General features: G+C 40.4%; 1 protein-coding gene across 2 annotated transcripts; it reads right to left on the bottom strand.

Moving 5' to 3' along the window:
* Positions 1-89785: 89785 nt before the first annotated feature.
* Positions 89786-283486, bottom strand: AUH (AU RNA binding methylglutaconyl-CoA hydratase). Of its 2 annotated transcripts, none has more exons than XM_052644957.1 (10): positions 283225-283486; positions 262959-263026; positions 262762-262849; positions 222995-223081; positions 194538-194630; positions 192457-192513; positions 102366-102553; positions 97121-97171; positions 95886-95933; positions 89786-89859 (listed from the first exon to the last, which is right to left on the bottom strand). In XM_052644957.1, exons 1-10 carry the CDS (start codon positions 283484-283486, stop codon positions 89830-89832), a joined length of 972 nt encoding a protein of 323 aa, XP_052500917.1. In that variant the 3' UTR covers positions 89786-89829. The 2 variants fall into 2 exon arrangements, with proteins under 2 accessions (XP_052500917.1, XP_052500916.1); XM_052644956.1 differs by lacking the exon at positions 89786-89859 and adding an exon at positions 91507-92078.
* Positions 283487-288358: the final 4872 nt, after the last annotated feature.

The raw sequence follows: 288358 nt of genomic DNA, 5'->3' as shown, positions 1-288358 counted from the left end.
TTTGAAGTGAGGGGTAATAATATGCCCAGAATAGGAGATGAGTCAAGATTAAGTCTAAGTTAGAATTTCTCAACAGAAGCTTTGTTGACATCTTTGTTCTTGCTTTGGATGCTAGTGTAAGAACATAAGATCTAGAGCAATGGCCATCGTTTTGTGCATTTTGTGACCATTAAGCTTTTTTACTCAATAAACAAATCCCTTTTCTCACTACTCCTTGTATTCTTCATGTTTCTCCTGTGTTTATTTTTATTTGTGCTGGTATGAGGAACAAGAGATTAAACTGCCAACTTCATGGATCATAGAGAAAGCAAGGAAAAAAATTTTTTTTTATGTATTTCTGCTTCATTGACTACAAAAGCCTTTAACTGTGTGGATCACAACAAACTATGGAAAATTCTTAAGGAGATAGAAATATCAGATCACCTTACCTGTCTCCTGAGAAACCTGTATGTGGGTCAAGAAGCAATAGTTAAAACAGACATGGAACATCTGACTGGTTCAAAACTGGGAAGGGAGTGCTATAAAGCTGTATATTGTCACCCTGCTTATTTAACTTATACACAGAGTACATCATGAGAAATAAGCAGCTGGATGAAGCACAAGCTGGAATCAAGATTGCCAGGAGAAATATCAACAACTTCAGAATACACAGATGATAGCATTCTAACGACAGAAAGTGAAGAGGAACTACTAAGCAACTTGATAAGGGTCAAAGACAAGAGTGAAAAAGCTGGCTTAAAACTCAACATTCAAAAAATGAAGATCATGGTATCTGATCCCTTCTCTTCATGGCAAACAGAAAAAGTGGAAACAGTGACAGATATTATTTTACTGGGCTCCAGAATCACTGCAGATGGTGACTGCAGCCATGAAATTAAAAGACGTTTTCTCCTTGGAGGGAAAACTATGACAAACCTGCTGCTGCTGTTAAGTCACTTCAGTTGTGTCCGACTCTGTGCGACCCCAAAGATGGCAGCCCACCAGGCTCCCCCGTCCCTGGGATTCTCCAGGTAAGAACAGTGGAGTGGGTCGCCATTTCCTTCTCCAACGCATGAAAGTGAAAATGAAGTCATGCAGTAGTGTCTGACCCTCAGAGACTGCAGGGACTGTAGCCTACCAGGCTCCTCCATCCATGGGATTTTCCAGGCAAGAGTACTGGAGTAGGTTGCCACTTCCTTCTCCGTGGCAAACCTAGACAGTGCATTAGAAAGCAAAGACATCACTTCACCAACAAAGACCATATAGTCAAAGCTATAGTTCTTCCAGTAGTCATTTATGGATGTGAAAGTTAGACCATAAAGAAGGCTGAGCACCAAAGAATTGATGCTTTCAAATTGTGGTTCTGGAAAAGACTTTTGAGAGTCCTTTGGACTGCAAAGAGATCAAACCAGTCAATCTTAAAGGAAATCAGTCCTGAATATTCATTGGAAGGACTGATGCTGAAGTTGAACCTCCAATACTTTGGCCACCTGATGCGAAGAGCTAGTTCATTGGAAAAGACCCTGATTCTGGGAAAGATTGAAGGCAAAAGGAGAAGAGGGCAATAGAGGACGAGATAATTAGATAGAGCTACCAACTCAGTGGACACTAATCTGAACAAACTCTGGAAGATAATGAAGGACAGGGAAGCCTGGTGTGCTGCAGTCCATGGGGTCACAAAGAGTCAGACACAAGACTGAACAACAAGAATGTTCCTTTTTCAAAGAATCCCTCATATATTGTTTATGGGTGTTTATTTCCTGAGTCCTTGGTGCCTAATGGTGTCTATTGTTTGCCTTCTGTTTCACATTATGTTGACTTTGGGCATGAGCTGCCTAAACCCTCCTGCCCTCATAGTATCTTATGTATTTGTTTTGCTTCAATTTTGTTTTTTCCCTAGGATCTGATACCATCTGCCGATATCCGTCTTTCAGAATTATTCCAAAACTCTCTTACATGCATGGCGTTCTTTTGTTTCCCTGCATTATTAAGGATCTGATTTGGGGCGGGGGGGGGGGGGGGGGGGGGGGGGAGTTGGTCATTTTGTGGAAATTGAAGCTGAAATGAGGGTAGATGTGTGAGCTCAGTCAGTCATATTTCAGTATCAAAATTTTGTTACAGAAAAATCAATAATTCAGTCTTTAGAAATGTATATGGAGATCAGTTCAGTTCAATTCAGTTCAGTCACTCAGTCGTGTCCGACTCTTTGCAACCCCATGAATCGCAGCACACCAGGCCTCCCTATCCATCACCAACTCCTGGAGTTCACTCAGACTCACGTCCATCAAGTCAGTGATGCCATCCAGCCATCTCATCCTCTGTCGTCCCCTTTTCCTCCTGCCCCCAATCCCTCCCATCATCAAAGTCTTTTCCAATGAGTCAACTCTTCGCATGAGGTGGCCAAAATACTGGAGTTTCAGCTTTAGCATCATTCCTTCCAAAGAAATCCCAGGGTTGATCTCCTTCAGAATGGACTGGTTGGAGATAATGGTCTCCAAATGATACCATCTGGGCTCAGGGTATTGATGGCAGTTCTGAATTTTTTTTTTTCCTCCCTTTCAGCTATGCTTTACATTCCTTGCTCTGTGGGCTCTCTTTTGGTACCACTGAAAGTATATGCTTTCTTCTAAGCAGATTCTCAGCCTAAACAAAGGATTAAAACACAAATACATATCCCACCTGAGAATGGGCCAGGTGTGGTGCCCAGAAACACAGCAATACAGATTTGCACAGCTGTTCACTGGACAACTTGTCCCAATTCCCAAGCAATATTTTCTTCAAGGAAAAATTTGATCTCAGTTACATTCTAAGCAGCTCTTTTTCAGAGAGCAGGATATTTTGAAAGTAAATTATAAAGTCACTGTGTAGCTCATGGGACACAGACCTGTTTCCAGCTCTAAGCAGAAAGCCCCAGACTCTAAGGTTAGGGTTTGGAAGCAGCTGAACTAAGCAGGTTAGGGGCTCAGAGCCCACATCCCTGCTCCCTGTGTGACTCAGCATACACTGTGGAGCCTCACTGGACCTCATGGCCATAACAGTGAGATGATGATGTAGTAGTCTACTTCATGGAGCCACTGTGATCACTAAATTGCACACACAGCACTCAGAGCTGTGACTGCAATCACAGCCTCTCCTGTGACCAGCCTCAAATTCCAAGCTAAAGCCTAGAAGCTTCCTCCTTCAGTATGTGCCAGGATCAACATAGTCCTTAGGTAAATTTAAATCTTAAATGCAGCTGTCTATAGGTACACAAAACAAACACACACACTCCTCAGACTACACAATGGTGTGTGTGTATTTGTGTCTTACATGTGTGTATGCTTATATACGTGCATTTGTGGCTATATGCGTGCATGCTCATGTAATATGTGTATATGTGCTTATGTAAGTGCATTTGTGTGGATTAATGTGTAATGTGCATATATGTTTGTATCTCACTTGTATATGTGTTTATGTATGGGTACTTGTGTGTGCCCATAGATGTGTGTATACATGCATATGTAAGTAGGTAAATGTGTATATGGACATGTATGTCTGTCCACATGATCATGTGTGTGTTTATATATGTCTGGAGGGATAGGCCATGACATAGAGTATCTCTTTCCTACAGCCCAACCTGTGTCTCATGAATTTTTATGCTTTACAAGCATCACCAAAACTTTTTGTCAAGTTCAACTATGCTGATGCTCACTCTCAGTGTCCAAAGTGATGTCCCTGCTATCATTACAGGGTTTGCATTAGAATAAATATTACATTAGTGGGACTGTTTAGACTGTGCTTATGTCTCAAGAGACTCCTCAGCACGATCTTGAGACACTTAAGTCTGACATATGTGTTTCCCTTTTAAACAAAATACCAAGATAACTCCATTATGTGATTGACAGCAAGGAAATAAGAAGCACAAATTACCATTTCACCTAAAAGAAAAAATTTATTCCTAAAATATGTATGGATCAGTTTCCTAAATTGCTTTATAATTTATAGAAAAAAAAAATGTCCTTTAAGCATCTTCCATAATATTAATGTCCTTCTAAATCCATAATCAAATTTCTTTCCAAATTTCTTTCATCAATTTTCCAAGTTGGCATGAGTTAGACTCTCTCTGAAGCCCATAGAAAGTCAGACAGAAGTTTGAGTATTAGGTTTATCATCTATTTAGTGACACAAGCTTTCCTCAGCAAAACAGGGGTATTTTAATAGCAAGTGCAACCCAGATCACCATACAAAGCAGGCAAGTGTATGTGAAATACCACAATCTTCTCAGTATTTTGATGAAGCTGTCCACCTCCTGTGCAGATATGTAACGTAAAGCCTGGAGAAAGTACTGGGTTAGTTTGTTCGGGCTGCTATAACAAATCCTCACAGACTGGGTGCTCATCAACAGCAGAAATTCACTTGTCACAGTTCTGGAGGCTGGAAGTCTGCGATCAGGCAGAGAGGAGAAGCACACTCTCTTGTGACTCTTATAAAGGCAGTAATCCCACAGGGGTGCGGGTGGAGGTCCACCCTTGTGATCTCAGCTAACCCAAATTACCTCCCAATATCATTACACTGTGGAGAAGGAAATGGAAACCCACTCTAGTATTCTTGCCTGGAGAATTCCATGGACAGAGGAACCTGGTGGGCCACAACCCATGGGGTCACAAAGAGTTGGACATGACTGAGAAACTAATACGCACATACACATCATTACACCAGGGGAGAGGGTTTCAATATGTGAATTTGGGTGACAAACATTCAGCCTGTAACAGGTGTCTCTCTGCATTGCAAAGTTGTCTCAAACTACCTGAGGTTGACATGGATGTATGACAGAGTTGGTGGGATGGCGTCCAGAAGCATGCTGCCTAACCTAGCCTGGCAAGGGAGCTGACAGCCCCTCAACAGTAAGAGGCAGAGCACACTGCCTCACCTGGAAGCCTCAACAAAGGCTGCCAGGGCCCAGACATACTGCACGTACCATTGTCTGCACTCGCAAGATGGGCAGCATCCTGCCTGTGACCCCAGGGAGTCAGTGCCAGACAAGGTGACCTTCACCAAGGTTGCCACAGAAAACTAACTCCTTCCCTGCTGGCCAGCAAAAATGACAGCCCACTTCATTTCTGCCTCTAATGCTGCAAGAGCACCTCTGGAACCCCAGGTGCATGAGAACTAAGTAATGTAGGTGTTAACCTCTGAGCTCCTGCCTTCTGGGGAGGAGAGTGGAGGCTGATGTGGATCCATTCTATTCACCTTTGCTGAATTCTAAAAGCCATGCAGAGGTGCTGCCCAACTGGAGACTGCACCCTCCTATGTGGATCCCAGTGTAATTTCCAAGAGGGAGTGCTCAGTCGAGAGGATCTAGAACCAGAGTGCCTGTGCAGTAGTCACTGGCCACATGTGACTATGTGTACCTGAATGAGGATGTGCTCCAGATGTACATGTCAGAACCCAAGGACTTTTGTATAAAACAAACAATGTGAAAAATCTCATCAATAACATTTACATTGATTATGTGCACGATTTTGTTGCTGTTGTTCAGTCACCGAGTCATGTCTGATTCTTTGCGATCCCATGGATTGCCCCACACAGCCTGGTAGGCTGCAGTCCATGGGGTCTTTGAGGGTCAGACATGACTGAGCAACTTCACTTTCACTTCTTTTCCCTTTCCTTCATTGGAGAAGGAAATGGCAACCCACTCCAGTGTTCTTACCTGAAGAATCCCAAGGACGGGGGAGCCTGGTGGGCTGCCGTCTATGGGGTCACACAGAGTCGGACACTACTGAGGCGACTTAGCAGCAGCAGCAGCAGCAGCAGCAGCAGCAGCAGGCTTCCCTGTCCTTCACAATCTCCCAGAGTTTGCTCAAACTCATGTCCCTTGAGTCGGTGATGCCATCCAACCATCTCATGATCTGTCATCCCCGTCTCTTCCTGCCTTCAATCTTTCCCAGCATCAGGGTCTTCTCCAATGAGTCAGCTCTTCACATCAGGTGGCCAAAGTATTGGAGCTTCAGCTTCAGTATTAGTCCTTCCAATGAATATTCAGGGTTGACTTCCTTTAAGGTTGGCTGATTTGATCTCTTTGCTGTCCAAAGGACTCTCAGGAGTCTTCTCCAGCACCACAGTTTGAAAGCATGAATTCTTTGGTGCTCCAGCCTTCTTAATGGTCCAGCTCTCACATCTATACAAGACTACTGGAAAAAGCATAACTTTAACTATACAGACCTTTGTTGGCAGAGCGATGTCTCTGCTTTTTAATATGTTGTCTAGATTGTCATAGCTTTTCTTCCAAAGAGCAAGGAACTTTTAATTTCATGGCTGCAGTCACCATCCACAGTGATTTTGGAGCCCAAGAAAATAATATCTGTTACTGTTTCTATTTTTCTCCACCTATTTGCTGTGAAGTGATGGGACCAGATGCCATGATCTTTGTTTAATGAATGTAGAGTTTTAAGCCAGGTTTTTCACTCTCCTTTTTCACCTTCATCAAGAAACTCTTTAGTTCCTCTTCACTTTCTGCCATTAGGGTGGTGTCATTTGCATATCTGAGGTTATTGGTATTTCTCCTGGCAATCTTGATCTGACTTGTGATTCATCTAGCCTGGCATTTCACATGATGTACTCTGTATATAAGTTAGATAAGCAGGGTGACAACACACAACCTTGACATATTTCTTTCTCAATTTTGAACCAGTCAGTTGTTCCATGTCTGGTTCTGTTTCTCCTTGATCTGCATTCAGGTTTCTCAGGATACATGGGGTTTAATAAAATGTATTATTAAAATCAATTTCACATCAAGGGATGAATGGATGAAGAAAATATAGAATATCCAGACAATGGAATATTAATCCATCTTTAAAAAGATGGACATTCTGGCACGTGTTCCCCACTTGGATGTACCTTGAGGACAATATGTTAGTGAAAGAAGTCAGAAGCAGAAGGATAAATACTATATTATTCTGCTTAGATGAAGCAACTAAAGTAGTCAAATTCATAGAGACAGAAGGTAGAATAGAGGTTACTAGTTAAAGAGGAGATGAGTGAGGTACAGAGTTTCAGCTGGGGACGATGAAAGAAGTTCTACAAAAGGATGGTGTTGTTGGTTGCAACAGTATGAATGTATTTAATGCCACAGAGCTATACACTTTAAAAAAAGACTTAAATGGCACATTTTATGTTATGCTTATTTTATTGCAACAAAAGAATCAATTTCACTGGCTTCTTTTTTACTTGTATATTTTTCTATTAAAATATTTACATATTTAAATTGAATTTTAGATATTATTTACATATATATGAACATTTTAATAAATTTTCTAGTAGAACATTTAAAATTACCTAGGTAGTTAGTTTACTTCTTTCCATTGGACAGCCTAGGCCATCCAGGCTGAGACACTTCCTTAACCAAATGACCAAGGTTAACACCACCAATAATAACACATAGCAACATTATGTACCCCTGACATGCTGCCCAGACAAAGACAAGATATCATCTTTCTATCAAATCATAGGAAATGACCAACAAATCCAAACTGAGGGACATCTTACAAAATAACTGGTTGGCACTCTTCAAAAATGTCAGGAAGTGAAAGACAAGGAAACACTGAGGAACTGTCACAGATTGGAGGGAATGAAGGAGAAAGAACTAAGCACAATATGGGTAAATGGGGAGGGCTGAATAAAGTCTATGGTTTAGTTCAAAGTGTCATGCCCATTGACCTTAGGAGAAACTGGGTAAAGAATATACAGTCACTCTGATCTATTTTTGCTACATTTCTATAAGTCTAAAATCATATCAGATTTTAAAAGTTAATACAAATGAAGTCAATTGTGTCATACAGTGGTAATGTAATGTATGTATAATATATATTATAATATATTATCTACAATATCTGTCTGTCTTTCTCACATGTGTTTGTATCCATTCATTCACTGATGGGCACTTAAATTGTTTTCACAACTTGGCTGTTTTAATTGCCACAGTGAATATGGGTGCATATATCTTTTCAGATTAGCGTTTTCATACTTTTTGGAAAAACACTCAGAAAAGAGACAGAATCATAGGTAGTTTTATTCTTAATTTTTTGAGGAAACTTCATACTTTTCCACAGTCGTTACACCAATTTATATTCCCACCAACAGTATCCGAGGGGACCCTTCTCTTCCACATCCTCATCAGAACTTGGTATTTCTTGGCTTTTTGATAATAGCCATTCTAACAGGTTTGAGGTGATATCTCAGGCAAGTTTTCATTTTTCTAACAATTAGTGTTGCTGGACATCTTTCTCATGGGCTTGTTTATCTGTACATCTTCTTTGGAAAAATGTCTATTCATCTATTCTGCCCATTTTTTAATCAAGTTGTTTATTTGTTGTTGAGTTGTACAAGTTTTTATATATTTTAGCTACTAACCCCTTATTGGATATATCATTTGCAAATATGCTCTTCCATTTGATAGGTTGACTTTTCATTCTGTTTATGGTTTCCTTTGCTGTGCAGAAGCTTTTTAGTTTGATATAGTCCCATTTGTTTGTTTTTGCTTTTGTTTCCCTTGCCGGAGGACACATATCCTGAAAAATATTGTTGAGATAAAAGTCAAAGAATGTACTGCTTATGCTTTCTTCCAAAAGTTTTACAGTTTCAAGTCTTACTTTCAAGCTTTTAATGTAAATTTTTAGTTGATTTTTGTGTATGGTGTGAGTTAGCAGTCTGTTTTGATTTTTTTAAACATGGCTGTCTAGTTTTCCCAACATTTATTGAGACTATCTTTTCACAGTTTTATATTGTTCAGTCCTTTTTCCATGTATGCATGGTTTATTTCTAGGTTCATAGTCTGTTCCATAGATTTATGAATCTGTATTTCTGCCAATCCCATGCTGTTTTGATTACTAGAGCTTTGTAATATAGTTTGAAATCAGAGAGTGTGATACCTTCAGGTTTGTTACTTTTTCTCAGAACTGATTTCACTCACTATTATGGGCCTTTTGTGGGTCTGTTAACTTTCAGAATTTTTTGTTCTATTTTTCTGAAAAATGATCTTGATGTTTTCATGGGTATTGTATCTTGTCTTTATCTGGTTTCCCTCACTGCCTTGTTCATAGTATGGCCAAGAGGGTCTGGAGCTACAAGTGGTGCTTTTGCTGCAGTTTTCCCTTCTAACTATAGGATTCTTACAGAAACCTTGTTAAAAAACATGCAGAAAATTAGCTAAAACAAACTCTGGAAATGAAGATCAGAAGGGCATCTCCTCCAATTGAAAAACAAAACACACAATGAATAGATAAAAAAGATGTTGTGTCTGTACACACACACACACACACACACACACATGTACACAATGGACTATTACTCAGCCATAAAAAAGAACAAAAGATGTCATTTGCCAGAACATGGATAGACCTAGAGATTATCATACTATGTGAAGTCAGACACAGAAAGACAAATATCATATGATATCACTTATAAGTGGAATCTAAAAAAAGATCCAAATGAATATTCATAAAACAGAAATAGACTCACAGACATAGAAAAAAACTTATGGTTTCCAAAGTGGATGGGGGGAAGAGGCATAAATTAGGAATTTGGGATTAACATATACACATTACTATAAATAAGATAGGTAAAGAAGGAGGAGCTGTAGCACAGTGAACTATACTCAATATCATATAATAACCTATAAGGGAAAATAATTTGAAAAGAATATACACCACACACATATATGAATTACTTTGCTATACACTTGAAAGTAACACAACATATAAATTAACTGTATTTCAATTTTAAAATATTGATATATATGTGTTAGTATACTGTGTTGGTGTTTTTCTTTCTGGCTTACTTCACTCTGTATAATCGGCTCCAGTTTCATCCATCTCATCAGAACTGAATCAAATGAATTCTTTTTGACGGCTGAGTAATACTCCATTGTGTATATGTACCACAGCTTTCTTATCCATTCATCTGCTGATGGACATCTAGGTTGTTTCCATGTCCTGGCTATTATAAACAGTGCTGCGATGAACATTGGGGTACATGTGTCTCTTTCAATTCTGGTTTCCTCGGTGTGTATGCCCAGCAGTGGGATTGCTGGGTCATAAGGGAGTTCTATTTGCAATTTTTTAAGGAATCTCCACACTGTTCTCCATAGTGGCTGTACTAGTTTGCATTCCCACCAACAGTGTAGGAGGGTTCCCTTTTCTCCACACCCTCTCCAGCATTTATTGCTTGCAGATTTTTGGATCGCAGCCGTTCTGACTGGCGTGAAATGGTACCTCACTGTGGTTTTGATTTGCATTTCTCTGATAATGAGTGATGTTGAGCATCTTCTCATGTGTTTGTTAGCCATCCGTATGTCTTCTTTGGAGAAATGTCTATTTAGTTCTTTGGCCCGTTTTTTGATTGGGTCGTTTATTTTTCTGGAATTGAGCTGCATAAGTTGCTTGTATATTTTTGAGATTAGTTGTTTGTCAGTTGCTTCATTTGCTATTATTTTCTCCCATTCAGAAGGCTGTCTTTTCACCTTGCTGATATTTTCCTTTGTTGTGCAGAAGCTTTTAATTTTAATTAGATCCCATTTGTTTATTTTTGCTTTTATTTCCAGAATTCTGGGAGGTGGATCATAGAGGATCCTGCTGTGATTTATGTCTGAGAGTGTTTTGCCTATGTTCTCCTCTAGGAGTTTTATAGTTTCTGGTCTTACATTTAGATCTTTAATCCATTTTGAGTTTATTTTTGTGTGCGGTGTTAGAAAGTGATCTAGTTTCATTCTTTTACAAGTGGTTGACCAGTTTTCCCAGCACCACTTGTTAAAGAGATTGTCTTTACTCCATTGTATATTCTTGCCTCCTTTGTCAAAGATAAGGTGTCCATAGGTGTGTGGATTTATCTCTGGGCTTTCTATTTTGTTCCATTGATCTATCTTTCTGTCTTTGTGCCAGTACCATACTGTTTTGATGACTGTGGCTTTGTAGTAGAGCCTGAAGTCAGGCAAGTTGATTCCTCCAGTTCCATTCTTCTTTCTCAAGATTGCTTTGGCAATTCGAGGTTTTTTGTATTTCCATACAAATCTTGAAATTATTTGTTCTAGTTCTGTGAAAAATATGGCTGGTAGCTTGATAGGGATTGCATTGAATTTGTAAATTGCTTTGGGTAGTATACTCATTTTCACTATATTGATTCTTCCAATCCATGAACATGGTATATTTCTCCATCTATTAGTGTCCTCTTTGATTTCTTTCACCAGTGTTTTATAGTTTTCTATATATAGGTCTTTAGTTTCTTTGGGTAGATATATTCCTAAGTATTTTATTCTTTTCGTTGCAATGGTGAATGGAATTGTTTCCTTAATATCTTTTTCTACTTTCTCATTATTAGTGTATAGGAATGCAAGGGATTTCTGTGTGTTGATTTTATATCCTGCAACTTTACTATATTCATTGATGAGCTCTAGTAATTTTCTGGTGGAGTCTTTAGGGTTTTCCATATAGAGGATCATGTCATCTGCAAACAGTGAGAGTTTTACTTCTTCTTTTCCAATTTGGATTCCTTTTATTTCTTTTTCTGCTCTGATTGCTGTGGCCAAAACTTCCAGAACTATGTTGAATAGTAGCGGTGAAAGTGGACACCCTTGTCTTGTTCCTGACTTTAGGGGAAATGCTTTCAATGACGACCCTGTATGCAAGACAGGAAAAAAGACACAGCTGTGTATAACGGACTTTGGGACTCAGAGGGAGAGGGAGAGGGTGGGATGATTTGGGAGAATGGCATTCTATCATGTATACTATCATGTAAGAATTGAATCGCCAGTCTATGTCTGATGCAGGATACAGCATGCTTGGGGCTGGTGCATGGGGATGACCCACAGAGATGTTATGGGGAGGGAGGTGGGAGGGGGGTTCACGTTTGGGAACACATGTAAGAATTAAAGATTTTAAAATTTAAAAAAAAGAGAGAGAAAAAAAAAGAAAATTTCCAATTTAACCTTTCAAAATTAAAATTTTATGAACTTGTAAAATAAAATAAAATAAAATAAAATATTGATATAAAAATAAAAAATAAATGAAAAAGAAAGCAAAACAAAATGCACAGACTTCAGAATATGAAGTGACACTAATTTGGTGGCTCAGAAATTCTTTTTGAATTCCAATTTCCTTTTAGATAATTAATTTTATTCCTAAGTGAATCTGGATGGGTATATCATTTACTATTTTCTTAAGAGTCTTAGTTCATCGCCATATCTTTGAAGTTCTAAAATTACTCATAAAATTTATATTATTTTTTCCAGAGACCATTTCTGGGCCCCTCTAACACTTTTCCAGTCGGATCTCTTTGTTGCTTTCCATTAACTGTCAGCAGATCCCAGCTATTTTCCCCAAGGGGCAGTTTTGTTTCTATATGTTTGCTTATTTTTTTTATTTTAAAATTACCATGTGCTGAAAAATCACCTCAGGATAGGAGGGAAGCATCATTATATTAAGCATGGTTTTAATTTTCATTTCTGAGCTTTTATATATTTTAGTTTTTTAAATGAGTATTGATTATTTACATGACAGAAAAGTAATAGATACAATGCTGTAGTCATGGCTCTGGGGGTCAGCTTTCATTTTGATTCCTGTACAGTGTGAGCATGCAGTGTTTGCTCTTGCATCACTCCGCTACAACTTTCACATCTTCATGTATTCCAGACACTAGGGAGCTTGAAGAAGTGAAGCAAGGCTCATGTGACAATAGGACAAGTTGCTCAGCAGAGTCGTTTCTCAGATAGATCAGGAAGCTAGCAAGCACTGAATTGAGGCCCTGCTCTGCATGTGTCCACAGAGCCACAGACAGAACTGTGGACCAATGGTCTTGAGAAGATATATACATGCTGACATGCGTGAAGGGCAGAGGAGAGGATACATGCCAAGTGCTTATGAAAAAATTCAGTGCTCTTGTTCAGGTAACACACTGAGCCTCTTATCAGGGACACCTGGAAGTTGTCTTGCTGAAAAAATGCTCTCATGCTGGAAATGGGCTTTCTTCTGATACCTTAGGCATGGAGCTAAGCTAAAGATCATGGTCTCTGTTCCTGGCATCACACAGGCCAAGAACTTACCTGTTGACTTTAAGTCCCTTCCATCCTCCTGTTCTCCTGTCTGTAGCTAATTGGAGTAAGTCTGCAGATGACCTGTTCTGACACCATGCCAGCTGGCTTCCTGATGAACCATTTGCGGGAGATCACAAGAAAAGGGGAAGCAAAAGGCCCTTTTGTTCTGCTCCTGAAAAAAACCTTTATTTGGGTTGAAGAGTGTCCCCTTCAAAATTAATGTCCAGCCAGAACCTCTGTATATGCCCTTACTTGGCAATAGGGTCTTTAGATATATTCAAGTTAAGACAAGGTCATGCTCAACTAGGGTTGGCCCTAAACCCACTAGGATCAGTGTCCTTATGTGAAGAGGCAAATTTGGGCCCAGAACTACAAGGAGACACCATGTGACTGTGACGACAGGGATTAGAGTGATGCCAAGGAACACCAAGGATTGCCAGCAGCAATCACAAACTGGAAGAAGCAAGGAAGGACCTTTATCTTCCCTGAGCCTTCAGAGAGTGCATGGCCCTGCTGACACCTTGATTTCTGACTTCTGGTCTCCAAAACTGCAGGAGAAGAAATGTCTATGGTTTTAACTTGCCCCATTTACAGTACTTTGTTCTGGCCACCTTGGAAAACTAACACAGCATCTCACGGCAGCATTTGCAGAAGCACAACTCCAACCGTAACTACAGGCGGCTGCAGTCCACAGCACTGGGGAGCTTTTGATGGCAGTTGCTGGAGCGTGGATCCCTGAGCTCCTGAGCAGTAATAGTGGCTTCAAGACAGCCTCCAGCCCATCAGTGACCAGCACAGAAGTGTCATGTTGGGAACACCCTTCCTTATGGTTGATGACTGAAGTTCAAGCAGCTAAGCAGTGAGCAACAGCCCCCAGGTAGACAGAGTAGAAGTGTGATGCAAAGCTCCAACTCTTTCCACTTCACCATGCTCTGAAAACACCGATGCAAATTAGGCTCGCTCACAGTATAGACCCTCAACATTTACATCTCAGAAACCCATGGTATAGCCAAGAGTTTCGTAAGTCCTTTTTATCATTTAGTTAATTAACAATTGATGGAGTATTTATGAAGTGACATTTTGCTAGATATTCTGGGCCATACAGATGAGTCATTTCAGTTTCTGCTTTTGAGATGCTCATGGATGAGTTTAGTTAGGAATTGCAGGTACTACACTAGTCCCTAGAATCAAACCAAGTAGGAAGGGATGAAAGCCGGTCATCAAGTATCCTCATCTCTCACCCTGAGCACATGCTAGGATGGCACTTCCTGATCCTTCCTGACCTCTCCCTGGTGATAGCATCATTGAAGCAGCAGCTGTCCCATCAGCCTAAGTGATGAGTGACTATCGCAATGAACAAAGGCTCCTGTTAACCCATGGTGGATATGCGGCATGCGCCATCTGAAGCGGCTAAGAACCTTGGGGCTACTTGTCACTGTAGCATAAAAAGTATATTTGACTGCAACAAGTGAGATCAATTTCTACTTTTTAAATGTTTATAGTCTGTGAAGGAAAATGTACTCCTTTATGCAAAGGGAGTCAGTAGATGTTGCAGTCACTGGCATAGAAGTGTGCTAGAGAGAATGGGAAGGCCTTATGGAATCAGTCAGGAAATTTCTAGAGGAAGTTCTTAACTTCTAAACTCAGTGGAACTGAGGATGAGGGAGACACATGAACCACCAACTGTAATACATGGTAATGGGTGCCAGAACAGGACAGGCAGGGGGCTGGGCTGCCACAGATGGAGCGTGGCAGTCGAGGGATGAGGAAAACTCTCCTGGGGACCAGCACTGGAGCTGGGTCTCAATAAGCAAGCTAAGAGGTCGGGGCAAGGGGGAAAGGACACTACACTTGCCTTTTAACTGAAATCTCTCCACTCTGGAGCATGGCACTGTACTGTAGAAAGAGCTCACTGGCTGATCACAGGGTGAAGTGTAGGCAAATTGCAAAGAGAAGACATGTGTGAAGGGTTGGGGCCAAGAAAGGGTATGTCTGTTCAGGGAAAGGGACTGTTTTCTCTGCAGACCTCTCAAATTCAGACCATTGTTTAGTGTGTTCCGGGTACCACTTCCTCTTTGATCCTCACTCTCTCTCCAATCAGTGTGGGTGCTTCACAGAAACAAAGTAAATAGGGGATCTACATATGCATTTACATCTGGATCTATTTCTGTATCATTTATATCTATCTACAGATATATATGGGGCTTTCCAGGTGGCGCTAGTGGTAAAGAATCCATCTGCCACCCCAGACTTGAGACACAGGTAAAATTCCAGGTCAGGAAAATCCCCTGGAGAAGGAAATGGCAACCCACTCCAGTATTCTTGCCTGGGAAATCCCATGAACAGAAGAGTCTGGTGGGCCATAGTCCATGGAATCACAAGAGAAGTCAGATACAACTTGGCAACTAAACCACCACCACCACCATAGATATATAGAGCCAAACACACACACACACACACACACGCACACACAGATATATATATATATATATATATATATATATAGAGAGAGAGAGAGAGAGAGAGAGAGAGAGAGAGAGATATTTATATATATATATGAGCATGTGAAGAGATTTATTTCAAGGAATTAGTTCACAGGCTTGTGGGGGCTAGTAAGTCTTCAATCTGTAAGGCAGGTGAGAGGCTGGAAACTCAATCAGGAGATGAGACTGCAATCATGAAACAGAATTTCTTATTCTTTGGGAAATCTCAATTTTTAAGGCCCATTTCAGTGGACTGGATGAGGCCCATCCACACTATCAAGGACAATCTTCTTAAAGTCGACTGACAGTTGACATTAATTACATCTACCCAATACCTCCACAGCAGCACCTAGGTTAATTGAGTAGCTGGTACTTTAGACAACTGACATATAAAACTAACTACACACCCTCCAGACCATTTCTCCTGCCTCCTGCCTAAAACCCTGACTCCTTGGACGTCCACATTATCCTTTCCTTCTGAACCATCCTCTTCTCCTCTTCCAGTCCACGGCCTCCTGTTTCCAGGTTCCATCCCACACCACGAAGGAGACCACGGAATCAGACTCACTTCTTTATACCTGGGCATATAGCTGGATATTTCCCATTGGTTGTTCATCGGTGTACTTGTATAAGCCACAGGCGGTGAGCTAAGATATCCTAGGACCCCTAACTTTCAGCCCCACAAACCTAACCACTCACATTTCAGAAACCAAGCCAACAGTAGACACAGTCTCAATACAATGACTACATCCTTGACCTGCCTTAACACCAAAAGGGGAACTCATGCAATATGCTTGCACTTATTCCATCATGAAATGGAATCGTAGCAAAATAATTACCTTTGGAAAACTAAGCCTGGGCACTTGCCTCCAGAGTGAGACTCGGCAGGCTGAACCCTGAATCTGCTGCAGGGTGAATATTTCTGGCAAAAAATTTAGAGTTGATTTTCAGGCCCTTGGACATTCGAAGGGCTGGGACACAAGTCAGTATGTAAGATATCCTCTCTCATTTTATAGGAACCAAAATATCTAGATACAGCTGCTGCTGCTACTGCTGCTAAGTCGCTTCAGTCGTGTCCGACTCTGTGCGACCCCATAGACGGCAGCCCACCAGGCTCCCCCGTCTCTGGGATTCTCCAGGCCAGAACACTGGAGTGGGTTGCCATTTCCTTCTCCAATGCATGAAAGTGAAAAGTGAAAGTGAAATCGCTCAGTCGTGCCTGACTCTTAGCAACCCCATGGACTGCAGCCTCCGAGGCTCCTCCGCCCAAGGGATTTTCCAGGCAAGAGTACTGGAGTGGGTTGTCATTGCCTTCTCCGATAGATCTACGTATATCCACTCATCCATCCATCCATATTCCATCTATCCATCTGTGTACAAACATGTCCTTCAGCTCCAGTGCAGTCCTACTTACTTGCCAATAAAAACAAAGTCTTCAAGTTTTCCCTTGTTGACACACCACATAAAAATTGTCTTTTACTCAGCAATACAAATAAAGCCCCATAGTCATATCAAGCCTTAAGGCAGTCCCCACCCCTCAAACTCAGAATGGTGAGAGGTATCTGAAAGCTTTTCTGTTACTCTTCCCAGTCCAGACTTGTTTTACCCAACTCAGGGGAAGACTGGGGCCCTAAATCACTTCTAGAAGATTCTGGCTGCTTATCGCTCCCAGCTCCAGAGGCCTTGGCAGCACCTCACTGCTATCCCAGAGCCAGCCTGGCTTTTCAGAATACCCAGGAAAGCAGATTCTTGAGTCTAGTCATGTATTTCCCCAGACCACAGCCAAGTGTAAAGTAGTGTTTCACTCCTGCTGCAAGCACGTTGAGCACCTGCTCTAGACCACACATGTGCTGGGCACTGGGGACATCATACAGGCCTCCAAAAGTTTCCAGTCTATGGAACCGAATGTCTAACCTTTTCTGAGAAGCAAACCCTTTGGGGGTCAATGTGAGGGCACCTCACCCAGTTGGAAATGTGATTGAAGATGGGCACTCGAGGCAGAGAAAATGGTGCAGACAAAGGCCTGGCAGAAATAGCAGCCATGTGATTTCAGGCCCAAGGGAGGGGCAGAGCACAGCAGACCCGAGGGGCAGAAAGGTGAGGCTGTCGGCAGGGCCAGCCAGGCCAGCCCAGGCTAAGGAGTTAGAACCTCAAGGTCTCTCTCTGGAGGTCTTCAGTTCTAGGAGCAGCAGGTTTAGTTTGCATTTTATTTTTCCTTCAATATTGTATTATTTTACAATTTCAGAGAGAAAAGTAGAAAAATCATACCCAAAGACTATGTAAGCCTAGATTCAACAACAGCTTGCATTTGCCTGTATCTATTTTATGGGCATGATATGAGGGGTGTGTTTGTTTACCAAGTCATTTGCAAGTAAGCAACAGATATCATAACCATTTACTTCTGTTTTTTTAACTCTTTTCTTGAAATATAGTTGCCTTGAGACATTCTGCAGTGCTGCTGGGGGATGAAACTGGAGGAAAGGAGGCCAGTGTGGCAGCCCACATCCTGAATCAGAGAAGTGATCTTGGTCTAAGCCAAGGCCGGGCTGGAGCAGAGTGATGAGGATGTACTCCGTGAGGGACTCGAAGAAGGGAAAGAATATTTGGTGAGGATTCAGTGGAGATGGAGAAGTCTAGGTTTAGGTGCGGGCAACTTGATGGATATTGTAGACCACTCACCAAGCAAGAGAAGGCAAGGTGGGGAAGCAGGATGACCAAAAAGAAGTGATGCTCAGGGGCAGACCCCTGTGGGGCATCCAAGGGGCAGGCGTGAGGAGGATGGACACACGGGCTGGCCTCCCAATAAGGGTGGAACTGGGGGATCTGCAGGTAAAGAGCAGAAGTAGAATGGGGAAGACAGCACTGGAAGGAGCCCTGAGCACAGCATGGAAGGAGAGACTCAGAGGTCCAAGTTTGCCCATTCTAGGAACTAGAGGGGAGGGAACCCGAGAGAGAAGAGATATCAGAGAAAGTATGAGAAGCAAGTCTAAGACTACCTCCTTTCCAGACAGATATTTTGATATCATACCACAGGGATAATGATGGAGAAAGTAGAAAATGTTAAGACAAAAAGCTTACAATTAGGCAGTCTATTTTTTGAATTTGCTTCATTTGTCCCCCGTTTCATTGAGATATAATTGACATACATCACTTTAGAAGTTTAAGAGATACAATGGAATGTTTTGACTTGCATATGTTGTGAAATGGTTACTATAATAAATTTATCTAGCCTCCTTCACCTCATAAAGATACAAGAAAAAGGAAAAAAAAAGTTTTGCCCTTGTGATGAGAACTCTCAGGACCAACTCCTTAACTTCCCTGTATATCATACAGCAGCGTTAGCTATATCCACTATGTTGTACATTACATCCCTAACACTTACTTATCTTATAACTAGAAACCTCTACCTTCTACCACCTTGCTTCAATTCCCCCTTCCCCAACTACCTACCTCTGGAAACCACAAATCTGATCTCTTTTCCTGAGTTTGGTTTTTTGGCGTTTTTTTACTTTTAGATTCCATGTATAAGTGAGATCATACAATATCTGTCTTTCTCTGTCTGACTTATTTCACTTAGCATAATGCCACCAAGGTCTATCCATGTTGTAGCATAGGGCAGGACTTCCTTTTTTATGACTAATACTCCACTGTGTGTTTTATGTACATATATATACCATAATGTCTTATCCACTCATCCACCAGTGGATATTTAGGATGTTTCAATGTCTTGGCTTTTGTACACAATGATCCTATGAACATAAGAGTACAGATATCTGAAGTTAGTGTTTTTGTTTCCTTTGGATATATTCTCAGAAGTGCAACTGCTGGATCATGTAGTACTTCTATTTTTAATTTTTCAATGACTCTCTGTTTTCCACAGTGGCTGCACCAATTTACAAACCCACCAACAATGCACAAGGGTTTCCTTTTCCCCACGTCCTTACCAATATTTGTTCTCGCTTGTCTTGCTAATGATGGTTGTTCTAATAAGCATGAGGTGTTATCTCATTGTGGTTTTGATTTGCATTTCCCTAATGAATTCTGATGTTGCATATTTTACATGTACTTGTTGGCCATTTGTATATATTCTTTGGGAAAAATATCTATTTGTTTCACTTGCCCAATTTTAAAAAATCAATCACAGTCCACAAATCAATTTCATGGCCCATTCACGGATTCCAATCCACATTTTGAAAAAAACCACTGTGATAAGTCCTCAGAGCATCAATAAAGTTTGTCCCCAACCTGAAACTCTCCTGTGAACACCGTCCTTCCACTGGGGTAAATTTGAAGAAGCATGCAAGTCCTCTGGCTGAGTCAGGTGGGCACAGGGAGGGGAGATGCAGAGAATGCAGGGCATGCCAGTGGGGTGGGATGATGATCTGAGGAAGGATGTGGGTCCAGGCTGATCCCTAGGTCTCAGGACCCCTTTGTGCTGTTGTTTTACCTGAGATCACCAGGCCATCGTATATCATGTTCACCAGTGTCCCACGAGTGTGGGAAGTCCCTTCCCCCATCACCCTGAGAGCTTGTCCTCACTCCAAACGCTAGGCAGCAGGGACTCTCCCTTCCACTAGAGCCTGACTCCCATCTCTGCCTCCACCTGACTCACAGCAGGAGGGGCAGCCATCTACCCAAACCTCTGTATACAAAAAGCAAAAACAGGAGCTTATGTACTCCCTAACCCCAGGCCAAGAGGCCTTCTTAACCTTGTTTTATAGCTACAAGGAGAGCAAAGTGGCTCCTTTGCCAGACAAAAGAGATCCATCTGCCTTTCTGGTTTGTTTGTTTGTTTTAAAAAAGCTTAATGTTGATCTATAAGACAGTTTGGGGAAGTTAAAGAGCAGCATCGAATTTAGATGCTTGATCGTCAGTGACAATCAGCAACTTGGGAACCCACTTCAGAAACTCTTCTGCTAGGCACAAAATTGCTCACCAGGCAAGAGATGAATCATTAAGCTTCAGAAATTATTATTTTAGGATTTTGGGGTATGCTTTCTTGCACTCCGTGAAGGTAAATGGGTTCAAATAAGTTTTTTGTGAACGTACTCATGGAGCGTCCAGGATATGATTCAGTAAAATATCGGGGATCTGCTTTTCCTCTTTTTCTTTCTTCTTTGTGCTAGGGTTCTTTCAGGAAGGAGCATTTGATCCAACTAGGGAGGACTTCCTGGAAGAAGGGGCATTTAGGTTGGGATTTGGAGAATCATCTTCAAATGGATGAAGTGACTCAGACTTGAAGTAAATGTGGAAAGGCAGGTGGGTCCAGGGCTTCTTGGGAAATGCTGAAGAGTCCAGGGCAGCGACAATGTGCACTGGGAGGATGGCAATGTGGGTGAAGTAGGGACGCGGAGGGCCTGGACCACCAGCCTTAGACAGAGGCTCTGTTCAGGGAGTGAGGAGCAGTTAGACATTTATGCTGCTATATGATCCATATGTTATAAAACCAAGTGTATTGACAGCTCTGCAGTGGAGGGACAGCTGGAAGCACACTAGGTGACACTCCAACGACTGGCATACCCCATGAGCCTAGAGACCCTCAGCACTCTAAGAGCTACACTGAGACACCCTGTAATCCATATGCTAGCTCGTGGCACCTGAGTAACAGAGGAAAAACAGGAGGAGGCAGAACAAAGGTGAGGTCCATCTGGACCCCAGCAAAATGAGATTGTCAGGGTGGCCTGGATGGCTGCAACCTCTGAACATAACTGTCACCTAGTGTTTCTATTTCCTGTATCCAAGTACAAAAGTAACCAGCTAGAGGAAGGGGCAGAGATGACAGCATCTCACCACAAAACCAGGTGGCCTAAGGTTCTTTCCTTTATCTTGGTGGTGTAGCGCTTACCAGAGAATCATCAGCCCTAGAGTTTTCATTCTAGTAGCTCACAGTAAGCAACACACACCACAGGCCTAGGAAATGTTCATTCAAAAGGTGAATTCTGTTCCTTGGTTTAAATAGGAGGACTGCACATATCACTGTTTCTTTATACTCAGTCACCAAAGTGGACCCTTGTATCTCCCTGCCCCTGTGAGAGTATGCCTCCTAGTGATGCCTGGGAAGCCTACCCCCCTCATGTCTGCAGTACCCCCACATCTAGGCAAGCTGTTCCAGAGCTGGGCCCAAGCCTAATCAGACCCATTGGCATCTTGTTTTGTGTTCTCAGGAGTCCCGGGTGACCATGTAAGAAAGCAGGCCGCGAAGTATGGCCCCCACTAAACCCGCACTCCCCATCTGTTTTTGTAAATGAAGTTTTATTGTAACAAACCAAGCCTATGCATGTATGCACTGTCTGTAGCTGCTTCTGCTACTGAGTACTGGTGACAGAAGCTGTATGGCCACAAGGCCTAAAATATTTACTGCCTGACCTTCAACAGAAAATTTGCCAAAGCTTGATTTAAGAAATCCACCTACCTACTGGAGAGACCCCAAAGAGGGGCCCTGAAGCCACAAGGAGAAAGAGAGGACTATATGTCCCGGTCTTGTGATTGGCCGAGCGATTTGACCATGAACTTCTAGCATGGGGGTCCCAAGGGAAGCAGCAGGAAGACCCTGCTCTCCACTCCTCCCCCGGCTGGCCCTGGGCAACTCTCAGAATTGGTTTAAAATGATGGTGGTTTTAAGTCACCAAGTTGGAAGCAGGGGCATTGTTACACAGCAATGGATAACTGGGATCTGCTCCCCTCATCCCTCCAGAAATTGTTGGACTGTGACCTCGTGAGGATGGAACAGAAAAACAGGGCACCACCAAAATCAGACATGAAACCACGGCTGAATTAGTTCCTGAAGCTGCCCAATAGCAAACTGTACCTGATCGCACAGCTTTTCTGGAGAAATACATAACTCATCATGAAACCAACTACCAAACCACAGACTTCTGTTTCCTTCACCTTGGACGTCACCTCTACTTTCGGCAACAGTTTGACCGCATTTGAGTTTGTGGGTTTCTGCCTCTTAAATGAATTTTATCATTACGAAATCGACGCAAACCAGAATGGTCCCCTAGGACTGGAAATCTTTATCCCTCTAATGCACACTGTCCATGTGTGTTTTCTTTTAGATGCAGAGCTGCCTTGCACTGAACTTCAGTCTCTTTTTAAAGAAGCAAGCCTGACGTTTCAAAATAGCTCAGGCTCTAAAGAGATGAGACATGCTATGAACCCAGCCATGGTTTTCATAATTTGCTCATGAAAAATTCATCCATTATATTTGTATTTTAGGGCAAGTGAAAATCAAAACACATTTTGCTTGTTACATTCCCTCATCTGTATCTTGAGAGACAGCTCAGAGCCCTTCCTCCTTCTAACAGAAGCTGCAATTTACAAGACTAATGACAGGGTCCTGATGGGTGGTGCAGGAAATTCCCTTGCAGAGGCCATAGCCTGTGGGGCTGCCTCCCAGACCAGCAGATGGAGGAGGGGGATGGGGCGCAGAAGGTTCCCATAGATGTCTGGGAATATGTTGCCCTGCATGGTGAAAGGGACCCTGTAGACGTGACTATGGTTATAGATTTTAAAAGAGATCAGGTCAGAGAAGAAATTGTCCTGGGTTATCCAGGCAGGCTCAATCTAATCACATGTGCCCTGAAAAGCAGAGAGCTCTCCATCTGGAGGCAAGAAGAGATGTGGCTGAAGATGGCTTCAGAGAGATGGGAAGCGTGGAAGGACTTGGTTTGAAGATGCAGGAGCAACATGAAGAAGCAGGCGACAAGCCTTCAGGCACCAAGATAGGCTCCAGCCAGCAGTGGACAAGGAAGAACTGGACTGGGCTGGGCTGGGGGCTCCCAGAAGCAGTGTGCCCCAAGCAAGTTTCGATTAGCTCTGCTTCAGGGAAGTGATGTCTCACCACCCTTTCGTTAGGCTGGAACCAAAGCTTCAGCATTTGGAACATTCTCCTTTCCTTCCAAGGAAATACAACCTATCCCCGTGACTGCAATCACTACTGCTTCCAGTTCTCAAGAACCTGTCTTGAAGGAATGAGTTAGTTCTTCTAAGGGAAAAAAAGAATGCCAACCCTCTCTCTTGCTGCTGCACACCCACCCACTGAAGCTTCTGCTACTCACATTCATGTGCTGTCCAAGGTGTTTCCTCTTCTAGAAGTTTCCATCTTACATTGAATATAAAAGTCTCTGCTTTCACTCAGCAGGTGGTTCCCGAACCATAGCTTGAGGGAATCAGTCCTTTTCCAGGGCCCAGGAGTGCTATTGCCATGGCAACCAAGAGGGACTCAAGAATGACTCAGGTCCTACCTGTGCTTCTCCAACCACACAGAGGGCATCCAGCTCTCTTTACTCTTCTCAACCTGTTGTCTTTGTCTTCTTCCACTCCCGTCTGCCCCACACACCCAGCTGCCCCCTCCCTGTCATTCCAACCCTTTGCTGGGGCCTCTGTCCTCATGATTCCTCTTCCTCCCTCCCTCCTCCCCACTGTAACCCCAAGAACCAGGCAGAGCAGACAGGAGTTGGAGTGAAAGCAGCAAAGGTCCCAGGGAGGCAGCCTGGATGAGGCTGCCCTAACAGCTGTTCCCCAGTCTTATGTCTGCAAACATTTACCCAGGCTTTCCCCAGGTCTGCATTAAGCTCCAAGTTGTAGGTACATTGTCTAATCCTTACAGCAGCCCAGCAAGAGGTTCCTGAGTCCCCTAGGAGGAAACTGAGGCAACAGGGGGTGATGAGAGAGATGGAAGGGACTGCATAAGCTATTTTTTGGAGCTGCACAGCTGATGGATCCAGTTACCTGGGTTTTACTGTTGTAAAAAATGCTATTATTTTTCTTAAAAGTATGTGCTTATGTTTTTTAAAAAATCAATTCATGCAGTAAAGTACTGATGAGAAAGAACAATTAACTACCTAAAACTGTAGTATCTCAAAATGCATCCAATCAAAGAAAGTCTGGTAGACACCCTGCAAAGCTACATACTAGCCAGAGAACCTTGGCTCTGCACCACCCACAGCATCAGGGCACCTAGAAAACCTGGCTCTGATTCTCTGGGCTACCCTGTTCTTGCCACTGTGGGAGGAGCCAGGCAAGAACCACCTGATGCTGTAGCACCCCAAGGGCTTGGCAGGGAGCGGCAGCCAGTAGGAACCAGCTGAGGCTATAAGCCTGGGCACCTGAAGGGTCTCCACCTCCCTGAATGACACAGGATTGTCTGCAGGAGAGCTAGGAGAGGACAGAGCCTGGGATCTGCCCAGACCTGACGGCCTCAGCCAGACAGGTTTGAAGGATGCCAGTCATGTGGGGGCACCCATGCCCAGCTGTACCATCACTTACACACCCAGCAAGGCCAGTCTTCGGGCTGGAGTCATCAGGTCTGCAAAAGTACAAGTGTCTCCAGCCCCAGGGGCTGGCCCACCACAGTCTTCCCACAAACACAAGGGGACAGGAGGCTCCTCTGGCATGAGCCCCCACCATCTGCAGCAGAGAGAAGAGAGACAGGGGTATCACAACTGGCCCAGACAGCTGGAGCCAGAGACGTCCCTTCCCCACATTGGGTGGGTCAGTCACATTCCACATCACACCTTTCAGAAGCTTCACCAGAGGTGCAGAGAACCCAGAGAGCGCGGGTCTCCCACACTTGGTGGGAGGGGAACCTTGCTGGTTGGGCAAGGAAACCAACAGTGGGCTCCAAGCCATGTGAATCAAGCGCAAATTCCTTGATGACTCCAGCCAGGCTGTATAGTGCACAAGTTTTGGGTAGTGAAATTCAGGGAGAAAAGGACCAATGTAGACTGTTGTCCTCACCCTCCACTGCACACTCACCCCACATAGGGACCCTAAAAGTCTCCATGCCCAGCCCTGGCCCCAGACCATGACATCAGAAGCTCTATAGCAAGGACCTGGCTTCAGAATTTTAACACCTCCCCTGGTGATTTCAAGATGTCCCAAAGTTGAAGAACAACCAAAGAGTGATAAGTTTCAAATGCTCTGTGCCTATCCCTCCCTTGAGATCTTGTTAAATGTAGTTTTTTAACTGGGGGGTCTAGGGACCATTAAGTTTCTGCATTTCTTTCCAGCCCTCAGCCTGCTGCTGGTCTGTGGACCACACTGTAAGTAGCAGGAAAATAGAACCATAATTCTCAGTCTTATCTTTTCCTTTTTGTCTAACTCCACGCCTTCCACTTATTAACATAAAAATCTCATATCTTCCTTTAATATGATTTAAAACTGGCACAGGAAATCAGTGCTAAACCCAAACCAATTCTCAGTACTTGAGGATAAAGCTCTGCTATGTCTTCACATCACACCTCTGTGGCCCGCCTGGGGTGGAGCCCCCACACCCAGGATCTGGGGAAACAGCCTGGTGCAAAAACAACACAGAGGTCCCAGCAGCTGGGCGGCCCAGCTCACGCCCCCTCGTGAGGCCTTGTTCCCCCATCACCAAATGAGAGAGTGGGCAGGTGACCTTGAAGGGCCTTTCCAATATGACTGGAAATTTTCATTTTAAATCATCTTTTTAATCTTTTCCATTACATCGCCAAAGGATCTTTAGCTTGCTCTATGACTTCCAGGAAAGAGGCAGGCTTCCAGGGGTACTTTGCACCAGGGACACCCCTGCCAGGGGACTTTTCTGACAAGAGCGGGAACAGGCACACCGGGTTGGAAACCATGCCACAGATACTGGAAGGATTAAAGGCCCAGACCAGGGGTCAGAAACTCTATTGTTTGCTTCCCTGATGGCTCAGAGGGTATAGTGTCTGCCTGCAATGCGGGAGACTGGAGTTCAATCCCTGGGTTGGGAAGATCCCTGGAGAAGGAAATGGCAACCCACTTCAGTACTCTTGCCTGGAAAATTCCATGGACAGAGGAGCCTGGTAGGCTACAGCCCATGGGGTCGCAAAGAGTCAGACACAACTGAGCGACTTCACTTTTAAGCCTTAAGTTCTTCATGAAAGAACCATGGGCAGAGCCATAGATAATATGTAACAAATGGGTCTGGTCGTGCTTCAATAAAACTTTATTCAAAAACCCAGCAGTAGGCAGGATTTGGCTCACAAGCTGTAGTTTGCTGACCCCTTGCCTAGAGCAGTGTTCCTCAAACTTTCATGGCTGAAGATCACCTGGGGAGCTTGCTAAAATTAAGATTCTAAGTCAGCAGGAGTGCACACTGTGTTGTCCAGTAGAAGTACCATGGGAGTCACATGTGTAATTTAAAATTTCCTGGTGACAACATATTTTTAAGTTAAAAGAAGCAGGTGAAATTCATCTTAACAGGATATTTTATTTAACCTAGAATGTTTCAAATATTATTTTTCCCTTCTGTGGCATGAGCCACATTTCAAGTGCCCATTAGCCAAGTGTGACTGGTGACTGGGTTCATAGATGGCAGTTCAGCTCAAGGCCTAAAAATCTACATTTATGACAAGCTCCCAGGAAATGTTGACATTGGTGCCTAAGAGCACTATCCTCTACCTGGGCAGCTTTGCCACAATTTTCTGCAGAAGATTTGACAAATTTTGTACCTATTCTGGGGGCTTCCCAGGTGGCTCAGTGGTAAAGAATCTGCCTGCCAAGCAGGAGACACAAGTTCAATCCCTGGGTTGGGAAGATCCCATGGAGGCGGAAATATTTATATTAATAGGAACCCATTCCAGTATTCTTGTCAGGTGAATCCCTGAGGGATTCACAGTCTATAGGCAGTCTATAGGAAGGTTGCAGTCTATAGGAAGGTTGCAGTCTATAGGGTCACCAACGGTGGGACATGACTGAGCCTCTGAGCATGTACCTATTCTAAATGCTTGAAGTCATATCTTAAGGAATATCCAGCTCCAAGTTTATTGATACTATCACTGTGTGTTATTCCAAGCAGCGTTCTCAAATGCTGTCCTCTGTTGGTTTTATGCAAAGGCCAATTAAACAGAGACCCGGACTCCTCCACATCCTACAGAGGGGAAGATGTGTTGATAGAGACTGCAGAACCCAGATTATGGTCATCCATGTGGAAAGCCCTATATCAGGCCCTTTGCATCATATATTTGTCAGGATTCTGTAGAGAAACAGAACCCACAAGAGAAAGATGGTAGGTAGATAGATAGATAGATAGATAGATAGATAGATAGATAGATAGATAGAGATAGACAGACATATGATTTATTATGAGGAATTGGCCCATATGATTATAGAGGCTCAGAAGTCCCCAGTTCTGCTGTCTGCATGCTGGAGACCCAGGAAAGCTGGTGGTGTGCTTCTAAAAATGGAAGGGCTGAAGGTTCAGGTTCCAGTGTGAAGGCAGGAGACCGATGTCAAAGCTCAAGCAGCCAGGCAGAGAAATGGGCACATTCTCCCTTCCTCCACATTTTGTTCTATTCAAGCCTTCAACTGATTAGATGAGGCCCACCACACTGAGGGGGCTTCCCCAGTAGCTCAAATGATAAAGAATCCACCTGCAATGCAGGAGACCTGGGTTCGATCCCTGGGTCAGGAAGATCCCCTAGAGAAGGGCATGGCAACTCACTCTAATATTCTTGCCTGGAGAATTCCATTGACAGAGGAGCCTGGCACTCTCTAGTCCATGGGGGTTGCAGAGTCAGACACGACTGAGTGACTACCACACTGGGGATGAAAATCTGCTTTACTCCATCCACCAATTCAAATGCTAATCTCATCTGAAATCACCCCATAGACACGCCCAGAATCATGTTTACCAAGTATCTGGACACTTGGCAACCCAGGGAAGCTGACAAAATTAGCCATCACTCATGGTTATCCCTATGAAGTTCACAGCTCTGTGAATAACGTTCAAGATTAAGAAGCTGCAGCTGACAACAGGCAAAGCTGTGCCTGGGATCCATTTCCCTTTTGAGGTCATACTCAAAGGGTGGGGTTCAAAACAACTTTTAGGTATCAACACACAGAGGTTGATATTTCAATAATTTTAACAATATAGCTCCAGCTTGGGTATCTGCATCATTTCAGACTTGAGATATTTCACAGATAGCATGCATAGGAAAAGCTGAGGTTTATTTCAAGGGTTTTTTTAAAGTTATTTTTCAAGAAAACAAACTGTGATGTAATCCTGTGGCAAAATGTGTAAAAATGATACTCAGAAGAAAGAAAGATCCAGGAAACAGCCAGTGAATGTTCCTTGGTCATTTCAGCCTTTTGGAGCCTTGCTTTAAAGATCATAGTACCCCCAGAGTCACATTCACATGCCACTGTCCACCGAGAGTCCTTCCTGATTTTCACTCAGGCATTTCCAATTTTCCTATCCCAAAGTAAACTCTAGGAGCCTCTTCTGGTCTCAACAATCCACCTACATCCTAGCCTTAACCCAGTTTCTCAAACCAAAAGCGGTGGCCTTCCCAGCCTTCACCTCCTTCCTTGCACCCTCACGTCCAAGTCTGTTCTTGCTGCCTCGGACAGGAAGCCCCCTTTGCCTATGCTTCTCACCCCAGACACCCCGCCGCTCCTGTCCCCATCCAGGTTCTCAGAGACTCCCTTATAGACAGACAGGACCTACGTTATATACTACCTGCCCCTCGCATACCTCCCCTGTAGCTCAAATGGTAAAGAATCTGCCTGCCATGCAGGAGACCAGGGTTCGAACCTTGGCTCGGGAAGTTCTTCTGGAGAAGGGAATGGCAACCCACTCCAGTATTCTTGCCTGGAGAATTCCGTGGACAGGGAAGTCTGGCAGGTTACAGTCCGTGGGGTCGCAAAGAGTCGGACAGGACTGAGCGACTAACACACAGTCCTCACATCCAAAATAAGGGCTTGTCCTGTGTCCTGCTTCCGTCTCTGACATCATCTAGCCTCACCCCCACCAGGGTCACCTTATTTCCAGCTGGCTCCCTGGCATTGTCTTTGCACATCTGTCATCTGTCCATCAGGGAACCCCTACTTGGTTTGCTGTCCTCTTTCCCTTCTTTGGGGAGGAGCCCAAGGGGACCCCACTGAGCTCTGCACCACGCCTCCCCCATCACTGCTTTGGTTCTGCCCTCTAACCCATCTTGCAGTCCATAATCACCTACTTACTAATGCATGTCCTCCCTATGACTTCTCCCACCAGAGGGGATGTGGACCACGCTGTGGTCTCAGTGTTCACCCAGCCCAGCCTGGAGAGGGCTGAGTGCTCAGCGAACATTTGGAGACAAATCCAGGTATCAGGATAGGAGTAAACAAACAAAGATCCAAAGCCTGGAAGCAACAGTGAAGGGCGGATCCATCCCATCCCAACCAACTCATAAAGGCCATTATCCTGCCTTGAGAAGCTAGCAATCCATTTGGCAAGGTTTTATTCATAGGGATTCTGACACAAAGGAAAATACCTGAGAGTCTCTTTTTCCTGCCAGAGTTCTGCTCCAAGCAAGAGGCCTGAGAAATGATCCATGTCTCTATCCTGCCCACCTAGTAAATAACCCGTGAATCCCAGGTTCCCTGAGCCTCAGACCTAGAGCACCCCTCACCACAGCACACACCTTCCTGAGGAAGGCCCGTCCCCCAGGGCCTGGTCAGGCTTGGCCCATTCTCCTCCCACTAAATTCCTCTCACACTCAGCCCAGGCCCCACTCTGTGTCTACAGGACCACAGTGTTCATTCTCACACTTGAGCCTTTTGCATCCTGCCTTCCATGGACATGCTCGCTCAAAGCTCACTGTTCAAGGCTCTGCTTGGTTTCCCTAAAGGCGAGGAGCAGGGTGGCCTGAGGTTCCCTAGAGGCAGGTCCTGAGATGAGGGTTCATTTAAGAGAGTGATGAGGCAGGACTCCCAAGAGAGACTGGGATGGGAGGGCAGAGTAGGGCATAGACAGAGAAGAACCAAGCCAGGGGAAATCTGGGCCAGTCCCCAGGGAGTGGAGAAGCTTTCATCCTGACCTTTGGGAGATCCACAGCAGAAGTGGCACCCCACAAGCTTCACTGGTCGAGGCCATGGGTCGGGGCAGGGAGGAGGGGCATGTAGGGGCATGTAGGGGCGCTTCCAACAAAACAGCTGGGCCCTTCCAACAAAACAGCTCCAGCAGCTCAAGGGCAATTCAAGAACAGCTCAAGGGCAATTCCCTACAGTAAGTGCTGGCCAGGAATACCAAAGCACACAGAAGCCCAAAGCAAGGTGTAGAAGCAGTAACCCAGCCAAAGGGGCCCTGGCTAGAGCCCCCACAGTCAAGAACCTCCCAGGACCCAGCTGATGGGGGAACCAGAAGAAGCTCTCCTGTGATTTATTTTGCCCTTGGTCCCTGCACTTTGCCACCACACCTCCTCTGACCCACACTCAGATCCTAGGAGCTGGCAGCTCATCCACCTCTGAATATCTCTCTGTGAGGCCCAACATCCAAGCCTGCACCATGTTCCCCAGTCCTTCACCCCTCTGATGTCGATGTCACAATCCAGAGAACTTGGCTTCTTGTCATTAAACATCTTTATCTCAGCAGAGGGATCAAAACATTTCCTCCTGGCAAAATGATTCATTGAAAATATCAGAGTCTTGTGACATCACCTTGGGGGATGACCACCTGAGATGCAATCAGCGCTCATGGCTGGGCTGCCCTTGCCTGGCTGTCCTCCCAGACAGGGGCAGAGCAGAAAGCCACCCTGTTCCAAGGTTCAGGGTCCCAAGTGTCCCCCAAGCTGCTGGGTGCTGTACTGCGTTGAACCTCCAGGCACGCTCTGCTCTGCTAGGCAGCCTCTCTGTCCCTCCCATTATTGTTGAAGTTTGTTCATTTCTTTTTCTGCACTTTGGGTCTCTTCCTTCTCTATCTGCAGCCAGACTATGGCCCTCAGGTTACCAGTGGGAACCCAGGGCAGGATGACAGTAGGAGTAGCTGGCAAGGGGGACAGGCATGGGCCTCTCACTCACCTCCCAACATCAGCATGCCAGTGACTCTGCAGCCTGTGAGCCCCAGTGCTTCAGGCCCAGGCATCTGGTGGCTTTGAGGCACTCCAAGACGGAGGTGGATGTCACACTATGGTTTCAGGGGAAGAGGCAATGTTGGGCACATGCACCAGTTCCCACCCAGAGGAGGTGCCCAGTGGGCAAGCTGCAGCCTAGGGAGCCTCACGAGGGCTGCGTGCTGCAGGCGCTGCAACACCTGAGGGCTGACTGAGGGAATGAACTCAGTGTCTCTGAGAAATGTGGAGGAAAGGTGACAAATGAGTGGCTCCCTCTGACTGTAACTCAGTGATCTAGAAACTTTTACCCGTCCCCCACTGACCTAGAAAAAGCAGAGATATCATTTTGCTGACAAAAGTCCAGCTAGTCAAGACTATGTTCTTTCCAATAGTCATGCATAGATGTGAGAGTTGTACCATAAAGAAAGCTGAACACAGAAAAACTGATGCTTCTGAATTGTGGTGGTAGGGAAGACGCTTGAGAGTCCCTTGGACAGCAAGGAGATCAAATCAGTCAATCTTAAAGGAAATCAACCCTGAATATTCATTGGAGGTACTGATGGTAAAGCTGAAGCTGAAGCTCCAATACTTTGGCCACCTGATGCAAAGGGCCAACTCTTTAGAAAAGACGCTGATGCTGGGAAAGATTGAGAGCAGGAGAAGGGGACAACAGAGGATGAGATGGTTGGATGGTATCATCTACTCAACGGACATGAGTTTGAGCAAAGACCAGGAGATAATGAAGGACAGGGAAGCCTAGTGTGCTGCAGTCCATGACTCTTTGCAGTCCAAAGAGTCAGACATGACAGCGACAGAAAAACAACAACAAGGAGAATGTCACCAGGCACTGGGCTGGTCATCGGGGGCTGCAGGGTCCAGCTTGGACAGACTCCTTAAGCTCAGGCGGCTGCTTGAGAACAAGACCTGCCCTACATACCTGCCCCCTCAGCAAGAACTGGGAAGACACACCCATACCTAAAACCCTTGTTGAAAAATTGCGTTTCTTGCCATCCCTAACTGTGCCGGTAAACAGCTCTCTGAGAAAGGAAGAGGGTGGGGAACAATTTGATTCCTGGTGTTGGCTGATTTGCTTGGGGTAAATTTTGGCACCTTGGCCGATCTCAAGCTTCCCCCTCAGAAAACTTCGAATATTCCTTCAGCTCCTGGCTCTCCTGAGCCTGAGGACCATGGCTCTGTGGTTTAGGGAAGATATGCATCGTAGGTGTTACTGACTCATCTGCACCTCTTCTTAGGACAACCTGTGTTTCACAGACATTTACTGGATGTTAAAGAATTTTTTGTGGTCGATTTCCTCAAATACAGGAAGCTGACTTTTCTCAGCAGTGAACTTCACTTATCAACCTACCAGAGAAAATCATCTTGGCAAATGAGACGTTAACATTACCCATCACCCTGCACAGCCAGGGACTCATTCTCTACTCTTAGGCAAAGAGAAGGTTCCTTTACTCTCTTTCCCAGTTACTAATTCTCAGTAAACAGTCGTTTGGCCTCCTAATAATAAAGGATACAGATCCAAGATCACCCCATGTCTTATAGAAACATGCGTCTGGAAAGGACACTGGCATCGTGCTCACTGACTCCCAGCTGACAGCAGAAGTGGCCCTGGGTCTCTCTGTCCCCTCTGAAGGAGAGCACCCCCTCCTCTTGCCAGAGTCCCCGTGAGACTTACACTAACCTGAGAGAAAGCTAACGTGTTAGCCACAAGGCTCTACACCACATACGATTGATTTTCTATCCTCAGGTAGAAATAGAGAGAAGTTCAGAACTATTTGCTGATGCTGTTAGTTGCAAAAATCAAAGAGTAAAAAATACCAACTGCTATTGATCAAGCAGTTACTCTATGCTGGCACCATGCCACAGGCTTTATATATAACGTTACACATTTAACCCTCATAAAACCCCTGCAAGAGAGGTGTTAGAAGTCCATTTACAGATACGACCACAGAGGCTGTGGGGGTGACATATCTGAGCTGAGGTGGCTCAGACCAGAGCAGCCTGCAGCCCTCAACGTGGTTCTTACCTGTAAGGTGCCCACGCTCCTCTCTGACAGGAGAGAGGAACCAAGATAATGTTCTTCTCATTTCTGTCCAATATTTCATCTGCCCTAGTGTCCATCCCTGGCTTCCCTGGTAGCTCAGACAGTAAAGAAAATGCCTGCAATGCAAGAGACCTGGGTTCAATTCCTGGGTTGGGAAGATCCTCTGGAGAAGGGAATGACAGGAGAAGTGTTCTTGCCTGGAGAACTCCATGGACAGAGGAGCCTGGTGGGCCACAGTCCATGGAGTTGCAAAGATTCGAACCCAACTGAGCGGCTAACACAAACATGCATACTGTGTTTATCCCACCATCTTCCCTCCCTGCCCCCAAATCCGCTACCTTCAGGATTCTCAGGTTAGCCTGGGTTGCCCAAGCTGACCCAGATCCTGGAGCTGACTCTTGCTTATTCAGTCCTTCCTCCCTTGCTGTCTTCCTACTGCTTCAGAAGAAATAAATGTATGATGTGAGCATCTCTCTTCTCACTTGCCCATCTTACTCTTCTGCCTAGCCCTGTGTCTTTCTCTATAAGGGTGATGACAGAGGCTTCACTGGCCACCTTCTGGAGTTCAGGCTTGCTGTCCAGAGCAGCCTGTGGCCTTCTGTCTCTGCTTCTGGAAGCTGTGGTCTTGCCAGGGTGGGATTTTCCCTTCTGATTAAATCACCTCCGAGTCCTTCCTTCCGTCACAGAGACCTGGCAGTGCAAATATATCTTGGGCGACCCCATAAACCCTCTCAGCCCATAAAAAGGGGAAGGGACTCAGTCAATGGGCTGTGGCTGGCGGTGGGCACAGACTTCCTGCAAGTCCTCCCCACAGCCAGGTGCCCCTGGAGAGATCCGTCAGACAGAGGCCTGTCTCTGGCAGCCCTCACATTGTGAGAGGCCTGAGCTGGAGGACAGTCCAGGCTGAATTCCCACTTGCCTCCCATCGTGTGCAGGGACCAGCAAAGAGAGAATAAGACACAGCGTGCCAGCATTCAGAAGGAAGGGCACAACCTAGACTCTGAAACCACAGCCCTGTTCTAGGAGCAGGGTAGTATATTTAGCAAAGCAGGATGTTTGTGGGTAAATCAACACTTTGCTGTAAATAAAATTCTGCAAACTATGGAGTTTAAGCTGAGGATGGCAGAAACTTATTTTACCACATTTTCCTAAAACAAGCTCAGTGAGACCCTTGTTTCAAAGACACCCTTCACACCGAGGGCTTGGGTGACTTAGGGATACTGTCAGGAGCTTGAACCAGAGCATGAAGAGCTGGGAGAAGCTTCTCCCTGGGTAGGCCAGCCAAGCTGACCCTATTCATCTTCAAGGTCTTATGGCGTGTCCCCACTGACCCACCTGGACCCCAGCAACCTGGATGAAATCTTTTTCTGCCAGGCTGTCACTCCAAACAGTTCCATTAAATGGGGCTCACAAGTTCTTGAAATCAAGAGCTCCCACAGATGGTTGACCTCACACTTTAAGGGCTGGCCACTGAATGGTTTATTTCAAACCTTGTTACATACACAATAAATACACATCACATGTAAGGTGCCTCTGTGTGTCTCCCAATCTGTCTTTCCCCTGCTTTTGCTGAACTGTATTGACTCATCCCTTCAGTCAACGAACATGTGTGAGCAGGTGCCGGGCACTGAGCTTGGAGGTAGCCCTGCGGAAGATGGCGCACCAGCCAGAGCGGATCCTTGGTGGAAAGACGGCTATGCTGTGGTCACGTGTGTGAGAAGAAATGTGGCCACACGTTCTCTGCTGCTCCCAGCACTGAGAGGTGGAGTCCAAGTCCCTTCCCCTTGGATCTGGACTCCAAGATCTTATTCCTCTGGTTCAAGCCCTCGTCTCTTTGAGTAACAGGGGTAAGGGTAGGTTTAGGGTTAGGGCTAATAGAAATGAGATATACGCGATGTGTGGAAGTTCTAGACTGGGTAAGAAAAAGATCTGAGGCTTCTGTGTATGTCTCTCTGAACACTTGTTCTCAGACACCCTTCCTAGAATCCAGGTTCCACGTGGGAGGAAGCCCCAACCATGAGCAAGGCCAGCTGTGGGTTCTCCAATCAAAGCCTGGCCTGAGCTTCTAGACTCCAGTCAGCAATGTGAGGGCACCCTTATGGACAGACCCCAGATGAATGCACCCAGCCCAGCCCTTCCCAAAGTCCTGACCTGAGGAATTGGAAGCAAAATAAAATGGTTGTTTTAAGACACCCAATTACAAAACCAGTCTGAATGATATTCTGAATATCATTCAGACTGGTTTTGTGCTGCAATAAATGACCAAAGTACTATAAAGCAAATATCAGGGACATCTCACTGGGAGGCTAAAAGGGGAAATTCCAGGAAGGCTTCCCGGAAGAAGCAGTATCTCAGGTGGTGAGATGGAAGTGTCCTCTTGGGAAGACATAACAGTGCCAGTGAACTGTCAGTAGGGATGTGCAGTCTATGGAAGGAGAGAGGAAAGACCGTGAAGATTTAGCAGAGATGAGCTTATACCAGAGATACTGAGTCCCAGCCTATGGGTTCAAGTTCCAATCTAATGTACGTGGTTTCAAAAGGTCTGTTATTCAAGAATCCAAGAATTCAGACCCTGTGACTGGAGAAGCACCACTATGGGTGGAGGGCACAGGGAAGTCTAGTTCCAAGACTTGGCCAACAAAGGTGCTAATTTGGGGTTTAGAATCTGTAAGAGCCACACTGTGCAACTTCAGGACAGCTGTTTCTCAAACTTTAATAAGTGCCAACTCACCCAGGGATCAAACTGAAGTGTAGATTCTGCAGTCGGAGGCCTGAGATGCAGCCTGAGATTCTGAGTTCCTAACAAGTTCCTAGGTGATGTCCACCCTGCTGCTGGTTTTTAGGAGCCACGCTTTGAGCAGCAAGAATTTAGAGGCATTCTCCCAAAAAGATGGGTTCCCTGGTAGTTCAGATGGTAAAGAATCTGCCTGCAATGCAGGAGACAAGTTTCAGTCCCTGTGTTTGGAAGATCCCCTGGAGAAGGGAATGGCCCCCCACTACAGTATTCTTGCCTGAAGAATTCTATGGATAGAGGAGCCTGGCAGATTATAGTCCACGCAGTTGCAAAGAGTCGGACACGAGACAGGACTGAGCGACTAACACTTTCTCTCAAGAAGATAAGCCATAATTTACTTGCATGCTACCAACAGCTCAGAAAATGTAGACCTTATCCACAACCAAAAAAAAAAAAAAAGGAATCGCATTCATTATTCCATAAAATAGTAATAAAACTGGGAACATGCTTATCAAATGGTTTATTACTATGATTGGGTTATCATTAGTGTGTATTTGGGTTCTATTATTACACAACAACTAACCATGAGCTTAGCAACTTCAGAATACACCCATTTATGACATCTCAGCTCTGTGGGTCAGAAGTCCAGGAAGCATCTCAGCTTAGCATCTCTCAAGGGCAAGGGCATGGTCAAGGATCTTGTCTGGAGGCTCTGAGAGGAATCACTGCCAGGCTTGTCCATTCCTTACAGCTGCCGGAGAGAACATCCTGCTTTCTCTAGAAACCAAGCACAGGTTCTTGTCCCCTGCTGTGCCATCTCAAAGCCCTCAACAGGGAACCTCCTTCCTGTCAAATTCTTTAACTCACCTTCTTCTACCACATACCCTCGCTCCCACTTTCGGGTGACCAGCCAAAGAACATTTTCTGCTCTTCCAGGCTCTCGGATTAGTTGAGTCCCACCTTGATCGTCTATTTTCAGGCCAATTGATGAGCACCCTTTACTATATCTGCTAGTTCCCTTTTGCTATGTAAAGAAACACAACCCCAGTAATGCCACCAGGGGGCTCAGGTCCTGGGACCATCCTAGAATTCTGTAGCACAAACAGGAAATAGTGTCTCCAGCAAAAACTGTCCAACAGCAACGCAAAAGCAAAGGAAAGTGGGCAATCTTTCATCACATGATCAGAAAAGACCCAGAGACCAATTTTCCACTCAACAAAAAGGAGCCAACTAAAGGTAGGATCTCATACTTCAGCAAAGCAAACTAAAAAGTCCAAGGTCAATTTGCAGGAACCCTAGAATATACTTACTTCCCTGGTGGCTCAGATGGTAAAGAATATGCCTGCAATGCAGGAGACCTGGGTTTGATCCCTGGATCAGGAAAATCCTCTGGAGAAGGAAATGGCAACCTGAGTCAGTATTCTTGCCTGGGAAATCCCATGGACAAAGGAGCCTGGCAGACTACAGTCCATGGGATTGCAAAGAGTTGGACACAACTGAGTGACCAACATTTCATCTTAGAATATATTAGCAACTATCCTGAGATACCAATTGAACCCTAAAGAGATGCAGGTTTCATTGCTGTTGTTATTCATTGCTCAATTGTGTCTCACTCTTTGTGACCCCATAGACTGCAGCACCCCAGGCTTGCCTGTCCTTCACTATCTCCTGGAGTTTGCTCAAACTCATGTCCATTGTATTGGTGATGCCATCCAACTATCTCATCCTCTGTCATCCCCTTCGCCTCATTCCTTCAATCTTTCCCAGCATCAGGGTATTTTCCAATGAGTCTCGACTCTTTCACATCAGGTGGCCAAAATATTGGAGCTTCAGCTTCAGCATCAGTCCTTCCAGATTTCATACCCTTTTATTGGGTCATGCCATTATGAGCAAATCCAATGGATGAAAACTAATTCAAAAGAATAGTTTTCTTTACAGGAAAAAACAAAAAAAACCTCTGTTGAAAACTTGTAGGAATTAACCTTGGCCTAAACAGTGTTCTTGCCTGGAGAATCCCAGGGATGGTGGAGCCTGGTGGGCTGCCTTCTATGGGGTCGCACAGAGTCGGACACGACTGAAGCGACTTAGCAGCAGCAGCAGCAGCAAAACACTACTTAGTGTAGTTCATTTCTGATGGTTAACTAAGACTTTTCCTTTTTTTAATTGAGGTATGAAATTTACATATTACAGTGAGTGAAATGCACTGATCTCAGGTTACACTCCAATGAATCCATGTGTACATGGGTACATTTGTGTATGTAACCATGCTGCCACCACCCAGCTTTTCCAGGGTTCTTGTTCTCCATTCAAGTCCTTGGTCATCCCCCACCTGAGGTGGAGTACCTTTTTCAAAACTTGATTGAGGGTATGATTTATATCCAATAAACTGCACCCTTTTAAAGTTTATAGTCTAAGGACTTTTGAGATGTACCCTCTCAGAATCAAGGCCACAGTCAGGAGATAGGACATTCTCAGCATCTCCAGGAGAGTCCTAGAGCTTCTCTGAAGCCCCTCTGTTCACCCTTGGCTTCAGGCCACCACTGATCTGAGTTTTGTCCCTGTAGATTAGTTTGCATTTTAAAATTTGTATGTCAAAGGATTCATAAAGTATATACAATCTGGCTTTGCTCACTCTGCATAATGAGTTTGAGATTCATTCATGTTGTGTCAAGAGTTCATTACATTCTATTGCTAAATGGTTTCCCACTAAATGCATGAACTTTATTTGTTTTACTATTTTTCAATTCATGGCACCTCTCAAGATATTGTACTTCTTACAAATTGAAGGTTTGTGGCAACCCTGCATCCAGCAAGTCGATTGACAGCATTTTTTCAATAGCTTTTGCTCTCTTCATGTGTCTCTATGTTGGGGCTTCCCAGGTGGTTCAGTGCTAAAGATCCGCCCACCAACGCAGGAGACACAATTGACACAAGTTCAGTAACTGGGTCGGGAAGATCCCCTGAGTGGAAACCCACTCCAGTATTCTTGCCTGGAAAATTCCATGGACAGAGGATCTTGGAGGGCTATAGGCCATGGGGTCCCAGAGAGTTGGACACAACTGATCAAAACTGCTGGTAATTCCTGTAATATTTTAAATTTTTTCATTATTACTCTATTTGTTATGGTGACTGTGATCTGTCACCTTTGATGTTACTATTATAGATGTTTTGTTTTGTATTTGTAAATTCAGGTATGCATATTGTGTTCTTCCCTGGTGGCTTGGATGGTAAAGCATCTGCCTATAATGCGGGAGACCTAGGTTCAATCCCTGGGTTGGGAAGATCTCCTAGAGGAGGAAATGGCAACCCATTCCAGTATTCTTCCTTGGAAAATCCCTTGGATGGAAGAACCTGGTAGGTTACAGTCCATGGGGTTGCAAAGAGTCGGACACAACTGAGCGACTTCACCTTCACTTTCACAGGCATATTGTGCTTTGTAGCAATGACACTACTGTATGCTTAATAGACTTCAGCATAGTACAAACACAAATATTATAGCAATACATGAACCATGAACTTCCAGATGTTCAAGCTGGTTTTAGAAAAGGCAGAGGAACCAAAGATCAAATTCCCAACATCTGCTGGATCATCAAAAAAGCAAGAGAGTTCCAGAAAAACATCTATTTCTGCTTTATTGACTTGCCAAAGCCTTTGACTGTGTGGATCACAATAAACTGTGGAAAATTCTGAAGGAGATGGGAATACCAGAGCACTTGACCTGCCTCTTGAGAAACCTGTATGCAGATCAGGAAGCAATAGTTAAAACTGGACATGGAACAACAGACTGGTTCCAAATAGGAAAAGGAGTACGTCAAGGCTGTATATTGTCACTCTGCTTATTTAACTTATATGCAGAGTACATCATGAGAAACGCTGGACTGGAAGAAGCACAAGCTGGAATCAAGATTGCTGGGAAAAATATCAGTAACCTCAGATATGCAGATGACACCACCCTTATGGCAGAAAGTGAAGAAGAACTGAAGAGCCTCTTGATGAAAGTGAAAGTGGAGAGTGAAAAAGTTGGCTTAAAGCTCAACATTCAGAGACCTAAGATCATGGCATCCAGTCCCATCACTTCATGGCAAATAGATGGGGAAACACTGGCTGACTTTATTGTTTGGGGCTCCAAAATCACTGCAGATCGTGATTGCAGCCATGAAATTAAAATACGTTTACTCCTTGGAAGGAAAGTTGTGACCAACCTAGACAGCATATTGAAAAGCAGAGACATTACTTTGTCAACAAATGTCTGTCTAGTGAAGGCTATGGTTTTTCCAGTAGTCATGTATGGATGTGAGAGTTGGACTATAAAAAAAGCTGAGCACTGAAGAACTGATGCTTTTGAACTGTGGTGTTGGAGAAGACTTTTGAGAGTCCCTTGGACTGCAAAGAGATCCAACCAGTCCATCCTAAAGGAGATCAGTCCTGGGTGTTCTTTGGAAGGTCTGATGTTGAAGCTGAAACTCCAATACTTCGGCCACCCGATGTGAAGAGATGATTCATTTGAAAAGATCTTGATGCTAGGAAAGATTGAGGGCAGGAGGAGAAGGGGACAACAGAGGATGAGATGGTTGGATGGCATCACTGCCTCAATGGACATGGGTTTGGGTAGACTCCGGGAGTTGGTGATGGACAGGGAGGCCTGGCATGCTGCAGTTCATGGGTTCGCAAAGAGTCGGACACGACTGAGTGACTGAACTGAACTGAACTTTTATATGCACTAGGAAACTAAAAAATTCATATGACTTTCTTTATAATTATAATTGCTTTATCAATCTGGAACCAAGCCTGCAGTATCTCCAAGGGGCCCTGTACTGCAAAGTGGTGATTCAAGCTGCTATGGACAAGCTATTGTGAATGAAGCTACTAGGAACATTCACATACAGTTCTTTGTGTGGACATTCATCTTCATTTATGTTGGATAAATATCTAGAAGTGGAAAAATTGGGCCATATGACAGATATATTAAGAAACTGTCAGCAATGTTGGCACCATTTTGCATTCCTACCAAGACTGGCTTAATTTTAGCCGTCCTAGTGGGTGTTTAGTGGTATCACCTTGTAGTTTTGTTTGCATTTCCCAGACTCAATGTTGAGCATCTTTCTGTGTGTTTATCAGTCATTTATATGTCATTTTTGAAAAAGTGTTCAAATCATTTTCCCATTTATAATTGTAATGTTTGCTCTTTTACTAATGAAATTTATATTCTGTTTGCAAAATATGTTTCCAAGTCATGTATTAGATATAGGCCTTGCTAATATTTTCTCCTTTTCTGAACTGGTATCTATCTGTATTTTCTTAATGATATATTTCAAAGAACAAAAGTTTAAATTTTGACAAACCTGGCATATCATTTTTAATTGTATTTTTTGTGTGTGTTCTATGAAAAATATTTGCTTTTATTGAATTGAGTGGGCATCATTGTTAAAAATTAACTGACCATCTTTGCTTGGGTCTCTGTTACATCCGATTGGTGAGTATGTTTGTTCTGGCTTTAATGCCATACTACTTGCTTACTGCAGCTTTGTAGGAATTCATAACTCAAATACTGCCTTTCTTCCAACTTTGAAAAAAATTGCTTTGACCATTCTAGGGCCTCTGTATTTTCAAGAAAATTTTAGAATTAGCTCTGCTATATCTACACAAAACCCTGCAGCAATTTTGACTGGAGTCATATTGAAGTTGTAGATCAACTTGAGAAGAACTGATGTCTCAGCATTACTGAGGATTCCAATCCATGAACATGGTACATCTCTCCATGAATTCAGATCATTTTAAATGTTCCTCTCAGCAATGTTCTGTTGATTTCTATGAACAGGATCTGTATGTCTTTTGTTAAATGCATTTTAAGTATTCTATTTGATATTACAAATGAAATTTCTAAATAAACATCATTTCTAGTTCCTTGCTGTTAATATATACATAGGCAGTTAATTTTTTACATTAACATGTATCCTGCAACTAATACAAGTGGTTTTGTAGATTTATTGATATCTCTACATAAACAATCATGCCACATTCAAATACAGTTTTATTTCTTCCCCACCAGTTTATGCCTTTTACATCTTCTTGTTCTACTGCCATAGCTAGATTCTCAGTGCAATGTTGACCACAAATGATGAGAGAAAACATACTTCCTTATCTTGCTCCTGATCTTAGAGAGAAAGTATTCAGTATTTCAACAGTATAGACAGTATTGTGTTAACCCTAGGTTTCTCACAGATGCCCTGTATCAGATGAAAAGTCCCTTTCTCTGCTTAGTTTTCTGAAGAAAGAAGCAATCATAGTAAGAGATTTACCATTCATTTCTCAGCAATTTATTTTACTTATTTATTTATTTATGGCTGTGCTGGGTCTTCATTGCTTTGCATGGACTTCCTCTGGCTGCGGTGAGTGGGGGTTATCCTCCTTGGCGTGTGCAGGCTTCTCGCTGTGATGGCTTCTCTTATGGAGCACAGGCTCTGAGTGCACAGGCTTCAGCAGCTGCCGCACATGGACTCAGTAGTTGCAGTGTATGGGCTTACTTGCTCCACGGCGTGTGTGATCGTCTCAGATCAGGGATTGAACTCGTGTCTCCTGCATTGGCAGGCAGATCCTTACCCACTGCACCACCAGGGAAGTCCTCTTGGCAATTTATTGATCAATTAGAAAAACAATCAGTAGATACAGAGAGGAGCTGAACATCATTATTTATTTTAACCTAATTTCTATTTATACATCATTAGATAGTCTTTTCAAATACACATAGAAAATTACACATAATGATAATGTAAAATTTCAAAAAAATTAAAAGATCTGAAAATATACGAAGTAAATTCTCTTACTACAAAGTAATTAAATTAGAAATCAAAAACAATAAGATAAATAAGGAAACCTCTAATATTTAGAAATTAAACTACCCACTTCTAAATCATTCATGTTTCAAAACAAGAAATCAGAACTAATTCAGAAAATATTCCAAACTGAATGATAGTGAAAAAACAGCATATTAAAAATGTACACTATACAGCTCAAGCAGTGGCTAAAGGGAAGTTTCAGCTTTAAATACATATGTTAGGAAACAAGAAATGTCCACCCCAAGAAACTAAAAAAAAAAAAAAAAGAAGAAGAGCAAAGTAAACCCAAAGTAAGTGGAAGGAAAGAAGTAATAAAGAGCAGAAATCAACAAAATAGAAAATAAACAATGCCAAGAAATTGCAAAGCTAAATCCTAGTCTTTTAAAAACAACAAAATAGACAAACTCAATTAAAAATTCATAACAGGACATCTCATCAATATCAAGAATGAAAGATTGGTAATCATTTTAGATATTCTAGATATTAGAAGGATAAGAAGCCAATTTTTTTAAAGCTCCAATTTTCTTTAACATTTATTTATTTGGCTGCATCGGGCCTTAGTTGCAGTACACGGGATCTTTCATTACAGCGTGTGGCCTTCTCTAGTGGCATGCAGGATCTAGTTTCTCTGCGGCATGCGGGATCTTTGTTTCCTGACCAGGGAAACAATCCACATCCCTTGTATTGGAAGACAGATTCTTAACCACTGACTATCAAGATGTCTCTAAGCCAATTTTGTAAACAACTGTTTGCTAAGCACATTGGCAACTGAATAAAATGGACAAACTCCTTGAAAACTACAGCTTACCAAAATTTACACAAGATGAAGGAGAAAATGGGAATAGCCCTATATTTACAAAAAGAGTTGAGTTTGTCATCACAAACCTCCCCACCAAGGAAACTCCAGACCCAGACTCCAAACAAAACCCACCAGGTATCATGAGAGAAACCTGTCAAATATGCAAAGTATCAACATCAATAGTGCACAAACTCTTTCAGGAAATAGGAGGCGGAGGGAACACTTCCCGACATGCCTTCTGAGTAAAGCATGATATCAGCACTATAACGTAACAAAAAATGACCTCTAAAAAAGGACCTTTTTTAAAGCATCAAGTTAACAAACTAACACTTTCATGAGAATTTCAAAATCGAAGTCAGCTCCACTGTAACAGAAATGACTAATTCAAGCCACTAAGAACCAACTTCAACTCCCATTGTAATATTAAACTTCATTTCATGATGTCTTTTAAGATCTTGCAGTGTTTGGTAATAAATGATTGCTTCAAAAGAAAAAAAATAAAATGAACTTTGGGCAAAGAAATCCAGAAAACCAAATTACTGGTTTAGCAGAAACCCAAATATAGTACTAGAACCCTGGAAAAACTATACGTGTTTTGAAGGGAACGTTATAGAAAAATCCAGGAAGCAAATGGGCCTATGCTCCTAGTAACTGGCATGTTCAGCAGAACTTATAAACCTGTAAATGTGAATTCTTTGAAGAAAGCATTGCAGTTTCTATTTTGACAGATGTTCTTGTGGTTTTTCACTGTGTAGCTAAAGTGACCTTCCTGCTCAGAAGATCTGTGATAATGAGAAGTGAGAACTTCTTTAGCTAGTTATTAAGAACCAGCATGCTACCTAGAGGATAAAACTGAGTTCAAACAGTGACTCTGACCAAGTGCACATGCCCAGGGGTCATTCAACATGGCCAAGCATCCCTCCAAAGAATAATTTTATTAGGATTTCCCGGAGAGAGAAATACACACAGCTATAGAAAACCAACAGTGACTACATTTCCCAATTGAAAATTTGGGGTCTACATTCTGACAAAAGACTTTGTGGCTGGCAGCCTGACAGTACTGGTGGTTTATAAGAACAATATAAAGCTTGTTCATGATTGAAATAGGAACACAGAGAATCTGGGGCGTTGGGCTGCCAGCATGATTCCAGTGTGGTCTGCAGCCTTGGCCCATTTGCAAGCTGCTCATCTTGCTCCATGTCAGGGACATTGAAAGCAAAGACTGAGTGTTTAGAACTTTTATAGCAATCTGAACTCTGACCACATCCAATGTGTGCCCATTTTTCACTATTTCATGCTTATTGCTTCTTAGAAAAATGCTAGTCCAAAAGAGATTGAGAACAACTAAAATGATGCAGTCCTTCACCAAAGATTGTGTGTGATGCACTGTCCTAGAAGAGTCTCTAGGAAGTGTGATTTTACAGCTGTCAGTTCTGGCGGGAATTGCAATGAATTAGCTACTGATAAGTGGCTTCCACAGCAGCGCATTGGTAAAGAATCCACCTGCCAATGTAGAGGACGCAAGAGACGCTGGTTCAATCCCTGGGTCAAGAAGATCTCCTGGAGAAGGAAATGCCAACCCACTCCAGTATTCTTGCCTGGGAAATCCCACTTCAGAGGAGCCACGGTCCATGGGGTTGCAAAGAGGTGGACATGATTGAGCACAAGCATTAGCTACTGATGAGAGTAGTTCTGATGACACTCAGGGTGTCAAACTTCCCAGCTGATGTTTAAAATAGACATGAATGAGGAATTCCCTGGCAATCCAGTGGTTAGACTCCCTTACATTCACTGCCAAAGACTCAGGTTCAATCCCTGGTCAGGAAACTAAGATCCCGCAATCTGTGCTGCACAGCCTAAATAAATAAATGAATGGATAAGTAAATAGACATGAATGAATGCAAGATCATCTCTGCTGATCTAGTCACATCTTCCACCTTCCCTTGTGCTTCTGGAGAGAAAAGCGGGGATGGTGTCTCGGTCTTTGTGCCTAGAAATGCCAGGTCTGAGACGTGCCTGGCAGCCTGATCTGCATGTGAGATCATTCCTGGAGTGGTGACAAAGTGGGAGAAGGATTCTGGCCCCAGACAAGGAGCAGGAACTTTCCCGCAACTCCCGGGCTGAGAAATTTCTTGCTTCAGAGCAGAAGCCCCGCCCCATAACCACTCCTGAGTGTTTGCAGGGCAGACAGCAGTGTCCTCAGCTGGACGCTGACAGCACAGAGGCTTGGGTCGCCTCACATCTTCCAAGAGTGCTGGAAGCTCCTCCGTTTTTCTGAGTCAGCCCCAAGCTTCACCTCAGTGTGGTTACTTCCAGATGCAAACTGGAAATGATGTGGCCCTTTCTTGTTCTGCAGCCTCCACAGTGAATGTGTGTCCCGTGTCCTGGGATCCCATCATCACTGGTGATCCCTTTATTTTCTTTTCTTTTAAAAAATTGTATTGGAGTATAACTGCTTTACAATGTTGTTATAGTTTCTACTGCACAACAAAGTGAACCAGCTGTATGCATACATACATCCCCTCCCTCTTGAGCCTCCCTCCCCCCCTCCATCCCACCCCTCTAGGTCATCAAAGAACGCTGAGCTGAGCTTCCTGCGCTGTACAGCAGCTTTCAACTAGCTATTCATTTTACGTATGGTGGTGTATATACGTCAATGCTACCATCCCGGTTCGTCCAACCCTCCTCCGTCTCCCACTGTGTCCACATGTCCATTCTTTGTCTCCAGCTCCATTCCTGTCTTGCAAATAGGTTCATCTGCATCATTTTTCTAGATTCCATTCTATGAGTGCATGCTCAGTCATGTCTGATTCTGCGCAACCTCATGGACTGTAGCTTGCCAGGCTCTTCTATCCATGGAATTTTCGAAGCAAGAATACTGAAGTGGATTGCTATTTCCTACTCCAGGGGATCTTCCCGACCCAGAGGTCGAACTCCTGCATCTCCTGCAGTGGTGGGTGGATTCTTTACCACTGTGCCACCTGGGAAGCCCTAGATTCTGAATATATGCATTAATATTCAACATCTGTTTTTCACTTTCTCACTTCACTCTGTATGACAGATTCCTTTAATTTTCCATGTAACAGAGGTTTTATTTTACAGAGTTAACAGTCTGCAACCTGCTTACACTGCTCTGAAGGAGGCTGACCCCATTTACCCTCACATTTTAAGGACAATCAAAAAATTCCAGTGTGATATTTGATTTCATGATAAACCCATCTTGTGGCTCATCAAGTTTGCCTGCAGAAGGTGTGTTTGCCAGGGAACAAGCCGAGTATTTTTTCTGTGGTTTGGCAGGGAAAATTTCTGAGGTGGATAAATTTGGGGACACGGGGAACAGAACTCAGGCCATGAGAGGGTCCAGCTGAATACGAAGGGGCACTGGGGAGGGGTCTGGGGCTCAGAGAGGCAAAGCAGAAGCCAGCAGAATGTGGACAGCAGCTGGAGCCTGGCTGGAGACTCTGAACATTACACACATGCTTCTCAGCAAGGCCCTGGCTACATGGCTCTGCTCCGCATTCCCATCAGCCTTGGGCTAAACATCCCGCAGAAGGGAGAGCTGAGCTATTCAGGGTGTGAAGTGGGTAGAGGAATGGAGGCAGCCACCAAACATTGGCCTGTGTCCCTGGGGGCCCACACCTGCTACGTGCCCCACCTGACACTTGGGATTGACTTGTTACTGCTTCTTCACCTGGATGGGCCTCTCGGACCTGCCAGCATTTTTAGGGTGATCCATGGCCACACCGCAGGCCCGTTTCAGGAGATGAAGGCAAGTTCTTGCCACTCTCCTTGGCAGAGGGCCAGACGTCAGGTCAGCCAATAGGGGACCTTGTTTATGACAACCAGTGAGGTACTGGGCAGCAGCCCAAGCCTCACAGTTACCTAGGAGCAGTCAGGGATCTCATGAGAGTTGCTTGAAATCAACATTATTTGTGTAATGTTATGCAGATAAAGCGGGCTTTGCAGGTGGCGCTAGTGGTAAAGAACCCACTTGCCACTGCAGGGAATACAAGAGATGTGAGTTTGATCCCTGGGTCAGGAAGATCCCCTGGAGGAGGCCATGGCAATCCACTCCAGTATTCTTGCCTGGAGAATCCCATGGACAGAGGAGCCCAGCAGGCTACAGTCCAGGAGGGTGTGGAGAGTCAGACATGATTAAGCACGCCTGCACACATGCACATAAAGTGAGCCCCCAACTGGAGGACAAGGGTCGCTGGAAGTCTCCAGGGGGTCTCAGACCCTTCCCCGCCAATAATGCCATCTGAGGACAACTGTGAATTCTCCCACACAGGGGCAACTCTGTCCCTCACCCTGACCCCTAGGTGGCCGCTGGCCCATTTGTCACACAGGTGGAGCAAGCTTTCAGCAGTGGGTGTGCAGGCCTGGGTGGGAACTTTGAAGGTGACAGAGACATGGATTTGTTTAGATGTGGCCCTCAAGGAGCTTAGGGAAATCAATCACTACAGGTGGTCACAAAACAAGGGGAGAGTAAGGTCCAAACTAGCAGGCGGGCAGCCCAGGCTGGGCCTCCACAGCTTGTGAAGATCCACATGGGCAGTTTTCTATGGGTCCAGGGTCGGGTTGGTGAGGTTTATCCTCCCAGCATCTGTCCACTTAGCCCCTCTTTCCAATCATCCCAGCACCCCCAAGTTCACTGTCCCCCATTAGGCATTTCTCCTCCAATCTCTCTGGCCCTGGACTCCTCACAGCATCCACCTAATCTCCCCAACTCTGCATGATTTGGGGGAAAGGTCGAGGTAGACATGGCCCACCGCTCTGCACTGTTGTGGGCCCTGCATCCCTCACTCCAGCCTCCCTGGCTGGTATATAGTTCCCCATAAGGACCCACACACTCTTCAGGGTGGTTGACACTGTAAGACTAACCAGTGCAGATCTGGCCTGGTCAGCAGTGGCTCTGCTTAACTCACTCCTTGACTCACAGGAATGGGCCATGGTGATATGCACTGCCCTCTTTGTCTGGACGCCCCCTCCTACCACCCTTGCCCAGAGAATCAGTACATGTCCATCCAAGGGGTTCTTTCCTGTGGTCAGCTGAACAAGCCCCCAGAACCATCCACTCCTAATCCTGGAACCTGTGAAGTTCACCTCATATGACAAAAGGGACTTTGCTGGTGTGATTAAGGATTTTGGGGTGGGCCCAATATAATCACATAGTTCCTTACCCAGGGGGAGACAGACAGCAGAAAGGAAGAGGATGTGATAGTGGCAGAAAAGCCTGGAAATATGCATCCTGAAGATGGAGGAAGGAGCCAAGAGCCAAGGAACACATGTGGCTTCTAGAAGCTCAACCAACCAACGAAATGCATTCTTCCCCAGACACCACGGCTTCACCCTGGTGAAACTCTTCTGGCCTCTAGAAGAGAAAAGGGATAGAACTGTGCTGTTTTAAGCCATACATTGGTGACAATTACTTACAGCAGCCCAGGAAACTAACACACTGCCCAATCACTACCTTGGAAGGCCTTCCAGCACAAGCACCGCGAGAGAAGGGTGGGGCCTCCCACAACCCCCATGTCAGTGGCCCCACAGCTCCCCGAAGGCCACAGTGACCACCGCAGTGCTGGGCTTTGCAGACATCTGTGAATTGTTCCCTGAGGATGTGGGGAATTGAACCCCAGCCACATGGTTCAGCAACAATGCCATCTATAAGCATGGCCCCACACGTGACTGACTGGCTGGCCTGGTGACAACTACCACCTGCTTGGTCAGAGATAAGGACTGGCTGAGGAAAAGCCCCTGAAGTTCTTCTGGGGTATTTCAACTTGGAGCTGAGGGTGCAGGGCCAGCCTTCACTGACTAGTGTGAGAGGCAGGCCAGAGAGCCAGGTGCAGGCTCAAGGCTGGTCCCTGTAGGCCTCTGGGCAACCCTGACTCCTGGCTTGCCCTTGCCAGACCCAGTGAGTCCAGAGATGCTGGCTGTGTGTGTACATATTCAAAGCAGTGTGAGTCTGATTAGCCATACTTCCTACTTGGAGCGTCCCTCGGAGAAAGGCAGGAAGAGTGGGCCAGCACCCAGGGGCTGGGCTTCATTCTCTCACCTGTATAGAAAAGAGCTCCAGTGCCTCGGACATGTCATCGGCCCATCATGCCTTGTAGCCTCCAGGGCATCAGGAGGGAAGGACCATCTGTCTTCTTGCATATATGTTCTCCATGACAGCCTGGGGGTGGGGGTGGGGGCCATGAAGCAAGTTGGGAACCCCAACCCAAGACTCCACCCAGAGCAGCCACCTCCTGTCTTGGGGCCCACATCTCAGTTCCCACTTTATCTGGGATAGATCATAAATTCCACACAACAGGCTCTTAAAAAAATTTGTTTACTGATGTAACCTAAATACCTAAAAACATTATGATACACACACACAGATAGGGACTTAGTGATCACTTTTTGGAGGAATGACAGCTCATGATAGATTTGGTTTGTAAGGATGAGCACTTCAAAAATATTACAATTGGAAACAATGTCAAGGTTCCAAATTTAGAACTCTTCTTTACCTAAATGTGCTAATTTGGCAAATTACAGGCTTGAGTAAATTGTGGATTGTCATGTCCGTACATGGGTTTTTGTTGTTGCCGTTTGTAAAAAAAAAAGGATCAGCTATAAAACAGTGAAGGCCAAACAATATATTGACACTGTTCAGAACGGTATTTGCACGTTGCACGAGACAAATGAGAGGCCATCACACAAATAATGACTACAGAAATGCAAATTAAAATAAGGACAGCATTTCTCAATGATTGGGTTGGCAGAGCCCAGGGGTCTGTCCACTCCCATGATGAAGTGGAGAGAGAGGCCTCCACCATCAGGGGGAATGGAAACCGGCACAAATCTTGGTGAGTAATTAAAATTGTGTATCCCCAACCCAGGCCAAGCCTTGCATGTGTGACAGAGAAACCTCAGAACAACCACATGCCCACCAGGAGAGGAGCGGCAGCCCTGGAGGAAGGCAGACCTCCTGGGAAAAAATTCGTGATTATTGTGAGGTGAAAATAAGAGCAAACTGCAACCCCACATGCAGAGTGTGATGCTATCGCTTGTGGGAAAAAGTGTGTGTGTGTCCACAAGTTTGTGTGTGTGTCTGTGCATGTGTGTGAGTGTTCATATGCCTGTAGTTGTGCATATGTGTTTGTCACATGTGTGTGCATGTGTCTACTTTTTTAAGCATAAGGTGCAGTCAGGAATAATGGTGATCATCATAGTTAATTGATTTTCACCCTGTGCCAGGTGCTGTTCTAAGCGCTTCACACATATTCATGCATTGAATTCTCCTAACAATCCTACAAGGGGGTTACAATTGTTACCTCTGCTTTACAGGCTAGGAAACTGAGGTAGGGAATAGCCACATGACCTCCCTAAGGTCCCATGACCTCGTAGGCAGCAAATCTGAACCCAAGTGGCCCGGTTCCAAAACCCAGACCAGAATCACTTTGTTCTGCTGCAAGCCCAAAATATGAAAGGCAGGGCAGGTTATTGAACATTTTAAGGACTATAGATGTTTTTCAGTTTCCTATTGTACTTTTTTTTTTTTTAATTTTAAAATCTTTAATTCTTACATGTGTTCCCAAACATGAACCCCCCTCCCAAAAGAGTGACACCTTTTCCCTCACAGTAGAAGAGTGCCGTGAGATTCCTCCTCCTCCTCCTCCTCCTCCTCCTCCTCCTCCTCCTCCTCCTCCTGAGATGATGTAAGTGTGCTTGATGGAGAAACATGCCTAATATCATGCAGTTATGCAATCAGGTGTACATTTCACATGAATTACAGCGCACCTGGAGACACTGATGAAATCCTGGATGCCTAGAGCTGTCAAATGCGGTTTTTCAAAAAAAAGGAATACACCAGCCCACACCCTGACTTCACAACCTATAATTAATTAGGGAAAGAAAGAGAGATCTGTCTGGTTTTGTGACTTCAACTTTCCACCTGAAATACAAAGTTCTAAGAATATCATTTGGCTCTGCTCACTGCTGCCTTTGCTTCTTGCTCTAACTTCCAGACTTTTTTATTTCTATTTTCAGTGCTGCTACCAAAATGAGAATGCAAATATATTCTGCATAATTCATAAGCTATACTATGAATGTTCAAGTGCTACTACTTGTGTCACAGCCACAAACGTAAGCACAAGTACGTCCAGACAGCTGCTCTGTCTCTCACTCTCGAGCCAGCCAATAGAGCCTGGAGTTAAACCCAAGACTTGTCCGCAATTCCGGTCTCAAATTCTATGTTTACTTAATTAACTAGAAAAGGCTAAGCTGTTCATCTCACATGCTAAATAAGTGTGAACAACTTTGCTGGTGGAAAGCACAGCAATGTTTGTGCCAGGCTGGTACGCCATACACTGTACCCTTTCCCATCTCTGGTACCAAGTATCTTTCTTGTCCGCAGTTAGGTTTAAAACAAAAGTACACATTGATTGAAATTCTAGGCACATGTCCATTCATGAAATCAATGACTGCTATTTGTGGGTTGACCAGGACAATAACTTGTATCCCACCTCCAGAGATCCTGATCTAGTAGCCTAGGTGGGCTCAGGCATGTGGAGTTTAAAAACTTCCCAGGAGATCACAGTAGGGAGTCAAGTTTTGAGCTTCCACACAAAAGAGCTCCTTGAATAAATCCCATCCCCAGAAAGAGAAGCACCAAGGATGTGTGGTTGTGTCCATCAAGCACATGCTGCATACACCCCACATGCAAGCTCCCTAGGACAGAATGGACACAAGGGAACTACCATGGACACCAGCTGAGGACCAAAGCGGGTCACAGAAATGAAAACACCGCTGTGTGGGGAATACTGATCAATATTGGCACATGCTGCTCTTTGTCCAAATATAATCTCATTGAATTCCTGCTCTGGCTCACAGGCTTAGAGTCACTTCTTCTTCCCTTGAAACTGGACTGGCCAGTCTATTGCTCTGACCACAGACTGCGGCAGAAATGACCTTCTGAGATTTTTGCATCCAGTCCTTAAGAAGGTTTGTACTACTTTCTCCCAAGTAATGTCAGCTCACTGTGCTGCCAGGAGGTCCAGGCTGGACAAATGAGTGAACAAAGGTCCCCAGGAGAGGCCCTGGAGATGGGACACCATTTGGGAGATTCCAGCTGGTAGAGCTCTCAGTTGAACACAGCTGCAGGAGAACACAGATCCCAGCTGATGTCAAGTGGAGAAGAGCTGGCCCTGCAGAGCCCTGTCCGAACACTGATCCACAGAATTCTGAGCAATAAAATATAGTGTGGTGCTGAGCACCAAATATGGAGAAGGTTTGTTACTTGGCAATAACTAAACCACACTAAATCTCCTCTGTATTACTGAGGCTCTGCTAACCTATAGTGCCCAGGGCACAGACACACATGTCCCTTGAGGAGGCTTGCAAGGTGGAGGTGCTTGGTCGAGCCAGATGCTGGGAATATATTCACTGAGTGATCTTTTTATGAAATGTCTCCAGTGGTCTGAGGTGACCTGTCCTTACCCAGCCAAGGTGAGGGGCCCGTAGGGACCTGGGGGAAGAAGCTGACACTCCACACTGGATGTGCAGCTCTTTACTGATTACCTGGATCCCAGACTCATTTTCTCTCCTGCTTTGTGTCCTCAGAGGTTGCCCCTTGGAACTCTCATGCCTTGTGAGAGTCAGGTGTAGGTCAGTAAGTGCAGGAGACTGGAGGGCACATCCTCAGGGCATGCAGGGCTTTCTCTGGTGCCACAGTCGGGAGAGGCTAGGGCATCTGAGATGCAGTGATGCAGCTTCCTGCTTCTTTTCCAAGCTGTGGTGTACCACCCAGATCCCCTTCAAGACAGCAAGGTCTATTCCCCTGTGTAGGGAGGTTTGCACAATTTCACTCACCTCACATGCTAGCAAAGTAATGTTCAAAATTCTCCAAGTGAGTCTTTAATAGTACGTGAACCAAGAACTTCCAGATCTTCAAGCTGGGCTTAGAAAAGGCAGAGGAACCAGAGATCAAATTGCCAACATCCGTTGGATCGTAGAAAGAGCAAGAGAATCCCAGAAAAATATCTACTTCTGCTTCATTGACTGCACTAAAACCTTTGACTGTGTGGATGACAACAAAATGTGTAAAATTCTTAAAGAGATGGGAATACCAGACCACGTTACCTGCCTCCTGAGAAACCTGTATGCAGGTCAAAAATCAATAGTTAGAACCAAACATGGAACAATGGACTGGTTAAAAATTGGGAAAGGAGTACATTAAGGCTGTATATTGTCACCATGCTTATTTAGCTTCTATGAAGAGTACATTATGTGAAATGTGGGCTGGTTGAATCACAAGCTGGAATCAAGATTGCCAGGAGCAATATCAATAACCTCAGATATGCAGATGACACCAGCCTAATGGCAGAGAGTGAAGAGAAACTGAAGAGCCTCTTTATGAAGGTGAAAGAGGAGAGTTTACAAGCTGGCTTTAAAACTCAGCATTCAGAAAATGAAGATCATGGCATCTGGTCCCATCACTTCATGGCAAATAGATGGGGAAACAATGGAAACAGTGACAGACTTTATTTTCTTGGGCTCCAAAATCACTGCAGATGGTAACTGTAGCCATTAAGTTAATAGTTGCTTCTTGGAAGAAAAGCTATGACCAAACATAGACAGCTTATTAAAAAGCAGAGACATTATTTTGCCAACAAAGGTCCATATAGTCAAAGTTATGGTTTTTCCAATAGTCATAGATGGATGTGAGAGTTGAACCATAAAGAAGGCTGAGTGACAAAGAATTGATGCTTTTCAACTACAGTGTTGGAGAAGAATCTTGAGAGTCCCTTGGTCTGCAAGGAGGTCAAACCAGTCAATCCTAAAGGAAATCAGTTCTGAATATTCATTGGCAGGACTGATGCTGAGGCTAAAGTTCCAAAATTTTGGCCACCTAATGCAAAAAACTGACTCACTGGAAAAAAATCCTGATGCTGGGAAATATTGAAGGCAGGAAGAGTAGGGCCCAACAGAGGATGAGATGGTTGGATGGCATCACCTACTCAATGGACATGAGTTTGAGCAAGCTCCAGGAGATGGTGAAGGACAGGGAAGCCTGGCATGCTGCAGTCCATGAGGTCACAAATAGTCAGAGAAGACTGAGTGACTGAACAACAGGGAGGTCCCTGTCCCAAAACCACATCCCTCCAGGCAGCTGACATCCAATGACTGGTCAGCACAGAGTGGAAAGCCTTGAGCCTCTGCCCAAAGTCAGGGATGCTTTGAAGGACACTCCAGCTGGGGGTCAGCTGAGGTCACTGTTGACATTAGCTCTGTTCAGGCCTCCCTCTGTCCCACACTGCTCCCTTCCACCAGCCGTCCCCTCCAAGCCCCCTAATTCAGCTCTCCCCTCAACTCCTCCCTCCAGGCCCATCCCCTCCCTCCCTCACCACCTCTGTTCCTCTCTCAGGTGCAGATCTCCTGGATCCATCTGGGTGGCAGCCAGCTCCTGTACATTACAGTGTGTTGTCCCTGCAGTCTGAGGTCATGTTATTATTACCCCCTTTTCACAAGGAGAGAAAGAAGGAAGGAAGGGGTAGAGGAGGAAGGAAAAAGAAAAGGAACTGGAGAATCAGAGAGACATGAAACAGACCAAGCCATCCACTGGTAGATGAGGCAGGTTTAACTTCCATCCATCTGGTTCCAAAATCCATGTGACTGTTAGGAGAAGCACGCTGATTGAAACCACCCACCCTGGCCAGGCACCATAGTAACCATTTGCATGAGTTGTTTTATGACAGGAGATCCTGATAAGGAATACAGAACTAATAAGCCACCACCAACCGGAAGAGTTCAGGAAAGGTCTAAAGGAGACACCGCGTGTCCGTTCACTTCCCGGAATCCCTCTTGCTAGCATCCATCTTGGCTGAGCGATGCGTGTGCCACCAGGAAAGACTCTGAATTAGAATGATTGGCCAAAGACCACCCAGAAACTAATCCCATCATCATAAAACCCAAGACTGTGAGCCATGCGGCAGAGCAGTTCTCCTGGGTTCGCTTACCCTACTGCTCTCCACCCGGGTGCCCTTTCCCAATAAAATCTCTTGCTTTGTCAGCACATGTGTCTCCTTGGACAATTCATTTCTGAGTGTTAAACAAGAGCCCAGTTTTGGGCCCTGGAATGGGTCCCCCTTCCTACAACATGACCAAGGTATTTATTTGATTGTAAAGAGAGCGGCCCTTCTTAGCCTGTCAACTGAGGAACAGAGTTCTAACTCTCTGAGGTGAATTTCATTTCTAAAAGTAGAGGAATAAGAAAATAATTTTTAAGTTTTCCTTTTAATGTGTGAGAAATATGCCTTCTCTCACATGAGTGGAGGAAGCTGTAGGAACCAAGTGAACAGAGGCCCACCATGATGATGGAGTTATTGGGAAATGCAGAAAGAGAGAAATGAAACCTTGGGGACAAGCTTGTCACCCTACTCCTGATGTCACCTCCACAAAGGCTTCTCTTGGATCAAAACTCTCCTCTGCCCCCGAACGATGGATCAGCTCTCTTCCAAAGTAGAAAGATGTATGCTGACAAAACCTTCTTCCCCTGAACCTCACACAGTCAATTTCCACAGAAGAGCAACAGCAGAAAATAAAATACCACCTACACTCAAAGTAAGAAAGGGGAAACCACACATTAACTTAGAGATAGCCAGTCAGGGCATCTGGGCACAGTGCCCAGCTCTGACTCCTTTGCTTGTACACACAACACACATACACACCCAATGCATACAACACATGCCCAACACAAAACAGAAACAACACATAAAACATATACAACAGACAATATACACAACCCATACAGCACACAACACACATACACCCCATCACACATACATAACACAACACATACACCCCACTGTACACAATACACACAACACATACAACATACACACAACACACATAACCCACAAAACAGAGAAACACACCACACAAAGCATATACAACAGACAACACAACACAAAATATACACAACACACACAAAATAACAGAGAACACACACAATACACATACACACACTTTTGAGCAATCCAGTGGGAAGAAGCAAAGTAGATATGCCCTGACCACCAGAAACAAGGAGATCCCAGGTGGAGTGATGGAGCCTCTCAAGGGGCCAACTCAGCGGCCAGGTTTACCCCCTGGGGTCCCTTTGGTGGGAGGGATGCTGGCAGGTGGAGGTCAGCCACTTAGGGACTTTTCCAAGAAGAAGATGAAGCAAGGGAAACACAACCAGAGCCCTGGATGGCCCAGGAGCTAATTCAAGTCAAACACCACATTCTAAGGGTCCCTTTGACCGTGGAAGAGTCACAGCTGTGTTAAACCTTCAGGGTCCTCTGCCCTTTCCTCCTCAGGCTGTAAAGGGAGTGAGAGTACTGGGTGCAGCCCAGAAACCCACTGGGGACCAGCAAGCTCTCAAGAGGGAAGGCTTAGTCTCTCCCTAAAATGGTGCATTTCTTTTTTTAAAATTTTTGTCCATGCTCTGCAGTATGTGGGATCTTAGTTCTCTGACTAGTGATCGAACCCATTCTCCCTGCTTAGGCAGCTCAGAGTCTTAATCACTAGACCACCACAGAAATCCCCAGTGCACACTTTGGAGTTTTTAACTCAGCTCAGATTTGAATGGGTGAAGACAGAGGAGGTCCCAACAACAGACTGTTTGTGTTTTCTAGTGCAACATTGAGGGGCTTATGATGACATCTACCGAACATTAGTCAGGGGGGATCTTAATAGCAGCATTTACTGCCACCAGCAAAAGGAAGTCTCCTGGAGAATACAAGAGGGAAATTGGTGAGCCCAGGGCTTCCCCAGTGGCCCAATGGTAAAGAATCTGCAAGCAATGCAGGAGCTGCAGGAGCTGCGTGTTCAGTTCTTTGGTCTGGAAGATCCCCTGGAGGAAGGTATGGCAAGTTCAGTTCAGTTCAGTTCAGTCACTCAGTTGGGTCCGACTCTTGGTGACCCCATGGACTGCAGCACACCAGGTTTCCCTGTCCATCACCAACTCCCGAAGCTTCCTCAAGCTCATGTCCATTGAGTCGGAGACGCCACACAACCATCTCATTTTCTGTCATCCCTTTCTCCTCCCACCTTCAATCTTTCCCAGCATCAGGGTCTTTGCCAGTGAGTCAGTTCTTCACATCAGGTGGCCAAAGTATTGGAGTTTCAGCTTCAGCATCAGTCCTTCCAATGAGTATTCAGGACTAATTTCGTTTAGAATTGACTGGTGGATCTCCTTGCAGTCCAAGGGACTCTCAAGAGTCTTCTCCAACACCACAGTTCAAAAACATCAATTCTTCAGTGCTCAGCTTTCTTTATAGTCCAACTCTCATATCCATACATGATTACTGGAAAAGCCATTGCTTTGACTAGATGGACGTTTGTTGGCAAAGTAATGTCTCTGCTTTTTAATAAGCTGTCTAGGTTTGTCATAGCTTTTCTTCCAAGGAGCAAACATCTTTTCATTTCATGGCTACAGTCAACATTTGCAGTGATTTTGGAGCCCCAAACAATAAAGTCTGTCACTGTTTCCATTGTTTCCCCATCTATTTGCCATGAAGTGATGGGATCAGATGTCATTATCTTAGTTTTCTGAATGTTGAGTTTTAAGCCAATTTTTTCACTTTTCTCTTTCACTTTCATCAAGAGGCTCTGTAGTTCTTCTTCACTTTCTGCCATAAGAGTGGTGTCATCTGCATATCTGAGGTTATTGATATTTCTCCCGGTAATCTTGATACCACCTTGTGCTTCATCCAGCCCAGCATTTCGCATGAGGTACTCTGTATATAAATTAAATAAGCAGGGTGACAATATACAGCCTTGATGTATGCCTTTCCAGATTTGGAACCAGTCTGTTGTTCCATGTCCAGTTCTAACTGTTTCCTCTCAACCTGCATACAGATTTCTCAGGAGGCAGGCAAGGTGATCTGGTATTCCTATCTCTTTCAGAATTTTCCACAGTTTGTTTTGATCCACATAGTCAAAGGCTTTGGCATAGTCAATAAAGCAGGAGTAGATGTTTTTCTGGAGCTCTCTTGATTTTTCTATGATCCAACAGTGTTAGCAATTTGACCTCTAGTTCCTCTACCTTTTCTAAATCCAGCTTGAACATCTGGAAGTTCGTGGTTCACATACTGTTGACGCCTGACTTTGAGAATTTTGAACATTACTTTCCTAGCCTGTGAGATGAGTACAAGTGTACAGTATTTTGAGCATTCTTTGGCAATGCCTTTCTTTAGGATTGGAATGAAAACTGACCTTTTCTAGTCCTGTGGCCACTGCTGAGTTTTCCAAATTTGCTGACATATTGAGTGCAGCATTCACAGAATCATCTTTTATGATTTGAAATAGCTCAACTGGAATTCCATCACCTCCACTAGCTTTGTTCATAGTGATGCTTCCTAAGGCCTGTCTGACTTCACATTCCAAGATGTCTGGCTCTAGATGAGTGATCACACTATTGTGATTATCTGGGTCATGAAGATCTTTTTTGTGTAATTCTTGTGTATTCTTATCACCTCTTCTAAATATCTTCTTCTTCTCTTAGGTCCATACTGTTTCTGTCCTTTATTGTGCCCATCTTTGCATGAAATATTCCCTTGGTATCTCTAATTTTCTTGAAGAGGTCTCTAGTCTTTCCCATTCTATTGCCTTCCTCTATTTTTTTGCACTGATCACTGAGGGAGCCTTTCTTACCTGGGCATGGCAACCCACTCCAGTATTCTTGCCTGGAGAATCCCATGGACAGAGGATCCAGCCCATGGGGTCGCAAAGAGTAGGAAACAAGTGGAGTGACTTTTCACAGCACAGCATTGTGTTGTGATGAGCAGAATACTGTCCCCCTCAAAGATGTCTGTGTCCTAAGCTCTGGAACCTATAAATACATTAGGCTACATGACAAAGGAGGATTAGGATAGCAGGTGAAATGAAGGAAATTAAAATGAAGGATGCTAAGTAACTGACCTTAAAATAGGGAGATTTTCCTGGACAGCTGAGTGCATCCAACATGGTCTCAGGTCCCAGCTGTGGGTGAGGACACGAGAGACCAGAGGTGTGGGAAAAGAACTTGATCTGCTGTTGCTACTCTGAAGGAGTGAGGACATGATCCCAGAGATGCAGATGACCACCAGCAGCTGGAAAGGCTCCCTGCAGCCTCCAGACAGAATTGCCACACTAACTCCTTGCTCTGAGCCCCAGGAGACCCATGTCAACCATCTGAACTACTGAAGTGTGAGATAACAGATGTATGTTGTCTGAAGTCACCAGGTTCGTGATGATTTGTTACAGCCACAGTAGGAAACTAATGTGTGTGTGTTAGTTGCTCAGGTGTGTCCGACTCTTGGCAATCCCATGGACTGTAATCTGCCAGGCTCCCCTGTCTATGGAATTCTCCAGGCAATAATACTGGAGTAGGTTTCCATTCTCTTCTCCAGGGGATCTTCCCGACCCAGGGATCGAACCTGGGTGTCGAGCATTACAGGCAAATTCTTTACCATCTGAGCCACCAGGGAAGCCCTAGAAAACTAATACAATTGCAGAAAAATTAGGAAAGGTATTATATTGCATGAAAATTGAACCATATTACGTGGACTGAATTGTAACCTTTTTTTTTTCATGTAACAGCACACAGAAAATGTTCTTCTTTGACAATCATATACACACTTCTACAACACAGTCTCAGTACATGGAGTACATGTGCTAGAATGTGTTTTTTCCACCCCTATTGTTACAGTTGTTTGTTTCAGAGGTTAACAGTCTGTGTGCACATCCTTGATTAGTATCTCAGGACAAATCCCTAGAACTTCAACTACTTTGACAAAGAATGAGAACTTTCTTTTTAAATGTGTGGCTTTGGATTTCCAACATCATTGCTATGACACACCACCCCTCCTTTGGCCCCAGACCTTGCTGATACAGGGCACTGACCGTATATCTTCTTGATCGTTTCTTCTGAGAGGTACTCCCTCCACCTCCTTTCTTTACCGCCAGACACTTTCTCTTTGGGATCACATCGCCAGAGGCTGTGACTGGGTGAGCTGGAGCCATGGCTTTCTGGACTACAGGTAGCAGCCCAAGGGTAGGACAGATGTTCTTCCAAGGTTTAAAGACCATTAAGTTTCATTGATCTGCTCCACTTAATTTTTGAAGTACTTTGTCCTTTCTATTCCTCTTAAAGCTTTGTTTTACTTTTTTTTATAAAATTTAAATTTATTTATTTTAATTTGAGGCTAATTACTTTACAATATTGTATTGGTTTTGCCATACATCAACATGAATCTGCCACAAGTGTACACATGTTCCCAATCCTGAATCCCCCTCCCACCTCCCTCCCCATACCATCCCTCTGGGTCATCCCAGTGCACCAGCCCCAAGCATTCTGTATCCTGCATCGAACCTGGACTGGCGATTCATTTCACATATGATATTATACATGTTTCAATGCCATTCTCCCAAATCATCCCACCCTTGCCCTCTCCCACAGAGTCCAAAAGACTGTTCTATACATCTGTGTCTCTTTTGCTGTCTCGCATATGGGGTTATCATTACCATCTTTCTAAATTCCATATATATGCATTAGTATACTGTATTGGTATTTTTCTTTCTGGCTTACTTCACTCTGTATAATAGGCTCAAGTTTCATCCACCTCATTAGAACTGATTCAAATGTATTCTTTTTAATGGCTGAGTAATACTCCATTGTGTATATGTACCACAGCTTTCTTATCCATTCATCTGCTGATGGACATCTAGGTTGCTTCCATGTCCTGGCTATTATAAACAGTGCTGCAATGAACACTGGGGTACTCGTGTCTCTTTCAGTTCTGGTTTCCTCAGTGTGTATGCCCAGCAGTGGGATTGCTGGGTCATAAGGCAGTCCTATTTCCAGTTTTTTAAGGAATCTCCACATTGTTTCCATAGTGGCTGTGCTAGTTTTCATTCCCACCAACAGTGTAAGAGGGTTCCCTTTTCTCCACACCCTTTCCAGCATTGATTGCTTGTAGACTTTTGGATTGCAGCCATTCTGACTGGCGTGAAATGGTACCTCACTGTGGTTTTGATTTGCATTTCTCTGATAATGAGTGATGTTGAGCATCTTTACATGTGTTTGTTAGCCATCTGTATGTCTTCTTTGGAGAAATGTCTGTTTAGTTCTTTGGCCCATTTTTTGATTGGGTCATTTATTTTTCTGGAATTGAGCTGCAGGAGTTGCTTGTATATTTTTGAGATTAGTTGTTTGTCAGTTGCTTCATTTGCTATTATTTTCTCCCATTCTGAAGGCTGTCTTTTCACCTTGCTTATAGTTTCTTCTGTTGTACAGAAGCTTTTAACTTTAATTAAGTCCCATTTGTTTATTTTTGCTTTTATTTCCAGTATTCTGGGAGGTGGGTCATAGAGGATCCTGCTGTGATTTATGTCAGAGAGTGTTTTGCCTGTGTTCTCCTCTAAAAGTAAACTCAAAATGGATTAAAGGTCTTGCGTTTAGACCTTTAATCCATTTTGAGTTTACTTTTGTGTATGGTGTTAGAAAGTGTTCTAGTTTCATTCTTTTACAAGTGGTTGACCAGCTTTCCCAGCACCACTTGTTAAAGAGATTGTCTTTTCTCCATTGTACATTCTTTCCTCCTTTGTCAAAGATAAGGTGTCCATAGGTGTGTGGATTTATCTCTGGGCTTTCTATTTTGTTCCATTGATCTATATTTCTGTCTTTGTGCCAGTACCATACTGTCTTGATGACTGTGGCTTTGTAGTAGAGCCTGAAGTCAGGCTGGTTGATTCCTCCAGTTCCATTCTTCTTTCTCAAGATTGTTTTCATTATTCGAGGTTTTTTGTATTTCCATACAAATTGTGAAATTATTTGTTCTAGCTCTGTGAAAAATACCATTGGTAACTTGATAGGGATTGCATTGAATCTATAGATTGCTTTGGGTAGTATACTCATTTTCACTATATTGATTCTTTCGATCCATGAACATAGTATATTTCTCCATCTATTAGTGTCCTCTTTGATTTCTTTCACCAGTGTTTTATAGTTTTATATATATAGGTCTTTAGTTTCTTTAGATAGATACATTCCTAAGTATTTTATTATTTTCATTGCAGTGGTGAATGGGATTGTTTCCTTAATTTCTCTTTCTATTTTCTCATTATTAGTGTATAGGAATGCAAGGGTTTTCTGTGTGTTGATTTTATATCCTGCAACTTTACTATATTCATTGATGAGCTCTAGTAATTTTCTGGTGGAGTCCTTAGGGTTTTCTATGTAGAGGATCATGTCATCTGCAAACAGTGAGTTTTACTTCTTCTTTTCCAATTTGGATTCCTTTTATTTCTTTTTCTGCTCTGATTGCTGTGGCCAAAACTTCCAAAACTATGTTGAATAGTAGTGGTGAAAGTGGGCACCCTTGTCTTGTTCCTGACTTTAGGGGAAATGCTTTCAATTTTTCACCACTGAAGATAATGTTTGCTGTGGGTTTGTCATATATAGTTTTTATTATGTTGAGGTATGTTCCTTCTATTCCTGCTTTCTGGAGAGTTTTTATCATAAATGGATGTTGAATTTTGTCAAAGGCTTTCTCTGCATCTATTGAGATAATCATATGGCTTTTATTTTTCAATTTGTTACTGTGGTGTATTGCATTGATTGATTTGCGGATATTGAAGAATCCTTGCATCCCTGGGTAAAGCCCACTTGGTCATGGTGTATGATCTTTTTAATGTGTTGTTGGATTCTGATTGCTAGAATTTTGTTAAGGATTTTTGCATCTATGTTCATCAGTGATATTGGCCTGTAGTTTTCTTTTTTTGTGGCATCTTTGTCAGGTTTTGGTATTAGGGTGATGGTGGCCTCATAGAATGAGTTTGGAAGTTTACCTTCCTCTGTAATTTTCTGGAAGAGTTTGAGTAGGATAGGTGTTAGTTCTTCTCTAAATTTTTGGTAGAATTCAGCTGTGAAGCCATCTGGACCTGGGCTTTTGTTTGCTGGAAGATTTCTGATTACAGTTTCAATTTCCGTGCTTGTGATGGGTCTGTTAAGATTTTCTATTTCTTCCTGGTTCAGTTTTGGAAAGTTGTACTTTTCCAAGAATTTGTTCATTTCTTCCACGTTGTCCATTTTATTGGCATACAATTGCTGATAGTAGTCTCTAATGATCCTTTGTATTCCTGTGTTGTCTGTTGTGATCTCTCCATTTTCATTTCTAATTTGATTGATTTTATTTTTATCCCTTTGTTTCTTGATGAGTCTGGCTAATGGTTTGTCAATTTTATTTATCCTTTCAGAAAACCAGCTTTTGGCTTTGTTGATTTTTGCTATGGTCTCTTTGTTTCTTTTGCATTTATTTCTGCCCTAATTTTAAAGATTTCTTTCCTTCTACTAACCCTGGGGTTCTTCATTTCTTCCTTTTATAGTTCTTTAGGTGTAGAGTTAGGTTATTTATTTGACTTTATTCTTGTTTCTTTAAGTATGCCTGTATTGCTATGAACTTTCCCCTTAGCACTGCTTTTACAGTGTCCCACAGGTTTGGGGTTGTTGTGTTTTCATTGTCATTCATTTCTATGCATATTTTGATTTCATTTTTGATTTCTTCTTTGATTTCTTGGTTATTCAGAAGTGTGTTGTTCAGCCTCCATATGTTGGGATTTATAATAGTTTTTCTCCTGTAATTGAGATCTAATCTTACTGCATTGTGGTCAGAAAAGATGCTTGGAATGATTTCAATTTTTTTGAATTTACCAAGGCTAGATTTATGGTCCAGGATGTTATCTATCCTGGAGAAGGTTCCATGTGCACTTGAGAAAAAGGTGAAATTCATTGTTTTGGGGTGAAATGTCCTATAGATATCAATTAAGTTTAACTGGTCTATTGTATCACTTAAAGTTTGTGTTTCTTTGTTAATTTTCTGTTTAGTTGATCTATCCATAGGTGTGAGTGGGGTATTAAAGACTCCCACTATTATTGTGTTATTGTTAATTTCCCCTTCATACTTGTTAGCATTTGTCTTACATATTGTGGTGCTCCTATGTTGGGTGCATATATATTTATAATTGTTATATCTTCTTCTTGGATTGATCCTTTGATCATTATGTAGTGGCCTTCTTTGTCTCATTTCACAGCCTTTGTTTTAAAGTCTATTTTATCTGATATGAGTATTGCTACTCCTGCTTTCTTTTGGTCTCCATTTGCATGGAATATCTTTTTCAAGCCCTTCACTTTCAGTCTGTATGTGTCCCTTTTTTTGAGGTGGGTCTCTTGTAGACAACATATATAAGGGTCTTGTTTTTGTATCTATTCAGCCAGTCTTTGTCTTTTGGTTGGGGCATTCAACCCATTTATGTTTAAGGTAATTATTGATAAGTGTGATCCCGTTGCCATTTACTTTATTGTTTTGGGTTTGAGTTTATACACCCCTTTTGTGTTTCCTGTCTAGAGAATATCCTTTAGCATTTGTTGGAGAGCTGGTTTGGTGGTGCTGAATTCGCTCAGCTTTTGCTTGTCTGTAAAGCTTTTTATTTCTCCTTCATATTTGAATGAGATCCTTGCTGGGTACAGTAATCTGGGCTGTAGGTTATTTTCTTTCATCACTTTAAGTATGTCCTGCCATTCCCTCCTGGCCTGAAGACTTTCTATTGAAAGATCAGCTGTTATCCTTATGGGAATCCCCTTGTGTGTTATTTGTTGTTTTTCCCTTGATGCTTTTAATATTTGTTCTTTGTGTTTGATCTTTGTTAATTTGATTAATATGTGTCTTGGGGTGTTTCACCTTGGGTTTATCCTGTTAGGGACTCTCTGGGTTTCTTGGACTTGGGTGATTATTTCCTTCCCCATTTTAGGAAGGTTTTCAACTATTATTGCCTCAAGTATTTTTTCATGGTCTTTCTTTTTGTCTTTTTCTTCTGGGACTCAGGTCAGTTCAGTTCAGTCACTCAGTTGTGTCCGACTCTTTGCAACCCCATGAATTGCAGCACGCCAGGCCTCCCTGTCCATCACCAACTCCTGGAGTTCACTCAGACTCACGTCCATCAATCAGTGATGCCATCCAGCCATCTCATCCTCTGTCGTCCCCTTCTCCTCCTGCCCCCAATCTTTCCCAGCATCAGAGTCTTTTCCAATGAGTCAACCCTTCACATGAGGTGGCCAAAGTACTGGAGTTTCAGCTTCAGCATCATTTCCTCCAAAGAAATCCCAGGGCTGATCTCCTTCAGCATGGACTGGTTGGATCTCCTTGCAGTCCAAGGGACTCCTATGATTCAAATGTTGGAGCGTTTAACATTGTCCTGGAGGTCTCTGAGATTGTCCTCACTTCTTTTAATTCCTTTTTCTTTTTTACTCTTTGATTCATTTATTTCTACCATTCTATCTTCTACTTCACTAACCCTATCTTCTACCTCCATTATTCTACTATTTGTTGCCTCCAGAGTGTGTTTGATCTCATCTATTGCATTACTCTGCAAAGGCTTGCAGAGCGCTGCCAAGAGGAGCTACTCCATGTCCGAGGTCAAGGGCAGAAGCCGGGAGGACCCCATGCCCAAGGGGCGGCAGCCGAGAGGAGCTACCCCACATCCGAGGTCAGGGGCAGTGGCTGGGAGGAGCGACCCCATGTCCAAGGAGTGGTGGCTGCGAGGGCACAGGAGGGCCTAGAGGAGCTATTCCATGTTCAAGGTCGGGAGGGGTGGCGTTGAGGAGATACCCCTCATCCAAGGTAAGGAGCAATGGCTGCACTTTGCTGGAGTAGCCATGAAGAGATACCCCATGCCCAAGGTAAGAGAAACCCAAGTAAGATGGTAGGTGTTGCAAGAGGGCATCAGAGGGCAGACACACTGAAACCATAATCACAGAAAACTAGTCAATCTAATCACACTAGGACCACAGCCTTGTCTTAACTCAGTGAAACCAAGCCATGCTCTGTGGGGCCACCCAAGACGGGCAGACATGGTGGAGAGGTCTGATACAATGTGGTCCACTGGAGAAGGGAATGGCAAACCACTTCAGTATTCTTGCCTTGAGAACCCCATGAACCGTATGAAAAGGCAAAATGATAGGATACTGAAAGAGGAACTCCCCAGGTCAGTAGGAGCCCAATATGCTACTGGAGATCAGTGGAGAAATAACTCCAGAAAGAATGAAGGGATGGAGCCAAAGCAAAAACAATACCCAGTTGTGGGTGTGAATGGTGATAGAAGCAAGGTCTGATGCTGTAAAGAGCAATATTGCATAGGAACCTGGAATGTCAGGTCCATGAACCAAGGCAAATTGGAAGTGGTCAAACAAGAGATGGCAAGGGTGAACGTCGACATTCTAGGAATCAGCGAACTAAAATGGACTAGAATGGGTGAATTTAACTCAGATGACCATTATATCTATTACTGCGGGCAGGAATCCCTTAGAAGAACTGGAGTAGCCATCATGGTCAACAGAAGAGTCTGAAATGCAGAACTTGGATGCAATCTCAAAAACGACAGAATGATCTCTGTTCGTTTCCAAGGCAAACCATTCACAGTAATCCAAGTCTATGCCCCAGCCAGTAACACTGAAGAAGCTGAACTTGAATGGTTCTATGAAGACCTACAAGACCTTTTAGAACTAACACCCAAAAAAGATGTCCTTTTCATTATAGGGGACTGGAAAACAAAAGTAGGAAGTCAAGAAACACCTGGAGTAACAGGCAAATTTGGCCTTGGAATGTGGAATGAAGCAGGGCAAAGACTAATAGAGTTTTGCTAAGAAAATGCACTGGTCATAGCAAACACCCTCTTCCAACAACACAAGAGAAGACTCTACACATGGACATCACCAGATGGTCAACACCGAAATCAGACTGATTATATTCTTTGCAGCCAAAGATGGAGAAGCTCTATACAGTCAACAACAAGAAGACCAGGAGCTGACTGTGATTCAGATCATGAACTCCTTATTGCCAAATTCAGACTCAAATTGAAGAAAACAGGGAAAACCACTAGACCATTCAGGTATGACCTAAATCAAATCCCTTATGATTATACAGTGGAAGTGAGAAATAGATTTAGGGGACTAGATCTGATAGATAGAGTGCTTGATGAACTATGGAGGGAGGTTCGTGACATTGTACCGGAGACAGGGATCAAGACCATCCCCATGGAAAAGAAATGCAAAAAAGCAAAATGTCTGTCTGAGGAGGCCTTACAAATAGCTATGAAAATAAGAGAAGCGAAAAGCAAAGGAGAAAAGGAAAGATATAAGCATCTGAATGCAGAGTTCCAAAGAACAGCAAGAAGAGATAAGAAAACCTTCCTCAGTGATCAATGTAAAGAAATAAAGGAAAACAACAGAATGGGAAAGACTAGAGATCTCTTCAAGAAAATTAGAGATACCAAGGGAACATTTCATGCAAAGATGGGCTCAATAAAGGACAGAAATAGTATAGACCTAACAGAAGCAGAAGATGTTAAGAAGAGGTGGCAAGAATACACAAAAGAACTGTGCAAAAAAGATCTTCATGACCCAGATAATCACCATGGGGTGATCACTCACCTAGAGCCAGTCATCCTGGAATGTGAGGTCAAGTGGGCCTTAGAAAGCATCACTATGAACAAAGCTAGTGGAGGTGATGGAATTCCAGTTGAGCTATTTCAAATCCTGAAAGATGACGCTGTGAAAGTGCTGCACTCAATATGCCAGCAAATTTGGAAAACTCAGCAGTGGCCACAGGACTGGAAAAGGTCAGTTTTCATTCCAATCCCAAAGAAAGGCAATGCCAAAGAATGCTCAAACTACCACACAATTGCGGAACCAGAGATCAAATTGCCAATATCTGCTGGATCATGGAAAAAGCAGGAGAGTTCCAGAAGAAACATCTATTTCTGCTTTATTGACTATGCCAAAGCCTTTGACTGTGCGGATCATAATAAACTGTGGAAAATTCTGAAAGAGATGGGAAAACCAGAGCACCTGACCTGCCTCTTGAGAAATCTGTATGCAGGTCAGGAAGCAATAGTTAGAATTGGACATGGAACAACAGACTGGTTCCAAATAGGAAAAGGAGTACGTCAAGGCTGTATATTGTCACCCTGCTTATTTCACTTATATGCAGAGTACATCATGAGAAACGCTGGGCTGGAAGAAGCACAAGCTGGAATCAAGACTGCTGGGAGAAATATCAATAACCTCAGATATACAGATGACACCACCCTTATGGCAGAAAGTGAAGAGGAACTAAAAAGCCTCTCTATGAAAGTGCAAGTGGAGAGTGAAAAAGTTGGCTTAAAGCTCAACATTCAGAAAATTCAGATCATGGCATCATCTTCGTCCCATCACTTCATGGGAAATAGATGGGGAAAGAGTGGAAACAGTGTCAGACTTTATTTTTTGGGCTCCAAAATCACTGCAGATGGTGACTGCAGCCATGAAATTAAAAGACGCTTACTCCTTGGAAGGAAAGTTATGACCAACCTTGACAGCATATTAAAAAACAGAAACATTACTTTGCCAACAAAGGTCCATCTAGTCAAGGTTATGGTTTTTCCAGTGGTCATGTATGGATGTGAGACTTGGACTGTGAAGAAGGCTGAGTGCTGAAGAATTGATGCTTTTGAACTTTGGTGTTGGAGAAGACTCTTGGGAGTCCTTTGGACTGCAAGGAGATCCAATCAGTCCATTCTAAAGGAGATCAGCCCTGGGATTTCTTTGGAAGGAATGATGCTAAAGCTGAAACTCCAGTACTTTGGCCACCTCATGCGAAGAGTTGACTCATTGGAAAAGACTCTGATGCTGGGAGGGAGTGGAGGCAGGAGGAGAAGGGGACGACAGAGGATGAGATGGATGGATGGTATCAGTGACTTGATGGCCATGAGTCTGAGTGAACTCTGGGAGTTGGTGATGGACAGGGAGGCCTGGCGTGCTGCAATTCATGGGGTTGCAAAGAGTCAGACATGACTGAGCCACTCAACTGAACTGATTGCATTTTTCATTATATATTGACTCTTTTTTATTTCTTCTATGTGCTTGTTAAACCTTTCTTGCATCTTCTCAATCCTTGTGTCCAGGCTACTTATCTGTGAGTCCATTTTGATTTCAAGATTTTGGAACATTTTCACTATCATTATTCAGAATTCTTTATCAGGTAGGTTCCCTATCTCTTCCTATTTTGTTTGGTTTGGTGGGCATTTATCCTGTTCCTTTACCTGCTGGGTATTCCTCTGTCTCTTCATCTTGTTTGTATTGCTGAGTTTGGGGTGGCCTTTCTGTATTCTGGCAGTTTGTGGAGTTCTCTTTATTGTGGAGTTTCCTCACTGTGGGTGGGGTTGTACGGGTGGGGTTGTACAGGTGGCTTGCCAAGGATTCTTGGTTAGAGAAGCTTGTGTCGGTGTTCTGGTGGTTGGAGCTGGATTTCTTCTCTCTGGAGTGCAAGGAAGTGTCCAATAATGAGTTTGAGATGTCAATGGTTTTGGAGTAACTTTGGGCAGCCTATATAGTGAAGCTCAGGGCTGTGTTCCTTTATTGCTGGAGAATTTGCATGGTGTCTTGCTCTGGAACTTGTTGGCCCTTGGATGGTGCTTGGTTTCAGTGTAGGTATGGAGGCGTTTGATGAGCTCCTGTCAATTAATGTTTTCTGGAGTCAGGATTTCTCTGGTGTTCAAAGGATTTGGACTTAAGCCTCCTACTTCTGGTTTTCAGCCTTATTTTTACAGTAGTCTCAAGACTTCTCCTTCTATACAGCACCGTTGATAAAATGTCTAGGTTAAAGATGAAAAGTTTCTCCACAGTGAGGGACACCCAGAGAGGTTCACAGAGTTACATGGAGAAGAGAAGAGGGAGGAGGGAGTTAGAGGTGACCCGAATGAGTGGAGGTGGAATCAAAAGAGGAGAGAGCAAGCTAGCCAGTAATCACTTCCTTATGTGCACTCCACATTCTGGACCGCTCAGAGATGTTCAAGGACTTATACAGAGAAGAGAAGAGGGAGGGAGACAGAGGTGGCCAGGAAGATAAAAGGGGGGAATGAAAAGGAGGGAGACAGATCCAGCCAGTAATCAGTTCCCTAAGTGTTTTCCACTGTCTGGAACACACAGAGATTCACAGAGTTGGGTAGAGAAGAGAATGGGGAGGGATGAGACAGAGGCGACCTGGTGGTGAAAAAGGAGTCCAAAGGGGGAGAGAGCAGTCAAGCCAGTAATCTCGCTCCCAAGTAAAAATGGGTACTGAAGATTGGGTTCTTAAAGGTACAAAATTGATAACAAATACCAAAAAGTAAAGATTAAAAATCTAGAGCAGACGTTGGATTTTCAAAAATACAATATTAAAGAAAAGAAGAAGAAGAAAAAAACAAAGTCACAAAAATTATTAAAAATATATATATATGAAGTTTGCTTTAAAAACTAGGGTCTTTTTTTGGAAAGTAATAGGTTATAAAAATGAAAATTAAAGGAGTAATAGAGGACTTAAAATTTTTTTTAAGTTAAAAAAAGAAAAAAAAAAGAATGATTGTAAAGATAGTAAAAATATATCTAGGACTTTCTCTGGTGGTGTTGTGGGCAGTGTGGGGTCAGTTCATTTTTGGATAGTTCCTTGGTCCTGCTTATATTTCTCAAGATCTATAGGCCCCTTCCTATGTAGTTGGTACTAACTACAGGGTTTTAATCTATTGCACCTGTCACTTCCAAGGCGGTTCCCTCTGTTTTAGCTTCTTCTGTGTGCTGGTCTCTTCAGGGTCTGATTTCCGCCCTGACACAAGGGGGGCGGTGGTGGATACTTTTTAAAGGCTCACTTGTTCAGTCGTGCTGTGGGGAGGGAGCAATGCTGCAAACAAATAACACTGGCGTGTGCGTACAGTGTCTCAGCCACACTGGGCCTGCCCCCACTCACGGTGCATGTGCCCTCCCTGCCCACACAGCTCAGGGTCTAGGTTGCTCCACTGGGAACCGTCCAAGGCCAGCCCTGGGCTGCATGCACCTCCCAGGTCTAAGCTGCTCAGGTTCAGGAACTTGGGTAGTCCTCAGAGGCACAGACTCCATTGGGCCTGCGTTTTGTGCCCTTCCCAGGTCTGAGCAGCTCAGGTGATGAGGTGTTTGGAAAGCGTGGTCGCTGTGACTTATCACCTGCCCCGTCCCTGCCACTCGGTTTTCTGGGTGTACAACCGGCTCACTTTCTCAGGCGGATGTTGACTGTCCAGAACCCCAGAAAGTCTTAGTTAGCAAAGAAGCCTGCTTGCAGTTTGGTAGATAATGTCTCTCTGGGGCTGCGATTGCCCCCTTCTGGATCTGGCTGCCTGTCACTGCAGGGGGATGGTCTGCAGCCAGCTAGTTCTGTTCAGTCCTTTGTTCTGTGCATTAGAGCTCTTTGCATGGTAGCTTTCCCACAGTCTGGTCTGTTAGCCCAAGTCAGTTCACTCTGATTGCCCTCAGGGCATTCAGGCCTGGTCCTTACTCTAAGCAATGCAGCCTGTGCCTCCCTGCCCAGCCCCCACTTGCTAATGGCAGGTGCAGGTGTCTGCACTGCTGCTCTGCTGGGGGAGTTACAGTTGGGCTCGTAATCTGTGGGTTTTAATTATTTATTTATTTTTCCTCCCTGTTATGTTGCCCTCTGTGCTTCCAAAGATCGCCACAGACTCGGCAGTGAGAGTTTTCCTGGTGTTTGGAAACTTCTCTCAAGACTCCCTTCCCAGGACGGAGCTCAGTCCCTACCTCTTTTGTCTCTCTCTCTCTCTCTCTTTTTTTTTTGTCTTTTATATTTTTTCCAACCTCCTTTCAAAGACAATGGGCTGCTTTTCTGGGTGCCTGATGTCCTCTGCCAGCATTCAGAAGTTGTTTTGTGGAATTTACTCAGCGTTTAAATGTTCTTTTGATGAATTTGTGGGGGAGAAAACGGTCTCCCCATCCTATTCCTCTGCCATCTTAGGACCGCACCAAAAACTTTTTCTTTCAAGAAAATTTGGGACCTAGACTAGTCACTGGAAACCTTTCAAATTACTTTGAAATAGTCAAAATCTTTTGATTCTTCCATGTGCTTTTAGCCGGAAGAAAGGCTGTTAAGAATTGTCATACAGTGTCCAAAACACACATATATTCACCATGGTCTTTCTTAGTGTCACTCACTAGAAGCCAGGCGTGCACAGAGCACCCTTTAGTGTCCATAGAAACCTGGAGCCTCTGGTTGGCAAATGGACTGATGCTCCCTTCGAAAAAGTCTGTGCATAGAGGGGAGGTGTGCGGGCTTCCATCCCAGCTCAGCCTGGGGAAATGGCTAGTGGTGAGTCTAGCTGCTCCAATTCAGCACACACAGGCTAAATTAACTCATGGCTAATGAGACCATTCCATCAAAACAGTTCATCAAACAGAAACTGGATGGGAAGATTCCCAGAGTCTTCAACACTGTCCAAGACTGACCATCACCTGAGCCCTCTCGGATGGCCTGAAGGAGCCAGCCTGGAGGTTCTTAGAGCCCAGCAGCCCTCTGGCACTCGCCCAGCCCAGCCTCTCTCTCTCCACCCCTTTCACCACCAAGCATCTCCCTAGTCTAACTTTTTCTCCTCTGATATCCCATCTTCTCCATCCCAGGAAAAATTGCTCATCATCTCAGCAGTGTAGGTGTGTGTTTGTGGTTTGTGTGGGAGAGGGGAAGGTGTGGATTGTGTGCCCACATGACCATGGTGAAGGCTCAGCAGGGGTGTGCAGTCCCAAGAGCCTGCACTTGCTTGGGCCTAGACTGAGTGTGGGTATCAGCAGCACAATTCTCCACAAGTAGAAGTGCCATTTCCAGCTTCATTTTAATTCTCAAATTCAAGCCAGTCTCTTCCAGGATGAACAAGGACTCCACCTACCCTTGACTTCTCTAGGTTTTACACACCCTGTTTAGTATGGGGGGAACCTCATTTCACAGACAATAATACTGTACCAAACCCCCACAAGTCTGGCGCACATTGCCCACCAGGCAAGATAGCACCAGGTACTTTGTGAAGAAGGTGAGTGCTTGGCCATCTCAAAGCCCAGTGCTGGGGCCATCACTACCCAAGTCACGACAGGCATCAGACCACCACCCTGGACCTCACGGCTACCCCATCTCCAAGCCAAGTGTCTTCACTGCACCAAGGGGGCAACTGCTCCCAGCATCAGGCTTCATGGGATCTGGCTGACCTTGAGATACTGCAATCAGTCTCTCCAGAGGCACAGAGCTGGTCCCATCCTCAGGCCCCGTTTTCCAGATGGGCAACCTGTCTCCAGCTTCAAGTGGGGAGGAGGACTCATCAGCTTGAGACTCTCTAGAACAACAGATGGTAATTTGTTGACACTGAGAGATTTAAGGGGACTCAATTGCAGTCCTACTGAAAAAGCTTTCTCTAAAATAAGAAAGCACACAGATTCCTCAACGCACAGAAATTGCTGACAGCTTTGTTTTCAACCCAGAAGGAGTAAAAAGAAGCTGACAACTTATTTTTGCAGGTTAGGCTCATTCAAGTCTATTTTTAGATATTTTTCCTAAGTAAGTGCACCAGAATAGCATTCAGTTTGAAAAATCACCATCTGTTCCTGAGCAGTAAGCCCTGTCTGGAGGGTTCTGGGGTAGGCATGCCCGGCTGATCAGAGCCGGTGTCCCTGCAGACTAGAACAAAGGGTATTTTGTGTCCCCAGAGTAGTGCGGAGAGAATGCCCCGCAAGAGTCACTGCCATTGTAAATGTCCATCAAACAACCCCTAATCTATCTTATTTATAAATTGAGCACCACAAAAAATGCCCTCGCCTTTTAAAAATAAGTTCAAATATTCCCTTGTATTTAAATAGATTTCTTATAAAAAGATCATTCAACCTTATCTTGGTTGTTAAGATAAAAATTAACCTACAGAAAAAGCCAACGCAGGATACTATAAAAGGCCCCTTCCCCGCCTAGATTTCCGGCTTACGAGAGCCGCTCCCTCCCACCCTAGCCAAGTTCTTTCCCAAAGCCCCACTCAGGAGTGAGTCACGCTTTTCTATGAAAACGCAGTTGGTGCATGAAATAACATCACGACAGTGGGAATCTGACATATGAGTAACAGGCTCTGAGCACCTCCTGGAACTAGCGTCGGCATGTGGCACCCGGGGAGGGCCAGGGTGACGGCGGGTGGTCCCTAGGCCCACAGGCCTGACCGGGTCAGCTGGGCTCTGGCTATTTTTAGCCTCCAGTGGACTTAGTTCCCGCCACCCTTTGGAATAGCCTAGCTCTAAATGTCATTTTTCTCCTATAAGCCAGAAAAAGCCTGCAAGGAAGGCTGCAGATTTAGTTGGTCAGTACAAGCGTGGAAGGTCTGACAACCAAGATGAGAAGCCCAGCCCAGCGAGCACAGGGAAGGGCGGGTTCAGGGACTCCATGGCCACCACATAGTGCCTGTTACTGTTTCTCAGCACAGGGTGGGTGGGTGTGTGTGCGTCTCTTTGCATAGAGACCCCCAAGACCCCAAGATCCGCTCATTATTTTTGGCCTCTCTGAACATTTTTCCAAAATAATTATCAGAAGGAACTCCTGCTTGCTCACATACACTCCTTTTCTCTCTGTCTCTCTCTCTCTCCTCCTCCTCCTCTCTCTTTCCCCTCTCTATATATACACACAGAGTCCTTCTTGGGGAAGTCACTACTAAAAAATCCTATGTGCAGTAGTTATGACATAGGATTTTGTAACTCGCAGTGAAGTTCAACGGAAACTCAAGCACAACAAGCCACCTCTTATCTGAGCCTTGTTCCAGGAAGCAGCTCTGTTCTTGTTACCACCCTCTCCAGAGCCATCAGCACGTAGGCAGCATCGGACAGCCCAGAACTGCTTCCTGCACCTTTGCACCAGCTCTGGGATGACTCCAGAGTCAATGTTTACCCACCCTCGTGGCTTTCAATGAAGCCAGAGTGTGGGAAGTCACGGGGACAGGGACTTCTCCCAAGCTTGATGGTGGGCAAATGTGACCCCTTAGCAATGAAGCTAAAACAACAGGCTCCCCTGCTGAAGTGGGAAAAAAGGGCCATCAGGGTGGACTATAGCCTGAATTTCACACAGCTCAAGTCCCATCTCCATTAAAACACTTGCCTGCCACCGCTGTCCCTCAAAGCCAAGTGCACAAGGGTATTGTACAGTCTGCTCTTTGAAGAGTAGGGGCTTTGGAGAAGAGTGTATAGGCAGAGGGGTGATGGCTGGATTCCTGCTTCACCGTCTTTTCCCCTTTCTCATTTTTCTCATAAGCACATGTGGCTGCCCTGTAGGCTAACTAATCTTGTATCCTTTCTAAGTGTCTCATCAAACATGCAGGCATTGTGTAGGATGTTCAGGCAAAAGAAAACCAAGCATTCTCTTCTTTAGAAGTTTTATTTAGGGAACAGGACATGCTATTTACTTATTTATCTCTCTTTCTTTTTCTCTCTCTTTTTTAAAGTATAGTTGATTTAGAGCTTCCCTGGTGGCTCCATGGTAAAAAACCCGCCTGCCAATGCAGGAGACATATGAGATGCAGGTTCAGTCCCTGGATCAGGAAGATCCCCTGGAGAAGGAAATGGCAACGCACTCCAGTATTCTTGCCTGAGAAATCCCATGGACAGATAAGCCTGGAGGGCTATGGTCCACGGAGCCGCAAAGAGTTGGACACAATTTAGTGACTGAGCATACATAGTTGATTTACAACGTTGTTAGCTTCAGATGTAAAGTGATTCAGCTATATACATATTTCTATTCTTTTTCAAATTCTTTTCCCTTATAGGTTATTACAAAACATTGAGTACAGTTCCCAGTGCTACACAGAATATATAGTAGTGTGCATTTGTTAGGATATGTTATTTAGAAAAAGCCCACAGGTGTTGCCTAGTCATCTTGCAGCAGGAAACTGCAGAATTGCTCCAGATGCAATAAAAAAACAGGGCACCTGTGTTTCTGAGTGTGGACATCATTATGTTTTGAGGGGCCCTATCTGAAAGTAACTGGACATTTATCAATCTCTCTTAGACAATGAATAAAATGACAAGTAACAAACATGGATTGAGTGATGACTTAATATAAACCAACTTAAGATGAACCAGTACTTTATTAAACACAGCAGCTCTTACAACACTGGGGAAGCATGTGCGTACCTGTGCCAAGCTTGCTTACCCCGTTAGCGGCAACGTGGATTTGTAGACCGTTACAATAACCAAGTGGTTTCCTGAGTGTTCAACCATAGTGCAAGTGCAGAGGTGAACAAGAAAATGCGTTAACTGGAGATATAGGCACATGGGCCTGCCCAATGATACTCCACATGTATATCTGCTGTCATTAAAACCAAGTGTCGTGGGGGTCTCCTGCATTGTATCCCCACCTCCAAGAATAGAGTCCTAATGAAGGCTGTCGATTACAGCACCTCGCCCTTGTCCCAGTTCTTCCCAAAATATAGAGGTAAGATCACTCTCCACTTTGGCTGAAAGACTAGGAAGACATGACCTGGGGACCACTAGGGGCACATCCACTTCTGTGCGTAGGGGAGAGGGAGAGACGAGAAAAGATGGAGACCACAAGTCTAGTTGTCCCAGAAGCTGGCTGGTCAGAGAATTCTTTCCCTGCCTAATTTAGTTCAAGTTAGGTTTGTGTTTCTTGCCACCAAAAGAATTCCTTCATGGGCCTTGGTGACTTATCCTGACCATGCCCCCTCCATCACTTGACCCCTTTCCCTGACAGTGGATTGTGTATCTTACCTACCTGGCTAATTTAGGTCCTCACTGATAGGGCCACACACTGGAGCACACTAGTAACCCCGTCACCCTCTCCCAAGCCCTCAATATGCTATTGGTCTAAAGCAAATGCCTTTAAGCTGAGGTCTAAAGAGAGCAGAATTCCCCAAGCATAAGGCTTAGGAGGCAAAGCCCACAGATTCCACCCAATCCAGGTCCCAGACCACTCATTTAACTAGAATCACTTCATTGGTTATTAGATAATGGACTGCCTCCCCTATATTAAATTTATGAAAAGTCAAATACAGTTTTTAGGGGTCTATTACCCAGCTCATGAAAACCTCCAGAACCGTCTAACAACACTCACAAAAGTCAATCAATGAGGGATAAAAACCCCCATGAAGAGCTTCTCTCCAATCATCCTTCGGGGGAAAGCATATCAGCAAGAACCTGGTGAGGAGATTACTAAGGGGCTTAATCTACTGTCAGGGAATGGGGTCAAAAATGGACTTCTGAGACCTACTGGCCCTGTCATGCACCTCCCCCCGATATGGATTTTGTGGGGACAGAAAGCTCAGTGTGCTTTGTCCCCATTTATAACTGAGTTCCCTTCCTCGCTGCATACAGCGTGCTAAGGTGACTAACTAGCATGGAGGCCACAGGCTACCTGGGTCTGAGGATGTGACCTAGAGGTATGGGGTTAGAGCTGGGGACAGTTGCTGGCAGGACCTGAGGTGGCTCTTAGCAAACACCTGGGTTTGTGGACATGCTTTAACATAAGTTGTAGACACAAAAAGAGAAAATGCCTTTAGGGCAAGTTGTGGATGGACAAGGAGGAAATGCTTTAAGGTGATTTGGGGGCATCATGGGGAATGGATGACCAATTGAGTCAAGGTTGGCCCTCAGGGGCTGCTGTGATTTTTCTGGCCAGAATAGCAGCCCTCCCTTCAGTTGGAGAGGCCTCCATCCCCCACTTGGGCCTTCCCTGGAGGCTCAGGCAGGAAAGAATCTGCCTGCAGTGCAAGAGATCCAGGTTTGATCCCTGGGTTAGGAAGATCCTCTGGAGAAGGAAATGGCAACCCACTCCAGTATTCTCGCCTGGAGAATTCCATGGACAGAGGAGCCTGGCGGGCTATAGCCGATGGGGTCACAAAGAATTGGACGTGGTTGAGCGACTTAACACTTTCACTTTCTTTCACATCCCCCACTTATAATGTCCACTGCTGTGGCCACAAAGGGGACATGTGATCTACAAGGCCCACCAGAGGCCACTCCTGGGAGATTCTGAGTTAGACCTGAATGAAGAGAGTCCCCCTTCTTCCCTAGTGGTCAGGCAGGCAGCGTGGAGCTGAGACCAGCCAGAGGATGAAGCCATATGCCAGAGGACACATGACAAGAAGTGAAGAGTGTCCCTGAAGCCCTGAGACCCTGGTTCCCCTGTTCTGTCCAAGTTCCATGCTGAGAATCATGTAACTCCTTTGTGCCTAAGCCACTGTAGTTGATTTCCTGACATTCATATCAAAGAGTCCTTATCCCCAAGCATGTCACACTGTACTCAATGAAGATTTAAAAATCTTTAACAAGATGCAAAATTTTAATTTACTATTTAATCGTGTGAACTCAATAACAAGCATCATATTAACTTATCTGTCATGTTGGGGGATATGAAAGGCATAGCTTTGTGGCCCCAAAATGTTGAATAATAGCAACTGTATATTCACACTACTATATATAAAATGATAAACAGAACCTACTGCATAGCACAGAGAATGGTGCTCAATACTCCGTCCTCTGTAATAACCTAAATGGGAAAAGAACTTGAGAAATAATAAATACAAAAATATGTGTTACTGAATCACTTTGCTGTACACCTGAAACTAACACATTGTTAATCAACTATAATATAAAAAATAAAGAAAAAAATAACTGTATATTCAGTATTGAGCTCGTAAGATGGAGCATTGCAAAATAGATCTGATGTTTTTCATAGCAAATTAGAATACAAAAGGCAAAATTAAAACAAAATAGAAGAGTGTTCATGCATGAACCAAGCTCATGAAACCCCCTTCTCTGGACAAAATTCCCAAATAGGTTTCTCTGTTTCACTCAGTAGCTTTAAAGCAGTTGTTAATCACAGACCCATTAAGAAGCCAAAACACATTCGGTTACTTCTGAAGCACGTGATTTTGGAACTCTGTTTGAATCTTCCATAGTGGTGTGATGAGAGTTATGTCACAAAGTTAATCATTCCCAGTATGCTTGTATTCAGGGTAATGAAAAACTTGTGCAAGCAGCCATGAATCAGTGAGCGGCACATTGCATAATGGGTTTTGAAGCACGTGTCGGGGATCCAAGCCCACGTCTGCACAATGCAGGCCAGTTCGTGCCTCCTATTGACCTTTCCTGAAGCAGAACTGGAACCATGTGATGCATCCTTCCTGCCAACAGTCACTTATTGCCAATAATTAAGTTGGATGATATGGTGAAACAGACATTTTGGTTCCTTTGGAGTTCTGAAAAGAAGACTCTTTGAAGTCCCTGGTTTCTGGCACAGAGCTGTGGCTGGCTGGGATGCGTTACACTTGGTCATTACAAAAACTATCCATTAAAATGAAAATCAAATATTTTGCTCAAATAGTTCCTGGCATTTGTGTTGGAAACAATAGACATAGCCCCACTGTAAGATTATTTTATACATAAGAAAAGTAAAAGCTCAAAGATGCTAGGGGCCAAATCATACGTGTAATACATCAAATCTCAATCCATCATGTTTGATGTTCTTGAGCAATACTGTTAGCGAGAAACTATTACTTAATCTTGCCAGTATTATCCAAAGAGAACACTTGCGAAATAGGACAAACATGCTGTAATTACTACATGAATAAAGAGTCTGTGTAACATAAACTGTTTCTGTAACATCAACACAGACTCTAGTGTAGCACACCAGTAATTAGCCATGTTACAATGGCCAATATGTTTGACGAGCTGTGAGAATTAACAGTGCCAGTAGAGGTGTAAGGACTCTGAAAAACTACCTGTTGTTTTCAACGACACTGTAACTAAAAAATTCTAACTTAACCCAGGGACAATTATACATTCTAGGTACCAACTGGAACATAGCTGGTTTCCCAGCAGATATTAGAAATAATCAAATCAGTGTTATTTTCATTATACTTTTTCTTGTAGGAAAATAACTCTTGGATTCTGTCATTAACAAACTCTTACTGTATTTGAAATCTTGCCCAAGATCTAACAAGTTCAAATTAAGACACTGCTTTGTCATTATAGTCTTCATGTTCAACAATGGAACATGAATTTAACCACATAGAAGAAAAGTTTATATTTCTCCAAAAACATAAAACACTTATAAATGCTAGAATTGCAATAATTAACTCTTGACTTTTATTATTTGAACTCTGCATTTATGGATTGACTTGCTTTAATCTTCAGCTATCAGTTTAGCCACTGATGGATGAATGAATACAAATTCTCAGCAGACCAAGCCAACTCATGATAAGGAGGGGGCAGCCTCAGCTGGAGCAGAAAATATCTGTTTCCTGAGTCCATCTTCAGAGCATACAATTAAAAGACAACACAGCAATAAACCCTATCCTTTACTGACTGCAAATAAACTTTACATTTTGGCTGCAAATATTTGGGGCTGAAATAATAACAACAGTAAATACTATATTGGTGATAATTATTAATATATTATTAATATTGATAGTTAATGATTAATATATTATTTTTATTCAACAAACATCAGTTTATTCAATAGACATAAATTCTGATGTACCAGAGGTCAGACAGCTACTCTGAATACCTTATTTATCAATAATATCGCTTGATACACACAGTTGCAGTAGAATCAGCTGGATGAGTGACATCAGTGGGAATGGTACAATGAGAATCTCCAAAAATCTCCTCCTCTATGGAAGCAATAATTGTTAAAATTAAAGTTTACAGAACTTTGGAATTCAACCAAAGGCTTGCAACAATCCAAAGAACATTTAATCATGAAAGATGACTGAATCTCAATGAGAACATTAAGCTCTGTGACTTTTTAAAGATTTATTTATTTATTTTTGGCTGTGGTGGGTCTTCACTGATGCACACAGGCTTTCTCTAGTTGTGGTGACTGTCGTATATAGAGCCTCCTTTCTAAATCCCTTGTATATCTTGAAAGCCAACAACCTCAAAATCAGCACAGCCGTGGCCTGACTACCACGTCTATAGCCTTCCCACAGCCCTCCTCCTAGAAATTTGTATTATCTGACCCGTCTGGCAGCTCCTTGGAAAATCAATTAGTGGGAAAACCCCACTCATATCAAAAGGCTTGCTTTTATCTGACCTGACTCAGAGCTCCCTCACTGTGAACAGATTTTTTAGCAGAGTACTTGTGGAAAACAACCAGTGACAACTGTTTAGCATCCAAATAGTCTGAGGCAGTGATTACAGTTGACACAAACAAGAAACTGACCAAAACACTGAAAATGAGAAAAGGGTGAATGAGATGTCCACAAGGGGCAATGTAAAGCTCTGACATATTCCTAGTAATGTAGAATGCAATGGGCACATGCAGGACTGTATACACAATCGGGAATGACTTGAGGAGGCCCTCTTACCTCTGGTTGACCTTGAGGCTCTGCACAAATAGGAAGTGAAGACTAAACCAAAGTTGCCAATTGCCTGAACAAGCATTCATGACATGCACCAACATGCTAGTATTGTTGCCTGGGAAATCCCTGGACAGAGGAGCCTGGTGGGGTACAGTCCATGGGGTCACAAAAGAGTCTTAGCAACTAAGAGACTTAGCAACTAAACAAGAAGAGGATAATTCAAATCCATGCAAAAAATTAGGTGTACTGATAAAACAAATTGTTATACACATATTGAAAACAGTAGAAATTATTTTTCAGTTTGTAACTTTATCCTTCCCACTGGAATTCAGACAACTGCATAAGTTAATCTCTATAAAGCTATTCTTACAGATTTATAATGCATAAAGATTTAATTTATATGGTGATAGTGGTACAGAGGAAGAGAAGGGTACAAAGCTACATTAGAGCAGATGTTTTATGTACTATTGGAATTAAGTTGGTATTAATCCAAGATAGATTTGTAAGTTGAGGTTGTAATTTCCCAAAAAACTATTATGAATTAAAATGGTACACTAGTAATTATCTGTTGAACACAAAGAAAGCAGTAATTCAATAAGAGAGGAACAAAAAGATGTGACATGTAGTAAACAAATAGCAAAATGGCAGATCATCACCTTATCAATAATTACATTAATTGTAAATGGTTAAACACTCCTTCAAAAGGAAGAAGGAGCAGAATGAATTAAAATAACCTAATCCAACTTTGCGCTGTCTACATGAGACAGGCTTTAGATTCAAAGACATAAGTAGGTTGAAAGCAAAAGGACTGGAAAACTATACCATGTAAATTAGATAAAACAAACTTTAAGATAAAAACTCTGGGAGATAGTGAAGGACAGGGAAGCCTCGCATGCTGTGTCCATGGGGTTGCAGAGAGTTGGACATGACTGAGTGACTGAACAAAAATAAAAACAGTTGGTATAGATAAAATAAAGGATAATACTTCATAATAATAAAATTGTTAATCCACCAAGAAGACATAATAATTAAAATATATATGCATAACAGCAAAGTTGAAAATTAATGAAGAAAAAATGACAGAACTGAAGGGAGAAATACACAATTCAACAATAATAATTGCAGACATCAATTCCTCCCTTTCTATAATGGACAGACCAACTAGACAGATGATCAAGTAGGAAATAAAAGGACAAAGCAAGACTATAAGCTAATGAGATTTAATAAAACACTTCATCCACTAACGGCAGAATACACATTCTTCTCATATACACGTGAAATCTTTTCCAGGATAGATTATGCTGCTGCTAAGTCACTTCATTCGTGTCCGACTCTGTGCGACCCCAAGGATAGCAGTTCAGGATAGATTATATGTTAGGCCATAAAACAAGTCTTATTAAAATGCCAAGAACTGAAGTTATACAATGATGTGACTGAAGTGGGTTCACCCAACAATATGAAATTAAATTCAAAATCAGTACTGTAAGGAATCTGGGATATTCACAAGGCTGTTAAAATTTAGGAACACAATCCTAAAAACCCCAAAGGGTCAAAAGACAAATAACACAAGGCAAATTATAAAATACATTGAGATGAATGAAAACAAAATTGCATGTCAGTGTCCCAATACCGTCTTCAGATTCAGTAATTCACTAGAAGGAGTCACAGGATTCAGCAAATATTAACAGCTATGGCATGCTACATAATTAAAAGGATATCAAGCAAAAGCAGCAAATGAAACAAGGCAGGGGCAAAGATCACGGAAGACGGTCACATGCTTCTGAGGGTGTTCTCCAAGTGGAGTCACACAGGATAAGTTTAACTCCTCTAGTAATAAATTATAACAATATGTGAAGTGTGTCCAAATTAGAGACTCAGAGACCAGGGTTTTTGCTGGGGAGTAATCATGCAGGCATACCCCAACTGGCAAATATCCAACTTCTGTAATCAAAAAAGGAAATCAGGTGTTTAGCATAAACCATATTGTTTGTACAAACAGTTTAGATATAACTTATCAGTTCTGCAAATGGTGGGAATTGTCCATCATCTAAGCTCCCAACTGCAGACCAAGGATCAACCTTGAATCAGTACTTCCCAAGGATAGCAGTTCAGACCTGTTATACTAACTTTTCCACAAACCTATCAAAATTTATGGGATATAACCAAAGCATTCTTAGAGATACTTGCATAGTTGTAAATGCCTAAGTTAAGATCTCAAATCAAATAACCTAACATTCTATCATAAGGAATTAGAAAAATATGAGCAAACTAGACCCAAGCCAAGTAGAAGAAAGGCTATAATAAATATTAGGGTCAAAATAAATGAAATAGAGAACAAGAAAACAATGAAGAAAAATCAACAAAATAAAAATTTGCCTCTTTAAAAAGCAACAAAACTGACAAACCCAGACTGACATAAAAAAAAAAGAGAAGACTAAGTATTAAAATCAGTAATGAAAAAGGGTAATGTAAAGGAATACTATAAACAACTGTGTGTGAACAAATTAGATAACCTAAGTGAAACAGAAAAAATCCAAAAAAGACACAAACTATTGAAATGACAACATATTTCCCAACAAATACTTGTACACACGTGCTCACAGCAGCATTATTTATAACAACCAAAAAGTGGAAACGACTATAAAAAAATCATCAGCTGATGAATGGGTAAACAAAATGTGGTATATACATACAGTAGAATATTTGCAGTCATAAAAATAAGTTAAGTATTGATACATGTTACACCATGAATACGTCTTGAAAACATTATGTTGAGTGGAAAAAAATCAGACATAAAAGACTATATATTGTATAATTCTATTTATATGAAGTATTTAAAGTAGGCAAATCCAGAGACAGAAAGTAGATTAGTGATTACTAGGGGCTGGGGGGAGGGGCAATCAGGACTGACTGATAATGGGTACAGGGCTTCTTTTCAGGGTGATGAAAATATCTAGAATTAGACAGTGGTCATTGTTGTACAACTGTGAACATACTAAAATCGCAGACTTGTACACTTGAATGGGTGACCTTTATGGTATGTGAATTACAGTCCAAAGGAAAGTTTACCAAGGTGGCTTTTATCTCAATATCAATTTTAGGGCTCCAAACACAGAATCAACTCAGAAGTTATGGAGTAGAGTCCCAAAAACACACCTTGGTGATGCCTTTTTCAGGTTCCAGCAGCTTTGGAAATCCTTGTCCTCAGGTTGAATGAATAGACAAGATGAAGTCTTTTTTTTCCCTCATAGATGTGGCCTCCATTCTGAATCTGCTGAAGACCTCAGCCAGGTAGGCCTGGTCCAGGCCAGGACTTGGCTGGCTCCTTTCCCTGGTCCCTCTAACTACAATACTCCTCATATTCACTTTCCAAGACAAGCTTATGCCTGGGGGAACTTAAAAATGCCAGGTCTGTCTAGTTTTTCAGGAAATTTGACATATATTTTCAGATCTACGCAAGCGAACATTTTTTAATACCCATAGTAAATGAGAGATCACACACTCCTGAACTCAGGAGTACCAGTGTCATGGATGGGCTGGGAAACACACCCTGTTAGTCTTTTTAGAAGAGTGGTTGGACAATAACAAGCCACATACACATTCCCACAAAGACCATAGCAAAAACAGTACCTTTCATATTAGATGAACACCAACACCTTTCTTTGTGTCCTGTAAGCATCTGAGTCACTGATAGGTAATATGCATAATGTGCATAATTATACCAATCAAACCATTCCAATAATTACATTTCTTTCCCCCAAGTCAGATGTGGGATGCCATTTCCTGTCTTTTATAGCACAAAACACATTTCTTGTATTTTTAAAATGCTCAAAATAAGGCCACTCATGAGCAAGTTCTAGGCTTCATAAAAAGTTTGTTTCAGAACAGTGTTAATAGGCAACTCAAAAGAAATGTTACTCAATGTAGGAGAGGCGGTGAGGAGTTTGAACTTTTCTCAGTTGCCAAACTGCTCTTCACTTTCTGTAAACTGCACAAAGGATTCATTCAGAAAGGTTTAGAGGCTGAAAGTGAAAGTGACTCAGACTACTTTCAAAAAGGTCAAGAAGTGCATTTGCCCATCCCAGTGCCTCTGAAACCTTGGCCTGTGAACAGCACAACTAAAAGAACACAGTTCTTTCGTGAGCTGTCGCTTGATGCCATGGTGATTTTCACTGCTTCTCTTAGAATTCAGGCCCTGCTCTGTGAAATGGGTTCATAAGAGACTGCGTTTGCAGAACATTTGACAATCAGTCTTTGAAAAGGTGTTAGGACTGAATCTCGGCAGTGAGATGTGGGGAGTAGACAGGCAGCTAACTCACCATGCTCCCACGGTTCAGTGGCCATAGGGAGCAGATCTCCTAGAGTCTCCTCCGGGACAGGGAGCCCACCAGGCAGCCACGTGAAAGCCAACAGGGCGATGAGAAAATGGACAATCCCCTCTCCCCGGCCCTCGAAACTGGTACTATAAGCATGGCATTCAGGCCTGAGGATGAAAGCGAAACTGGTAGGGGGCTCAGTCGTGACTGACATTTTGCGACCCTGCAGACTGTAGCCCGCCAGGCTCCTCTGTCCATGGAATTCTTGAGGCAAGAGTACTGAAATGGGTAGCCATTCTCTTTTCCAGGGGATCTTCCCAACCCAGGGATCGAACCTGGGTCTCCTGCATTGCAGGCAGATTCTTTACTGTCTGAGCCCCCAGAGAAGCCTAAGGATACTTTTTCTCAAAATATTAAAAGAACTACTGCTTAATTATGGATTATCCCAAGGGCCAAAGTAGTTACTAAATACAGACCCACTTAGGTCACTGCTCTCGGTGCTTCTTTATGACCCAACTCGCTAGTGAGCTGTTCTTGCAGCCGCGTACTTCCCATCTCTTCACCCTGTGTTGGGGTTGAAGGGGAGCCATTGGATGACTTCCGGGACAGAGCTGAGTTGGAGCAACTGTCCTCTGCCCCAACCCCTTGCCCACTTTCTTCTTCAACCTCAGTGGCAGGGAGATGCTTCCAGGCCTGGGAGTATGGAAGCAGCTTCCCCTATTGATCATAGCCTCATCTCTGTGTGTGGATAAACATAGAACAGAGCAGAAGAGGAGTGTTGGGGGTGGGGACCTGTGTGGCTTCCTCTGGCCCTGGCAGCCTCGAAGGTTCCAGTTTCACACTGTAGTTAAACAAAAACAGTCACCAGATTTCCCCAACCTCGTTTCCTCGGTGAACATCCGGGTTCCTGAACATGACCCTGAACTGGGCGGTGGTTGTGAAATGCGCCTACCTGTTCCAACAGGTCTCTTTTGAAACATGAAAAAAATCAAACATCACCACCGCTTCTGTAGAAGATGACCTTACTGATTCCACAGCCCTTTTGCAGGGACACATCCGATCTGTCTTTGCAGGGATCACAAACAACTACTGGATTCCTTTATAGGTGAAGAAACAGGCTCAGAGGGAGAAGATGCTTTTACCAAAGGGCCTCATCACTGGTTTCAGAAGAGGTGAAACTTGGGTGAAGAACACCTGTGAGATGTGGGGAGTAGACAGGCAGCCAACCCATCATGTGCTTTCCAAAAAAGCACAAAGTGAGTCTACAAGCACCTGAAACTGTGACATTGAGAAGTGAATACAAGACTCGGGGTGGCCCTGACTAGTGTACAATAAGAGCAAGAGGCTCATCATTCTTCCCCAGAAGCAGCATGGCGTGCTCTTGACCCACACGCGCTTCTTTCTGATGTGTATTCTTACCAAACACGAGTCCTCGACTCACTGTACACAGCTGCCAAGACTGGCTCCATATCCTCTAGGTGTCATGATGAGCATCGGGGGCTCTGAATTCAGAATGCCCGCCACAGACATAGCTCTGGCTTCAGTTTCTTAAACGATAAAATGACAAACCCATTTCCTAAGATTTTTAAATACTGGATGTGACCAGGTAGCCAAAGGGCTTAGTTTAGAGACACTGAGCAGGCATCGCTTTAACCATCACAGTCTGCTCCTGTCTTCTGATCCCTCAATACGCACACTTAGTGTCTCGCCAAGTCACGAGAAAACTAGAACCACTTTGGGCAAAGGTTGACACACATCTATTGGTAGTCTTTGGTTGTGCTGTTCAGCTGTTTTCAGGCTTAAAAGTAATGACAAGTAAACAGTCTCAGGTTCAGTCCCGGACTCCACCACCCGTCATTAAACTGTGTTCGTTTCCTGCTCTGGATCCCAGGAATAACCAGCACCTCTCCTTCCCTGGACGCTATGAAGAGTAAACAACTGCAAATGGACACACCTGGAGGTATTTAGGGCTTCGTAAGTTGTAGTCATGATCATCGTAACAATACCCAGCTCTCTCTTGTCTCTTGCACATTAATATCCTCAATGATATTGTCGAACTGTTCCCTTGAATCCAAACATGTAATACTGTGTTTTCTATGCTTCAAAATGGGATTGACACCCTGGTGGCCATGAGCTCACTTTGCTGGTCCCAGGGAAAGGTCACCTCACTGTAGAAGGGCCATGTTCCTACTTTGAAGCTGGTGCTGCATGGATGAGTGTCAAAGGCTGGCCCTGACCACTTGGGATGTGTGTGTCTTCGAGGGTCCTTGGGGCCTTTTACTCTCTCCATCGGGTAACCAGCTCCCTCATATTACCCTGGGGTTTGGTTTGAAAAACAAACACTGTGAACCAAACTGTTTGATGATTAGGAGCCAGCCCTCTGAGGGGTAGCTGAGTTTCGGGGTGTTCCCATCTGAAACAGTGAGTCTTCAGGGCTTGAGATCCACTAATATTTTAAGCAGTTTTTCATCCTCCTACCTGCCAAAATATCCCCAACCACATCTCACAATCTGTAGCCTGTTTCATCAACACAGAAGAATGGCTCTTCATTTTATAAAAATATTATCAAGGAACTTTGAAATGCTGTTATTTTTTCTTTTGTGATGCATGTACATGTCTTGTTTAAATATGAGAAAATTTCTATTGTCTTCTGATAAAATCCAATAAATGTCGATATACACATTAGTTAATATTTAACTAGGTGAGTAGACAATAACAGAAGGATTAAACATTTAAAATGTTTGCCTGTCAGGATTTTTGGACCCCAAATCAAAACAAATGTAGGGCCTCCCTTAACTAGAAGATGGAGTGGAGATCAAGTGAGGAAATGGGCCAGCGGGTAGCCAGCTATGAGTCCATTCGAAAAACAAGCATTTTCTGTAATTACACTATCCACAAAATGACACCCAATTACTCTAGTCCGTATCCAGAGCGCTATTCTATGTACTGTCAGAAAAAGTCTGTATGACAAGCCAATTTTTTTGACAGCAGAAGGGGAAAAAAAAGCACAGGAAAGCCAGGTGTTTTTTATTGAAAACAACACAAACTTGAAATGACCGTTTAAATCACTGAAAACGAATCACAGGAAATCCGAGTCTTCTCTAAGCTATGATTATAAGTCCTTTCTTGACTCAGAACCTCTGTAACTTGGATACCTCTTTTCCTTCCAGATAAGTTATAAATTAACCGGCACTACGTTACCTCAAGGCTAGTAGGTCTCCTGCTCTGAGATAACACAAAATGTTTTTGCCCTGAATTGTAAAAGTGCCTGGTTAATCACCCTCCCTGTCTCAGCCGCCTTTAACTTCATCTGAATGTATGGCTACATTCACTGCATTTCCGGCTTACTGCGTCAACTTGACGTGGTTTCAGTTTAAGGACTTGAAAACACTCTAAGTTCTGGAGGAAAACAAAACAAGTTGGGGCTCACCTGTGAGAGCAGGTGCTCCCTCTGGAAAAAGCAGCTCTCCTACCTCCCCCGACCACCAGCCATTGGACCTCAACCTGGATGAAGTGTTAGGACCACTTCCCAGCAAGACTGCTCTGCTAAAAGGAAAAACAAGAGAAATGCAAACATCTATAGACAGCTGAGCAGACACGTGGAAGTTACTACAGGAGGATGTCTTTGCTTTCAGATCTACTCCAGTGACTTAATCAGAACTTGTTAAATGGTGTTCAATCAGAAGCAGACTACAAATCCAAGGCAGGAGAGACAAGTCACTCAGCACACTCAATTTTCCCCATGAACCTAATTATTTCCTATTCAGAAAGGAAGTGACCTTTGAATATGTCATGGACAGAGAAAAATGGTCCTGAAATGTTTAGTTCAGTTGCTCAGTCATGTCTGACTCTTTGCGACCCCATGGACTGCAGCACACCAGGCCTCCCTGTCCAACACCAACTCCCAGAGTTTACTCAAACTCACGACCATTGAGTCCGTAATGCCTTTAGAGGACCAGCACTTTATTTGCAAGTTATCCTGAGGAAATGAAGTAGGTACAACTTTGTCAGCAAAGTGTACACACCAGCAGATACAATCACCAAAGCCGAACATGAATTTTAATAAGCTCCTTTCATACAGTGCTGGTCAGCTGAGCCAACGTCACAGTCTGCATAGCGTCAGTGGCAAAGGTGACAGGGCACGGGGCTGCCCATAGCACAAGGGTGTGAGCTGTAAGCAGGCCTGCCTCTTGGCAGGCTGTCCGTCAGCCGAGGGTAAATTCATGCTTCTCTCTCTCAGGGATTTTAGAATCGAGACTGAGAATTCAATTTCTCAAATTAAAAACTAAGTTTTGATGATTTCAAAAATTCCAAGTCTATGCTTTCCAAGAACAAAGAAGCTGTGGTGAGTGTGGAAATGCATGAAACAGGCATTCACCCACTTGCTGAACTTGACTTCACTACGACGAAGCACAGCTGCAGTGTTTGGGGACAGTGCGGCACCCCAGAGCTGGCAAATAACAGGAGTGGGTGGGTCCCAGAAAAGGGAGGCTTTGCTGGTGCTGCTGGACTCAGCCCTGGATACAGCCCCAGAAAGCAGTGAGGTTTGATAAAATGAATACAAAATAAAGGTAGCTCAGATTCATTCAGGGAGCGTACTGTTCGTCTCCCTTTTGCTGAATTACATAGCTAATTCCCACATATTTCCTATCTGCCCCCCAGGCAAGGCCATATAAACTCACATGACCCCAGAGCCCCTCCATCTCTAGGTGCTTACCTGGACAGGGTTAGAAAGGTATGATGGTTGTTAGGTGGGGGAGAAAGGGTTGCCGTGTTCACCTTCTTTCCTTACTGAAATCAGGTACAAATAGCTAGGGAGAGGAAGCGAAGAGCAAACTCTGCTTCACCCTTAATCCATGACCAAGGCACTTCAATGGGCCAACCCTGGTACACCATTTTACTTCTGGGTTAGGCCAGGGAGCCAGGCCACTGGCTAGGAGGGCTTTGAGGCTGTTCCAGGCCTCCAGTTGGCTGCACGAGGCCCTTGGCCCCAATCTCTGACTGGATTAATTCTCCACCATCCACACTGTATTCTCAGACTGACTACATAAAGAGGTCACCTGATAGAATCAGCAATAGACAGGTGGATTCTTCTAAAATCAAACATGCAATGACTTATTCAATACAAAAAGAATGGGGTAAGAGAAAAATTTCCAAGTTTTCTTTTCACTAATTTTATTCATGTTTGGTAATTTTCACTCAGAATCCTATCAACTCCTTTTTCAGTATGATGTAAGTCTGTAGGTGCATGTATATACAATCCCTTAGAAACTTTATTTGGTATAACTTCACATTTTTGGTGTATAGAAATAAAATTTATTTTCATACTATAGCACAGGAGACATACAATCAATATTTTTTCCTAGAGTGTATAATATATAAATTATTCACATAAAAAAATTAAGAACAGAAAGCCTCATATGCAGGAGGTATTTAAAAACGTATACCTAATTTTGAATTGGTGTTTTTGACAGTACACACAACTAGCTTACAAATCTGAATGAGTATGATGATACATATTTGAACAAAGTACGCAGATGGGCCCACTCCAGATACTTAATTCAGTACAGATAACTCGTTCTTCACTTTGGTCACTGCAACTCCAGGTGCTGAGGCATATGTGGATCTGAAAGGTACTTCCAGGAGTATTATTTATTACATTGGCATTTTAAAGATTTCTGTTCCTTCTATTCTCCTTTATAGCGAGGGGTCCTTTTTTCTTTAAAAGCAAGAAGACCTTCAAGTCTGTCTTTTGTTGGAATAGTCTAAGAGAAGCAAAACAGTATGTTATCTGTGCCCAAAATGAAAAACAACTATAAAAGTTTAATGAGCTTTATCTAAGGAAACTAATTAGAAGATGATCTAAAATGGTGAAATCATCTGAACAGTTTAAATTACATGAACAAATTTATCATTCTAATTCCAATATGCTTTTTTCTTCCATTTTATTGAATATACTTCAATACAATTAAGAGTTTATTTTTTAGACAATTTTAGGTCTACTAAAAACCTAAGCAGAAAGTTCAGAGTCCCATATACTCCCCTCAAGCCCCTCACTGTTTCCCCTATTATTAACATCCTTTATTAATGTGGTATATTTGTTATGACTAATGAGCCTATACTGACACAGTATTATTAACCAGTCCATAGTAACATTAGGGATATTCTATGCGTTTTGACAAACACATAATGTCATGTATCCACCATTAATTACAGCATCACAGAAAACAAGTTCACTGGCTACACATCCCTAATGCTTTTACCTAGTCATCCCTGACCACCCTCCCCACCACCCCATGTCTTTTCCAGAATGTCACATAGCTGGGAGTCATTTAGTATGTACTTTTAAGATTCAAATTCATTATTTAGCAATATGTATTTAAGGTTCCTTCTTGTCTTTTCCTGGCAGAGTAGCTCATTTCCTTTCACTGCTGAGTAATAAACACCCCACTGAATGGATATATTAATATCACAGCTTTTATTCATTCACCTACAGAAGGTCATCTTGGTTGTTTCCAAGTTTTACAAAATTTAGGAATAGCAGCTTTATAAAGCTGCTATAATAAACACCACTGTGTAGCTTTTGTGTGGACATGGGTTTTCAACTCATTTGGGTAGATGCAAACTTGCATGATCACTTTAGGTCATGTGGTAAAATTATGTAAGAAATGGCTAAACTGTGAAATCCTGTTTTTATGTGCATTTCTTAATGTCATATGATGTGGACCATATTTACTTATGCTTATCTGCCTTCTGTATACCTACTTTGGTGAGGTATCTCTTCAGACCTTATATCTTCTTTTTAATGAGTTATTTTCTTACTGTTTCTTACTATAAAAGCTATTTGAGTTTTAAAAGTTCTTTTTGTATCTTGGATATAAGTCCTTTATCAGATATGTTTTGCAAATATATTTTTCCCAGTCTATGCCTTATCTTTCCATTCTCTTCACAGTGTCTTTTGCAGAGTAGTAAGTTAATTTTAATAAACATAATTTCTTTTTCTTTCATGAATTACACTTTTGGCGTTATATATAAAGAGCCAGTGCCAAACTTGAGGTCACCTAGAACTTCTACTTTGCTAACTTCAAGAAGTTTTACAGATTTTCATTTTACATTTAAAAGTAAGTCTATAGGTCATTTTCAGTTTTTATAAAAGGTATAAGGTTAATTTTATTTTTTTTTTGTAGTTGAATGTCCACATGCTTTTAGTACTACTGATTTTCAAGACTACTTTTCTTCATTGAATTGCCTTTGCTCTTTTGTCAAAGATAAGCTGACTATATTTGTATGAATCTATTTCTGAGTTCCCTATTCTGTTCCATCAGGCTATCTGTCTTTATTTTTGCCAGAGCCACACTTTCTTGATTACTGCAGCTTTACTGTGAGTCTTAAAAGATGAGCAGTGTCATTCCTCCAACCTTGTTCCTTACTAGTGTGGTGGCTCATCTATGTCTTTGGACTTTACATAGAAACTTTAGAACTGTTTTGCCAGTATTAAGAAAATAGCTTTCTGGTATTTTTATTGGGATTGCACTACACGTATGATCAAACTGGGAAGAAGTGATATCTTAAAATATTGAGTCTTGCTATCCTTGAATATGAGCTATCTATTTATTTAAATAGTGATTTCTTTCACCAGAGTTGCTTCTTTAGCTTGGATTGTATTGATTTCTGAGTGCTGAACCAGCCTTGCATATCTGGGGGAAAAATATTACTTGGTTGTAGCATATAATTCCTTTTATAGATTGCTGAACTTAGTTTGCTATTATTTTGTTGAGGATTTCTATATCTATATTCATGAGAGATAGTGGTTTACAGTTTTCCTTTCTTGTAATATCTTTAGTTTTGTTATGAGGGTAATACTGTCCTTGGGCTTCCCAGATGGCACCGATGGTAAAGAACCCGCCTGCCAATGCAGGAGATGTAACAGATGAAGGTTTGATCCCTGGGCTCAGAAGATCCCCTGGAGGAGAGCAAGACAACACACTCCAGTATCCTTGCATGAAGAATCCCATGGACAGAGGAGCCTGGCAGGCTGCGGTCCACAGGGTTGCAAAGAGTCGGACACGACCTAAGTGCCAGCACGCACACATGCATTGTCCTAATGGAATAAGTTAGGAAATACTCCCTCTGCTTCTATTTTCTGGAAAGACTGTAGATAACTGGTATCATTTCTTCATTAAATGTTTGGTAGAATTCACAAGTGAAAACTATCTGGGCTTGGTGCTATTTCAGACGCTTATTAATTATTGATTTAATCTGTTTAAAAAACACAGGACTATTCAGATTATCTGTTTTTCCTTGCATGAATTTTGGTATATTTTATCTTTCAAGGAATTGGTCTGTTTCATCTAGGTTATCAGACTCGTGGCCGCACATAGTTCACAGTATTCTTTTATCCTTTCAGTGTCGATAGGATCGGGAATAATAACCTTTCTTGCATTTCTGATAAACTGATTTCAGAACTTTCTTTTCTAATATACACATTTAATGCTATAAATTTCTCTCTAAACATTATTTTTTATGTATTCCCACAAATTTTGATAAGCTATATTTTCATTTTGATTTAGCTCAAAATATATCTTAATTCCTCTTGAAACTTTCTCTTTGACACACGTCATTTAGAAGCTCACTGTTCAATCTTATTAAAAAGAGTAAATCTCACTATTAATAGGTAAGGTTCCATCTATCTTTCTTTTACTGAGTTTTAGTTTAATTCCCCTGTGGTCTGACAGACTACTTTGTATGATTCCTGTTCCTTTACATTTGATAAGGTGTGGCCAAATATGTTTTTAAAATTTTTCTTCAGACTCTGAGGTTGTCCACTTGTAAGAGGTTTGTAATTTAGTTCATTCATGGCATGTGTTCATCAATGACGGGTGGCAATTTATATACACAGACCACAGTTAACACTGTAGCTCTTGCTTCTAATTCATGATTCTGCCATGCTTAAACGGAAGCTGACAGTTTCTGATTCTCAGAAAACCCAGAACAAAACTCTTATGCCACTTTACATGCCCTAAAACAAAATGTTATCTTTCATTTAAAAAAAGGTCAGAAGAAAGGAAGGGAGGAAGGAAGATTTGTTCCTCTACAAAATGCCCTATTAATTTGTATATAAAAAAGAAAACTGTATGTAATTATTAGTGAACAAAATTTCAGTGGGTAGGAGAAAAGGTTCAGAACATCAGGAAAAGTCAGTGAGTCTCAAACTCTGATATTCCCTAGAGGCACATGGTCACAGCTGCCTTCCTCCCATCTCTCTGCTCTGGAATGAGGGTTCAAACCACACCCAGAAAACACAACATGAGCCAGAGACACACCTACAGAACAAATGCTACTAACAATTATTCCAAAGGTTTTCTAAAGTATGTAGACAGGAGTCATCATTAAGTGAAACAGAATCAGTCACAAGAGCTGGTGATAATTAAAGAAAAGAAACAAACAATTTCAACCCATTTGTATGATTTTGTAATAAGCATGAGTCGAATCTGCTCATGATATATAATTTAGCTGACTTATACAGAAGGTAAGGGGTATCTGCACTGAATTATAGAGATTTTATCACATACCTGAGCATAACATGCTTCTTCTATGGCTAATCCTGTTACTAAATCAACCTGATAATAAAAATATAACTCATTTTAGCAAGAATTACTTTTTTAAAATATGGTATATCAAAATAAATTCAAATTTAACAACTTTATTCCAAAAGAACAGAATTCTTTGATGTAATACAGCAAATCAGAAGTATGACCAGCATAAGAAACTTAGTTTGCCTGGGTTCAAATTCTGACTCTACTATATGCGAGCTGTGTAACCTTGCTTACAGAGGTTACTTAAGCTCTTTTGCCTCAGAGAGGTGCATCTGAACCAGTAGCTAATTATAGTAGCTACCAAATGGGGTTATTGGAAGATTAAATGACTTAATCTAGGTGAAGTCTTTACAAAGTACATAAGATATATCTATATATTGCCTGGCAGCTCAGATAGCAAAGAATTTGCTTGCAATGAAAGAGACCCAGGTTTAATCCCTGGGTCAGAAATACCTCCTGGAGAAGGAAAGAATTTTTAAAACCCAATCAAATGCCTTTAAAAATTTTTTAAATGTATTTACTGCTAAAAAATTAAACCCTGTTTTACTGCTATGAAGCCCAGGAAAATATAGCACTTCTGGGGCTGTAAGGAAGAAGTATCTTTTTTAAAATTCCTATAATTTATCCAAATACAACTACTATAATGCAAAGCCCAAAGTAAATGGGTGCCTGCATGGATCCCTTGGCCTGCTTCTCTCTCCCCTGTTCTAAGGCCTCCACTCCTTTGGACTATATCTCCAGAGTAACCCCAGGGCTCCCTACAGGGTTTACAAAGGGAAACCCTATGTAAGAAGGAAGCACATGGAGAAGTTAAAGATGGTCTCCATGCTTAGTAGGAGCTTTGGAACAGGAAGCTCTCCTTAGAACATTTTTTTTTTTTTGGTAGTATGATAATGGTGCTGAGAATACACAGAATACTCTTTTGTTTTGGTTTTCTATGAACTACTAGCCAATAAGTCTATTAACTCAATGGCAAAAATAATAAGCATGTCTTATGCTGCAGGGCACAAGTGAAATTACTGAATTCTGTGATTATGATACTGAATCAACTACAGCTATAAGCAGAATGAAATCACTGATGTAGCTAAAAAACATCTCGATAGCTTTCAGTAATCACAGCAGTAAAGTAAATATTTTAGAATATGAAAAAATGATGGTTCATTTAAGTTAATCTCCACTACCTATTCCAACAAAAAGCTTAGGACACTTACCTCCATTCCTTGATTAATTGCTAATTTTGCCACTCTCATTGCAACAGGTCCCTAAAATTCAAACAAAACATATTTTCAGTATTATTTATGCAAATCATGTTGTACATCTCAGTCAAATTCAGAAATTCCCTTTGCTGGATCCATAGTATAGAAGCAACAATGGCTGTAAGACAACTGACGGAAAATTCATTTTAGGAGATTTCCAAGGCCTTTGGGCTTCCCTGATGGGGAATCACCTGCGATGTAGGAGATGCAGGCTTAATCACTGGGCTGGGAAGATCTTCCACAGGAAGAACACCAACCTACCCCAGTATTCTTGCCTGAAAATTCCCATGGCTACAGCCCAAACGGTCACAAAGAGTCGGACACAACTGAGTGACTAAGCACGCAAGCAAGGCTTTTAATTAGTAATAAATCATAATTGTAACAAACTACTGCACCACCATACGATGCAGAGCCCACAGCATGCTAGAGCACAGCACAGCACACTAGATATTTGGAGGTCAGCAGGTGGCATGTGTCCAGCAGAGGGCTTTCCATTGTTCAGCAAATCTTCCTACAAGTTAAGTAGGAAAAAGAAAAGGAGGTAAGAGTGTTTGGTACAATTCACATATCCATCAGTGGTTTGACAGAAGGTTGTGCTGTATATTGTCACCCTGCTTATTTAACTTATATGCAGAGTACATCATGTGAAATGCCAGGCTGGATGAAGCACAAACTGGAATCAAGATTGCCGGAAGAAATATCAACAACTTCTGATATGCAGATGACATCACCCTTATGGCAGAAAGTGAAGAGAAACTAAAGAGCCTCTTGATGAAAGTGAAAGAGTGAAAGTTTAATCTGGTTTAAAACTCAACATTCAGAAAACTAAGATCATGGCATCTGATCCCATCACTTCATGACAAATAGATGGGGAAACAATGGAAACAGCGACAGACTTTATTTTCTTAGGCTCCAAAATCACAGCAGATGGTGACTGTAGCCATGAAATTAAAAGACACTTGCTCCTTGGAAGAAAACCTACGACCAAACTAGACAGCGTATTGAAAAGCAGAGACATTACTTTGCCAACAAAGATCCGTCTAGTCAAAGCTATGGTTTTTCCAGTGGTCATGTATGGATGTGAGAGTTGGACTACAAAGAAAGCTGAGCACAGAAGAATTGATGCTTTTGAAATGGTGTTTGAGAAGACTCTTGAGAGTCCTCTGGACTGCAACGAGATCAAACCAGTCAACCCTAAAGGAAATCAGTCCTGAATATTCATCGGAAGGACTGATGCTGAAGCTGAAGCTCCAATACTTTGGTCACCTGATACAAAGAACTGACTCACTGGAAAAGACCCAGGTGCTGGGAAAGACTGAAGTCAGGAGGAGAAGGGGACGACAGAGGATGAGATGGTTGGATGGCATCACTGACTTGATGGACATGAGTCTGAGTCAGCTCCAGGAGTTGGTGATGGACAGGGAAGCCTGGCATGCTGCAGTCCATGGGGTTACAACAAGTCGGACATGACTAGAGATTGAGGCTGACGGTCTTGATTAACATGGGAATGCAGATATCATCTGTTTTAGGTAGTGGATCTGTATCGTTCTTCCCTGGGCATCAGTAATTAATCACAATGATGATGTACTAGTAAAGACATGTCCTCCAGGCGGTACTCCCACATTACACAAAAGCCTCAAGTCCAAATGAGTCCTTCAAGATGTGTGAGGGTCACAACTGAGAGTCCTCTGTGAGAAGGTTTTGTCTTAGAAAACCACAGTCCTCCAGATGGAATTTATTCGATCACATTTTAAATTCCTGAAAATTGTTATGAGTGATGAATTAGAATTCAATGGTATAGTTTAAAGCACCTTTCGAACGAATTAAAATGCAAGAGGCTCTAAATAAGAGGCACAACAAAGGACTCCAATAAGTGCATAAACGCATGGTAAATGCATGATGGCATGAAAAATGCCTTTTTCTTTTTTTTTTTTTTGGCTATCAGTTTTAACCTACCTAAATTCTCTTCCTAAATCATATGCTGAAAAATTTTAAGACACTGCAATTTTCTGAGACGTACGCAAGTATCTTAGATAGAATTCTTTCAAATGTAATTTGTATGTGCTAGTTTTCTTTTTAAGATCAACAATTCATGAAAAAACAAAATAAAACAAAACAAACAGAGTACTTTTCTCAATGAGAATTTTATCCTTTCACTTTTATCACCAGCTGACCCAGACAAATGCTGGCCAGACTTCCACATGCACACAAGTCCCCAGGTCCCTTGTTAAAACGGTGATACTGATTCAGGGGTCGGGGATGGGCCGTGCTCCCAGGGGATGCCTGGACTGCTAGTACACAAGACCACACTTTGGGCAGTAAGGTTTAGGAAACCGGAGAAATAGGAAAATGAAAACACTATTAGATATGACACTTATTCAATTAGCTTCTCTTTTAAAATATGAAACCAGTGTCTCTGCTATATATACAAACCATTTTCCCCCTCAGATAGAAAAACAGAAGTAGATACACACAAATACAGAAATCATGCAAATATCCTAATTGTTTAGAAGTTTCCTAATTACTTAGAGACTAATCATTTAGTAACAAGATCTTTAAAAATAAAGATTATTCCACCTCAAATTCTGTTTTGTAACGTGCATATAGTTTCACAGTTACACATTTTCCAAAGTCATCTGACATCTCCCTTCAGCTGGGGGAAAACTAATGTTAGCAATTAATGTTCTCAGAGGGGTGTCCTTCAGATAAAAGGGACGATGAGGACAGCCTGGTTTACCACATGGCAGGGTGCAGCCAGATGTCAGTTTGGAGGTGGGGAGGAGGAGGCTCTAGGGTGGGGTGAGCTGCGGGCACTGAGAGAGACAGAAAGAGAAAGAGAGAGCGCACATGTGCGCGAGCGAGATAGCATATGAGAGCGCCAGTTCTCAGGAGTGAGATAAAGAATGGAACCACAGAGGCACCAAGGGGCTAAAGAGCCACCCGCCACCCTGGCGGAGATCTGTAACAGGGAGCTGAACACTCACATCCAAGGACCATGGGAGGCTGTGAATCTCAGAACTGGAATTACGCCCAAACCTTCCTTAAAAACACTGCTTTATTTCAACTGAGACGTGCACTGGTCTTCAAGTTTTAAGCTAGAGGAAGTTGCTAAATCTGTATGGAGTTAAACTATCACTTCTCCTGATATGTGTACACCTCTAATCTCTCTTTAGCTAGATGTTTCCTTAACATTTTGAAGAAACATTAATACTAAAGTTACAGTGAGAGCTTTTCTTAAAGTAGTGAAAGTCTTGTATTAGCTATCGATTCAGAGTATAATGCTCTGCGATACCTCATACAGGGAATGAACATATATAAGGGCCCCACCCTGAAAGAGTTTACTTAATTGAGAAGGACTGAAATACCACCAACACTAGGCAGTGTGGCTTTAGAAACCAACTCAATTGAGAGGCCTCATCTGACAGCTTGCAGGGGACAGGTGTGCCACAGCAGACCTGGGCTCTGTCTCACAACAAAGAACTCCAAGGATGCCTCCTGAAACTGGATACAGAACCCCGAACAAATGTGAAGGGTGCATGCATTTTTCTAGAGAATGATGAGAGTTCCCAAAAGAACTCATGGCCTCAAAAGAGGTTACAAATACTGTTTGCGTTAGAGAGGAAGTGATTTTGACTCCAGAAATGGTTCAGTTCAGTTCAGTTCAGTCGCTCAGTCGTGTCTGAATCTCTGCGACCCCATGAATCGCAGCACGCCAGGCCTCCTTGTCCATCACCAACTCCCAGAGTTCACTCAAACTCATGTACATCGAGTCGGTGATGCCATCCAGCCATCTCATCCTGTCGTCCCCTTCTCCTCCTGCCCCCAATCCCTCCCAGCATCAGAGTCTTATCCAATGAGTCAACTCTTCGCAGGAGGTGGCCAAAGTACTGGAGTTTCAGCTTTAGCATCATTCCTTCCAAAGAACACCCAGAGCTGATCTCCTTCAGAATGGACTGATTGGATCTCCTTGCAGTCCAAGGGACTCTCAAGAGTCTTCTCCAACACCACAGTTCAAAAGCATCAATTTTTCGGCGCTCAGCCTTCTTCACAGTCCAACTCTCACATCCATACATGACTATTGGAAAAAACACAGCCTTGACTAGACGGACCTTTGTTGGCAAAGTAATGTCTCTGCTTGGTTTCTGCTGCTGCTACTGCTGAGTCGCTTCAGTCGTGTCCGACTCTGTGCGACCCCATAGATGGCAGCCCACCAGGCTCCCTCGTCCCTGGGATTCTCCAGGCCAAGAACACCGGGTGGGGTTGCCATTTCCTTCTCCAATGCATGAAAGTGAAAAGTGAAAGTGAAGTCGCTCAGCCATGTCTCACTCCTAACGACCCCATGGACTGAAGCCTACCAGGCTCCTCCATCCATGTGATTTTCCAGGCAGGAGTACTGGAGTGGGGTGCCATTGCCTTCTCCTCTGCTTGGTTAGGGGACAATAAAAGTTTTACAATCCATTGGGAATAAAGACAAATCACTAATTGTTTACTTAGCAAAAATCCTTTAATCTATGATTTCCAAACAAAGGACTATTTGAAAAATACTTCTGAAAGAGTGAGAGAACCAAGAGACCCTTGAAACAGGTCCCTTGACGCTCTGTTTATTATTAATACTACTGCTCACGAGGATTAAGATCTGTGAGTAAACGTGCAGTGATTCCCAGATTTGAAGTGTACTTCTGAAGAAGTGGATTGTGCACAAAGGAGTTAAAACAAGGCCTCCATCACCATGAAAACAAACACAGTAAGATAAACAAACTGGTGCTATTTAAGCAGGTTATCTCAAGTTAAGTGATCTCAATGAAAGCTCGCTTGACATAATGGACTGTGGGCTCCTTATTTATTTGTGTTTCAGTTTGGGGACAATCCAGCGTGAAAGCCCATGTGTACAGTTCAGGTCAGGAGGACTAGCTGGCAAACAACTTAAGTTGCTGGGAATCTCTGTTGCATGTGATAAACACGCATGTAATATATTATCAATGTACAGCTACAGTAAGGGCCTTAAATTACCTTCAAATCTTAACTCTGAAGGCTCTTAATATTAATCCAGTATACGATTTCTAGTTTTACAGCTACCTGTACACTTCTGTACTTGGAAAGCAAGCAAAGGACATTATAGGTAGGTAAGACGATCACTGGTTTTGTCAATTTGTTGTAAGGTTATAACAAAGAGCAAAAAAAAAGAAACGTAGTTAAATACCTGAGGTAAAAACTCTCTTGCTAGGTCCAAGGCTTTTCTGTAGGCGGCGTCCCCCTCCTGGTTCTGTTCTAGAACATGGCTGATCAAGCCCACTGACTTGGCTTCTTGGCCATCAAGCACACGCGCAGAGAAGATGAGCTCTTTCGCCAGGGACATCCCAATGGCACGCGGCAGTCGCTGCGTTCCCCCTACAGCGTGGATGAGACAGAAAACGCGTGCAATGACTTGACACCCTTTCGTTTTAACATCTCAAGTTTTCATTTCTTCTACTGTAAAAACAAACCAGGGCCAGAAGTTTGTATGTTAAAATTAAGTAACTGGAAAACGAGTTCAAAATTTAATCTCATTTCTTCATTACTTTGTAAAATTATTAAAACTTAAAATCACTTAAGAATCTTGTATCACTATTAAGTGATTCTGACACTGTCCATCACTGGCAACATAGTTGGCATGTTCCTGAATCCAATCCATAATCATTACTATGTCAGGAACCAAAAGATGCACAGTAGTGGAGGGGGCTGGGGGCAGCCTCCTTTCCCTTAGCTCATTCACTAAGAGGAATGACAGGTCCACCAAGCTTGGCATTTCTCCTTCAGTTTAGATAAAACATCAAATTCTGAGAAATTCAACTCGTGTACTTTTAAAGACTTATTTACGGTAAATGAAATGTAAACTAATTTTAATTTAATGAAAATAAAAACAGATAATTGCTCATGAAAACAGGCTTTGTCCCACAGTTTTATTTTTTTAAGGCAAGTGCTAATCATCCTCTGTTGCAGTGTTCTATTAGATCCATGCTCATTCCAGTATCTTTAAGTGAGGAGACTGCGATTTCATTAAATAGAAAGCTAAACACAAGCAGGTCATATTCTTATTGGTAGCTTTAATTTCTACCAACAGGAAGATGAAAATAGCTGCAAATTTTAAATCATATCCCTAAGTCTTATCCTCGAAGTGGCAGCTGGGCTGACCGGGAGGCGGAGGAAAGGCTGACTGTGAAGGTTCCAGGGAGAAAAAGAAAACTGTTGGTCACACATCTGAGCGAGCTCACTGTGTGTCTCTTTGCCCATGAAGTTTATTCTGCATTAGTTGCCAACATTTACAAACTGAGTGGGTGATTTCATATAAAAATTAGTTTTAACCTGGAAGTTAACTGCAGCTGCACCTTTTAGATACAATGCACTCAAGCTGCCACAGCCTCCACCACTTCCTACGACTCCAATACGTACACTGAGAGGTTTTGATTTTCTTTAAGCGATTTTAAAAGGAAGGTAAAATCATTTCTTATCCACATCTCAATCAAAAGTTGGGGGGGGGGGGATGAGAGGCAAGTTTCAAGAAAACATATAATCCCTTCAATAATTAAGTATATTCCTATGTGTTTAGCAAACAAAGCGCTCTGGTATTGGAAGCTTATGATGCTATTATTAAACAACTATGTTGAGAACCATGACCATGTTTTGAAAATATAGGTGATTTATTAAAAAAAGAAATAAAAACAAAGCTCAAAAGGACTGACATTTTCTGTAGGGATTGTTTTTGAACATAAATGAGTTTAGGCTTCCCGGGTGGCTTAAGTTGGTAAAGAATCTGCCTGCAATGCAGGAGACCTGGGTTTGATCACGGGCTGGGAAGATCCCTTGAAAGACGGCACAGCAACCCACTCCAGTATTCTTTCCTGGAGAATCCCCATGGACAGAGAAGCCTGGCGGGCTAAAATCTATGGGGTTGCAGAGTCGGACATGACTGAGCGACTAAGTACAGCATAGCACAGAGTACTGCTTCTATAAACTGCAGCTACTTATTGCTTACACTCCCCAAGCAGCTAGAGATGGTAAGTTTAAAGGTATTTTATGCGACATGGCAAAAAATGTGTGTGAAAAATGAAGCACTGACAAATTTAAATCCAACTGTAAACAATCATGTTGCTCAGTGTAGGTCTGAGAACTTACTGCATAAACTTCATGGAAAAAGACAAGTTGTTTATGGTATTTCTAATGGCAGCTGATCAGAACAGAGAGATGCAAGTAATACAACCCAGATAGTTATATTTACTCATGGAACTGAGGAGGATTTTCAAGAGACTTAAGAACGTACAGCTATAGTATTCATAATAAGCACAACATTAGAGAATGACTCTTTGTTGTGTTCTATGAAAAGTTTAACATGTGTTCTATGAAAAGTTTAACAAAATTAACATGTTACCCTCAATGGTCATTGTTAGCGTTCACTTCTTATTCAATGGAAACTCAGTATTTTGCAAGTCCAAAAAGCTTAAGCACATTCATCACATTATTTTGTAACAATTTAACAAAGGTACAGCATAAAACTAACCTCATGAAACAGCTGAATGGCACAGAACTCTAAACTCTCAACTTTGCTAGATGAAATTTTTGCAGACTTAATTGTCTGCTGGAGGAAATGATGTGAGGCTGAGACACCTGGTACTGAAGAGACCTTTCTGTCTGCCGAAAACAGCGCATCATAGGAGCTGAGGAAAAATCATCAACTTGGCTCATCAACAACTAACACTGCATCCAAGACTTGGCTTTTTGGTTTACATCACAAGATATCTACGTTAGGAACCTCATGTAAGTGCAGTCATACAGTATTTGTCCTTTTGTGGCTGGCTTATTTCACTTAGCAAAATGTCTTCAAGGTTCATTGATACTGTAGCATGTGTTAGAATTTCATTCCTTTACAATGCTGAATATGTTTTGTTTATTCATTCTGCTGAACATGTTTTGTTTATTTTCCATTAGTTGAGGAACATATGGCTTGCTTCCACCTTTTGGCTATTAGAAATAATATTGGTATGAATATGTGTGTACAAACATCTCTTCAAGACCCTGCTTTCAATTTGTTTGAGTAGACGTCCACAAGCGGAACTGCTGGAAAATACAGTAAGTCTGTGTTTAATTTTTGATGAACAGCCATACTTTTTCAAAACAACTTCACCATTTTCTATTCCCACCAACCTGGCAAAAGTGTTCCAATTTCTCCACATTTCTTACCAACACTTTGTTATTTTGCTTTTTGATGGCAGTCTTCTTAATGGGTATAAACTGATATCTCATTGGGCTTTTGATTTGCATTTTCCTAACAACTAGTAACTTGAGCATCTTTGTAAGTGCTTATTGACCATTTGTATATCTTCTTGGAGAAAAGTCTATTTAGGTCCTTTGCCCATTTTTAACTGGGTTGTTCTGTCATTGTTGAGTTCAAAGAGTCCTTTATAAAGTCTGGATATTAATCCCTTATCAGACACATGATTTGCAAATATTTTCTCCCAATTCATTGGTTGCTTTTTCACTGCTGATAGCATCCTTTGAGGCAGGCAAAATTTTTAATTTTGTGGAAATTCAATTTATTTTTTTCTTTTGTTGTCTTTGCTTCTGATGTCATGGCCAAGAAGTAATTGCCAAATCCAACGTCAAAAGTTTTTCCACTGTTTTCTTCTAAGAGTGCTGTGCTTTCACTACTTACATTAAGGTATCTGATTCATTTTGAGGTAATTATTGTATATAGTATAAATGTCCAACTCCATTCTTTTGCAGGTAGGAATCCAGTTTCCCTAACACTAAGTGTCAAAACGGATATGCTTAAATAGTTACACAAAATATGTGATTTGACTTCCTCATGCTTACCAAAACTTAATCTTCAGGAAACCTATTTGGTAAGAAATCATCTGGTCCACTCTCATATGCTGCAATCCAGTTGGCAGAAATCAAAGACTGATAGTTTGAACCATATTTTTATTTTATGGAATTAAAGGTAACTGACCCTTTACTACCCTCAAGTATATAAAATTTGTGATTTCAACCTTTATAAAGATGATATGACCTGTTTGTTTGTCTCTGTCAACTAATACTGATAGCGTGAGCAAAGAGCTGTACAAATAGAAGTGACTGAACTGCAGCCCAATACTACACAGAAAACTAAACATGATTGATGTGGAATTTCAGATTTCTACAAATATCTCAGGAATAGTTACTCCAAACAGAAAATCTTTGATGCCAACATTCTAGTCCAATTTGGAAGTACTTCTGTTTAGGCTATTTTCTATTATGAAATAAAGCAATTAACTCATTGGAAAAGCAAGGCTCAGTGCATCACTGCATCCTGCAACCTGAGAGAGAGAATGTGCCACTGATATGCAGTGTGGAAGAAAAGGCACCAGAGTTAAGTTCCAAATACAGAATGGAGTACCAGAGAGAATTATTTCAACTCACCTTTCATTAATTCTGAATATTAAACTCCAATATTAGCTCAGAGGTAAAGCGAAGATAAGTGTGTTATATTTTTCTGACAGTTGATTTTCTTATATTGGGCTTACTTCAGCAGATCACACAACCTGCTGAGTTCCAATAGGGATTTGAGTTCAAGATGACAAAGTGCCATCTCTAGATAGTCTTAATGACTGGTGAAATTAATCAGAACTAAAAATAGGGTCATCCCCAGTGGAATTAAAATAGTTCCATTCTGACTGCTGCCCTAACATTTTCAAAATCAAACAGGTCTGAGACTGATTCAGACTTACACTACTGTCCATCCCAAGAGCTTCCAGCATTGACCCCTGACTCCTTTGGGCCCTGCTCTGAGACTCACAAGAGTTTTGGTAACTTGCCCAGAGTCACAGAGCTAGGTTGTAGAAACAGAATCCAAACCTACCTCTGCCTGATTCTTATCTACTATGTGGTAAAAAAGTAAAAAGCAACTTATGAAATGAATTCATGGCTTGCTTTATTTTATAAAATAAAAGGTATGCATGGGGTATATATAAGTAGCTGCATAATATTAAGTAGGCACATACATATTTAAAATGTATCCAGAAAGCTGTCTCTGTGGGACCAGCTCATAGATAATGATCATTTTTTTATTCATTCTGCTTGTCTGTATTTCAAAAATGTTCTGCAACATATAGGTAACAGGAATAAAAGTGCTACATCATTTTTCAAGAGCACAGTACAGGAAGACAAAAGAGCTGGCCACTAGGTAAAAGCCTCTCAAGCCACTTTCTGCCTGTGTTCCCGGGAAGCTCTCCAGGCAGTGGGAAGCCTCAGGTCTCCTGGGTTACAATGTTAATACTATGAAATCATGGTAAGAGGTTGGCCATTCATGTGACATTCTTGCAAGTATCCCACAGAACTACCAAATAGGAAGAGATATAGGAACATGAGCTTCTGAGAACCCATGCAACAGCTCACAAGAATCCTGCTAAAATACAAGTAATTTAACCCTTCCCAAGGGTAGTAAATTTAGAGCATGTTTTACTTCCACAAAAAACAACTATTCTTAAGTCACTTCATCACCAACCAGAAAAAGCGCTTTGTTGTGTTCCACGAATCTGCATGAAGGGCCATCAGAGTAATAAGCAGAAATAGCATACCAAAGCCACACTGCTATGTCATGAAGAAGAGGGAGCATTGTGGACAGTGACCCTCCCCTTTCTATTGTAGGCATGCTCAGAAAATGCCAGTTGTTTTCTAAGGCTTTTTTGTTTTGTCTCTGTCAACAAGGAGACTTTGATTCAGTGGGATCTGTTGATCCAGTGCTGTAAAACAAGAGGCAGGAGATGATTCATTTTTAATAGGCAACATAATTTACATAACCAAATGAGTACGTGCCACTTTACAACAGGCACCTCAAATGCTGTATACTTGTTACTTGGGACCATTTTGGAATTTCTCTTCTGGAACTCATTTCCAAAATTACACATTTGTTCACTCATTGAAGTACTTACTCCAGCTTCCTAGTCTAGGCAGGGAGCTACAGCTGTAAACTGAACAAATCCCTGGGGGGCACAGTTTAGATAGAATGGCCAAGGAGGTGACACTAGGGCAAAAACAGAAGGAATCAAGGGCATCAAGGGGTGCAGAGCACACAGATCCTGTAGGGACTGCATCTGACTCTCAGAGCAGCACAGGAAGACCAGAATGGCGGGAGCACAGTGCGAGGGGAGCAGGCCCAGGGTCCCTTGGACCTGCTTACTGTGTGGGTGACAGAAAGCCAAAGAGCATCTGAGAGCATCTTCTGAAAATAGTGGTGTAGGAACATTAATCACTAGTGAAGATTTGGGTCTGAGGACAAGCTATGGTCATTATGAGTCAAGAAGATGGAGGAAGTAGGTAAATGTTCATATGACTTGTGGCATGGCTCCAACAGGCTCAGAGAGAAATTTCAGAACAAATTCCCAAATGCTTTCAACGTCTGTCACGTTTTGGCTGCCCAACATCCACTGTTCCCATTAAAACCCTGATCTTGCTGTTGGAGAATACCCCCCAGTCTCCGCCCCCCGCCCCCAGCCCCTGCCCCAGTTGTATACAGGCTGGGACAGTAGAGAATTCCTCCAATGGAGGCCAAGAAAACCAGACCCTTCTTCTCTCTGCCCTGGCATAGCAAAGCAGGCATCCAAGACAGGTCTCACTGGATGTTACTTCTCAGGACTAGGAGTCCTGAATGGATGATAAATAAAAATAAATTTTCCTTTTCATATACGGCAGCCAAAGTCAATTTCTATTATGTGCTTTCCAACATCACGAATGATACAATGACACAGTAGGACTTTTGTTTTTCTCTCTCCTTCAAAAATGGTTAGATGGAGCTAAATGGGGGTTTATTTGTTCTACTTTTCCCAAATAAAATCCATTTGTTTAATCTCTTAATTTATTGGTCAAGTGATCAAATATGTGCTAGATGCTGTCCCAGGTGCTGAACAAATGGCAGTGAATAAGACAAACCATCCCAGATGTTACAAAGCTTACATCTTAGAGAACAAAAGGAAAGAAAAGGGCAATTAAACAAGGACAAGAGAGAACTGAGGTTGTGATGAGTGTTACAAAGAGAATTTAAGGCGGGAAAAAACTGAGATAAACATTCAGTTCAATTCAGTCACTCAGTCGTGTCCGACTCTTTGCAACCCCACAGACTGCAGCACGCCAGGATTCCCTGTCCATCACCAACTCCCGGAGCTTGCTCAAACTCATGTCCATCGAGTCACTGATGCCATCTAACCATCTCATCCTCTATTGTCCACTTTTCCTCCTGCCTTCAATCCAAAAAACTGACGAAGAACTGATGCAATCAAGTGGCCAAAGTCATTAGATGACTAACTTAGTTTGGGTGGTTGGGAAGGACCTGTTTGATAAAGATGAGGCCCATGTCTGAATGCTAACAGGGAAGCTACATGAAGATCAGACAGAACACCAGTGATGAGATCAGCCATGTAAAGACTCTATGGGGAAGCCAAGCTTAGCATGTTTGAGGAAGAGAAGGAGGCCACTGTAGCTACGGTGAGGGAAGTGGCAGAAGTGAATTTAGACAGGCAAGGTTCACATTATATAGATATAGTAGAGGTTTACATCTTATTCTATGTGTGATATAAGACACTGGAGGGTTCTGAGTGGAAGTGACGTAATTCGATTTGCATTTTAAAAGCTCCTTTGCAAGCTTGGTAGAGAACAGATTATAGGGGTAAGATCAAAGTGGGGTGTCCAGGTGGAGACCACTGCTGTCCTCCAAGTGAGACACAATGGCAGCTTGGACTGATACAGGGCAGCATAGGAAGGGATGGGGGAGGGATTTGGGGTGAGTGTCCAAACTTGCTAGTAAAATGGTGTAGGGGAAAGGGAAATCAATCTAATGCTTAGATATCTGGCTAGAGTGCAATTAGAATGAAACGTGTTTACTGACACTGGGAAAAAGGGGGTGCACTCTGGCCATGTTATGGAGCAGTCAAGCATGTGATTAGATATACAGTCAAATGTTTATTTAATAATCACTATCATACAGATGGCATTCAAGGTCAGGGGCCTGGATATAATCACTTAGGGAGACTGTTTTTGTTTTTTTTTTTTTTACTTCTTTATTTTTTATTTTTAATTTTTTTAGTTTTTTATTTTATTAATTTTAAAATCTTTAATTCTTACATGTGTTCCCAAACATGAACCCCCCTCCCACCTCCCTCGGGAGACTGTTTAGCTAGAAAGGAGCTGAGGAGGAGTGAGCAAAACCCTGAGAAGTGCCCACTGAAATGAGTGAATAGCAGAAATGCAGGAGGAAGGTGATGCTCAGCTGGACACCCACCCCCACCACTGCCCTAGCCTTCTTCCATGGGAGTCAAGTTTGCAGGGGTCTTCTAGGAAAGTCTTCCCTCACTGAAATAAAGACACCCAGGAATAAACAGGCTTTCTCCGAGGATGCTTCCATGTCGACATGTGACACCTGGAGCAGTGACAGCCACCTTGCAACCGTGATGGAAGCCAGCAAGGGCCGAATCTTCAAACTAAAGACTGCACAGCCGAGAGAGGTCACTAAGCTGCTGAACTAGCAATCCTGAGACTTCCCTATTGTGACTTCTTATGATTTTACCTGGTATTTTCTTATTGTTTAAGCTTCCTGACGTGTAGGTTCTTGTTATTTGTACCAAAACTGTCTGTAACTGTAGATGAATTAAGGAAAGAAACCTGAAAATACATTTTAGACAGCAGAAAGCAAACACAATAGGAAAGTAATGGCACGACTTCTCGGCAAAATTAACTACATATTTGAGATTTGTGGTTGTGAGATGGTTAGCATGGTTTCTTCTAATAACCCCTAGCCATTTGGGGGCAAAAATGGAGCAGGTAGATAAGCTAGAACTTCACTAGACAAATGTTAAGAAGAGACGAGGTGCTAGGCAATAGCAATGGTTGACATGTATTGAGCAGACTCTGCAATAATACCATGTCAACTATCCTAAGCACTTCACACATAATTAATTAGCTCATTTAATTCTTACATAAGGTTCCTCTATGAGGTTGGTGCAAAGGCGGTTAAGGTCATTTGTAAGTTGTCATATCAGAAAGGACCATGAAACCTAAGTTGGGTAAAGAGAGGAAGGACTTGGCTGACACTGAAATTGCCCATAGACTTGATGATTCAATAAGGTCCCTATCTGAAAGGTTAGGATGTCGCAGAGTGAGATGCAGGAAGTCTAGATTCAGAATGGAGTGATTACTGATGATGCGGGCCCATCGTTTATCACTGCACCACCTGGGAAGCCCTTGGATCACAATAAACTGTGGAAAATTCTGAAAGAGATGGGAATACCAGACCACCTGACCTGCCTCTTGAGAAACCTATATGCAGGTCAGGAAGCAATAGTTAGAACTGGACATGGAACATCAGACTGGTTCCAAATAGGAAAAGAAGTACGTCAAGGCTGTATATCGTCACCCTGCTTATTTAATTTATATGCAGAGTACATCATGAGAAACGCTGGACTGGAAGAAACACAAGCTGGAATCAAGATTGCCGGGAGAAATATCAATAACCTCAGCTATGCAGATGACACCACCCTTAGGGCAGAAAGTGAAGAGGAGCTAAAAAGCCTCTTGATGAAAGTGAAAGAGAGCGAAAAAGTTGGCTTAAAGCTCAACATTCAGAAAATGAAGATCATGGCCTCCAGTCCCATCACTTCATGGGAAGTAGATGGGGAAACAGAGGAAACAGTGTCAGACTTTATTTTCTGGGACTCCAAAATCACTGCAGATGGTAACTGCAGCCATGAAATTAAAAGACGCTTACTCCTTGGAAGAAAAGTTATGACCAACCTAGATAGTATATTCAAAAGCAGAGACATTACTTTGCCGACTAAGGTCTGTCTAGTCAAGGCTATGGTTTTTCCAGTGGTCATGTATGGATGTGAGAGAGAGACTGTGAAGAAGGCTGAGCGCCGAAGAATTGATGCTTTTAAACTGTGGTGTTGGAGAAGACTCTTGAGAGTCCCTTGGACTGCAAGGAGATCCAACCAGTCCATTCTGAAGGAGATCAGCCCTGGGATTTCCTTGGAAGGACTGATGCTAAAGCTGAAACTCCAGTACTTTGGCCACCTCATGCAAAGAGTTGACTCATTGGAAAAGACTCTGATCCTGGGAGGGACTGGGGGCAGGAGGAGAAGGGGACGACCCAGGATGAGATGGCTGGATGGCATCACGGACTCGATGGACGTGAGTCTGAGTGAACTCCGGGAGATGGTGATGAACAGGGAGGCCTGGAGTGCTGCGATTCAAGGGGTCGTAAAGAGTTGGGACACGACTTAGCAACTGAACTGAACTGAACACATATTTAAATAATTTAAAGCGAGCTTTTTATTTGATATTTCATAATTAATTATAATGTAATATGTAGCCAGAAGTTGGTGATGGACAGGGAAGTCTGGCGTGTTGCAGTCCATGGGGTTGCAAAGAGTCAGACACGACAGAGCAACTGCACTGAACTGAACTGATGTAAATAACTGAACATAATTTATGGTTTTGTATTATAAATTATGTCTTAGCAATATGTATAAGGTAGAAAATTTCAAGTTTTTGTTTTTGTTTCACTAAAATATAAACCTGTTAGTGTTTATATTTCCCTGTCTTACGATTTCATGAAGAAAGAAGTCATGCTAACAAAGGGCATTGTTGAGATACGTTAAGTTAAAAGTTATCTAGATGCTGCGTTAAGGGCATTTTGTTGATATAATTAGAAGTGACTGCTGACTATTAAGAAGTAAGTGTCACCTTTTGATTATTTCTAAATCCCCTCTCATAAACAGAAAGCTCCACTTAAGGTTGTATTTTCCTTGAATTGTAAAGGAAACACTGCAATAAAATGTTAACATTGGGGGTTCCCTGGTGGCTCAGTGGTAAAGAATACACCCGCCAATATGCAGAAGACACAGATTTGATCCTTGATCCAGGAGGATCTCACATCCTGTGGAGCAACTTAGCCTATGTGCCACAACTACTGAGCTTGTGCTCTAGAACTGGGGAGCTGCAATTACTGAGCCCACGTGCTGGAACTATAGAAGCCCACACATCCTAGAGCCTGTGCTTTGCAACAAGAGAAGCCACAGCAATGGGAAGCCCATGCACTGAAACTAGAGAGCAGCCTCCACTTGCCACAACTGGAGAAGTCTACACAGAAACGAAGATCCAGCACAGCAAAAAAAATAAGCAAAATTATTATTATTTTTTAATGTTAACTTTGGATTAAAATGTCTGTTGCAACTGATTACTGTGAAACTCTGTCAGAGGGCTTTAGGCAAGAGTTTTCTTGACAAATCTTGGCTAAATGTTTACAAAACAGACTTCCTCTCACTTCTACAATGGAAGAGAAGTGTTTTATGTGAACTAACATGACATGTTTACTGGTCTCATAATAGATCATGTCACAATCATACAAAAAGCATAAAAACAACTATTTTTCAATTTGTGACCAATGTTTAGAGTGTTGTAATACTTCATATTTCCTGGGATTTTTTACTTTTTTTTAGCATGTTTTAAAACAATGAGAAAACATAAGACAAACCAACAGACAGACACACACACACACACTTACATATAGGAACAAATAAGACAGGAATACATGTGAAGGAAAACCTGACAGTCTGGCTAAATCCCAGCAGAAACTATCTAAAATATATCCGTTTGAGCTCTGCTTGGCTTGCACTAAAGGAGTACTTAGGACAAACTTTAAAACTTTCTGAGACCTGGGGCACAGAAAGAAAAACTGGACATCAAACATTTTTCTTCAAGAGCAAATTAAGCTTCCTGGCAACAAATTAAAACCTTTGTGATAAGGCCTTCATTAATATTATAGAAAGTTTTCTTGACTAATATCCAATTTTCTGTTAGACAGGTTAAGAACAAAACTATACTTTTAAGTGTTTGCAAACACTTTTCCCAACAAATATCTAAAGCATAACTGTATCTTTTTTTTAACTTCTGAAGAATATAATTGCTATATATTGCATGAAACAAAGCTGGTGTTCAGTGGCTCAGTTGGGTCTGACTCTTTGCGACGCCATGGACTGCAGCATGTCAGGTTCCCCTGTCCTTTACCATTTCCCAGAGCTTAACTCAAACTCATGTCCGTTGAGTCGGTGATGCCGTCCAACCATCTCATCCTCTGTCGTCCCTTTCTTCTCCTGCTGCTGCTACTGCTAAGTTGCTTCAGTCGTGTCCGACTCTGTGCGACCCCATAGACCACAGACAGCAGCCCACCAGGCTCCGTCATCCCTGGGATTCTCCAGGCAAGAACAGGGGAGTGGGTTGCCATTTCCTTCTCCAAGGCATGAAAGTAAAAGTGAAGTCGCTCAGTCATGTCCGACTCTTAGCGACCCCATGGACTGCAGCCTACCAGGCTCCTCCGTCCATGGGATTTTCTAGGCAAGAGTACTGGAGTGGGGTGCCACTGCCTTCTCCTGCCTTCCATGAAACAAAGTGTCTTACTTTTTAAAATGATTTGTCCATTTTGAGCCACCCCATGTCCACCACCAGCACAACATGCTCCTCTACCACTCTTTGTAGCTGTGCGGGCTCTGAACTTAGGTTCCCTGGCAGCACTAAGTGGTTACTGGAGTCTTCCTTTGTGGATACCTCTCTCCCACCCTAGCACAGCTAACGGGTAGGGAAATGACTTAAATCAGACCAATCAAACTATCTCTTGCAATCTCATACATGGGGTCACAAAGTGTTGGACACAACTTCGCAACTGAACAACAACATATGCATATATGTATACATGACAGCCTTAGAGAAAATTATTGATTAGTTTTCTTTAATACAGTGATATTTACTAAAAATACAATGTTTCACGTCTACCTCACTGGGTAAATCATGTAATACGAAAAAAATAAAATTTAGCAGCTTGATGTTTTTTAAAACACTGAAAACAAACCAATTGTGCAGTTAACATTCCCTAACCCAAATGGGTGGTGAATACAGTAAAGCATGAATCAGGTAGTCCGCATTTAAGAAAAAACAAGTTTCACCAATTCTAATGATTAAATAAGGACTGTATCGGTTATTTCTTGTGCACTGCAAATCATCTCAAAACTCAGTGGCTTGAAATAACAGATATATATTCTATGGGCCAGGACTGGCTCTGGGTACCTCTGAGGCCACAGTCCTCTGCTTCCAGGCTCACTCACATAGTTGTTGGGAGATTCCCTTGGTCCCCTCTACATGAGTCACTCCACAGGGCTGTTTCTTCACAAGGCAGGTGACTCTTGAGTACTTCAAGAGAGAGAATGCACAAGATGAAATCCACAGATGTCTAATAACCTATCCAAGAGGTGATTTCCCATCTCTTCTGCCATATTCTATTAGACAGAACAGAGTTTATAGCCCCAGGCTTCACGAACAGAGAAACTGCACACAGCATGAACATTTAGAGGCTGCTTTTTACCACAAGGTCTAAGACTGATTAAGCAACACAAGCTGTAAAGGTCATCTTTTCTTCTCCCCATCTTTCCTTTAACTAAAAACAAGTTTTACCAGAGCACATTCTGACTGTTTCCCAAAACTTTAAAACCACCTTTCATTTATTTCAAAATTAAGGAGGACATGAACAGAACATGTTAACCATTATCTTGAAAAAAGTAATAGAGGGGGGAAAAGTAGGGAAAGTACAAAATGAAAGATGTTCCTTTGGAAAGCTCATCCCATTACAAATACAGTCTTTGCCAACTACAAGCAGCAGAGAAAATGACACCCACATATCTAGCCTTTCTATAGAATGCACTGATTTAACTGATCAGCAAAAAGCTTGGACACTCTGATTGTATATCATAAAAACTGGACCCTAATATTTTCATTAAATGGGAGAGGGGATCTAAGAAATGGTTTAAGATTCTCAATGTCCAAATGATTTCTCTCTGGATTATACAAAACTTCCAAACAAGTACAATTGATTAAAGAAATAATATGTATAAATATTTGACGAAATGACTAAACAATGGAGTGAATATGAATATCTGAATATTTTTAATTTTTCTTATCAAAAGCAGGTCACATGATAAATATTTGAAAATTCTGGCAAAGCTGCATCATTATTAATAATTTACTACATATTATGCAACTTAACAAATTACTTTTTATGTTTTTTGCAAGAATCCTGAGGCCACTACTATTACTATCCTTATTTGGCAAATGAGGAAATCAGAGGCTCAGAGAAGTAAAGTGACCAGCTCATGCCCACTAGGTACACCAGTGGCTGTGAGTGAATTAGGTATGTCTGGTTCTGCAGCCCACTTGATTTCCTAATGGCAAGCTACATCCCCCTAGAAAAGACCAGATGCACAGCTCCTCAAATAGTTATTTTTCATTAGGGCAAGGCCCTGGTAGGAGTTATTATGGTGAGGCAAACATAATCGCAGTTTCAGACCATGAATTTTAAATCATGATAAAGTGAAGTCGCTCAGTTGTGTCCAACTCTTTGCGACCCCATGGACTGTAGCCTACCAGGGTCCTCTGTCCATGGAATTTCCCAGGCATTTCCAGGAATTTGCCATTTCCTTTTCCAGATAAATCATGATAACTAGGCTCAAATATATCCTTATTAATCAAAATAGGAACCATTACAATCAACACATTTTATTCCCATAGCAAAAAATTCATGCTTCAGGATTTGACGAACTCTTGGAAAGCATTTTCTGCCTCTTGCTGGTTGCAGGAGCAGATTGCCTGCAAAAAGTTATTGAGATGCTTGAAGAAGTGGTAGTCTAGTCAAGTTGGCAAGAAGTCAAGTGAATGTGGCAGATGAATAAGATTTCCCAAACTTCAAAACTTCGTAGCCCAATTTGTTCAACTTTTGAAGCATTGGTTGTGCGACATATGGTTGGACTCTGTCATGGAGAAGAATTGAGCCCTTTCTGTTGACCAATGCTGGTTGCAGGAGTTGCAGTTTTCGGTGCATTTCATCGATTTGCTGAGTATAATTCTCATATGTAATGATTTCACCAGGAGTCAGAAAGCTGTAGAGAAGCAGATGGACAGCAGACCACCAAACTGTGACCTTGACCTTTATTTGGTACAAGTTAGGCTTTGGAGAGTGTTTTGGAGCTTCTTCTTGGTCCAACCACTGAGCTGGTCTTCACTGGTTGTTGTAAAAAATTCACTTTTCATAGCATGTCACAATCCGATCGAGAAATGGTTCGTTGCTATTGTACAGAATAAGGGATGATGACACTTCAGAATGACAGCTTTTTTAAAATTTGCGGTCAGTTCACAAGGCATCCACCTATCGAGGTTTCTTATGTTTCCAATTTGATTCAAACGTAGAATGACCGACGTTGAGCTCTTAGTTAACTTCTTAAGTAGTTATAAGAGGATCAGCTTCAATGGTGGTCTCAGTTGGTTGTTGTCAACTTTTGACGGCTGGCAACTATGCTCCTCATCTTCAAGGGTCTTGCTTTCTCTGCAAAACTTCTTGACCTAACACTGCACTGTATGTTCATTAGCAGTTCCTGGGCCAAATGTGTTGTTGATGTAATGAGCTGTCTCTGCTACTTTACAGCTGATTTTGAACTCAAATAAGAAAACTGCTTGAATTTGCTTTTTGTTTAATATCATTTTCTTATATGTGTGTGTTTACACGCACAAATGCACACTAAATCACTTCAGTCGTGTCCGACTCTTCGCAACGCTATTGACTGTAGTCTGCCAGGTTCCTTTGTCCATGGGATTCTCCAGGCAGGAATACTGGAGTGGGCTTCCATGTCCTCCTCTAGGGGATCTTCCTGACCCAGGGATCGAAACCACATCTCTTATGTCTCCTGCATAGGCGGGTTCTTTACCACTGGCGCCAGGTGGCTAGGGGCATAACATCACTTCCACAGTCTAAAAGAACTATAAAATACACAGCAAGTAATGTCATTCGCAAAAAAAAAATAAAGTGAGAAATGTGCATTAAAATGATGTATAACATAACCACATTTAAGAATATATCCCAATATTAAATAGCAAAAATCAACAATGAAAAACCACAATTACTTTTGCACCAACCTACTAGTTAGCATAACAATATAACTGGATATCTGGAACAGAAGGAAAAATTAACCCACTGGGTCTGGTATCAAAGGCAGTGAACAACGGCAGAAAGTTTCAAATCGAAAGCACCACAAAGTGGTAAGTTCCCACTGGGAAATGGTGCTGGAGAGAATGAATTACAATGCAAGGCCCACAAAACGGAAGGCACGCCGACACTACTGCCATCCTTCCATGCTGGTGGCAGCTCTTACTCCTCACTCTCTGCTCAAGATCTTGACACTGGCTTGCCTCGACTTTACCCTGTGTTTTTTTTTGGGGGGGGGGGGGGTTGGGGGGGGTGGGGTGGGTGGTTAATGTTAAAGGAAAAGATCAGAAGCATAAAAGATGTGGAACTGACCGCAAGGCACAAACCCTGAGATGAAGGTGCCTGGGCCAGTGGGGCCATGCCTCCTCACCCAGACCTCTTGTGTCGAATAGCCCACTTTAAAAAATTTTTTAACTGTGAACAGAAAAACACCATAATAAGTAAAATAAATTTTAAAAAATGATATTTCAAGTAGGCAAAACTATAAAGATGAGCTAATTAGTATTAATTCTCACAGGGAGAACCACAAAACATTTCGTGTAATGAGTAGAAGATTTTATTATTTCTTTTTTCTTTTTTTTCCATTTTATTTATTTTTTACTTTACAATACTGTATTGGTTTTGCCATACACTGACATGAATCTGCCACAGGTGTACATGAGTTCCCAATCCTGAACCCCCCTCTCACCTCCCTCCCCATATCATCTCTCTGGGTCATCCCAGTGCACCAGCTCCAAGCATCCTGTATCGAACCTAGACTGGCAATTCGTTTCTTATATGATACTATACATGTTTCAATGCCATTCTCCCAAATCATCCCACCTCTCTCACAGAGTCCAAAAGTCCATTCTAGACATCTGTGTCTCTTTTGCTGTCTCGCATAAAGACATCTTTCTAAAGATCATTACCATCTTTCTAAATTCCATATATATGTGTTAGTATACTGTATTGGTGTTTTTCTTTCTGGCTTACTTCACTCTGTATAATCAGCTCCAGTTTCATCCACCTCATTAGAACTGATTCAAATGCATTCTTTTTAATGGCTGAGTAATACTCCATTGTGTATATGTACCACAGCTTTCTTATCCATTCGTCTGCTGATGGACATCTAGGTTGCTTCCATGTCCTGGCTATTATAAACAGTGCTGCGATGAACATTGGGGTACACATGTCTCTTTTGATTCTGGTTTCCTCGGTGTGTATGCCCAGCAGTGGGATTGCTGGGTCATAAGGCAGTTCTATTTGTAGTTTTTTAAGGAATCTCCACATTGTTCTCCATAGTGGCTGTACTAGTTTGCATTCCCACCAACAGTGTAAGAGGGTTCCCTTTTCTCCACACCCTCCCCAGCATTTACTGCTTGTAGACTTTTGGATTGCAGCCATTCTGACTGGTGTGAAATGGTACCTCATTGTGGTTTTGATTTGCATTCTCTGATAATGAGTGATGCTGAGCATCTTTTCATGTGTTTATTAGCCATCCGTATGTCTTCTTTGGAGAAATGTCGATTTAGTTCTTTGGCCCATTTTTTGATTGGGTCATTTGTTTTTCTGGAATTGAGCTGCATAAGTTGCTTGTATATTTTTGAGATTAGTTGTTTGTCAGTTGCTTCATTTGCTATTATTTTCTCCTATTCCGGAGGCTGTCTTTTCACCTTGCTTATAGTTTCCTTTGTTGTGCAGAAGCTTTTAATTTTAATTAGATCCCATTTGTTTATTTTTGCTTTTATTTCCAGTATTCTGGGAGGTGGATCATAGAGGATCCTGCTGTGATTTATGTCGGAGAGTGTTTTGCGATTTTATTATTTAGAGAACTAGGCAGCAACTGTTTCATATTAAGAAAGCAGGATAAACCATTCATTATTCAGAGCATATCCAAGCAAGATGAAGCAACTCTAACTTACTGGAAACAAATTATTTTTATAAAATACATCCAACATCTAGTCAGTTTTTCATAACTCTGAAGTCATGTCATAAGGAAAACAGAAAGCCTGTACAAAAGTAATCTTCTGCCTATACCCTAAACAAAATAAAACAATCATATGCTGTAAAGCAACTAAAATCTCTCTCTGAAATGGGGAGATAAACTACCCCCAACATACAATGGCCACCTGTAGACTTCTTGGTTACTCATTCTGCTCGTACTCAGCGTTTTCATAAATGAACAGAAACCTCAGCTGCAGTTTTAATAAACATGTTTTTTATATATTGTTTCATATTTTAAACTACATTAAGTCATTACTGGATGTAAAATATATATGAATTTTACTTTTCTAAAGTCTGACTCTCCTTCCCTCTTACCCACATTTTACAACCAACATGCATGCTTGAGTATATGAGCAAATGACCAGGATGAGACAGGCTGGTCACTGCCCTTTACTCCTTCTGCCACCTCCTGATTACACACCCACACATGGGAGGTTCCAGAGGCAACCCCTGCCCTCTCCCTGTTCCAGGAGAACATTTGAAGGAACTTTCACACAAAATAGGGATTAAGTGCTGCCTTCTCAGCAAGAACAATGAAAGTTCTGTCACAACCACCTGAAAATATGTCTTATTCAACAATGGACTGACGATGGCGATCCTGTGAAAAACTAAGTTTGAGATACAAATGTTAAAATTAAGCCATACTGTCACTATTTTAAATGAAAAACCTCTATACACACTGGAAACATAATAGGCACTGAGGACAAATTAATGTACACTGCAGATTTTCCTAGGGAAGGTATTTGGCTAGTGTAGAGCTAATTCCTCTACTCTCTTTAAAAAGCAATAAAAATTAGTTGAAAACTCAATGAGGGAGGGAATGAGAAGAGGGGAAGGAAAGAGCAACGAGAGAGAAGTGGCACAGTCGTGGAAAAGCAGAGGCCAGGTCATGCACACAACGGATTTCAAGTATGGCCACAGCACAGTGGGACTTTGAACAAATAACACAGAAGCCATGTAGAGTAAAGATGGTAAATGGACAAAACTTTGTGTCAATACTACACAAACCCTTTCCTGTTTGGAAAAAAAAGTGCTGTGAAGGCACCCCCAAGAAAAAAATTTAAAACCCTTAGGGACAGGGCCCCTTTTTTCATTAGGTTGTCCTACAAAATGGAGAGGTTGCCATTCTGGTTTTTATCTGATAAGAAAACTGGAGAAAGAAGGCAGAAATTATCATGCTCATCTCACCACTAATTACCTTCAACAATAAGGATTTAATAAAAAGAAAGGCAAAAGTAAAAATAAAGAAAAGAAGATCACAGAGATCAGGATAACCGAGCAGGGAAAAGCACACCAGTGAGCCAACCATGAGCTATCGAGTGCAGCTTTACCAACTCTCTGGAAGTAGGGTGTTCCTTCGAGACCTTCTGCAGCCAAAATGGCTTCATAAAGCAAAGAAGCGGTTACCTTCGGACACATCTTGCTAACAGACACATAAAATCAATCGAGCTCAAGCACAGACAGATACTCACAGACACAGTTCAAAGCTCTAGCAGCTTGATGCGGGGGTGCTGAGGGTGACTGCTGGGGAAGGAGCTTGGTGGTGCCACTGCTGCCCCACAGGGAGGCACTGCCTCTGTAATGGCTACTGCAAAGCAAACCCTCAACACTGGTCCTAGTTTTTGTCTCTTTTTCATAAAAGTGTAAACTCTCTTCAGATTCCTTTTGGTTAGTAAAAACAGGTACTAATGTAGGTCTTTCCTAAAAAAGTGACATAAATGGAACTTTCCAAAAGAGGGATATGCCTGTACTTGTATACCAATGCAGGAGGTTTAAGATATGGGTTCGATCCCTGATTGGGAAGATATCTCCCAAAGTAGGAAATGACAACCCGCTCCAGTATTCTTGCCTGGAAAATTCCATGAACAGAGGAGCCTGGCGGGCGACAGTCCATGGGTCAGAAAGAGTCAGACACGACTGGACAACTGAGCACATACCTGTATCTGCTGAGAGTAGCAAATGCTGGTGTTAGGGACTTACAAGTATCACCTCATTCAAACCTTCCAGCCTCCTTATGAAGTAGGACTATCATTATCCTCTACTAGAAAGGACACCAGAGGCCCCACGTCAGGGCTGGTAAGGCAGGAGTCAGCATGCAAACCTGGAAGTTGCTCCACCTACAACGCTCTCACTCCATGCCATCTCAGGAGTCACCCTGGGCCCCAGCCACGCTCCCCAATCATACCCATGTGCCCATGTGTGGTCTCCCCTCTATCTCAACCTGGAAACAGAATACACACAGGGTCTGGTGGGAGGGGATGGGGACAAGACCAGAGCCCACGCACACCAGGGACCTGCTGTCCTAATATTCCAAGGCCCCAACCCTAGGGAACAGAGGGTGTGTCTCACGGGACATGGCCCTGGTAGAGAGAGCCTGGGAAAGGACTCTTATAACGCTGCATTAATAGACTGCCTCCAGCCCTGGTGGGTGACGCCTGTCTCCCCTCATCCTCTCCTCTCATTCTCTGAGAAGACAGGAAAAACAAGCCACACTTAGCCCTGAACCTGCAGTTCACTCACTGTGTAACAGAACAACAATCCTGATAGAGACGATCAAAAAAAAAAAAAAGTGATAAAGAAAAGGTATGTGGATGTATTCATAATTGTATTTTTATCTGTATATTTTTGGGTCAATTCAAAATTCTTTTTAAATAACCAAAAAAGAAAACACGTGGTGATGAGAAAGACATGGCATTCTAACAACAGAAAAATACACCAGCATCCTCACTGCTCAAAGCAGAGCAAACAAGGCACCTGCAGAAGACAGCAAAAGCACACAACAGGCTAACGACACAGTCTTTAAGGAAGCTCAGCGCAAGGACTGAGGGCAAGTTTAGATAATTTAGAGGAGACATGAAATCAATGCATAAGACAAAACAGTGATGATAAATTAAGAGACTGGCAAGTGAGGTTGCAGAGTTTAGAAAAATACTGGGGAACAAAATTAACATTAATACAGAACTAACAAATGAATTGGAAATACCACCATAAAAGAAGACAAGAAGCTAAAGGCAAAATACTTGCAAAAAAAGGTAGTATATGCACAAGAAGTTAGAAGCTAAGTAAATAAACATAGGACCCTATTTAACACAGAAAAACACTGTTCCTAACAGAATACAAGACAACAAGGCTATGGATCAAAAGCCAGGTGATCAGAATGTCAAAACAGAAAGCTCGAAAAAGTGTGGGAACCTTAAAGTCGTCCATAAGTAGCTGAACCATGCAGCCAACCGCCTTCCGCAGACTTTTTACATAAAGACACTCAGTCCTCACTTAAACCAGGATCTCAGTCTCCTAAATCCTCCTCTGCCCTCCCCAATTCTCCAGCCTCCTCACACTGCTCTTCCGTTCTCTGCAGCCTACCTACCCTTCCCACTGCCAGAACCCTTCAGACACATTCTTGTCAGGATCCTTAATCTTACGTCTTCTCCTTAATCTTGCCATTCCCTTAATCTTTCATTGCACCAAACTGGCAACTCGCAACCATGGGCTAAGCCACCCTTTTACCTTCTTGGGATTCTGCTGCTTGACAGTACAATACTCTGCAAGAAGTCATGAGGATCTATGGAGTGGTACCTGGAGTTCAGCCCCAGTGCCAGGGAACAACCCTGGTCAAGAGAAGCCCTGGCAGGCAGCCAAAGCTCTTGTTCCCATACAGATGGGCCCACAAACTAGCACTCCCTTACCCCACCTCAGCACAGGAAAGGTCTCTCATCTTCTCTCTGGTCACACGCACGCTCCGAAGGATCTCCTCTCCCTCTTGGTCACACACACACACACACACACACACACATGCAATACCTCACCCCCTAACTTCTCCATTTCCTGCCCCTTTCTTCACCCACTGACTTCACTGGTCTTAGAAGGAAGAAGTATTCCTTCTCCAGTCTAAAAGAATCCCTCTATTTCCTTCAGATCAGAGACTGGGGGTCACTATACCATTATCATTCTCTCTGTATTACTGACCCCCTCCTGCCTACCGTGTCTTCTTCCTCTGACCGTAAGCATACTCCCTGTGTTTCCACAGATAAACATTCACTAAAACACAGTCTTTCAGTTACAAGAAACCTGACAAACACTTAAAACAATGGCACAAACCATTATTTCAAGGATGATTCTTGCTGGTAATGATTTTCTTCAAGAATGATTATGATAGTAATCATAGATTTTCCTTTAAGTAGCCTAACTTACTAAAAACTAAATTCATGTGTTTTATTTTTTGATCCTTAATAACTATTGTCATGATAGGAGAAAGCAATGGCACCCCACTCCAGTACTCTTGCCTGGCAAATCCCATGGGTGGAGGAGCCTGGTAGGCTGCAGTCCATGGGGTCGCTAGGAGTCGGACACAACTGAGCGACTTCACTTTCACTTTTCACTTTCATGCACTGGAGAGGGAAATGGCAACCCACTCCAGTGTTCTTGCCTGGAGAATCCCAGGGACAGAGGAGCCTGGTGGGCTGCTGTCTCTGGGGTCGCACAGAGTCAGACACGACTGAAGCGACTTAGCAGCAGCAGCAGCAGTAGCAGCAGCACTGTCATGATAACTAGACACAAGAGGTACCTCAGGTTTAAAAAAAGCACCTGCTTCAGCCAAAGCAAAAGGCTGGCTTAAAAAAAGCTGGTTTTTTAAAAAATTAAGTTCTTCTGAAAGGTTCTCCTTCAAAACAAAGAAGTACACAATTAATTTTGGATTAAAACCAAGAATGGTAAAACAAACAAACAAAAAACAAAGAATGATGTAAAAGAAATGTTTGATAAGGGGTGTCCAAGAAAAAGAAGTAAAGTAAAAGAACTTTGGCTGCTGTCTTGAGGTTCTGAATTCAAATGCCACACCTTCCCCACCTACCCCGTTGGCCACGCACCCCAGCCAGGGGCAGTCCCATGACCTACAATTGGCCAGTGCTGCAGAAAGCAGGGGCTTCATTCACCAGCACCTGCAGGTCTCCACCTACACTCACAACATGCTGGAACCAGTCAGCCTGTGGAGGACAGAAGATGAAGGATGGAGGGGAAAGACTTAGTCACCCTAGTTAACCCAGGGGGTCTCTCCTGGACCAAATAAGTGGGCCAGCTACCAGGCCTGTGGGAGGCCCCTGCAGGAGCAGACCTGCCCAAGGCACCTAGCCTAAATCACTCACACATGGGCACAGGACCTAAATAAATGGTTATTGTTTCGAGCCACTTACTTTCCGATTGTTACACAGCATCATTGTGGCAAAGACAGCTGGCACACAGACAAAATCTCTTGGGGGAAAAATCACTAAACATAAAGAGAGGCACAACTGTATTTAATTTCTCTGAAACATGGACTGAGAATAGAGTGAATCCACAGTTAAGCAAGGGAAGTTTTGATTCATCCTATCAGAACACAATAGATGAAGAAGACAAAACACTGGTTAGACACAGACAGAGGCCAGATCTGTACCGCTGTCTGCTCTGAACACTAAGTCTTACTGGGACACAGCCACCATGAGCAGCCAGGACAGAAACCATAAAGCCTGCAAGGCCTGATGACTTTACCATCTGGTTCTTTATAGAAAAAGTCTCCCCACCTCCCCAATATACATGATTGGATAAAATACAAATAACAAGTTTCACCTAAAGAACTCTGTACCCTATTTGTTACTTTCCAACATATAAGCAACATGTATGAAAACAAGCTATATGCTAGGTCACAGAGTAAATCTTAACACATGCAAAGTAATTCACACTAGATAGTCTGTGTTTTTTGCATACAAAGTAACAAAGATCAGATATCAAACAAAAATAATCTCCAAACTATCTACATTTCAACATTAAAAACATAAAGATATACATACTAAATGACAGGTAAGCATAATAAACAAGATAGTTACAAAAACCATATAAAACTTCTGAACAACTGACTTATGCATAAGAAAGTATGGTAACATGCTTCTAAAATTTATAAGTTTAATTAAAAAATTTAAAAAATATGTAACAAGTTGACTACAGCTCTAAGAACTAGGCTATTTGGATCAGACAATTGTTCCCTCTGTAAACAAACATGCAGAAAGTTGGGTTTCAAGTTAGAAAAAAAAAAAAAGATAGATAGCACTAGACATCCCAAAGAACAGCAATGACCTTCCAGGCCATTTTAGGGATGAAAATGGGAATCAAAATCACAGAAGTGAGTAGAACACAGGCACCCCTACAGTTCAGGTTCTTGTTTCAAGGCTCTAGGGCCACAGGGATACAGAAGGGAAGTCAGGGCTCAGAGCATGAACAAAGAGGCGACCCACCCAATGTGCAGGTAGGACTTCAGAGGGGGCTCTTAAGGGGAAGGTAAACCAGATCTCCATCCTCATAAGCATAAAAGGCTGCTTTGGTGCTGAACAGAGCAAGAGAGGGAGGGGGAAAAGAGAGAAACTCCCTGCCACCGTGGAGTTCCCTATCACAGAACCTGGCTACTTGTGGACCCTGAATGTGATCTAAGGGATCCAACTGTCACTGCTCTGGGACAAATGGCAGAACAGATGCAAATCTCTGGGGTGGGGGGAGGGGGTGAGAGACACACAGTCAACCCCCACTAGAGGCCCTATGAGTAATTTTTCATGGGGAATGGCCAGCAAGCAGCCAAAAATATTCAGACACACACACACAAAGATAAGAAGAACCTACAGAGACAAGGGAGTGAAAAGACCCACGCACACTTCAGAAACTGAATGACCAGATACATATTTTAGAGCAACTACATTTACCATATGCAAACAAATGACAAACTTGAATATATTCTCAGGGAACAGAAAACTAGAGAAAGTGACATAGCAGATTTAAAAGTGAACCAAACAGAATTTCTAGAGAGGGAAAACTTAGTAACCAAAATGGAAAACTTGACATATATTTGGCAGCAGACTGACTGAACATAGCAAAAACAAAGTATAAACAAACTGGAAAATGGATCTGAAGAATTATCCAAAATACAACACACAGAGAAGGAAAAAACAGTGATTAGGTCTAACATAAATCTGATCAGAGTATAAGAAGAAAGGAAAGAAGGAAGAGGCAGAGACAATATTTCAAGAGATACGGCTGGGTACTTCCAAAACACTGAGGATATGAATTCCTATATTAAGAGTGCCAGTGAATTAGGAACAAGACAAATAAAAGAAAAATTTACCTTAATGAATAAAATGGAGTTCCAGGAAGCCAGACAAGGAAAAAAAAAAAAAATTGTTAAAACAACCAGGCCAAAAAAAAAAAAAAAAGACAGATTATCTTCAAAGGAACAAAAGCTAGACTAGAGCCAAGTTCTTTGGTACGACAAAAGCCAGGAGAGTGGGATATCTTCACAGGGCTGAAGGAAAACAAATGCCAACCTAGAAAGCTACATCCCACGAACCTACTCTTCAAAAATGAAGGCAGAAACATGAGAAAAAAGAGAAAGTTGTATTCATTTCTCTCAATATGTGTCAGGTTAAATTCCAAACAGATTGAGATCTAAAAGTAAAAAATGAAGCCATCTAAGGGCTTAAAAAAAAAAAAACAAAACACTAGAGTGAATTATTAATAATTTGGGGACTATATCTTAAAATCTATAGGTAATTAAAAAAAACCATTAAGGCATTAAAAAAAGAACTGCATAAAAAAAGAAAAATTCCAAGGAAAATTAAAAGATATATAAAATAGGAAAAAAATTTGCAATTGGAAAAATATCACAGCTAAATAATTAATTCTTAATATGTAACAATACTAAAAATTGAGACTGATAATTTAATAGGAGAAAAAGGCAAGAGTTAGACAATTAAAAATTCAATTGGCCTGAAGGAGGCCAGAATATGCTACAATAAAATATCTCTTTAAAATAAGGATTACTTTGAGCTGAAGGTTAACCGAGGAACAGCAGACATAAGAAAAGACCTAAAAGTAAAGTTTTTCTTTTACAAAGGAAACGTATATTTATAAAGGAAATTTCCATTTGTAAAGATGTCTCCCACTCCAGTACCAGGAAAAGGAAGACAACTTTTAACAACTCTTATAGGTGGCAACCCACTCCAGTACTCTTGCCTGGAAAATTCCATGGACAGAGGAGACTAGTAGGCTACAGTACATGGGGTCGCAAAGAGTCGGACACGGCTGAGCGACTTCACTTTCTTTATTTTCTTTTCTATAGGTGAAGAATGCACAGACTTCTCTGCATTATGGGACTTCCTTGCGGTCTAGTGGTTAAGAATCCACCTGCCAGTGCAGGGGACGTGGGTTTCACCTCTGGTCGGCAGATGCCAGGGGGGCAACTAAGCCCATGCACCATAACTACTGAGTGTGTGCTCTGTAGCCCATGCGAAACCACCACTAAAGCCCAGGAGCTCTAGAGCCTGTGCTCTGCAACAAGAGAAGCCACTGCAATGAGAAGCTTGCATACCGCAACTACAGAGCAGCCCCCATCACCGCTACAGAGAAAGTCCATGTGCATCAATGAAAACCCAGTACAGCCCAAAAGTAATTACTTACAAAAAAAAAATCTGTGTGCTAAATCTTACTAAACAACCTCTGTTTACCGTGTATTTCCTAGTCCTATTCCATAACCCACCCTACTCCCCACCAGAACCCCAAACCCCTTTTCCTTTTTTTAGCCTAAGACAGTACACATGTTTTCAAATTCTAACTGCGTCCCTGAGCTACTCATAACTGAGTCTCTCCACATGTATGTGTGCTGCACATGCTAATAAACTGTTCCTCTCTGACTCATCTGTCTTTTGTTAATTCCTAGCACCCCCACCAGAGAACCTAGAGGGCAGAAGAAAAGTGTTTTTCCTCCTCACAGGCCCTTAAAACATGTGAAAACTACCAACTCTGCTTATAAAGAGAAATGCAAGTTGTATAGCTTCAAAATACCCTTCCTCATCTGCTTGCTTGGCAAATATCCCAAACATCAACAATTCTGTTAGGGAGGCTGCTGGCCTGCACACTGTTACACCCCCGTCACAGGAAAGTTTGCCACCTATGAGTAGCTACCCCTAGCCCCAGCCACTACCTCATTTCCAGGATTTTACTCAAAGACAGTCTAGTAAAAACGTGAAATGGCATGCATGACAGACACATGCGGTTTTTCACTGTGACATATAGGTACTTACAAAAGAGCAAAAACAAGCCAAATGTTTATCATAAGACAGTCTGAGTGGATTACAGAAGCACACAATGGTGAAGGGGGGGAGGGGGGGTGGCAGGAAGACATCTGTTTTTAATAATAACTGCTTTATACAGCATGTGTATGTGTGTGTAAACTTAGTTTGTTAAGAAAATGCCCCTGTTTTCTAAATCTGTTGTACCACTTTACATTCCTGTGTGTGGTGTATCAAAGTTCCAGATACTCTACATCCTTGTCAACACTTGGTATAGTCAGATTTTTTTAATTTTTAGCTATTCTACTAGGCATTAATGGTGTTGTGGGTTTAATCTGCACTTTCCTTATGACTTTGAACACCCCTTTATGTATTTATTTGTCATACACACATCTTTGGTGAAGAGCTTTCTCAAATAACTTGACTATGATTTAATTAGAGTGTTTCGTTTTCTCATTCTTGAGTTTTCAGAGTTCTTTACATATTTTAGATACAGGTCCTTTATGAGACATTAAGATTTACATGTATTTTCTCCCAGTTCGAGACTTAAACCATCTATTCTATCAACAGTGTCTTCTGACAAGTGACACTCTTCATTTTGATCAAGTCTAGTATTTCCTTTTTTTTCTCCTGTGGATTATGCTTTTCGTATCTTACTTAAGAAATCATAATTTCTAGCCTAAGAGCATAAGGCTTGTTTTCCTAAGTTTGCTCCTTAAGTTTTATAATTTCAGTTTTCATATTTTGGCCTATGATACATTTTGAGTTCATTTTTATATATGCCAAGAAGTATGGATTGATGCTCATTGTTTGCATGAAAGTGAAAGTCGCTCAGTCGTGTCCGACTCTTTGCGACCCCTTGGACTCTATATGGTCCATGGAATTCGCCAGGCCAGAATACTGGAGTGGGTAGCCTTTCCCTTCTCCAGGGGATCTTCCCAAGCCAGGGACTGAACCCAGGTCTCCAAAATTGCAGCTGAGCCACAAGGGAAGCCCAAGAACACTGGAGTGGGTTCAGTTCAGTTCAGTTCAGTTCAGTTCAGTTGCTCAGTCGTGTCTGACTCTTTGTGACCCCAATGAATTGCAGCACGCCAGGCCTCCCTGTCCATCACCAACTCCCGGAGTTTACCCAGACTCATGTCCATCGAGTCAGTGATGCCATCCAGCCATCTCATCCGCTGTCATCCCCTTATCCTCCTGCCCCCAGTCCCTCCCAGTATCAGAGTCTTTTCCAATGAGTCAACTCTTTGCATGAGGTGGCCAAAGGATTGGAGTTTCAGCTTTAGCATCAGTCCTTCCAAAGAACACCCAGGACTGATCTCCTTTAGAATGGACTGGTTGGATCTCCTTGTAGTCCAAGGGACTCTCAAGAGTCTTCTCCAACACCACAGTTCAAAAGCATCAATTCTTTGGCGCTCAGCTTTCTTTACAGTCCAACTCTCACATCCATAACTATACCAAAGTCTTTGACTGTGTGGATCACAATAAACCGTGGAAAATTCTGAAAGAGATGGGAATACCAGACCACCTGATCTGCCTCTTGAGAAATATGTATGCAGGTCAGGAAGCAACAGTTAGAACTGGACATGGAACATCAGACTCGTTCCAAATAGGAAAAGGAGTACGTCAAGGCTGTATATTGTCACCCTGCTTATTTAACTTATATGCAGAGTACATCATGAGAAACGCTGGGCTGGAAGAAGCACAAGCTGGAATCAAGAGAGCCGGGAGAAATATCAATAACCTCAGATATGCAGATGACACCACCCTTATGGCAGAAAGTGAAGAGGAGCTAAAGAGCCTCTTGATGAAAGTAAAAGAGGAGAGTGAAAAAGTTGGCTTAAAGCTCAACATTCAGAAAACGAAGATCATGGCATCCGGTCCCATCACTTCATGGGAAATAGATGGGGAAACACTGGAAACAGTGGCTGACTTTATTTTTCTGGGCTCCAAAATCACTGCAGATGGTGACTGCAGCCATGAAATTAAAAGACGCTTACTCGTTGGAAGGAAAGTTATGACCAACCTAGACAGCATATTAAAAAGCAGAGACTGGAGTGGGTGCCCAACCCAGGAATCTAATCGGGGTCTCTTGCATTGCAGACAGATTCTTTACCAACTGAGCTATCAGGGAAGCCCCAATATGAACAACCAATAGTTGAAAAACCATTATTTCCCCCATGAACTACTGTTATGCCAAGCTTTATTTTTAAAGGTTTAAGTTTATATTGTTTATTATTTTTGTCTCTAAAGGATCTACTGAGAATGCCTCAAAATAAAATATATACCTCTTCTCTAAAAATGTGGAGTGTAGTGATATACTTCTATAGTAATAGAAGAAAGAAAAACCAGAAGCATAAATTCTTAACAATGTTGGGCTTTTGACAAAGGACACCCTAGTGAAAAGCTGTAATACAAAGGATACCTGTGGGACCTGGGAATGGCTCCAGAGGTAGTGGACACATAGCCCAACACACTGTCATGACTATGGGTTAAGACACAGGAGTTTTAAGAGCTGCCTGGTAAGCCTTACATTCTTACCACTTCACACTTCCACAACACTAGCTATTGTCTTCACTGCTTCACATTAAGTGTATATCACATTAGCTACACACTTGTACTCACATGTCATATCAGTAGGCCAGCATGGCAGGTATTTTTGCTCGTGGTCAATAATGTAACAAAGCTCTCTGTCTGTAATGGAGAGCTCCATGTAAATGACGCAAGAAAGAAACACAGAAATAAGGAAAGAATGCAATACTTCTGAACACAGTCCTAGAGTTCTGCAAGAGCTCTACTGGCTCTGCGAAAACTAAAGCCACAGTGGCTCTGTGACACAACTAAGGAAACAATATCTCACAAACCATCATGTCAATCCCCCTTTTCCTGTTACCTCACCCCTGCGGCTGTTCTTTTAGCTGATTACACAAAAGTTGTTTGTTCAGTAGATTTTTTTTTTCCCCCATAGCAGTAACATAAAATCAGCAATGTAATATATACTTAATGCTCAAATATCATATATCTTTGCTCATGATTATGAATGTGACCTATAAAATATACTTAATGACCATGTTTAAAATACGCTTATCAACCACTGCTTTTCTTCATTTTAAGTAAGAAAGTTATTTAAGTTTAAGAAATTCCTGGGTTCCTTGGAAGCTGTAGTCTCCACTAACATCTTCTTTTAAAAAATGAGGGAATAAAACTACTGTCTCCCTGAGAAGGTTGGCAGTACATGGCCACCCCACCACGTAGTGATACAGGGTAGCCTTCAAAAGTCAGCCTCCTCATTGTGCCCTCACCGTCCTCAGGACTGGTCTACCCCAGCCTGTCTTGGTGTGCAGCTTTTCTCACGCCTCTGTAAAACTGTTTCAATATCACAATCATATTAACCCATTCCACAAAGAGACATAAAGACTACTGTATCCTTAGCAAACATAAGTTTTAAAGTTTATCTTCTGCCAGGTCTGCTGTAAGGATCAAAAACAACAGGAGAACTTTCTCCTCCCTGTTTCCACACACAGATGGCAGTTGTGTCCCCAGACAAAACTCCCCACCATCCCCCCTGGCCTCTTTCCCCCTTGAGTTGCCGGATGCCTGACCTATGCTTATGGAGTATGTGTTTCTAAATCACTAACTAAAAATCTAAAAGAAAGAAAGTTGCATATTATACTTTTTTCTCTCCAGAAAACAGTTTCTGTAACTTAAATCTCATTAAATAGGATAAAGTTTCAAGTTTCCAATATCAAATGAATCACTGATTTTCTCCTCAAAGGTGGAGTGACAGTTTCTCTTAAGACAAGCCTATCAGAATGTGGACTGACTGTGGATTGAGACGTGCTGACGTGCAACCCAAGAGCTCTTGGCTTCTGACAACTCCAAAAGGGATACAGATTTCAGTCCTGGAGGACTCCTAATAGTGTGCATCAATGTGCCCCTCTGGGTAAAAAGCATGCTGTGTCTAACAAAAAGAAGAAACCACTAGTAAACAAACTGATTCTTTCTCAGTACCTGGAGAAGTGAGTGAGCCCATCAACAGGTCTGCTCTGACCTAAGAGAAAGGGCACTGTCCTGGGTTTGGGTACCAGGGGTTCCACAGTCCCCAGAGGGATGACATTTTACTTTAGTGAATTCTAGTTTCCTCATTTATTAGGGGAGGAAGATGAATGAGCTTGCTGCTCTAAGTACTTGCAAGAAATCAAACATATCAGCTTCTGGCTCGTACCACTATGTATAGTAGCAGGGGTGTTCCAAGGCCCCACAGCAACAGAAAGGGTTTCAGAAAGTTTGGAGTGCACCAACACATGTCTAAGTGCTGGACTCTCAGCTGAGACATGAAAACGAGTTCTTCTCTCCTAACTCCATCTCCAGGACAGAACTTTCTCCTCCTCTCGTAGGTTCTTCTATAATGCCGATGCTGCCAAGGTGTCATCCTCTTTGGAGCGTAATTAAATACTCATAGATTTACTCATGTTGGATCTTTACTACTTACAAAGTAGCTGGGTTTCTGAGAGGAGTCACTGGAGAATGGAAAATACAAGTCTGTCACTGGCTGATCGTGTATTCACTATAAAAGTCAGAAGCGGTGGTTTCCACTGATATAAGCTCCCAATCAGCCTGTAAAAGAAAAATGAAAAGGGAGCCAAATGTCGATGGCAGGCCAGGAGAGAGTCAACTTTCCCTGTGCTCCTGCTCGTCCTCAACCACCTACTTTAATCCCTGATAATTCTACAGCCCGTGTACATTTCATTTAGCAAATCTTTTGATAAATTCTTATACTGCTCAAGCAAAGAATTAATTCATACTGCCCCACTAAGTGCCAAGATTATGTGACTGTAATTGGTAAGGGGTTCTATACATTGTCACTATTCTAGTTCTTTCAAAGTCCTCTCCACTCTTACACAGGTCTCTGAGTCTAGCCGAGCCACAAACACTGCTGAAGAAATCAATCAGTCTACTAATCTTTTTCTTTTTTCCCCTTTTTCTGTACTTGGTGGGGGCGGGCGGGGGGGGGGGGGTGGAGTGGGTCATTTAAAAAAATTTTTACATATGATCAAGGAACAGATACATACATGGCAATAATAATGCCTTGGGAAAAAAAGCACAAAACAGCAAGCATTTATCTAGTGCTTATTATGTGCCAGGTCCTTTCTAAGTACTTTATAAATTGATTCAACTCCCACGCCAATTCTTGGAGAGTAGTGCTTTAACCCCTGCTTCAGGCCTCTGAGGCAATCATGAGCAGAGCAGTGTGTCTCTGGGACAGGGGCATCTGTCTCTGTGAGGCTCACAAAGACTGGGCAGCAGTCCTCATTGAATTCCAGCTCTGACTGTAGGAGAGTACAAAGGACAAGGGACACCTGGGTTACCAAGGAGGTCACATACTGGAAATAAAAAGCAAAAGAACACTTGAAGTCAACACTATTAAGAGTAAGATACCACTGAATGTGGATGTAATACATGTTTTGACTAAACTGGAACAAAGGTATCATAAAACCTTAAAGGCAAAGAAATAAAGCCAGTAAAATGGACCTTAACATGGAGGTAGCAAAACAATCTTTCAATTTTTACATTTGTACTACAGGACGAAACTCTAATCACATACGGTGCAGATGAATATTTAATAAGAACAGACTTTGTTTCTAAACAAGTTGTTATTACTAGTGGCTTTTAAAAAGATCTTTCCCTTTAAATCTACTGTATGATTTATAATTTTTAAAAGTACACTAGGGAATATTACTCTTTAGAAAATAATTCAGCATATAAACTCCTTTTCATTGTTTGAAATTATGAAGTTTACAAAGACTACAATAGACCTTCAAAAATACAGAATGAAAAGCAAGCCTGTACTGAATGAACATTTCAACCTCAGACTATATACAAGTGATTTCTTCTCCAAGGCAAATCTGGAAAAATGAATTGGCAGGCACCATTCTCATATTCCATAGAATGCACATGTCAGGCCTCTCCACAAGGCATAATGTGAAGTAAAAAACCTGCAACTCTCAAGACGTATCAGATAATCTGATGTCGGATATTTATACTTATACATAAATCATTACTTACATCTCCTAAAAACTAAGTCTGTAAATAATATCTTCCTCTGTATTGTTAAGTTTATAAAGACATTCCACAGAACACCTGTCAAAGCAGCAAATAAATTATGGGGGTATGATCCAAAATGCAAGAGAAATCTGAGAGATTATTAATCGGATGGAGGTGGCCCTGTATGACTCCTCACCCAGAACAGGCCTCTCTCTGCTTCAGCTGAACCAGATTCTTGTCAAGTATGGTGAGGAGTTGGCTTTCACGGCTTTGTAGCTCTTCTGTGATCCTAAATCTTGGTGCTGGAGAGCCAAGGAAGACTGAGGCAACAGGCAGCATTGGAAGCTGCTTACTAAAGTGATTTCCTCATCCCCATGCAGGCTGCATGTGAATTAACATTCAGAACCTCTTTCTGACCAGCCAATCAGAATAAAACTTTGGGGATAAAACTATTAGGTTTTAAAACCAAGAGGTATAAATCAAGTGCTAGGTCAGGGAACAGGGAAAATCTTTCCAGAGGAGGGGGCAAAGGGGCAGCGCTGAGATGGCGAGCAAAGAGGGAGGCCATCCACCTGCAGCTCAACTCGAAGTCCACTCAACAACAGGCGAGGTTTACACGGAGATGAAATGGGAAGGGCGAAACTGAGAAGCAAAATTCAAGTTCCACGCCAGGATGAGTTCATGCTTCCTTTGATTAAGCAATACGAGGTAGGTACTGAAAGTTTTGGAATCAAATTAACCTGTGAAACATCATATGGACATAAACATACCAAGAGACTAATTACAAAATACTGGATTAGCTCAGGTGGCAGGTCATGGAAATCTGAATCAACAGAGTGGCAGCAGAAACAAAAATGAATTAAAAGATGGCTAATCTAAAATAGCAAGTTGTTCAAGAATCTCTTCAGTTAATACAAAAGTAAAGACCTGTCTATATTGGTAAACAATGCAATATGTTTACACTGCAAAGATTATTTCCTGAACATGTAGCACTTCTCTTAACTAACAACAATCCTAAATGGTGGAGTGAGGTCATCAATACATCTACGAGATATAATATCCTTTATTAGTTATGTAACCCTGAAGAAGGTCCTAAGATTCAGTTTCCATATCTGTGAGACAGGAATAATTTACCTCTTGGCTTGATGGTGCAATATGAGACAATGGGATAATGCCTATCCCACCTGTGGATGCCACAAACGAACCTGGAATCTAGTATAAACTCAAAGGTCAACTAAATCTGATGTTCACAGCCTGCAAACTGAAATGTTTCAAACTGTCACACAAAAGTTGCAGTGAGATTTTATATTCCAAAAGTCCCTATCTGGGCCACAGGTTTGGAATTTAGACTTCTGACAGTCTTAAATTCACTAAATGTATACACTAATATGTAAGCAATTCTCAGTATCAGAGCAAACGAATTAAATGTTGGCATGCTATTAACCCTCAGAATTAGTAAATACAGTTAAAGCCATGTAAGCTGCATGGCTGAAAACACCTAAGAGTGATAAAACAAAATCATGAGTATGTCATTTGTATGACTTCTGAAAATCTTAGTATCTTCAATTTAATTGTCCCAAAAGGGTAGCTTTTCCACGAAGGTATGAATTATATTGACATTATGTATTTCATCTAGTTCTGCAGTTTACTTGCCTTTAATTTGCTGCCCAAATGTGTAATGTGTGAATGATGGCAGCACTACAAAAGAATGTAATTTTTAAAAGAAAAAGCTTTCACAGCTGCTTGTAATAAAACAACAAAACCTAACAGCAAGGGCTGATTAGATAAATATAGTAACACATGCATAAGTCTGAAATAGATCTGAGGAAAACTGTTACAGAGGACATTTCCTTGACTATCCTGACAAGCAATTTTAATGATTAAATGTGCCTATGCATGTATATGTACACATTTAAACACTAAAAGCTATTTAAAATACTCCCTTAAAAGAGTCAAAGTTTAATTTCTTATTTTAAACTATCAAATGCTAACTTGGTACACAGTGAAGCTATCATTTATAGAAATAACCTTTATTATTTAAAATCAAAAGCATAATGTGAATTAGCTTAGAAAATGGCTTTTTAAAAATTTCCAAAAACAATCTAACTGCTCATGAATTAAAGCACTGTAACTTATGCAGCTCTATTTAGAAAATAAGTGAAAGACAAGTTTTAAGTTCTGGCATTTAATCTGCTATTTTACAGAAACTAAATATAATTAAATTTAAGTAATGTCATACAAACATTTTGCTTCATTTTCATCTTATTTTAGAAACAATAAGGGCTGATCATTGGTAATATATGGAAGTATTTGAAATTGCTTTTGGTGAGTCTATTAAATCAGTTAGTGAGGCTTAAACTGTAAAACAAATACACATCTACCCAGATTGCAGCAATTAAGCTTATGGTTTATTTAGTGGCATAAAATAACACTTCATAAAATCTGTCCTAAAATAACATTTGCTAATAAAACTGACCAAGATTATTCTGAAATTCAATACTTCTTATAATGAGATGACAAATGGGACTACTGCTGCCCCTCCCCACTTCTGTTCCCTAACCATGTATGTTTAAGTCTATTTATGGAATTTTCTATTCTGTATGTCTGTTCTCCCACAAGTATCATGCTGTCTTGATTTTTTTTATAGTATGTCTTGAAATCAGGAAGTATGATTCAGTCAACTTTGCTCTTTGCCTCTCCATAAATATTTTTAAATCACCTTGCCATTTTATTAAAAAAAAAAAAGCTGCTAAGATTATAGCTAAGATCTATAATCTATAGATCACTTTGGGGAGAATGATATAATAGCAATATTGCATTTTCTGACACATGAATGTCTTATGTCTTTTCATTTACTTCAGTCTTCTTTCATTTCTCTCTACGATGTTTGATAGTTTCGAATGTACAGATTTTACACATATTTTGTTAAATGTATTCCTAAATATTTCATGTTCTTTGATGCTACTATAAATGGGAATCTTTTTTAAATTTCACTTTTCAATTGTTCAATGTAGCATTATAGTACAACTGATGTTTATACATTGACCTTGTATTCAGACACTCCGATGAATTCAATCACTAATTCTAATAATGTTTTTGATAAACTACTTAAGATTCTCTCTGAACATGATCATATGGCACGTGTGAATAAAGAGTTCTTCACGATCGTTTCTTCTTCTTGCCTTACTGTGCTGGCTAGACCCTACAAGTAGAATGTTGGAGACGTGGTGAGAGTGGACGTTCTTACCTTGTTTCCATTATTTGTGGGAAGGGGTTCAAGTTTTCATCACTGAAAACCTATAAGCATTTTACAAAGGCCTTTTGCCAGATTGAGGAAGCACCCTGTTATTCTAATTTGCTAAGAGTTTTTAAATCATGAATCAATACTGAAATCTGTCAAATGCTTTTTCTGCAAACACTGAGATGACCACAGAATTTTTCTTTTATTCTGTTAATATGAATTATATACTTCTATAAAACAGATTAAGCCCCACTTAGTTACGTTACCTTTTTAAATGAAAAAATTTTAATGTTTGTTGACTACTGACTGATTCATGTAGAACAGTCTGTCTCTTAATTCAATAAAATGTTATGCAATTTAATCGGCGTGGATAAGTGATCACGATAATCAAGCTCCTTTAGGATTTATTACATCAGTTCAGTTCAGTTCAGTTGCTCAGTCGTGTCTGACTCTTTGCAACCCCATGAACCTCAGCACGCCAGGCCTTCATGTCCATCACCAACTCCGGGAGTCCACCCAAACCCATGTCCATCGAGTTGGTGATGCCATCTAACCAACTCATCCTCTGTTGGCCCTTTCTCCTCCTGCCACCAATGCCTCCCAGTATCAGAGTCTTTTCCAAGGAGTCAACTCTTCGCATGAGGTGGCCAAAGTACTGGAGTTTCAGCTTTAGCATCAGTCCTTCCAAAGAACACCCGGGACTGATCTCCTTTAGAATGGACTGGTTGGATCTCTTTGCAGTCCAAGAGACTCTCAAGAGTCTTCTCCAACACCACACTTCAAAAGCATCAATTCTTCAGTGCTCAGCTTTCTTTACAGTCCAAATTTCACATCCATACATGACCACTGGAAAAACATAGCTTTGACAAGATGGACCTTTGTTGGCAAAGTAATGTCTCTGCTTTTTAAAATGCTGTCTAGGTTGGTTATAACTTTCCTTCCAAGGAGTAAGCATCTTTTAATTTCATGGCTGCAATCACCATCTGCAGTTATTTTGGAGCCCAGAAAAATAAAGTCAGCCAGTTTCCCGATCTATTTCCCATGAAGTGATGGGACCGGATGCCATGATCTTCGTTTTCTGAATGTTGAGCTTTAAGCCAACTTTTTCACTCTCCACTTTCACTTTCATCAAGAGGCTTTTTAGCTCCTCTTCACTTTCTGCCATAAGGGTGGTGTCATCTGCATATCTGAGGTTATTGTTATTTCTCCCGGCAATCTTGATTCCAGCTTGTGCTTCCTCCAGCCCAGCGTTTCTCATGATGTACTCTGCATATAAGTTAAATAAGCAGGGTGACAATATACAGCCTTGACGGACTCCTTTTCCTATTTGGAACCAGTCTCTTGTTCCATGTCCAGTTCTAACTGTTGCTTCCTGACCTGCATATAGGTTTCTCAGGAGGCAGGTCAGGTGGTCTGGTAATCCCATCTCTTTCAGAATTTTCCACAGTTTATTGTGATCCACACAGTCAAAGGGTTTGGCATAGTCAATAAAGCAGAAATAGATGCTTTTCTGGAACTCTCTTGCTTTTTCCATGATCTAGCAGATGTTGGCAATTTGATCTCTGGTTCCTCTGCCTTTTCTAAAACCAGCTTGAACATCTGGAAGCTCACGGTTCACGTATTGCTGAAGCCTGGTTTGGAGAATTTTGAGCATTACTTTGCTAGTGTGTGAGATGAGTGCAACCGTGCGGTAGTTTGAGCATTCTTAGGCATTGCCTTTCTTTGGGATTGGAATGAAAACTGACCTTTTCCAGTCCTGTGGCCACTGCTGAGTTTTCCAAATTTGCTGGCATATTTAGCACTTTCACAGCGTCATCTTTCAGGATTTGAAATAGCTCCACTGGAATTCCACCACCTCCACTAGCTTTGTTTGTAGTGATGCTTCCTAAGGCCCATTTGACTTTACATTCCAGGATGTCTGGCTCTAGGTGAGTGATCACACCATCGTGATTATCTGGGTTGTGAAGATCTTTTTTGTACAGGTCTTCTGTGTATTTTTGCCACCTCTTCTTAATTTATTACATTTATTACATCAGAGTTGCTCAAGTCAGAGTCACGATCCCCTACTCCCCCACAGTTCCCCTGCCTCTTGGCATTTCAGACCAGAAAAGCAAAGAACAGAAGAAATACAACCATAGACTCCTGACTCAGAGAAGCATAAGCCCCTCTTCCCAGCAGTCAGAGTAAGATTTCTGAATGAAACATCCATCAGGAGCTTGTGTAACAGGTAGTTTACCTCCTATGTCCAACTTACCTTTTTATATATGATTGGTTTTCTAAATTGCTAAAATTTTATTAAGAATTTTTATATCTGTGATACTATACATAGAAAATCTTAGAGATGCCAAAAGAAAACTATGAGAGCTAATCAATGAATTTGGTAAGGCTTCAGGATATAAAATTAATTTACAGAAAACTCTTGCATCCTATACACTAACAATGAAAAATCAGAAAGAGAAACTAAGGAAACAATCCGAATCACCATTACAACAAAAATAATAAAATATTTACCTAGGAACAAACCTACCTAAGGCGGCAAAAGACTTGTACTTAGAAAACTATAAGACACTGTTGAAAGAAATCAAACACAACACAAACAGATACAAAGATATACCAATCTTGGACTGGAAGAATCAGTATTGTGAAAATGACAATACTACTGAAGCAGTCTACAGACTCAGTGCAATCCCCTATCAAATTACCATTAGAATTTGTCACAAAATTAGCACAAAATTTTTTTACAATTTGTTTGAAAACCTAAAAGACCCCGAATAGCCAAAGCGATCTTGAGAAAGAAAAACAGGTGAAGCAATCAGGTTCCCTGACTTGAGACTATACTACAAACCTACAGTAATAAAGACAGTATGGTATTTGCTTGAAAACAGAAATATAGATCAATGGAACAGAAAGCCCAGAGGTAAACCCACACATCTGTGATCACCTACCCTATGACAGAGGAGGAAAGAAAATACAACGGACAGAAAAAAAGGCAGTCTCTTCAATAAGTGGTGCTCAGAAAACTGAACAGCAACATGTAAATCAATGAGATAAGAACACTTCCTAATACCACACAAAAAATAAGCTCAAAATGAATTAAAGATCTAAACGTAGGCTGGCACTATAAAATTCTTAGGGGAAAACATAGGCAGAACACTCTTTCACAAAACATAACAAGATCTTTTTTGACTCACCTCCTAGAGCAATGAAAATAAAAACAAAACAAAACAAAAAATCAATTGCGACCTAATGAAACTTAAAAGCTTTTGTACAGCAAAGGAAGTCATAAATGAAACAAAACGACAACTCATGGAACAGGAGAAAATATTTGCAAATGAAGTAACTGACAAAGGATTAATCTCCAAAATATACAAACAGCTTATGCAGCTCAATAAGAACAAACAAAAAAATAAATCACACAACACAATAAAAAATATGGACAGAAGACCTGAATAGACTTTTCTCCAAAGAAGACATACAGATGGCCAACAAACACACAAAAAGATGCTCAACATCACTAATTATTACAGAAACGCAAATCAAAACTACAACTGGTCAGAGAGACCATCATCAAAGAATCTACAACCAATAACTGCTGGAGAGGGTGTGCAGAAAAGAGAACTCTCCGACACTGTTGGTGGGAATGTAAACGGGTAAAGCCACTATGGAGAACAGTATGGAGATTCTTAAAACCACTGAAAATAGAATTACCATCAGTTCAGTTCAGTTCAGTTCAGTCACTCAGTCAAGTCCGAGTCTTTGTGACCCCATAAATCGCAGCATGCCAGGCCTCCCTGTCCATCACCAACTCCCGGAGTTCACTCAGACTCACGTCCATTGAATCCGTGATGCCATCCAGCCATCTCATTCTCTGTCGGCCCCTTCTCCTCCTGCCCCCAATCCCTCCCAGCATCAGAGTCTTTTCCAATGAGTCAACTCTTCGCATGAGGTGGCCAAAGTACTGGAGTTTCAGCTTTAGCATCATTCCTTCCAAAGAAATCCCAGGGCTGATCTCCTTCAGAATGGACTGGTTGGATCTCCTTGCAGTCCAAGGGACTCTCAAGAGTCTTCTCCAACAGTTCAAATGCATCAATTCTTCAGCGCTCAGCTTTCTTCACAGTCCAACTCTCACATCCATACATGACTACTGGAAAAACCATAGCCTTGACTAGACGGACCTTTGTTGGCAAAGTAATGTCTCTGCTTTTCAATATGCTATCTAGGTTGGTCATAACTCATATGACCCAGCAATTCTACTCCTGGGCATACACCTGGAGAAAATCATAATTCAAAATGATATATTCATCTCCATGTTCACTGCAGCACTATTTACAGTAGCCACGACATGGAAGGAACCTAAATGTCCATCAACAGAAGAATAAAGGAGATGCAGTACATATATACAATGGAATATCACTTAGCCATAAAAAGGGACAAAACTGTGCCATTTACAGAGATGTGGATGGACCTAGAGACTGTCATACAGAATGAAGTAAGTCAGAAAGAGAAAAACAAATATTGTAAAATGCTTATATGTGCAATCTAGACAAATGATACAGATAAAATGATTTGCAAAGCAGAAATAGTGATACAAACATAGAGAACAAACATGGATATCAAGCAGTGAAAGTGGTGTGGGATGAACTGGTAGACTGGGATTGACATACATACACTACTATATATGGAATATGTAACTAATGAGCACCTACTGTATGGCACAGGGAACTCTACTCAGTGCTCTGTGGCAACCTAAATGAGGAGGAAATCCAAAAAAGGGGAATATACGTATACATATAACTGATTCACTGTTGCACAGCAGAAATTAACACCACAATGTAAAGCAACTATATTCCAATAAAGATTAATCTGAAAAAGAATTTTTATGTTTGTTTTTATGAGAGATACTGGTCTGTAAATTTCTTTCTTGTCCTTTGTTTGGTTCAGTAGGAAAGTGATGAGGGAAGGCATCATAAAATGAGTTGGCACCTGTTCTCTCCTTCTCTGTTTTCCGAAAGAACTTACGTAAGACTGGTCACAATTCTTCCATAAATGCCCAATAAATTTTACCAGTGAAGCCATCATGCTCAGAGTTTTCCATCTGGAAAGAAATTTTAATTACAAATTCAATTTCTTTTTTTTTAAAAAGTCGAGGTATTCAGATTCTACTTCTTATAGCCTTAATTTTCGTGATATCCTGGTATAAAGTTATTTATGATATTCTCTTATAATTCTTTAATAGCTGTAGGATTTGTAGTGACGACTGATCTTTTAATCCTGATATTGATAATTTGTGTCTTTGTTTTTTTGTTCTTTGTTTCTTGATTATCAAGTTAGCTGACAGTGCTAATGGCTTTTGGTTTTACTGATTTTTTCCCTAATTTTCTGTTTGTACAAAGTCTTTTTCACTAACTTTATCTTTATTACAAGTAGTGGTTCAGTTCACTGATTCTAGAACTTTCCTTTTGCTTTCTAATATCAACTTTTGAAACTCTAATTTCTCTCCAAAGAGCACTGCTTTAGCTACATAACACAAAATTTAATGTTGTTTTCATTTTAAGATCAGAATATTTTCTAATTTTCTCTTGTGATTTCTTCTTTGACCCACGGATTTACTTAATATTAATTTAATTTCTAAATATCTAGAGACTTTCATTTATTTTCAGCTACTGATTTTTAATTTAACTCTGCTGAGGTCAGAAAATACAGTCTGCATTATTTCAACCCTTTAAAGCTTATTAAAATTTATTTTATGGGGTTCATCTTTCTATTTTAATAAATATTCCATGTACAATTAAAGTTTTCTATAAACTCACTGATTTTTCTTTCCATTTGCTGCAGTAATTATGAAATCTCCAGCAAAAATAGTGGATTTCTTGTGGCTCACCTGGTAAAGAGTCCAGCTGCAATGTGGGAGACCTGGGTTTGATCCCTGGATTGGGAAGATCCCCTGGAGAAGGGAAAGACTACCTACTCCAATGTTTTGGCCTGGAAAATTCCATGCACTGTATAGTCCATGGGGTAGCAAAGAGTTGGACACGACAGCAAATTTCACTTTTCCTCTCCTTTTCATTTTCACTGTATCTGCTTCCATTATTTTGAAGTTCTGTTACTTTAAAATATCCCTCATTGTTACTAGCAAGATTTCTTATTCTGCAATCTAGTTTTTTGATAGTAATATAGCTATTTCAGCTTTCTTATATATCATTAGCATGCATATCTTCTTCGATTCTTTTAGTTTTAACCTATCTGTATCTTTATAGTTAAAGCATAACTCTTATAAACAGCATATAATTGAATCTTATTTTTTTAACCATGTTTTTAATGACATTATAAAGAAAATTTTACATTTAATATGATTATCAATATGGTTAGGTTTAAATTTACCATCTTGAGATTCACTATTTTTCTCATCTGGTCTTTATTACCTATTCTTTGGACTTCCCTGGAGGCTCAGACGGTAAAGAGTCTGCCTGCAATGCATGGGACCTGGGTTCCATCCCTGGGTCAGGAAGACCCCTGAAGAAGGAAATGGCAACCCACTCCAGTATTCTTACCTGGAAAATCCCATGGACGGAGGAGCCTGGCGGGCTACAGTCCATACGGTTGCAGAGTCGGATGGGAATAAGTGACTGACACCACCTATTCTTTTATTATCTTCAAGATTTTAGCATTTTTAATGTTCTAGTCTATCTTCAATACTAGTTTATTAACTTTTTTTTTTTAATGAGTGGTTGCCTTTCTCAAGTAGGGTTTTGGGAGAGAACAAAGCTAAGAGGAAGTGACATGAGTAAGTGTTTTTAAATGTCCCAATGACAGTACACGACTCCTGGATGAACAAGACAGAAGTTAATTAACTATGTCAATACACTCTTCTCTATCTTTCCACAACTCACCCTGGGCCAGCTATGCTATGCTTTTTCTTTAATGATATCGACTATAATCATTCATATCTCAAAGTCAATAGCAATCAAACCTTCTTTAACACAGATTAGTGCTAAAAGTTGAAAATCAACAACCAGCATCTACATTATGCCAGACCAAGAGGTGAGCTAAAATTACATTTCATTCTTTGTTAAGTCTGATCACTGCAAGAATTAAAAAAAAAAAAAAACTAGTTCTAAAATTAAATAGACCCATTTTTCTCACTGAAAAGTATGGCCTATCCACCACACAGGTCACAACAAGAGTTTTCCCTTGGGTTTCTAACTTTTTTCTTTCTGGGAAGTTTGGGAGGGGGTGTGACAAAGGCTGTCTCCAAGCTGTCACTCCTTGCTTTCCCCATGAGTTTTATACTCCTCCCTCCAATTTGGAATGGTTACTATCAGGACCTGTTTTATTGCTATTATTCCTGGATTTGTATTGATGCCCAATTAGGTTGATTCATCTATTTCCCAAAGGCCAAGTTATTTCTTAATCAGGGTACTTGGGAAACAAATTTTCTAGCCTTTATACTGAATAGAGAATAAAGTATAAGGAAATGAAATGTCTTTATTAGGACAGTGAAAATTTCTTCATTCTGCTGTTATAACTGAATTTCAGTTTGTCAGGTATAGAGTTTTGGGTTACGTGTGTTTGCCTTTGGACTTAGTTGACAATACTTATAGTATCCAGTGTTAAGACTAATAAAACACTGATGTGAGTTGGAAACTTCTTCATACTTGGGTAATTTTTCTTCCTCTCTGAAAATTTTTATAATCCTGTCTTATCCCTGAAACACTGAAATTTCACAAATATACACCCATGGGTCACTTGTTTTCATTAACCGTGCTGGCTCTAAATGGGTCATTTTAATGTAAGGACATGTGTCTTTTCTGTCTCTGGGAATTATCTTGCCTTTCTTTTTTGATACTTTCCACCCCTCTTTTTTTCTTTTCTCTCACTTCTAATAAGTCAAAAATCAAACCTCATAGATTCATTTCCTAAGCACCTCTTCTTGCATTTTTCTTTTTGGGGTCTTTGTCTACATTTTGAAAGATAACTTCAACTTTCTTAGATTTTCATATCAGCAATCCTTTAAAAAATAAATACATAAATCTAAAAGCATTTCTTGTAATATCATTGCTTCTGCAGTAGCAGTTTTCTTAAGGCCCCCCCTTTTTTTTCTCCTTTCATACTGTCAATTCTTCTTATAAACTCAATGACCCCTCTGGCTGTTTGTTCATTTAACATGGAAATACAGGAAGATAGAACTGCTCTCCTTTTCTCTGTTAGTTGGTCTATTTTTTTTTTTTTCCAGAAAGGCTTCTTCTTTAATTGGAAATTATAACTCTATGTTTAATCAGGATAGGCAGGCTTTACTTGGTGTGAACAGGAATCAACCTGACTGCTGAGCAGGAAACCTCCCCCAAAATAAGGAGGGTTTTAATGTGATACTAAAATCCTTATCAGAAGTCTTAATTTTCTAAATTTAGTTATTAATACATATATGAAGCAGAATCAGTTTTTGCCTATTTTGCCTAATAGTACATACCAGCTTGCCTCTGTTTTAAATATGTGTGCACGTATGTGAATATGTGAGCATGTGCACTGTGTATTGGGAGAGTGGGGCAGGGAGACTGATCTGTACCATTTAACAAACCCTTCAATTATATCCTGTTTTTCAAAACCTCATATCTAAGTTATAACCTCTGAAACAGCTGCTGACTCTGAGCCCCTCCAAGATTCCCTTAGAAAGAATGCCTTCCATTTCTTCCGAGGCCCCCAGGCAGTATATCTAGGTTCAGTTCAGTTCAGTTCATTTGCTCAGTCGTGTACGACTCTTTGCAACCCCATGAATCGCAGCACACCAGGCCTCCCTGTCCATCACCAACTCCCGGAGTTCACTCAAACTCACGTCCATCGAGTTGGTGATGCCATCCAGCCATCTCATCCTCTGTCGGCCCCTTCTCCTCCTGCCCCCAATCCCTCCCAGCATCAGAGTCTTTTCCAATGAGTCAACTCTTCGCAGGAGGTGGCCAAAGTATTGGAGTTTCAGCTTTAGCATCATTCCTTCCAAAGAGCACCCAGGGCTGATCTCCTCCAGAATAGACTGGCTGGATCTCCTTGCAGTCCAAGGGACTCTCAAGAGTCTTCTCCAACACCACAGTTCAAAAGCATCAATTCTTCAGTGCTCAGCTTTCTTTACAGTCCAACTCTCACATCCATACATGACTACTGGAAAAACCATAGCCTTGACTAGACGGAGCTTTGTTGGCAAAGTAATGTCTCTGCTTTTGAATATGCTATCTAGGTTGGTCATAACTTTCTTTCCAAGGAGTAAGCGTCTTTTAATATCATGGCTGCAGTCACCATCTGCAGTGATTTTGGAGCCCCAGAAAATAAAGTCTGACAGTTTCCACTGTTTGCCCATCTATTTGCCATGAAGTGATGAGACCAGATGCCATGATCTTAGTTTTCTGAATGTTGAGCTTTGAGTCAACTTTTTCACTCTCCTCTTTTACTTTCATCAAGAGGCTTTTTAGTTCCTCTTCACGTTCCACCATAAGGGTGGTGTCATCTGCATATCTGAGGTTATTGTTATTTCTCCCAGCAATCTTGATTCCAGCTTGTGCTTCTTTCAGTCCAGCGTTTCTCATGATGTACTCTGCATAGAAGTTAAACAAATAGGGTAACAATATACAGCCTTGACGTACTCCTTTTCCTATTTGGAACCAGTCTGTTGTTCCATGTCCAGCTCTAACTGTTGCTTTCTGACCTGCATAGAGGTTTCTCAAGAGGCAGGTCAGGTGGTCTGGCATTCCCATCTATTTCAGAATTTTCCAGTTTATTGTGATCCACACAGTCAAAGGCTTTGGCATAGTCAATAAAGCAGAAATAGATGCTTTTCTGGAACTCTCTTGCTTTTCCCATGATCCAGCAGATGTTGGCAATTTGATCTCTGGCTCCTCTGCCTTTTCTAAAACCAGCTTGAACATCTGGAAGTTCTCGGTGCGTATATTGCTGAAGCCTGGCTTGGAGAATTTTGAGCATTACTTTACTAGCATGTGAGATGAGTGCAAGGGTTCAGTAGTTTGAGCATTCTTTGGCATTGCCTTTCTTTGGGATTGGAATGAAAACTGACCTTTTCCAGTCCTGTGGCCACTGCTGAGTTTTCCAAATTTGCTGGCATATTGAGTGTAGCACTGTCACAGCATCATCTTTCAGGATTTGAAATAGCTCCACTGGAATCCCACCACCTCCACTAGCTTTGTTCGTACTGATGCTTTCTAAGGCTTGTTTAATATAAATATTTTATAGGCTAAACTGCAAACTTTACATAAAACTGTAAAATAAACTGAGACTTTAGAGAAACTATGAGCACATCACAAGCTGCTTGGGAGCCCTGAGTGCATGTGTTCCCTTCAGGTCTGCTTTAGTGGGAAATTTTAGAAGCACAAAGCTAGTCAGGAGTAAAACCAGCTCTCCAGCACCATGATGCAGATCTCTTTAGTATCAGTTCAGAGAACAGAAAAAGAAGTGTCCCCCTAACCTGCTGCTGTATTTCTAAGAGCCAGAGCTAGTAATGCATGTGCTAGAAAGGTACCCCAACTTCCCAATGTAAAATTCCATGGAACAACTAGCATTTACATGGCACTTTGCAGCGTTCAAAGCAGTTTTTAAGAAGATAACAAATCTAATAAATCTTACAACAGCTTTGTAGTAGAGATTTATCATTACTCTCATTTCACAAGGAAAGAAAAGCTCAGAGACCTAACCTGCCAAAATTAGTAACCTGTGGCATAATTAGTAAATGACTTAAACTCAGCCCCTTTAACTCCAAAGCTTCACAATGTAGAATAAAACCTGTGTGTCCCTTAACTGTTCACCTGCTCCTTTTTTGTGCTCTCTGGTTCTTGTTTAATGGTTGTAATAGCCAAATAGAAAAACCCAAGGTTTTCAGATGTATGTTTTCAGTTGCCTGCATTTTTTATTCCTTTGGCCCTCATCTACTTGCCCTACAAGTGTAAAGCAGATGTGAAGCTACTGCTGGGAGCATGCACCCTCCTTCCTTGGTTGTGTCTTCAACTGAGTTGATTACTGGCTTCAACTGCCATGTCCCTTTCCTGCTCTCCGGGGTTCAAGGGAGCTTGAATCTCACATGGGTAATATTTGGTCACCTCTTCTCTGCTGTAGCGGGTACTCCAGGCAGGCAGGTTAGATAAGTGATGAAAGAAATCATCTCCACCTTCCTAGTTCCTTTTTCCCCACTCTGTGAAGGCTTTCCTTCCCTAAGGCTACTACCACCTTCTCCATACTAGTTCTTAGAAGACAGATAACAGCGCAGTTTGGCTGGTTCTAGCACCTCCATCTATAAATACCACATTCCTGCCCAGAACTCCTATTCTTGGACTGACAAGTCTGTCCCACTAACTCTAAGCTTTACCCATGAAAGCTCTGGTCACCAAACATCAACTCCAGAGCACTCTGAGGATGCCCTTCAGGAAGGTAAAATGAAGACTGTAAATCCACGGAGTCAAATCTCCTCTAGACAACATTATCATTAAAAGTTTAGTCACAGAATACTATTTTCTTTTACACTCAAACATACAAAGTATTTCATCCAAACTCTGTACTAAATTACGCTTGAGTACTATCCCATGGGCCTCCTCATCCTAGGTAACATTTCTATGACAAGAACATCCTCTGGGTTAAACTCATTATAACATAACTTACTCCTGTGTCAGGAAGGGCAGAAAATTTAAAGTGCTTGCAAAACCTATGAATATGAAAAGAACACACATGTACACTTACACTGAGAAAAATATGACCCTCCATGTACATATTTTTTAAAACCCCAAGCTTCTATTTTTTATGCTGATACACCAGTTGCAACTATTTCACAGTCTTCTTTTGAAAGCTGGATACCTTTCCAGCATATGCACTGCTACGTCTGGGTCTTCTGAGGTAAATCCATATATCCTCAGTTGTGATGAGTCTATATTCAAAGCCACTGTGCATGATACATCTAAGCACAGAGAAGAACAGCATATACTTAATAAACAGCATTAACATGCTGGCCTGACTATCCTTTCACCAGGTTTATCCTACACCAAGGTGACATGATTCAGATAATTAACCCTTTCCAAATGCTGAAAAAGTTCCCTCCTAAGAGATGGATTAGCTATAGAAATGCTTACCTGTCCAAAAGGCCAAATGCAAAAGGATGTGACAGAGTCAGAGAGTGATCCAATACAAAAACCATGCAATGACAGATCTCAATATAAATGCTCAATTTTTCATTTCACTACTTCTGAAATGAAAAGTTTCAGAAAAATAAAAATTTTTCAGAAAAATTTCTGGAATTTCATTTCATTTCAAAAATGAAAAATGACTGAAAAATTTTAATTTCTTTTCAGTATATAATTCTAGTACTGTTTTAATTTTTATAAAAAGAAATGTCTTCAATGATAAAAGTATATTTTATTCTATATGAATTTTTAAATGCTTCAAGTTTAGTCATCTTCTAACTCTAAAACTGTCACTCTGAAATTAGAAGAGAGAAAATGAAGTACTTATTTACTTCACTTATCTTTTTAAAAAACCTACACTATATAAAAATTCAATGAGGAAATATTTTATTTCAGCTGCCTTTCACACAACATCCAGTAACTAATTAATTGGCTTTAAACACTAGGGCACTTGGGTAGCATTTTTAAATACAATTCAGCAAAAAGAAAAACACTGCCAAATACCTTTATAAAGCCTGCTATCCAGATGGGTACAAACTCTGTCTACAAACACTAACCAAAAAGAGACAAAAAGTCAAGGTCTACAGGCCAAGTTTGCAGACTGTCTCTGAGCCACGGAGCTGGAAACTGCCACCAACTGTATAACATGAGCTGGCATGACATGTTTACTAAAATTAAAATACCACTTTAGACTTGGTATCTCTGTGACTCTCTGGACTGTAGGCTCCCCTGTCCATGGAATTTTCCAGGCAAGAATACTGGAGTGGGTTGCCATTTCCTCCTCCTGGGGATCTTCCTTTCTCAGGGATCGAACCCATTTTCAGGTCTCCTGCATTGGCAGGTGAGTTCTTTACTGCTAGCGCCACCTGGGAAGCTTTTAGACTTGAAAAGGATATGCTTTTTTTAGCCAATTAAAATTCTGGTGAAGGTGATAAGCAACTAAAATTCATTCTGCTTAGTGTAAGGAAAATGAGATTTCTGGAAGGATCTCAAGGAAGGCTCTGAAATTTAACAGGCACACACCTCAAGTCCATCTGAAAATGCCACAGTCAGGGTCATGCTGTGGGAGCTCCACCACCCCCTGTAGGGTCACCTGGGAGAGCACCCACCCTGGGGGAGCTCAAGGTTACATGCCCAAAGGACAGGAAGGGGCACTCTGGCTCCCTCCTTAGTGGGAACAGGCTAGGTGATCTCCTCATGGAAACTGGAGTGTTTTCAGAAAGGAGAATGGACACTAGGAAACCAAAACCCAACAAATGCCTACGGCAGACCATCAACAGTCCATCAATACTAATATTTCTCAGTGTAATTTGATGAAGTCAAGTCATATTTACATGGTTATGGCTCTCAGAGGACTCCAACTATTTAAACATCCCTATATAGGGCAATATAATCACGACCAAGATAATCACGATGGTGTGATCACTCACCTAGAGCCAGACATCCTGGAATGTGAAGTCAAGTGGGCCTCAGAAAGCAACAGTACGAACAAAGCTAGTGGAGGTGATGGAATTCCAGTGGAGCTGTTTCAAATCCTGAAAGATGACGCTGTGACAGTGCTGCACTCAATATGCCAGCAAATTTGGAAAAACTCAGCAGTGGCCACAGAACTGGAAAAGGTCAGTTTTCATTCCAATGCCAAAGAAAGGCAATGCCAAAGAATGCTTAAACTACCGCACAATTGCACTCATCTCACATGCTAGTAAAGTAATGCTCAAACTTCTTCAAGCCAGGCTTCAGCAATATGTGAACAGCAAACTTCCAGATGTTCAAGCTGGGTTTAGAAAAGGCAGAGGAACCAGAGATCAAATTGCCAACATCTGCTGGGTCATTGAAAAAGCAAGAGAGTTCCAGAAAAACATCTATTTCTGCTTTATTGACTATGCCAAAGCCTTTGACTGTATGGATCACAATAAACTGTGGAAAATTCTGAAAGAGATGGGATTACCAGACCACCTGACCTGCCTCTTGAGAAACCTCTATGCAGGTCAGAAAGCAACAGTTAGAACTGGACATGGAACAACAGACTGGTTCCAAATAGGAAAAGGAGTACGTCAAGGCTGTATATTGTCACCCTGCTTATTTAACTTATATGCAGAGTACATCATGAGAAATGCTGGACTGGAAGAAGCACAAGCTGGAATCAAGATTGCCCGGAGGAATATAAATAACCTCAGATATGCAGATGACACCACCCTTATGGCAGAAAGTGAAGAGGAACTAAAAAGCCTCTTGATGAAAATGAAAGAGGAGAGTGAAAAAGTTGGTTCAAAGCTCAACATTCAGAAAACTAAGATCATGGCATCTGGTCTCATCACTTCATGGCAAATAGATAGGGAAACAGTGGAAACAGTGTCAGACTTTATTTTGGGGGGCTCCAAAATCACTGCAGATGGTGATTACAGCCATGAAATTAGAAGATGCTTACTCCTTGGAAGGAAAGTTATGACCAACCTAGATAGCATATTCAAAAGCAGAGACATTACTTTGCCAACAAAGGTCCATCTAGTCCAGGCTATGATTTTTCCAGTGGTCATGTATGGATGTGAGAGTTGGACTGTGAAGAAAGCTGAGTACCAAAGAATTGTTGTGGTGAACACTGGTGTTGGAGAAGACTCTTGAGAGTCCCTTGGATTGCAAGGAGATTCAACCAGTGCATTCTAAAGGAGATCAGTCCTGGGTGTTCACTAGAAGGACTGATGCTAAAGCTGAAACTCCAATACTTTGGCCACCTTATGAGAAGCGTTGACTCATTGGAAAAGACTCTGATTCTGGGAGGCACTGGGGGCAGGAGGAGAAGGGGACGACCGAGGATGAGATGGCTGGATGGCATCGCCAACTCGATGGACATGAGTTTGAGTAAATTCTGAGAGTTGGTTTTGGTCAGGGAGGCCTGGCGTGCTGGGATTCATGGGGTCGCAAAGTGTCAGACACGACTGAACTGAACTGATACAGGGCAATAAAAGAATTAACACCTTATTTTTGGGCTCCACATAGAATTTTTGTTCAATTCAGATTGAATCAATATGTGACAGGCTCTGGTGCTGCCATATGTGGTACCTGTCAAATCAAACACTGTAGTTATTCAGCCAGGAAAATACGCTTTAATTTCCAAATAAATTTGCAAAGTAATATTCTTTACTTTAAACAGATAATAGGTTTGCCTTAACACTTTTCAGAAGACCTAAACTTAATGAAGATTAAATATTAGTATTTATAGAAAATTCCACTGAAGGTTACCTTTCAAGTAAAAAGGGTAAAATATAGAGTAAAAGTAAACACCATAATAAGATCAAACTACTGAACTGAACCGTAACAAAAAATATTAAGGTGCAAGTTAGATTTCATATATCTAGAAAAAATTAAATATTAATAGTTCAAAAAGGGTAGATACACAAACCTTTATTAAAAAAGGTTTCAAAATACTTTAAAAATAATATTTATAAAACAATAACAATATATAATATTTATAAGTTCTCCTCAAAATACTCAGTAATATGAAATTTGAAAATATCACTTACATAGAGTACTTAGAATTTAACTGAAAGGACTGTTTGTTTGATGGAAATTATGCAAAAAATAAATCGGAAGTTATAGCAGCATTCATCCAAACCCAATCATAAAATAGTTTACAACAAATTAAATACAAAAAAGCAAGCTTCCAAATGGTGGCTGCAGTATGCGCATTTACTCAGAGACAATTAACGCATGCAGCTGGTGCTAACCTTCAGTAAGTTTCAATCAAAGCTTGACAGCCACCAGTTATACTTCACACACAGGGTAATTATAGCAAATGGCATTTAGGCTTAATGTTCTGCCATTTCTTTTTCTTTCTGGAATGTAATCAACAAGATATTAAGATTGCTTCTGCTTAGCTTTTCTTTAATCTTCACACTGACAAAAATAAATATTCAATCATAAGGCATTTAGCGTAAAGTATAGGTGGGGGAAAAAGACCTGAGGTTCAGTAGAATTTTCCCTATGACAATTATTTCAACAAATGATATATTTATAGACTTTCTACATAATAAAATAATTTAGCCTTTTCATAGAGAAATACAATATCTTCACTATGCTTCTCATTTTCTACAACGCCCATACTTCTCTACATACATTGTACTCACATACAAGCATCAGTGTGAAATGCTTTTGCATGCTCACTAAGGAAAAACTACAGCAGCTCCCCAGGAGGTTATGCTGTTCTGAAACCCTGTGCTTCTACATGTTCTTTGTGTGTGGTAGGACAACTGAAAAGGATGATGAGCATATGGTCTAGATTTAATAAAGCAGGTGCTTTGATTTTTATGTGAAGTATTTCAAATGCTAACTCATATGTGAATGTACTTCTTAAACTATATTCTACAGAAATTGCACATATACATATATATACACACACACAAACATATGTAACACCTCATTACATGTATACTTGCTGAAATGAATTTAGGCTGATCTTTAAAAAGTCTGCCTATCACCTATCTATGTATCTGCCATCACTCTCCTGGGCCAATCAGCACATCTTGAGAATCAAAGTGGTCCAAGAGCTATGAGTGTTCTGGGTGAGCCTTGCTCCCTTCTGAGATTCCAAACTGCTTCACTAGAAATCGCCTTTGGGTACCAGCAGTCCCTTACCGCTGTTGGTAAGACGAGCAGTACATCTCATTCTAATGGCCTTTTGGTTAAGACTCCTTTTCTTCTCTCTTAATTTTTATCATTACCACATTTATCATTATCTACCAAAACTATGTTGTTTATTGTTCAGTCGCTCAGTCATGTCCAACTCTTTGCAATCCCATGGACAACAGCATGCCAGGCTTCCCTGTTCTCTGCCATCTCCCGGAGACTGCTCAAATTCATGACCATTGAGTCGGTGATGCAATCCAACCATCTCATCCTCTGCTGCCCCCTTTTCTTCCTGCCCTTAATCTTTCCCAGCATCAGGGTCTTTTCTAATGAGTCATCTCTTTGCATCAGGTGGCCAAAGTATTGGAGCTTCAGCTTTAGCATCAGTCCTTCCAATGAATATTCAGGGTTGATTTCCTTTAACATTGACTGGTTGGAGCTCCTTGCTGTCCAAGGGACTCTCAAGAGTCTTCTCCAGCACCAAAATTTGAAAACATCAATTCTTCAGGGCTCAGCCTTCTTTATGGTCCAACTCTCACAACTATATAAACTGGCTATAGGTCTGTCATAGCTTTTTTTCCAAGGAGCAAGCGTTTTAAATTTTATGGTCCTAATCACCATCTGCAGTGATGTCTGGAGCCCTAGAAAATAAAATCTATCACTGTTTCCACTTTTTCCTTATTTGCCATGAAGTGATGACACTGGATGCTGTGATCTTAAGTTTTTTGAATGTTGAGTTTTAAGCCAGGTTTTTCACTTTCCTCTTTCACCCTCATCAAGAGGTTCTTTAGTTCCTCTTGACTTTCCGCCATTACAGTGGTATCATCGGCGTATCTAAGGTTGTTGACATTTCTCTCAGCAATCTTAATTCCAGCTTGTGTTTCATCCAGCCTGGCATTTCACATCATGTACTCTACATATAAGTTAAATAAGCAGGGTGACAATAAGCCTTGACAAACTCCTTTCCCAATTTTGAACCAGTCTGTTGTTTCATGTTTGGTTCTAACTGTTGCTTCTTGACCTGCATACAGGTTTCTCAAGAGACAGGTAAGGTGATCTGGTATTCTCATCTCTTCAAGAATTTTACAGTTTGTTGTGATCCACACAGTCAGAGTCTTTAGAAGTAGATCTTTTTGTTGTAATTCTCTTGTTTTTTTCCTATGATCTAACAGACGCTGGCAATTTGATCTCTGATTCCTCTGCCTTTTCTAAATCCTGTAAATCTGGAAGTTCCTGGTTCATGTACTTCTGAAGCCTAGCTTGAAGGATTTTGAGCATTACCTTGCTAGCATGTGAAATGAGCACAATTGTAAGGTAGTTTGGACATTTGCTGGCACTGCCTTTCTTTGGAATTGGAATTAATACTGACCTTTTCCAGTCCTGCAGCCACTGCTCAGTTTTCCAAATTTGTTGACATGTTGAGTGCAGCACTTTAACAGCATCATCCTTTAGGATTTGAAATAGCTCAGCAAGAGTTTCATCACCTCTACTAGCTTTGTTCGTAGTGATGCTTCCTAAGGCCTACTTGACTTCCCACTCCAGGATGTCTGGTTCTAGGTGAGTGACCACATTGTCATGGTTATCTGGGTCATTAAGACCTTTTTTGTACAATTCTTCTCTGTATTCTTGCCACCTGTTCTTAATTTCTTCTGCTTTTGTTAGGTCCTTGCCATTTCTGTCCTTTATTATCTTTGCATGAAATGTTCCCTTGGTATCTCCAATTTTCTTGAAGAACTCTCTAGTCTTCCCCATGCTACTGTTTTCCTCTATTTCTTTGCACTGTTAAAAAGGCTATATTTTATTTTTTCAAAAATCTGCCTCCTAAAACGTGAACTTCATGAATGAGAGGTTTGCTCTCTTTTATGTAAGTTAGCATAGCTTCTGGATCACTTTGATTCTCAAGATGTGCTGACGGTTCCAGGACCATGTTGGCAGATGCACAGGAAGCTGATAGGCAGGATTTTCAAAGATCAGCCTAAATTCATTTCAGCATTTTTTCAGTCACTACAAACTCTTGGTACATAATAAGCACTCAACAAAATACCAAACAGATAAATGAATACATCTCACAGATCTATAAACCAAAAATAATACTTTACTGGGAAAATCAGGTCAGACACACTAGGCACAGAATATATTCTAAAAAAAAAAGAAAACAAAATTCTGAGTATACATTTGCACCTGACCATCAACTATATCTCATTGATATGGAAGTGGATGGATAGAATAATCTGTATTAGTCAGACTTCTTGCTGCTGCTGCTACGTCACTTCAGTCATGTCCGACTCTGTGCGACCCCATGGACGGCAGCCCACTAGGTTCCCCCGTCTCTGGGATTCTCCAGGCAAGAACACTGGAGTGGGTTGCCATTTCCTTCTCCAATGCATGAAAGTGAAAAGTGAAAGTGAAGTAGCTCAGTCGCGTCCGACTTTTCGCGACCCCTTGGACTGCAGCCTACCAGGCTCCTCTGAACATGGGATTTTCTAGGCAAGAGTACTGGAGTGGGTTGACATTGTCTTCTCCAGACTTCTTAGCTGTTGGCAATGTAAATTAACTTTGGCTGATATGCACACAACAGAATTTACTGTAAGTTTTCTGGACCACTCCAAGAATTGCCATGAATGCTAAAGAGCTATGTTTAATAGACAGAACCAAGAGTCACCATGAGCCAGGACGGCAGCTCCAGTCCACTCCAGAGAGGTTAGGACAGTAAGGACACTATCTCCCAGGATTTGGACAAAGCTCTCACCACTGCCAAAAGGACCCTTCACTGTCTCTACCTGTAAAGGTCAAGCTTCAAATTCAAAAACCTAGGCAGAAACTTTTGCTAGCAGGTACCCACAGACTTAGAAAGAGGGGTTCATAGGGTGGGAAGGCCAGAAAAAATGAAAATTAAAAAAAAAAACAGATAAAAAGGTACATTACAATAGTGGTGTAAAACAAAGTTCACTTGGTATTAATATAAATAACAAAGGAGAATGTTCTTCCCTGTAATCATGTAACTCCTAATATCTGCAGTACAAAGAATTCTACTATACTTGACTAGAGTGAAATAATTATTGAGGTGGCTGTTCATTAACACCATGAGAATAGATAAAACTTCACGTATTTGAAAAATTCAGATTTCTGCAATATCACCTAGTATTAGAAATGCTATACTTATTTAAAGTTGCACAAAACAAAGGCATCAAAATGAAGTATTTTAAATCCTCTACTTTGAAATGGTTTTAAGGCATCTAAAATAACAAGCATGTGTGTACATTCATGAAGCAAATCAGCAAAAAATAATTGCAGAGTGACCCAAATAATAGGGTTTGGGAGGGGCTGACTGCTCCAGTTACAGAGCAACCACTGACTCATGAAAATTCAGTTGTTTGCATTTTTAAAAGGGCCTGAGCTCTTTGAGGAACAGTAGGGTGTTTTTTTTGGGGTGGGGGGCAGCTTTATTCTCTATAGCCACACACACACACACACACACACACACACACACACCACATGAATTTTAATCTACTTTCTTTTTTCTCTTCTCAGAGGTGTGAAAGGGCCGGTCAGGTAAGCTTGAGTTTTAGAAGACAATCTATCCCTTTCTTCTTCAGCCTCCTCTAGCTCAAATGATGGGCCTTAGAAACCTCTGTCAAGATCTGCTATTTACAGCAGGAAAAACAGTTTTTACAAGCTCCCTGGAATCCGAAGAATTTGCCCCCAAAGGGCATTGAAACATGCCTAGTTAACAACAAACTACAATAAAGAAAGTAACAGAAGCAGAAAACAAATGTACTGAACACACCGTTAACCAAAAGCACTCATCGAAAATACTTACAAACAAAATTTCTAGGTATATTGCCTAAAAATCCTAGAAATGAAACCTTTTTAAAAAGCCAACTTCTTTCATTCAAGGAATATTTACTAAGCACCTATCATTTCAAAACAGTGCACTACATAGATGTTGCTGACACAAGTCAACAAAATCGACCAGTTCCTTCCCTTGTAGCACTCAGTGCTGAGGATGCATGCTGAGGCAAGAATACATTGCCCCAGGCTAGGCATTTACAACTGGCCTCCTGTTTACATTTCTTGGGGCGAACAAAAGATGGGCTCCAGGCCGAACACTTAAAACTAGCCTCTTGTTTCCATTTCCTGAAACAGGGGATAGGTGGGCTCCAGATTAGATATTTATAAACAGCCTCCTGTTTGCTGGCTATAAAATACTAAATTCAGGGGATAAATCTTGTTTGGGCAAAGGGTCAGGAGGTCATATATTTCCCATCCTTGGTGTAAGGGAGACATTTCACATGTGCAGAAAGGCTCCTTGGAGGTCAAAAGGAGGGAGCACCACTCCATAATATGTGATGCTAAGAGCGCCCCATAGGCCTCTGGGCTGGAATCCACCTTGGAAAAAGCTGTGCACGCATGTCAGGGAGGATCCTAGGGCAGGTCAGGTGTGGAAAAAGAAACCAGACAAAAAGAACTGTCCTATGTAAATGATTGAACCACCTCTTTACTGAGCTCCTCCTTCCTAGGGGGAACGCCCACACCCTTTCTCCCCAGGTGTGCATCTCTGCCTTGCTTCAGTCTTAACCGTTTCTCTGTGTGTTCTCCCATTTGGTGCAGTGCTATATCTCTACTAAACTTTGTATTTGCATTTATCATTTCTTTGCCTCAGTGAGAAATGCATTTTTCACTGGGGGCAAAGATCCAAGGAAAAATAGCTTTGAGTCTCTAGCCCTGGCTGGTCTGGTGGCTAGGATTCCTGGTTTTCATCCAGGCTACCCAGGTTCAATTCCTGGGCAGGGACTGAAGATCTCGCTTCAGGCCATGGCTCACTGCTGCCTCACTGAGATCACATGGAGAACATAATGAAATGGGCAAGAGATATAAATTATTAATTAAAACAAGGAGGCCATTAGACTAAGGGACTTTAAATGCCTTGGCAGCCTATGTAAGCAAACCAAAATCTAAGTCTGTAAATGCCTCGAAGTTACAAAATCAAAATACTAAGAGTAACTAATCACAAACATCAAGACTGCTATAGCCAATCAATAATTTCCTTCCTTTGCTTCCACTTTTTCTCCATAAAAGTCTCTCCCAAACCACCTGCTGATGGAGTGCTCCTAACCACTGCCAGTTTCAGTTTAGTTGCTCAGTTGTGTACAGTCGCTTTTGCGACTATGCAGTCCATGGAATTTTCCAGGCCAGAATACTGGAGTGGGTAGCCGTTTCCTTCTCCAGGGGATCTTCCCAAACCAGGGATCAAACCCAAGTCTCCCACACTGCAGACGGATTCTTTACCAGCTGAGCCACCAGGGAAGCCCAAGAATACTGGAGTGGGTAGCATAACCATTCTCCAGCAGATCTTCCCAACTCAGGAATCGAACTGGGGTCTCCTGCATTGCAGGCGGATTCTTTACCAGCTGAGCTACCAGGGAAGCACAAGACCAACTAATCACAAACATACAGACTTTCTTCTACAGCCAATCAATAATTTCTTTCCTTTGCTTTCCCTTTTTCTCCATAAAAGTCTCTCCCAAACCACCTGTTGGTGGAGTGCTCCTAACCACTTCCAGTTTCAGTTCAGTTGCTCAGCCATGTCTGACTCTTTGCAACCCAGGAACTGCAGCACATGCCAGGCTTCCCTGTCCATCACCAACTACCAGAGCTTGCTCAAACACATGCCCATCAAGTCGGTGATGCCAGTTTGGTGCTGCCCAATTCAATTCAAATTTATTTTTGCTCAAATAAACTCTTAATATTTTAGTATGTCTCAGTTCATCTTCTTAAAATTACAATATAAAAGAGAACAAGATATTATAAAGTTCTTATTTCAATACCTAATGATGTGATCATAATATAGGTTATATAAAGACATTCAAATCCTTTCAGATTTTGTAACTTATTTCTCACTGAATTCTCAAAGTTGTCAAATTAATGCATGAAAAATTAATGAAACCTTTATAAGTGCAAAGTCACGCGTATGAAAACAAAGAGAATTAAGTAAATATCAAAACGGCAACTCCTTATGTTTCTGAAAAGTATTTAAATTCCATTAAATAAATCTATGTAAATTAACAATAAGATGAAAGTAGACCTTAAATAATGCTAAGAAGAAAAACATTTACTAAACAAATAATTTAAACTGACACACAGAAAATATCCTAAGTCCACAAACTTCCTTACAAGTTTTGTCCTTTAATTCTACAGTTTGGAAAAGCTCCAGTTCTACTGGAATACATTTCCTGAGCAGGTGAAATGATGCTATTTCTAAGACTTGCTCTCTTGGCAGAATTAAGTGAAGCATATACCCCTCCTTAAGTGGCACCCCACTCCAGTACTCCTGCCTGGAAAATCACATGGACAGAGGAGCCTGGAAGGCTGCAGTCCATGGTGTCGCTGAGGGTCAGATACGACTGAGCGACTTCACTTTCACTTTTCACTTTCATGCGTTGGAGAAGGAAATGGCAACCCACTCCAGTGTTCTTGCCTGGAGAATCCCAAGGACGGGGAAGCCTAGTGGGCTGCCATCTATGGGGTTGCACAGAGTCGGACATGACTGAAGTGACTTGGCATTGGCAACCACATGGAATGACAATATATTAGGCAAGGAAGGGGCAGGAGTGGCAAGAGAAGAAAGGACACTTAAAAATACAAACACATTAAAAGGATATTGATGATGATGAACATACTGCATGCTCATTATCTACCAGAAAACTTTTAATGCATGTCCATTTATTCCTTTCACCCCCACAATGCCATTATAAATTATTCATAATGATTATAACTCTTTATATATTAGGAAAGCATGGAGAGGCAAGCCATAAACCCACTCCAGAGTCCACACTCAATGAGGTTTCCTCAATCTCTTTTTGAGACACTGAACTGATACACAAATGCTTTCAAAGTAGCTCATTTTAAATATCAGGCATTTCAGGACCTACGGATAATTAATTTTAAAGCAGTCCTATAGTTGCTCCTTATTTTCCAAGTACTTGCAATGGCATAGGGAACCTCCTTGACTGCATTTAAAGTTGGCCAAAGTAAGTGAAAGTATGAAAGTGAAGTCACTCAGTCGTGTCCAACTCTTTGCGACCCCGTGGACTGTAGCCCACCAGGCTCCTCCGTCCATGGGATTCTCCAGGCAAGAATACTGGAGTGGGTTGCCATTTCCTTCTCCAGGGGATCTTCCTGACCCAGGGATCGAACCCAGGTCTCCGACATTGCAGGCAGACGCCAAAGTAAAACAGAATTCAAAATACATATATTAGAACTGAACCAGCAAATCCTACCATGCACCAGGCTAAAGTTTACTTAACAAATAGCTCCTTGCTTTTCATAAGGTATCAACTACTCCAACAAGCCAAATCTTCAAGCTGAACAGAAATCCCATAATCTATCATCTAACAGGGTGACTATGACCATTCTCAGACACTTCCTCTGCCTCTGAAATGCTGATGACCAAGTGTAACTATTAACAGGTCAAGAAATGAATTAATTCCGGGGCACTGGAAATTATGTTCATGAAATGAAAAGTGGTCTTGCTGACATTGCATCACTATTTCTAGACAGCGCACTTGAACATCAAATAAATCTGACATCACGGAGACCTGCCAAAAGCCAGTGACCTAGTTTCATTAGGGTGGGAAAGGAATAGCAATCTGTCCTTTGAGACTAGTACAAAAATAACTTCTTTAAAGAACAACTTCACACTTTTTAGCAGCTTTAAATAATCTTTTCATGCAAGGGCAAATAGAACAGCCAGAGCCAACAGCAAATAGGAATTTTGTTTATGTACCCCCATAAGTTAAGATGAACTCATTATGTTATCAATATTTCCAAAGCTTGGAAAAAATTACGGATATGTAAAATTAAATAAGAAATTGTTTTCAACATCTAATAATTCTCTTATATCAAGTGATTATTAGACTAGGCAATTATGAGACAATCGTGGGCTTCCCAGGTGATGCCAGCAGTAAAGAATCTGCCTTGCCAAAGCAGGAGAAGCAAGAGACTCATGTTTGATACCTGGGTCGGGAAAATCCCCTGGAGGAGGAATTGGCAACCCATTCCAGTATTCTTGCCTGGAAAACTCCATGGACAGAGGAGCCTAATAGGCTACAGTCCACAGGGTCACAAAGAACAGGACATGACTGAGCACACACACACACACAGACACACAGACACACACACACACACACACACACACACACACAGCCTAATACAGGCAATCATACCACACCAGCAGACTAAGATCATTTTTGAGAAACTCGATAAAAATAATTGGATGACTTTGCCAATGCCACAGTCAAAGAAAAATATAAGTAATAAAATACAAGACTTTAAAAGAAGTACCTTTATATTACATGTGTATAGAAATATAAAGAAATACTGAACCTATGCACAGTACCACAGAAACATTATCTGACACAATAAACACTAGCAAAAATTAAAAACAATTACTTCACGAAGAGCTGAGCCAAAAACAAGTCTAAAAGATGCTGGGTCTATGAAACCTATTTACTATGGGATTTTCTTCCTGAAATAAAGAATGAGAGAAACAGGATAAAACTACCTCTTAGAAGAATTACTTGTATAGCGTCTACAAACTGTATAACATACACAAGAGTCACACTTTAACAGAAGGAACTCAAAGGTATAGAGTAAAAGGCTGGGTAAGACACATAAGGCAAATGATGCTCAAATGAATTAGGGATTCACAGCATCACAAACAGGTAAAACAGAATTCAACATAAAAACATTTAATGGGAAAATAGGGATATGTTGTACTGATAAAGTGGTATAAACCATCGTGGAGAAACATAAGACTTCTTCAGACACCAGAAAACATGGAATTGAAATATATGCATACAACTGATCCCAAAACAACACAGTTTGTTTAAACTGTGTGGGTCCACTTAAATGAAAATTGTTTTTTCAGGAATACTACAGTATTATACAATCTGTGGTTGCCTGAATCTGTGAATATGAAACTGGATATGGACAGCCAACTATAAAATTATATGCAGATTTCTGACTGCGTGAGGGGCTGGTACACCAAAACCTCTGAGTAGTTCAAGGGTCAAGTGTATAAGAAAATGTATGACACATGAAATACAGAAAAGCTAGAAAAGAATGTAATTAATAAAATATAGTCTATAAAACTATGTCTAAACCCTACAAACAAAAAAGATGCTTACTTTTCAGAAGCCAAGGAATATTTATATTCTCATAAAAGGCAATGCAAAGAATGCTCAAACTACCACACAACTGCACTCATCTCACACGCTAGCAAAGTAATGCTCAAAATTCTCCAAGCCAGGCTTCAGCAATACATGAATCGTGAACTTCCAGATGTTCAAGTTGGTTTTAGAAAAGGCAGAGGAACCAGAGATCAAATTGCCAACATTTGCTGGATCGTCAAAAAAGCAAGAGAGTTTCAGAAAAACATCTATTTCTGCTTTATTGACTATGCCAAAGCCTTTGACTGTGTGGATCACAATAAACTGTGGGAAATTCTTCAAGAGATGGGAATGCCAGACCACCTGATTTGCCTCCTGAGAAGTCTGTATCCAGGTCAGGAAGCAACAGTTAGAACTGGACATGGAACAACAGACTGGTTCCAAATAGAAAAAGGAGTATGTCAAGACTATATATTGTCCCCCTATTTATTTAACTTATATGCAGAGTACATTATGAGAAACCCTGGGCTGGAGGAAGCACAAGCTGGAATCAAGATTGCTGGGAGAAATATCAATAACCTCAGATATGCAGATGACACCACCCTTATGGCAGAAAGGGAAGAAGAACTAAAGAGACTCTTGATGAAAGTGAAAGAGGAGAGTGAAAAGTTGGCTTAAAGCTCAACATTCAGAAAACTAAGCTCATGGCATCTAGTCCCATCACTTCATGGGAAATAGATGGGGAAACAGTGGAAATAGTGTCGGACTTTATTTTTCTGGGCTCCAAAATCACTGCAGATGGTGACTGCAGCCATGACTAAAAGACGCTTACTCCTTGGAAGGGAAGTTATGACCAACCTAGACAGCATATTAAAAAACAGAGACATTACTTTGCCAACAAAGATCCATCTAGTCAAGGCTATGGTTTTTCCAGTAGTCATGTATGGATATGAGATTTAGACTGTAAAGAAAGCTGAGCACCGAAGAATTGATGCTTTTGAACTGTGGAGTTGGGGAAGACTCTTGAGAGTGCCTTGGACTGCGAGGAGATTCAACCAGTCCATCCTAAAGCAGATCAGTCCTGGGTGTTCATTGGAAGGACTGATGTTGAAGCTGAAACTCCAACACTTTGGCCACCTGATGCAAAGAGCTGACTCATTTGAAAAGACCCTGATGCAGGGAAAGATTGAGGGCAGGAGGAGAAGCGGACGACAGACAATGAGATAGTTGGATGGCATCGCTGACTCAATGGACATGGGTTTGGGTAGACTCTGGGAATTGGTGATGGACAGGGAGGCCTGGGGTGCTGTGGTTCATGTGATTGCAAAGAGTGGGACAGGACTGAGCAACTGAACTGAACTCAGCTGAATGGTCAATGTAACCGTTATACAAAATGAAACCTCAATCACTTTCTAAAAGTAGTGCTACAGAAAATATTATATAAATATGTTAAAAAGTGAAACTAGAAATTATTAATAGGGAACACCAAAAATAACTTGGAAACTAAAAATGACAAAAACAAGCTAAAAAAAAAACACCCAAAACTCTTCTTTTGGGTTACTATTAGATAAGAATAAAATTCAAATCTGGAAAATAATGTTTGCTACATGAAAAATAAATGCTAAACAGCTAATATTAGCTTTAAAATACAAACATTTTCATCACAAAGAATAGAGATTAAACCAACTAATATTTAACTTTTTAAGTTAAATAATGAAAGCACAAAGACAGAGAAAAGATATAATTATCATAAAAGTAGAAAGTTATAAATTAGAAAAGAAAAAAATAGCAAAACGGCGGTAAAAAACCAATAAACCTAAAGAGCTGGTTCTGTGGGAAATTAAATAAGGAGCAACAGAAGAGAATAAAAATACAAATTAATGAATGAATAAGGGCAAACACCCAAATATGAAAGGAAATTAAAAGAATTATAGAATACATAATATACATGTCTATGTGAGCATATTTGAAAATCTGGGTAACAGTATTTACCAAGAACTATCAATTCTTAAAAGAAAAGTTTAAAATGTCAAAATATATAAGAATATAAAACTAAAATTAATACAAAAATTTCAAGGGTGATATTTAATTCCAGGATTACTTCCAGTATATGAGAAAGCAGATAATCAGTAAGAATTCCAAATAATTTTTAAGATGTCAATATTTAACTCTACCAGAATCTCACAAGATAACATATAAAACAAAACTTCAAAATAATCTTTTCTATAAAAATGAATGGGAAAAGGACCATTTCAATATGTGTGTGTGTGTGCCCAGTCTCATCCGACTCTTTGCAATCCCATGAACTATAGCCCACCAGGCTCCTCTGTCCATGGAATTTTCCTGCCAAGAATTTTGGAGTGGGTCGCCACTTCCTCCTCCAGGGCATCTTCCAGACGAGGGATGGAACCTGCCTCACCTCTTGCGTCTCCTGCATTAGGAGGCAGATTCTTTCCAATGTGCAATCTGGGAAGCACCATTTCAATATAGGCATACAGAATTCATAAAAATCATTAAGCCTGAAAGAGTAATACACCATTACCAGAGCAGTTCATTTCAAGAAAGCTAATCTCTCAATAATAGAAAATCTATCTAAGTAATTTCAGTATCAAAAAATCCAACACTATCAGTATGTCAAAATAGTTCCTTCATAGGATAATGAATACATATCTCAGAGTTAAAGCCAGGAGAATGCATTACAGTGAAACACCAGAAATTTTTCTACTAGAGCTATAAATAAGAAGGAAGGACAGTTACCTAAAACATGTCATTAAATCAAAAACAGCAAGTCACAGAGCAAAATGTATACATATGGTAATATTTATAGGGGAAAAAACCTACATAGATCTGTATTAACACACTGGTAGATGCACTTTAAACCTGAAATAACATGTACAAACCATTAACAATAATCACTTATTGGGATTAACATTTTCCCTTATTATTTTTATCAAAATTATGAGACATGAGACAATGTGAAAATGTTAGACACTCAGATATGTCCAACTCTTTGCAACTCCATGGACTGTAGCCCATCAGGCTCCCCTGTCCATGTAAATTTCTAGGCAAGAATACTGGAGTGCCTAGCCATTTTTTCCCCAGGGGATCTTCCTGACCCAGGGACTGAACCCAGGTCTCCTGCATTGTGGGGAGATTGTTTACCTTCTGAGCCACCATAAGCAATTAGTGTTAAGGAATTTCAGTACAGTTCAGTCACTCAGTCATGTCTAACTCTTTGCAACCCCATGGACTGCAGCACAGCAGGATTCCCTGTCCATCACCAACTACCAGAGCTTGCTCAAACTCATGTCTATAGAGTCGGTGATACTATCCAACCACCTCATCCTCTGTCATCCCCTTCTCCTCCTGCCCTCAATCTTTCCCGGCATCTGGGTCTTTTCAAATGAGTCAGTTCTTTGCATCAGGTGGTTAAAGTATTGAAGCTTCAGCTTCAGCATCAGTCCTTCCAATGAATATTCAGGACTGATTTCCTTTAGGATAGACTGGGTGGATCTCCTTGCAGTCCAAGGGACTCTCAATAGTCTTCTCCAACAAAACAGTTCAAAAGCATCAATTTTTCGGCACTCAGCCCTCTTCATAGTCCAACTCTCATATCTATACATGACTACTAGAAAACCACAGAATTGACTACATGGACCTTTGTTGGCAAAGTAATGTCTCTGCTTTTTAATAGGCTGTCTAGGTTGGTCACAGCTTTTCTGTCAAGGAGAAGCATCTTTTAATGGCTGTAGTCACCATCTGCAGTGATTTTGGAGCCCCAAAAGATAAAGTCAGCCACTGTTTCCACTGTTTCCCCATCTATTTGCCATGAGGTTATAGGACCGGATGCCATGATCTTAGATTTCTGAATGCTGAGTTTTAAGCCAACTTTTTAACGTTCCTCTTTCACTTTCGTCAAGAGGCTCTTTTGTTCTTTGCTTTCTGCTGTAAGCGTGGTGTCATCTGCGTATCTGAGGTTATTGATATTTCTCCCAGCAATCTTGATTCTAGGTTGTGTTTCATCCATCCAGCATTTCTCATGATGTACTCTGCATATAAGTTAAATAAGCAGGGTGACAATACACAGCCTTGATACATTCCTTTCGCGATTTGGAACCACTCTGTTGTTCCATGTCTGGTTCTAATGGTTGCTTCTTGACTTCCATACAGATTTCTCAGGAGGCAGGTAAGGTGGTCTGCTCTTCTCATCTCTTTAAGAATTTCCCACAGTTTGTTGTGATGGACACAGTCAAAGGCTTTGGCATTGTCAATAAACCAGAAATAGATGTTTTTCTGGAATTCTCTTGCTTTTGCGATGATCCAACAGATGTTGGCAATCAGATCCCTGGTTCCTCTGTCTTTTCTACATCCAGCTTGAACATCTGGAAGTTCATGGTTCACGTATTGCTGAAGCCTGGCTTGGAGAATTTTGAGCATTACTTTGCTAGCATGTGAGATGAGTGCAATTGTGTGGTAGTTTGAACATTCTTTGGCATTGCCTTCCTTTGAGATTGGAATGAAAAATGACCTTTTCCAGTCCTGTGGCTCTGCTGAGTTTTCCAAATTTTCTGGCATACTGAGTGCAGCACTTTCACAGTGTCATCTTTTAGGATTCAAAATAGCTCAGCTGGAATTCCATCACCTCCACTAGTTTTGTTTGTAGTGATGCTTCCTAAGGCCCATTTGACTTCACATTCCAGGATGTCTGGCTCTAGGTGAGTGATCATATCATCATGCTTTTCTAGGTCTTGAAGATCTTTTTTTATAGTTTTTCTGTGTATTCTTGCCACCTCTTCTTAATATCTTCTGCTCCTCTTAGGTCCATACCATTTCTCTCCTTTACTGTGCCCATCTTTGCATGAAATGTTCCCTTGGTATCTCTCATTTTCTTAGATGTCTAGTCTTTCCATTCTATTGTTTTCCTCTATTTCTTTGCATTGATCACTGAGAAAGCCCTTTCTTATCTCTCCTTGCTATTCTCTGGAACTCTGCATTCAAATGGGTTTATCTTTCCTTTTCTCCTTTGCCTTTTGCTTCTCTTCTTTTCTCAGCTATTTGTAAGGCCTCCTCAGAAAACCATTTTGCTTTTTTGCATTTCTTTTTCTTGGGGATGGTCTTGTTCACTGCCTCCTGTACAGTGTCATGAACCTCTGTCCATAGTTCTTCAGGCACTCTGTCTTATCAGATCTAATCCCCTGAATCTATTTGTCACTTCCACTGTATAATCATAAGGGATTTGATTTAGGTCATACCTGGATGGTCTAGTAGTTTTCCCTACTTTCTTCAATGTAAGTCCGAATTTTGCAATAAGGAGTTCATAATCTGAGCCACAGTCAGCTCCGGCATTGTTTTGGTTGACTGTATAGAACTTATCCATCTTTGGCTGCAAAGAATATAATCAATCTGATTTCCGTATTGACGATCTGGTAATGTCCATGTGTAGAGTCTTCTCAAGTTGTTGGAAGAGGTTGTTTGCTATGACCAGTGCATTCTCTTGGCAAAAGTCTGTTAGCCTTTGCCCTGCTTCATTCTGTATTCCAAAGCCAAAATTGCCTGTTATTCCAGGTATCTCTTGACTTCCTACTTTTGCATTCCAGTCCCTATAATGAAAAGGACATCTTTTGGGGGTGTTAGTTCTAGAAGGTCTTGTAGATCTTTATAGAACCATTCAACTTCAGGTTCTTCAGTATTACTGGCTGGAACATAGACTTGGATTACTGTGATGTTAAATGGTTTGCCATGGAAAAGAACAGAGATCATTCTGTCATTTTTAAGAAATTTGTCAACTTCTAAAAGACTAATTCAATTCTCAAAGTATAGGTGATTTTCTAATGGTGAGGTATCAGGAAAGAGACATCAGATGCCAGAAGACAAGGGGTGAAAGTATAGGAAAAGAACAAACCTGGCTTCTGGAAACTGGCTAACATGCAACAGAATCAAGAAAGGGGCTGCCACTAAAGGTTGTTGTAACTAGCGATCACAAGTGTGAAAAAAGTATATTTATAAGATGCCACTATAAAATGTAAAAAATAAAAGCAAAAAGTGAGACATTACTATAAAAACACATGCTAGTTTAGCAGTGTAATTCTATACACAAAAAGCTTATTTCATAACAGCCAATTTTGCATACAAAGATAGGAAGTCTGAATGTTAACTGGACATTTTCAGCTCAACCACAATCATAACAGATGGTGACATCTACGAGTAACAAGGAAACATTGGCGAATCTGTTTCAAATTATAGGTGGACCTTTCAAATACCAATGCCAAACATCTTTTAAGACTGGTACTCTTAAGTTTGACTTCACTTCTGAGGGTAAAAGATCCTGGAAGTAGTTTGGGGAGATTTCAGTGAATGGTAATCTAGCAACCATCAGCCTGGGTGCGTAGATCTTTTCTCACAATGCTTTCAGTAATTTGATGAAAATAATGCAACTGAGTTCTAGTTTAAGATGACAACCAGGAGGCTTCTGAATTTATCTCTTTCATAAGACACACCAAATCTACAGCTAGGGAAGGAACAATGTCCTCTAGAGGAAACCCCAAAACTACCAGAGAGATCCCTCACATTGGGCAAATTAGGAGGGAACAAAAAAAAAAAAAAACCCCACACAGAAACACAGGAGAGGCTGAGACACAATCTCATCATTAACTCCACACCCAACACAGTGACACACAATCTGGAGGCAAGTCAAAAATCCAAACTTCTTCCAAAGGATCAAAGCATTTGAATCCAACATCAAGTGCTCCAACTTTTAAGCCCTGGACCTGAGAGATGAAGCCCCAAAATACCTAGGTGTGAAAGTCAACAGGTTCGTCTCAATGAGAATGACAGCTAGGATAAACTAAGTAGTTCTGGGTTTGACAGACTCACCTGGCTACCTCACAAACCCAGAACAGAAGCAGCTGTTTGAAAAGGGCCATCTTTCTGAGAAAGAGGCCAATTTGCTTTTAAAGTTTCAGTCGAAGGAACAAGCATTCAATTCAACACCTACCTTCAGGCCTATTGAAATACTATCTAAAGACAGCAGAGACAAGTGGATACCATATTTTCACTCTCCTGCCTCACTCCAGTCACCAGAATCTACTAAAAATGAGCTTTTATACACACATCTGGCACTCTGATTTTTCCCACCTAGGAAATACCCCCTTGATCACTAGGCTCTGGAGGCCAACAGAGCTTATATTCATAGTTATACACCTGATGGCACAGTAGAGAAGTAGCTGAATAAAAAAGGTCTAGTATTTTTGTGAAAGAGGCCAATTAGCTTACCTTCATAACTAGGCTAGAGGGGCAGTTTCTAATTAAACATACATCAAAGGGCCTACTACAATCTTCTCTAGAGACAAAGAGCTGGGAGGTACCATCTTCCTAACCTCCATCTGCCCTGTTCAAGTCGATGTTGCCTCTGAGAAAAATCCTTGTACACACATATGTTACCCTAGTTTTTACAGCTGCCACCTAGTGAATTGTCCCTTGATAGCCAAAATCTGTTGACCGGCTGGCCCTGTGTTTATGGTACAAAAGGACAACAAACAACTAAGAAACAGTTCTTAACTGGCTATCACTGAAGGGCCAGTGTAGAGCGAGCAAACAGAAAGACCCTCTCCTAGCCTTTCCCTGAAAGAATTATGGTTGCATGCCTTAAAAGTTGTTCCTGAAGGTCTGGCTTCTAATTGACTTGAATCCAGATGCTGAGATCCTCCCCTCTGAGACACTGACAGGTCCTAGCACACCCTCAATTACCGAGAGCCACTAAAAATAAAGCAAGATGCTTGGACAAAACTGAAATTTTAATAGACAATAAAGAGCTAGGGCAGGGCTGAACAATAAGTATCATCTCCAAGACTGGGAGAGGTGGCTGTTTTATCTAATGTATAAAAAATAACATGGAAAGCCAAGGAAAATAAAGAAACACAGAAATATATATTTCCAAATAAATGAATGAGATAAAAATCTCAGAAAAAGACATTAACAAAGGCAAGTGATTTACCTGAAAAAGAGCTCAAAATACCAGTCATAAAAATGTTTATTAAGGACAGGAAAAAAAAATGCATGAACAAAAAGGAATTTCATAAAGAGACAAAAAATTTAAGATGCAAACAGAAGTGACAAAATTAAAGAATACAATACCTGAACTGAGAAAGAGAAGAATTAATAACAGGCTAGATGAAGTAGAAAAAAGGATAACGGAACTCAAAAGACAAAGTAGTGGAACTCATCCAATCAAAGCAACAAAAAAGAATGGAAAGGAATGAACCTTAAGAGACTTATGGGACAACATTAAGCATACCAAAATTCCCAATATAAGGGTCCCAGAATGAGAAAAGAATGAACAAAGGGCAGGAAACTTATTTGACAATGACTAAAAATATTGCTAACCTGGTGGCTCAGTGGTAAAGAATCTGCTTGCCAATGCAGGAGACACAAGAGACCTGGGTTCAACCCCTGGGTCGGGAAGAACCCCAAGAAAGAAACAGCAACCTACTCCAGTATTTTTGCCTGGGAAATCCCATGGACAGAGTGAGAGAGTCGATTCCTAGGTAGGTTGATAAGAAGTCCAGGGTCCCTGAGCAGGAGAGAGGAGTCTGGAGTTCTCAAAGTGAAATGAAGTCGCTCAGTTGAATCCGACTCTTTGCGACCCCATGGACTATAGCCTACCAGGTTCCTCTGTCCATGAGATTTTCCAGGTAAGAATTCTGGAGTGGGTTGTCATTTCCTTCTCCAGGAAATCTTCCCAACCCAAGGATTGAACCCCGGTCTCCCGCATTGTAGGCAGACACTTTACCATCTGAGCCACCAGGGAAGTCCAAGGAGGAGAAAAGGACAAACTCTTTTTTCTACATTCCTTAGTCTTCCTCACATAAAACTTTTTTTCTTTAAGCCTGGAGCTAATGATAACACAAGAAAACAACTCAGCTTAAACTCTAAGGATTATATAACAACAATGCACCCTGCTTAAGGACATGTTTCTCCTTCTTGAGAACCTTCTGACTAATCCTGCTATATTAAAATGTATACTATGGGAATGGATCTGGTAAGATCTTTCTATTGTTAGCTCTAATCCCATTATCTTAAAATGTATATTGTGGGAGTGGGTCTGGTAAGCCCTTTACAATCTTGAGACATTCTTTTGATTTATTTTAATAACCAATTTAAAAAGTGTATAGCTCCCTTGCTAAGACTAGAGAGGGGGGCACTCTCTGTCCCTCTTCTGATGTCTATGTCAGAAGCTTTCTCTGTCCCTTTTTCACTTTAATAAAACTCTGCTACACAAAAGCTCTTGAGTGATCAAGCCTGGTCCCTGGCTAAATCTGCTTCTTCTGAGATCACAAATATGACATCATTCACCAGTAAGCTATCAAGAGGAGCCTCACAGGCTACATACAGTTCATGGGGTCACAAAAGAGTTGGACATGACTTGGTGACTAAACAACAGATAAAAAGTCATCAAAATCCAGGAGGCCCACAGAATGCAACTAGATTGGCCATGAAAAAAAAGTGTTAAACTTCTTTAAGTTGAAACAAAATGGCACTACTTAGTAGAAAGAAAACATATGAAAGTATAAATCTTAAAAGAGTAAATGACTCATTAAGTCGATATGAAAGTTAAAAGATAAACATACTTATAACTCCAATAAACTGATAATCACACACAAGCTAAAAATGTGACATGAAAAATACAAATTGTGTGGTATAAGAATAAAAATGTAGAGATTTAGAGTATATTTAAGATATTAACTTAATACATACAGGCTTGTTAGGTTGTTTTATGTAAAATTCATGGCAACAAAGCAAAAATCAAGAGTAGTTACATAAAAGAGAAGGAGATAACCATATAAGCTTATCAGTACCAACAACAACAAAATCTCCAAATCCCAAGGAGACCAAGAAAAGAAGAAAAGAACAAAGGAAATCTCCAATGAAAAGACACTAAATGGCTGAGTGGGTTTAAAAAACAACAAAGATTTATCTATAGGCTAACTTTAGATAAAAGACTTTAGACACAAGTATACACAAAGAGAGAAAGTCAGTTCAGTTCGGCTACTCAGGTGTGTTCCAACCCCATGGACTGCAGCACGCCAGGCTTCCCTGTCCATCAGCAACTCCTGGAGCTTACTCAAACTCATGTCCAGAGAGTCGGTGATGCCATCCAACCACCTCATCCTCTGTCATCCCCTTCTCCTCATGCCTTCAATCTTTCCCAGCATCAGGGTCTTTTCCAATGAGTCCATTCTTCGCATCAGGTGGCCAAAGTATTGGGGTTTCAGCTTCAGCCTCAGTCTTTCCAATGAATATTCGGGACTGATTTCCTTTAGGATAGACCGGTTGGATTTCCTTGCCGTCCAAGGAACTGAGTCTTCTCCAACACCACAGTTCAAAAGCATCAATTCTTCCGCATTCAGCTTTCTTTATAGTCCAACTCTCACATCTATACATGACTACTAGAAAAACTACAGCTTTGACCAGACGGGCCTTTGTTGGCAAAGTAACGTCTCTGCTTTTTAATATGCTATCTAGGTTGGTCATAGCTTTTCTTCCAAAGAATCTTGCTTTTTCAATGATCTAACGGATGTTGGCAATTTGATTTCTGGTTCCTCTGTCACCCTGCTTATTTAACTTATATGCCGAGTACATCATGAGAAATGCTGACTGGATAAAGCACAAGCTGGAATCAAGATTGCCAGGAGAAATATCAATAACCTCAGATATGCAGATGATACCACCCTTATGGCAGAAAGCAAAGAGGAACTAAAGATGGCACCCAGTCCCATCAGTTCATTCCAGGTTTGATCCCTGGTTCAGGAAGTTCCCCTGGAGAAGGAAATGTCAACCCACTCCAGTATTCTTGCTTGGGAAATCCCATGGACAGAAGAGGTAGGCTGCAGCCCAAATGGTCACAAAGAGGTGGATGCGACTGAGCAAGTGAGCACTGTACTAACGGGAGAAATAGATAGCAATAGTAGTGAGAGATTTTAATACCCTATTTTCATCAATGAATAGATCATTGAGACATAAAATCAATCAGGAAACACTGGTCTTAAATGACATGTTACATCAGATGGAACTAACAGATCTTCCATTTAAAAGCAGTAGAATACACTTTCTTCTCAAGCACATAAAAAACATTCTCCTAAATCATATGTTAGACTACAAAACACATCAACAGACGTAAGAAGACCAAAATCATACCAAGCATCTATTTCTAACACCGAAATCAACAAGAATAAAACTAAAAACATATGATTAAACAACATGCTCCCAGAACAACAATGGGTCAAAGAAGAAATAAAAATATGTCCTGAGACAAAGGAAAATGGAAATACACATATCAAAACTTGTAAGGATGCAACAAAATTAGTTACAATAGGAAAGTTTTTAGCAATAAACGTGTACCTTAAGAAACAATGCAGATCTCAAATGAACAATTATCAAAGAACTACAAAGAAACTTCTAACCCAAAGTTAACAGAAGAAAGGAAAAACGAAAGGTCAGAGCAGAAATAAAAAAAGATAAACCTTTCTTGAGACTCTTCAAAAAAAGAGAAAAGATTCAAACAAATAAAATAAAAACAAAAGAGAAGCTGTCACAAAACATACCACAAAATACAATGGATCATAAGAAAATGAGAAAAATTAGACACCAACAAATTGAGAAAGAAAAGAAAAAAATTCCTAGAAACATATAAACTACCAAGACTAAATCATGAAGAAACAGAAAATCTGAACAGACACAATACAAATAAGGAGACTGAATCTGTAATCAAAAACCTACCAATGAAAAGGACCACCAATGATATTTTTCATAGAAATAGTACAAATAATCCTAAAATATGTATAGAACCACAGACTCCAAGGGGATTCCCTGGTGGCTCAGACAGTAAACCATCTGCCTGCAATGCAGGAGACACAGGTTCAATCCCTGGGTCAGGAAAATCCCCTGCAGAAGGAAATAGCAACCCACTCCAGTACTCTTGCCTGGAAAATTCCACAGATGGAGGAGCCTGGTGAGCTACAGTTCATAGGGTCGCAAAGAGTCGGACACAACTAAGCAACTTCACTTCACTTCACTTCAAAGAAATTTTGAGAAAGAACAAAGCTGGAGAATGATGCTTCCTGACTTCAAATTATAATACAAAGATACAGTAATCAAAACAATATAATACTGGCATAATGATATACATATGGATGAATGGAACAGAACAGAGGACCCAGAAATAAACCTGTGCCTATATGGTCAATTCACTTATGATAAAGGATACAAGACTACGGGCTTCTCCAATAGCTTACTGGTAAAAGAACCCACTTGCAATGAAGGAGATGCAGGAGATACTGGTTCAGATCCTAAGGTGGGAAGATCCCTTGGAGGAAGAAATGGCAGCCCACTAAAGTATTCTTGCTGGGAAAATTCCATAGACAGAGTAGCCTGATGGGCTACCGTTCACAGAGTTGCAAAGAGTCAGCCACGCCTGAGCAAATGCACATCACACACATACAAGACTACACAACGGAGAAAGGCCAGTCTCTTCAAAAAGTGGCATTGGGAAGAATGGAGAGCCATATGCAAAAGAATCAAATTGGACCATTATCTTACCCCACATACCAAAATCAATTCAAAATGATTAGGGCATTCCCTGGTAGCCCAGTGGTTAAAACTCTATGCTCCTAATGCAGTGAGCACAGGTTTGATCTCTGGCCAGGAAATTAGGATCCAGCATGGCCAAAAAAAACAACAACAAAAACCAGATTAAAGACTTTCATGTAAGACCTGAAAACATAAAATTTCTAGAAAAAGGCAGTAAGGTCCCTAACATCAGTCTTCATGATTTTTTGGATCTGACACCAAAAGTAAAAGAAACAAAAGTAAAATTGAGTAAGTGGGAGCTGTTGTTTAGTTGCTAAGTAAGTGGGAGTTGTTGTTTAGCTGCTACATTGCATCTGACTGTTCTGTGACTCCACGGACTGCAACCAGCCAGGCTCCTCTGTTCATAGGGTTTCCCATACAGGAATACTGGAGTGGGTTGCCATTTCCATCTCCAGAGGTTCTTCGTGACCCAGGGATGGAAACTGCATTTTCTGCTTGGCAGGCAGATTCTTTACCACTGAGCCACTTGGGAAGCCCAAGTAGGAGTATATGACACTAAAAAGTCACTGCACAGAAAAGGAAGCCATCAACAAAATAGGTATTTCAGAATGGAAAAAGAAAGTCAAAAATAAATGATATATCTGATAAAGGATTACTACCCAAAATATATAAATAACTCATACAACACAATAACAAAAAACCTAAAAAATTCCAACTGCTTAAAAAAAAATGGGCAGAGAATCTGAATAGACTTTTTTCCAACAAGAACACACAGACGGTCAACAGGTACATGAAAAAATTCTCACATCGCTAATCATCAGGGAAATGCAAAATAAACCCACAATAAGATATAAACTCACACCCATTAGAATGGCTATTACTGAAAAATAAATAGCAGCTTGTGAGGATATAGAGAAAAGGGAACCTCTGTGCAGTTGGTGGGAATGTAAATTGGTGCAGCCGCTACAGAAAACAGTATGGAAGGCCCTCAAAATATCAGAGAAATAACATATGATACAGCAATTCCACTTCTGGGTATTTATCTGTAGGAAATGAAAACACCAACTCAATAAGATACATGCACCTTCGTATAATCTCTAGTTCATAGCACTATTATTCACAATGACCGAGACAATGGAAGCCAACATGTCCATCAACGGATGATGAATGGATAAAGAAAATGTGGTGTGTATACAAACAATGGAAGACTATTCAGTCATAAGAAGAAGAAAATCTCACCATGCTATAGCATGGATGGACTTTGAAAGCATTATGTTAAGTGAATGATCTCACTTCTCTGTGGAATCTTTCAAACAACAACAACAAACTCACAGATTCAGAGCCTGATGACTGTGAGAGTCGCAGGGTGGGGGTTGGGTGAAACGGCTGAAGATGGTCAAAAGTTACAAACTTCCAACTATAAAATAAGTAATTACATTACATCTTGGGGATGTAATGTACAATATGGTGATACAGTTAATAATACTGCATTGTATACTTGAAAGTTGCTATGAGAATAAATCATAAAAGTTCCTATTGGAAGAAAAAATAGTAGTCCGTGTGGTGACAGACGTTAGCTAGACTTGTGATCATTTCACAACATATACACATACAGAATCATTATGTTGCATACCTGAAACTAATTTAATGTTATATGTCAGTTGTATCCAAATAAATAAATGAATCAAACAACTGAAAGATGGATGCACAAGTATTCATTTAAGAATCATAGTACCGCCTTTACAACCAAGATAAAGTTGCAAAGAGTGGACTTACTTTCTGCCTGCAACAGCCAAAACCTTTTCATAATACTAGACATGAGACAACAAAGAACAGTGAAGATGGAAGATGGGAAGCAAGGTGAGCTCTGTGTCTGCCCAAACTTATCATCCAAAAACAGTTTCCAGAACACAGCAGAGAGAGGCAGAAGCAAGTCAATCCAATGCAACTTTTCACTTGAAGACAGGCTGTAATCCCAAGAGGCTCAAGTAACTCGAGTGTGCAGCAGAGATAAGACTCTAGAAATCTGAAGAAAGGAGCTCTTCACTTAGCAAAGTACTGACCATTCTGCATGTGAAAAAAACTCTGAGTCCAGGGAAAGAACTACCTGAAAGGATGAGAGATTCAAGAAGTTCACTAACTGCCAAGCAAAAGGACGATAAAGAAAACTATACCAAAGCACATCATAATTCAAACTGCTCTCAATCAGTGATAAAGTGATAAATAAAACTGTAAAGCAGCTTAAAAAAAAAAGAAAGAAAGAAATGTCATATACAAAAATGAAGAGAAGAGTAACAGCAGAGTCCTTGCCAGAAAAGAAAGGCAACTATGAAAATTGTGAAGCACATTCTGAAGGTACTGAAAGATAGTAAATGCCAACCTAGAATTCTATACCCAGAAAAAATATTTCCAAATACAGAGTTAAAATAAAGACCTTTCCAAATATTCAAAAGCTGAAAGACTTAAGCAGCAGCAGACAGCACTACAGCAAAGTTAAAAGAAGTCCTCCTGGAGAAGAGAACGAAAACAGATGGAAGAAGAGAATGACAACACAAAGAAATGAAAGAATCAGCAAGAACCACAGATGTGAACGCAGAAGACGTTTTCCTGATTACTTAAATCTCTTTAAGGAATAATTGATTATTTAATAAGAATAATTAACCATGCAGTGTGGGTTTATAGGCTATGCTAAAAGTAAAGTATATAACAACATCAGAACAAGGGTCAGGGGAAAACAACAAATGCACTTTAATAGTAAGTCAATAAAGGTGATAAAACAGAATCATACAAAATATTCAATTAATCCAGACAAAAATGAAAAGAGAAAGGGGAACAAAAACAGAACATACAGAAAGCAAATAATAAAGCAAGAGATTTATATGTATCAATATCAATCACATTGAACATAAATAGCCTCAGTTGTGACATACGGTAAAAAAGCAAGATCCAACAATATGCTGCCTACTACAAACATATTTTAAATAAAAAGATACAAACAGGTTCAGAATAAAAGAAATGGAAAGACTATACCAAGCTAACACCAGTAAAAAAAGAAAAAAGAAAAAACAAAACAAAAAACCTAAAGAGCTACGCAAATAGCAGTCAAGAGAATTACATAGCAAAGACATTACAAGGATTGAAAAAGATCATTTTAAGATGATAGGGGTTCAATTCATCATCAGACATGACAAAAGTAAGTATCTAAGCACTTCAATAACAGAGCCTTGAAATACATGAAGCAAATACCAGTAGAACTGAAAAGAGAAACAGAAAAATTCAGTCACAGCTGGAGGTTTAAATTCTCTCAACAGTTGATAGAAAAAAAATCAATAAAGACATAGATGAATAACGTTATTGGCCAACTGAATTTAATTTACATATACAGAATATTTAAAAATTGTTGAGACAAAAGACCTAACAAAATAAAGATATGCTGTGTTCATGGGTCTACAGAGTCAATAATGCCAAATTATCAAATTTCCACAAACTGATTTACAGATTGAAAGTAAATCAAAATCACAGCAGCATGTATTTATAGAAATTGACATGATTCATATGGAAATGCAAAGCATCTACATTAGGAAAAACAACTTTGGCAAGAGGCCTAACACACTACTTGATTTCAAGATTTACTTTAATGCTCCAGTAATGAAAATGGTAGGGTATTAGTATCAAGATAGACAATTAATGAGATAGAAATGAGTCCAGATATAAAGCTACACACATATATGGACATCTCATTTTTGAGAACGATCCAAAGGCAAATAAAAGGGCAATCTTTTCAACAAATGGCACTGTAACAATAAATGTCTATATGGAAAAGCAGTATCAACCTATACCTCACACCATATACAAAAACTGATTCAAAATGGACCACAGACCTAAATGTTTACCAAAAACTATAGAAGTTCGAGAAGCATAGCAACCCACCCCAGTACTCTTGCCTGGAAAACCCCATGGATGGAGGAGCCTTATAGGCTGCAGTTCATGGGGTTGCACAGAGCCAGACACAACTGAGCGACTTCACTTTCACTTTTCACTTTCATGCATTGGAGAAGGAAATGGCAACCCACTCTGGTGTTCTTGCCAGAAACAGCGGAGCCTGGTGGGCTGCTGTCTATGGGGTCGCAGAGTTGGACACGACTGAAGCGACTCAGCAGCAGCAGCAGAAGCATAGCAGAAAAACATTTATGACTTTGGTTTAGGCAAAGATTTCTTAGATGTAACATCAAAATCATGAAAGAACAAAATGATAAATCAAATAACATCAAAATTAAAACCTCCTGCTCTTTGAAAGAACTGCTAAGACAAAGACAGTCAAGTCAGATTAAAGGAAAACATTTGCAGAGCATAATTCTAAAAAAGGGATTTACATCTATAATACTCAATACTAGTAAGAACACTCCAGAGAAGGCAATGGCACCCCACTCCAGTACTCTTGCCTGGAAAATCACATGGATGGAGGAGCCTGGTAGGCTCCAGTCCATGGGGTCACGAAGAGTCGGACACAACTGAGCGACTTCCCTTTCACTTTTCACTTTCATGCATTGGAGAAGGAAATGGCAACCCACTCCAGTGTTCTTGCCTGGAGAATCCCAGGGACGGGGGAGCCTGGTGGGCTGTCATCTATGGGGTCACACAGAATTGGACACGACTGAAGCAACTTAGCAGCAGCAGTAAGAACACTTATGAACAACTCAAAATTCAGTAATAAAACAAGGCAGTTAAAAATGGGTGAAAAGTCTGAACAGATAGATCATCAAAGAAGAAATGCAAATGTTAAGCAGATGAAAAGACGTTCAGTATCATTAGACATTAGAGTAAGGGAAATTACAACCACAAGATACCATATGTCCTTGAGAAGATCTGAACTCATACTAAGCACTGGTGAGCTTACCAGACATCAGTAAGGATGCAAAAGAAACTGGAATTCTCATTACTGCTGGTGGGAAATCTAACAGACATCTAGTCTAACCAACTTGGAAGCCACTTTGGCAGATTAAAATGTAAAAAAACATTTTATCATATAAAGTCATCCAGTCCTAGGCATTTACCCAAATTAACTGAAAGCATATATCCATACAAAGGCTTATATACAAATGTTCACAGCAGTTTAACTAGAAATAAACCAAGTGTCTACCCACATGTGACTAGATAATCAAACTGTGGTATATCCATACAATGTAATACCAGACAGCGGTAAAAAAAAAAAAAAATTAGGTACTGAAACTCATACATGAATGAATACCAAAAGAAATACACTGAGTAAAAGAAGCCAGGCAAAAAGATTACATAATATATGGTATGATTTATGTAAAATTCTAGAAAATGAAACATACCTGTGTGTGTCAAAAACATGCTAAAAAATACATGCAGCTTACTGTGCATCAACTGTACCTTAATACAGCTGTTAAAGATACTTTAAAAAGAAGAAAAATTACAGCAAGCCACCACTCAATAACAAAATAAATATCTGTCCTGACAATGTGCCAGGTAATATTATAAGCACACATACTATCCTTGCCAATTCTCACAATAGCCCCGTGTGTAGACATTATTTTCATTTTACAAAAGAAGAAAGTGAAATATAAAGTGCAAAAATAACTTGCCTAATAAAGACTGTTTAGTGAGGGAGGTAGAATTCAAGCCCTGAGACGCTCAGCCCAGAACTCCTCCCATGAACCAGGACTTCACCTACAGGTAGATATGGCTGCTCATCAGCCATGCAATCACAAATGCCACGGTTGAGTGAGTAAGAATGTTCAATTTGTATAAATACAAAGAATGCAATTTTACCAGCTCTCCAAACAAGCTTTCTTGTTATCATTAGACTAGAACAAGTATTTTTTTTAACATAAAATGCTCAGGGTCACATACTGAGGATAAGTCTGAATGGTTCACACCCTATTTTGCATGCTATAGGCATCAGAGAGTCAAAAACCAGTTACCAAAACCAGCGATTTATGAAAAGAAAATTCAACTTTATTGTCAAAAAATGGGAGAAATGTACTACCATTCTTCCTAATTTACACATATAGTATTAATCTGCCTTTATGAATTTTTTACATATTTAATTGCTCAGCATCTGCTTTCTACACTCCTTCAAGGGATTCTTAAAACTCAGTTATTTAACTTGATACATAAACTAAACACTATAGAATATCCAAATGCAAATAAGGCTATATGGATTATAGCTGGGAAAAGGAAAGTAATATGCTGCTCAGTAAATGAATAATCTGATTTCTTAAAATACCAAGTTATTAGTTATTTAAAAAAAAAAGAAAGCAACAGACATAAATCTGAGGTCAGCCAAAATGGCTGATTAATTCAACCTCATTATTATATAATTTGAATATATAAAGCAATAAGGTGAATTTTAATAAAGAAAAGCATGCAGTAAAAGTAAACAAAATATTTATGATTAGTAAATCTCCAATTTGCTTCATGCAATCAGTCTTTGAAGTTAATTTCCTTCTGTCTCCTCCAGGAGCAGTAAAATTAGCCCTCCCAATCCATGGATTCATCCAACCTTCTCCAACCAAGGATATTCAGGGAAAAAAAAAAATTACAGAAAGTTCCCAAAAGCAAACTGGCAACTATAATTGGCAACTACAGTCATCCCTTGGTATGCGAGGGGTATTGGTTCCAGGACCCCTCACATATACAAAATCTGCTGATGATCTAGAGTCTTACATAAAATGGAGTAATACAATGAATACAATTGCCCCTTTATATCCATGGATTTCACATCCCTAGATTCAACCAACTTCAGGTGGAAATTTCGATACACAGTTGAATCCATGGATACAAAACCCATGAATAAAGTGAAAGTGAAAGTGAAGTCGCTCAGTCGTCTCCGACTCTTTGCAACCCCATGGACTGTGGCCTACCAGGCTTCTCCCTCCATGGGATTCTCCAGGCAAGAGTACTGGAGTGGGTTGCCATTTCCTTCTCCAGGGGATCTTCCCGACCCAGGGATCAAACCCTGGCCTCCTGCATTCCAGGCAGACACTTTAACCTCTGAGCCACCAGGGAATTCCAATTGTATATTTACTGAAAAATATCTGCATAAATAAGTGGATCCATGCAATTCAGGTCCATGTTATTCAAAGGCCAACTGTCTTTACCTAGCATTATATACAAATTGTATACACTGCATACAATTACACTGGATTTATAACTACCTACATAGCATTTATATTACACAGGTACTATAAGTAAGCTAGTGTTAGTGCTAGTCTAACACTAATGGAATACTCAGATGATTACCAGACCTGTAGTGTCAAACTGCAGGAATGAAAGAGATGGTCTCTGGCTTTATGTAGCTTCAAAGAATTGTATTGTTTTATATTTTACATTTAAATTTATGATTCTGAGTTCATTTTGTACACATTGTGGGATTTAGGTCGAAGTGTTTCTTTTCTTTTGCATATGGATGTCCAATTTTTTATGACCTTACTTTCTCCACTGACTTGCTTATGTGAACTATCAATTATCATCCAGCCATATCTGCACAGGTCTATTTCTAGATTCTGTTGTGTTCCACAGATCAATGTGTCTCTTTCCCCCAAATCCACACTGGGTCTTCAGACCATAAATTCTCTTAGTTTTCCTTACTCTGAGAATATTCTCATTTCATCTTCATTCCTAAAGGACATTTTTTCTAGATTTCTAGGTTGACAGTTTTCTCCTTTTAGCACTATAGAAATCCACTTATTTCTGGACTCCACTGCTTCTGATGAAGAATCCAGTCACTCAAATCATTGTTTCCCTATCAATAATGTGCAACTTTCCTTCAATTTTAAAGATGATGATGATCTGGTCTTTAGCTTTAAGCATTTGATTATGATGTGTCTGGTCCTGGACTTCTCTGGGCTTATCTGGCTTTGGTTCACTCACCTTTTTAAATCCTTAGTTTATGCCTTTCACCAAATTTGTGAAATCATCAGCTTTTTTTCTTCAAAAATATTTTTCTGGACCCCACTCTTTCTCCTTTCCTTCTAAGACTCCTGTGACACAGATGTTAAACATTTCAGTACCATCCTCTAGGTCCCTGAGGTCCAGTTCATTTATTCAGGTTTTTTGGTTTTCTTCTCTGATACTGAGCAACTCCCACTGGTTAATCATGAAGTTTACTCACTTTCTTTTGTCATCTCTATTCTAAAACTTTCTATACTTCCATTTGTTCCTGTGGGTAAAGTCCAAAACTAAGGCCCAATATCATGTGCTGCCTAACCCTGAGGGAAACCAAGTGAAGCACAAATGACCTGACCACATGGTCTCTTACCAATCCTGTTCCAAAGGATTATTAAGTCCCCTAGACAAACCACCCTCCTCATCCCAAAGACTAGGCAGCGTTCCTACTTATCCCTGGAGAGCGCGTTCCAGGTTCCTACCAGATTGTGAGACAACTCAAACAAAACAAATCACATCCTCCCAAAGGAACCAGGGAGCACACCACCTTCTCATCACTACAAAGCCTGCCTCCCACACTTTTCTTCGATGTTCCCGAGCACAACCTCCATATGATCCTGTGTGCATGTGGTGGCTTCCCTTGGGCTGTGAGTACATCCAACTAAGAAACTGCTATCAATCACACCTGTCTAGTGTGTTTGGCCATCTCCAGAAACCTAGGAAAGGAATAGGAGGCAACTGAAACAGTTCACCCTTACTTCTTAAAGCAGTAACTGCTCTAAAATCTTAGATAATTCCAACACCTGTCATTCTGGATGACATCTGTTTGATCATCGCTCATGTAAACTGAGACGTTCAGGTGTTCACATGCTGAGTAATTCTGGCCTGGACATTTTTGTTTCAGCATTCAATCAACTTGGCTGTACTCAGGCTGCACATTCCAGCCAGCCTTCTGTGAACTGTGGTTTCAGTGTTAGTTATGTTTGCAAGGCCTTTGGCCAGTCTCAGATCTGGGCAGTGGCTCATCACTTGATTCAAATTCTTAATTTGAACCAAGTGTCTAGTTTGCTGCTTAGCATAAGAGACACATGCACAGCTGAGGAATGAGTCCAGGAGCCCATTAACACATCTGTGGGGTCCCATTCCTGATTTCCTCACTCTTTACTATTTCCCTGGTACTTTCTGGGTCCTAGAGGGCACCCCTTTTTTGGTCCTCCAGCCAGAACATTTGAACTACAGCAACAGGCTCCTAGTAGGAATGGGTTTCTGCCTCTAACGTGGCCCTATTCATTTCTATCCTTGGCACAGCAACCAGGCAAATCTTTAAAGGCCTAAGATCACATTACGTGCTGCGTGCTAAGTCACTCAGTTGTGTCCCATTCTTTGTGACCCCATCAACTGTAGCCCACCAGGCTCTTCTTCCCATGGGATTCTCCAGGCAAGAACACTGGAGAGGGTTGACATTTCTTTCTCCAGGGAATCTTCCCAACCCAGGGACTGAACCTGCGTCTCCTGCTTTGGCAGGCAGACTCTTTACCACTGAGCCACCTGGGAAGTCCTAAGATCGCACTGTAACTCTGCTAATAACCTGTGTGGGTCTCTCTCACTCAGGGTAACAGCTACCTCTATGCTCTGACTTCTCTGATACTCGTCAGATAGCATCTCCGACCACTCTCCTCCTCCCATCTCTTATGGTTGCAGTGGTGGGGTGAATGTTCCAGGCATGCTCCCATCTTAGCCCCTTATCCTATATGCCCCTCTGTCTGAAATGCTCTTTTTTCCTGTCTGTATGACAATTTCCTCAATTCCTATCAGTCTTAACCCCAATGTTACCTTCTCAATAAGGCTTCCTCTGAACCCTATTTTAAAGTGCAAGCTCTCATCCCTCCTCAGATCCCTTCCCCTATTTCTTTTTCTATAGCATTTTATACTTCTGCCATAATTCACAACTTACTATTTGCCATGTCTACTGCCTGTGTCCTGGAATGTCAGCTGCAAGGCACCAGTGATCTTTCCATGTTTGTTCACGGCTATATACCAAGTGTCTACACCAGATGGCTCAACAAATATTTGCGAATTGAGTGAATAAACATACCTGGAACCCAGTGTGTGAGCAAAGGGAGCAGCAGCAGGAGAGACGGTTTCGAGAAGTGCTGGGGACCCACAATACAGGTCTTATAAACTGGGTTTATGACTGACAGAATCCACACTGTTTTCTCAAACTCACAATTCCAAGTTTCAATTGCCTTATTCCTGTTTGAGTCCCACAGCTTTGTAAGAGAGCAGTTATGATGCCTGTACACATTTAATCTCTCCTACCAGATTTCAGATGGGCACTTCAAGGGAACACTGCTGAGTCATCTATATTTATACGTGTATCTGTATCTATCTGTTTCCTCTACAACAACTAACCATATGACTTACCAACCAATAACTTCTGAAACACCGTAAATAGACAGAAAAGAGTAAAGTGGTCATTGAACAGATTTTAAAGTACAAAGAAATGAGACTGCACAGTGTATGAAGTGTGTTCATGAATGCAGTAGACTTCAGAGAGCCAAACAAGCACTGGCCTTTAGAGGTCACTAGCTATCAGTCCACTGATCCAGCAGCGCTGTCCACTGCACATAACACTGGTAAATGTTTGATATCACACAAGCCTCTTAAGAAAAGCAGTCTTATTTTTGTTGTTATGCTTTTCTTCTTCCTCAAATAGTATGACCTTATTAATCAGATTTGGCACAGAAAGGGCCTATGCTATTTTTGAAAATCAAATTCACCCTCACAGGATCAAGATGAGTCACTGTTGAAGATATTCAAAAGAATAAGGTCAGATACTGATGTAAATTCTAAGACGATTTCAACAAAGGTTATAAACAAAACTTTCCAAAATGACTACTGTGTTCAGAACAACACACACACTGGATTTAAAAATCTGTCATTACTTCATAGACACACCTTAAAATAGAGTTCCTGGACACCATGCCAAGAGACGCCTTATTGCTAAACACAGCCTACAGTGGGACAGGCAGTGATATCTCAAACCCCTCATCCTGGGGAGGAGAAAGAAACAAAACTGGGGCCTCTTGCTCTGGTCCTGTGAAATCTGAATGCTCTCACTTCCTTCCTTCTTTTCGGTTTTTAACAGAAAATAAAATAAAAACTCATTTTTCTTTCTTCCTTTCTTTTTTTAATTTGGGAAGCAGTCAATACCAAGAATAATTAAAGATTCTTCTCCTGTAAACCTTCCAAGAGGAGGATACTGGAAGTGTAAGCACAGTTAAGTCACCACCTTAACCAAGTGATCAAAGTGGGACAATCTAACTCTTAAGTGCCAACACATTAGAAGAAAAGGAAATATAGAACATGGCCTACTTACTATTCTCTGCAAAAATTTTTTATCATAAACCTAAATATGAGGAAATAACTCAGTCAAATCCAGAATGTGTAAACTTCAAGAAGATAATTTGTCTGACTTTTTTTAGAAAGATTACTGTTCTAAAAAACAAAAAGAGATGGAAAACTTTTAAAAAACAAACAAAAGTGTAACCTGTGACATTTAAATAAATCCTGAATTAGAAAAGCAAAACAAACCAAAAAAAACACTATAAACAACCTTTTGAACCTGGGATAATCTGAATATTAATATTAATTTTAATACTGTTAGGTGTTACAATAGGGTTGTGGTTAAAGAGTCCTTTCTTATTCTTATGAAAAGCACATTGAAATATTTAAAGATTCACCTCTTAGTTTGAAATGGTTCAGCAAAAAAAAAAAAGCGGGGGCGGTGGGGGGCGGGATATGCATATGAGAGAGAGAGACGAAGAGTGGAAGGGTCTCTCATGAGGAGAGACCTTGGTGAAAGGTATAAAGAGGTTCATTTCACTGCCTTTCATATTTCCTAAAGTTTGAATATTTCAAAAAAAAAAAAGGCTAGAGAGAATGAAAGTCAACCACAGAGCAATGGAAATACTAGACATCTTGTCCACAGTGGTGTATATCCAAGCAAAAAGCAAAGAACAGTTTTCTTAGTTATAATAAAGTTTCCTGACATATACCCCAAATCCTCTAGTAGAAGCTGTTAAACAGAGACAGGGAATAAAAGATACTGCCACTATTTTCTGTGCACATTTAACAGAAATTTTCTAAACTGTCAAATAACAGAGTCCTAAGCCCCTGAACTTGTTTTATTGTGGTTTTATAAACATGTTTAAGGGCAGTATTGTTTGGGGAGCTATTTCCAAAAGATAATTTTATTTTATAGTACTGGAGCATTCTCCCAGTTAGGGAGAAGACAGGAAGTTTAGCTGCTTTCTTAAAGGTGAAAATACTGGAGAACAGATAGGGCTATTTAGTATATAAACATCCCAAATATAATTTAAAATATCATAGGAAGATTCCAGGGTAACAATATTAATGACTTTTAAACTTTACATCATTAAATTTTATTTTGTATTTTTTATATTTTATAATATATGTCTATATAAATATATATAAAACAAATAAAGGTACTGGTACACTCCATTTTTATCTGACAAACTACAGCTTGAAGAAGTTCAATTTGCGTTTGGTCTGTTTCTACCTTTCTTTACATCTTACTTTTTTTTTAAACTATGTAATTTTAATAGTCAAGTAAAAACTGAAATTTAGAACACTAAACCTAAAACTTATAGTGATGGTCCACTCATTAGAAATAGCACTGTCACTTTAAAACAATCATTTTATAATTTAACTTGTTGCATTATAAGAAAAATTACAAAATATACCATAAAAATAATCATGTTGTTATTCAGACTCAAGTTCAAGTAGAAACAAAAACCCAAAAGTAAATATCAGGTTTTGATCGTTTCTTAGTAAACCGTTATCATACAAGGTTAGAAGTGATAATAATATGCAAACTAGGAGCATCAGGTTAACTCTTGCAGCTGATCAAACATACAGTAAATACGAATGGAGAGGTATAGTTTCACTTGGATTAACTTTCAAATGCTGGCCAGTATGAAACCATGAACTTGCAATAACTTAGAAGAGCATTATTTCTCAGAGTTACAGACATAGATCTTCTAGACTGAATGGAATCCATACATTTTACCCAAAAATATTTATTCCATCCATAGCTTTAAAAAGGAAAGAAAAGTCTTATTTTTTTTCCCCACAATACTCTTGCTGTATTTGAATTCTTCCTAGTTATCTTCTATCCATCTTCTATCCACAGCCACCGTTGTCTGAAACAGATGGAAGGCTGGGACCACTGACACTGAAGACAGGCTCACTGATAAGGGTCAGGAGCACCTGGCTGCTCAATGAGCATCTACATCACGAAGCAAGTTCGGTACCACAAGGAAGGGAGAAAAAAATTCAGTGTAGCCTGCTATGTCTATTATAGTAATAAGCTCTTCATAACAGCAGCAATGTTCACAGTCCAAAAAAAGGCAAGGGAACACCCCAGAGATCATTTTAGTCATAGAAAATCCACCAATTTAAAAACAGTTTTAAGAAAAAATAACACAGGGGACTTCCCTCCAATGCAGGGGGCGCAGGTTCAATCCCTGGCTATGGAGCTAAGATCCCAGGTGACCTGTGGCCAAAAAACCAAAACATAAAACAGAAGCAACACTGTAACAAATTCAGCAGAGACATTTTTAAAAAATGTCCACATTAAAAAATATATATTTAAAAGCAGAAGAAAAAATAAGCAGTATTTTCATAAAAGGATCATCTAAGAGAAAGGGAAGGAGAAAAATGAAAATGGAGAAAATATTTGTGGATTAAAAAAATTTTATATGCTTAAGACAGAAGAGGATTTTCTCCATAAAATTTTCAGAAATAACCTCTTTAGATATACTTTATAAAAATGCTTACTTAAGCTATTCTGCTGTTATTAAAACAAACAAAAACAGACTTTACTTTGGGATACTTTAATAACCATAATACTAATACAACAGTGAAGCAAAAACTTCTGCATGCACCTCTTATTATCTAAATGTGAATATGTGGCTTTATACAAAATTAGACTTTCAATAAGTTCAATATTACATAATTACATGCACTATGAACTTGAAAGCTTTATTATATTAAAGGAACAACTGACATATATTACTTCAGATTCACTTAGAAATAAAGGGAAGAAAAAAAAGACAGAAAACTATCCTTTATAAATATATGGAAAATGTTTAACTATTCCAAATTTTATAATAAATTCAATAAAAAATTTTTAAATAACAGTATTTATGAGAATCCAAACTCAATCATATTACAAAACATAGGTTCTGATTAATGGATCCACTATTGTAGAAGACCCCAAAAACTGAAGTACACTGGAAAGAAAAGGCTAGTTTCTGGACCTAATACGACACAGGCAGCTCCCAACAGAAGACAGAAGGAGCTAAAGCTTCATAAATCCTTTCGGCTTTTTCATGAGTCACGGTAAAAAAGACTAGCATGGTAAAACAGGTAGACAGTAAATGCTTTTACTTACAAGAATATCACTTTTTGCACATTACTAAAGTAGAAAACTTAGTGAATCATATACATTGATCTGGGTAGTCTTTAATTTCACTGAATTATGTTTTAATTTCTATCTACACACCCTAATCAAATAAATAGTCTTATAATAAGGTTAAACAGATAATTTTAACTCAGGTACAAAAGAAGTGTTCAAACACTGCTCTAAATTTTTAATTATTATTTCATTCATAAACTAATAAGTTATCAAGGAGTACAGCCTCAGATGAAGCCTACTTTTTGAAAGAAAAGACTTCAACAGAATGGCAATGTCTCCAAATTCTCTTCAGCAGACAAAAGAACAAAATTTTCAGATTTACCTTGTGATGAAAGATTTCATTATCAATGCTGGAAAAGTACTTTATCAATCTGCCAAAACCAGCAGCTCAACAATCTTTTTTGTAGTAACAGAGAAGAAATAACACCTCTTCAGATCCAAATTCAGCCTACCAAACAACCCCAACCTTTGTCCAGCTGCACAGAAACACAAGCAAGCTGGCAAGAAGCCTGGGAACCTCTGCCCCCTCCTCCACTGGGGTCTGTGTGTTTAAGGCGCTGAGGGCACACACATTTACATACTCACATTAAAGTTTCAAAATACAAGTGTAATCTTACTTCAAGAATCATGTGACGAGTGTAATAATTTTAAAGTTAAGAAATCATACAGAAAAGCACAGGACAAGCACACAAAGAGAGCAAGACAGCAACAGGCAACGCGTCTGCAATCTCCACACCTACAGAAACCAAAAAATGCCTTTTGAATAAGGACTCTGTTACAAGCAAACAAGACCGCATTAGTCTCTTTACCCACAATGTTTGTTGCCTTTTCAACTAACACCTTTTTTCCTTATGCTCTGTTTCCAGGGACAGATCAAGACGGGCATGAACAATTCATACCTCCACCAGGAATAATTGCCAACTTTGTCTCAACCAGGCCCATTTTTGCAGAGGAAGCTAAAAAGGAAAGAAGAAAATTAAGTAACATCCACATCATCAAATTCAACTATGATGACTTGAAAAAGTTAGTAAAATAAGCTAGAAATATTGTTTACTAATTAAATTTGTGTCATAAATCTTAAATCACTCCAGAAAGTATTCAGTTATGGAAATAAGTAAACATTCTAAATGATATATATTAAGAGATTCACACAACTTTTTCTGTTAAAAATTGCTTGGCAGCAAATTAATTTTTGATGTAGAAAGACCAGGGGTGTTAACTACATAATTTGACCTGATACTGCCAAGTCATGTTTGAAGGCATAGATCTCATTCATTATTCAGGATCAGGAGGGAGACTGTGTCTGACAAGTAAGAATTCTTTAGCTGCCTGAACAGTCCTCCAGATCAAATAGCTTAATATATCATATCAGATATGGCAACTCTTCAAGACCAAATCTCTAGTTACTTTTGACAAATGGTTTTACTGTTCTGACAGCTGGATAGGGTTCCTCTTTCCATGTCTGCTTTCACAGCTACTTTAAAACATCTTAATTATTTCTTTATTTGCATATCCAAATGTGCTTAGACTAAGTCCTATCTCCTAATCCCCAGAACTTGCATTCTTTCAGAAATGGATTGCATATAACTTGACTTTTCAGTTTAAAACCCAAAGATCTGGCAAGAAAATAGAAATCGAAAATAAACTGAAAAGGGAAAGTATACAGAAATTAGTAACTGCAAATTCCAAGAGCCAGTTACCATAAAATTATTAAAAACATAATTCTCGTGATTCTACATTTAATAGGCAGCTCCATCAGAAGAGATAGTGGGAACCAGGGAAAGAACAGTGACAAATATCTGCTGCCTGCTGCCTTCAGTCCTTGGTCCGAGAGCCCCTCTTTTACACCCTGATGAGGGACAATGATACAGACAGCACTGTGATCATACAGAACATAGTGTCGAGGATAGCAGGGGCAGCATGCAGTACCCTGGAAGAACAACAAGAGGTGAGAGCTGTGACTTGAGACTGCCTGGGTTCAAATCCCAGCTTGGTCACTGATTTGTGGTTTGTTTCTTCACCTGTCTCAGCCCTAGCTTCCTGAAGCACCAAAAGCGTATCTATCTCACAGGGCTATTAGGCAGATTAAGTGAGCCTAAGCATATGCCGAGTATTAGGTAAGCACCGCGTCAATACTCAGCACATGGTTAGCATTGTTTCCTTTATTATTTTCATAATCACCTTATCCAATACTCAGAAAACTTTGCAGGAACAAAGTGAACCTCAAAGACATTAAGTCCTTATTACCGTAGCCCTAATAATAACTAAATGGTTGGACTAGGCACATGCCAGAGATGAAATCATTTAATCTTCACAACAGAAACCTTCATTTCCCCCACTGTAGAGGAGGAAAGTGATCTAAAAATGACAGAACCTAAGATCCAAATTCAGTTCCATCTGACCCAATTCCTGTTCTCCTTTACTCCTGCGAAGACTGAAACAGATACTATAAAAGACTGTTTCCTTAACTGGGAATTTTAAATACTTCATTAAGCTTAACAGGTGACTTTTTTTACATGTTTTATTCAACAATATGCGGGAAAAAATATTTAGAATTATCTGAAGGTAAAGAATCCACCTGCCAATGCAGGATATGCAGGAGACACAGGTTCTATTCCTGATTCAGGGATAGATCCAAGGGATATTGGAAGGGGAAATGGCAGCCCTCTCCAGTATTCTTGCCTGGAAAATCCCACTTGGCAGGCCACAGTCTAGTGGGTCACAAAGAGTTGGACACAACTGAGCACACACAATAACTACAAATCTCATTTTTTAAAAGTTATGTTTTTTATTTTTTAAATTATGAAAGTATAAAAACATCTACAGAAGACTTGGAAAATACAGAACAAAGTTACATATAGTTCCACTATATATGACAATTATTTTAAGTAGATAAATTAAGATTTTTAGTTGGAGTTTCAATACCAAATTCCCAAAAATTAATAGAAAAAAGTTAAGTTTTAACAGGACTAATTCTCACCTGCTACTCTTATATCACAGGCTAAAGCCAGTTCAAGTCCACCACCTAAAGCAAGTCCATCAATTGCTGCAATGGTTGGCACTGGAAGATTAGCTGAAACAGAAAGACAGACTTCATGCTTCTTCAGTAAAGGTATTCTATGCAATTATTTTACATTTTTTAATGTCAATGTAATTTTAAGTGGAATATTATCTATAGAATTTTGTATTGCTTTTACTTTTAACTAAACATTTACATTTTAGAAAATGTAATGATCATATAGTGTTCTACCAGATAAAATATGCAGTAATATCTTTAAATCTTATCACACTATCGAAATACTTTCATAAATACTTTCTGTTGAATTAACAGAATCACAGTTCTGACTTTGTAATCTTTGAACCTAAAGTCTTTTATGAGATGTTTGTTTCACATAAATTTCAAGTTGAAATGACTTCTTAGGTATAATGGATAATTCATGACCCTTTTACAGGTTGTCTTGGTTCTTAGAATGATAGAACCCCATTCAGAGAAGTAATAATAATTACTCAAACAAGACAGAAGCAGTCTGAGTGGTTGCCAAGGCATCAATCCAGTAGTTCTACCATTTGGTAAGAATACAATGAGCACACATACACACACACACACACACACACACACACACACACGATGAATAATTCCTAGAAAATACCACATACTTCAGACGGAAGAGACACTCGAACCTGCCTGTAAGTATGACTGGGAAGGGGTTAGCCAATCACAAACTCAAAATCAGACTTTCTTTAGTTCAGAAACAGATTACTATTTTACTGAAACTTTTATAAATTATAATATATATATTTTTTATAAATGGTTCAAAAACTGACTGGTTAATTATTATATAAAGCAGAATCCTTTCTATTAATTCTATTTTTGACTATGGGAATGTGAAGTTTAGGCTGAACAACCTTAACATATGAATAGAATGGGGATATTAAAAAGGTACCATTTCTTAATGTATTCTCACCACAAAAAAGAAATAATATTGTGTGACATGATGGAAGTGTCAGCTAATGGTACAGAGGTAATCATATCACAATTGTAAATATATCAAATCAACACATTCACCTTAAACTTACACAAGCTACATGTCAATTATGTATCAATTTAAAGTAAATAAAATAAAAATGAAAAAAATAAAATATTAAAGATACCATCACTAGAAGTCTATCTTCCATAGGTATTCTGATATGTGAAATTCCTCAGACAGAGATGTTTATTCAAATGTGTTGAAGTGTACTGAGTTTTATTCATACGTGAAGAAATTTATCATATTTATTCTAAGAGAAACAGTCTGAAAAGGCTGGGATAGAGCACATATAGATGCTGCCATCTGAGGCAAAAGCACTACTGGTTGAGCAGGAATGAATGAGTCTTTGCAACAGGGCATATTTCACTGTTTGTACCTGTCTGAGCGTTTTGGGGGGAGGTGGGAGCTTGAAAATACAGGGCACATTCAAAGGTGCTCCATACAACGTGCTTTACAGCACACCTGATGAAAAAATGAACAGACAGCAATGTCAGTGTTTACAGTCAGGAAATGAATGCAATGAAAAAATAAAATTTTATTTTATCTGACAAAAAAGTAAAATTGACGATGTAATATAATGGCAAACTAATCTGAGTGGTTCCCACAATCACCTCAAGCCACTACAAGTAAAATGGAATTAGCGTTACACAGGTTCCAAACCCCCTTCCTTTCTACAAAGCTAGCTATAGAAATTATCCTATTTCTAGACTCCTTCAATCTGCTACCTCCCCAATGTCCCCAGTCTCAAGTCTCTCTCATCAAAATCTTTCCTGAAGTAGGCCTCACTGTGGCCTTGGCTCATCTTCCTCTAAGATAAGCTTCTGGAGGGAAAAGAATAAACTTCCACTCACCTCCACCTCACAGTTCTAGTCCCACTCGTCTCAGAGAGACTGTTTTTGCTTCACTTCCCAGTGACACTGTGATACTGTCCCATAGCCAGTGGGCACTATCCAGTCCCTATTAAACTTACTGCCTCTGAAGATCAGAGACTTTAATCCTGGACACCCCTCCTTTTAGCATTCCTCTCTTCCTTTGCCTGCTGGCTCCCTGCCCTCATCTCTCCTGCCTTTCTCTCTGCCTCTGGTTATAGAACTCACTGTTCTTCCCCTGTCAATAGAAGCTCTTCCCAGGAGGTCTGTTTCCTTTCACCATCTATAATACCAATAATATCCAAATCACCACCTGAAATCCAAACTTCTCTCTAAACTGTATCTCTACAGTTACCTGCCTGTTGGACATCTCTACTTAGATACTTTATCATGTGCAAATCAACTTCCTGTCAGTCCTTCGAGATTCTATTTCACTTAGCATCTCCATTCACCAAGCTACTCAAAACAGACACACAGAAGTCATCTCAAATGTCCTCTTTTCCAGGGATCTTACATCTAAATGTTTTGTAAGTCCCATCTAACAGCTCACAAATTGGCAAATCCCCCTCCCTCTGCTACAGTTAGAGTTATGGGCCCCTCATTTCTTGCAAGCAGGAAGCCTCTAACAGACTTCCTTCACCTTCACAGTAAAGGATTGAATTAGTCAATCTTAAAAGAAAATCAATCCTGAATATTCGTTGGAAGGACTGATGCTGAAGCTGAAGCTCCAATACTTTGGCCACCTAACTCAAAGAGTTGACTCACTGGAAAAGATCCTGATGCTGGGAAAGATTGAGCGCAGGAAGAGAAGAGGACAGAGGATGAGATGGTTGGATGGCATCGACTCAATGATGAGTCAGACGTGAGTCTGATGCTCAGACATGAGTCTAAGCAAACTCCAGGAGATGGTGAATGACAGGGAGGCCTAGCACACTGCAGTCCACGGGATCACAGAGTCGGACATGATTGAGCAACTGAACAACAATCCTCAATGTGTCCCTATCATACCTTCTATATTTCTTGTAGGATAATTTTCTAAAATGCAAACACATTCATGAAACTCCTCTATTTAAAATAGTACAATGATTTATTCCACATTCAAGATAAAAACAGTGAAAAATTCAGCATGGCACAGGAAACGGCTGCCCACCTACCCAACCTCACCACATACTCATGTTCCAGGCCCAAACTACTTAAGGCACCTTCAGAATCATTTACATCCAAACCTGTGTACAAGCTGCCCCCTGCCTAGAATGCTAGCTAGCCCCTAATTATCCTTAGAGGTAATTATCTTTATGCTTCCTTGGTACTTTATACCTGGTTTTTCAACAGAGCATTCACACCACCTTATCGCCCATTCAGAAACAAAGATTTAACATCACATAAAGCTAGTCAATAATATCCTTCTTACCACTCTGCAACAATCCTCAAGATTTTTCATTGCCTCTTCTATCTCCATTAATCCTGATATTGTCTCTATTTTTCTCTATTGTCCTATATTGTCTCTACTTTTATTAACTTCTTTCATTTTATACTTAAATGGAACAATATGAATACATGCAGCCCTATGAAAGTCAAAGTGAAGTTGCTCAGTCGTGTCTGACTCTTCGCGACCCCGTGGACTGTGGCCTACCAGGCTCTTCCATCCATGGTATTCTCCAGGCAAGAATACTGGAATGGGTTGCCATTTCTTTCTCCAGGGGATCTTCCCAACCCAAGGATCAAACCCAGGCCTCCCATATTGGAGGCAGAAGACGCTTTAACCTCTGAGCCACCAGGGAAGCCTGTACTTAAATGGAACAATATGAATATATGCAGCCCTATAGAGCTACAGAAAACAAAAAAACTGCAGAGTTCCTCAGCTGGAGAGAGCAATAGGAACAGGGGGAGTGTTTTCTCCTCACTGTGGAAAACGCTGGTCAACAGTAATTGCCTTCAGGACTCACTAAATCTGCTGGAAGCTGACTCATCAGAAAATGAATTAACAGAAGTGAGTTTAAAGGGCTTTTAAAACATCAAACCTGGCTTCCCCTGTGACTTAGTGGTAAAGAATCTGCCCACTAATGCTGAAGATGCGGGTTCAATCCCTGGGTGGGAAGATCCCCTGGAGAAAGAAATGGCAACTTATTCCAATATTCTTGCCTGGGAAATCCTAAGGACAGAGGGGCCTGGTGGGCTATGTCCACGGGGTTGCAAGGAGTCGGACAGGACCTAAAATACACACAAACATACAAACCAAACCCAGGCTTGAAATATGTATACTACCAAGTTTCAGTTTCTGAAAATTTCAACTCATGGTAAATAGGGATTACTTCAAGTTCCTTAGATTTTTTTTAAATGGGAGCAAACTGATGTGATGAATATAGCAAGAGGAATTTTTCTTCACATCAAACTGGGCACTGAAAATGTAGACTAAACAGAAGTGTAAAAGGAATAAATTAACTGTAAATTACAAAAGAATTACTTGATAACCTCGTAATCCCTAAAGCATAAGGGAGAGAATACAAGAAAAGGACAATTCTTGGTCATCTATAATATTCTTAACACTGAAACACAAAGACATGATTGTCTCAAAAAGAGTTGACAAGGCTTTGCTCTACATTTTTATTACTTAATATTCTCAAACAAATATTACACTTAAAAATCACACTTAGCTAATAGAAAGTTAAAAAGTATCATTTTTTGGTAAGTATAAAATATCATTGAAAGAAGAAAAATAAAAATGAAAATGCAATTAATGAATATGCCCTTTCCCTTCACTGTGAGAAGTCTATAAACAAATAGTTTGTTTAGTTCAATTGCTAAGTCTTGTCTGACTCTGCAACCCCATGAACTGCAGCACACCAGGCTCCTCTGTCTTCCACTCTGTCAGAGTTTGCTCAAATTCATGTCCACTGAGTCAATGATGCTATCTAACAATCTCACCCTTTGCCACCCCCTTCTCCTTTTGCCTTCAATCTTTCCCAGCATCAGCATCCTTTCTAATGAACCTGCTCTTCGCATCAGATGGCCAAAGTACTGGAGCTTTAGCTTCAGCATGAGTCCTTCCAAAGAATTTTCAGGGTTGACTTCCTTTAGGATTGACTGGTTTGATCTCTTTGCAGTTTCTTGAATATTGCATTTTAAGTCAGCTTTTTTATCCTCCTCTTTCACCTTTATCAGGAGGCTCTTTAGTTCCTCTTAACTTTGTCATTAGAGTGGTATCTTCTGCATATGTGAGGTTGTTGATATTTGTCCCAGCAATCTTGATTCCAGCTTGTGATTCATCCAGCCCTGCATTTTGCATGATTTATTCTGCACAGAAATTAGATAAACAGGGTAACAATATACAGTCTTCTTGTACTCCTTTCACAATTTTGAACCAGTCCGTTGTTCCATGTAAGATTCTAACTGTTGCTTCTTGACCCACATATATGTTTTTCAGGAGACAGGTAAGGTGGTCTGGTACTCCCGTCTCTTTAAAAGAGTTTTCCACAGTTTGTTGTAATCCATATAGTCAAAGATTTTCATGTAGTTCATGAAGCAGAAGTAGATATTTTTCTGAAACTCCCTTGCTTTCTCCATGATGCAATGAGTATTGGCAATCTGACCTCTGGTTCTCTGTCTCTTCAAAACCCAGCTTGTACATCTGGAAGTTCTTGGTTCCCGAACTGCTGAAGCCTAGCTTGAAGGATTTTGAGAATAACCTTGTTAGCATGTGAAATGAGCACAGTTATAAACCAGTATGAACATTCGTTGGCACTGCCCTTTTTAGGGATTGGAATGAAAACTGACAAATACTACTTTATTAAAATAAAATGATGGGGGAAGGGATATGTTCAACAGACAGGTTTCAAGTTTCACAGGAGGTGAAGTATGAGGGTGTGGTTTATACAATGCAGTGGCAAGAAAAGAGAAAGAAATTAACAAATGGAAACTTGCTAACCTGAGAGATGAAAGCACTCACTGGAAGGAAGGGTTTAAAATGAATCAGCTCATGCTAAAGGCTTTCTTAATTCTGAAGTTAGAGAATGTAACACTTTTCTGTTATACACTTTAACTTTTTAGAAGTAATGAAAATTATTTTTAAATGTGAGAAGAATTTAAGATATTTACTCAGTTCAAAGTTTTTAACATTACATGTTTAACATTACAACTTCTATAAAAATATAAAGTAAAAACGACAAGAAATGTGGAGTCCTTAACATAAAAAAAGAACACAGAAAACAAGAGTATTAATAAGTACCATCATGTCATTAAACAGGCAAACTACTTGGTACTTTTGAATATTAATATAAATTAGCATTCTGTACAGACTTCCCTGGCAGCCCAATGGTTAAGAATCCACCTTCCAATGCAGGGCACACAGGTTCAAGCCTTGGTTGGGGAACTAGGATCCCCAGCTGCTGTGGAGCAATCAAACATGCCCACCACAACAAAAGATGCCGCAATGAAGATGCCGTGGGCCACAACTAAGACCCAACATAGCCCCAGATAAGTTTTTTTTTTTTTAATTAGCATTCTATAAAGCTGACTATAAAATTTTTCCTACTAAAGAATTAAGCAGAACAATTTAATTAGTATTCAACGATCAATTAAATTTCAATCATCTTATAGTCCTGAAATTTTACATAACCCTAAATTTTCCCTGAAGGATGTTTTTCTTGTAAACTTTTTTCAGGAAAACATGAGTCATCTCAAAGTAGATGCTAGTTTCATAGTTACCTAATATGCTTGTTTTTACACACAGTATTTATTCTACTTGGGAGCACTTAATAACCTTAGAGAAAACTCAATAAAATGCACATTTAAGAAGCAGATAATCAGTTTCAAAGCATTGAGAAATATCAAATCGGCAGTTGTAGAGTGCGACTGAGTGAAACGGGAACTGCCATGAGCAGTGTCTATTCCCAATAGCAATAGGAAGAAATGATGACTCAATGTGTTATGCAACCAACAGGATCAGATTCTATTTTGAGTTTAGTACCAGGAAATGAGCCAGGTATGACAAAGAAGATAATAATCGTTTGAATGTTCCTAAAAATATAATTAAAGCAAACGATCAGAGTTTTGCTATTTTAAGAGAAAATAAATGAGCTGCAAGTGGAGGCCCTGTCTATCTGAGTCTGCAGGACATCTTCTGTGAGTATAACTAGAATCAGAGGCCATGAATGTAGGGGGAAAGGCAAGTGAGGGTCTCCTTTCAGCTCTGAGATAAATATAATACATAATGTAGGTTTTCAGATGTTTCTAGAAAAAAATAAACAATGTGATTATTAAGGGAATATGCTAATGTAAGTTATGAGTCTTAAATTTGGTTTTGCTTGAAGAACAGTGTTTTCACAGAAAATTAACTATTTCCCAAAAAAATGCCCATATAATAATACCAGAAGTCTGACTTTATTGAAATCATTCAAGGAGAAGAGAGAATAATATCTGACCCAAACAGACAGATTTTTCTAACAGAAAAATGTATAAGAACAGGAGATTTTTCAATCACATGAAGAAATGCTAATCAGAATTTGAAAACTTTCAAAATTAAATTATTTCCTTACAAAATTTTAAGAACAAAAAAAAAGATGTTTGTTAAATAGATGAATTTTGTGATCTATCCTTTTAACATAATTACCTGTATTTCAATGCAAATTCAGCCCTGTATTTACAAAGCCAGATTAAAGCTTCTGCAATTTTACTTAATCGGGGAAAAAAAAAGGCAAAGGAAACTAGAAATGACTGGCATTTTAAAGTATTCATCTGGAAGAGCATTTACCAAAATATTATCCACATCACATAAGATTTTACTATTTAAAATTCTGGTGAAAACCTATTTTAAATATTTCTTTATCATTAGATAGAAATTCCTTCATGTCTCAAAGTTAAGAGAACTGGGCCTGCACCCTCAGTTTTTACTTCAAAGGGAACTGTAAAAATGTTTTCTAGCTCTTCATGAAGTACCTTCTAATTAGACAAAGACTGGTCATAAGTAGCTAAACACCTCTGCTCTCCAACTGTACATTCTACTGATATATGGCTAATCTGCACAATGGAGGGCCCAGTAGTGAGGCAGCCACATCATGGAGCTGGAGCAGGGGGGTGTTAAGTTCAGGAATAAGGGCAGTTATTAGATTGAGATCATCATATGTTTGTGCATCCATGCTGACCTGCTGATGCCTAATAATAGTTAACTGCTTTCAACCTACATATCCCACACCCGAAGTGAGCAGTGGGGACTTGTAATAATGACTAATCTTTTAGAAATCTGAAAAATTCTTTAGAATAAAAACATCTCAAAGAGAGCCGTAAAGTTGTATTTTTTCCCCCTTTGAAAACAAAAAGACCTAAATTTTGTTCAAGATTCTGGAGTTTTTAAAAAGAGGCTTTCTAAGAAGCTGGGAACAGTAAAGTAAGGAATTTAGTGACTCAAAATATAAATCTTCTTTCTGATCTCTACTTTAATAGAACAGCTTTCAAATGAATCTAGTACATTTTGGTTTCTTATAGATTCTCTTTCATTAAAAAAAAGCAGAGCACAGAAGTCATCGTTTAGACCACAAAGATACTCTAGTTGTGGAAAATGAAAGTACAATGGGGCAAAAGGGGAAAGCAGTATCAAACAAGTTGGGTATATTCTAATCTGTACTATTACTGATACTGCTGTAATGACCGATTTCAAGATATACATGGCTGTTAAAAACCAGCTCACAAAATTCCTGAAACTTTAACAATCCCTGAGTCCATACTATAACAGAGCACAGTGAGCGGTAACCTTTAGCCATCGGTGTGCCTAACTCCACATTCTGTTAACAGGGACGGGGTCCTGTTCAGCTATTGGTCAGCACATCAGTGGGCCCCACCAAAAGTAACCAATTATCAATGAGCAACCATTAGTACTGCTCAGCTACCGGCTGGCATCACAGTGGGCCCAACCCACAGGCAACCAATTGCCAATGAGTGACTATTTGTGGTCCTGCTCAGCCATTGGACAGCGCAGTAGTGGGCCCTGCCCACAAGCAACCAACTGTTAAGGAGTGACAGCGAGTGGAATTCAGCCAAGGGTCAGTTGCATGGTAGTCATAAGGTAAAGCAGAGAAGGCAATGGCACCCCACTCCAGTACTCTTGCCTAGAAAATCCCATGGGTGGAGGAGCCTGGTGGGCTGCAGTCCATGGGGTCGCTAAGAGTTGGACACACTGAGCGACTTCACTTTCACTTTTCACTTTCATGCATTGGAGAAGGAAATGGCAACCCACTCCAGTGTTCTTGCCTGGAGAATCCCAGGGATAGAGGAGCCTGGTGGGCTGCCGTCTATGGGGTCGCACAGAGTCAGACATGACTGAAGCGACTTAGCAGCAGCAGCATAAGGTAAAGAGTGAGGAAATGTTTTAAGTCTGTGTGGCCAACGCATAGTGAGGCCCATCAATACTAAAACATTTGAGTTTGGAAGAGAGAAAGGTTTATTACAGATTCACACAAAGAGATGGGTGGCTCATGGAGGGCCCTGGGCACTCCAGCTTACCCACAGGCCCAAGGCTGGGTGAGCTGGAGGGCCTCCAGGAGAAGGCCTGAATCTGCCTCTTACCTCACTCTCCACCTGATGACTACCACACCACCAACCAACCCTTGGCTCAATCTCGTCCCTAACAGTCGCTCACTGAAAGTTGGTTGCTTGTGGGTAGGGTCCACTGAGGTACCGACCAATGGCCGAGCAAGACCTGTTGCCCAGCAACAGGATGTGGAGTAATGAGGCACAGCAATGGCTACCTGCTAAGGCCTGTGCTCATCCTGGCCTATTACAGAAAGAGGGGGACCCCACCCTTCTCCCAGAGGTCCTCCAGCTCACCTGACCTTGGGCCAGTAGGTGATCTTGTGGGCCCAGACAACAAGCTGGGGTATGTGTCCTGCAAGGGCATCAGATTCCTCACCAAGACCACCCAATAGCGTTGGCCTGGGCCTTGAGAGGACAATGAACCTCTCCCCCATTCCTGTCTCTGTAATCTAATAGGAGTGGCAGACTGTCTGGGCTGCAGTCTGTGGGACCTGGCCCCAACCTCGTAGGGACAGTCTGAGGGCCAGTTGGGTTGGACACCTGGCTCCTTCAGTGATGGCAGCTGGGCAGAGTTGGGGACTTTGCCCTTTCTTGTCAGAACAGAGAGTAACATTCATTTTACAGGAATATAGTTACCTGGCCATGACCTGACTTCAAGAACAAAGGCTTTGACTCCAAGTAGTATGCAACAAGTAACCATGCCCCTCCCCCACCTTTCCTATTTAAAACAGCTTTGCAGAAAGCTTTCAGTAACTTTGGGGTTCTTAGGGCATAAGCTATGCATGGCCCTGTAATAAACCTTTCCCTGTTCCAAACTCCAATGTTTTAGTATGTTTGACCTCACTGTGCATCAGGCATATGCACTTGCATTTTGGGTAACAATATGAACAGGTGCCAGAACACGTGTATATGAAATAGTCCCAAGAATATAATGCTTGGGACTTCCCTGGTGGTCCAATGGTTCAGAATCTACCTTGCAATGCAAGGGATGCAAGTTCAAATCCTGGTTGGGGAACTAAGATCCCACATGCTGCAACTACTGGGCCCATGTGCTCCAAAGCCATGGAACACCCAGAGAGCTTGGGTGCTACAACTAGAGAAGCCTGCCAGCTCTGGGCTGGAGCCGGCGTGCCACAACGAATGAGCCTGTGAGCCACAACTGGAGAGTCAGTGAGCCAGAGGAAAAGATCCCGTGCGACACAATGAAGATCCTGCATGCCGCGACACAATGAAGATCTTCAAAACAAAGACCCAATGCAGCCAAATAAATAAATGATTTTTAGAAACCAATTGTATTTAAAAAAAAAAAAAAGGGAGACATTACCATGCTGAATCCTCCTCCACCATCATCCATTAACATCCACCAGATGAGCCATTTCTTCCCATGGGAAAAACAGCTCCAGGAAATCCTTCTCCACAGAAAATGAATTATGTGAGGAGAACGTTAGGATGAGGACCAAGAAGAACACTGGTGGCCTATGTGCAAATCTGGTCCATAAACCAATTTTGTTTGACATCCAACGGGTATTTTCTCAATAAAAACCTTCAAACTGGAGTGGGTGCATGCTAAGTTGCTTCAGTTGTGTCCAATTCTTTGCAACCCTAAGGAGCAAAGCCTGTCAGGCTCCTCTGCCCATGTGGATTTTCCGGGTAGGAATACCAGAGTGGACTGCTATGCCGTCCCTCTACAGGATCTTTCCGACACAGGGATCGAACCTGCACCTCTTATTTCTCCTGCATTGGCAAGTGGGTTCTTTACCACTAGCACTACTGGGGAAGCCCTCAAACTGGAGATACTTTCCAAAAATCAGGAATTCTGGCTTCTCTTGAAAATAAGAAAAAGGAATATCAGCAAAAATGCAGAAAATTGTTCAAGAAATCACATAAGAAATGTTTGCAGAACTCAAGCTCTATGAAGCTACTAAAAACATTGATCTAATTTGACAAATATAGAGAATATAATGAAGCATAATAATAACAAACTACCTTAAAATCACCAAACCAAGAAACAGGACCTAATAACCTATCCCCCATTCTTTCACCTGCCTTCTTAAACCCAAAGGTAATCACCAAAGTCTGTTTACCATTTTAGTATTTTTCCCTGTATACATATGTGTATGTGATTTCATTACATTTATACACATCTCTAAACCATATGCTCTTTTGCATCTTTTAGTTTTATAAAAAATTATGTTGTTTTAATTCAATATTTTATAGACTTCTGTTTCGTATTTAAGTTTATTTATTTGCAATACTGTCCACATGCAACTGTACAAATATACCAAAACATCTATCCATTCCCCTGTTATTGAAATTTGGTTGTTTTCAGCTTGTTATTATGAACAATATCACTACTATAGTCTTTTTCTTACAAGTCTCCCCAGAACACACATGTCCAAAATGCCTACAGATAAGCGTAGTTTCAGACTCCAAGTAGCAACTCATTCATTTAAAAAGCCAAAATCAGAAGTCTTAAAAATGAAATAGGATAGTATCAAATGCAATGCACAAAGAAAGGTAATTATTTCATGAAACTTTGATACTCATCCACCTCTATGTGTTTAATGGACCAAATTGTAAATATATTTGTTACTACAAGTCTAGTAAAAATAGTCTTAAAGATACCCTTCTAGGTAAATACCCCATAAAAATGTGAACTATTCAGTCTTTTGAGATGTGGATGCCCAACTCTAAGACAACAAACTTTTCTTAACTATTACACCAATTTATACTCTCATTGGAAGTGTATAAAACTGCAGTGATCAAGTTCCCTGCTATCTTTGGCAATGTCAGGATAAGAATTTTGGCCAACCTGGTAAACATAAAACAGCATGCTACTGTGGTGTTAATTTGCATTTCTGTGACTACATATGAGATTGATCATCTTTCCATATGCTTACTCCCCATTTCTCTTTCCTCTTGTATAGAAAAATTTCTGTCTTACTGATTTCCCAGCTGCATATATGTATGCATGCATTGACCCACGTGTGCATGTATATATATACACAAAAATCCTTTGGCAGCGTTTCAAGTCTTCTCTCCCAGTTTGTGTTTTATCTTTCTACTTTCTTTACAACATCTTTTAATGAACAGATGTTCTTAAGTTTAATTTCATAGGACTTATCAACCTTTCCTTTTGCTTTGTATTCTATGTTTAAGAAATTTTTAATTCTGTCAAGATCATGCAAGTTTGTTTTACTTCATAAATGCAGTGAAGTCTGCAATCTTCCAGTGACCTCAATGACCTCTTGGTTTTGGGTCCTATATTCCACTCCACTGGTCAATCATCTATCCCAAAGCCAATAACATTATATTATTAATTTTTAATTTTTAAAATAGGTCTTCAGTACTAATAACGTAAGGACCTTCATTTTCTCCTTCTTTAAAAATATTGGCTCTTTTGAGGCCTCTCTATGCTCATCAAGTTCCTCATAATAGTAATGTGTTTTTAAGTTAAATATGTACATCAGATCATTTGAGAATCATTTTTTAGATACTGAATCTTCCTATTCAAGATGATAGTACGTCGGTATTTAATTTTTTAAATGCCTTCCCAAAAAGTTTCATAATTTTTCCATACAGCTTGAATATATTTTTAGATTCATTTTTTTTCCTACTGTCAATAATATCTTTTTTTGACATATGTTTAGTCTGACTTCTACTGTTTGGACTCTAAAGAAGGCCAAGCCCAGAAGAGTTGATGCTTTTGAAAAGTGGTGCTGGAGAAGACTCTTCAGAGTCCGTTCGACTGCAAGGAGATCAAACAAGTCAATCCCAAAAGAAATCAACCCTGAATATTCACTGGAAGGACTGCTGCTGAAGCTGAAATTCCAATACTTTGAGCGGCTGATGCAAAGAGCTGACTCACTGAAAAAGACCCTGAGGCTGCGAAAGACTGAAGGTAAAAAGTGAAGGGGGTGGTAGAGGACGAGACGGTTAGATAGCATCACCAGCTCAACGGACATGAATTTGAGCAAACTCCAGGAGATAGAGGACAGAGGAGCCTGGCGTACTGCAGTTCTTTGGGGTCACAAAGAGTTAGACACGACTTATGACTGAAGAACATCCTTTGTCTGTTCATGGCAGGAAGAAAGACAATTGATTATTTTTTGATATGAATCCTATATTCAGCTATCTTGCAAAGTCTATTATTTCTAATAATTTGTAGATCCGTTTAGATCAACGGAGACAATAACCACTTGAGAAAGTGTTACATTTCTTTTTTTTCAGTCATTCTTTTATTTCTATTTCCTGCTTTTACATACCAGGAAAAGAAAATGTCAAGATTTTCAGAACAACGCTGAAGAGAGGTGACTGCAGGCCTCTTGTTGTTTTCCTGATTTTAGGAGATCACTTTTACATTTTACTAACAATTGTCAGTCTAAGAAACCTTCCTTCTAATTCCAGTTTGCCTTCAGCTTTACCTAAGATAGATTTGACATCTAATTCTTTTTATCAACCTGTTGAGAAAAACATGATTTTAATGTGCTGTGTCTGTCTGATTTTGGTATCAGGGTGATACTGGATTCATAGAAGGAGTTTGGAAGCGTTTCTTCCTTCGCAAATATTTTGGAATAGTTCAAAAAGGACAGGTGTTAGCTCTTTTCTAAATGTTTGGTAGAATTCACCTGTGAAGTCATCTAGCCCTGCAGTAATCTGTTGGGAGTAATTTTATTATGGACTCAATTTCATTACTGGTAACTAATCTGCTGATAGTTTCTACTTCTTCCTGGTTCAATGTTAGGAGACTGGACATTTCTAGGAATTTTTCCATCTCTTTTAAGTTGTCCATTTTATTGGTGAGTAATGATCTTTCGTGTTTTCTGTGGCATCAGTTATAACTTCTCATTTCTGACTTTAATGATTTGGCCCCTCATTTTTCTTGATGAGTTTGGCTAAAGGTTTATCAATCTTTTTTTAATCTTTTCAAAGAACCAAGTTTTTAGTTTCATTAATCTTTTCTTTTTTTAGGTATTGAGAGGGTAACGGGCAGGAAGGCTGGGGTCTCCAAACAGAGGAAACAGGCTGCAAAGGTCAGTCATTTTCTGTCTCTCTCTTAAGCAGCAGGAGCAAACAAACTACAAGTGCTTTTTTCCCATTTGTGTTGCCATGATGACACCTGGTTCCACCAGAACTTAATTTTTCTCAGACCTTGAGCTAACCAATGTATTTTTCTTGTGGAAATGTTTGTCTTAAGCTATGTTAATGACCTATATATTTACCCTAGACTCTGTCTTCAAGTCAGATTCCACTAAAACTCAAAATTTGACAAACCAGTATGATTTACTAATACAATCGTTCTCCTAATCTATGTTAATGAATCTATATATTTACTTGGAAATCTGCCTTCCTTCAAGATTCATGTCAATCACTTTATGGCCTGGGACAGCTCACCTTGTACCAAGTTCAGTTCAGTTCAGTCGCTCAGTCCTGTCCCACTGTTTGCGACCCATGAATCGCAGCCTGCCAGGCCTCCCTGTCCATCAAAAACTCCCAGAGTTCACTCAGACTCACATCCATCAAGTGAGTGATGCCATCCAGCAATCTCATCCTCTGTTGTCCCCGTCTCCTCCTGCCCCCAATCCCTCCCAGCATCAGAGTCTTTTCCAATAGATCAACTCTTCGCATGAGGTGGCCAAAGTACTGGAGTTTCAACTTTAGCATCACTCCTTCGAAAGAAATCTCAGGGCTGATCTCCTTCAGAATGGGTTGGTTGGATCTCCTTGCAGTCCAAGGGACTCTCAAGAGCCTTCTCCAACACCACAGTTCAAAAGCATCAATTCTTTGGCGCTCAGCCTTCTTCACAGTCCAACTCTCACATCCATACATGACCACAGGAAAAACCATAGCCTTGACTAGACGGACCTTAGTCAGCAAGGTAATGTCTCTGCTTTTGAATATACTATCTACGTTGGTCATCACTTTTCCTCCAAGGAGTAAGCATCTTTTAATTTCATGGCTTCAGTCACCATCTGCAGTGATGTAGGAGCCCAAAAAATAAAGTCTGACACTGTCTCTATTGTTTCCCCATCTATTTCCCATGAAGTGATGGGACCAGATGCCATGATCTTCGTTTCCTGAATGTTGAGCTTTAAGCCAACTTTTTCACTCTCCTCCTTCACTTTCATCAAGAGGCTTTTTAGTTCCTCTTCACTTCCTGCCATAAGAGTGGTGTCATCTGCATATCTGAGGTTATTGATATTTCTCCCAGCATCTTGATTCCAGCTTGTGTTTCTTCCAGTCCAGCGTTTCTCATGATGCACTCTGCATAGAAGTTAAATAAGCAGGGTGACAATATACAGCCTTGACAGACTCCTTTTCCTATTTGGAACCAGTCTGTTGTTCCATGTCCAGTTCTAACTGTTGCTTCCTGACCTGCATACAGATTTCTCAAGAGGCAGGTTAGGTGGTTTGGTATTCCCATCTCCTTCAGAATTTTCCACAGTGTATTGTGATCCACACAGTTAAAGGCTTTGGCATAGTCAATAAAGCAGAAATAGATGTTTTTCTGGAACTCTCTTGCTTTTTCCATGATCCAGCGGATGTTGGCAATTTGATCTCTGGTTCCTCTGTCTTTTCTAAAACCAGCTTGAACATCAGGGAGTTCACGATTCACGTACTGCTGAAGCCTGCCTTGGAGAATTTTGAGCATTACTTTACTAGCATGTGAGATGAGTGCAACTGTGCGGTAGTTTGAGCATTCTTTGGCATTGCCTTTGGAATTGGAATGAAAACTGATCATTTCCAGTCCTGTGGCCACTGCTGAGTTTTCCAAATTTGCTGGCATATTGAGTGCAGCACTTTCACAGCATCATCTTTCAGGATTTGAAACAGCTCAATTGGAATTCTATCACCTCCATTAGCTTTGTTCGTGGTGATGCTTTCTAAGGCCCATTTGACTTCACATTCCAAGATGTCTGGCTCTAGATTACTGATCACATCATCATGATTATCTGGGTCACGAAGATCTTTTTTGTATAGTTCTTCCATGTATTCTTGCCACCTCTTCTTAATATCTTCTGCTTCTGTTAGGTCCAGACCATTTCTGTCCTTTATTGAGCCCATCTTTGCATGAAATGTTCCCTTGGTATCTCTCATTTTCTTGAAGAGATCTCTAGTCTTTCCCATTCTGTTGTTTTCCTCGATTTCTTTGCACTGATCACTGAAGAAGGCTTTCTTATCTCTTCTTGCTGTTCTTTGGAACTCTGCATTCAGATGCTTATATCTTTCCTTTTCTCCTTTGCTTTTTACTTCTCTTCTTTTCACAGCTATTTGTAAGGCCTCCCCAGACAGACATTTTGCTTTTTTGCATTTCTTTTCCTTGGGGATGGTCTTGATCCCTGTCTCCTGCACAAAGTCATGAACCTCATTCCATAGTTCATCAGGCACTCTATCTATCAGATCTAGGCCCTTAAATCTATTTCTCACCTCCACTGTATCATCATAAAGGATTTGATTTAGGTCATACCTGAATGGTCTAGTGGTTTTCCCTACTTTCTTCAATTTCAGTCTGAATTTGGTAATAAGGCGTTCATGATCTGAGCCACAGTCAGCTCCCAGTCTTGTTTTTGTTGACAGTATAGAGCTTCTTCATCTTTGGCTGCAAAGAATATAATCAATCTGATTTCGGTGTTGATCATCTGGTGATGTCCATGTGTAGAGTCTTCTCTTGTGTTGTTGGAAGAGGGTGTTTGCTATGACCAGTGAGTTTTTTGGCAAAACTCTATTAGTCTTTGCCCTGCTTCATTCCACATTCCAAGGCCAAATTTGCCCGTTACTCCAGGTGTTTCTTGACTTCCTACTTTTGCATTCCAGTCCCCTATAATGAAAAGGATATCTTTTTTGGCTGTTAGTTCTAAAAGGTCTTGTAGGTCTTCATAAAACTGTTCAACTTCAGCTCTTCAGCATTACTGGTTGGGGCATAGACTTGGATAACTGTGATACTGAATGGTTTGCCTTGGAGACGAACAGAGATCATTCTGTCGTTTTTGAGCTTGCATCCAAGTACTGCATTTTGGACTCTTTTGTTGACCATGATGGCTACTCCATTTCTTCTGAGGGATTCCTGCCTGCAGTAGTAGATATAATGGTCATCTGAGTTAAAGTCACCCATTCCAGTCCATTTTAGTTCGCTGATTCCTAGAATGTCGACGTTCACCCTTGCCATCTCTTGTTTGACCACTTCCAATTTGCTTTGATTCATGGACCTGACATTCCAGGTTCCTACGCAATATTGCTCTTTACAGCATCGGATCTTGCTTCTATCACCAGTCACATCCACAACTGGGTATTGTTTTTGCTTTGGCTCCATCCCTTCATTCTTTCTGGAGTTATTTCTCCACTGATCTCCAGTAGCGTATTGGGCACCTAATGACCTGGGGAGTTCCTGTTTTGGTATCCTATCATTTTGCCTTTTCATATTGTTCATGGGGTTCTCAAGGCAAGAATACTGAAGTGGCTTGCCATTCCCTTCTCCTGTGGACCACATTCTGTCAGACCTCTCCACCAAGAACCACCCGTCTTGGGTTGCCCAGCAGGCATGGCTTGGTTTCACTGAGTTAAGACAAGGCTGTGGTCCTAGTGTCATTAGATTGACTAGTTTTCTGTGAGTATGGTTTCAGCGTGTCTGCCCTCTGATGCCCTCTTGCAACACCTACCATCTCACTTGGGTTTCTCTTACCTTGGTCATTGGGTATCTCTTCACAGCTGCCAATGTCATCTCAAAATGCATGTTGTGGGTGAGGGGCCTGGTGCCAGTCTCTGAGTTTTCAAACATTCCCTTTCAATAACCTCAGATATACAGATGACACCACCCTTTGGCAGAAAGTGAAGAGGAACTAAAAAGCCTCTTGATGAAAGTGAAAGAGAGTGAAAAAGTTGGCTTAAAGCTCAACATTCAGAAAATGAAGATCATGACATCTGGTCCCATCACTTCATGGGAAATAGATGGGGAAGCAGTGGAAACAGTGTTAGACTTTATTTTGGGGGGATCCAAAATCATTGCAGATGGTGACTGCAGCCATGAAACTAAAAGACGCTTACTCCTTGGAAGGAAAGTTATGACCAACCTAGATAGCATATTCAAAAGCAGAGACACTACGTTGCCGACTAAGGTCCGTCTAGTCAAGGCTATGGTTCTTCCTGTGGTCATGTATGAATGTGAGAGTTGGACTGTGAAGAAGGCTAAGCGCCGAAGAACTGATGCTTTTGAACTGTGGTGTTGGAGAAGACTCTTGAGAGGCCCTTGGACTGCAAGGAGATTCAACCAGTCCATTCTAAAGGAATCAGCGCTGGGATTTCTTTGGAAGGAATGATGCTAAAGCTGAAACTCCAGTACTCTGGCCACCTTATGCGAAGAGTTGACTCATTGGAAAAGACTCTGATGCTGGGAGGGATTGGGGGCAGGAGAAGAAGGGGACGACAGAGGATGAGATGGCTGGATGGCATCACTGACTCAATGGACGTGAATCTGAGTGAACTCCTGAAGTTGGTGATGGACAGGGAGGCCTGGCGTGCTGCAGTTCATGGGGTGGCAAAGAGTCGGACATGACTGAGCGACTGAACTGACTTTCTCAAATTAGCAGACAGCTAGTAGCTAGCCTCCCTGGTGGCTCAGAGGTTAAAGCGTCTACCTCCAATGCGGGAGACCCGGGTTCGATCCCTGGGTTGGGAAGATACCCTGGAGAAGGAAATGGCAACCCATTCCAGTATTCTTGCCTGGAGAATCCCATGGACTGAGGAGCCTGGTGGGCTGCAGTCCACGGGGTCACAAAGAGTCAGACACGACTGAGTGACTTTACTTACCTACTTACTTAAAGACTAGCAGGGGGACACTCTTTCTGCCAGTTTCTGATGTATATGTCAGAAGTTTTCTCTATCTCTTTTATACTTTAATAGAACTTTATTAAAATAAAAAAGCTCTGAGCAATCAAGCCTCGTCACTGGCCCCAGCTTGAATTCTTCTCTCCAGATGCCAAGAATCCTGGCATCTTTCACAGCTCGGCAACAACCTTTCAGTATCTCCTTTATTTCTGCTCTGATCTTTATAATTTCTTTCCTTTTACTAACTTTGGGTGGGTTTTAGCCTCCATGTGTTTGGGATTTGGGTTTTTTTGGGTTTTTTTGAGGGTTTAATAATACAAGTAAATAGTAATTTTATTGTTTTTTGGCTGATGCCTATCTCACAGTGTTGTGGTTGCAAAAGATGCTTGATAAGATCTCAAATTTTTGTAACTTTACTGGGGCTAGTTTTGTGGATCAGCATGTGACCTATCCTGAAGAATGTTCCACATATACCTAAAAAGAATGTGTAGTCTGCTCTTTAGAGCACAGGTCTAACGTGTCGATTGAGGCCAATATTTCCTTATTCATTTTCTATCTGGATTATCTGTTCACTAATGTAAGTGGGGTGTTAAAACCCCCTACTATTATTGTGTTACTACCAATTTCTCCCTTTTATGTGTCTAGGTGTGCCTATGCTGGCTGCATACCGAATTGATCCCATGGTCATTATGTAATGTCCTTCTTTGTCTCCTGTGACAGTCTTTGTTGTAAAAATCTACTCTGTCTGATATAACTATCCTGACATTCTTTTCATTTCCACTTGCATAGAATAACTTTTTCCACCCTCTTACTTTCAGTCTGTGTGTGTATCCACACTGTGTTTGTATCCATTCAGCAACTATATCTTTGATTAGAGCTTTCAGTCAATTTACATATAAAGTGATTACTAATAGTGAAAGGCACTCAGTCCTGACTCCGCTACCCCATGGACTATACATATATACAGTCCATGGAATTCTCCAGGCCAGAATACTGGAGTGGGTAGACTTTCCCTTCTCTGCGGATCTTCCCAACCCAAGGATCAAACCCACGTCTGCCGTATCGCAGGCAGACTCTTTACCACCTGAGCCACAAGGGAAGCCCAAGAATACTGGAGTGGGTAACCTATCCCTTTTCCAGCAGACTTTCCCAACTCAGGGATCAAACCAGCATCTCCTGTATTGCAGGCAGATTCTTTACCAACGGAGCTATCAGGGAAGTCCAATTACTGATAGTAATTACTGAATTATTGTTATTTTGAAAATTGTGTTTGGGCTTTTTGTGAAGTTCTTCTTTTGCTCTATTCCCTTGTGATTTGATTATCATCTTAAGTGTTACATTTGGATTCCTTTCTTGTTTTGTGTGTGCATCTATTATATTACTACATTGTTGGTTTGCAGTTACCATGCAGTTTAAATATACCAATATGTATGTTTTGAGTAATTATTTTAAGCTGATGATCCCTTACGTTTAAATGTATTTTAACAACTCTGCATTTCCACCTGCCCCAATATGTCACTGTTTTTGACATCATATTTTATATTATTTTATGTATCCCTTTACTACTTATTGAAGATATAGGTGATTTTACTACTTTCATCTCTTAACTTTCATACTGCTTTTATATGTGGTTGATTTACTACCTTTACTATATATTTGCCTTTACCAATAATATTTTTTTCTTTCATAATTTTCATATTTCTAGCTGTAGCCTTTTTATTATTTTTTTTTTTTGAGGTGTGTTTATTACACTTGGGATAAGTAAGTCGACTATCCAACTGACTAAGATTCAAGGAGAGGTGATCAGAGCTGACTTAAGAGGAGGACAGGGAGTCATATATGGAAATTTAACAAGGATCTAAGGAGGCTCCCTGGAGTAACAATGTTCATGGATCAATGAATATACAGGCCTCCTGAATTGGTCTATTTTTAAAAAGAAAATTTGCTATATGATTAGGTAAATTGAAAAATCAACTAATACTGTCTCCAGGATTGAGGGGATATTAGAATCCCAGAGAATGCTAAATCAGCAACCCCTTTCCCTCACTAATCTACCTGAAAAAAAAAAAAGACAGTACTGAACAAAACCCTCTTTCATTTTTCCCAGTTTTTTTCAAGGATGAACCCTGACAGATAATTGAACAACTGCCCTTTGGATAGTGGCTGCAGAGAATTGAGCGAAGGGCCTGGGAATTCTGAAATACAGATCAGATGACATTCTTAAAACTTAATCTTCAGTTCTCTAACATTCTTTTACTGGTCAATATTACTAAAATTGTATCATGCCTGAAATGTTTACTACTGCAGTGAAAATCATTCCAGGTTGCAATTTTTCCCCTTCTCAAATATATCACTATTTCTCCAGATTTATTTTTTCTTAATCCCATCATCCATCATGATAAAAACTTGGCCTTTTTTCTCTTTGAAAAACCCTTTCACTACTCTGTGTAAAGTTGGTTTGCTAGTGCTATAAGCTTTTCTTGTCTGTAAAAGTTTTGATCTCTACATCAAATCTGAATGAAAGCCTGTGGGTAGAATATATTAGGTTGTAGGTTTTCCCCTTGCATCAATTTAAGTGTATTAAGCCACAACCTTCTGCTCTGCAGGGTTTCTGCTAAAATGCAGCTGATAACCTTAAGGGAGTTCCCTTTTAGGTAACTTGTTACTCTTCCTTGCTGCTTTTAATAGTCTCTCTTTATGGTTAGTTTTTGCCATTTTAATTATACAATGTATCTTGGTGTGACCTTTTTGGGGTTGATCTTATTAGGGGCTCTCTGTTCTTCCTGGTCCTTTCCCAGGTCAGGGAAGTTGTTAGCTATTATGTGTTCAAATACATTCCATTCCCTTTTCTCTCTTCTTCTGGGACTCCTAAAACGGAAATGTTCAGACACTTGGTGCCCTACAAGTCTCTTAAACTGTCCTCATTTCTTCTTATTCTTTTTCTGTTCCGTTTCATTGATTTCCACTACTCCATTTTTCCAACTAACTTGTTCCTCTCTATGATCTAATCTACTGTTGATCTCTTCTAGCATATTTTTTTTTCTTTCAGTTACTGCATTCTTTTTTTTTTTTTTTTGTTACTGCATTCTTAAGCTCTGTTTGGCCATTTCATATTTTAGAACTCTTTGTTAAAAACTTCTATATTCTCAATCTATACATCCAATCTTTTCCTGATTTCTTTGAACACTTTTAGGATCAATTACCTTGAACTTCTTACCTGGTAAATTGCTTATCTCTACTTCATTTAGTCCTTATGGAGTTTTATCTTGTTCCTTCATTTAGAACATGTACCTCTGTGGCCTCTTTCTAACTAATTTGTCATTTCTATTGCCATGTATTTGGTAGTTTGGTTACATTCCCCAACCTTGGAGAACGGCTCTTTAGTAGGAGAAACCCTATGTGTTCCAGCAACACACTCCAACACACTGTTGGAGTGACATACACCCACCAGAACTGTATGCTTAAGGTATGCCCCTCATGGGGGCTGCATGGGCCCTGCTGTTACAGCAAGCTGACTACTGTGAACAGTCTGGCAGGCATAGCTGGCTCCAAGTCAGCTGTTTGCCAGGTCCTTATTGCTGCTGGTTGATGCTAGGCAGGGATGGGTCACAAGGTGGTTGGCTGGCTGTGGATCCCTAGGGGGTCCCAAGGCTCGTAATGGATCACTGGTGGGCAGAGCCAGGTTGTGGGGCGGGTAACTGCAGAGCTGGGGTTCCTGGATCTAATGTTGATCGGCTGGTAGGCAGAGCCAGTTCTTGACATAGCTGGCTACAGGGCCCAGGGTGTCCCAAAGCTGTTGCTGTCCTGTTGGTGTGTACGGCTGAATCCTGGGTAGGCCTGCTGAGGGGTCCAAAACGTCTTAGAGCTAGTGTTGGCTTGCATCAGGGCAGGTCCTGTGAACAAGCTGGTAAAGCTGGTCTGAGGTTAATATCAGTCCCTGGGTGGGCAAAGCCAGATCCTAGAGTCTTTGGCCCTGAAGGTCCTGGAGTTGGTGTATCAACACACTAGTGGGCAGGGCTGGGGCCGAAGGTGATGTGAAGCTGGTGCCTGCCCAATGGTTGCTGAGGTTGGTCTAAGGCTAGTGCCAGCCAACTGATAGGCAGAGTCAGGACCGTAAGTCTCTGACTGCAGAGCCCTTAGGCGGGCATCTATCACCAGCTTACTAGTGTGCAGGGCTTGGTCCCAGACCCTCTGGAGGACAGGGCCAGGTCCCAGAGTAGTTGTGGGCTCAAGAAGTCTTGAAGCAGCTGACATGGGGTCGCAAAAGAGTTGCACACAACTAGCGACTTCAAAGCTGGTGGGTGAGGCTGTATCCCAGCCTAGTTGGTTGCTTTGCCTGAAGTGCCCTAGTACTAGCTATGACAGGCTGGTGGGTGATAAGCTAGAGTGTGCTGTTTTGTGCTAAGTTGCTTCAGATGTGTCCGACTCTTTGCGACTCTATGGACTGTATGTAGTCTGCCAGGCTCCTTTGTCCATAGGATTCTCCAGGCAAGAATACTGGAGTAGGTTGCCATAACTTCCTCTAGGGGATCTTCCTGACCCAGGGATTGAACTCCCATCTCTTACGTTTCATTGGCAAGCAGGTTCTTTACCATGAGCACCACCTGGGAAGCCCTCACAGTACACCATCAAAGATAAAGCCAAGAGAATAAGACAATCCACAGACTGGGACAAAGTATTTGCAAACGACACATCTGATAAAGGAATGTTATCTAAAATATACAAAAAATTCAAAGCTCAACAATAAGAAAAGCAATTCAATTAAAAACTGAGCCAAAAGCCTTAACAAACACCTCACCAAAGAAGGGAGAAGGCAATGGTATCCCACTCCAGTACTCTTGCCTGGAAAATCCCATGGATGGAGGAGCCTAGTAGGCTGCAGTCCATGGAGTCGCTAAGAGTCGGACACAACTGAGCGACTTCACTTTCACTTTTCACTTTCATGCAGTGGCGAAGGAAATGGCAACCCACTCCAGTGTTCCTGCCTGGAGAATCCCAGGGATGGGGGAGCCTGGTGGGCTGCTGTCTATGGGTCCCACAGAGTTGGACACGACTAAAGCGACTTAGCAGCAGCAGCAGCACCAAAGAAGACATAAAGATAGTAAACAAGCCTATGAAAAGACACATCATACATCATCATGGAAATGCAAATTAAAACAATAAAGAGAAACCACTACACACCTATCAGAATAGCCACAACCTGGAGTACTGACAACACCAAATGCTGGCATGGATATAAAGCAACAGAAACTCATTCACTGCCAGTGGGAAGACAAAATGGTACAGCCACTTTGGAAGACAGTTTGGTAAATTCTTAACTAAACAGACTCTTTACCACACAATCTAGCGATCATGTTCCTTGGTAGTTACACAAAGGAACTGAAAACACAGTTACTCAAAAATCTGCACACAGATGTGTACAGCATCTTTATTCATAACTGCCAACACCTGGGAGCAACCAAGATGTTCTTCAGTAGGTATATGGATAAACAAACTGTGATACATCTTTACACTGGAATATTATTCAGCAATAAAAAGAAAAGAGCTCACAAGGCATGAAACAACCTGGAGAAAATGTCAATGCGTATTACTTAGTGAAAAGAAGCCAATCTGAAAAAGCTACATATTATATGATTCCAAATATCTGATACTCTGGAAATGCAAAGCTATGAAGACAGTAAAACGTGGTTGCCAGACACGGCAGAAGGGATGGACAGAACAAGCACAGAAGGTTTTTAGGGCAGTGAAAACACTCTGCATAACACTATAATGATGAATACATGTTATTTTACATTTGTTCAAACCCATGGAATGTAAAACGCTAATAATGAACCCTAGTATAAACATATGGACTTGGATAATTATGATATATCAATGTCGGTTCATCAGTTATAACCAATGTGCCACTCTGGTGTGAAATATTAATAATGGGGAAAAGATTATGCATACTGAGGGCTGAGGATATATGAGAAATCTCTTTACCCACCCTCCATTTTGACATGAACCTAAAACTGCTCCTGAAAAAATAGTCTTTAAAAGAAAAAAAAATTGAGTTGCTGCAACATGGACCATAACAGCCCCACAAAGCCTAAAATATCTGTCAGTCCTTTTAAGAAAAAGTTTGCTAGCCCGTGGTTTGAACAAAGAGATTTGATCAAGACAGTTTTTACTTGCCCCTCAAAATCTCAGTAAGTCCCCAAAAATAGACATCTTAAAAGATTTATGCCCATTGTAACATCATAGTGAAAAGTATCTCTCCCAAGTTAGGGAACCCATGGAAGGGAAACAAGTATACTGGATCAGGATCCAGAATAGAAATGCTACCACTACAACCACTGAAAAGAAAATACCACTACTAAAAAAGGAATAGTTCTTCATTTAAGAAGTCCCAGAAAGTTCCAATTTCAGATTCAATAAAATAGAAAGAGGCTGAGAAGAAACATCAAGGTAATGTTTACAACTGAACCAGTCTTAACAATTCGTCCTAGCATATATATATATACAGTTACGGACAGCATAAACTTTTACTTCCAAGATCAAGTTCCCTGACCACAATGGAAAACAAATCCATGCTCTGCCTCAGAAGACATCCATCTGACCATGTAGTCGTGTGGAAAGAGAAGCAGAGGAGAGCCTCTAATAAAACTGACAAGGGATAAACAAAAGGTAGGAAGACGACAAGAACTATTTTAGAAATCAAAACATATATATTTTAAAACTTAGCTCTAAAAACAAAAGGTAAACAACAATAACAAAACCCCAAAGATGTCACATGGTCAAATTCTACTACTCTTTCAAGTAACAGAAGATTTCCCTGGATAGCACAGAAAAAGATGAAAAACTTCTCACTTTAACACAAAATACATAATTAGAAGATCCCATCTCATTTATGCTTATATCAAAACATATAAAATTAAATCCAGTGGTATATATTAAAAACCACCATAACCACTAACCACAATGACCAGGCAGTATTTATTCTGGTAACATAAGGCCAGTGTAGCATCAGTAATGCTAGTAATACAATTTAGTATAATCAAAGCTGAGACAAATTCTAATAGATACCATCTTGACACATACCAAAAAGGCAGCTGACAAATTTTAACCCTTATTCTTGACAAGAAGAGTAATAAGCTCCAAAACAAGCTGAAATATAAGAAAACTCCCTGAACTTGATAACTACTGGCAAAATATTAAATGCATTCCTCATACTCAAATAAAGGGATGAAGATGATCACTTCAACAACGGAATATTGCGCCAAAAGCCTTAGCCAATGGGAAAATATATGAAAAATGTTAAGATTAAAATGTTGGAAAAGAAGAAGATAAAAACAGCATTATTTATATATAATGAACTTTTTTCCTTTCTGGAAAACACAAGAAAATTGAGAAATAACAATAACTAATACAAGTAATAAGCTAGCATGATACAAAACAAGCACAAAAAATTTAACAAATTTCCTACGGACCTACAACAATAACCAGACTTCAACAGAATTATCAGGAAAAGATTCCATTCAAAGGAATAAGTGCTATAAAATAAGGATAAATCTGAGAGGGGAAAAAAGATACAAGACTGAAGCCAATGCAAAGAAAACTTTCTTAAAGAACATTAAAACATGAATGATCCCCCCATAAAATGAGAGACATGCACATGATGAATGGAAAGACTCTGTATCATAAAAACGCTAATTCTTTACAAACAATATTTACAGAAATTCCAATCACAGGCTCATGAGACTATTTTTCCTCTTCCCTTTAAAATTAACAATCCTAAATTCATTTGGAAGAATTGAGGTGTGAGGAATAGCAAATAAATCTTCAGTTTAAAAAAAAAAAAAACAATGAAGAGAACTTACTACCCTCTATATATATAAAGCTCCTGGAATTAAATTAGGGTGGGATATTAAGAGACAATACCTGTAATACATTTAACAACAAAAGATCAATACAAAACTGACTTTTAAGTAAATAGTTATTAAATGATACTATAGAAAAGGAGATGAAGAATGTGAAAAGGCAATCTACAGAAGCGGAAAGGCAAGTTTAATTTGAAAAGATATAACATTACACTAGCATCTGGGAAAGTGCAAATTAAAATGTTAAGATCTATTTTTTCTTTAACTTTGGCAAACTAAAAAGGTAGCAACATTAAAGGTTGCAAGAACATGAAGAAACAGGTACTGTCATATAATTGATGGAATATAAATTATTGTAATCTTTTTGCAATATAATCTGGTAGCATTTATTAAAATGTAAAATGAACACATGATACTTAGAACTGCAATACCATATTTAGAAATCTATCTTATATATACTAATGTTCTAAAAGAATTTGTACAAAGGAATCACTATTTTATTATAAAAAACAAAAGCAGTTTAAAACAACATGAAAACAAAACAGCCAAAAGACAAAAACATCCATTGTTCATTAATGAAGAAATAATTTAAAATTCTGGGTAAGACCATGGATTACTATGCAGTGATGTATTAAAAGGTATTAATAATAAAAGCAAATTTATATGTACTAAAATGTAAACCTTACAAAGAAGCCTGTAATTCTAAAGAAACAGTATAATCCCACTTATGCAAAAAATAAATCCAAATCTGTATGTCTGTGAATGCAATTATTTAAGAAATATACTTATGTCAAACGCTTATGCCAAATTATTCTTTGTTTTCTAATAATTACCTCCATAAGTAACATCATCATAAATATGAGGCAGGTTTAATAACAAAATATTTTTCACAATTTTTCAAATTAAACATTAACATACATTCTGTTTTACAACCAGCTATACACCATGATTATCTAATTATGTAAATATTTTAGCCAAAGCTTATACATAAAGATGGGAAGATCCCCTGGAGAAAGGAAAGGCTACCCACTCCAGTATTCTGGCCTAGAGAATTCCATGAACTATACAGTCCATGGGGTCACAAATAGTCGGACAAGACTGAGCTACTTTCACTTCATAATACTTAAAAACAGTGTGCAACTTTTAAAATCCAATGTTTGGGAACACATGTAAGAATTAAAGATTTTAAAATTAAAAAAATAAAAAACTTAAAAAATAAAAAAATAAATTAAATAAAAACAAAAAAACAAAAAAAACTTTAAAAAAATAAATAAATAAAATCCAATATTTAAGGTCACTTTAACCATGTTAAAAGGACAATTTAATTGTACTTACCAATTTCATTAATCATTGCTCTTATTTTGGAGACAAAAGGACCAACTTCACTGGAACTCATTTTGGCTCTTTCCTTAAGATCAGCACCTGCAAAGTATTTTATTTACGAATATAACCTAGTTAAAATTTTAAAGCAATGAACTGAACATTACATAAGATTCACATAAAACTTGAAGATAGACTGGATTTATCTATCAAAGGAATCATATTCTCTAAGCATTTCTTCATCAGCATCAGATTGAACAAAATACTTGCTTGTCTATACATCTACCAAGCACTGAAAGGAATGCTTCTCAAACTCTCATGTCAGGACCCCTTTGTACTCTTAGAGGAAGAGGTACTGTTAAGATTATACATGTATCTATCCATAGTATTCTATTAGAAAATGAACCCAATTAAAATTTTTAATTATTTATCCACTGAATACAAATAAATCCATTCATGTCAACATAAATGACTACAGATTGATGCCACTTTCTTGGTTCCTGACAAGATGCTGGCAGTTCTATCCACCATTGCTTCTGCCCCATCAGTGCAAATGCCAACCCAATGAAACGTGCAAATCACACCTTACTGCTATGAAAATCACTGTTATTTTATGGATGCCTGACTTGGTGACTGCAGATCACATCTGAGAATCACTGACTTGAAAATATATACAAACCAACAATTTCATAATTATGAGTTTACCATAGAATCGTAACTTTGAAACAGTTAATAAACATAATTACTTCCTTAAGGGATCATTTGGGGCTTCTCTCATAGCTCAGTGGGCAAAGAATCCACCTGCAATGCAGGAGACTCCGGTTCGATTCCTGGGTCGGGAAGATCCGCTGGAGAGGGATAGGCTACCCACTCCAGTATTCTGGCCTGGAGAATTCCATGGACTATAGAGTCCATGGGGTCACAAAGAGTCAGACACGACTGAGCAACTTTCCCTTCATTTTCAAGGGATCGTTCCTTTGTGGTTCAACAAAGACATTCTTTTTAGTAAAATTAAACCCTCTGAAAAAAGGTAGGTCCTCATTTAAATAAATAGACAAATAAAAAACAAAGTAAAATTACAGCATAGAAGGTACCTACTCAGCTACCTACACTCGTACAAGCCAATTATGAGTTGATCAGGACTAGTGCAACAAACAAGTAGCAGCTGAAGCTGAGACATTCTGAGCCCATACACTTCCTGTGGAACTGAGAACTGCAGCTGATAAAACCCATATCCTAGAACCCATATCCCCTCCTTCTGGGGCCTCCCTCCCATCCCCGCATCCCACATCCCCCGCACCTCTCCCATCCTACCCCTCTCGGTTATCCCAGAGCCCCAGGCTAAGCTCCCTGTGTTACATGGCAGCTTCTCACCAGCCGGCTGTTTTACACATGGGAGTCTTGCCTGGAAAATCCCATGGACGGAGGAGCCTGGTAGGCTGCAGTCCATGGGGTGGCTAAGAGTCAGGCACGAGTGAGCAACTTCCCTTTCACTTTTCACTTTCATGCATTGGAGAAAGAAATGGCAACCCACTCAGTATTCTTGCCTGGAGAATCCCAGGGACAGAGGAGCCTAGTGGGCTGACGTCTACGGGGTCACACGGGGTCGGACACAACTGAAGTGACTTTCGGCTTAAGTTAAGTGGTGGGAACTCAATATGGTGGGGCTTCCCTTATAGCTCAGTTGGTAAAGAATCCGTCTGCAATGCAAGAGACCTGGGTTCAATTCCTGGGTCCGGAAGATCCCCTGGAGATGGAAATGGCAACCCACTCCAGTATTCTTGCCTGGAAAATCCCATGGACAGAGGAGCCTGGCGGGCTACAGTCCATGAAGTCACAACAGTTGGACATGACTTAGCGACTAAATAAAGACTAATATGGTAGTCTTGTTTTTTGGATGTCTGATATATGTCTTCATAGTTAATTTTTCCCGTGAAGAATTAAAATTTAGCATCAAAGAAAAATGTTAGTAGTGCCAAAGGAATTCTAAACTAGTAGGATATATTTGTTAAAGAAATAATGGTTCGATTCACTATCATTTAACATGAAGAATATAATTTTAAATTCAGAATATAAAATGCTGCCCAGTGCATGTTAGGTAACACATACTGGCTAATAAGCAGCTACATGTAGTATGATATGAGGGAAGGGAGTAGACAGGAGAGGAGCCAACGCCATGAAGTAAAAGCTGATGGGATAGATAGGGACTCTGAGGAAGTCGTCCTGAAGAAGCCCTCATAACTGAGCCACAGGATCCATCATGTCCTCGGACCCCAGGGCACCACGAGGGTACCCTCTAACACACTAACGAGAGCTCCGACTGGGGGTCTTATCAACATTCTGACCCTGTGACCAGGCAGCATGCCTGAAAACCACTCTCAGGTTTAAAAGACAAAGCTGCTAGAAACCATGCCAGCAACTAAAGGGAATCAAGGTTTCCTCTTAACATATGTAGCCCATTTACCTGCACACTAGACCCAGCAGAGAAGTATAGAAGACGTGTCTGATTATGGAATGCAGCTTTATCCACACAACTGTGTGAGACAGAAAATGAATGGCTTTAAAGTGGGGAAAGAAACTAACTGCCAATCTAGAATTCTAATCTAATCAAACCTATCCTTCAAAATGATGGTGAATAAAAACATTTTACAGGCCAGCTCACAGACACATCCTCAAACACACCATCAGGCCCAAGCTAAAAAAGCACTAAAGGGAATTCACTTCAGGCAGACCATCAGAGTAGAGTTTTAAAACTTGTTTTATACCGCTTATAAGAGATATTCTTAAAACATAAGGGCACTGACTGGCTAAAGTAAAAGTGTAAAAAAATGCAAACGCTAACCAAGAGAACTTGTAAAGTTATCTTCATCTCTGACAAGAGAAGTAAGGCAAGAAATATTGCTCAACCAGAGGGTTATTTTATAGTAAGAAACATGATCCATCACAAAAGACGTAAAAATTCTAAAATGGCATACATAAAAAGACAGCCCCCAAATAAAGCAAAAATTCACAGAACCAAAATGAAAAAACTGTCACACCTACAACTACAGTGGACTCTAATAGACCTTTCACAGTAACTGATAAAGCAGTCAAATATTCCTATCAAAAAATAAAAAACAGGAAAAAAGTCCCAAACCAGGAGAAAAGAAATAGCAAACACTGGAGCAAAAAAAACTTTTAGTAGAAAACAAATGTATGAGAGAAAAATCAAAACAGTCAGCTTTTGAAAAAAACTAAAATAAATAACAGATCTTTTAGCAAGATGGATCACAGATAATCAGAGAAGGCACAAGTCTCAACTGAGAATGAAAAGGACAGTAATACTAAGGACTTCACAGACAATAAAACTATTAACAATTCTGACTCCATGAATTTGAAAAATGACATGAAATGAATAAATTCCTAGGAAAACACAACTTATTAAAATTGACAAAGAAACAGAAAATCTGAAAATGCAAATAAATACTTTAAAAACTGAATATGTAAAAACTTTCCTACAGAGAAAACTGCATGCCCATATGGCTACAAAAGTAAATTATTCCAAAAATATAATGAAAAACATTTGCCATCAATCTTAAATGATTATATGAAAAACAGTAAAACAAAAACTTGACAAGAACATCATAAGAAAAACAATGAGAGACCAATTTTTCCCATAAGGTCTCAAAATCATAAACAAAATAGCAGTATATCATACCTACTAGTAACATACATGTATTAAGACCAATTTATACTCAAGCCAAGATTTAAGACTGGTTTAATATTAGAATTTTTAATTTAAGAAATTAAGAAAGATGAAAATCATACAAATTTTCAGTAGAAAATTAGCTGACAGAATTCAACACTCATTCCTTAACACCTTCATTGATGTCATAATTTACTTAAAATTCAGTCATTTAAAATACACAATTCAGTATTTTTTAGTAAATTTAGAGAGCTGTACAACAACATTCAGAAAACTAAGATCATGGCATCTGGTTCCATCACTTCATGGGCAATAGATGGGAAAACAGTGGAAACAGTGTCAGACTTTATCTTTTTGGGCTCCAAAATCACTGCAGATGGTGACTGAAGCCATGAAATTAAAAGACACTTATTCCTTGGAAGGATAGTTATGACCAACCTAGATAGCATATTCAAAAGCAGAGACACTACTTTGCCAACAAAGGCCCGTCTAGTCAAGGCTATGGTTTTTCCAGTGGTCATGTATGGATGTGAGAGTTGGACTGTGAAGAAGGCTGAGCGCCAAAGAATTGATGCTTTTGAACTGTGGTGTTGGAGAAGACTCTTGAGAGTCCCTTGGACTGCAGGGAGATTCAACCAGCCCATTCTAAAAGAGATCAGTCCTGGTTGTTCTTTGGAAGGAACGATGCTAAAGCTGAACCTCCAGTACTTTGGCCACCTCATGCGAAGAGTTGACTCATTGGAAAAGACTCTGATGCTGGGAGGGATTGGGGGCAGGAGAAGAAGGGGACGACAGAGGATGAGATGGCTGGATGGCATCACGGACTCGATGGATGTGAGTTTGAGTGAACTCCAGGAGTTGGTGATAGACAGGGAGGCCTGGCATGCTGCGATTCATGGGGTCGCAAAGAGTCGGACACGCTGAGCGACTGAACTAAACTGAACTGATAACTACCACAACCTAGTTTTAGAATATTTCCATTATCACAAAAATGATTCCTCATACTCATATACAGTCACTCCCTGTTCTCACCTCTAGTCCCAAACTAATATATTTTCCTATAACTTTGCATTCTCTGGACATTTCATATAAATAAAACCCATACAATATATAGTCTTCCACTTCTTTCTTTCATACCACACAGTGTTTTTCAGGTTCATCCATGATATAAAGATGAATCAGTATCTTTTGTCTTTTTATTACCAAATAGAATTCATTGTAGAGACAGATATTTTGATTATCCAATCATTCATTGATGGACATCTGCACTATTTCTACTCTTTGGGTATTATGAAAAATATTACCATGAACACATCTGCATTCAAGTCTGTGTAGAGGAACTTTTTCATCTTCACCCAAAGACTCACTTGGGTAGAGTGGAACTGCTGAGCTATACTGTAAATTTCTATTTAATTTAAACAGGGACGGAAAAAAAAATAAAAAACCTGCCACTGCTTTCCATGATGGCTGCACCACTTCACATTCTTAGCAATGCATAAGGGTCTCTGTTGTCCTACAAGGACACTAGTCTGCCTTTTCATCATAGCCATTTTAGTGACATGATGTATTTATTATGGTTTTAAATTTGCATTTCCTGAATGACCAATGTGGCTTCCCTGGTAGCTCAGATGGTAAAGAATCTGCCTGCAATGTGGGAGACAGGGTTCAATCCCTGGGTCAGGAAGATCCACTGGAGAAGAGAAAGGCTACCCACTCCAGTATTCTTATCTGGAGAATTCCATGGACAGAGAAGCCCATGGGGTTCCAAAGAGTCGGACAGAAATGGGTGACTAATTTTTATTTAATGACAAATATGACAAACCTAGACAGCATATTAAAAAGCAGAGACATTACTTTGCTATAAAGGTTCATATAGTTAAAGCTATTGGTTTTTCTAGTAGTCATGTACGGATGTGAGAGCTGGACCATGAAAGGCTGAGCACTGAAGAATTTATGCTTTTGAACTATGGTGCTGGGGAAGATTCTTGAGAGTACCCTGAACAGCAAGGAGATCAAACCAGTTAATCCTAAAAGGAAATCAACCCTGAGTATTCACTGGAAGGACTGATGCCAAAGATGAAGTTCCAATACTGATATGAAGAGTTGACTCACTGGAAAAGACTTTTTTTTTTTTTTGAAAAGACTCATGCTAGGAAAGACTAAGGGCAGGAGAAAGGGAAAGTGAGAGGATGAGATGGTTGAATGTCATCACCATCTCAATGGACATGAGCTTGAGCAAACTCTGGGCAATAGTGAAGGACTGGGAAGCCTGGTGTGCTACACTCCATGGGGTCACAAGACGAACAGTACTTAGGAACTGAACAACAACAATGAGGTTATTAGTACCTTTTCAAGACACTTAACAGTCATTCACACAGTTGATTGAAATGTCTATTCAAATCTTCTGCTGTGCAATTTATTTGATTCTTAATCGGTTGTAAGAGTTATATCTTAAATAAAAGTCCTTCTTCAGAAAAATCATTTGGAAATATTTTCTCCTATCTGTGGCTTATCTTTTATTTTCTCCTATCTGTGGCTTATCTTTCAATAATTCTTGAGTTTTCAATTTTAATGAAATCCAGTTTATCAATATTTCTTTTATTATGCTTTTGCTGTCCTCTATAATCAACACACTCATTATTGAGAATTCATAGCAAACTAAGAACAAAAGAATCTTTTTTCATTTGTTAAAGAGTAAATACAAAATACCTATAAGCAACATCACCTTTAACAGTCAAAAACTTCCTCCCAATTATCAAGAATGAGGCAATGTATTCTTTATCATTTCTACAAATGTAAATAGGTGTATTAGTCTGTGTAATAAGAAAAATTTTAATTACAAAGATCATAAGAAAAAAAATAAAACTGTCCTTATTAGCAGATGAGTTAATTACAAATGAAGAATACTCAAAAGAATTTATAAATCATAAAAATAAGCTGGATACAGGTTCAATATACAGAAAGCAACTGTCTTTCTATATACTAGAAAAAGAAAATTTTTTAAAGATATCATCTACATAAACATTCAAAAATCAAAGAGCCAAGGAATAAATATAATAAAAAATGCATAAAATCTTGACACAAAAATATACAAGAGGACTTCCCTGATGGTCCCCTGGTTAAGAATCCACCTTCCAATGCTGGGAACGTGGGTTCAATCCCAGGCTGGGGACCTAGGAGCCCACATGCTGTGGGACAGCTAAGGGCTAGGCACCTCAACTAGAGACGTGCGCTGTAAACTACAGAGCACATATACACCCTGGAGTCCACACGCCACAACTAAAGAGAAGTGCATGGCACAAGACCTCACATAACCAAAATAAATAACTGGTTAAAAAAAAACTTACAAAGTCTCAATTATATAAGTCCTAAATAAATGGAGGGGCTTCTCTGGTGGCTAAGTGGTAAAGAATCCACTTGCCAATAAAGAGACCCAGGTTTGATCCCTGGGTCAGGAAGATTCCCTGAAGAAGGAAATGTAAACCCACTCCAGTATTCTTGCCTGGGAAATCCCATGGACAGAGGGACCTGGTGGGCTTCAGTCCATGGGGTCGCAAAAGAGTCAGACATGACCTAGTGGCACAACGATGATAAAATAAATGGAGGAATATATTGTGTTCATCATGTGTTAGAAGACTCCGTTCTAAAAGATGTAAATTCTCTCCAAATTAATAGATTCAATATGGTACCAATCAAAATCCTAAAGCTTCTTACAAGTTGACAAAGTAGATATGCAAAAGCCCAATAAATAAGCTTGAAGAAGAAAAAGTTGGAGAATTTATACTAAAATAAAATTATTATAAAGCTATAGTAAATAACAAATGTGATGTTTACTCAAAGATAGAGAAACAGAACAAAGGAACAGAACAGCAAGTCCAGAAAAGACCTGCTTGACTTATGACAAAGATGGCACTGCTAGAACATTTCAATAAATGAGGCTGGGACCACTGCAAAAGAGTCAAGCACGACTTGGGGACTCAGTTCCATTCAGTCGCTCAGTCGTGTCCAACTCTTTGCGACCTCACAGACTGCAACACGCCAGGCTTCCCTTTCCATCACCAACACTTGGAGCTTGCTCAAACTCATGTCCATTGAGTCGACGATGCTATCCAACCATCTCACCCTCTATCATCCCCTTCTCCTCCTGACTTCAAACTTTCCCAGCATCAGGGTCTTTTCAAATGAGTCAGTTCTTCACATCTGGTGGCCAAAGTATTGGAGTTTCAGCTTCAGCATCAGTCCTTCCAATGAATATTCAGGACTGATCTCCTTTAGGATGGACTTGTTGGATCTCTGTCAAGTCCAAGAGACTCTCAAGAGTCTTCTTCAACACCACAGTTCAAAAGCATCAACTCAGCTTTCTTTATAGTCCAACTCTCATACCCATACATAACTACTGGAAAAACCATAGCTTTGACTAGATGGACCTTTGTTAGCAAAATAATGTCTCTGCTTTTTAATATGCTGTCTAGGTTGTTCATAGCTTTTCTTCCAAGGAGTAAGCATCTTTTAATTTCATGGCTGCAATCACCATCTGCAGTGATTTTGGACCCCCCAAAATTAAAGTCTCTCACTGTTTCCATTGTTTCCCCATCTATTTGCCATGAAGTGATGGGACCAGATGCCATGATGTTAGTTTTCTGAATGTTAGGTTTTAAGCCAGCTTTTTCAGGGCCAAAGGCACTGTTGATGTTGTGATTTGTCTCCACTGCTGTATGATCCATTTTGAACTCAAATTTAAAAACTGCTTGGATTTGCTTTTTGTCTTATCATTATTTCTACAGTCTAAAATCATAAACATCAAGTAATAAGTCACTAGCAAAAAAAATAAAGCTGGAAATGAATATTAAAATGATGTACAACATAACCACATTTATTTAAAAATGTATTTCAACATAAAAACGGCCAAGTTCAACAACGCAAAATTGCAATTACTTTCGCACCAACCTAATACATTTCTAACTGTGGCCCACAGGACAAATGGCAGAACCTGGACTCATGAAGGCCTGTATTCTTCCCTCCTTACTCACGACTACCAATAAATCCTAATTTCCTTCCCCAAAAGACAAATGAAAAAAAAAAAAAAATTCCTGACCCCCATACACAATTACCTGATCCAGCTACCACCAATTTTCTCTTTTTTTAAATAAGCCAAACTCCTCAAAAGGGCTGTTCCAATCTCTCCTCTTACAGTATGTCTCTAAGTAAAAGGAACAAAAAGACAGTAAAAAATAAGTATAATAAATAACCTACGTAAAAAGTAATAAACGTTCAGGAGTAAAGCAATCAGGAAATGTGAAGCTGGAGTAGAAGACATGAACCACGCCACAATATTAAATAGTATGATCACACTGTTCTTACTGACAAAGTGTAATAAAATTCAGTGAGATCTCTGTAGTTTGTAAGTTCCTGATAATTTAATATTTGGTTCTAAGTTACATATTTTAATTACTTATATTGCTCCTGTACTGCAAACTCTTTTCAACTAAACATGCAGTAATTAGAAATGTAATACCCCAAGAAGACAATGCACAGAGTTAATACATTATTAAACAATTCTGAGAGAGTATCTATTTCATTTAAATATTATCCACTAAAATGGTCCTCTCTTAAAATTCTTGGGCTTTTTAAAAAAAATAAATTCCTTCTTTTGAATATGCTTTAGGAGTATTATGTAGTAAATTTCTACTTATTTATATTTGCCGTGGACTAGTCCAGTAAGATTTTCAAAAACTTATGGGAAGCAACTATCATGTTGTTTGTTGTATACTGCAGGATATCTAGCTTCCTTGGCTCCCAGTAATCAAATGACAGTAAAGCCCCTCAATCATCATGACAAGCAAAAATGCCTGCCCAAATTCCAGTATGTTCCCCACTGAGTGTTACAATCCCCCTTGAGATCTATTATCTAATATGGTAATATTCAGTGGTCTTTAACTTTTTTTGTTTCCATTACTGCTGCACAGAATTTTGAAACACAGTATACTCCCTTGAACATTTTTATACTGACAACTAAAATTTTTATAATTTAAGTTTAAATAGATGCTAGGTAAAGGCCCTAAGCCTGCGTACCACAGCTAGAGCCTGCAAACTGCAACTACTGAAGCCCACACGCGCTACAGCCCCTGCTCCACAACAAGAGAAGCCGGCACCGCGGTGAGAAGCACACACACTCCAACTGGAAAGCAGTCCATGCTCTCCACAACTAGAGAAAACTTGTGCACAGCACCAAAGACCTGGTGCAGCCAAAAATCAACAAATAAAAATGAATATACGTATAGTTTTTAAAAAAAAAAGTTGCCCAGATTGCAGTACACTATAAACACTGGCACCTTAAAATACAATCATCATTATCAATGTACCCAGCAGAATCTACATACCACAGTGACTGATTCTCAAAATCATTCATGTCTAAAACAACACACAAATCCTTGCTTAACAACAGAAATACCACATCATTTACTTTATGAACAATTTTATGAAGTGTTATATTCCTGTAACACTTCTCTGTGATTTTTTTGCTGGTATCATCAGCTTTTATTCTTAAAAATCTTCTTTTGATCACTCTGTCACATTTCTATGCAACAAAACATATATACAAATAGAATTGATTTTTATTAAATTCCTTGTAACCATGAAACACTACAAGTTTTCCTCTGGATTGACTTTTGATTACAAGTATAATTAGCATTCAGTTGATTGAAGCAAAAATGCACATCTGACAACTAGGTACTAAAAGTAAACTTTCTTGGAAAATGTTATCTCAATCAGACAGATGAGACTACCTGCCCTCCTTTTATTATTTCATATATGTATAAATGAAATCACTTATTGCTAGAATATTTCAGCAATGTCTCCCAATTCTTTCAACTCCTTTAGAGTCAGCTCTTGAAAAATCACATAGTAATCAAGAAGCATTTAACAATTCCATGAAAACTACACTGTCTTTAAATCATGCTGAAAACAAAGAATTGGACACTGCCAAAATAAGGATCCTAGTTGAAATTCTCAACGTGGGTACTGTAAACAGTTATTTTATGGCAATTCATAGCTTTCTCCCTCCCTGAAGCAAGGAAGCAAAAAAAAAGGAGGTGGGGGGGGGGGGGGGGGCAACTATGAAAGAGAAGATGGTAAAGTTAAACAACAGATCAGACTGAAAAGTTCCAAGAAAAAACTGCATATAAGTTGTATTATCAGCTAGATTCCTTTAAAACAATCTGTATCTCCGGAATGGCTAGAGGAGATCCCAGCCGCAGTCTGGGGGAATCACTGCTTTAAGTCATTTCCCTCAGAAATGTAGTTGCTGGGTCATGCGAAGTGCAAAGATCTTTAAAAGTTAATACCAAACTGTGTTTCCAAAGTATTTCCACCTCCACACACGATCACCAGCAGTGCACTGCTCTACATTATCACCAGTGCCTGGAACTGTCACACTTAGTTCCGCTCATCTAATGGGTGAGAAAAGGTGGCTTTAAGCAGCACTTTTCTCAATACAGTAAAAGATGAGATATCTCAATTTTGTAGAACATTACTGTACAGTGAACAAACTCATCATTTCAGAACTGTTTCAGTTTATGGACATGTGCTATCAATCCAAAGCACCGTGGTCTTCTGTGCTCCCACTCCAAATAGGCTTTAATCTCTTCCATGGAACCAAAACATCAGGTCAAGATAAGCAAGGATTTCCAGGTGCCTCAATCTGCATCTTAACCTCCAAAAAGCACCAGATGGAGTAGGCACTGTCCTGGGGAGCTGCCCATCTCAGATCAGAAGACGTATCCGTCTTCCTTTCTTGTACTGCTCTTGCACAGTGCTTGTAGCAGTGTTATCCTAGTCTCACAAAAACAGCTGAGAAAAGGTCTTTCTTTGTTACTTATCAAATAATATATGTAAGATTGGAATTATCTGTTCCATGAAACGTGTGAATAGAATATTCCTCTGCAGTCATGGAGACCGAGAGTTTTCAATGTTATAAGACTAGTTAAGTTTTCAATTTTTTAAGTCGGTTTTGGTTAAGTTTTATTTTCCAATAGTTTACCTAGTCCACTTAAAATATCAAATTCACGGACATCAGTTATTCTTAATATTATTTTACCAAATTAATCTCTGTGAAATGTATACCTATGGCATCCTTTTTCAATCTGAATATTGTTTAGTTATTCCCTCACCATTGATAAATCTTGATAAATCAGAAATTTGACTTTCTGACTTTCAAAGAACCAGCTTTGGACTTTATTATTCTTAGTACTTACTGAGTGTTTTCCATGTCATAAGTTTATGTTCATCTTCAGTTTCTTCCTTCTACTCTGAGTTTATTCTGTAATCACTTTTGTCATTTTTTTAAATTGGATTCTTAATTTATTCATCTTGAGCATTTATTCTTAAAGTACAATCTTAACTACATTACACAACTTTTAAAGTATTTTGTTAGAATTTAATTCTGAATATGTTCTAATTTACATTAAGATTCCTGTGTTGAGCTGTAAGTTATTTAGCAGTTATTTTAAATTTCCCCCTGTAGGGGACTTTTTCTAATTACCTTTTGTAAATGACTTGTATCTTAACTGCCTGTAGTCACAGAACTCAGTCTTTGAAATCTGTGGAGGCTTTACAGCCAAGCAGATGGCTAATTTTCATGAATATTTCATGTGCACTTGAAAGAGATGCACAGTCATCAACTGCTGAGGGCAACGATCCACACAGGTACAATATATTAACCCTCAGTAGGCCAGGAAAAATAATCAACACCCTTAATCAGCTGGGCTGATAAGAGTCTCTGTATTTTATTTAATATTTAGGTCATTTTATAAATAATTCACAGGTGTTTCCCAGGTGGCACAGTGGTAAAGAATCCGCCTGCCAATGCAAGCGATGAAGGTTTGATCTGCGAGTTGAGAAGATCCCCTGGAGAAGGAAATGGCAACCCACTCCAGTATTCTTGCTTGGGAAATCCTGTGGACAGAGAAGCACGGTGGGCTGTAGTCCGTGGGGTCCCAAAGAGTAGGATATGACTGAGCAACTAAGCACCCAGCACATAATTTACAGAAAAATAAAAGGATATAGTAAAAAAGCAAATTAACTGAAAAGTTTAATCGAAGTTTAAATACAGAAAATCCATATTGTGATTTAAATCCCAGGGATGGCGGAGCCTGGTGGGCTGCTGTCTATGGGGTCGCACGGAGTCGGACACGACTGAAGCGACTTAGCAGCAGCAGCAGCATGTACAGATATGTGTATGATACATACACATATCTACAAATGCATAATGTGTGTATATATACACTCACACACACCACACACACATACACACACAAACACACATAAAAAGAGCATGAAACTGGTCACCAACTGACATGCATGAATCTGGGACATACAGTTTTATAAAATCTGATTCCAGATTTCAATTATATCTCTACTAGACAATCATCACTTCTGCTTCTTGAATCTGCACCATAGAAATGCAGTGCTTTTTTAAAATTTTGATGTCCCATAAACTTGCTGAGAAAGACAGCCATATTATTTGTTCCTTGTCAATATTTATTTTTAGATTTATAAACATACATCAAAATGATCCAAGCCAATGTTCTGCTTTCTTTCCTAAATCATATATTCACTTCCTACCACCTTTGTATATACACTTTAATTCAACACTCTTCAATTATAAGCTGTATCAAGTAAATGTTCATGTACAACATTATATGTAATGCAAAAATAAGTCACATATTCTCTTAGCAAAACTGAAGAATCCAACTTCTTATCACAAAATACTGCAGAAACACGCTGGTCACTCATCAATTCTTGAGTTCAAAGAAAATCCATCTAGGATATTGCTAGTTGGTGACTCATAGTCTAAGACTTCACTCATATGATCAAGTTCACCATAATAACTAGGGCCTAGAGTCTGCTACCTCTGTTGACCATTATTTTACCCATTTAATAGCTGACATACCTTCCTCTGTCAACTTTTCTACTTTCGTACCATTACATGTAGAAAATGAAAACTATTAAATTCTCAGTTGTGTTCGATGAAAACTAAAATGACTACAAAGATGGTACCTCCAGACTTCATTCATATTTTCTTAAAATATGTGCAACTCTTGAGGTAATGTAATAAAATCAAAAATAATACAATAGTAATGACTTGACCTCTATAACATCTATCTAGATGATTCCATCATCCTTTCATTTTAGTCTTAATATAGTTGGGAGTAATTAAAGAGTGATGATAAAAATTATTCTAGGATAATAAAATTACCTATAACAGATAAAGTGATATAAGAACCCACAGCAGATTAGATTCATAAAAAGGTCCAAAGGACCCATACGGTATATACTATAAGAGAAAAGGAGTTTTAATTTTCTATTTTAAAGTAAGTTTTCTGTTCTTCAGAAGACCTCTAAGACAGAAAGAAAGCCATAAAGCATCAATCCAACAAATCCAAGTAGAACTGTTCAAAAAAGAAACTAGTAAACTAAATCTGGGTCCAAGGGACTCTGATGATAATAAGGGTTAAGTTTATTAAGCTATTCAAATATTCTTTCTTTCCATTCAAATAGGCTTTCTTTTTTCTTCTTTAATCTATTAATAGCTAAGAAAGGTACTAAAAAAAAAAATCCAATTATGGTGGTGGATATGTCCTTTTTTCCTTACAGTGACCTGAATTTTTACACTATATATTTTGAGGCTATTTCTAACTGCAGAGAAGTTCAGGCATCATTCTACCAGGGAAATTTAAATTTTTGTCATTATCTAGTGACCTTCTTTATCTCTAATAATTACTATTCTGATAAAAATTTGTTTGAAAACCTATTTCATTTGATATCAATACAGTTCTACCAGCTTTACCATCTTACTTTTAGTCAGTATTAGACTGGTATGTCTTTTTCTACTCAACTTTCAACATCCTTACGTTTCAGGTGTTTCTTATGAGTAGCTTAGTGATAATCTCTTAAGTCAGCTACTCCTCGTCTTCTAATTAAAGACTTGCATTCACCATATAGTAATAAATCTGAATGCATTTCTACAATCGCATTTGGGGATGTTTAGCCCAGTAGTTCTATTCCTTCTCCCACCATCTCCCTCTCTATTTTAACCCTGAGGGTTAAACACTCTAGGGGTTCCCAAAAATTTTGTGAGATTTACCTCCAAGAGCCTAACCAGTTTCTCAAAGTAAATAAGGGAGAAAAATCCCCTCTCCCTTCTGACAGAGCAAGAGGAAATGGAACCATTTTGAAAGACTCTGTCCTTAACAAAGTCTGCCTTCAGGGCAAAGTAATTAACCAAAGCCTAACTAACCAGCACGAAGGGAAATACCCAATTCCAGTCCATTCAGTCATCCAGTCCTCCAGTCCCGCCTAAGGGGTTAAAAAAAAAAGCACTGAGAAACACTTGTGAAGTTCCACTTCAGACGCACAGGCTCACTAAAAGCCTAACACTTAACCACAGCACTCCCCTTCCCTGCAACACCAGGCCCTACTGAAAAGCCTTTTAATCTTCTTGATGGCCCAACAGAATGTACTGGGTAAAGGACCTACCGTAAATAGACCAAGGTTGTAGGGTTTTCATTGTCATCTGTTTCTAGGAATCTTTTGATTTCCCGTCTTATTTCTTCAGTAATCTCATTATTTAGTAATGTATTATTTAATCTCTATGAGTGTATTTTTTGCAGTTTCTTTCCTGAATTGTTCAGTTCAGTCCAGTCCAGTCACTCAGTCGTGTCCAACTCTTTGCAAGCTCATGGACTGCAGCACATCAGACCTCCATGTGCATCACCAAACTCATATTCACTAAGTCAGTGATGCCATCGAACCATCTCATCCTCTGTCATCCCCTTCTCCTCCAACCTTCAATCCTTCCCAGCATCAGGGTCTTTTCAAATGAGTCACCTCTTCACATCAGGTGGCCAAAGTATTGGAGTTTCAGCTTCAACATCAGTCCTTCCAATGAACACCCCGGACTGATCTCCTTTAGGATGGCCTGGTTGGATCTCCTTGCAGTCCAAGGGACTCTCAAGAGTCTTCTCTAACACCACAGTTCAAAAGCATCAATTCTTCGGTGCTCAGCTTTCTTTATAGTTCAACTCTCACATCCATACATGACTACTGGAAAAACCATAGCCTTGACTAGAAAGACTTGTTGCCAAAGTAATGTCTCTGCTTTTTAATATGCTGTCTAGGTTGGTCATAGCTTTCCTTCCAAGAAGTAAGCATCTTTTAATTTCAATGCTGCAATCACCATCTGCAGTGATTTTGGAGCCCAAAAAAGTAAAGTCTGCCTCTGTTTCCCCATCTATTTGCCTGAGTTGATATCTAATCTCATAGTGTTGTGGTCAGAGAAGACAGCTGATATGATTTCAATTTTCTTAAATTTATTAAGGCTTGATTTGTAGCCAAGATGTGGTCTATCCTGGAGAATGTTCCATGTGCACTTGAGAAGAAAGTGTATTCTTCTGCATTCGGATGGAATGTCCTGAAGATTATCAATTAGGTTCATTTGGCCTCATGTTTCATATAAGGTTTGCGTTTCCTTATTGATTTTCTATATTGATGGTCTGTCCATTTGTGTAAGTGGGGTGTTAAAGTCCCCTACTATTATTGTGTCACTGTCAATTTCACCTCTTATGTCTGTTAGTGTTTGCCTTATGTACTGAGATGCTATGTTGGGTGCATAAACATTCACAATTGTTACGTCGTCTTCTTGGATTGTTCCCTTGATCATTATGTACTGTCCTTCTCTTATCTCTTGCATTATTCTTTAAAGTCTATGTTGTCTGAAATTAGAATTGCCACTCTGGCTTTCTTTTGGTTTCTATTTACATGGAATAACCTTTTCCATTCTTTTACTTTCAGACTATATGTGTCTCTAAGTCTGAAGTGGGTCTCTTGTAGGCAGTATATAAATGGGTCTTGCTTTTGTATCCATTCAGTCAGTCTGTATTTTTGGTTGGTGTATTTAATCTGTTTACATTTAAAGTAATTATTGATATCTATTTTTCTATTGGCATTTTCTTAATTGTTTTGGGTTTGTTTTTGTGGGTCTTTCCTTTTTCTTGTGATTACTGCCTAAATAAGTTCCTTCAGTACTTGTTAAAGCTGGTCTGGTAGTGGAAAATTCTCTGAAACATTTGCTTGTCTGTAAAGCTTTTGATTCCTCCATCAATTCTGAATGAGACCCCTGCCAGGTATAGTAATCTTGGTTGTAGACTTTATTCTTTCAGTACTTCAAATATATCCTGCCATTCCGTTCTGGCCTGCAAAGTTCCTGCTAAAAGATCCACTGTTAATGGTATGGGTTTTCCCTTTATGTTTCTTGTTCCTTTTCCCTTGCTGATTTTAACATTCTTCCTTTGTGTTTAATCTCTGTTAGCTTGATTAATGTGTGTCTAGACATGTCTCTCCTTGGGTTTATCCTATAACTGACTCTGCAAGGAACTGGAGCGATTTTGAGATACCCCACGTCCATGGGCAGAGAAGCCCCACGAAGATGGTAGGCGCTACAGTGGTGGCTGCGCAGTGCTGGAGAGGCAGCTACAAGGCACCAGAGCAACTCTGAGGAGATACCCCACGTCCAAGGGCAGAGAAGCCCCAACAAGATGGGAGGTGCTGGAGCAGCAGCTGCGCAGCACTGGAGTGACTTTGAGGAGATACCCCATGTCTAAGGGCAGAGAAGCCCCAGCAAGATGGGAGGAGGGGTGAAATCATGTTTAGAATCAAACCCCACACCCACCAGAGATCCTCAGAGGGCTCAAACAAACCTTGTGTGCACCAGGAACCACAGATCCCACAGAGACTGAGACAGAGCTGTGTCTGAGCGTCTCCCGTGGAAGTACGGGTCAGCAGTGGACTGCTGCAGGGCAGGGGCTCTGAGTGCAGTAGGCCTGGGTACAGCATAAGCCCTCCTGGAGGAGGTCGCCATCAACCCCACCATAGAGCCACCAGAACTTACACAGGACTGGGGAAACAGACTGTGGAAGGGCACAAACAGAACCTTGAGCGCACAAGGTCCCAGGAGAAAGGAGCAGTGACCCCAGAAGAGACTGACCAGACTTGCACATAAGTGTCCATAAGTCTCCAGTGGAGGCATGGGCCAGCAGTAGCCTGCTGCAGGGTTGGAGGCACTCAGTGCAGTGGTACATGCATGGGACCTTTTGAAAGAGGTCCCCATTATCTTCATTACCTCCACCATTGTTCAGGCTCAGGTCAAATAACAGAGAGGGAACACATCCCCGCCCATCAACAGAAAACTGAATTAAAGATTTACTGAGCATGGCCCCGCCCATCAGAACAAGACCCAGTTTCCTCCTTTGTCAGTCTCTCCCATTGGGAAGCTTCCATAAGCCTGTTATCCTTCCCCATCAGAGGGCAGACAGAATGATAACCACAGTCACAGAAAAATAACCAATCTGATCACATGGACCACGGCCTTGTCTATCTCAAAGAAACTATGAGTCATGCAGTGTAGGGTGAGCAAAGACAGACAGGTCACGGTGGAGAGTTCTGACAAAACGTGGCTCACTGGAGAAGGGAAAGGCAATCCACTTCAGTACTCTTGCCTTGAGAACCCCATGAACATCATGAAAAGGCAAAAGACAGGACACTGAAGATGAACTCCCCAGGCTGGTAGGTGTCCAATATGCTACTGGATATCAGTGGAGAAATAACCTCAGAAAGAATGAAGAGATGGAGTCAAAGCAAAAACAACACCCAGTTGTGGATGTGACTGGTGATGGAGTGAAGTCCAATGCTGTAAAGAGTAAGACTGCACAGGAACCTGGAAATATTAGGTCCATGAAATTAAGGCAAATCAGAAGTAGTCAAATAGGAGATGGCAAGAGTGAACATCGACATTTTAGGAATCAGTGAACTAAAATGGACTGGAATGGGTTAATTTAACTCAGATGACCATTATATCTACTACAGCGGGCAAGAACCCCTTAGAAGAAATGGAGTAGCCATCATAGTCAACAAAAGAGTCCAAAATGCAATACTTGGATGCAATCTCAAAAATGACAGAATAATCTCCGTTTCTTTCCAAGGAAAACCATTCAATATCACAGTAATCCAAGTCTATGCCCCGACCAGTAACACTGAAGAACCTGAACTTGAATGGTTCTATAAAGACCTACAAGACCTTCTAGAACTAACACTCAAAAAGATGTCTTTTTCATCATAGGGGACTGGAATGCAAAAGTAGGAAGTCAAGACATACCTGGTTCAGTTCAGTTCAGTCGCATAGTTGTGTCCAACTCTTTGCACCCCCATGAATCGCAGCACGCCAGCCTCCCTGTCTATCACCACCTCCCAGTGTTTACCCAAGCTCATACCCATTGAGTTGGTGATGTCATGCAACTATCTCTTCCTCTGTCATCCCCTTCTCCTTCACTAGATGGACCATTGTTGACAAAGTAATGTCTCTGCTTTTAAATATGCTACCTAGGTTGGTCATAACTTCCCTTCCAAGGATTAAGTGTCTTTCAATTTCATAGCTGCAATCACCATTTGCAGTGATGTTGGAGCCAAAAAAAATAAAGTCTGACACTGTTTCCCCATCTATTTCCCATGAAGTGATGGGACCAGATGCCATGATCTTAGTTTTCTGAATGTTGAGCTTTAAGCCACTTTTCCACTCTCTTCCTTCACTTTTATCAAGAGGCTTTTTAGTTCCTCTTCACTTTCTGCCATAAGAATGGTGTCATCTGCATATCTGAGGTTATTGATATTTCTCGCGGCAATCTCGATTCCAGCTTGTGCTTCTTCCAGCCCAGCGTTTCTCATGATGTACTCTGCACAGAAGTAAAATAAGCAGGGTGACAATACACAACCTTGTACTCCTTTCACTGCAGCCATGAAATTAAAAGACGCTTACTTCTTGGAAGGAAAGTTATGACCAACCTAGATAGCATATTCAAAAGCAGAAACATTACTTTGCCAACAAAGGTCCATCTAAGTCAAGGCTATGGTTTTTCCAGTGGTCATGTATGGATGTGAGAGTTGGACTGTGAAGAAAGCTGAGTGCTGAAGAATTGATGCTTTTGAACTGTGGTGTTGGAGAAGACTCTTGAGAGTCCCTTGGACTGCAAGGAGATCCAACCAGTCCATTCTGAAGGAGATCAGCCCTGGGATTTCTTTGGAAGGAATGATGCTAAAGCTGAAACTTCAGTACTTTGCCACCTTATATGAAGACCTGGCTCATTGGAAAAGACTCTGATGCTGGGAAGGATTGGGGACAGGAGGAGAAAGGGACGACAGAGGATGAGATGGCTGGATGGCATCACTGACTCGATGGATGTGAGCCTGAGTGAACTCCGGGAGTTGGTGATGGACAGGGAGGCCTGGCGTGCTGTGATTCATCGGGTCGCAAAGAGTCGGACACAACTGAGTGACTGAACTGAACTGAACTGAACTGAACTGCTTTTCCTATTTGGAACCAGTCTGTTGTTCCATGTCCAGTTCTAACTGTTGCTTCCTGACCTGCATACAGGTTTCTCAAGAGGCAGGTCAGATGATCTGGTATTCCCATCTCTTTCAGAATTTTCCATAATTTATTGTGATCCACACAGTCAAAGGCTTTGGCATAATCAATAAAGCAAAAATAGATGTTTTTCTGGAACTCTCCTGCTTTTTCCATGATCCAGCACATGTTGGCAATTTGATCTCTGGTTCCTCTGCCTTTTCTAAAACCAGCTTGAATATCTGAAGTTCACAGTACATGTACTGCTGAAGCCTGGCTCAGAGAATTTTGAGCATTACTTTACTAGCGTGTGAGATGAGTGCAATTGTGTGGTAGTTCGAGCATTCTTTGGCATTGCCTTTCTTTGGAATTGGAATGAAAACTGACCTTTTCCAGTCCTGTGGCCACTGCTGAGTTTTCCAAATTTGCTGGCATATTGAGGGCAGCACTTTCACAGCATCATCTTTTACGATTTGAAATAGCTCCACTGGGATTCCATCGCCTCCACTGGCTTCGTTCATAGTGATGCTTTCTAAGGCCCACTTGACTTCACAATCCAAGATGTCTGGCTCTAGATGAGTGATCATACCATCGTGATTATCTGGGTCATGAAGATCTTTTTTGTACAGTTCTGTGTATTCTTGCCATCTCTTCTTAATATCTTCTGCTTCTGTTAGATCCCTACCATTTCTGTCCTTTTTAAGCCCATCTTTTCATGAAATGTTCCCTTGGTATCTCTAATTTTCTTGAAGACATCTCTAGTCTTTCCCATTCTGTTGCTTTCCTCTATTTCTTTGCATTGATCGCAGAAGGCTTTTCTATCTCTCCTTGCTATTCTTTAGAACTCTGCATTCAGATGGGAATATCTTTCCTTTTCTCCCTTGCTTTTTGCTTTTCTTTTCACAGCTACTTGTAAGGCCTCCTCAGACAGCCATTTTGCCTTTTTGCATTTTTTTGCCATGGGGATGGTCTTGATCCCTGTCTCCTGTGCTACGTCACGAACCTACATCCATAGTTCATCAGGCACTCAGTCTATCACATCTAGTCCCTTAAATCTATTTCTCACTTCCACTGTATAATCATAAGAGATTTGATTTAGGTCATACCTGAATGGTCTAGTGGTTTTCCCTACTTTCTTTTATTTAAGTATGAATTTGGCAATAAGGAGTTCATGATCTGAGCCACAGTCAGTTCCCGGTCTTGTTTTTGCTGACTGTGTAGAGCTTCTCCATCTTTGGCTGCAAACAACATAATCAATCTGATTTTGGTGTTGACCATCTGGTGATGTCCATGTATAGAGTCTTCTACTGTAGACACACCTGGAGTAACAGGCAAATTTGGCCTTGGAGTACAGAATGAAGCAGAGCAAAGGCTAATAGAGTTTTGCCAAGAAAATGCACTGGTCATAGCAAACACCCTCTTCCAACAACACAAGAGAAGACTCTACACATGGACATCACCAGATGGTCAATATCGATTAGATCTGATAAAACAGAGTGCCTGAAGAACTATGCACAGAGGTTTATAACTTTGTATAGGAGGCAGGGATCAAGACCATCCCCAAGAAAAAGGAATGCAAAAAAACAAAATGGTTGTGTGAGGAGGCCTTACAAATAGCTGTGAAAAGAAGAGAAGCAAAAGGCAAAGGAGAAACAGAGAAAAGGCAAAGGAGAAAAGGAAAGATATACTTATCTGAATCCAGAGTTCCAAAGAATAGCAAGGGGAGATAAGAAAGCCTTCCTCAGTGATCAGTGCCAAGAAATAGAAAAAAACAACAGAATGGGAAAGACTGGAGATCTCGTCAAGAAAATTAGAGATACCAAGGGAACATTTCATGCTAAGATAGGCACAGTAAAGGACAGAAATGGTATGGACAAGAGACACAGGAAATGGCAACCCACTCCAATATTCTTGCCTGGAAAACTCCATGGACTGATGAGCCTGGTTGGCTACAGTTCATGTGATTGCATAGAGTCGGACACGACTGAGTGGCTTCACTTCACTTCACTAACAGAAGCAGAAGATATTAAGAAGAGGTGGCAGGAATATACAGAAGAACTATACAAAAAAGATCTTAATGACCCTGATAACCAGAATGTTGTGATCACTTACCTAGAGCCAGGCATCCTGGAATGCAAAGTCAAGTGGGCCTTAGGAAGCGTCACTACAAACAAAGCTAGTGGAGGTGATGGAATTCCAATGGAGCTATTTCAAATCCTAAAAGATGATGCTGTGAAAGTGCTGCACTCAATATGTCAGCAAATATGGAAAACAGCAGTGCCACAGGACTGGAAAAGGCCAGTTTTCAAAAGGCAATGCCAAAAAATGTTCAAACTACTGCACAATTGCACTCATCTTACAGACTAGCAAATACTCAAAATTCTCCAAGCCAGGCTTTAACAGTACGTGAAGTATGAACTTTCAGAAGTTCAAGCTAGATTTAGAAAAGGCAAAGGAACCAGAGATCAAATTGTCAACATCTGCTGGATCATGGAAAAAGCAAGAGAGTTCCAGAAAAACATCCATTTCTGCTTTATTGACTATGCCAAAGCCTTTGACTGTGTGGATCACAATAAACTGTGGAAAATTCTGAAAGAGATGGGAATACCAGACCACCTGACCTGCCTCCTGAGAAACCTGTATGCAGGTCAGGAAGCAACAGTTAGAATTGGACATGGAACAACAGACTGGTTCCAAATCGGGAAAGGAGTACATCAAGGCTGTATATTGTCACCCTGCTTATTTAACTTATATGAAGAGTACATCATGAGAATTGTGAACAGCAACTACTGAAATTGAAAATACTCTAGAAGGAACCAATAATTGAAAAACTAAGGCCTAAGAACGGGTAAGTGAGCTGGAGGATAGAATGGTTGAAGTAACTTCTGAAGAGCAGCTAAGTCTGCTAAGTCACTTCAGTCGTGTCCGACTCTGTGCAACCCCACAGACGCAGCCCACCAGGCTCTGCCGTCCCTGGGATTCTCTAGGCAAGAACACTGGAGTGGGTTGCCATTTCTTTCTCCAATGCATGAAAGTGAGAAGTGAAAGTGAAGTCGCTCAGTCATGTCCGACTCTGTGCAACCCCATGGACTGCAGCCTACCAGGCTCCTCCGTCCATGGGATTTTCCAGGCAAGAGTACTGGAGTGGGTGCCATTGCCTTCTCCGAATAAAGGAAAAAGAATGAAAAGAATTGAGGATAGCCTCATAGAGTTTTGGGACAATATGAAACCCACCAACATTCAAGTTATAGGGATCCCAGAGGACAAAGAAAAACAGAAAGGCAGTGAGAAAAATTTTGAAGAGATTGTAGGCAGGTGTATTCTTTACCACTGAGCCTTTACCGGGGAAGTTCCACATTAAGAAGCTATAAAATGAGAAGTAAATTTAACCTAAAGCAGAGAAAATAAAAAAAAAATAATAATAATGACACAGAAAACAGAAAATAAAGAAACAGTGAAACCAAGCCAGTAAAGGATCAAGAAAAGTAACAGATGTTTTGCCAGCACTTTTGAAAAAAGATACAAATAATCAATATCAAAAATGAAGGAGGAAACATCACTATAGATTCAAAAGACATTAAAAGGATAACAGAATATACCCTTCACAGATTGCTGCCTTGTTGTGCCAAAGGGGCTTGCATAATTTGATGGAAGCTATGAGCCGTGCCATGTAGGGCCACCCAAGACAGATGGGCCACGGTGGAGAGTTCTGACAAAACATGATCCACTGGAGGAGAGAATGGCAAACCACTCCAGTACATCTGCTGTGAGAACCGCATGAATCTATAAAAGGACACGCCATGCACCGAAAGATGAGTCCCCAAGACCTGAAGGTGTCCAATATGCTACTTGGGAAGAGCAGAGGACAACTACTAACAGCCCCAGAAAGGATGAAGCCGCTGGCCCAACGTAGAAACGGTGCTTGGCTGTGAATGTGTCTGCTGATGAAAGTAAAATCCACTGCTGCAAGGAACAGCACTGCATAGGAACCTGGAATGTCCAGTTCCTAGAATCAAGGTAAATTGGAATGTGGTCAAGCACAAGACAGTAAGAATAAACATCTACATCTTAGGAATCAGTGAACTAAAATGGACAGGAATGGGCAAATTTAATTCAGATGACCATTATATCTACTACTGTGGGCTAGAGTCCCATAAAAGAAAATGGAGTAGCCCTTATAATTAACAAGAGAGTCCAAAATGCAGTACTTGGGTGCAACCTCAAAAATGATATAATGATCTCAATTCGTTTTCAAGGCAAGCAATTCAATATCAGAGTAATTCAAGTCTATGCTCCTACCACTGATGCCAAAGAAACTGAGGTTGATCAGTTCTATGAAGACCTAGAAGACCTCCTAGAACTAACATCAAAAAAAAAAAAAGGATACTCTGTTCATCACTGGAGATTAGAATGCAAAAGTAGGAAGTCAAGAGACACCTGGAGTAACAGGCAAGCTTGACCTTGGATAACAAAACTAAGCAGGACAAAGGCTAACTGATTACTGCCAAGAGAATGCACTGGTCATAGCAAATACCCTTTTCAACAACACAAAAGATGAATTTACACATGGACATCACCAAATAGCTAATACCAAAATCAAACTGATTATACGTTCACTATGGCCAAAGATGGAGAAGCTATATACAGTCAGCAAAAACAAGACCTAGAGTGGACTGCGGCTCAGATCATCAGCTTCTCATAGCAAAATTCAGGCTTAAACTACAGAAGGTGGGGAAAAACACTAGGCCAGCCAGGTATGACTTAAATCAGATCCCCTATGAATCTGCAGTGGAGGTAACAAATAGATTCAAGGGATTAGATCTGGTAGACAAAGTACCTGAAGAACTACAGATGAATAATATTGTACAGGAGGCAGCGAACAAAACCATTCTAAAGAAAAATAAAAGCAAGAGGGTAAAGTGGTTATCTGAGAGGACCCTGAAAATAGCTGAAGAAAGAAGAGAAGTGAAGAAAAGGGGAGAAAGGGAAAGTATACACAATCAAAGGCAGAATTCCAAAAACAGCACAAAGGGACAAGAAGGCCTTCTTCAATGAACAGTGTACAAAACTAGAAGACAACAGAAGGGGAAGAACTACAGGAAGACTGGAGTAATCAAGGGAACATTTTAACCAAAGATGAACACAATAAAGGACATTAATGGTAGAGACCTAGTAGATGCTGGACATCAAGAAGAGATGGAAAGAATACATGGAAGAATGGTATAAAATAGATCCACATCAACCAGATTTCTACAGTGGTGTGGCCAGCCACCCAGAGCCAAACATTCTGGAGAGCAAAGTCGAGGGGGCCTTAGAAGCACTGCTATTAATAAAGTTAGTGGATGTGAAAGAATTACAACTATTCAAAACCCTAAAGGATGATCCCATCAAGGTGGTGCATTCATTATGTCAGCAAATCTGGAAGACCCAGCAGTGGCCACAGGATTGTAAAAGGTCAATCCTTATGCCAATTCCCAAGAGTGTTAGTACTAAAGAATGCACTAACCATCAGACAATTGCACTCATCTCCCATGCTAGTAAGGTCATACTTAAAATCTTTTATGCTGGGCTTTAGCATTATGCGAACCAAGAAGTTGCAGATATCCGCTGGGTTTGGAAAAGGAAGAGGAACCAGAGAGTAAACTGCCAACATTCGCTGGATCACAGACAAAGTTTGGGAATTCCAGAGACATCTATGTCTGTTTTATCGATTAGGCCAAAGCCTTTGACTGTATGGATCATAATAAACCGTGGAAAGCTCTTAAAGAGATGGGAATAACAAACCGTCTTACCTGTCTCCTGAGAAACGTGAATGTGGGTCAAGAACCAACAGTCAGAACCCTGTATGGAACAATTAATTGGTTCAGGATTAAGCATGGAGTACGACAGGGCTGTCACCTTGTTTGTTTAATTTACACGCTGAGCACATCATGAGAAATGCCGGGCTGGATAAGTTACAAGCTGGAATCAAGATAGGTGGCAGAAACATCAACAACTTCAGATGAGCAGATGATACCACTCTAAAGGCAGAAAGTGAGGAGGAACTAAAAGAGCCTCTTGATGAGGGTGAAGGAGGAGAGTGAAAGAACTGACTTTAAACATTAAAAAAACTACAATCATGGTATCCAGCCCCATTACTTCATGGCAAATAGAGGGGGAAAAGGTGGAAGTAGTGTCAGATTTCCTCTTTTGGGGCTCTAAAATCACTGCAGATGGTGACTGCAGCCATGAAATCAGAAGATGTTTGCTTCTTGGTAGGAAAGTTATAACAAACCTAGACAGCATGTTGAAAAACAGAGACATTACTCTGCCAACAAAGGTCCATATAGTCAAGGCAATGATCTTGCCAGTGGTCACATAGGGTTCTGAAAGCTGGACCATAAAGAAGGCAGAGCACCAAAGAACTGATGCCTTTGAACTGTGGTGCTGGAGAAGACTCCTGAGAGCCCCTTGGACAGTAAGGAGATCAAACCAGTCAATCTTAAGGGAAATCAACCCTGAATACTCATAGGAAGGACTGTGCTGAAGCTGAACTCCAATATTCTGGTCATCTGATGTGAACAACTGACTCACTGCAAAAGTTCCTGATGCTGGGAAAGACTGAGGACAGAAGGAGAAGAGGGTGTCCGAGAAATCAGATGGCTGGATGGCATCATTGATGCAATGGACATGAACTTGGGGAAACTTCGGGAGATGGTGAAGGACAGAGGCCTGGTGTGCTGCAGTACATGGGGCTGCAAAGAGTCAGACACAACTGGGAGACTGAGTAACAACAACAAAAGGAATATTACAAGCAATTTCATGCCAATAAAATTGGAAACTTGGATAAAACAGATAATTTCCTTAAAAGACGCAATTAATCAAAATTTAAATAGAAATGGATAACTTGAATAGTCCTATATCTACTAAAGAAACTAAATTCATAGTTAAAAATCTTCCCAAAAAGAGAACTCTTAGACCAGATGGATTTGCTGGTGCATTTTACTGAACAACAAAGAAATAACACCTATAATACACAAGTTCTTCCTATAAAACAGAAGAAACAAATTGGAATATTTCCCAATTCATTTTATGAGACCAGCAACACCTTACCACCAAAACAGACTGGAATATTACAAGAAAAGAAAGCTACAAAGTAGTTTCCCTTATGAACGAAGCTGTAAAATTCATCAACAAAATTCTGGCAAATCAAATCCAGTAATATATAAAAACATTAATACATCATGATCAAGAAAGATGTGTTCCAGGAATACAAGGCTGCTTCATATTTGAAAATCAATCAATTCACCATATTAAAAGAAAGAAAAATCATATATCATCAAAACAGATGCAAAAACAAAAAAAGATTTGATAAAATTCAACAATTCATGACTTGAAAAATAAAACAAAAAAACAGCAATAAAACCTTCCCCCTAACATTCTCACCACTTGTACTCAACACTGTAAAGAAGGTCCTAACTGATGTAATAAGAATCAAACAAAAGGTCAACATAATGGAAAGGAAGAAGTAAAACTTTCTTTTTATTTACAGATGATTTGAATATCTACAGAGACAATCCCAAAGAATCTACAAAAAGAGATTCCTAGAACCAAAAAGTGGGTTTAATATGGCTACAAGATACAAAGTCAGTATATAAAAATCAACTGTATAAGAGTCTAAATTATGAAAGGTCACTTTACAGTATCATCAAAAATATGTAATATTTAGGAATAAATTTAGCCAAGCAATTTCAAGACACAGAAACTGAGACAGTGAAAAGCATAGAGAGTCTGGGTATAGCTCACACTCCTATGGTCAAGTGATTTTTTTTTAGAAAAGTACTAAGATAATGCAATGGACAAAGTGTTTGCCTTCAATAAATGGTGCTGAAAGAACTGGATATACATAAAAACCCTAGCATATAATAAAAACATGTTCAGTCTTTGTCATGGGATCCTAGTACAGAGCTCTTAAAACCCTTGGAATTTCCTGAATGACAGAAGTATTTTCTATCTATTTTTATTCATACTGAGCCCCTCTCAACCATGCCAGAGCTCATATTAATGAGATAACTATTGGAAAGCCCCTTAAAAGTTTTAGGATGGAGGTTGGTCATGATTACAGATTAGAACTTTTTATCCCTACCCATCAACCTCTGGAGAGGGTAGCAGAACCAGACATTGAGTTCAATCACTAATGGCCAATTATTTAATCAACTGTAGCTGTGTAGTAAAATCTCCATAAAACCTATTAACAGTTGGGTTTAAAAGCCTCTAGGCTGTTAAACAATTGGTTGGGAGGGCATCATACCCAAGAGGGCATGGAAGCTCGTTAACACCCTCCAGTCCAATCTTGCCCTATGCATTCTACCACTCTGGCTGTTCCTGAGTGGTAGCCTTTATAATAAACCAGTGAAGTTGCTCAGTCATGTCCGACTCTTTGCAACCCCATGGACTGTAGCCTACCAGTCCATGGATGGCTCCTCCATCCATGGGATTTTCCAGGCAAGAATACTGGAATGGGTTGTCATTTCCTTCTCCAAGAGATCTTCCCAACCCAGGAATTGAACCCAGGTCTCCCACATTGTAGGCAGACGCTTTACCAGCTGAGCCACCACCAGTAATAATAAGTAAAGCAATTTCTTGAGTTCTTAGAGTCAGTCTAGCAAATCCTATTCCTGACATGATATGGGGGTGGCGAGGGGAGGACTTGTACACCAATTCACTACATCTCTGACACCAACTGGATGTCAAACAATTCAACTCAATTCTAATGTTAACTCCCTAAATCAGCACAGACCATACTGTTAAAGGTTCAGTCCCATAAAACTGCTTTCACTTTACATGCCAGTCGTAAGTACTGGAGATTAACTATACTTCCTACCAATCACCTATAAATCAAGAGTTCCCTACAAATTCCTCATCAGATTCAAAAATTCATCAGAAAAACTCACAGAACTTAAGAAGCCACTTTGCTTACATTTGTTGTTGTTGTTTAGATGCTAAGTCATACCCAACTCTTTTGCAACCCCATGAACTATAGTCCTCCAGGCTCCTCTGTCCATGGGAATTCCCAGACAAGAATACTGGAGTGAGTTGCCATTTCCTTCTCCAAGGGATCTGCCCAACCCAGGGACTGAATCCACATCTCCTGCACTGGCAGGCAGATTCTTACCAGTTTATTATTAAAACACAACTCAGGAACAGCCAAATGGGAGAGATACATAGACAAGGTAGAGGGGAGGAGGGGCACAAAGGTTTCGCCCTCCAACATTTCCACACCAACATGGAAATTCTCCCAAACCTCATTGTTTATAGGTTTTTATGGAGTTTTCACTACATGAACAATTGATTAAATCTCTGGCCAGTGCTGACAGAACTCAATTTTTGGCCCCTCTACCTTCTTGAAGTTGGAGAACCGAGGCTGAGAGTTCTAATCCTCTAATCACATAGAAAAGATACTCTTACTATAATGTGAAGGAAATCCCCAGGATTTTAGGAGCTCTGTGCCAGGAACCCAGGGCAGACATCAAGGACATATTTTATTTTGATCAGATTACCTAAATTCACACCTTGCAACAAAAATTAAGAATGTGTCATAGGCTTAAACATAAAACATAGTAACTAAAAAATTTCTGGAAGAAAACACAGCATGAGAAACTCTCTGTGACTCTGAAGTAGGACAAGATTTCTTAGTTCACAAAACTGAAAAAAAAAACAACTGAGTAACTGGACATCAACTGAAAAATTCGTGTTCTTCAAAACAAACTGTTAAGAAAAAGACAAGCCAAAGAGTAGGAAAAAATACTTTAAAAACACGTATCAGCAAAAGGTCTTATATCAACAATATATTAAAAACTCTGTAACTCAATACAGTTTTTACTAAAACATGGGCAAAAGACCTAAATACACTTCTCCAAAAAAACACATAAAGGTGACAAAAAAGCAAGAGAAGAGGTACTCAAAATCATTATTCATTAGAAAAATGATATCTAAAACCACAATTACACACAAGTGCACACCAATTAGTATGTCTAAAATTCAAGACTGACAATATCAAGTGTTGGCAAGGATGCAGAAGACCTGGAAGGCTCATACATTGCTGTCAGGAATGCAAAATGGCTAGAAAACAGTAGCAATTTCTTATAAAACAAAATGTATAGTTTTTATAAACCCAATAATTCCACTCCTTAGTATTTATAAAAGAGAAATGAAAATACGTTCACAAAATGATTCATATGTGACTGTTCATGGAAGTGGTATTTCTAAAAGCCAAAATACTGGAAAAACCCAAATGGCCATTAACTGCTAAACAGATAAACAATTCATACTATATCTATGCAATGGACTACTCAACATATAAAATGAATACTCAGCAATATAATAAAAATCATACTCAACAGTAAAGTGAAACCACTGAAAGTGAAAACCACCATATATCATGGGTGAGCCTCAAAGCATTATGCTAAGTGAAGGAAGCCACACACAAAAGGCCACCTACAGAAAGATCCCTTCTGTAAGACATTCTAGAAGAGGAAAAACTATGGTAAGAGTAACAAGTTCAGTGTTTTAAGGGGGTCAGAGTAGGAGAAAGGGCTGACTACAAATGTACATAAGAATGATTTTTAACAGCACCAGCCATCAGGAAGCTGGCACCAGCCCCAGGACAACCTGACCCTGAAGCCAGCTGCAGAGAACCCAGCCCTAACCACGAGTGATCTGCAGCCTCTACATGAGGCAGAGCCTGGCTGTCAACCTGGCCAGAGGCCAGCACCACTTACCAGCATGGTAGTTAGCGCTACCACAACCGAACGGTTCACTCAGCCCACTTAGGGAGCATCCCTAGAGCATATAGCTTTGGTAACCAGAGAGATGTGTGCTGATGGACCCCACAGGACACTGCCTACATGAGGCTATTTATCCAAAATTGGGAAATGTAACCAATCTACCTAAGTGCTTAGTCACTCAGTCGTGTCCAACTCTGCAACCCTATGGACTGTAGCCTGCCACCTGCCATCAACCTAATACATAGAAATAAAAATTAGGGAACTGGAAAAAATGAGGTAACAAGGGAATATGTTTCAAAGAAACAAAACGCCAAAAAAATTAAGTGAACAGGTAAGCAAACTCTCTGATAAAGAGTTCAAGATAAAGATCACAGTTCAGGACTTCTTTCAAGGTTCAGTGAATAAGAATCTGCCTGGCAATGCAAGAGACATGGGTTTGCTCTCTGGTCCAGGAAGATTCCGCATGCCACAGAGCAACTAAGCCCATGTAACACAACTACTGAGCCTGCACTCTAGAGCCCACAAGCTAGTAACTACTGAGCCTGCACATCACAACTGCTGAGTCCATGCTCTGGAGCCTGTGAGCTTCAGCTACTAAACCTGCATGGCTAGAGGCCATGCCCTGCAACAAGAGAAGTCACTGCAATGAGAAGCCCAAGCACCACAGGAAAAAGCAGCCCCCGCTCACCATAACTAGAGAAAAACCTGCATGTACCAATAAAGACCCACTGTGGCCAAAAATAAAAAATGAAAAAAAATTTTTTAAGAAGATGTTCGATGAACTGAGGAGAGTACATGTAAAGCACTTTACTGTCATCGTTTGCAGATGACATGATACTCTATATAGAAAGTCCTAAAGACACCATCAAAAAACTATTAGAACTCATCACTCAAGTTAGTAAAGTTGCAGGGTACAAAATTAGTATACTGAAATGTGTTTCCTTTCTATAAACCAGCAACAAACTAACAGAAACAGAAGTTTAGGAAATAATCCCATGTATAATTGCAGCAAAAATATCTAGAAATAAATTTACCAAGGAGGTAAAAGATCTATACTCAGAAAACTGCAAGAGACTGAAGACAACACCAACAAATGGAAAGATACACTGCACTCATGGGTCTGAAGAATATTGTTAAGATGATCATACTACTCAAAGCAATCTCTAGACTCAGTGCAACCCCTATCAAAATACCCACAGCATTTGAACCAGAACAAGTAATTCTAAAACTCGTATGGAAACACAAAAGACCCCAAATAGCCAAAACAACCTTGAGAAAAATAGAGTTGGAGGTATTACACACTCTGATTTCAAACTATATTATAAAGTTACAGTAATCAAAATAATATGTTACCTACCCAAAAAGCAAAAATATTAATAGATTAATGGAACAAAACAGACAGCACAGAAATAAACCCATACTTTAATAGGCAAATAATCTACAACAAAGGAGAAAAAAATACGCAACAGGGGAATACATGGTATAAAGAAAACTAGACAGCAAATATCAAAGAATCAAATTGGGTTATATTCTCACACCATATACAAAAATAAACTCAAAATGAATTAAAGACTAAATATAAGACCTGAAACCAGAAATCTAGGAGAAAACTTAAACTCCAGGCAGTATGATCTTCGACACTGGTCTTAGCAATATTTTTTTGGATATGTTTCCTCAGGTAACAGAAACAAAAGAGAATATAAACAAATTATACTATATCAAACTAAAAAGCTTTTGCACGTTGATGGAAACTACCAACAAAACAAATGGAAAACACATTTGCAAATTATATTATCTGATAAGGGATTAATATCCAAAATAAACAAAATACTCATACAATTCAGCATCAAAAACAAATATTCTGGTTAAAAAATGGGCAGAGGACCTGAATAGCCATTTTTCCAAAGAAGATATACAGACGGCACACAGACAGGTGAAATCACTAATCATTATGAAATATAAATAAAAATTACAATGAAATATTACCTCCTATCTGTCAGAATGGCTATTAAAAAAAGAAAAACAAATAACAAGTGTTGATGAGAATATGGAGAAAAGTGAACCCTTGTGCACTGTTGGTGGGAATACAAATTCATACAACCACTATGGAAAACAGTATGGGCATTCCTCATAAAACTAAAAACAGAACTCTCATATGACCCAGCAATTTCCCTCCTTGGGATCTTTCCAAAGAAAAGAGTGTAGAAATCATCATTCATATTTTTAAATACATAGACTTGTATATTTCTTCTTTCCAAACAAAAAACTAAAACACTAATTCAAAAAGGTATATGCATCCATATGTTCAATGCAGCATTATTTACAATCACCAGCATAAGGAAGCAACCTAAGTGTCCACTGATAGATGAATGGATAAAGAAAATGTGGTGTATACACATATGTGGTCAGCAGACTATTGCTCAGCCACAAAAAAGAAAAAACTCTTGCCATTTGCAAGAACGTGGATGCACATAGAGGGCATTATGCCAAATGAAATAAGTTAGACAAAGACAAATATTCTAAGATTTTACTTACATGTAGAATTTATAAAACAAAACAAGTCAACAAACATAACCAAACAAAAATAAGTCACAGACAGAGAACAAACCAGTGGTTGCCAAAAGGGACAGGGCAGGAAGATGAATGAAATAGATGAGGAAGAATAAGAGGTATAAACTTCAATTTACAAAAGATATGAGTCATAGGGATAAAATGTATACCATGGAGAATTCAGTCAATAATATTTAATAACTGCATGGTGACAGATGGTAACTAGACTTATCACAGTGATCATTTTGTAACGTATGGAAAGAATGAATCATTATGTTGTGCACCTGGACTTAACACAGTGATACAAGTCAGTCACACTTCAATTAAAAGTGAAAAAAGAAAGCTTTATGTTGTATATCACAAGTGTCCTCATGGTTTACACACCTGTCAAAACTGACATATGTACTTAAAACAGCTACACTTTACTGCAAGTAATTCCTACATCTATAACACAGGTTTTTTTATTTCCAAAAAAGAACCTTACACGGAATTAATACAAATTTATATCGTTTGACATTACTTATCAAACTCTCTAAGGGACTAACATTTAAACTAACAAATATAACAACTTGAGATCCTAAACAATACTGAATAGATAACTTCATTAATCAGAGGACTCCACATACCTAACTGTCATGACATCTACATCCACTTGAACAATATATCACTCAATAAAGCACACTGACAATTTTAGTGCCAAGTTTTTAGTCAGAACGTAATTTACTAGAACTCAAAAGCAGAAGCAAAAGTACCTTTACTTTAAAAAAAAAAAAAACCATACTAGTATAATTCAGTGAATCACTCAATTTAGAGTTCTACATCAATTACCAAGAACTGTTTATAATCTATTTCAGGAATTTCAAGACAAAAAAAATATCCTCAGCCTCAGTAATTTCTCATAAAATTTTTGATAAAAACAATACATACATACTTTGCTACCTAGTGTTAGAACCTAAAAGAACAAGAAAATGAACAGATGAGCAGGATTAAACATTTATATCCAATACAACAGCCTAATTAAAAGGTCTTTCTCATGATTTGATTACAGATAATGTTAAAATTTTGACTCAAACATTGAAACAGTAAAATTATTTCAGTTTTTTTGGTATGTCTGTTTCTGTGCATGTAAGAAACAAGATAAAATTACTCAGTACTTCACAATGAACTCTAACTATCAAAATGGTATTTCTCAGTATTCTAAGAAAAATATATGCAAATCATAAACCCAGAAGCAATGTTCAAATCCATAAGAAAGGAAACATAACACTGATTTCCAACCTAGAGTCATGCCGTGGATAAGGCATAGTATCTGAAAACGTGTAAAAAACATTTACAGTCATAATGGCTATGATAAACATTTTTGTGCATTTAGATTTCATTGTGGCTAATCAGAGAAAATCCATTTAACCATATTACTGTAACTAGAATGCCATTATAACATTACACATATTCTCAGTCACCACAGGTGACTTTGAGTGCATGAAATTTTAAGAACTTAGAGACCTCCTAACCCAAAAGATTAAAATCACTGATTTAGTAAAAACCCTGCCCCAGGAGTCAGAAGGAATTACAGCAAAGCCACCACCTTTAAACAGGCACTTAGGTTCACAGGGGTTCTATTAAATGAAAGCATCTGAACTGTGACACACAGTTTTTACATTCTGAAAATTTTCCTCTCAAACATTGCAACAATCATTCAGAAACTCAATTAATGTTATGATTTTGGTTACCTAATAGAGAAAATACACTAAATACATTTGCTGTTTTTCAAAATTATTTTCTTTGTGTACATTCACTTAATACAACTTCTTAATATACTTATTACAGAAAGCTGAACTACATCTGTAGACATAGTTGGCACAGGTGCAGTCATAATGGGAATATCATTTTACAGGTAGCTATCTCATACAACATCCCTTCTGACTATACAGTGGAAGTGAAAAATAGATTTAACGGACTAGATCTGATAGACAGAGTGCCTGATGAACTATGGACGGAGGTTCGTGACATTGCACAGGAGACAGGGATCAAGACCATCCCCAAGGAAAAGAAACGCAAAAACGCAAAATGGCTGTCTGAGGAGGCCTTACAAATAGCTGTGAAAAGAAGAGAAGCAAAAAGGAAAGATATTCCCATCTGAATGCAGAGCTCCAAAGGATAGCAAAGAGAGATAAAAAAGCTTTCCTCAGTGAACAATGCAAAGAAATAGAGGAAAACAACAAAATGGGAAAGACTAGAGATCTCTTCAAGAAAACCAGAGATGATACCAAGGGAACATTTCATGCAAAAATGGTATCGATAAAGGACAGAAATGGTACAGACCTAACAAAAGCAGAAGATATTAAGAAGTGGCAAGAATACACAGAAGAACTGTACAAAAAAGATCTTCACGACCCAGATAATCACGGTGGTGTGATCACTCAACTAGAGCCAGAAATCCTGGAATGTGAAGTCAAGTGGGCCTTAGGAAGCATCACTACGAACAAAGCTAGTGGAGGTGATGGAATTCCAGTGGAGCTATTTCAAATCCTGAAAGATGATGCTGTGAAAGCACTGCACTCAATATGCTAGCAAATTTGGAAAACTCAGCAGTGGCCACAGGACTGGAAAAGGTCAGTTTTCATTCCAATCCCAAAGAAAGGCAATGCCAAAGAATGCTCAAACTACCATACAATTACACTCACCTCACACGCTAGTAATGCTCAAAATTCTCCAAGGCAGGCTTCAGCAATACATGAATCATGAACTTCCAGATGTTCAAGCTGGTTTTAGAAAAGACAGAGGAACCAGAGATCAAACTGCCAACATCTGCTGGATCATCGAAGAAGCAAGAGAGTTTCAGAAACACATCTATTTCTGCTTTATTGACTATGCCAAAGCCTTTGACTGTGTGGATCACAATCAACTGTGGAAAATTCTGAAAGAGATAGGAATACCAGACCACCTGACCTGCCTCTTGAGAAATTTGTATGCAGGTCAGGAAGCAACAGTTAGTACTGGACATGGAACAACAGACTGGTTCCAAATAGGAAAAGGAGTCCGTCAAGGCTGTATATTGTCACCCTGCTTATTTAACTTCTATGCAGAGTACATCATGAGAAACACTGGGCTGGAAGAAACACAAGCTGGAATCAAGATTGCCGGGAGAAATATCAATAACCTCAGATATGCAGATGACAACACCCTTATGGCAGAAAGTGGAGAAGAACTAAAGAACCTCTTGATGAAAGTGAAACAGGAAAGTGGAAAAAGTTGGCTTAAAGCTCAACATTCAGAAAATGAAGATCATGGCATCCAGTCCCATCACGTCATGGCAAATAGATGGGGAAACAGTGGGAACAGGGGCTGACTTTAATTTTCTGGGCTCCAAAATCACTGCAGATGGTGACTGCAGCCATGAAGTTAAACGACACTTACTCCTTGGAAGGAAAGTTATGACCATCCCTGACAGCATATTAAAAAGCAGAGACATTACTTTGTCAACAAAGGTCAGTCTAGCCAAGGCTATTGTTTCTCCAGTAGTTATGTATGGATATGAGAGTTGGACTATAAAGAAATCTGAGCACCGAAGAATTGATGCTTTTGAACTGTGGTGTTTGAGAAGACTCTTGAGAACCCCTCGGACTGCAAGGAGGTCCAACCAGTCCATCCTAAAGCAGATTAGTCCTGGGTGTTCATTGGAAGGACTGATGTTGAAGCTGAAACTCTAATACTTTGGCCACCTCATGCGAAGAGGTGACTCATGTGAAAAGACCCTGATTCTGGGAAAGACTGAGGGCAGGAGGAAAAGGGGACGACACAGGATGAGATGGCTGGATGGCATCACTGACTCGATGCATATGAGTTTGAGTGAACTCAGGGAGTTGGTGATGGACAGGGAGGTTCCCGTGCTGCAGTTCACAGGGTGGCAAGAGTCGGACACGACTGAGCGACTGAAGTGAACTGAACCGAACAGATTTAAATAAAAAGTCAGAAATCAATCAGTGCAACCTCCAGCGCATGTGGGGATCACTTTATATATATATATATATATATAAAAACTTTATTTTATATTAGGGTATAGCCAATTTGCAAAGTTGTGGTAGTTTCAGGTGAACAACCAAGGGACTCAGCCATACATATATATGTATCCATTCTCCCCCAAACCGCCGGAATCACTTTAATAATGCTTAATTACCTGTTCCTCTAGTATATTAGAAAAAGGATACAGGAAAAAGAACCAAACGCAGGAGCCAGAGCTACTGTCGGTGAATACGAGAGTAGTCTGAGACAATTTCAGAGAAACTGCTCACAACCCAATAACCTTTGAAAAAAAAAATCAGTGAATCACACAGCACACTCTAAAGGCTAATTGGTGGTGGTGGTGGTTTAGTCGGTAAGTCATGTCTGACTCTTGCGACCCCACGGACTGTGGCCCATCAGGCTCCTCTGTCCATGAGATTCTCCAGCAAGAATGCTGGAGTGGGTTGCCATTTACTGCTCCAAAAGGCTGACTAAATTCAGCAAGTACATGGTGAGTCTCTATTCTATGCTGTGATGTCAGAATATATAAGAAGATTTTCAAGGGAAAAAAAGAGAAGTTACTATCTTCAAGAAATTTGATGCAAGATCCCTTCATAAGCTTTAAGTTTCTGGAAATGAACAAGATGCCACTAGAACACAGATGTACAGAGAAGAGAAACCTTTGTGGGGGCAGAAAGGGAAGATGTAAATAAAATGAGTAACTTTAGGGAATGGGGAGCTAAGAGAATGACCAATAAATGAGTACACTATTTGTGAGGATTTTTCTTTTGAATATGACTACTTCAGAATAAAAGTTAACACTCTAATTATGTGAAAGGCTGTATTCTTCAACAAGAATGAATAAATGCTGCTCCTGCTGCTAAGCTGCTTCAGTCGTATCCAACTCTGTGCGACCCCATAGATGGCAGCCCACCCAGGCTCTGCCATCCCTGGGATTCTCCAGGCAGGAACACTGGAGTGGGTTGCCATTTCCTTCTCCAATGCGTGAAAATGAAAAGTGAAAGTGAAGGCGCTCAGTCATGTCTGACTCTCAGCGTTTTTCATATTATGAAAACAATTTTAATAAATTTTAGTCCTTATAAAAACTATGAACAGCTACAATATATTGACTACTGCACTGTGCGTTATGTACACTGTCACATCAAGCCTCTGACAACACCAGGAAGATAGCATTACTCAAGCTGGACACACGTAGAAGCAGCAGAAACTTGACTGCAAATCGTCCTCACCCAGGCAGTGGATCAGCCAACTCTCTCTGATTACCAAACTGAAGCTAAAACTAATTCTTTTATATATGGTACATTATATCAAAAACTATAATTCATTTACACTGAATGTTCTTAAATACCATAAAATTTTACAGCATTTTAAGGTGGAAGCTACAGTTAGAAGCTTGAAAAATCTAATAATGACAAACTAAAGAATATCGGCCTAAAGCAAGACACTTCTTAAAAACATTCTGTTTAAAAATACTCCCCCATGTTCCCAGCACTGCTCTGGGAGTACTCCAAATGCTCCAAAGTACTTGAATGAATAAAATACTACATGTTGTTCCCTCAAATTTTTGATAATCTCAAGTAGATTATCCCATTTATACGTTTACTGGAAGAAATTTTTTTCACCCCTCAACTTCTACCTTTATTTACTTATTAATAAAATACAATAATACTGTATATTATCAGCATTTATTTATCTTAATCATCTATATTTTTGACTAGTTGAAACAGATTCATTCAACCTCATGACTTAGAAATACTTACAAATATGGAAAATGCAAGGCAACTTAATCTTTGGCTTTTGGGAACACAGCACTAACGGAAAAAAAATAAGAAAAACACTTCACTGCTGTAGACTCCAATTTAAAATAACAATTTGTGGACACATATTTGAGTGGGCACTACTACAAACACAAACCTCCGAAGCTTATGTCTACATCTAACGTTTTACACTGGGGTAGTTACTACTAGTCAGTTGAAGTACTTTTTAAGTAACTTATAAACACAGAGCACATTGTTTTGAGTAGGAGACACAATTTTTCCTTCCCAGCTCATCTTTCATAAAGATCATTCAAGTACCACAAACAAATATTCTAATTGCTCAAACTATTTTTTCAACTTCCAAAACAACTTCTCCACATGCTGCGAAGATTTCTTTCTGAGAAAACCTTTTTTTTTCTTGTAACAACAGTAGAAAAACAAAGAGGAATTGTTGGTAATGAAATTCAAACCACAGAACACTTTATAATGGAAAACAGGCTACTACTAAGGAAACATTAGACTAGTTTTAAAAATTTAATCTTTTTACATACCAGCACAGAATATCCCAGGGACTTCACTTCTGACTATTATGGTCCGTACTTTCTTATCAGATTTTAAAGCATCCACAGCTTTTGAAAGCTAAACAGAAACAGGGAAGATAAGTAGGAAAAGAGGAAAAATCATTTTCAGGTTGGTGTCAACACTGTACCATAATCTTAGAGGCAAATAATTTAATCTTTACACTCACCATTTTTATAAGGTTTTTACTCAATGAATTTTTGGCATAGGCTCTGTTTATTCCAAGCACCACAATTCCTAGTTAAGGGGGAAACAAAAAAGCATTTGAGTTAGTAAGGTATTCAGGGAACAGTACAGTTCAGTTCAGTTCAGTCGCTCAGTAGTATCTGACTCTTTGCAACCCCTGAACCGCAGCACACCAGGCCTCCCTGTCCATCACCAACTCCCAGAGTCCACCCAAACTCATGTTCATTGAGTCAGTGATACCATGCAACCATCTCATCATCTGTCATCCCCTTCTCCTCCTGCCCTCAATCTTTCCCAGCATCAGGGTCTTTTCCAATAAGTCAGCTCTTTACATCAGGCGGCCAAAATACTGGAGTTTCAGCTTCAGCATCAGTCTTTCCAATTCAGGGTACAGATTCCCATATATACACAGCTAGTTAACTTGGGACTTTGGAATCTACCACCTCTCTGAGGTTCACTTCAAGAGCTTTATCCTAATTTTCATGTTTACCATCCTTTTCAAGCATATTTTTGAAAAATGTGGTATACATATTTATAAAATCAATCTCATACATAACATTCACCACTTTTATCCAGCCTTTTAGAGAACTTTGTAACAGCATGTCCCCTTCAATTTCTCTCTTTACCCACCACCAAGGTAATATGCCACATTTTACAATTTTACCCATTTTAAGTTTTACATAGCTTAATCAGACTAAAGAATAGGAAGGCCACATTTACTGATAAAATTCTAAATTATGGAATACTATTTTTTTTTTAATTATGGAATACTATTTAAAATATAGTTTTATTATCCTCAGGATACATAGAAGTACACAATAGCTAACAACTTCTTGTCACAGGCAAGCATTATGGGATCAGCTTTTTTTTGCTAGTGTGTGTGTGTGTTTATCAGTCACTCAGTCATGTCCGACTCTATGCAACCCCGTGAATCGTAGCCCACCAGGCTCCACTGTACATGGAATTCTCCAGGCAAGAATGGGTTCCCATTCCTTTCTCCAGGGTATCTCGCTGACCCAGGGATCAAACCCCCGGGTCTCCGGCATTGCAGGCAGGCTCTTTACCATCTAGTTCTCAATATTTACATCCCAGGTTTCTGTCCTGACCCTGTCCCATGTACTTAACCCGAAGTCTCTTACATTTAGAATTTTCAAGTACATTTGTCCTAAAATTACAGGAATTTCAATAAACTGTTTTACATGGTACCCATCAAATAAGAAAACGAAATGTATGTTAAGTCTAACTACATTCACTGCATTTTTAAGTATTATTACTGGTAAAAGAACTTCTGTCTGACTTGGTGTCAATGAGAACTGAATCTTACAATATACTCCATCACCACACTGCTCCACATCCCAATAGAGGATTATTTTAAGTCCAAAACAAATAAGTAAAGTAGAGCTCATCTGTAAGACTACCACTTTTGCTCAGTATCAAATTTATCTTGGTATATTTACCCCTTTTCAATTCAGGCTGTTTCCTCAGTCTCTTATCATAGACAATAAGTCTGGTCTATTTATCCCCTTACACCATCTGGTTTTTGTCTCTATTTACTTTGTAGAATGGTTTCTAGTCTTCTTACTTCTCTTAAATTCTAACTCTTTTATATTTTAATGATCACAGCAGAAAAATTATATGCTGAAATGTTATTCTGCCATAAACTAATTCTTTTGTTTTCATTACTATATTTAAGGATTTTTTTGAAAAATTATGTTTGTCAGCTGCTTACATTATCTATACACTTCATTTCAGGTCAGTAAGGGGACCTCAATAAATACATTATTGAGAATCACTGGTCACATTATTCTGAATATTATAAACCTTTGACAATATATGGGGACATAACATTATATATATCAGATTTCACCCAATCATAGGAACCAAAGTTAAATCGGTTTAATGATCATTTGTCATTTGTTTTCTGAATTGACTGTTCTTACTGTTTGCCTATCTTATTAGAGTTGTCATTTGCATTTCAAATAATAAACTTTTAGATTACAGATATTAATTCATTATTTATAGAACAGATCTTTTGCCTATCATTCACTTTTAAAAATCAACTTGTTTATGGCATTTTTTTGCACCAAAGTTTTAACTTTTTATATATTATTGCCTTTGCAACTTTTGACTTAGTATCTTCCTTAGAAAGAGTTTACAATGAAAACACATGTTCACACAAACACTTACACCAGAATGATCAGAGAAGCATTATTCAAAATATTCAAAACCTGGAAACAAACCAAATATCCATCAGTTGATGAGCAGATAAACAAAATATAACAAATCCATGTAGTGTAATATTAAGCAAGAAAAAAAAAAAGCATCATCAATACATGAGCAACATGGATGAACCTTAAAAACATGCTGAGTGAAAGAAGCCAGTGACAAGTGAGCACATACTGTGTAATTCCATTTATATGAAATGCTGAGAGTAGGCAAATCAGAAGGGACAAAAAAGGTAGATTAGTGATTGCCTAGGGCTGCTGGAGATGGAGAGATCACGCAGTGACAGCTAAAAAGTGTTGTTTCTTTTTAGGGCAATGAAATGTTCAATACCTGATGGTGGTGATAGATGCACATCTCTATAAATGTACTAGAAGCCACTAAATTGTGTATTTTAAACAGGAGAACTTTAAGGTATATGAATTGTATCGCAATAAAGCTATTCTAAAAAAAATGGCAATATTTACTTCGACCTAGAAATAAAGCCAAATTAGAGGAAAGAACAAGGGCAAAAAAGAAGGTACACATGTGTGGTGGAGTGTGAAAGGGGACCAAACCTTTATCCTCCATGGCAAAAAGTCAGTAGACAGATGATACCTAAACGTGAAAATTCCAGAAGTGGAAATATATGTATGTTATTTTAAATGAGACGATATGTGCCCAAAACAATCAGTCAAAGGGTTTTAAATAACTGTTTCTGGAATATGGGAAATGGGGTGGAGGAAAGGACTGTTAGTTCTCAAAACAAACCATATTAAATACTGTTCATATACTAACTCTATAGGTAATTAAGAAAAAGTAAAACTAAACAAATTCAAACAAAATAAAGGATTCTCTACCCCAATGAATAAAACAATCCTCTGATACTGTCTCCTTACATTGACCACTTTCATTTCTGCTGCTCTCAACTTCACAGGAGTCTTATTTTCTCTAATATGCACAAACATTTTTGGCTGGAACCACTTACAAAACAGTCCATTATTTTCCTTCTGATTTTAAAAGTCAGACAACTGTACTCGAAATAACTATAAAAATCACTCTATATCAGTTACATTTTCTAATTACATATTGAGAGTATGTGGAAAGTGCAATTTTTTTAGTGCTATTTTACATAAACTTTTTCTGGCAAATTTATGAAATATTAATAGACTTACATGGTTCTCTTCAATATTCTAAGTCAATACTCAATCTTGTTCAAAAATACTAACAGTTATGTTTTCTGTTCCAATGTTAATTTCTCATTTCCTTCTGCTGTTTCACTTTAGCTAGGACTTGTAGTCCAATATAACACTAGTAAAAATAATAAGTTCCTTTATTTTGTCAATACGTTTAGTGAAAATGTTTCTGAGCATTTCACCATTTAGTAAAATGTTTGCTATGCATTTCTAATAGCTTTTTTTCAAATTGGGGAAATTTTTCTATGTTCAAACTTACATTTTAAAAAGGTCACTCAGGCCACAGTGTAGAAAACAGATTAGAAGGAAGCAAGAATATACTAGACCAATATCCCTTATGAATACAGATGTAAAAAAATCCTCAACAAAATACTAGCAAGTCAAATTTAGCAGTCATGACCAAGAGGGATTTATCCCAGGAATGCAAGGGTAGTTCAGCACAAAAATTGAGCAAATACACCACACTAACAAAATTAAAGAAAATATTTTAAAACTATATGATCACCTCAACTGATGCAAAAGAAACACTAGACTAAATCCAACATGCTTTAAATGATTTTAAAGAAATTATAACTTAAAAACCTCAACAAACTAGTAACAGAAGGAAATTTCCTTAACCTAATAAAGGACATTTATTTGAAAAAAAAAAAAAAAAAAACCACTTACAATTAACATCATATTTAATGTTAAAAGGCTTAAAGTCTTCTCTCTGAGATAAAAAAATTAGATAAGGATGTTCATTTTTATCACTTTATTTATTTAATACTGTAGTAGAAATTCTAGCCAGGGTAAGTAGGCAAGAAAAAGAAATAAAAGGAATTCAAATAGGAAAAAAAAGTGAAAGTGAAAGTTGCTCACTAATGTCCGACTCTTTGTGACCCCGTATACTATACAGTCCACAGAATACTCTAGGCCAGAATACTGGAGTAGGTAACCTTTCCCTTCTCCGGGGGATCTGCCCAACTGAACCCAGGTCTCCTGCATTGCAGGCAGATTCTTTACCAGCTGAGCCACAAGGGAAGTCCAAGAATACTGGAGCGGGTAGCCTATCCCTTCTCAGCAGATCTTCCCAACCCAGGAAATCAAACCAGGGTCTCTTGCACTGCAGGCAGATTCTTTACCAACTGAGCTATGAGGAAAAGAAAGAAGTCTATTTCCATTCACAAATAATATGGTCTTACACACAGAAAATACCATAATAAGTGAACTGAGAAAAGCTGCATAATATAATATCAATATACAAAAATCAGTTATATTTCTATACACTATCAATGAACACTCCAAAAATGAAATTAACAAAACAATTTGTAACAGCATCAAAAATATATATATACACAATTACTTAGGAATAAACTTAACCAACAAATTTCACTGAAAACTACAAGACACACTGAAAGAGATCTAAGTAATAAAGAAAGACCTCAGTAATAAAACTGAATGATCAATTTGTTTTCAACAAGGATACCAAGACCATCCAATGGTGCATGACTTTTCAACAAATAGCGGTGGACAACTAGATATTCACCCACAAGAGAATGGAGTTGGGCCCTTTACTCACAGCATATACAAAATTATCTCAAAATCTATCTAAGACCTAAAACTGTAACACTCTTAGAAGGAAACAAAAGTATAAATCTTCACAAACCTGATTCAGGCAACACTGACTTAAATATGACAACAAAAGCACAAGCAATGAAAGAAAAAAACAGATAAACCAGACTTCATCAAAATTACCAAAGAAGTGAAAAAACCCACAAACAGAAAATATTCGCAAATGATGCATCTGATATGGGGCTAATATTGAGAATATATAAAGAATTGGTACTACTCACAACAAAAAGACAACTCAACTGAAAAACAGGCAAAGGAGTTGAATAAATATTTTTCCAAAGAAGATATAATAAATTAAATGAGACTCATTTGTATGATTTTTTATTTTCCATATATAAGGGATGTCATATGATACTTCTTTCTCTCTGACTTACTTCACTCAGTGATCAACACCGAGTGGTCAACACCAAAATCAGATTGATTATATTCTTTGCAGCCAAAGATGGAGAAGCTCTATATAGTCAGCAAAAACAAGACCAGGAGCTGACTGGCTCAGATCATGAACTCCTTATTGCCAAATTTAGACTTAAATTGAAGAAAGTAGGGAAAACTACTAGACCATTCAGATATGACCTAAATCAAATCCCTTATGATTATACAGTGGAAGCGAGAAAAGGATTTAAGGGACTAGATCTGATAGACAGAGTGCCTGATGAACTATGGACAAGGTTTGTGACACTGTTCAGGAGACAGGGATCAAGACCATCCCCAAGAAATAGAAATGCAAAAAAGCAAAATGGCTTTCTGAGGAGGCCTTACAAATAGCTGTGAAAAGAAAAGCAGCAAAAAGCAAAGGAGAAAAGGAAAGATATTCCCATCTGAATGCAGAGTTCCAAAGAATAGCAAGGAGAGATAAGAAAGCCTTCCTTAGCAATCAATGCAAAGAAATTGAGGAAAACAATAGAATGGGAAAGACTAGAGATCTCTTCAAGAAAATGAGAGATAGCATGGGAACATTTCATGCAAAGATGGGCTCTGTAAAGGACAGAAATGGTAGGGACTTAACAGCAGCAGAAGACATTAAGAGGTGGCAAGAATACACAGAAGAACTGTACAAAAAAAGATCTTCACGACCCAGATAATCACACTGGTGTGATCACTCAACTAGAGCCAGACATCCTGGAATGTGAAGTCAAGTGGGCCTTAGGAAGCATCACTACGAACAAAGCTAGTGGAGGTGATGGAATTCCAGTCAAGTTATTTCAAATCCTAAAAGATGATGCTGTAAAAGTGCTGCACTCAATATGCCAGCAACTTTGGAAAACTCAGCAGTGGCCACAGGACTGGAAAAGGTCAGTTTTCATTCCAATCCCAAAGAAAGGCAATGCCAAAGAATGCTCAAACTACTGCACAACTGCTCTCATCTCACATGCTAGTAAAATAATGCTCAAAATTCTCCAAGCCAGGCTTCAGCAATACGTGAACCGTGAACTTCCTGATGTTCAAGCTGGTTTTAGAAAAGGCAGAGGAACCAGAGATCAAATTGCCAACATCTGCTGGATCATGGAAAAAGCAAGAGAGTTCCAGAAACACATCTATTTCTGCTTTATTGACTATGCCAAAGCCTTTGACTGTGTGGATCACAATAAACTGTGGAAAATTCTGAAAGAGATGGGAATACCAGACCACCTGACCTGCCTCTTGAGAAATCTGTATGCAGGCCAGGAAGCAACAGTTAGAACTGGACATGGAACAGACTGGTTCCAAATAGGAAAAGGAGTCCGTCAAGGCTGTATATTGTCACCCTGCTTATTTAACTTCTATGCAGAGTACATCATGAGAAACGCTGGACTGGAAGAAACACAAGCTGGAATCAAGACTGCCAGGAGAAATATCAATCACCTCAGATATGCAGATGACAGCACCCTTATGGCAGAAAGTGAAGAGGAACTAAAGACCCTCTTGATGAAAGTAAAAGAGGAGAGTGAAAAAGTTGGCTTAAAGCTCAACATTCAGAAAACAAAGATCATGGCATCTGGTCCCATCACTTCATGGCAAATAGAGGAAGAAACAGTGGAAACAGTGTCAGACTTTATTTGGGGGGGGCTCCAAAATCACTGCAGATGGTGACTGCAGCCATGAAATTAAAAGACGCTTACTCCTTGGAAGAAAAGTTATGACCAACCTAGATAGCATATTCAAAAGCAGAGACATTACTTTGCCGACTAAGGTCTATCTAGTCAAGGCTATGGTTTTTCCTGTGGTCATGTATGGATGTGAGAGTTGGACTGTGAAGAAGGCTGAGTGCTGAAGAATTGATGCTTTTGAACTGTGGTGTTGGAGAAGACTCTTGAGAGTCCCTTGGACTGCAAGGAGATCCAGCCAGTCCATTCTGAAGGAGATCAACCCTGGGATTCCTTTGGAAGGAATGATGCTAAAGCTGAAACTCCAGTACTTTGGCCACCTCATGCGAAGATGACTCATTGGAAAAGACTTTGATGCTGGGAGGGATTGGGGGCAGGAGAAGAAGGGGACGACCGAGGATGAGATGGCTGGATGGCATCACGGACTCGATGGACGTGAGTCTGAGTGAACTCCGGGAGTTGGTGTTGGACAGGGAGGCCTGGCGTGCTGCGATTCATGGGGTCGCAAAGAGTCGGACACGACTGAGCGACTGAACTGAACTGAACTGAACTGAACTAGTAAGATGGCTTTAATTTTTTTTAAAAAAGAAACAAGTATTGACAAGGATGTGGAGAAGTAAGAACTCTCATATACACTCTCATACAGTCTGGCAGTTTCTCCAAACACCAAACATGTTACCACATGACCCAAAAACATACATTCAAACAAATAACTATTCACAAAAAAGTCATATCCATTCAAGGAAATAGTATTCAGCCATAAAAACAAATGAAATGCTGATACATGCTGTATAATAGACGAACTCTGAAAACATTAAGCTGAAAGAACTCAGACATAAATCACATATGGTATGATTCTACTGCTCTGAAGTACCTGGTATAGACAAACTCCATAAAGACAGAAAGGAGATTAGTGGGTTTTGGAAACCTTGGGGAGAACGGGATGAGGAGGAAGTGACTAAGAAGCATGGCTTTGTTTTGAAAGCAATTTGAAAGGATGTAAGACAGTGGTGATGGCTGTAAACATGGAATAACCTAAAAACCCTTGAAAAGTTAAAATGGTTAATTTTGTATTATGTGAATTTCATCTACACAGACCAAAAAATAATAATAATAATAATTACAGTAGGGGATACTAAACAAGATGCTGCTGCAGAGATCCAGGTGAGAGATCACACAGGCTGTGGAGCAGAGATGGAAAGTGGACTGCTTCTAAAGATATACTGAAGGTAGTACCAACATAAATACTATCAACAACATTACAAATTGTTTATATTCAATCTCTAGATAAAGCACCAGGTCAATCTCTAGATAAAGCACTGGATAAGAGAACAAGATGCAACTGTCACAAGCTCTGATGATATAAACTAAGGTTACAAATCACAGAAATTGTACAGTTAGAAGATTAAAGATGTAGACCAGCAAACAGTTTCTGACCTTACACCAAAAAAAGTTCAGATACTGTCTATATACATAATTATGTAGGTAACACAAATCAGAAGTGAATAAAATTATCATTCACAGCAAGGACTCAAAATATAAACTCTTTACTTTCGATAAAAGAGTTTGAAAGTAAAGAGGCAGCACCCTCCCAGGGTGCTTTTGTTGTTGTTGTTGTTGTTAAACCAATGAGCACATATTGCTACTTTAGAATTTTGTAAACCTCAATAATTTAACTATTTTTAATAACAAATCACATGTAATATTCAAAGCATTGAAAACTAGAGAACAGAATACTTTTGATAAACTATATATAATTCAGGCTCCTTAAAATACTATAAAAGTAGTGAAAACTTTAACACTAAAAATATAATGAACTAACCCAGAATCTTTCACTTGAATATAAAGAGAATATGCAGCAATTTTTATAATATCCAAATTTTAGAAACATTAGAAAATCATTAACAAATGATGATTATAAACCTAAAAAATGCAAGTCAAATAAAAAACTACTGCAAACAAAGGCATATTTATTTGAAACACATGAAATTAATACATCCAGAAACAATCGCCTTTGTATAAAGAGATATAGAGAAACAGCGGGAGAAAGGAAACCACTTAGAAGATACATTGAAACAAATTATTTCATTTATGAACCAGACAGGAGGCAAGGTGACCTGGGAAACACATAACATAAATGTGCAAGCCCTATGGATAGGCACTTTTTAAACTGAAGAAGAATTAAGCAAATGGAAACATGTTTTTATATTGAAAAAAACATTATGCAAATATACTAATTTTAAATTTAACATAATGCCAATAAAAATACTAATAAGCCTTTTCCTGAAATTATACATGAACATTCCAAAACTCTTGTAGAAAAATAACCATGCAGGAAAAGGAATGAAAACAAAGGAAAAAAACAAAAAGAGTAAAGATGAAGGAGTGAGCACCTGGCCCTACCGAAACACAACACAGCTTTAATCATAAAATAATGGCTAACACATCTACAGAGATCACAGAGCAGAACAGAAAGACAGTATGGAAATTCAGCTTGTGATAAAAATACCCTTCAAAACAGTGGAGTAAAGATGATTAAGCAGTGTTGGGACAACCGTATACCAACTTGGGAAAAGATAAAGCATCTATATCTCACTGTCATGATAATTCCTTTATTTTTATCTTGGTGGTTTCAAAAAATGGTGATTTTCTATCATTGCTACCATTTTTCTATAAAAATATGTTCTTCCCTACCACACTATTTCGTGTAATCTCTATGGTTTCATCGATTCTTTATTCAAGGTGCTATATAATCTATTATATACTGTTCCATTAATCCATTAATGTTCAAATTACCCAGATATGTATGCTCAGTGAGAGCCCTGTAAGGCTGTGCCCTGCCATGATCCTTTTACTATTTGAACACTTCCTTGCTTCCTAGCCCACAAAGATATTCCAGACTCACCTTTCACTTTCCCTGCTCCAGACCTGAAATCAGACATTTCCCCAAAAAGTCCTGGCTTCTTTCAGTGGGGGAATAGTCTTTAGAAACCAAAATCTGAATATCAGATATGTTTACTGCTACCATGGTATCATTTCATTTAGACAATTTTAGTGGTCAGAAAAAGAAATAAATGTAAATATGTATACATACAATATACTTATGGTTTTCATAAGTTTGTCCTGGTAAGTGAAAGTGAAAGTGAAGTCACTCAGTAGTGTCCGACTCTCTGCGACCCCGTGGACTGTAGCCTACCAGGCTTCTCCGTCCATGGGATTCTCCAGGCAAGAATACTGGAGTGGGTTACCATTTCCTTCTCCAGGGGAATCTTCCTGACCCAGGGATCAAACCCAGGTCTCCCGCATTGGAGGCAGATGCTTTAACCTCATACATACAAGATACTTATGATTTTTTTTTAATTCAAATCCAATGCAACAAGTTTCTTCCTCACTTCCCCCCATCCCATATTTGTACCTTCTCTCTCCTTCTCTTTTCATCATAATGAAAAGTCTACTTCCCAAGACCAACAGGTTTTCATTTGCTCTATTCTACAATAAAAAGAAAACAAATTCAGAACTATTAAGCCCAACCACTGCTAACAACAGACTATTAAACAAATGTCAATGTGCTTTCTGACTTACAACTAAATGATAACAACTTATTCCAAACAATAATACAATAATGTATGTGGTGACTGTAGCCTACAGATAAGTGTAAAGAATGACAGCAATGGTATGGAAGGAAAGAAACGGGAATACGCATTTATACCTTTACCAGTATGAAGTCATATAGTGTTATTAAAAGTAGATGTAGATTAGTTGTAAACATGTACTGCAAATAACATGGTAACCAATAAAATCTCTAAAAAAGGGTAACTGATAAGCTAAAAGAGGGAAGAAAATTGGCAGAAAATTAGTGAAAGTCAAAAAATGAAAGAAAAATACAAGGGCAATGAATAGAACACAGTTATAAATACATAATAATCCCAACTATTTCAATAATAAATTTAAGTATGCATGGTCTAAAATACACTAAAAGACAGATACTGTCAGAGTGGTTTAAAACAATACCCAACCATATGACATATACAAGAAATCCACTTTAAATATAAAGACACACACTGATTTAAAAAATCAAAAGATGAAGAAAGATAATCAGTGCTAACACTAAAAAAGGGCCTCCCAGGTGGCTCAATGGTAAAGAAATCACCTGCCAATGCAGGAGTCTTGAGTTCAATCCCAGGAAGATCAGCAGAAGGAAATGGCAATGCAATTAAGTATCCTTACCTGGAAAAATCCCACAGACAGAGGAGCCTGGGGGGCTACAGTCCATGGGGTCACAAAAGTCAGACACAACTTAGCAACTAAACAACAACAGCACTAATAAAACCTGGAGTGGTAATATTAATTTCAGAGAAAGCAGATCTCAGAACAAAGAATAGTCTGAGTAAGAAAAGGGGGTAATGTTGGAGGGGTCACTTCTCCAACATAATAACCCATGTGTATTCACTAAACAATAGAGCTTAAATTTGCATGATTTAAAAACTGACAGAATCACAAGGAGAAATAAACAACTTCATCATTACAGCTGCAAATTTCAACTCACCTCTATCACTAATAGATCCAGCAGGCAGAAAATCAGTTAACGGTATAGCTGAACTGAATACCAACCAAAAAATTAACTAAATCTAATTGACTACTATATCTAACTGAATATAGAATACTGCATCCAATAACAGCAGACTACTCAATCTTCCCAAGGTCATATGGATATTCACCATGACAGACCATATTTTGGGCAAAAAACACACCATTACAAATTTAAAATAGAAATCATACTGAAGTACACTCCTAGATAACAATGGAAATAAACTCCAGGAATCAGTAACAGAAAGACAGCTGGAAAACTTCAAAATACTTGCAGATTAAATAAGGTACTTCTAAGTAAAATATAAATAAAAGAAGAAATCTAGAGAGAAATTTAAAATATTTCTAACTAAATGAAACTGAAAATACAACTTACCAAAATATGCATGTGTCCCCCCAACCCCTTAGGAAGCATCACTACGAACAAAGCTAGTGGAGGTGATGGAATTCCAGCTGAGCTATTTCAAATCCTAAAACATGATGCTGTGAAAATGCTGCACTCAATATGCCAGCAAATTTGAAAATTCCAGCAGTGGCCACAGGACTGGAAAAGATCAGTTTTCATTCCAATCCCAAAGAAAGGCAATGCCGAAGAATGCTCAAACTACCACACAATGCACTCACCTCACACGCTAGTAAAGTAATGCTCAAAATTCTCCAAGCCAGGCTTCAGCAATACGTGAACCGTGAACTTCCAGATGTTCAAGCTGGTTTTAGAAAAGACAGAGGAACCAGAGATCAAATTGCCAACATCCACTAGATCATGGAAAAAGCAAAAGAGTTCCAGAAAAACACCTATTTCTGCTTTATTGACTATGCCAAAGCCTTTGACTGTGTGGATCACAATAAACTGGAAAATTCTGAAAGAGATGGGAATACCAGACCACCTGACCTGCCTCTTGAGAAACCTATATGCAGGTCAGGAAGCAACAGTTAGAACTGGACATGGTTCCAAATCGGGAAAGGAGTACATCATGGCTGTATATTGTCACCCTGCTTATTTAACGTATATGCAGAGTACATCATGAGAAATGCTGGGCTGGAGGAAGCGCAAGCTGGAATCAAGATGGCCGGGAGAAATATCAGTAACCTCAGATGTGCAGATGATACCACATTTATGGCAGAAAGTGAAGAAGAACTAAAGAGCCTCTTGATGAAAGTGAAAGAGGAGAGTGAAAAAGTTGGCTTAAAGCTCAACATTCAGAAAACTAAGATCATGGCATCCGGTCCCATCACTTCATGGCAAATAGACGGGGAAACAGTGGCTGACTTTAATTTGGGGGGGCTCCAAAATCACTGCAGATGGTGACAGCAGCCATGAAAATAAAAGACGCTTACTCTTTGGAAGGAAAGTTATGACCAACCTAGACAGCATATTCAAAAGCAGAGACATTACTTTGTCAAAAAAGGTCCGTCTAGTCAAGGCTATGGTTTTTCCAGTAGTCACGTATGGATGTGAGAGTTGGGCTATAAAGACAGCTGAGGGCCGAAGAATTGATGATTTTGAACTGTGGTGTTGGAGAAGACTCTTGAGAGTCCCCTGGACTGCAAGGAGATCTAACCAGTCCATCCTAAAGGAGATCAGTCCTGGGTGTTCATTGGAAGGACTGATGTTGAAGCTGAAACTCCAATACTTTGGCCACCTGACACGAAGAGCTGACTCATGTGAAAAGACCCTGATGCTGGGAAAGACTGAGGGCAGGAGAAAGGGACAACAGATGATGAGATGGTTGGATGGCATCACTGACTCAATGGACATGAGTTTGGGTGAACTCTGGGAGTTGGTGATGGACAGGGAGGCCTGGCGTGCTGTGGTTCATGGGGTCACAAAGAGTAGGACACGACTGAGCGACTGAACTCAAAATATGTATGACACAGCAAAACCAGTGCTTAGAGGAAAACTGATAACACTGATGCACTTATTAAGAAATGGAAATCTACACTTCCACCTTAAGAAACTAGAAAACAAACAACAAATTAAATCTAACGTAAGTTTGGGAAAAAATTAAAAATCAGAAGAAATCAATGACATAAAAACAGAAAATCAGTAGAAAAGAAATCAGTCAAATCAAAACTTAGTTCTTTAAAAAGATCAATAAACTGATAAACCTCTAGCCAGGCTCTCCATGGGAGAGAGAGAAAGAAAGAAAGAAAACAAACTACTAATTTCAGAAATCTTTTGAAAGAAAATACAAACTACTAACATGAGGAATTCATCACTACTGAATCTCTTTGATACAAGCATAATAAAGAAGCATTATGAACAACTGTATGCCAACAAATTTGCTAAGTTATATGAAATAAACCCACTTCCTGAAAGGCACAATCTACCAGGACAAGAAAGAGATAAGTCAAATAGGCCTACATCTATTAAAGATATGTAATTAACAATTAATAAGCTTCCAAAACAGAAAGCTTCAGGTGCAGATAGTTTCACTTGTAATTCTACCAAAACATTCAAAGGAAAAAATGATATAATTTCTCTTCCAGATACAATGACATACAATGATAGACAACCTCTTCCAGAAAATAAAAGCAGAAGGGGCACTTCCTTGCTCATTCTATGAAGCAAGCATTTTCCTTACACCAAATCCAGACAAAGATATACCAAGAATGGAAAACTAAAGACCACTATCTTTCATGAACATAAAAGCAAAAATCCTCAATAAACTGTTATCAAATTAAACGCAGCAATGTATAAAAATAATTACACCCCCAAATCAAGTGGGATTTATTCCAGGTGTGTGTTCAATATCTGAAGATCAATTAACATAATCAATCATATAATAGGCTTAACAAGAAAAGTCATACAATCATGTCAATAGATGCAGAAAAGGAACTGGACAAAATTCAACCAGACAAGGGCTTCCCTCATATTTCAGTTGGTAAAGAATCCGCCTGCAATGCAGGAGATCCTGGTTCGATTCCTGGGTCAGGAAGATCTGCTGGTGAAGGGATAGGCTACCTATGCCAGTATGCTTGGGATTCCCTTGTGACTCAGTTGGTAAAGAATCCACCTGCAATGCGGGAGACCTGGGTTTGATCCCTGGGTTGGGAAGATCCCCTGGAGAAGGGAAAAGCTACCCATTCCAGTATTCTGGCCTGGAAAATTTCATGGACTGTATAGTCCATGGGGTCGCAAAGAGTCAGACATGACTGAGCAACTTTCACTTACTTTCACCCAGATAAAAACACTTATTAAGTATGAATAGACAGAGGTTCCTTCAACCTGATAAAGGATATCTACCAAAAACCCACAGCCAATACCATACTTGGTAAAAGAATGAATGCTTTCACCACATATCAGGAAAAAGACTCTACGTCTATTCTTGATACTTTTATTCTACACTGTAATGGAGGCTCAAGGAAGGAGATTACACAGAGAAAGAAATAACAGGCATCCACATTGGAAGAGAATAAGTAAAATTTCTTCTATGTGCAGATGACATGGATCTTGTATATATACATAATTTTTAAGAAACCCATTAAAAAATTATGAGAATAAGCAAGTTCAGCAGAGTTGCATGATATAAGGTCAACATACAAAAACAATTGTATTACTGTAGAACAGCAATGAGCAATCTGAAAACTAAGAAAAACAATTCCATTTACAGTAACATTCAAAAAGAATGAAATAGAAATAAACTTAACAAAAATCATGCAAGACTTATACACTGAAAAAATACATAACACTGCTGAGTGAAAAGATATTCCATGTTCATAGAATGATAAATTTAACACTGTTATAAATGCAATATTCCCCAATCGATCTACCTATGCAATGCAATGCCTATCAAAATCCCAGTTGACTTGACTTTCTTGAGAAAAACTGAGAATTCTCTAGAGATTCTTTGATATTCAACAACAAAAGTAAATAAATAAATAAACTGTTGATCGGTTGTTGGTTTAGTGGCTAAGTTATGTCCAGCAAGTCCATGGACTGTAGCCTGCCAGACTCCTCTGTCCATGAAAATTGTACTACACCATAATTAAAAACCTAAGTTCTTCAAAATTAACAAGAATGAAAAGACAACCCATAGAACATGAGAAAATATATTCAAGTTACATATCTGAATAGGGACTTGTATCCAGAATATATAAAGAACACTTACAATTCAACAACAAAAGAACAACCCCATTAAAAAGGATTTCAGAAGACATTTCTCTAAATAAGATAGACACATGGACAATAAACACGTGAAAAGATACTCATACTCAACATCTTTAACAATTAGGGAAGTCCAAATCAAAGCCACACTAAGATATCACTTCAAACCACACACAGTGGCTATAATCAAAACCCAAAATATTGGTCATGATATGAAGAAATTAGAACCCTTACACTTTGCTGGTGGGAACGGAAAATGTTGCAGGCACTTTGGGAAACTGGCAGTCCCTCAAAATGTTAATCATAAAATTACAATCACCATAGGATCCAGCAATTGCACTCCCAAGTGGAAATAAAAAAGGGTATCCATAAAAATTTATACAGAATGTTCTAAGCAGCACTGTTCACAAGATCCAAAAAGTGGAAATGATCCAAATGTACATCAATAATGAACAGACAAAACAAAATCCAAACAACAGAATACTATTCAGTCCTAAACAGAAATGAAGCACTGATACATGCCACAACATAAGAGAATCTTGAAAGCATATTGCCAAGTGAAAAAGCCATAAATAACCACATATGGTTTCTTTATGTGAAACGTCCAAAGCAGAACAATCTATTGGTTGGAGGGAGTTTCAAGAGAGGGGACATACATATACCTATGGCTGATTCCTGATGATACATAGCAGAAACCAACACAATATTGTAAAGCAATCATCCTCCAATTAAAAATAAATAATTTTTTTAAACCAAAATAAAATATGTTGTTAAAAAAAAATCTTTTGAGATAGAAAGTAGATGACAAATGGGTCTTAGTTTGGAGGGAGAGGGAGTACTGAAAATGGGGAATCACTGTTAAAGAAAACACGGTTTCTTTCTAGAGTGATAAAAATGTTCTAAAACTGGATCGTGGTGATGGTTGCATAACTCTATAAGTATGCTAAATACAACTGTACATTTTTAATTTTATAATGGGAATTATCTCAATAAAATTTTTAAAATATACATGTCTATCTAAATCGAGAACTTTACTGAGAATTCACATACCATAAAATATATGAAAATACATTTTTTGAAACATGAAAAACACATGAAAGGAATCAACCTTGTAAAGCAGTAGGAAGACAAGCTAGCTGAACTCTGCAACAATCCACTTGAGAGGTGATACAGGCTTGGACAAGACTAGTGCTGGTGAAGAACATGGAGAAAAGTGGAAGGATTACAAAGACACTCCAGAAGATGTGAATGCATGAGGAAGGAGCAGGTATTAAGAATAACTTGCATTATGCATTTATTTGTTCTCTTTCTGCCAGAAGCTGGTACAAAGTTCAGAAAAACTATTTTTAAAATGGGTCACAATTACAAGTAGAAGTCTGTTGGACTGGGAGAAGGTTGGTAGGGACAGGAGACAGGTCATTCCAGAAGGTGTGTGCAGAGCACTGACACAGGAGCAGGAAAAGGTAAGGCTTAGGTGCAGCAGAAAGGAGATGAATGATCTGTAAATATCTGCAGTTGTGAGAGCTTGCAGACATTAGAGACCACTAGAGGTTTCTAACTGAACAGAGATGCAGTTCTTGCTTGGCCCTTAAAAAACAACTCCAGCACCAAGGCAAAGAATAAACTGGGAAGGAGAATGACTGGAGACCTATAAAAGAGGCCACTGCAGAAAACCAGGAGAGACCTTTGTAAACCATAACCAGTACCACTGCTCTAAACGCTAGGGAGGCTGAACAACAATGCAAGAAATAACGACTAAAGAAAGTTGGTGTCTAATTGAGCTTCCACAACAAATTACAAATATGGAACTCAGAAAACCTATGAGAGCTGATATATTCTGCACTTATCTACCTTCCGCAGCCTAACAAGGCCTACAGGGCACAGAGCACTTTGGGGCTCCTCTGACCCAGCAGAGTCATCATATTGCCTGCAGACTACTGAGAGGACAAAATTTTGGACTCGCCTCTAATGAGAAGCGAAGACACCACAGAGACGCCTTCACTTCCATCAGCCTTGCCATGCTGTTTTTCTTTGCACTGCTTATTGCTGGTTTGACAGTACAGCTGCTGCTGCTGCTGCTGCTAACTCGCTTCAGTCGTGTCCGACTCTGTGCGACCCCACAGACGGCAGCCCACCAGGCCCCTCCATCCCTGGGATTCTCCAGGCAAGAACACTGGAGTGGATTGCCATGTCCTTCTCCAACGCATGAAAGTGAAGAGTGAAAGTGAAGTCGCTCAGTCGTGTCCGACTCTTAGCGACCCCATGGTCTGCAGTCTATCAGGCTCCTCCACCCATGGGATTTTCCAGGCAAGAGTACTGGAGTGGGTCGCCATTGAGCAAAGCCTATATAATGTTAGACAAAACTAAGCTATCACCTGGCAAATCCTGAAAGAAAGCAGGTCAATTTTCTTAAAAAACTGTATTTACTAGTAGTTGATTTTTACATTTCAAGTGACTGAAAACATTTGAATTTATACTCTGACGTCTTTCCCTTGATCCAGTTGAAACCTAACTGAAGGACTTTTCAGAAATTTTATGAAAATATATTTTCAGTGTGCATTATTTGCTGCTGCTCCTGCTAAGTCACTTCAGTCACATCAGACTCTTAGCGACCCCATGGGCTGCAGCCTACCAGGCTCCTCCGTCCATGGGATTTTCCAGGCAAGAGTACTAGAGTGGGTTGCCATTGCCTTCTCCGGTGCATTATTTAGGTTAAAAAAAATACAGAATATGGTGCATATTACTAGCTGTACCTGCAATGTTTTCGTATCCAATGTACTGTTGGCACACCTAATGTAACCGAAATCCTGACAAGACTAAGCTTACCCAAAAGATGGGAGGATTAACGGCTCTAGTCACTCCAGTACTAATCTACTTTCCAGTTGAATTTCTCAGTATTCTACCTGTCATGCCATACTACAAGCACATTTGCCCCATGTCATTTCTCCAGAATACCATACATGTTCATATGCCATGGCTTTAGCCATGCTCTTCTGTCAGGAATAATAAATAAATGAAATAACTCATCATATACTTCAGAGCACCACTGAGAGCTAGATTGATACTTGGTGGGCAATTAATATCACACTCCCATCTAATCTCCACAGCAGCCATACAAAGTCAGTATTACTTTTTCTATATTACACACAAGAAAATAGAAGCACAGAGAAGTCTGCCTCAGTAATGTCAAATTCCATTCCAAGGAACGCCTTGGATAGAATATGCATCTGGCAAAATCCTAACTTGATCCTCAGAACTTCCCCTTTGGAATCTTCCAATCTCACCGAATATAGTTGATCATATGCCTCTTGCGGGTATTAAAACCTTCTGCTCTCATCAAGCCTTTAAAGTTAGCATAATCTTTCAATCACCAGTATCTTTCTTGAAATATTAGGAGCTTACAGATATCAAACATGACTTAACTGGTTTTGCACTTCTGTTTAACAGATTATCGGTGCTCAATAACTACATGTCAAAATTCGAAGACTACCCTTCTGGCACGCTGCTATTTCCACCTTTCATGATCCATTTAGCGTCTCTCAACAAGGCAAGTGAAAGAAGCTGGGCTTTAACAGCATTCCAACCAACTGGCACACACCCTGGATCATAACCCTTCCTCCCACTGTATTACTTTGCTAAAGCATCTGTCTCCTCCCACTAAAAGAGCTCAAGGGCAACATCAATATCATCCCCAGTTGTGTCCCCCACCCCCCAGGCTTAGCAAAGGAACTGGAAAACCAAGAAAATACTCAAAATTGTCTAACTGAAGTGAAGATAGTCCACAAAACTATCTTTCTAAGATAAAACGAACAAAAGGAAATTTTTTTTTTCAGATGAACAGCTTTAAATTGACGAATACTCAGAATAATAAAGTGCACTTTCACTGCAGCTTCTAAAACTCTCCCCTTCACAGCTGAGTTAACCGAAAGCAATTACACAGCAAGAACGAAATCTGGAAGCAAATATCATTCACCCGGCTTATTAATCTTGGCTCATCTAGAGATGAAAGCGTAAGCTGCATTTCTGTCTTTGGCGCCAAGGGCTACTTTTGCAGGTAAGCTGCTCCGTAGTACCTCTTTAGGCATGTGCTTAGTTGCTCAGTCATGTCCGATTCTTTTTCACCCCAAGGACTGTAGCCCGCCAGGCTCCTCTGTCCATGGATTTCCCCAGGCAAGAATACTGGAGTGGGTTGCCATGCCCTCCTCCAGGGGGATCTTCCCAACCCAGGGATCGAACCCACAGACAGAACCAGGTCTCCCGCATTGCAGGCAGATTCTTTACCGTCTGAACCACCAGGGAAGCCCTCTTTAGGCATGGAAAGCACTAAATAGCTGCAAAGCGTGAGTGGGGGAAGGGAGGACACCCCTCCTCGAGCTTCTCCGTAGACACTGACGTCAGCCCAAACACGCGACCTTGAGACCCTTTCCTAGGCCCCACGGTCTCCCGGGTCACACCCCTCACCTCGGTTCTCCTCCTCCAGGTACCGCACCCGCAGCTCGTCCTCAGTCTTCACCTCTGCGCTGTAGCCCCTCTGCCAGGCCGCTCCCCCGGCCGCGGGCGTCCAGCCCCGGGCCCATATCGTCGAATCGACCCGCGGGCACGTCCAGGAGCCGGGCAGCCTCCACCTGGGGCCTAGCCGCGCACAGCAAGCGGCCACCAAGCGGGCACGGCTGGCTTGCAAAGTGCCCAAGGCCCCAGGTGCCGCGGAAGCCGCCACCGCCATGTTGTCTGTTTACGGCGTGGGCCCGCAGTTGCTGCCCCGCCCCCGTCGCGCGCTAGCCAGCCCCGCGCACGCCGCAGGGCACGCCCAGGCCCCGCCCCCCCGCTCGCCCCGCCCAGCCACGCCTCCGGGGTCTCCTCCTGACAGGCTCAGACCCGGAATCCTCGCCCCGCCCAGCACCGATGACGAACTTTCCACACGCTCAGGTCTCCCTTGTCTGACACGAGGTGTCCTAGCTTGTGCACTCAAGGCAGCGGGAAAGTAATTCTCCAAGACTGTGGAATATTTTTAGGGAAACAAGAATTCCTGGGAGAGAGCCCCCTCCCTGCACTCTCTGGGGTCCTGAGTTAGCTGCAAAAGCAAACCGAAACGTTTGGTCTCAGGTTTGGCTGACAAGGTAGCGGCACTGCTTGAGACTCCAGTTTTCTCATGTATGTTAAGAGTCTTGTTATTGTTGTTTAATCGCTAAGATATGCCCGACTCTCTGCGACCCCATGGACTGTAGCCCACAGGCTCCTCTGTCTATGGGATTTCCCAGGCAAGAGTACTGGAGTGGGTTGCCATTCCCTTCTCCAGGAAATCTTCCCCATCCAAGGATCAAACCTGCGTCTCCTGCATTTGTAGGGAAGTTCTTTACCACTGAGCCTCCAGGAAAGCCCCGTAAGAGTCGTGGGTTATCAGTTAAACGTGCCTGTAAACATAGGTGATTAGTACCATAGGGAGTTCAGGAAGGGCATGAAATTCAGTTCAGTTCAGTTCAGTCGCTCAGTCGTGTCCGACTCTTTGCGACCACAGGAACTGCAGTACACCAGGCCTCCCTGTCCATCACCAACTCCCGGAGTTCACTCAAACTCACGTCCATTGAGTCGGTGATGTCATCCAACCATCTCATCGTCTGTCGTCCCCTTCTCCTCCTGCCCTCAATCTTTCCCACCATCAGGGTCTTTTCAAATGAGTCCGCTCTCCGCATCAGGTGGCCAAAGTATTGGAGTTTCAGCTTCAACATCAGTCCTTCCAATGAACACTCAGGACTGATTTCCTTTAGGATGGACTGGTTGGATCTCCTTGCAGTCCAACGGACTCTCAAGAGTCTTCTCCAACACCACAGTTCAAAAGCATCAATTCTTCTGCACTCAGCTTTCTTTATAGTCCAACTCTCACATCCATACATGACTACTGGAAAAACCATAGCCTTGACTAGATGGACCTTTGTTGGCAAAGTAATGTCTCTACTTTTTAATATGCTGTCTAGGTTGCTCATAACTTTCCTTCCAAGGAGTAAGTGTCTTTTAATTTCATGGCTGCTGTCACCATCTGCAGTGATTTTGGAGCCCAGAAAAATAAAGTTAGCCCCTGTTTCCACTGTTTCCCCATCTATTTGCCATGAAGTGATGGGACTGGATGCCATGATCTTAGTTTTCAGAATGCTGAGCTTTAAGCCAACTTTTTCACTCTCTTCTTTCACTTTCATCAAGAGACTCTTTAGTTCAACAGCCAGTAAAAACAAGGGTTCTCAGCCCACTAACTCAGGCAGGTGGCACGACCCTTCCCAGAGTCCAGTAATCTGGTGCCACCATTTTAACAAAGAGGCTCAGCCCAACCTTGTGCAGAGGTGGGATTTAGAGCACAGAGGCCTTTCCCTCAACAAGACAGGCAGAATAGCAACTTAAAATGTAGGTGCCCATCAAAGTGATCTTCCCAGGTGGCACAGTGGTAAAGAATCCACCTGCCAATGCAAGAGAAACAAGAGACTTGAGTTTGATCCCTGGGTCAGGAGGATATCCTGGAGCAGAAAATGGCAACCCTCTCCAGTATTCTTGTCTGAAAAATTCCATGGACAGAGGAGCCTGGAGAGATACAATCCATGGGGTGGCAGAGTCAGACATAACTGAAGTGACTTAGCACGCACGCCTCCTATGTTAGACCTTCAGCTTCATACAAAGTAAAAAGATAAAGCCAACTGGGTTCCATTTTTGTGTCTGCTCTGAGAATGTCACTGAGGGCATCTTTTACTCTATCTTCTGTTCAGTTCAGTCAGTTCAGTTGCTCAGCCATGTCCAACTCTTTGCGACCCCATAAAGTAACACTTTTGCAATCTCGTGAAGTTGAAGGAAGGAACTTCCAAGGAAAAACTGCTTCCTCTGGTATCTTTTCCCTTTTCTTATAATCATGTTCACTTCTGCTGAGAAACTCAGAATTTAATTTACAGTTCAACTACCACAATACTTTTAACTATTTACTGTTTAAATTATTTACTGTATAACATTTATTCAATATTAATTTCAATATTTTATAAAATTTATTAAAATTATAAATATTATATTTATAAAATAATTTTAAATATTTAATATTATTTAATCAATAGGTAATTAAATATCTCTTTACTGTTCTTTTACATTAGTTGCCAATTGTTTTGATATCTTTATGTTGGTTCATCAATAGATTGTAAACTCAAGTAAAGGAGTTACAGAACACCTGACACAGTACTATTTGAAATAATACAATTTCAGAAAATACTTATGATTGATTAGGACAACTGCAGAAGGCTAATCATAGATTGTTTGTGTTATATTAGAAATTGGAGTAGGGACCTCCCTGGTGGCACAGTGGATAAGAATCTGCCTGCTAATGCAGGGGACACAGGTTCGATCCCTGGTCTGGAAAGAATCCATATGCACTGGAGCAACTATACCTGGGTGCCACAACCACTGAGCTTGTGCTTTAGGGCCCGTGAGCCACAACTACTGAAGCCTGCCCACCCTAGAGCACATCTGCCTCAACTACTGAGCCCATGTGCTGCAACTACTGAGCTTGCATGCTATAACTACTGAAGCCCATGCACCTAGAGATAGTGCTCCACGAAAAGAGAAGCCACTGCAATGAAAAGCCCAAGCACATCAATGAGGAATAGCCTCCGCTCGCTGCAACTAGCGAAAACTCATGCAAAGTAGTGAAGACCCAGCACAGCCTAAATAAATAAATTAAATTTAAAAGGAAGTCCGAGTATAATGGATGGCCTATGGCTTTGATGAGCACAGAACCAGTTGAGAAAATACCATTTGGGAACACTTGCTTCTTTCCTAAATGTTGTGACTCTGGTCCTTATTGAAAAGGGTCATGAGGATATCCCCATTTGCAAAGAAAATTTGATTCTTAAAAATTAATGCAAATAACAAATATCACCATGACCGTGACAACTAAATAGCAATTGTTGTTGCTATTTGGTCACTAAGTTGTGTACCACTCTTTTGTGACCCCATGGACTGTAGCCCTCCAGGCTCCTCTGTCCAGGGGATTTCCCAGGCAAGAATACTGGAGTGGGTTGACATTTCTTTCTCCAAGAGATCTTCCTGACCCAGGGATCAAACCTGTGTCTCCCACATCGGCAGGCGAGTTCTTTACCACTGAACCACCAGGGAATCCCCAGACAATTAACATAGTATTGCCAAATATCAGGTCAGACAGACATGACTTTGGATCCTATCTCCACATTGCTTTGCTTTGAGATACTCAGGCGTTATTTAAATAATCCATGCTTCCATTTCTTCGTTTGCAATATAGCTAGTATGATAGCTATTTCACCTCACAAATTCTTTTACTTCAATTTCTCCATCTATAGAATGGGAAGGATTATGTCCATTTTATAGGATTAATAACATAAGTATGTGTTAATAAAAGGAAATCTCAACTAAAATCAGTCTGAAAGGCCTATGGAGGGAGCTCTCACACCCTACCATTCATTGTCAATTACCCCAGCGGGAAGCTAATCAGTTACTTACCCCAGGAAGTAATTTGCACTCACAAATAGGAAGTACAACTACTTTACTGCCCCAGGGGAGGAAGAATAAATTCCTTCTTGCCCAACAAGTCAAGCCAATGGAAAACACCACAGCTCAGCCAGTGAGGAGCCAGCATCACCTCAACTTTTACTGTCCTGCAGTGAAATTTTATTTTTTCTTTGCTGATAATGTCTTTTCCTTGTCCTGCCATCTTTACTATAAAAACCTTCTTTGCTGTGTAACCTCTCCAAGTAGCTCTTTGTTTGCCAGATGAGATGCTGTTCGATTCATGAATCATTTTATAAATCCAATTAGATCTTCAAATTTACTCAGTTAAATTTTGTTGTTTTTTTTAAATAGATCATGTCCACTTAATAGGATTGATGGGATAAGTATGTAAAGCTCTTGACAGGGAAATGGGATCATAATAGATAAAGTTAACCACCATTGATCAGCCTCTGTTTTTAGTCCATTTCAAATTTTAGATATGTTTTTTAATGGCCAGAAAGCTTCCAAGTTGGTATTATTATTCCCTTTTGAAGATGAGGACACTGAGATTAAGTTACTTACCAAACTTTATAGCTAATAAGTCATGAAGCTGGAATTGGAACCCTGATATATATAACCTCAGTCTCCATGTTTTTAATCACTGTTTTGTACAGCCTCTTAATAATGTTAAGGCGTCCAGTAAAATTTAATTTCTTTTGGTTCCTTCTACTTTTCAGAAAAAAGATGTGCTCTGGGAACGATGAATATTAGTTAGAAGAGAAAGGTAAGGCTGCTGCTGCTGCTAAGTCACTTCAGTCATGTCCGACTCTGTGCAACCCCATAGACGGCCGCCCACCAGGCTCCCCCGTCCCTGGCATGCTCCAGGCAAGAACACTGGAGTGGGTTGCCATTTCCTTCTCCAATACATGAAAGTGAAAAGTGAAAGTGAAGTCACTCAGTCGTGTCCGACTCTTCGCGACCCCATGGACTGCAGCCTACCATGCTCCTCCGTCCATGGGATTTTCCAGGCCAGAGTACTGGAGTGGGGTGCCATTGCCTTCTCCAGAAAGGTAAGGCTAGTGTTGCTATATTCTGTTAAAACTACAAC

Source organism: Budorcas taxicolor, chromosome 8 (assembly GCF_023091745.1).
Source record: "Budorcas taxicolor isolate Tak-1 chromosome 8, Takin1.1, whole genome shotgun sequence".
Classification (NCBI taxonomy): domain Eukaryota; kingdom Metazoa; phylum Chordata; class Mammalia; order Artiodactyla; family Bovidae; genus Budorcas; species Budorcas taxicolor.
Note: the sequence above shows the minus strand (reverse complement) of the source record. Positions and strands in the feature narration are given on the sequence as shown.

What these genes read in the sequence shown, in the direction of transcription:
- AUH (XM_052644956.1), bottom strand. Translation starts at nt 283,486, where the DNA reads ATGGCGGTGGCGGCTTCCGCGGCACCTGGGGCCTTGGGCACTTTGCAA. An exon ending in CTGTGATATAAGAGTAGCAG is followed by an intron (nt 192,514 to 194,537) that starts GTGAGAATTAGT and finishes TTTCCTTTTTAG; the next exon opens with CTTCCTCTGCAAAAATGGGC. An exon ending in AAGAAGCATGTTATGCTCAG is followed by an intron (nt 92,079 to 95,885) that starts GTATGTGATAAA and finishes TGCTTCTCTTAG; the next exon opens with ACTATTCCAACAAAAGACAG.